Genomic DNA, 288358 nt, shown 5'->3' with positions numbered 1-288358 from the left:
CAGGTAATTAAGGAATTTTTAAACGAGCAAGCTCCGAGCCGTAGATTTCAGAAGTTTCTGATTGTACACGTGTACTCACAAATGCCGCTGATATTTCTAATGCTTTTAACTTACATTTTTGCAAAGCCAATGTACCTACTTCTTCTACTGTTTCCTCTCTCCCTCGGTGCCCGCACTCTTTTTATTTAAGGCCTGTTAACCGACACGAAATTTCTCAAGTAGTAAAGCAACTAAAATGCACAGGTGCCGGCCTAGATAACATTCATCCCTTCAGAATAAAACTCATTGCCTGCGAGATTTTCATTCCTATGGTGCATGTAATTAACCTAATGTTTAAGAATGGTCATTTCCGTGATGGAATAAAGAACGGCAAAGTAGTTCCAGTGTTCCAGAAAGGCGACCGCAAGAGAATTAATAACTATCGTCCAATAACTACTCTTCCTTTCTTTAGCAAAGCTATCGAGAAATTGCTGGTTACTCGGCTGACAAATTATTTTAACAAGTTCAGTCTTTTGACACTTTATCAGTGTGGTTTTAGGCCTAACTTTTCTACAGACCTCCCATTAATCGAATTCACAGAATATTTTAAACATTCCACTTTGCCGAGGCCGTATTTGTGGATCCGTCAAAGGCCTTTGGCACTATTAATCATGGCATTCTTTTTACAAACTTAGACTCCTATGGTACTTGTGTCCGGCACTAAAGCTTATACGTAACTACCTGTTAAAGAGGTCTCAGCTTGTTTTAGTTGGTGACTCTCGTTCTAATTCAACTACAATTAATCAAGGTGTTCCTCAAGGCTCAATACTAAGACCTATGCATTTTTTTATAGTACATTAATGACTTACCCAAATGTCTTGTACTCTAATGCCAACCCATTTTTTCTTCTGATAGCGATTTAGAAACTTTACTCAGGGAATAAATAAAGACGCCGCCAATATTGTACAGTGGTGTCGCAATAATGAGCTCGTAACTAAATCACTTAAAACTACTTTCATGCTATTTCACTCCCCACGTAAAACTATACCATTCATGTTATTCACCCCTTCGACGCAACTTGGTGATTCACACTTAAAGTTTGATAAGCACATTGCCGCCATCTCGTCCAAAATTTATTTTGGTATTTGTGTGCAGATTAAAACCCGCACATACTTTCATTGCACATTCTTCGTTCAAAATGCCTCGCCTTCATTCATAGTCACTTGACATACCCTTCTTCTTCGTGGGGAAACATTTATGGGATTCACCTGCCCAAGACTGCTCATGTGCAGAATGAAGCAATAAGAATTATCACCCTCAGTCACTGGAGAGATTCCGCTACGTCTATCTACAGTAATCTCGGCATTCTACCCATCCATAATTCCATATCACTGAAACTAGGTATGCTCATTATCGCGTGCGTCAGCATGACATCAAAATAAAAAAAACGCCAGGCCTGCGCAGAAAGCGCAGCACAGTCACAGCGAAAGCTGGAAGAGCGGCATTTGTAGAGCCCGTTATAAACTCTCTTGTGGCTACTTATACAAGTACATTAGCAACGTACCCACAACGCTACAAATGATAATTTTTGGGAAGTTGGGAAGCACCCACCACGACATTATTTGTTATTCTGCGGACAAGCGAAGTACCATCTGTAAGGCATTATGTTCATTTTGTTGATGCGACGGTTGATGACGATGAAGAAATTTGGCTGAGCCCTTTGAAATGGGTTGGAAGCGTTAAACGACCCACTAGTTACGTAATTCATATTTTGTGACGCCCGGTCGTTATTTAACTGCCCCGCCACGCTTTATAACATACGCTAACCGGAGAAACAGGGAGCGAGAGAGAGAGAAGAGACAGAGAGAGGGAATTAACTCTATTAAGAGACTGAGAAAATCGATCATGAGAGCCTTATGGGCTTCATTGGCAACCAATAGAAGTGCACTTGCGAGGAACCCACTGCGCTATAAATCATCATAATTTTTGTGAAGTAGGGAAGCAGCCACTATGCAATTTTTCGTCATTCTGCGGAGAACCGTGGTACTCGCTAAACACCTGTAAGGCATTATGTGCACGTTGTTGATGCTGTGGCTGATGACGATGAAGAATTATCGTAGGGCCTTTGTAATGGGTTGGAAGCACTCAACAACCCACTCGTTGTGCAATTCGCATTGTGTGATGCCTGGTTACAGAATTCGCGTTTGTGTGACGCCTGGTTGTCATTTTACTCTTCTACCACACCACATTACATATGTTAATGTGGTTCCTTCCCGACATGAAGCCTGTATATGGTCTTTTTGCAACGCAGTTTCAAGCACCGGCATGGCCCTGAGGTAGAACACTGGGGTCTCACGCAGAGGGCCCAGGTTCGAACCTCGTTCCATCCTGGAAATTTCTTATTTCCTTTTTTTTCTTCTTTCGTGCGATAGCGGTTACGGACACCGGCGGCGGACAACTACGGCGCCAAAAACGGCCGTTGAAATGATCTCATAACAGCATTCGCTGTAAAAGTGTCCTATCGCGTTATCTAATAAACGCTAGTTTTACTAGATTTTCCTTACAACATGGCTTACTGTTGCCGATGGTTGGCTCTAACTATGGTAAACAGACAGCGCTGTTATGTAGTATCTACCTTTGAAATTCACTACCTATGTTCATTAAATGTTGGCACAGCATTTAAAGTACTAAATAAATATTTATTTGAACTTTTATGCTAACATTTCTTGGTATCACCTTTCTCGTTTTTCCGATTTCTTTCTTGTTTTTTTATGTCATTATCATTTCTCATTGTCATTGCGTTAGTTATTGGCTTTTTGTTTTGTGTGGATTCTTTTATGGCTTGTAAACTTAAAATTCACGTCCATTTGTTTATTATGTATTATAGTTTTGTTTCCTGTACTATTGCTGCAACTCATACTTTTAAAATATGCTTCCTGCTTTATTGTTTTGCGATTTAGATTTTCTAATATGCTTTTCTTTTGCTCGCCACTTCCCTGCCCTGTATTCCATCAATTTATCAAGGCCTTTATTGACGGCACTAGTCGACGAAGCACAACGGCGACAGTCAAGACAGAGCGCGGACTCTGAGCGCGAGGAGCGTGCTGTCCGAGAAGAGCGGAAGAGGACGACCCACTAGTAAGCGCTCGAGAGGGCGACCCATTACAGGCTTCCAACGCTTCGCTACAATTACCCCGGGTACGAAAAGGGAGCCGCCTGGCGACCTAACTGCTTGTCACTACAGCCGACGTTAGAGGAAGTGGCCCATACAAATCGATGCCAACGCGCCCAAACGGCCGGTCAGGGCAAGGTAGAGGTTGCAGACCTGCCGGCGACAGGTGCGTTGAAGTTTTGCGGCGCTGACAATCGATGCAGGAGCGAACGAACTTCTGCACGTAGCGGTACATCCCTTGCCAAAAGTACCGTTGGCGGCGGTAGGTTTTCGATACCCCCGAGTCTGCACACTGCGGATCAGAGTGGAAAGACTCGCATATGTCAGAACGCAGACTGCGGGGTATTACGAGTAGCCACTGGCGGCCGTCGCCGTAATTGCGTCGGTGGAGGAGGTCGTCGCGAACGGCGAAATGGTGGGCTTGACGACGCAACGCGCGAGTGGATGGTGTCGCCGATGGATCAGTCAGCAAGGCTATCAGTGAGGCAATCCTGTGATCCTTGCGCTGTTCAGTAGCGATGGTGTGAATGTCGATAGAAGAAACGGCATTGTGAGACACTGAGCTGGTAGTATTGTCGTCAGGCAAGGGGGAGCGCGAGAGTGTGTCGGCGTCAGCATGCTGGCGTCTGTTGCGGTACAGCACGCGGATATCGTAGTCCTGTAGGCGAAGTGCCCAGCGGGCGAGGCGGCCTGAGTGATCCTTCAATGACGACAACCAGCATAGTGCATGATGGTCGGTGATGACATCAAATGGGCGACTATACAAATAAGGTCGGAATTTCGTAAGGGCCCAGATGATCGCCAGGCATTCCTTTTCGGTGACGGTGTAATTGGTCTCGGCTTTAGTAAGCGTACGACTTGCATATGCCACGGCATATTCGGGGAACCCTGGTTTGCGCTGCGCAAGGACAGCGCCAAGGCCAACACCGCTAGCGTCTGTGTGTACCTCTGTAGGGGCCGTAGGGTCGTAGTGGCATAGTATGGGAGGCGACGTCAACAAACAATGGAGCTTCGCGAAAGCGTCGTCGCACTCTGACGACCACGAATTGAGGGGCCCGTTACTTCCGAGGAGCTTCGTCAGTGGCGATATCATAGTCGCGAAATTTCGAATGAAGCGCCGAAAGTAGGAACACAGTCCTACGAAACTGCGCAGTTCTTTGACGGACGTAGGTTTGGGGATCTCGGTCACGGCCCGAAGCTTGGCTGGATCGGGGAGAATTCCGTCCTTGGACACGACGTAGCCCAGGATTGTCAGCTGCCGTGCTGCAAATCGGCACTTCTTTTGATTCAGTTGCAGACCGGCGTCTCTCAAACGCGTCAAAACGTGCCGTAGGCGTTGAAGATGCGTAGAGAAGTCCGGAGCAAACACGACGACGTCGTCGAGGTAGCACAAGCGCGTGTGCCATTTCAGGTTGCGCAGAACGGTATCCATCATGCGCTCAAAGGTGGCGGGCACATTACACAGCCCAAACGGCTTGACGTTGAATTCGTACAGGCCGTCGGGCGTGACAAAGGCGGTCTTCGGTCGAGCGTCATCGGCCATAGGTACTTGCAAGCACCCTGAGCGCAAATCGAGAGATGAAAAGAATTCGGCGCCTTGCAGGCTGTCAATCGCGTCGTCTATTCGCGGCAGTGGATACCCGTCCTTCCGAGTGATCTTGTTGAGTCGCCTGTAGTCCACACAGAACCGCACAGAACCGTCCTTCTTCGCAACAAGAACGACAGGAGACGGCCAGGGGCTGTTAGACGGTCGAATGACATCGCGTAGAAGCATGTCGTCGACTTGCTCGGTGATTACACGGCGTTCTGTAGCAGATACGCGATATGGACGTTGCCGCATTGGCAGGTGGTCGCCAGTGTTGATGCCATGCGTAACCGCCGACGTGCGGCCGAGAGAAGTTTGAGCGACATCGAAAGAAGGACGAAATTCTTCCAACAGGTCCAGAAGCTGGGAACGCTGAACCTGCGTAAGGTTGTCAGCTATGGAGGAACCAAATACGTCAGCGGGTGATGAACCAGACGTCGAAACAGCACTGAGCGTACTGGAACTGCGGCCGTGCGAGCCATCGGGTTCGTCCATAACTTGTGCGTCTTCGAGGGGTTCCACGCTGCCGAGACAGTCCCCTCGTACCAACGTAACACTGTGCGGGGAGGGGTTGATTACAAAAAGAGAGGTGCTGCCCTGAGTGACTTGAACGGTCGCGAAAGGCATGAGCAAGCCTTTCCTCGTGCAAACACGGTCATATGGCGAGAGGAGTGCAACGGTGTCGGATAGACTGGCGCAGTAGAATGACACCGCCGTTGACGAGTTTGCAGGCACTTTGATGTCGTCTTTGACGAGTACCTTGCTCGCAGCCGATGGACTGTCTGCCGGCGTCGAATGAGAGAATGGTGAGAGCTCTATTTCGGCGGGTGCGCAATGAATTACGGCGTCGTGGCGGGAGATAAAATCCCATCCGAGGATGACGTCGTGAGAGCATGCAGGAATTATGATCAATTCGACGGCGTACATAGCGTCCTTAATCATGACGCGGGCTGTGCACACCGCTGTAGGGTGAATACTTTGGGCGCTGGCTGTACGGAGGGAGAGCCCGGAAAGTGGCGTCATCACTTCGCACTATTCGGCTAAGCTTTGCGTCCATAACGGATACGGCGGCTCCAGTGTCGATAAGGGCCGATGCGCGAACACCGTCCACAAACACGTCTATCACGTTCGATGGGCTTCGCTGAGGGCTTTCGCAGTTCGATAGCGACGCAGCCCTTGCCTCGTGGACTGCAACGACTAGTTTTCCTGGTCACGTGGGACCAGACGTGGCCGCATCGGGGACAGTGAGCGGCGTCGTGGTGACGGTGAACGGCGAGTAGAGTGGGCTGGGCGAGACGGCGGTGACATAGGCGGTGGTGAATCGTAATACGGGCGGCTTGACTGGCTTGGGATGGTTGAGGCGACTGTAGGCGACTGCACGCGATTGCAATAGCGGGCGACGTGACCGGCGCAACCGCACGCAAAGCAGATGGGGCGGTTGTCGGAAGTGCGCCATCGGTTCGCCGGGGTAGGTCCCATCCACGGCCCAAGACGCGGTGGACGGGGCGGCGGCTAATAGGACTGCATGGTGGGCTGCAGTCGTGGCCTAGGAATGACGTCGGCGTACGCAGAGGGCACACTCGCCTCGAAGGCCTGTGGTCTGGCGACGACTTCGGCGTAAGTATGTTGGACAGGCACAGGAATCGCTTGGGGTGGCCTGGCTGCAACTTGCGCGTAACTGAGCGGCGCAGGCGCCTGAGGTGGCTGGTGGTATTCCGGCATGACCTCAGCGATTTCCTGTTGAATAGCGCGGCGTAAAGGAGGCAGCAGTGTGGTCGACGGCTGTTCAACATGCTGCGACTGAGGGAAGGCGAGGAGAGAAAACTGGCGGGCGATTTCCTTGCGCACAAATGAGTTGATCTCGGCGAGCAAGGCCGAGTGATCAGAAATGGCCGACAAGCCAGCGAGATCGGCGTCGCGTGATGGAGGTCGACGGGTCAGCAACCGCTGCCGGCGCAGCTCCTCGTAGCTTTGGCAGAGCGTGATCACCTCTGTCACAGTACAAGGGTTCTTGGCAAGCAGCATGGTGAAGGCATCGTCGTCGATGCCTTTCAGAACGTTGCGGATCTTGTCAGGCTCAGACATGGTTTCGTCCGCCTTCCTGCACAAGTCGAGGACGTCTTCGATGTAGCTCGTAAAAGACTCACCGGTCTGCTGAGCGCGTTCACGTAAACGCTGTTCGGCTTGCAGTTTACGAACGGCGAGGCCGCCAAACACGTTGATGATGGCGGTCTTGAAATCAGACCACGTGAGGAAATCGGTTACGTGGTTATTGTACCAGAGGCTTGCCACACCCGCGAGGTAGAAAACCAGGTTGCTCAGTTTTCCGGCCTCGTCCCATTTGTTGGGTACGCTCACGCGCTCGTATATCGCGAGCCAGTCCTCCACGTCAGTGCCATCCGCGCCGGTGAAGACAGGAGGGTCACGGATGCGGGGGACACCGGGGCATGGTGTCGGTACAGGGGGAAGCGTCTGACTTTCTGTGCACGGCTGAACATAACTGTCGGAACTTGTGGCCAACACTGAAAACAACGTCAACATCGTACCTATTTGCCACATTTTTTTTCCGTGTGATAACCTCTGCAAATAAGGAATCACTGCTAAATTATTTCTTGTGGTAGCACGATTACCATCACCTCTTCCCTTCGGCCTAGCTTTTACTGTATTTGCAACTTTTTCACAAGCTTTTGTGATAACCCAAGTGGTGTATCCTGCTTCTTGTAGTCTTGACACCTGCCTTATTAAACTTTGTTGCATATTGTGGTGGCATGATTTAAACAAAGAAACTGGATGCACGCAACGCTAATACCAACTGTTTTGCAACTGTATTTGCAACTGTTCTTCAACAGGCAATTCACACGTAGAAGATAGGCCCTTACCGCATTCTCTGAACAATTTTAAGACATGAATTATTCTTCCTTTTACAAGGTTGTGATGTACAAAGTTCTGATTACAAAGAAGAGTAATTGATGTTTTAAAATTGTTCAGGGAATGCGGTAAGCGCCTATCTTTTACGTGTGACTTGTCTCTTGAAGAACAATTGCGAAACTTCTTCGCAACTAATGGAAAGAATAAGAATTAGGATCCCCGCAGAAATCGAACCGAAGTATTCTGCGTGGCAGTCAGGTCTTCGACCACAGAGCCACGCTATGTCTTTAAACTGCTACTAAGAAACTTTTCTGAATTTCTAAGGAGCTTCGTTCATCGGTTGTATTCGTACGCGGCACAACTGCTAGTTTTTGTTTTTCTCAGCTCGTAATGAAGCGATTTGAAAAATTCTTGCGGCATAATGCTCTTCATTCAACAACTGCCAGAGTCTAACATTCGCTATATGGCCTGGTGAGGGGCCATTTAAGATGCTGTACGCACATACATTCCTTCCCTTGCAGCATGGTGTCCATCGAGAAACGAAGCTAGGCTAGCGATTGAGAAGGCGTTGCGAACGGGGCCCGATTGCGCTATAATGTTCTACTCTTGAAGGCGAAGCTCCAGCGTCCTCCAAGTTGTTTAATTTTACTGCCCGCATCGCCAACCTGCATAGTCGCCGTCATGGCCCGTGTATATATATATATATATATATATATATATATATATATATATATATATATATATATATATATATATATATATATAAGTCACAGACAAAAAGTTCACAGCATATGCACGGGGTGAATGATGATGAGTGGGGCGAAGCTCCGGGGGAAATCACTGGTACACCGTGAATACTCCAAGTAATTCGCCCAGTATATGATCAAGTAAACACGTGAGAAACACCGTGTATATATTCAACATCAAACTTTTATTGTACTGTTGGTTTACGTGGTCCCTTCATTACAACGGCCCCCTAGCATACGTCGCCGCACTAAATCGAACGGTTGCATTCCACCAATGACACGCTCCATAATTGAATCTTCCGTGAATTCTGCCCAGTACATCATCAACGACGTGAGATCGGGCGCGTTTATACTAAAGGGTCGATGAAAGTAATGGCGACTTGCAGCTCACTTTAAATTTAAATGTACGTCGTGAATTTTTATTGTTTAATCAAGCACAGGAGAAATCTCACACAGGCACTACCTTGGAGGTCAAAATCCTGTGCCTATATAAACGGGGTCAGTGGGGGTCAGTGAACGGTTGTGCAGCGCGAGCAGTCGGTTCTTTCAATCAACTCGCTAGCAGACGCTGCCTGCGTCGGTCTCGCGAGGCGAGAGAGGGGGGGGGGGACAAGAGCACGCACCTGCAACGCAACGAGCGCGGAGCGTCAGCGTCGCGAGGCAAGAGAGGGGGGGGGACTAGAGCACGGATCTGCAACGCAGCGAGCGCCTAGACGCCATATAAGGATCTTTCTAAGAACTAGAGGTGGCTACGACAGCGCCATCTAGTGAACACTCCAAGAAGTAGAGGTGGCTACCTACTACTACTACTACTACTACATACTACAGAGGAGGGACAGATCCATACCCAGAGGAGCTTCGCCCCTAAAAATTTTTTTTCGAAGCGCGCAATCGAACGGGCGACCTCTCGCTCCGCAGCGCGCGGCGTTAGACGGCTAGGTCACGCAAGCCACGAGTTAATGCAAGCCACGAGTTAATTTATATACACCATTTGCTTCAGCGTGCTTTCTTGGCCACAGCGAGAAGGCGCGAAGGGCGCGAGGGGCGCGCTTTAAAGCGGTATTCTCATGGGGGACAAATCCTCGGGGGATAAAGGCGGAGCCTAGTGACGTCAGCTCGCGAGGAGAATTCCCCACCAATGTCCCCCATTCACACGGATGAGGCGAACGGAGGGGAGACCAGTGCTACCAGACTACTCTGGTGACTTGTACCGTCCGTTTCGCCAGCTGCTGACGACGAGCTGCAGACACCTGCAGACTGGACACCCACTGCCGCTCTCTGCATGAGCAAGTGCAACACTACGGCCGGTACATAAAAAACAGGTGCAGTCAGCTGCGTGGGGCCAAAACGGCATCTCGGGCCTAGTTCTCCTTGCGGCCGCTCTGGCGCCACCGCCCCGGTACAGCTGCTCACGGAGCAGCGCTTCGGCAGTCGCATTTGTACGCACGACTTACTCCAATCAGGCCGTAGATAGCGCGTTTTGTCGTTGTACATTACAGGTTGAATACTGAAGTCGGTATCAGAAGTGCGGATTACCCCAATGTGTGAACAGTTTGCCTGAGGAGTACCAATGTGTTGTAGAGTGGGCCTCAGTACTCTCCATGAATGCTGCCCGTCTGACTCACCTGAAATAAAGTGTCACTGAATCACTGATCCCCTAATGGGCCGGCAGTCGCCAGGCAGATTCCAAGGGCTCACGTATCGGCCCACCGAAACGCACACCACGAAAGCACGCACAATTTAAATGTAGGTCCTTTTAGTGCGCCAACGAACGATGGTTATGGTCCAAACACCGAGTTAAAGCCAAAAGTTGGCAACACAAACAAAATGTATTCTCAGTTAAGGCAGTACAAGCATCATACAAACTTGCACATTCGGCAGGTATCAATTGCAACTCACAACATCACTTAGATCGGTGGTGTTTAAAACAATAGGAACAAACTTACCTCGCTACAAATGCAATCTTAGCCATTCGAAACTATCCAAGAACATTTAAAGGCTCTCAATATCCACCAAACGTGTGCAGCCCAAGGAGGTTTAAAAAAAAATTACAGCATATCCACGGGTGAATGATGAAGAGCTTGGGCGAAGCTCCTGAAGCAATCATGTGTACACCGTGAAATGTTCAGTGGTATCGCCCAGCAGTAATCAAAGCGATACGCCGCTTTGATTATTTTTCCTTTTTCCGTTTGTCCTCCTTTTTTATTTTTGAAATTTTTTGAATTTTTTATGTGTTACTTATTTTTATTTTTTTATTTCTTTATTTTTATTTTTATATTTTCATTTTTATTTGTTCTTATTTTTTATTTTTTTTCTATCTCTATGGGACAGTGCCATCTATTTACTGTTCGGGAGATACTGCCGCGGTTACGCCTGACATGGGACAAGGTTAGACTAAGAGGAGCTACGCCCCTAAAAAATTCTGGAGTGGAAGATCCCTAAACGCCTTGCCGGCGAATGTGAAGCCAGCTTTTGCCCCCCAAAGAGCTCGGAAACATGCTCTGCTCTGGTGGTGCCTACTTAGAGATCAAATGACTTTGAGCTGTTGGTGTAAATGCTGCGATAATTACAATATAAAAGATCGTTGTTGCCGACAAAAGTAACCCATCGAGAGGAGTATTGACGATTGATGTCCATTAAAATTTGCCATGACTTTGAAGCTTACTTATGAAAATTAGTAACATAAAGATACACTTGCAACAGTATCTGAACCCTAAAAGTTGTCATATTAAACTTCTCTGGCATGCGTGCAAAACGCTCGCTTTCCTTCGCCAAACGCCGATGGTTTATCGTGCGCCTAGTAAGATGGCGGGCGCAGCCACCATCTTTTAGCGGGCACGGCTTCACTATTGCGCAATAATCGCCACTCCAGCAATTTTTTTTAACCTCCTTGGTGCAGCCCACGATTCTCCAATGTTTCTCGAGTACTTCTCTTCCAGGAAACACTCAGACGAACTCCAGCTCTGATCACCGTCGTTCGGCGACACTTTTCAAAACAGTGCTCCCACGGCGTCATACTCGATTCTTCAAGATCGACTGACCACACTACACGAGGGATGGTAAAATCGATGAACGATTAATCGATTAAAGGTCCACAATTAATCGATTAATCGTCATCGATTTCCGGCTTTCGATTAATCGAATTAATCGATTAAAACTATTCGATTAATCGATTATGGCTTTCCCCACCCGCCCCAAACCTCCCCCCTTGGCGGGAGCGCATGACTGCGAGGCGCGTTATCCTGAGGAGGAGGAGGAGAGGTTGAGGAAAGGAAAAGGCGCAACTTCTGCAACCCTAATTGGGAGCACGGCTCAGCGCCGATCCTGAGGCGCAGATGCCGTGCACATCGCCTCTGTTTGACTGCTTTCACTACAGCGCATATTTCTGCGCTAGCAGAACGAGCCCGGAGCTGGCGGCGGCCATACCCCATAGAGAAAGATATGAACTCGCCCTGAACTCTAAGCACTCCCGAATGCTTCAAGCCCGGGCAGGAGGCGGCTCCACCCCATCGAGGCAGAAATGAACTTTCCCGCTTCTCCCCGGCTCACAGTCTACTGCTGCTACTGCCTCATACGTGCCAGCGCATCGCCTTGTTGCTTATTTTGTTCGTGTTCGTTTTTTGCCGCGCTGTTTCATCGTGTTGCCGCATAAACGCATCTCTCCTTACATTTGACAAACGAGTAGTTTTCGTCGCCTGTAGTGTCAATCGCAACTTTCTTCGTATTTTATTAAACCCTCAGATTTTACTCGTTTCTTGTGTAAGTGCGGCATTGTAATATGCGCTGCTTATTTCCTGACTGGTTCTTAGTGCCGTTCTGTTTTACTTTTTCACAAATAAAATAGTCTTTACCAATGAAAGAGAGAGAGAGAAAATATATTATAAGGCAGAGAGGGTGACCTGAGCTACGCTCCTGCCGGCTGCTCTGCACAGGGGAAAACGCAACGGGGGAAAAAAAGAGTGATGAAGTACGATGATGGGGAGAGGATTAGGTAATCCGTATATACATAATAAGACACGTTTGCTAGCGTAAAGAGGACAAGGACGCTAGCAACCATTTTTTATTATGCTGTATACCAACTAGCCCAACTGTCCGTCTTATTGGGTATATACCATTTTCATAATTATTCAGCTAGCTTTCCTGCGATGCAGTTAGGCCAATTAATGACAGCTAGTCACTTTTTCAAACAGAGTGTTCAAGCACGGTTTGCTTGCGCTGCAGGGGCGCGGAAAATATAGACTTGGCTCTCTTGACACGAACACGCATAATAGACAGCACGTGCAACCTCGTCTTCACTTGAAGCACGAAAGTTGCTGCCATTAGTTGGCAGAAAATGTAGCGCAGGAATACGCACTCGCGAACTGTGAAAAGGGTCTTATAGACCCTGTGTGTAATCCTCAACATTACGCGTCGGTTTACCGAAGTCTAGCATCCAGTGCATTACTATTGAAGAAGTGACCTTGTAGCATTTAGTAATACTGTATGGTCGCATATTTAGGGAGAGATACAGCTTTCATGTAGAGGCCCCCGTCTTCTGCTGTGACAGGAAACAAGGACAGTTGCGAAATTTATGTTGCAATGTCTGATACACTAGATAGCGCTCACAGTTCAGGCTTTACGCACGAGTGAAAAGGTGCGAGTGGCGCCGTGTTAAGGCAACGATCAGATGAAACCTGCGGAGTATACTGGCGCTTCTGCTGTTTGTTCTAGCCGGGAGGCAGAAACTCATGTCACTCTATTTCCCGCAGTTGCCTGTACCGATGGTCTGTTTGAGGCCAGTATGTTTCTGTGTAATCTCTGCATGGGCGACCTCAAGGGAAAAATCGCGTCAGTCCGCAATTATAGTATTATGTAGAGCTTCCACAATATCTAACTGACAAACCGAGAAAGAATAACAGAGAGCCTTGAGCTAGTTGGTAAGTATTCATTTTAAAAAGACAGGGCGTGCAAACACGGACACAAGAAAGAAGTCAGGATACCACAAACGCCGACTAAGAACTGAATAGATGCACAACGGTGGAAAAGAAAGAAGGCACGAAAACTTATCCGCGCATGCCCATGCAATAGGCGAACCTATCAATCCGGTACGCTTGGGAGCCTACGCGAAAGATAACTGTTAAAGCATTTGATTTCATCTTTATGCAAGTTAATCGACGGTTGGCTCACGCATGCGCTACCACTATTCTCGATATGCCATGCCTCAATTCTCAGACGCATTTCTTCGTTTCTATGCCGGTACAACGCTGCACATTAATCATTTTTTGGCGTGCATTTATAAACTCTCGGCAAATTAACGATATATTAGAAGGTGAGCCTCCGGTTAGTGATTTTTTATGTTATAATAATCTGGTTTATGCAGCGGCCCGTCTGTCCTACGTAGAAGCGGCCGCAGCTGAAAGGAATCTTATACACCACACTTGTACGACAGTCAGTGAATTTGTTGGTGTGTTTTACGAAACAAATATCGGTCCGCTTCTTGTCTTTTACTCCCTCATTCTTCCTTTGCACAGCGGCACAAATCTTACCTAGCTTATTGGCAGCCGTGAAAACAACATCAACGCCGTATCTACTTCCTACTTTCTTTAGCCTGTGAGATACGCAATGAATGTACGGTATAGCTACGACACGTTTCTTCCTATCGCTTTCTGTAACCATGCTAGGACTTAGCATAATGGATTTCTTCAAACGCTCAGCGTCAGTGGCCACTGCATCACGGGGTAACCTCCATCTAAAAGACGCGTAAGCTTTGCGTTAAAGCTACCACTCATTTTGTGCTCACACGGCTTGGTGAGGGCTGACTTAAGGCAAGACATGGCGATACCGTTTTTTACAACTCTCGAGTGCTTCGACGAAAAATTTAACAGCGGTTTTGAAGATCTAGGAGCATACTGCCAGCACACGTGGTTCTTCTGAAACATTAAGGAAATGTCTAGAAATTGTATTCCATTATTCTGAGGCAACTCTTTAGTAAAGTTCAGCCCTCCTCCATTTAATTCAAATTTTTCGCTCACTGACGTTACCCCGTTTTCAAAGCCTTCACCACTACAAAAAATCAAGTAACCGTCTACATAACGAAAAACCAGTGTTGTCCCCGAACGCTCCTCCGGTTTCGATGAGTTCGAGTAGGCAGGCTTCGAGAAAATACGACCTGCTGCTGAATAGTCCAGGGATGATGGCCACAGATGCTTGAAACCACGACATCAACCAACAACGACGAGCCCCTTGTGTCCAGTCTGCGAAAGTGGGAAATTTCGCACACTGGACACAAGGGGCCCGTCGTCGACACCTTCGAAAGTGGGAATTTTCGATCGTCAGCGCGTCTGATAAAAAGATTTAGGTCCATATCAAACACGAATGATGACTCTCAAACAAAGAGATATAGGTTTTAAAGCATCCAAAAGAAATGTCGATTAATCGATTAATCGAATAAAACATTCCACCGAAAGCAGTTAATTTATTTACTTATTTATTTATTTATTTATTTATTTATTTATTTTCGATACTGCCAGTCTCATACGAGACCAAAGCAGAAGGGCATCAATTCTTGGATACACAATACAGTTTTCAGTTTCACGTTTATACAGCGGCATATTTGTCAGAACGTGTAAGAATGGTTGGAGGCAGAAATGCCTGTAGGGGTCTCGAGGCAAAATTCAATAAGTACATTCTGAAAAAATGGCGTTAATTGTATACAAACACTGAGCAATCGGTACATACTTAAAGACGGCATAGAAGACAGCTCTTATCTATTGACTAAAGTCTAAATCGATTAACGATTAATCGATTAAAAATTTTAATTGACCATCCCTACACTACACGACTCACTCGAACAACATAACTTCTTCGCCGACTTCATCATACTAACCTACCCTCCGCCGTCTCTCGTTTGGATCCTTCCCGCTTTTGCGAACATTCCAAGTGAAGAGGACGACCAACTTCGGACTGTCCAGAGAGCCCACGACCTGGCCGTCGAGTTTCACCTCCCAGTCCCGTCGTGGACGCGGCCCGCGGACGAGCCCCCTGAGAGTGACTTCCTCTTCTCAGGACCAAAGTTCAGTTCAGTTCATTGTTCGGCGCGTAGCACGTAGCACAGTGACAGCTAGGGGAAAGGGATTCGTCTCGCCGGTTCGTCTGCGGAAACGGTCGCTTCCACTTTGATTTTTGGAATTTTCTCGATCTGCGAGGGCGTTAGGCTGTCACGATGGCGTCTTCAGGGGAGAAGGTAAGGGCCACAAATGTCGCCCACTCTCACAGGCGAGGCGAACGGAGAGGGAGACCAGTGTCACGAGACTACTCTGGTGGCTTGTACCGCCCGTTTAACGGCCCTTCGCTATAGGGAACCCGAGCTCAAGCTTGCGGCTAGGGAGCCTTCATACACACACGCCTCCCGCCCGGTTTTAGGCTGGTGTCAGCCTTTGAAAGGGTACATGCCAACGCCCGCAATTTTGACGGGAGCCCTTGTTGCCAACTTCGTCTGCCGCCATTTTGTTTCTCAGCTCAGCCGGCTCAACGTGGTCAACGTCAATGCCGTGAGTGTTCACGTGGTTGCAGGTTGTCTCCGCGCTCGCGGCGTTAGTTATATGTAGCACTGCAGCGACCATGGAAACAGTGGTTACACGTGCTCTACCTGTGCAGTTCGACGAGTGGAACTTGACGCCGTGAATCCTACATTTTCTGTGGTGCGCTCGCGCGTCAACGTTCGCTTTCACTGCGTCACCGGCTGCTCGCAGCGAACAAAGCATGACAGGTTGTTGCGTTCCAGAATGTTCAAACAACAATCGGGACGGAGTGAGAATGTTTCGCTTCCTGTTGAGCCCAACGCGAAACAAACGTTGCCTGGTCCAAAGCAAGCGAGACCGGTGGTTGGTGATGCCGTCATCATACGTATGCATGGTGAGTACTGTGTTTTGCAATGCTGTCTGTACCGCAGTTACATAGTGACGTAATTTGTACGCTATACGATTGCGTACTGCAAGCTGCCACGCATCGATTACATTAAATACGATTACACAGCATCAAAAAAAGGGAGGGGGGCTACCGCAGGCGTGGGTGAACGTGAATCTGGACTCGTACGAACCAGTGGTCTAGGCAGAAATTTTTTTCCGGGGGGGGGGGGGGAGAGCACGGGCCCTGTGTGCCACCCGATGGCTGCACCACTTGTACCATCGTATTGGTTTAGCGCAGCTCAGTTTGAGCATAAAGAAAAGAGGCTTCAGCGAAGAAGCAAACAGAGGCAACAGGATGAGCGCTAACAGCAGGATTAGCGCTCATCCTGTTGCCTGTGTTTCCTTCTTCGCTGAAGCCTCTTTTCTTTATGCTCAAACTGAGCTGCGCTATACCAATACGATGTCATAATGCACCAACTTGCCCATTCTGCAGTACTAGTCGATTTCACTTGTACCAACTCGCCTGACCTCCAATCATATTTCGCGAGAAAGTTTTACCTCCGTCCAACTCTAGTTTTCACGTTGGAATACACATAAAGCACGGAATATCGTGAGGCAACCGTTGGATCGAATGAAAAGATATATGTAGCGAAACAGTCATATGTAAGCAAAAAAAAAAGAAAAAAGGATATGTTATACCGAACAGGGAAGAACTTGTTAGGCCTCGTGTTTCTTTTCTTTTTTTTTGCTTATTCTGCGCAAAGTCGCAAGAGAAAGCTCAGCGCCAAGTTTAAAAACATTTACTTTTGCAGCAAACGCAGATATCGCAGCTGTGCAAACTACGTCTACCCGAGCATCTGCGAACTTCATTATTTAACTGGTGCCAAGGGTTGTACAAAGTCGTGCTCAGGAATTAGTGTTCAAAACGTTTCTCTACATCTGTTTCCTTTAAATGTTGTATGCGATTGCAGTTTACACAACTGTCATTTCCTGCCAAGCTGTCAGCTCGATTCTGTGGTCTTTAAAACTGATCTTCAGAAATCTTCCTCATGGCCTGAGTTGAAAGTTTTTGGTGAAAGCGGGTGAATATCTTTTTTTTTTTAACTGAAGCAAACCTAATGAAAATCGGTGCAACGGGTTTCAAGCTTGATACTTTTTTCTATGTCAGTGTACTTAACTCCTTGATTGGCAAGGATAGCTTAGCAGGTAGGTGTTGAACTGCTCAGTTCGAGGATGTGAGTCCGATTCTCTGCCGTATCGGCTGCATTTTGATGGGGTCCAAATGCGATAACACTTGTACACGTTCAGGATATCCAGGTTGCCGAAATTAATCCTGGACACCCCCTCTATTTCGTGCCCCATAATCGTATCGTGGGTTTGGCATGTTATACCCCACAGCTTTTTAGACACTTCTGAAGTACAGCTTTCTGCTAAACATGCGTACGCCTACCCTTCACGTCAGTTTCATTTTAGTGCGTGGTTACAGCAAAATTCTTCTTCTTTATATTCTTGCCAGGCAGAAGGACATGTTATCCACTCGCTTACAAAGGCTAGTGAAAGCTGATGACCACTATAATTTACGTTATCTTGGTCGACATAGAAAAGATAATGAAAATGTGTTGTATTGCCAGCCACTGACTTGCTTGTTAACCAAACTTCTGTGAGGCTTCTGTTCTGTACAGTGATATTAAGGTGCATATAGAGGCTCAGAAAGTTCTCTATAGCGCGTCTTTTAAAAATGGCTTGCACTGCATGCGATAAATAGGCATGCCGATTCTTAAGTGCATTGAAATTTGTTCGTCCCACATTCAATTCACAGTCGAGTAATAGAGGTTCAGTGACTGACGAAAAAAATAATCAGGATCTCAGCAGGAATCGAACCAAAGCATTCTGCGTGGCAGTCATGTATTCTGCCACAGAGCCACACCACTTCTTGAAACTGCTTTAGAAAACGACCCTATGCAGGCGTGATGTCAGTGCAGCGTGAATTGTGGTTGAAGTGCTGGCTATCCAATTTCATAACAAAGGAATAAACAATACATATGTACTCCTGCGATAAACGTGTCATGCCAGGTAAAATGAATTTTGGTTGCAGTGTAGGGCCCGATTTCATAGATGTTTAACAAACATTAGATTTGTATTCCTATGATTCAGTAAGCTAGATTCAAGTGTTGCTCGATCATGAAGGAATGCGCTAACGAAAGTTACGAATGATATTCACATCATCGCCGTAAAGTGCACTTCGTTTCGATAATACGCACATCTGTGCTCTAAACTGAGTGCTTACGTTACGTCAGACCATAAGGTACCCTTTAAACGTCAGTATAGTCGTCATGCCTGGTAAGACCACAATGTGCACAGAAATACTACGCTTACAAAAACACGTCGATCCTCCTCGTAACGTTTGGCTCAGAGCCAAAAAGTGCCGCATAGACAACTAATCGCTGATTGCTTGGCATAAAACCGATACCGACAAGGCGTGGGACCTGCCAAACGTTTTGTTTTACCATATGTTGACCTCCTAATTTGCAAATTTGTATAGCAACTGGGCTGAAAAGGCTACGTTGTCTGTTTTGATCCTAGACAAGGCTTAACTGTGAATTTTTTGAGCGTTGTTGAAATGTTTTCCATGACACTTAATGGCAGTTTTGTGAAAATGATGGGATATATGGCGTAATATTTTAATTAAATGAAATACGTTTTCTGCTCTCTGTGCTCATGAACAGCAGTGGGATGAAGAAGAAATGTGCTAATGCATAGCATCAGAATAAAGTAAATGCATGAGAAGTGTTTTTAGCGACTGCCAGCTCGAGTTCACTTGATTGCACTCAGGTAAACATTGGCTGATTTGTCTCAGGTCTTACCAGTTCTTGATTATAAAACAGATTTGTGTCTTACAGCTGCCACAAAGCATCGCAAGCCACCAAGTCGCTATCTCGTGCATCCAACATCTTCCTCTGCGGCAACCTCTTCGCCTGTGGGAACAGAACCAGCAGCCGCTTGCTGCCTTTTTCAATTGCAGGGACCAGTTCGTCCAGAGGGAACAGCACGAGCAGCCTCTTGTTACCGTCTTCCACTGTGGTGACCACTTCATCATGTGGGAACAGCACCAGCAGCCTCTTGCTACCGTCTTCCACTGTGGTGACCACTTCATCATGTGGGAACAGCACCAGCAGCCTCTTGTTACCGTCTTCCACTGTGGTGACCACTTCATCATGTGGGAACAGCACCAGCAGCCTCTTGCTACCGTCTTCCACTGTGGTGACCACTTCGTCATGTGGGAACAGCACCAGCAGCCTCTTGTTACCGTCTTCCACTGTGGTGACCACTTCATCATGTGGGAACAGCACCAGCAGCCTCTTGCTGCTGTCTTCCACTGTGGTGACCAGTTCGTCATGAGGGAACACCACCAAAAGCCTATTGAGAAGCTCTTCAAGAAAAGCAAGTTGCACCACGTGATGGTGGTCTGTACACAACAAAAAACACATTCGTACTATTTTGCATTGTTAATACCTCATAATCAGCATCTGTGTTAGAGAAGTCAACAGGTTCAGCACCAACACCATCTTGAATTAGTGTTGTAGGGGAAAAAGCGTAGACCAGGACAGAAAAGGCACACATACAACACACTTCAGCTTCTTTTTTGTGTTTTGCTGTGCCGACAAGTTCACCCTTCAATTGGTCGTTTAATGCTACCCTACCTCTTATCCCTATGATTAGAAAAAAAAAACTGATAGCCAGGCATCTGAAACACAAGCTATGCATGTGGTTATGGCACTTGAGTGCGAACCGAGAGGTCGCAGGATCAAATCCTGACCACATTTTGATGGAGGCAAAATGTTTAGAGGCCTGTGTACTTAGATTTAGGTGCCCGTTAAAGAACCCCTAGACGGTAAAAATTTTCAGAATCCTCCACTGTGGCTGCCTTTCTTTTCCACTCTTTCATTCTATTTTCTTCCTCAATGACGCTAAGCAATGCTCCCGACAAGGGCTGCAGAACATAGTCTTTTCCTTGACACAATCTCCATCAATCAATCGATAAATGTAAGTGCTAATCAAGTTTCGGTCACTGGTACTTCAAAGCTCTTGATTAACGTGATTGAGCCGTCCACTTCATTTGCAAGAGATAGAAAATTTGGTGGGAAACATCACTGGCTTAGTAAAACTTATTGTTGGGCTAGTTGGTACATGCTTACTGAAATACAAAAAATGCGTACCATGGAGGAAGAATTTAAGACAGAACAGAAAAGGGCGTCCTTTTCTGTTTTGTCTTAAGTTCTTCCTCGATGGTAGGAGTCCTTTTTGTATTTCAGTAGGAAACGTCACTGCTGGTTTTTTAGCTGGCATTAGACTCTACTTCCCAAGATACATAACCCATAAAGAAGTACTCACATTTTCAAATCATTACATCATTTTCTGTAAATAATTCAAGATGGCCATAGAACAATTGCCTTCAGATTTACGTGAGACGTTAGTGTCATGGTACCACGCAAATCTTAAGCCTAAGTTACTTCATTACACACTGAAATTAGCGAATCTCAAATATGTCTCCTTTATGGAACACGTAGGATCATTCTTATCAATGAAACACACTGCAAGTAGGCATTTTGAAGTGCACACAAAGAAGAAGCTGAGATGGTCAAGGCAACAGTAAACCATACCAAAGCGTTTGCCTTCTCGTAAGGCACACGTGGATATTTTAAAGCTGAAGTTAACTGAAACACCCTGCATACTTCACTCGAGACTTAGACCAACAGACGTTTTACTTGAGTGTCCTGGAATACTCCTTGCCTTCTGTTGTCGCAGGTGCATTCTTAAGCGTGAGCGCACATGCTTCTCCAAGAACGTCTTGCTCACTTTTTCTCGGTGTTGATCACACGAAACTGAAATGGCCTCTACGTTTCTTTCAAGAAACTTGCAAATAGACCTGGGCGGTGCCTTCAAATCTAGAACAGTATCAGCTGTGACAAAACCTTTGAATCCCTCTTCATATGGCAAAAAAACATTCATTACAACATTGCTTGGCCGGAGAAGGTTATGAGCACCCTGAACATACTCTTTTAGGTCAATTAGAGTGTTGTAGTGGCCGTCATCAGTTGCCACCAGCATCTTTCTACACGGCCGACAGTCGCCAGTTACTTTTAGAAGAGCTTTGACAAGAAAGCCTCCAAAGTAAGCAAGGATATCACACTCCACATCTATGACATCTTCAAACAATTCCTCCGGCTTTTCATCATCATCTTCTGACTCTCTTAGCTTGTCCTTGAGGGTAGCACCAAGAAGGCCGGCGAGATAGAGACTGTCATCCACTTCATAGCTTGTCGACTGAAGAGTGTGCAAAAACTGTCCAACACAGATCAGCTTCAGGGCACATTTGACATCGTATGCTGTTGGAACAGGTTTTCTTAGTCGCAAAACAGAGAAGATATTCTCTATGCAGTCTTCCACTAGGCGTCCAGTCACGACGTACCTGTACATGTGCTTAGCCAAAAGCTCTTCAGAGATGCTCAGCACTACTGATGTTGAAATCAGGAGGTCTGCTTGAAATGGCCTCCAGTGAGATGTGGTCCCCATTTTCATGTGCCGCACTGTGTCTTGTGAAGCACTTGTACCGCTTCTCTGTATTTGTCCTCGTCAATTTTTCTGAGACCAAGCACAGGGTGCCGAGGTGACATTAAGCTGTACCATTTCGTCAACAAGTCAAAAAACCATGCTGTTGCTTCTGCCCTTTCAGGCAGAACTCCTTTCTTGATTAGGTAGCGAATGGCAGGGGGGGGGGGGTTTCTCGAAAAAGCTTAACTGCTATGCTTACCTTCATGCCAGTGAAATGCCCAGTGTTTACATGAATTTCGGAGAGGCTACTTGCAATCTTCAAGTGATTCTCACTGTCATGTTTAAGAACTTTCTTCACATCATCAGTGTCAATCCTGTTTCCAGGAAGTTGGTGCATTCGCACTGTCTCACCGCTCAAATAAAAATAAGTTGACCGCTACAGTAGGGCACAAAAGTTCTTCAGCACATGAGCTGGGTCAGCCATAAAATAGAGTCTTCTTCCTTCCAGATGTGGGTGGTCAACACTGCAGACAGTCTCAGATTTCCTGTGACTTGAGAACCCCAGCAGTCGCCACACTGCTCTATTTGCTGCACCCATATCACTGGTGGCGACTAAAACTCTTAGAGATATGCTATAAAGCGCCTCAACTAGGCAAAACACAAGGTCTTTTAGCAGCCTTCCGTCAACTGACCTGCCTGTAAAATGGTAGGCAATCACTTGCTTGTATCTGTGGTTATTACCTTCCACCATGAAACCCAAAGCATTACTGGCCACAACGTCTGATGATTCTGGAAGCGTTGTACCACCAAAAAGCACATAAAGAGAATGAGCACGCTCAAAGCCTTGGGAGATTTTCATCTCGTCCATGAGAAGGACACAATCTTTTTCAATGTCCTCCATCAACTCAACCTTGCGTTTCAGCATATCAAATATCTCATGCAGTATTCCCGGCAGAAAACGAATATTCTGCAATCTGCGAATGAGAGTCCTATTGGAAGGAAGCAAGTATGACAGTTACCTCAGTAACTTGTACCCAGCTGTTCCAGATGCATGCTTGATTTGTAGCGACGTTTTGATAGTCTTTTCAGACCAGGTGCACCCTTTGGTTGTTTTCCTTGTAAGAGCTCTGTTTTGCATATTGCTTTTTTATCGCAAGAAACGACACCACAAGAAAGAAGACGGAACACAGCGCTACTCTCAACTGACATGGTTTATTGCATCACTCCACTCTTTATAGCAGCCAGATACCGGTAGGACATGCGCCGTGCACCCTATGCGCACAACCACCACACCTTGAACACCTGAGCGCAATTATGAAAGCGAACCCAAAAACCAAATTCAGAGGGAAATAAGGTAATGGAAGGCACACTAATGCACTGCGACCCCAATGATTGAATGACAAAAGCTTCTGATAATTCTCGGGCGGTGGTGTCACGACTCTTCTTTAAGATAGTGGTTAGTCTAGACAGGGCTTGACAGTTGCATTTTTGCGGTGTTGAGCTAAATGTGAGCCTGTACCAATCGGCAGGGATCGCTCATGTTCTTTAAGGCGCTCATTCATACAGCGGCCTCACTGATCTACATACACTTTGCCACAAGAGAGTGGAATCTTGTAGACCACCCCTACGCTGCACTCAGCAAACTTCTGGTGTCTCTTTTCACATTGCGGCTTTTGGTTGTCTTTACAAATACGCCTGCACAGCATAGACAGTTTCCGGGGGGCAGAAAATACAACGAGGACTTGGTACCTAGTGACCACATTCTTAATATTCTGAGCCACTCTGTGGCAATACGGCACTACTACAGGCTTCTTCTCTGTGTCGTTTCTACACCTCTGGCGCTTGCCTTTCAGCATCTCAAGCAAAACTTCAGAGACCGACGTCACTACCACACTTGGGTAACGAGCATCCTGCAACCTTTTTAACTGCGCGTTAAAGCTCTCGTTAGCTGTGTGATGGCACGATTTCATTAATGATGATTCAAGACACATCATCGTAATGGCACGTTTCACAACCTTAGAATGCGCAGACTCGTATGGCAGAAGACCCTTACGTGCACGCGGCGAGTACATCCAGCAGGCATGGCCGGCTTGTAAGGAAAGTTGTAGATCCAGATACTGCAGATGTTACTGCAGAGATACTGCGGTTGTTACTAAGTGACAAGGAGGGTAATTTTGTAGTAGCCCTGGCTGCACTCTTCAACGACAAAGCCATCCAGGCTGTCAACAAGAACTTATTTCCGTCCACAGCGAAACCTCACAAGGTAAAAAGCAAAGCAGTTTCCTTGTTGGATAACGTAGGCCTTAACAAACTTGCAAAAGGTGCTAAACAATGCAATGTGCTCGCTCTTGAAGTTTTTTCACTGCTAAGACGCACAAATTGGATGTGCCTTTCCGTACAATAGTGAGTGAAAACAATTGTTGGCAGATATTAGTTAGCCGCTTTTTGCAAAACCAGTTGAATCTGCTAACCATTGAAGATCCTTTCGGCATAAAAAACTCCTCCGATGTTGTTTCCTTTCTGAGAGACAACCACTCAGGTGTCAACTTTTTTTTTTGTGTGGACGTCGAAGATTTATATTATTCGATACCGCACGATGAGCTTTGTCGCTGTGTGATGGCCTGCATCGAAGAAAATGGCGAGTTAGATTTTCGCAATGCTACCGGAATGTCCTCAGAAAAATTCTTGCCTGTTCTTGAGTTTTATCTAAGTGCAATTTTTATCTCGTTCGAAAACCAGCTATTTATTCAAAAAAAGAGTGTGTGTATTGGTTCGTGTGTGGCGCCTGCTCTTCGTAAAATTCTTTTGTCCTTTGTCGACCGCGCTCTTAAGAGTGTTTTAGACAATGACCTGGTCCAGATTTTTAGATATATTGACGATGTCCTTGTTGTGATAAAACAAACTAACCACGAAGGCTCTGGTGCAGAAGCTGATATTTTATCTCTGTTCACGGACAACGACAAGGGTTTAACCTTCACACATGAGCTCAAAAAGGACGGTAATCTGCAGTTTCTGGATCTACAACTTTCCTTACAAGCAGGTCATGCATGCTGGATGTACTCACCGCGTGCACGTAAGGGTCTTCTGCCATACGAGTCTGCGCACTCTAACCCCTTCAGACACGCATTAGGATTCACTGCCTGCAAATGCGTCAAATTCGCATGGTATGACACGAAGGCACTCAGTAATACATTCCAGGAAAGAAAACGAACGAATGTGTTGCTTTGTGTGAGTTTGAGTAATTGATGTTAATTCGCGTGTAACTAATTATATAATTATTCTGCCATCAGTCAGCTTCAAAACTTGCATAAAAAGACTCAACTATTAGGCCCACAAAGCATGCACACCTTTTTTGTTGTATTCGTTTCGAGGGGAGAATAAAATACTCTTGACGTTGGTCCTGCAACGCGGCACGTCGAACGATCGCCTAACACGGTAGTGTCTCCAGCAAAGTGATCCTCTGCAGCAATACGCAGGACAATGAAGTTGAATGACCGCTAGTTATCCAATCAGGAAAAGTGCACGAATGTGCACACTCAGTTTCAGGACATTTTAAGAAACACGCGCCGTGGGACGCGCCTCTGAAGTTCGTGTCCCCAAACGAGGACGCCGTGTCGCAAAGGGCTAAGGCTGTGAAACGTGCCATTGCCATGATGTGTCTTAAATCATCATTAATGAAATCGTGCCATCACACAGCTAACGAGAGCTTTGACGCGCAGTTAAAGAGGTTGCACGATGCGCCTTACCCAAGTGTGGTAGTGACGTCGGTCTCTGAAGTTGCTTCAGAAGCTGAAAGGCAAGCGCCAGAGGTGTAGAAACGACAGAGAGAAGAAGCCTGTAGTAGTGCCGTATTGGCACAAATTGGCTCACAATCTTAAGAATGTGGCCACTAGGTACCAAATCCCGGTTGTATTTTTTGCCTCCCGGAAACTGTCTATGCTGTGCAGGCGTGTTTGTAAAGACAACAAAAAGCCGCAATGTGAAAAGAGACACCAGAAGTCTGTTGAGTGCAGCGTAGGGGTGGTCTACAAGATTCCACTCTCTTGTGGCAAAGTGTACGTAGGTCAGTCAGGCTGTTGTGTGAATGAGCGCCTTAAAGAACATGAGCGATCCCTGCCGACTGGTACAGGCTCACATTTAGCTCAACACTGCAAAAAATGCAATTTTCAAGCCTTGTTTAGACTAACTACTATCTTAAAGAAGAATCGTGACACCACCGCCCGAGAATTATGAGAAGCTCTTTTCATTCAATCATTGGGGTCGCAGTGCATTAGTGTGCCTTGCATTACCTTGTTTTCCTCTGAATTTTGTTTTTGGATTCGCTTTCATGATTGTGCTCAGGTGTTCAAGGTGTGATGGTTGCGCGCATAGGGTGCGCGGCGCATGTCCTACCGGTATCTGGCTGCTATAAAGGGTGGAGTGACGCAATAAACCATGTCAGTTGAGAGTAGCGCTGTGTTCCGTCTTTCTTGTGGTGTCATTTTTTGCGTTAAAAAAGCAATATGGATTCTCACCAACTAGCCCGCCAACGCATTTTGTTGGAGCTCTGTTTCGATCATCATTGAGGAACCCAAGATCCCGCTTTTTGATCTTTTCCTGCCCCGACTTTACCTGCTTTTTCATGCTTTGAATGGTGGTCTTTGCTTTCTGGTGTAACGTTTGAAGCCTCTTGTATTTGCGTGCAAGGTCACTATTTATTTTGAAGCTCAGCTACATGGTGGCGTGTAAATTGAGGCACCTCATTCTTTTCACCTAATGTTTTGAAGAAGGCTGGCTCTGGAGATGAGTGACCAGTCTGAGATGCAGCGTCTGGGGCAAACAGCTGGTCCACACCTGTCCATGCATACAGCACTCGTGATGTAATAATATCTCTGTGTTCTTGCTAAGCCAATGAATTTGCTTGCTCACTGCTAACACTGTGCGAGTTCGTGTAAGGCTCAAGTACAGTGCCTAGTGGGAAAATGCTTTTCGGTGCTGGCGTATCAGCTGCACATGGAGAACTAACACATTTATCTGGCTGATGCTGTAGCAAGTCCACATTATTAATACCAACAGTGTGAGGAGGACCGCACTCGGATACAACGGCTACCGGCGAGACAGTGTTCTCATTGCCTGGTGTACCCAACACATGTAACGAACAAGCAGATCCACTTGTCGCTTGTCCTGAACTTGCCATGTCACTGTTTTCAAAACTGTGGCAGCAGTATGACTCGGACACCACAGACCCATGAAAAGTATGGTTAGCTGGCTTCACTGCGTTCAACACTAATGCTGAATTAGCATTCTGATCGGGATTTCTGGCTGGTAAAGCCTCCTCATCACTATCGGCAATGGAACTTAGAACAACATCACTCAGTGACCGAAACTTGATTAGCACTTACATGGACTGATTGATTGAGATTGTGTCAAGGAAAAGACTATTTTCTGCAGCCCTTGTCGGGAGCATGGCTTAGCGTCCTTGAGGAGGACAATGGAATGAAAGAGTGGAAAAGAGAGGCAGCCACAGTGGAGGGCTCTGAAAATTTTTGCCACCTGGGGATTCTTTAACGGGCCCCTAAACATTTTGCCTCCATGAAAATGTGGCCAGGATTTGATCCTGCGAGCTCTGGGTTCGCAGTCAAGTGCCATAACCACCTACATAACTTGTTATTATGAAACCGTTAAGCGCACAAAGACGGGAACAAGAAGACGACACACAGAGCGCTACTTCTAACTGATGTTTATTGAGGAGAGTGCAGGAATAAGAGAGAAGCTGATAGCTCAGCTCTCAAACATGCGCAGTAGCCATTTCTGAGTGAAGAGACTACATATATGGCGTTTTTGTGTCACAATAAACATCAGTTGGAAGTAGCGCTATGTGTGTCGTCTTCTTGTTCCCGTCTTTGTGCGCTTAACGGTTTCATAATGTCAGTGTACCAACTAGCTCGGACCCAGCCTCTGATTCGATACATAGCTTGTGTTTCAGATGCCTGGCTATCAGTTTTTTTTTTTCTAATCAAAGAGATAAGAGGTAGGGTAGCATTAAACCACTAATTGAAGGGTGAACTTGTCGGCACAGCAAAACACAAAGAAGAAGCTGAAGTGTGTTGCATGTGTGCCTTTTCTGTCCTGGTCTTTACGCTGTTTCCCCTACGACACTAATTGAATATGGTGTTGGTGCTGAACCTGTTGACTTCACTAACAATGCTGATTATGAGGTATTAACAATGCAAAATAGTACGAATGTGTTTTTTGTTTTATACAGACCACCATCACGTGGTGCAACTTGCTTTCCTTGAAGAGCTTCTGAGTCATGCAATGAGGACAAATAAAACTTATTAGGAGGTGACATCTGTATAAGTGTGTATTTACTTTTGCATTTGCAATGGGATTTCCAGGCTTTGATGTTAGCTTGTGGTTTTTCAGAAACATCCGCATTGACACGAGGGTAGCTAAAGCGGCTTGTTGGCAGGGCTTAAAGTCATGGGGGGCGCTCCCTCTCCAATATTTAAGGAGGGGCTCGCCCCCCCCCCCCCCCCCCCGCTCGGCAGGTCAACTGTAGCACTGCGGCACCCATTTGACAAGCCCTGGAGTTGATTTTTTTAATGTAGTAGTGCTTTGTGGAGGTGAATTATAGCTCTCCAAGCTTTTGCATAATGATTTACTCGCAATTATGAGGATGATGGGACATCAAAAAAAGAAAAAAAGAAACAGGTTTCATCGTACTGCTAGATGCAATTGCCCGGGACGCAGTACACAATGGGTCACCAGTGCTCACCACCATGTTCGACTGAGCTTCTTGGCAGAACACACTTTTCAACGAGGCACCTGTGCGTGAGGCTACATGTGCGTCAGTCAGTGAAGGTTCACCTTCGTCTCTTTAGGTCAACAGTCAATCTGTAGCAGTGTGAAAGACGCATGTATTTTGCCTACTTTTTTAGGCAAGTACGTGTAACAATAAAATATAGCATTGTCGTGCCTGAGGTTCTTAGTGCAGTGAGCGAACTAATGTTCTGCTTTGCAGTTAGACTAATTTGGTTTGAGTTTGCGTATAGTTATCCTTTTACATCCCAAGTTATTCTTGAAAAATTATTTCTACAATTTCCTTTTTTAGTGGTTGATTGGATCGGCACATTCAGCAAACACGCAAAATAGACTCTGAATGATCTATTTCTTTGTGTAGCATTCGTAAGCATTCGTTCAGTTTGAGACCGTTGACTTCAGTACACTGTGATCATACCAAACAACCTAATTTTGTGGCCTGCGAGAGTTGTGACGAAAGTGACTTTCACCCAGAATAACACTTAACACCACACACACACACACACACACACACACACACACACGCGCGCGCGCGCACACACACACACACACACACACACACACACACACACACACAACACACACACACACACACACACACACACACACACACACACACACACGCACGCACGCACGCACGCACGCACACACACACACACACACACACACACACACACACACACACACACACACACACACACACACACACACACACACATATATATATATATATATATATGGAAGAAAACTTGTCACAGTGAAAAACATAACAACATTTATTCTGAGCTTTCGGCCGGGGACCGGCCTTCTTTGATAAGGGCCGGTCTCCGGCCGAGAGCTCAGAATAAATGTTGTTATGTTTTTCACTGTGACAAGTTTTCTTCCATATAATTAAACCAATAGCCAGGAATATTCTTTCGAAACCCTATATATATATATATATATATATATATATATATATATGTAATAGGTCGCCGCCCTCTGAGGGCCCCCCTCCTCTGACGAAGGGAGACCTTAAGCCCTGCTTGTTGGTGATTCATGACAACAAGGTATTTCTGATAGCGCAGCAAGACAATTTTACATAGCACAAAGACTGATTGGTTATTCCATCTGCAACACATTTTGTGAAGTTACATTTTATTGAGCCACAGGTGAACATTGAATATCTTCATGTATCACTTGCACACGGTGAGGTATATTGTGCCTGCGTTGCACTGACTGCGTCTATATTAAAGCTGCTGTAGTTCCACAGCACAAGGCATAAGGTCAAACTCTTGTAAGCTTATTCTTAAAAAAAGCATCACAAATGCATGCAAGGATTGTAAACATGCTATTTCAGAGCCGCCATCTATGTTCATGCATCCTTTCATTACTTCTGAATTAAATGCCTCGTCTTTCGTCTTCCCAGTTCTTTCATTCACTTAAGTTTACATATAGTGTTCAAAATAATTTATAGTAATCAAGGCTGTGCACAGCCATGGCAGATTTGGCCACTGGCTGGCACGCGCAAAAATGCCCCGTGCATGTGGGAGCGATGCCTTCTTTGCAGAAATAGTGAAATATTAAAATTATCTGCGAAGTTGGATTGCGTAGGAGGAAAATCACGGTTTTCATTGAGAAGCCCTTACACAAAACGTTTTGCTTCATACAGTCTTAAGCCGTTGACAGGAGTAATACTCCTTTGCACGACCGTGTAAAACAGTAGCACTTCTTAGAAACACCTAAGCGTTCTGCGACAACGTGCATGTTACCTGCATGCACGCGCACGCAATGCTACGAGAACGAACCTTTTCGACATTACGACCATGAAAGGAAAGGGGAACAGCTTACGGCGAAACATGACCACGTCATGTGCGATCACATAATGCGCAGATGTCTATAATGCGCAGATGTCACATAATGCGCATTATGTCACATAATGCGCAGAAGGCTGTTTTATCACGCCGGAACGGACGTCTGTGCAGTTTCAGCAAGCTTTGACATCGTTCTGCAGGTTTGCTTTGTTTTTGTCACTTCATTAGGGTCATATATATTTAAGCCGCTAAATATAACTGGCACTTAATACATGCTTTGCAATTGCAACCTTGAAGTAACCACCTTCTGGCTTTGTGCGATTCTCTAGCCGCATTCGCGCAGCAGGTTTTATACGCCTGTCAAGTCGATATCCTCATAAAAAGAGAGTGTAAGCATGACGCGAGAGCCGAAAAAACGAGGCGAGCAGTTCATATTGCTTCACACAGTGATTAAAGCTTAGCTAGCTGCCTCGCGTCTTAATCGGCGAGTGATTCTCCAGCGGCACGGAGGACTTGACGGAGGACCTTCTCAGGAAACAGTACCAACGGTCGGAAACACTGCCGCTCAAGCGTCCCAAAGAATTACGTCATCGTTACGTCATCGCCACCATCTTGAATCTGAGCCTAACTGAGCTTCCAACCAGAAGTGCGATAACTGAAGGCGAAATTGGCGCTCGAGTCGATGCCGAGTCAAAATGAAAGCAGCCAATGGCAGCCCGCCGCCGTGCCGGCAAAGCCGTGCGCCCCGCGCCGGTCGCCGAGGCCGCGCGCGCGCCGCAACGCTAGTTTTGAATTTCTCGAAAGTTCCGTTGTAGCATGAAGCGAGCGTTGAGCGCGGGCACCAGGCTGTCCGTGCAGGCAGGCTATGCTTGGGGGACACCTGCAAGTCTCTCGTTGAGGTTGGCGGATCACTGTTCGCTTTTGAGACTTATTGGAGCGGTCGTTATGGTCAGCCGTGCTCCGCCGCCGCCACATCGGAGCCCGTCGTAGTCGCCGGCCTTGATGTGAAGTTTCGTGATGTTCCGTTACATGAAGCGACCGTTGGCCGGCGTGTGCAGTTTTTGCGGTGTTTCCGTGGATTGCTGTCTTGCCGCCGTGATGGTTAACGGCACACGCCATTCGTACATCATGCAGCGGTGTACGGATACTTCAAGACCGAGTTCCGCAAGATTCTTCCCTGATCAAAAAAACTATAGGTGAGTATGCGGTTTGCGTTCGCAGCCACACATATATAGCTTCATTGCAGTTGGACAACAGTTGTTTTTAAACGTGACTGAATCGTGAAGAGCACGATTTTGCATCGTTGTACCAAGAAGTAACGAAAATAAAGCACTTTAGACTCATAGTTTAACTTCTGCGTCTCTGACATGACTGCTTCCTTGGAAGTGCTTTTTGCATTTTTTGGCCTGTTTATCACTCGCCTTCGTTTAAATACGCATTTCTGAGTCTGTGTATCTCAACTTGCACTATACCGAGACGACGAAACCACGTTTGCGTGATGTGACTGCGTAATTTTTGTCGTTTGAATTCGGTTTGCAACTGCTTTTCTGCAGGACGTAAACGTTTTCTGAATTATGGAGAAGGCCACAAGTGATGCGTTTGCCCAAGGAAGGGTTAATAACTATAGAATCTGCTCTCTGCGAAGTCTCGATCCGCAACCTCAAGTGCACCAGCTTTCTACTCTGCCCCCAGTGCTTTCTTTCGGTGCGTGAATGTTATGTTCATTACATGTACTTACAGCTGAAAAAGTACTCTTTGTGTTTATGTATTACCTCTGTAATTACCTATAGAAAAACCGTTCGAAGAACTTTCACGTGTAGACATGAGAGTTGTTTTTTTCTGGTGAGCCTTGAGTATTGCAAGTGTCCAATATGCAGAATTTTATTGTTTGCGTTTATCTCAATGAGGTGCTCAGTGTACAGGGCATGACATTCTCACTTCAGTGACGTTATCTTACAGCTATGCATTGTATACACGGTGAAAGAAAAGCTGTGTAGTAGACTTATTTCACCTGGCCTTTGGGTAATACGCGTTTCTTCGAATGTTATATCTGCTGCTGCATAAACGGACCATCGCCTTCATGCCGTTGCCGCCATCTAACTGTCAAGTAGTGGTCAAGTGCCAAATAATGTGTATTTCCCTTTTTAGTGCGATGTACTGCTTATATATATCTAGTTGTTTTGTGTTTCGTATTAGTACAGTGGTTAATAAGTAGTTCATTGCAATATTATTCCATATTTAGGTATTTTGCGCATCTTTATTGTTTTTGCCATGCACTGACATTTCGCCTACATTTCTTTAAATTTCATGACTCTGTCACATCAGCAGCTCTTGTGCACTTTGGTCAGTATTGTACTAAAGACATCGTGTTACTTATATGTGTATACGTTAAAGGGCCTGCATTTTCAGTGTGTTCGATTTTTGATTTCCAATTTCTGAACTTTACAATGAACTTTTGTGCTGTTTAATCATGGACACACTGTGCATTCTTTAATTCTCTTCTTCTCCGGAACTTGTATCGTGCCCCATTATGTGCAAATCTTGAGTTTTCGAAACGGAGCAATAAAACGAAGTCACAGATATGTTGTGGGTGGAAGTCATCCCTTATGCTCTGGATCATGCAGGCTGCGTGCATTCAAACGCACTGCGCACCACGAGCGGACAGAAAAACATAAATGCGCGACCAAGCACAGCACGCGCGCACGCGAAAAAAAAAAAAAAAAAAAAACGCGCCACGCGCACGAAAAAAAAAAAAAAAACGGCGCGCGGCATGAAAGAAGAAAAAGGAGCCGCCAAGAAAGAAGGCAAAAAAAAAAAAACGGCACCCGACATGGGAGAGGAGAAAAAGCAAGCGCGCCCGAAAAAAAAAAAAAGAAAACGCCGCGAGGAGTGCGAGGGAGGAAGAGGGGGAAGGGGGGGGGCGAGAAGAAGCGAGCGGCTGTTGTTACTGTTGCCCCGACGACGTAGACATGCAATCGTTACGTAACCGCTGCGTCATCGCCGCCATTACAGCGCTTCCACTCGCCAGGGCCGTAACTCAACGGCTTTATTGGCGCTCTCGGCGCAAGCGTCGCAGAACGTTTGAATTACGCGTCCCTATGGGAGGTATACGAAGAGACCTACCAGTGACAGTACCATGGCCGTATAATTCCTTTTTTTAGGGGCGAAGCTCCTTAAGGCGGCACCCGTTCGTCCTTCGTAGTCGTCGTGGTCGTAGTAGTGAGTAACAAGTCTTACGCTTTGACCTCCAAGGTGGTGCCGGTGGGAGATTTCTCCTGTGCGTTGTTGAACAAAAAAAAAATTCGCAGCGTGCGCGTTAACTAAAAGCCGAATTCTTCTGTCTCTCATTCCCCATTAGCAGCCATTGGCATGTTCCAGTAGGAAACGTTAGTAGAAGTAGAAGTGTAAGTGTTAGCTAAAAGCCGACTTCTTCTGTCTCTCATTGCCATTAGCAGCCATTGTTTACCTCCAAGGTAGTGCCTGGTGAGATTTCTCCTGTGCGTGATTAAACAATAAAAATTTTGTTCAAAACGCCGTTGATTGATGAAATAAACCAACGAAAGACGCCAGATGTTTTGTAAAAGCAGAACGAAAGAACGCCAGATGTTTTTCTTAAAGTGTAGTAGTAGTAGTAGTCCACCTCGCCCGATCGTCAACGGGCGAGGTGGACCGGCAACGGCGCGAGGACCCTGCCGTACGAGAGTTAAATCACACTAAAAGACATACTTTGCGGACGATACACTCTAGTGAGCTTTCAACTTTTCGTCTTAATGTACATGATAAAGAAATTATTTCTACGAAAAACGCAAGGCACACCTTGAGCAATATGTTTGGTTTTGGGACGCTAAATGGAACCATGAGGCGATGCGAAGCCGGAGCACTTGCACGATCGCGTTCCGTTGGCTTTCGTTGGGCATGCTACCGACCTCGCGTCGTGGAACGCGCGTCCTGTCTTCCCTCTAGCCTTGCCTTTAATTCGCACAGGGCGAGCGGGGAATGCGGTCGCTCTTTCGCTCGGGAGCGGACTTCTTCCTTGCATTTCACCGATCACAAGTGATAATGAAGGGACCACGTAAACCAACAGTACAATAAAAGTTTGATGTTTAATATATACACGATGTTTCACACTCTTTATATTATGTACTGGGCGCATTTCACGGAAGAGTTTCACGGTTTACAGATGATTCCCTCCGTAGCTTCGCCCCACTCATCATCATTCACCCCGTGGATATGCTGTGATTTTTTTTTTTCGCACGCCGCAAACGTTTATTTACGAAAGTGCACGAAAACAGCAATCATATATGCTTCGTAGTCCGCACCGCAGACCATCGACAGCGTGCACGGCTTCATTTCGGAGTGCACGTGGACCATTACGCATCTTTAACGTGACAGAATGAGACTTACCTCGAGGTATACGTCGTGACTGTGTAATCGCGACTTGGGAAATGCATTTCGCTTTGAGTCGGGCGTCGTTGTCGTCGATCGTTTGTTCTGAACCGTAAACGTGATTGACGAGCCTTTCTCCTTTTATCAAGTTCGCTTTTCGGAAGTGCTAGTCAAGCTTGAAGATCCTTTTGAAGGCGCACTACAAGCGGTACATTGTGAGACGCTGCAAGTGCACCGCGAGAGCTCTGCATGTGCACGGAAGCAAGCGGCAGCGCATTGGAGAGAAGGGAAAACGCGCGTTGCTGGCACCCAGTTTCTATTTTTATGCCAGAGATGGCGCTACCTGTCAAGAGCAGCAGCGCCGCTAAGCGATGCTTGAGGAGCCTATGTCAGCGCCAGTGTGTGTGCCCTTCTCCCTTCGTCCTTGTCTTTTCGCGCCCACATTAAAAAACCATGACAGACCAACAAGACCGCATCGCTACCCTCGGATATGTCAGCATAATCCATGGTATTTCCAACTGAATCACCATTTAACGACGAAGTAGTTGCGGCACGTGCACAAACATACAACCACACACAGCCATTGCAATCTAAAACACCACACACACCGATAAAAACCAACCATCGGTTACATATAGGCACAGTATCCTGACCTCCCATGTATTACCGGTGGCAGACTTCGGTTCAGCGTGAAAAAACAATAAACATTCGCAGCGTACGTGTAAACGTACTTTGGCTCATTGGTAGCGCCGCAACACACCGATCTTTTAATATGAAACCGCCGGATGTTTAACGGCCTTTCAGTCAGTGAATTCGAATTATCAGCTGGTATTGTATCGTGTCGGCCGAACCAGCGTTAGCAATGCTGGTGCACAAGTCCGTAAAATGCACTTATGCGCACACAAACATAAAGGCTGTACCTATGCAGGAACGCCAGCGAAGCAGTGAGGCGCCCCGTCGATGCCGGCTTCTTGCCGAAAACGTCGCTAGGCCTTTACGAGGTGCACGGCTATGACTTAAACGACCGCTGGCGATCAGAACATGCGTATCCTGTGCAATTTTCGTCCTAGTTGTTTAACAGGCAAATGAAAAATAGATGTCCGCTGTCCGCGGCGTCTCACGGAGTGATGTAGAGATGTGTATACCCAGAACGACGAGACGGCGCGCGGGCACGGTCAGGCTCCGGAGAGTCTCAAGTTCCAGCGATCGCTGCAGAGAGCGAAAAAATCAACCGCGGCGAGTTCCATCGAGATGCGCATGTAGTGAAACTACTGACGCCTCGTTTAGCGGTCGTATAAGTTAGTTCGAATTTTCCATGTTAGGGGCGCTCAATGCGGCCAGAAATTTTACTTCAGAATGTATCAAAAGATTGTTAAAATTTTAGTTACCGTGTCATTTTTCATAAAGCTAATAGGGACCAGTTTTTGTGTTACTTGTAGAGTTCATACAAGAGCTTGATTGTTTCAGGACAAGTATTGAGACTACACTGACGTTCGAAAAGCAGCAGGCCACTGGCACCGACTGCGCTCCGGTCGTTTATTCCATTCAAATTATTCCGCGGTCGTTTTCTTTGATCGGCGTTGCACAGCTCCGTTTTAAATCAGTTTTGAGATAGTAATTCCAGTTTTGTGCGCCAAACTTTACACGCCGCTGCCACAAACCGAACATGTCTAAAGCCTGTGAGTCATGTCAGCTGCGGCGCTTCACCGGCTGCACCAACGTTTGTAGATACTATATAAACGTTGGGCTGTACAGCTTCCAGCGTAAAAATTCAATGCTGGCATAGAGCTCGGAGACTACCTACGAAAACGGAATAACCATGCACCATGTGGGTTTGCGCACCAGTGAGTGAAAATGCACTGCTTAGCATTTGAACATAGTTTTTTTTTTTGCATGCGCTACGGTTCTTGTCATTTCAAAAGGTTTTACGACTCGTCCAGCTGATCAGATGCACCGCTTGTGGATTCAAATGACATTTCCTAAGATTATTTACCTCGTTGTCACATTTGCAGAAAATATCTTTACTGCTCAACTTTGTAACACAGACCACAGCAAAAGTTCTACCTATTTCTGCACAAATGAGTCTTCTGCAATAAAGGCTCATAAATCCAATGCATGGTAGAGTCAAGTGAACTTATAGTTTGCATACGCATTTATTCATATTCGTAAGTTTACAATCTATAGGGGTTACTTAGTAACGAACAGATCCGCGCGTGCGAAACTGCCCCGTCTTTGGATCACACAGTGCACTAGAGGAGTGTAGTTACTCGCTACTAGTGCTACGCAGCAGCCCTAACAGTCAGAGCTGTGACCCCCTATCCCGCGGTTCGCGTAAGTTGCGACCGCGGCGGGTTTCAGGCCAGTGGTAACAGAGACGAGTTCTTTGCCTGACACAGTTTATTGTGCCAAAAGCGCCACCAACGCAACAAAAATACAAGGTAGGAACGAAGCGGCGGAGTAAGTTCCGCACGACAACGTCAAAACAAGAACAAAATGGGAAGCACACGAGATTGAGAGCGATAAGGTTCAACTCACCTCTCGTGGCTTCGCAGTCCGGCCCTGAGGCAGTAAGTTACCTCACAATAGACCGGGCGTTGCGCAGGGGGTGATGGCGTCTGGGTGGCTCCCGACTCGATCAAGCTGTGTTCGTCACCGCTGCTCGAGTCGAAAGACAAGGCGGTCCCCAAGAAAGCCGCGCGCGTCTCTCGGGGTTGGAGAGGAGTCTCTCCAGAAAAGGGCAAGGAGGGAAAACGGGGCATCTCGACTTCGGCCAGGGAGCAGGGCGCGAAGGGCTGCGGGAGCGGCACGTGCCCTCTCCCACGCAACCCCCCTCGCCACTGCGCGTACAAACGTAGCGCGAAGCCGAGGTGCCGCCGCGTTGAAGACAATGGGTTGCGTGTGCAACCCCACATCCCCCCCTCCTTAATTGAACCCTTTAGCCAGAAAAAAAAAGAGGATCGCCATCACCTGGGGCTTAAGAGGGGGCTAGCGGCTCCACCAGGAACACGGCGAAGTTCGTGTCGATGAAGGAGCCGCACGGAGACGCAGATCACCGTTATCGCTGAAGGGGCAGTCACCCGGCGAGCCGGAAGAAGGTGTCGGTGAGTGATAATGCAGGGCAGCTTGACAGTTGAAGACAGTTGTCAGGACAGCCATCAGGGCGGTCGTCGGGACAGTCGGGAACAGTTGTCGGGAACTTGACATTTGTCAGGAACCCAGGCAGCTCGGTCGGAATCGGCCCGGCTAGCTCAGTCGGTAGAGCATGAGACTCTTAATCTCAGGGTCGTGGGTTCGAGCCCCACGTTGGGCGCCAAATATAGGGGTTACTTAGTAACGAACAGATCCGCGCGTGCGAAACTGCCCCGTCTTTGGATCACACAGTGCACTAGAGGAGTGTAGTTACTCGCTACTAGTGCTACGCAGCAGCCCTAACAGTCAAAGCTGTGACCCCCTATCCCGCGGTTCGCGTAAGTTGCGACCGCGGCGGGTTTCAGGCCAGTGGTTAAACAGTACGAGTAGTTTGTGTGAGTGACTGCCACTACACGAACAACCATGGCAGCAGACGAGGCTGACTTAAAGCCGCTGTTCACGCTGTCAAGGGTGGCTGCCAACAGGCAACAATTCGAAGCGGCGGTAACTGCTACCGCACAGTCGGACCCTGCGGCGAACATTAGCCAAGGGGATCTGATTTGCTTCGACGAGGGTGGCGCTACACATGAGGCCCTCCCTCCGTTAGATTGTCCGCTCGAAGGCGCGAGGCACATTACGCCGAGCCCTTTGTCCGAGCGCGTGGAGAGCAGGGAGCCACAGCGGCATACCGGCTCAACGCAATCAGCTCCTGTGCCAGACCTTACTGGCCAGAGCGAGTCTCCACAGGTTTTAAGGGATGCCTTGCGCCTGATCGAGACTTTGACGGGTGTCGTGCAGAACACTCTGCTGAGGCCCAGCACAGCTGCGCGACCAAGCGTAAAGGTGGACTTACCCACCTACAGCGGGTATCATGACACAGTCAGCGCCAATGATTACCTTGACCGCATGCTGACTTACCAGCAGGCAACGGGGTTGTTGGATGGCGAGATGCTAGAACGCGTCGTTCCAGTATCACTGACTGAGCAGGCTGCCCGGTGGTTCCGACTTACCGGCCACCGGTCAAGCACGCTGAACGAATTCCGAGCGAGGTTTCGCGACGAATTCCTACCCGCTGATTACCAGCGTCGCATGCTGCGCGAGTTAGAGCGGCGTACTCAGCATCCGGACGAATCCTTGCTCGAGTACGTGAGGGCGATGGACGAGCTCTATCGTATTGCTGACCCCTCGGCTCTAAATTGCGAGAAGGTGGAGCGAGTCACGCGACAAGCGCACCCCACTTTCGCAGCATATTTGAGAGGCGGCAAGTTCAGGGATTTGGACGAGCTGGCCTCGGAGGCAAAACGCATACAGGCGGACATACTCGCCTCACGTGCGTACCGACCACCACCCCCAGCGTCGCAGGCACTTGAGCCGCGATGCGCGTGGAACGGAGACAATGTTCGCATCCGTCCACAGGGAAATGGTGCAGTTGCCTTCAGTGACGGGCACTCGAGTAGCGGTTGGGACATATCTGACCGGGCTCTTGACCCGTACACGTACGCCATGCGAGCAGCACACGCTGCCGATGGCCGAGGTACGCAGAATCGGAGTCGACATACCGATCCGAGGACGCTACAGCAGAGCGCGCCCGGAAGGGAGCATCCGATAGAGAGGAACGGTGGCCAAACGGCGCGAGGCACAGCACGCCAAGCCCGAGCGCGGCCGACCACCCTCTGCTATCGCTGCAACCAGCCGGGGCATTTCGCCCGAGATTGTTGGCAACCCGCAAGCCGAGAGCACGCGCTTTCGGGAAACGAGCGGGGCCGCCGGTGAGCAACACTGCATGGCCGGCGGCAAACAAAGCGGTGCTGAGTGAGACACATGAACTCCTAGCCCCGCTGGCTTGTCGTACTGGACCACCCAACGACACGCCAGTGCCACTTATTGAGCTAACAGTCGCCCGGCGCAGGTTTTTTGCGCTGTTAGACACGGGAGCAAGCGCTTCACTCTTTGGCGACGAATTGTACGATCATCTCTGTCGGAACGCTATCCGGCTTAGATCGAGTAATGTGACTTTCCGGCTCGCCGGCGGCTCGGCGCAAGCAAGCGCTGCCGCTCGGCTAGTGGTGCGGTGGGAGAAACGGGTCAGGCGGCAACGCCTAGCTTACCTCCCCGGCCTGTCGGTTCCTATCATTCTTGGTAGAGACTTCCTCGCCAAGACGGGCATTGTTATTGACGTCTGCAACGGAGGATATAGGGAGCGAGCATGTGGCACCCTGAAACCTTTCGTTTCCTTTCAAAAAGCGTCAGAGACAATTACGTTCGATGATGCTTCGCGCGCAGACCGTCCCAACAATTGCCCGAAAAAGTCACTCGTACATGTTTCTGCCGGGTCGACAAACCGACCCGCGGAGAAAGAACGCGCCGGAGGGAACGGCTCCCCTCGCGCGCGTCCCCCATCCCCCACTGCGGAGGCACTGTGCACTGCAGAGCGGGGCGAAAGGGACCACCCGCTGCTCAATAGCTCAAGCAGTTTGACGGTGGAAGAGAAAGGTCGCCTCTCATCGCTTCTGAATGAATATGACGCCATATTCACAGAACAGCCTGGCTGCACTGCGCTAGTTAGGCACAAAATTGAGACAGGCGATGCTTCTCCTTGGAAATGCAATCCTCGGCCGGTCAGTTTGGCTAAGAGGAAAGCATTAGACAGCGCTCTGGACGAACTGCTCGATACAGCCGTTGTCGAAAAGTCGGAGAGCTCGTGGGGTTTTCCCGTGGTACTGGTACCTAAAAAGGATGGGACGACCCGCCTTTGTGTTGACTACCGTCGCCTGAACGAGGTAACACGCAAGGATGCATATCCGCTTCCTAGCATTCCCTCGATCGTGTCTAATGTTGGCGGAGCGAAGTACTTCACTACGCTCGATGCTAGCAGAGGATACTTTCAGGTGGAGGTAGATCCCCGTGACCGAGAGAAGACTGCCTTCACTTGTCACAGGGGCCTTTTCCAGTTTACCCGAATGCCATTCGGTCTTGTCGGTGCGCTGTTACCACTGGCCTGAAACCCGCCGCGGTCGCAACTTACGCGAACCGCGGTATAGGGGGTCACAGCTCTGACTGTTAGGGCTGCTGCGTAGCACTAGTAGCGAGTAACTACACTCCTCTAGTGCACTGTGTGATCCAAAGACGGGGCAGTTTCGCACGCGCGGATCTGTTCGTTACTAAGTAACCCCTATATTTGGGGACGCGCGCGAGGGGGTGATGGCGTCTGGGTGGCTCCCGACTCGATCAAGCTGTGTTCGTCACCGCTGCTCGAGTCGAAAGACAAGGCGGTCCCCAAGAAAGCCGCGCGCGTCTCTCGGGGTTGGAGAGGAGTCTCTCCAGAAAAGGGCAAGGAGGGAAAACGGGGCATCTCGACTTCGGCCAGGGAGCAGGGCGCGAAGGGCTGCGGGAGCGGCACGTGCCCTCTCCCACGCAACCCCCCTCGCCACTGCGCGTACAAACGTAGCGCGAAGCCGAGGTGCCGCCACGTTGAAGACAATGGGTTGCGTGTGCAACCCCACAAATCATACATATTCCATTTGCACATACCATATAGCTTATAGAGTTGGGCAATTAACTAACTTAGTATCCTCTAATTCAGGCTTGGTCAGACAGTGTGCACTGAAGGTCACCACTAAAACAAATTCACAAACGCAGCAATGTTATGTGCACACTATTTTTCAAATGCAGTGTTCTCATATAGATTCTTCTCAGACATGAATCACAAATCTGCTCACGCTTCTAGCATAGTAATCATGACTGTTTTTTTCCTCTTCCAACCCAACCACAGCCTCCAAAAAAACTGCTCATATCAGCACACGCTTGGATGCTTTATCTCTGAACCTACCTCAAGTTAGCAGAGGATGTGCCATTACTGAAAGTAAACTCATGGTCCAAAATCCTCACAAGGTATGGTTGTGGACATTTTATTTACTGAACCAATTTTTCTTTCATCATTTCTTTCTTGCTTTTTCTCATGACACAATTTCTTTTTCTTCTCAGAAAACTGGACAAAAGAGAGATCATTGGTTTCCAAGCTACGCACACCAAGTCGTAAGAAGCTCAAGAGTCGCCACAGTGATAACCATAAGCGCCACCAAAGTTTACCAGGCAGACAAATGTAGGCCTTATATTGAAAAGCACTAATAGTGTACGGTATGTTGATGCAGTACAAAATTGGGTGCATAAATTATTGTTTCTTGCTTCATGCATTACTCAGTTTAGAGGAAAGGTGCGGGCTTGAAATTTCTTGCATAGTGCATGTGATGGGGTACACATACTGTGCTTTAGCCTACGTGTCAAACTTTGCATAGAGTATCACATGTAACTTGGTAGCAAGTGGGTCAGTAGTAGTGCACATTTAGCAGCACTTCTTTTTTTACACTGATTATAGATTACTGTAATTGTGAAGAATGTTGCAAAGAAATGGCAGGGAACACTACAGTAGTGCGGAAAGAAAAGGTTATGTGAACCGCCTACTTGTAGGGAGCGACATTATGAAGGTTCTAAAATAGGAAACTGTGCAAACACTCGTGCCTTCATTAAACGAGACATTCCGTGTAGTGATCACCTGGAGAGTAGTTTTCAGGTCACTACTCTGGAATAAATAATGTTTGATGATGGGAGTAGCAGATTGAAAGCATGTGCATCAGGACATTTTGGGCAGTGTGCTACGAAACAGGCTGTTGTATTTGTAAAGCATCTGAAAAATTTGTTTTCAGTTTTATTCAATGAACTTTGCCAATACATTAATGGGATGCTATGTAAACAGAAACATCTAGAAAAGAGAGTACAGCACCGTTGCATTTGTGCAAGCAGTTTGTTTTGTATGTGAAGTTGAACCCCAGACAAGTAGCAAATAATATTTGTTCTAGATAACAGACCTGACACATGACAAAGAGTTTTTAAAAGTATGCTCATTTTTAACAGAACAATAAATAAGTGCACTCAATAGATATAATCAGAGTTCATTAAAGTTGGCCAGTGTTTGTGCATGTTAAAGATTTGAATGTATTGCCACGTGCGTTTCTTATTATCACTTTTGCTGTATTCGGTTTTCGCCCGCAAGGACTGTCAGCAACGCTCAGCGTGCACCACGCCTCATTGTTCAAGAAGCTTCGCGATTATTGTAGATCGTTTTGTTAAGATTGCGCGCAAGACGCGCACACTAGAGCTTATTGTAGAACTTGCGCGTCAACCAGCGATAACACTGGAATATTCGACGGCACATGTATACATGCCGACGCGCTTCACCGCTTGTCACTTTGATCGACTGTCGACGCTCTGTTCGCCGCTATCAGTCTATTGCTGTAGTTTGACTTTGTTTCCCGGCCACAAGTTCAGCCAAATAAACAGTTTCATCTCTGACGTGCTGGCTGCTGCCTTCTTCGACGTGAGGACCACGTGACATCTGGTGGAGGTGCTGCTTCTTCCATGATCCGGACGCCACCGCGAAGCGCTGACCCAAGCCCAAGCTGCGAGGAGGACGACGGCAAAGAAAACCCGGATCGTCGAACAAGCCGCAGGCAGAAGGGACTGCAGCCAGAGTACGGGCTCCTTCCCGAAAGCACCAGGCAGCCCCAGGTCCCAACATCAACCGCAGCGACGATGACCGACCCCGTGCAACCTGCGCCGATACTTCTCCGACAGCCCAAGGAGCCGCCGACATTCCACGGGTCATTATTCGAAGACCCGGAAACCTGGCTCGAGACTTTCGAAAGGGTCTCAGCATTCAACAACTGGGACTCCGAGGATAAGCTGCGCCACGTTTACTTTTACCTTGAAGATGCAGCAAGGACCTGTTTCAAAAATCGGGAGTCGACACTTCGAACTTGGGACGCATTTCGCAGCGCTTTCCTGGAGACGTTTGCAAGCGTCGTCCGAAAGGAAAGGGCCGCAGCCTTGCTAGAGACACGGGTCCAACTTCCAAATGAAAGCGTTGCCATCTTTGCAGAAGAAATGACCCCACTGTTCTGCCACGCTCACCCATCCATGCCCGAGGACAAGAAAGTCCGCTTGCTCATGCGAGGGGTAAAGCAAGAGCTCTTCGCTGGGCTGATGCCGAATCCACCCTCGACAGTCCAAGCATTCGTCTCAGAGGCGACGACGATTGAGAAGACGGTGGAAATGCGCAACCGCCAGTATAATCGCCGATCCATTCAAGACAGCCCAGCTAATCATGCCGTCGGCTCCGACGACCTGCGCAAAATGATCCGAGCGATCGTGCGGGAAGAACTGCGCAAGCTGTTGCCCTCACCACAGCCTGAAGTTGCCTCGATCGCTGACATCGTCCGAGAGGAAACCCAGCTGTCTCTGGGCACCCCCGAGTCAGCACAGCTGCAAGCAGTGAGCTATGCTGCTGCTGTCCGACACAACGCCCCCTGTCCTCGCCCACGTCAAGACGCCGCGCCGCCCCAGCAGTTCCGCCGCCAAGCACCACCGCCGCCGCCACCGACGTCATACCGCCCGCCAGACGGCCAGCGATACACGCCGAGGAAGACCGACGTTTGGCGCACCCCCGACCACTGCCCACTCTGCTACAACTGCGGGGAGGCCGGTCACACGTACCGCCGCTGCCAGTACCGACAGATGGGGCTACGCGGATTCGCCGTTAACGCGCCACGCCCTTAGCCAGGCGAACGGCCTCGCGACATCGACGACTACCTCAACGGAACACAGTGGCAAGAACGACGACCTTCCCGCTCGCCGTCGCCCCGCCGCTACATGTCACCGCACCGCCGGCAGTACACTGGCCCAAACCAGGGCCGGTCGCCTAGCCCGTATCCTGGAAACTCAGGGCAGCACCCGATGGAGGTGCGGTTGCTGTACGACGAAATGCCGAAGATCCTCCGCGGCCGCCGACGACGACAACGCGACAAGACCTGCAGAACACGACGCGAAGCAGACGAAGCCCTGCCGACGAAACGACGCGGACCGAAGAGGACCTGACGACGCAGCATAGAAGCAACGCAACAAATTGACGCAGCCGTGATCAGATGCCGCGACCCAACCGCAACGCAAGGCAACGGACTAGCGACTTCGCCGTTCTCATCGACGGCCACAACGTGACCGCTCTCGTCGACACTGGGGCTGACTATTCCGTCGTCAGTGGGCCATTCGCCACCAAGCTGAAGAAAGTAAAGACCGCTTGGTGTGGACCCGAAATCCGCACAGCTGGAGGCCACCTGATAACGCCGATGGGTGTCTGCACGGCGACGGCGAGAGTCACCGTCAATAACCGGACTTATCCTGCGAGCTTTGTAATCCTACAAAACTGCTCCAGGGATGTGATACTTGGAATGGACTTCCTAGTGACCACGTCGCCGTCATCGACCTGAGGTCTGAGTCGATAACACTAACCTCAAACAAAGCGCTCCCACCCCTCGCGACACCAGGGAACCATGCATTGAATGTGATAGAAGAGCAGGGGACCGTTCCGCCGCGCTCCAGCGTCATTATTTCCATCGGCACCGAAAAACCTCCGAACCTTGAAGGCGTCATCGAGGACGATCAGCACATACTCCTGAACCGTCAAATTTGCGTCGCACGAGATATAGCCGAGCTGCGTGACGGTAAAGCAAAGGTAGTGCTGACAAATTTCAGCCACGAATATAGGTACCTCAACATTGGTACGATGGTCGCCTACATCGACGAATGTGTGGCCGCCAGCAATGCTTTCGCCCTCTTCGATGCTGCCGAACCTGCTTCGACGAATCGAGGTCCCGAACCAGATTTCGACGTCAACCCGAGCCTTCCGAACGTCAAGCAAGACCAGCTCAAAACCCTGCTCCTGCAATACAAGGACTGTTTCTCGTGGTCGTCAAGAATTCGACAGGCCCCAGTCGCGAAACATCGCATCATAACAGAAGAAAGCGCCCGACCAATCCGTCAGAGCCCGTACCGAGTTTCGACACGAGTTCTTCGTGGAGCACATCGTCTTGCGTCATGGCGCCCGAGAAGTCCTCATCACAGACAGAGGTACCGCCTTTACTGCGCACCTAGCTCAGGCGATCTTCAAATACAGCAAGACGAGCCATCGCCGTACCACCGCCTACCACCCGCAGACCAATGGCCTCACCGAGCGTCTAATTAAGACCATCGCCGACATGCTGGCCATGTACGTCGACGTCGAACACAAGAGATGGGACGCCATCGTTCCGTACGTGACCTTCGTGTACAACGCGGCCGTACAAGAAACGGCACAGATGACGCCATACAAGTTGGTCTACGGACGGAGCCCTGCAACGACGCTCGACGCCACGTTACCGAACGTGACCGGCGAGGAAAATATCGACGTGACCACCTACCTACAGCGCGCCGAAGAAGCACGACAGCTCGCCCGCCTGCGGATTAAGAACCAGCAGACGACTGACAGCAGCCGCTACAACCTTCGACGACGCCACATGGAATACCTACCCGGTGACCGTTATGGGTATGTACGCCAATGAGCCGACGGGGACTCAGTGAGAAGCTTCTTCGAAGATACTTCGGACCGTAGAGGGTACTTCGACGCCTCGGCGCACTCGACTACGAGGTTATCCCTGACGGCATTACGAACTCTCAGCGGCGCCGTGCGCGATCTGAAGTCGTCCATGTCGTGCGCCTCAAGCCATATTACGCGCGTTAGTGAATCTGAGGACTGTACTTTTGTTATTGTACTTTTTTGCTTTATTCTTGTTATTTTTTGTTGCATGCCTTGGCCACCTCCCCCCCTCCCCGTGTTCTGTTTTAAGCATCGGGACGATCCTTTTTCAGCGGGGGGCACTGCCACGTGCGTTTCTTATTATGACTTTTGCTGTATTCGGTTTTCGCCCACATAGACTGTCAGCAACGCTGAGCGCGCACCGCGCCTCATTGTTCGAGAAGCTTCGCGATTATTGTAGATCGTTTTGTTAAGATTGCGCTCAAGACGCGCACACTCGAGCGCGTCTCGAGTGTGCGCGTCTAGATTCTAGAACTTGCGCGACAACCAGCGAAAACGCTGGAATATTCGACGGCACATGTATCAATGCCGACGCGCTTCACCGCTTGTCAGTTTGATCGACCGTCGACGCTCTGTTCGCCGCTATCAGTGTATTGCTGTAGTTTGACTTTCAGTTTCCCGGCGACCAGTTCAGCCAAATAAACAGTTTCATCTCTGACGTGCTGACTGCTGCCTTCGTCGACGTGACGACTACGTGACAGTATAATAACTGCTATTTTCTTGATATTGCTGTGAGCTATGTATCCAAAAAAGGCCAGTTTTGTGTTCAATCTTGTGAGGCGCTGCAGGTAGACACGAACCAGAAAAAAACAACCTTTGTTGTTCTCGTTTTTTCTGGTGCATGTCTACCTCCAGCGCCTCACAAGCATGAAGACGTACCACTACCCCTTATTGCCGCCTTATTAGTTTTGTGTTACATCCGTGTTAAGAGTGAGGCAGACAGGAGGTAGTGAATAATGAAAATGTAAATTCAGCTTCTGCCATCGTCCATCGTTTAAGCAGTGTCTTTCACGACTATGCAACATTGGCACCAGAAAGAAATGGACTCATTTGTTATTGCGATAGTAATGATATGGACACTCTCGGCTGGTTTTTGCCGTCGCCTTCATCATGCACCGTATATGTATAAGTATGTATATGTATATAAAAGTCCCAAAGAAAAATAATTCCGAAAAATGCTTCCGAAGCGCGGAATCGAACCAGCTACCTCTTACTCCGCAGCGCGTCACGCTAACCACTATGCCACAAAGCGCAGATCCTTCATGCAGCTAACGGCGAGCGTTATATACACGCCCTTTACTGCTGGCAGGACTCAGAGACGGCAGGCGCTTATAAGTGTTTCTTCATTACCAGCGAGATGGCGCGAGCAGCGCAACGGGCGCATTTTAATGTAGTCGACCAGCTCGCTCGCTTCTTCTAATATTTGCGCAGAAAGAACCTTGCCCTTCCGCTGCCTGTTTGAGCGGTAGTTGCTACCGGGGGGCAGATGTTTCTGCAGCGTAGCAGCGCGTCCATCACGGGCCGCTTTTCTTGCTATCGCATTCATTGCTTCGCCCTTGCGGGGAAACTGTGACTTTTTTTTATTTTTCAGTGCAAAGCATAAAAATAATCAAGAAGGTAATTATACACAATTGAGAGAAATTATTACTCACTACCTATTTTTCCAACATTGCTACTATGACTTCCAGGACTTCCTAGCTGTCTAGTATACTACTGTTCCAAATGTCTCTATTGTGCGCACACACATCATGTGCAGTTTATTGTCGGTGCTGTCCACTTATACATAATTCTCTTTTTTTACAAATGAGTGCTTTCAGGAGCATGCCCAGGCATCTACTATCACATGCGTCAGCTGATAAACAGTGGGCGAGCAAGGGTAGCTCAATTCTCGAAACTTGTCTTCAGTGACAACCTTCAGAGGAATGTTCACTTGCTGGAATGTTATATTCAGGCTAAGGCTTTCCTTATTCGCCAACAGTTAATCAATTGAAGTGTTTGTCAATATAACCTCATTTGAAACATAAACCAAGTGCCCTTTTCAACGTGATCCCGTAAATGGTGCTTTCCCAGAATACTCGAGCTCAGCTGAACAGAACGGTGTGCTAAACAGAAAGCTGGAGAGAAAGTTGAGCTAAATGGTCTAAATTCATCGTGAAGATATCGGCGCGCAGGCACCAACACAAGGATATTGAGCACAATAACGAGAACACGTTATCTACAGGAATACCTAGCACAACAGCGTGGTTTCACTTTTTCTTTCGACGCCGGGTGCCTCTCGCCAATGTATTGTCAGAATAGTACGTTGATGAGATGTCCCCCCTTGCTATCGACCGCCAAAGAGGGAAGGCCACTAAGTCCCTTTACTCGACCAACGCTGAAATCGCCACTATCTACTCTCGCTCACCCCCTCTCGGCTACGCATCTCAATTACTTTTACTCAAAAGGATTCGTGCTGGGGCCGGAAAGGAAGAGAGGCAACGAGCCTTCCTTGATTACTAACAAATTATTTAATTTTTACTCATAAATGGCATAATATTAATGAGAACTAACAGACAATAATGCGAAGGAAAGTATAGGGGACGTTATTAGTAAATGTAATGTATATGTGAAGAAAGAAAAGTGGACGAAGAGTTAGCTTGCCGCGGGCAGGGACCGAACCTGCGACCTTCGAATAACGCGTCCGATGCTCTACCAACTAAGCTACCGCGGCGGCCATCCCCCTGTCCACTTTATGGGGCATATATGTGTATTTAAACGTGGGAGCGACAGTCAGCGCCGCCAGTAGCCATGACGGCGAGTGTGGAACACTCTTTTTCTGCCTGTTGGCGTCACGTAGCACGTGAACTTATTACGAACTGGCGAGCTGACCAATAATCCCTCGCATACTACCTGAAAGCATCAAGTCTGCCAAAACGAGACCCTCGCTATGAATGAAGGAAAGACGTGGGAAATCTAAGGGCTCGGCTTTCTAACGAGCCCTTAAATAAGTTCACGTAATAAGATAAATAATAGTTCAAATAATAAGTTCACGTGCTACGTGACGCCAACAGGCAGAAAAAGAGTGTTCCACACTCACCGTCATGGCTACTGGCGGCGCTGACTGACGCCCCCACGTTTAAATACACATATATGCCCCATAAAGTGGACGGGGGGATGGCCGCCGCGATAGCTCAGTTGGTAGAGCATCGGACGCGTTATTCGAAGGTCGCAGGTTCGGTCCCTGCCCGCGGCAAGCTATCTTTTCGGCCACTTTTCTTTCTTCCCATTTACATTACATTTACTACTAATAACGTCCCCTATACTTTCCTTGGCATTATTGTCTGTTAGTTCTCATTAATATTGTGTATAACAAAGAAAAACGAGCCCTTAAAATTTCCACTTCCTTCCTTCATTCGTAGCGAGGGTCTCGTTCTGGCAGAAGTACACGTTGCTGGGCTAGTCGGTACATATCTAAGTACAAGCCACGAAGTATGGCTGTTTCTTGCGCGAGGAAATAACGAAGGAAGGGGTCCAGGGGAGCGCAAACTTTCGACTCTTTATTTCAGAGACAGTGCAACCAAATATATAGGCACAGACATGCGCAGCAAACTGGGCACACAGCGAGCGCATACCACCCTAATGACAACCTGTGATCTATGAACTTGCGCTCTGCCTGCGAAAGAGACAATGAAGTGTCAGTGATGCACATGGAACCTGGTGCTTTGATATGATATGCCTCCAACGACTCTCGAGCCGTGGTGTCCCCGCTTCTACCCAGAATCTGAATCTTATTCAAGGCAAATGTGCCCCATCTTTACCTTTTAGTGAAAGTTCGTGTTCCCGCGCACGCTCATTCACGCACCTTCCCGTCTGGCCGACATACGTCTTGCCACAGGATAGCGGAAATTCATACACAACACCGGTGGCACATTTTGTGTACGACTTGGCGTGCTTCTTGCCGCAACCACCTTTCTTGCTCCCATCAGATAGGATGCGTGGGCATAGCTGAGACAGCTTCCGCGGCGCAGAAAAAACAATTGGCCCGCCATGTCTGTTAGCAACCTTCTTTAGGTTGTGTGCCACCCGGTGCATATACGGTACGACCTCGGGTCTCACCGTTCTCCGCTCTTGCTCTACCCCAGAACCGTGGTGTTCATTCTGTTGTGTCATTCTTCAAGGGCAACAATTTATGCCTGCTTAAAGCAGATAAAAGTGATGGCTACGTGGCAATGGATGCGGATTCGTACAAATTCAAGGCGGGACAGGCAGTCAACAAGAACTTCAAGATAAAAGCCAGCGATACAAGAGTGAAAAGCAAGGCGGTGGCTCTGTGCAAGGACTTGGGACTTGGAAAAATTGCACGGTCTATTGGAACTAGCAAGAACAACGCCCTTTCTGTGTTCCTTTTAGGACGATTGTGAGTGAACGAGGTACCTGGCAGAATGTGATTAGCAAGTTTTTATTGAGGCAGCTAAACTCGGTGGCAGTGAATGACCCGTTTAGAACTGAAAATTCCTCGTGTGTTACCCACTTTCTTCAAGCGAACCCTTCGATTGGGTACTTGTTTTCAGTTGATGTTGAGGACCTGTCTTATTCTGTCCCGCACGGCGAATTGTTTTCATGTGCAAGACGTTGCATACACGAGAGTGGTGTTTTTGCCTTCCGGGAAATGCCGCGGGAATGACTGTAGAAGCTTTTATGTCCCTTCTCGAGTTTTATGTCAATGTCACCTTCATCAGTTTTAATGGAGATTTTTATGTCCAAAGACAAGGCATTTGCATAGGCTCTTGTGTCGTTCCTGTGTTGTGCAATTTGTTTTTATGTTCTATTGACCGTGCCTTGCACCAGCATTTTAATGGGGGGGGGGGGGTTAAAAGTTTTTAGGTACGTTGACGATTTTCTAATTATTTTAAAGCAACTAACAACCGCTGCATATCATCCCATTGTTAACAATGTGTTAGCGGCCTTTTGCCGACTCGGGAAGGGATTGGTGTTTACACACGCGTTGCCGGTTCGTGGCTCCTTGCAGTTTTTAGACTTGAACATTACCCTGCAGAGGTGTCACGCCTGTTGGCTTTATTCGCCTAGGTCTACAAAAGAATTTCTGCCATATGAGTCGGCGCATTCCAAAACTGTGAAAAGGGCTATAGCTAAACATTGCCTAGAGTCTGCACTTGCAAGGTCGTGCTCACACTTGATGCAGAAGGGTTTTCAAAACCAATTGGATCGTCTGTCTTTGGCTGATTTCCCTCGCACGCTCCTCATCGCCATCGCCGAGTCGCTCCTCCAGAAGTTCAAGAGTGAACACCACGGTTCTGGGATAGAGCAAGAGCGGAGAACGGTGAGACCCGAGGTCGTGCCGTATATGCACCGGGTGGCACACAACCTAAAGAAGGTTGCTAACAGACATGACGTGCCAATTGTTTTTTCTGCGCCGCGGAAGCTGTCTCAGCTGTGCCCACGCATCCTATCTGATGGGAGCAAGAAAGGTGGTTGCGGCAAGAAGCACGCCAAGTCGTACAGAAAATGTGCCACCGGTGTTGTGTATGAATTTCTGCTATCCTGTGGCAAGACGTATGTCGGCCAGACGGGAAGGTGCGTGAATGAGCGTGCGCGGGAACACGAACTTTCACTAAAAGGTAAAGATGGGGCACATTTGCCTTGAATAAGATTCAGATTCTGGGTAGAAGCGGGGACACCACGGCTCGAGAGTCGTTGGAGGCATATCATATCAAAGCACGAGGTTCCATGTGCATCACTGACACTTCATTGTCTCTTTCGCAGGCAGAGCGCAAGTTCATAGATCACAGGTTGTCATTAGGGTGGTATGCGCTCGCTGTGTGCCTAGTTTGCTGCGCATGTCTGTGCCTATATATTTGGTTGCACTGTCTCTTGAATAAACAGTCGAAAGTTTGCGCTCCCCTGGACCCCTTCCTTCGTTATTTCCTCGCGCAAGAAACAGCCATACTTCGTGGCTTGTACTTAGACTCGTTCTGACAGACTTGATGCTTTCAGGTAGTATGCGTGGGATTACTGGTCAGCTGCCAGTTCGTAATAAATTCACGTGCTAGGTGACGCCAACAGGCAGAAAAAGAGTGTTCCACACTCGCCGTCATGGCTACGGCGCTGACTGACGCTCCCACGTTTAAATACACATATATACCCCATAAAGTGGGCGGGGGGATGGCCGCCGCGGTAGCTCACTTGCTAGAGCACCGGACGCGTTATTCTAAGGTCGCAGGTTCGGTCCCTGCCCGCGGCAAGCTATCTTTTCGGCCACTTTTCTTTCTTCACATTTACATTACATTTACTACTAATAACGTCCCCTATACTTTCCTTGGCATTATTGTCTGTTAGTTCTCATTATTATTGTGTATAACAAAGAAAAACGAGCCCTTAAAATTTCCACTTTTTTCCTTCATTCATAAATGACATAGGCACATGCTCTCCGCACACGACACAAAATTATAAACAAAGCAACACAGACTCGCGACGTAAGGTGCAGAATATATGAGGAAGGTATCAATGACAATGCAACAACGCGATCAGCACGAGAAGGTTAAGATAATAATTAGTCAAACTGCGCAACGTCCCAACTCGCTGCTTCCCGCTTCGCAAAGTTCGTGTATATAGAAATGGGTGTAGCACATCTCACGAGTGAGTCCATGATGTCGCAGGCCTAGGGGTTCGTTGTTCGGGTGGGTTCGGGTCGAGGCTCGTGAGTTGTCTTCCGGGTCGCGGTCCAATCTGTCTGGCTACTCGCGCTCGATCTCCTCCGTCCTCATCGTCTCCATCATCCCCCTCATCACCTCCCTCAGTAATCATCTCGTCGTCTCTACTCTCTATCTCATTCCATCCTGTGCCTCGGTCTTCATCTCATCGTCTCTCATCTCGATCTCATCTCCTCGCATTCAATTCCGTCCTTGTCGGTCAGCTTGTATCAGCCCGACGACTGCCCCCATAACCCACAGCCACGCCAAACCCTCTCCTGAGGCAAAGCAGAGCAAAAAAAAATGCACAAGCGCAAAACTTGGAGAAGGCAAGTGGCAAACTTTCCATAGATGCGGGGGCGTCCAGGAATTTCAAAGCCTAAACAAAGCGCGCCGCCTCTTTATGTCCAACGCGCAGTGTTCTGAGTGCCGTGCACGAAAGCCTCTGGCCGTTCCCATCGCTTCCATTTCCCCCGCGATAGACGACCAGATGTCAAGGTCGTGTTTGAACGCTTGTAATTAACAGGCGTCTTCGGTACGGATCCCCGTAGTTGCCGCTTCCTCTCCCTGAGTGTCGCAGGCGGTCATTCAGGGAAGACGCGGCAATTAGCCCCGGGAGCAGCGGAGGGAGCAGCCTCGCTGACGGGATCTGCCGGAATGCTGTCTTCGTCGCCTCCGGTGGGAAGGGTAAGGGTCTTCTTTTCTTCGAGGCGTCGGTTAAGAGAATGGGTGTAAGCACTTTACAAGGCCGGGGGTCCGGTCAGCACAAGTCGGACGTCACATTGAGGCTCAGGCTAATCTTACTGGCACTGCATCTTTTGCAAGTTTTGATGTTGTTTGTTTATTAGCGCTCAAATCGTCAAACGCGCATGTGTAGTGAGAAAGACGATGGGCAGCACTGTACGCAAGTACTGTGCAAGGGTCACCCATCGTAAATAGCATCGTTGTCTGACGCTTCGTTCTGCGTACCATAAGAGGTATGCTGAACGAGCCAAGAGACATAGAGTTGCTCAGTTTGAGGTGGTGATTTTATTAAGCAAGTGGCTATTTCTGTTTCTTGTACGTTTGCTCAACTCTGTGACTGACAGGGCAGCTTGTTTACATGTCCACTGCTGCATTCACGGTTGCCAATAAACAGTGTAAGCTTACTTGCTTGGCGTGTTTTTGCCGGTTGATGCCCCTCGGCCACCTGGCGACATAACGGAAATATTTTGAGTAACTTTAGGCTGCCGTGCGCGCGAATTCAACCCTGGGACAGCAGTGAATAAACGCCCAGAACCAGAGGACGCGCACCGCGACCACCCGCACCAGCCAGCAATGCGGCAGCCATAATGACCCAGCGCAATGATGATGATAGTTTTCGCAGCGCCATCTCTTGGTCGGATACTTTAGTTCACAACGCCACAGCCACCCTTGTTTCCGTTGCACTGCTTCCAGTTCCGAAAATTGCAAACGTGCTTCCAATTCCGAAAATTGAATTTGGCACTTTAAGTACGCTGATAATGAACTCTAATCAAAAGGATGGCGCAGTGGCCTAAGCAGGCGTAAGGCTCAGTGCTGGCGCGCGCGCACGCACGCACACACAAATACTTTTTATACCAGGCTGGGACTAAGCGACAACTGTTGCATGGGGCCTCATTTTGCAGATCACCCATTGCTGAACGCGGCTTGAAACCAGAATTGCCAGTGAACAGGAAGCGAAAGCGCTTCGCATCCAGGACGATCTGCACTCATCAACATTCGAAATTGGACATCCCACATTTAAAGTGAGCACTTAAAAACCAGGATACAAGAGGCAATGGCGGCAACACAAGCGCTAACACCAGTTGTTAATGAGCGCTTGTGTCCCCGCCTTTGCCTCTTCTGTCCTTGTTCTTTAGCGCTCTCTTTAGAATGTCGTACCAACTCGCCCAACAATCAATTCTAGGATATCCGACGAAATACTTGTATCATTTATTAGGTTTAGCTTCGGACTGCGATTCCGGATTCTTTATCACGGAAGAAATTATTGCGAAATTAGCAACAATTCATTCTTCAATGCCAGCAACTGTGATGCTGAGCGCACTCATCATGTCGTAGAATTTTTTATTGTCGCAACTTCTAATCAAGTGAGAAAAGTCATGCAAGACGAGTGAAGAGTCATTCTTTCAACAGCGCAAACACTACGTCGTCATGCATGAAATCATTGCTAAAGTCAACATTTTATGCTGGAATCTCAGGAATTATGATTTTCAATTGTTCGTGCGGCAGATATTTACATTTTCGCCAAGTGTTTTACAGTTAGCCATTTAAATAAATATGTGGGAGTGGTTGTTATACATGCGTGGCTACTTTGGGCTACCTTTATTGCCCTTGGCTCAAGTTGGCTACTTTTTGGCTAGGTTTTTCGATTTTCTGACTATTTCTTGCCTTTTCGACCTGGCAACCCTGGTGTATTGGGCCCTGTCTGCCTTTGGAACCATAGAGTTTCCTAAAATTAACTAGAAGGAACTCTGGCGATGCGATCGTTCAGCCACCATGGGAATGATGGGTAGCACACGGATTTGCCTAGCCTTTGTACTTGCGGGCTTCGAACGCACTTGTGGCTTTGTTTATTGCTGTGTTTTCGTTTTCTTTCAGATAAAAGAATGGATCGTTGTGAACTTCGTGACCAGATTTGAATTGGTGAGCCTAAAAAAGTTAAGTGGTGAAGTGGAACTGTTGAACGTTTGCTGAACTTCATCTTGCGACAAAGCGGATGCAGCGACGCCCAGCCAAACGGAGCCGAAAGTACGAAGTTTAGACAAATCCGTGTACTACCCATCATTCCCATGCTGGCTGAAGCGCCATCCGTTGCAGCTCCCATAGACACTAGCGCCAGAGTTCCCTCTAGTAAGTATTGCAGGAAACTCTATGTTTGGAACGACCTTTGGAAACCGTAGTATAGTGTACTAGAATATATTGGGTAGTGGGGTCAGGGAGTCCCCGCGAGCGACGCTTGTCGCGTTGACCGCACGAGATGGCGCCACCAGAGCATGGGCTGTAAGAAACTGGTGGTACGCGCTGCATCGCAGCTTGGAATCGTCGCTCCGTATTTCGCTGCGTGCCCTGTAAATAGTTACCGCTGCTCACCAGAATTTTATGGCCTACGTAGATGTGGTAGCGGCTAGCAAAATTGTTCAGCATGCAACATAGCGCTCGTGGAAATGCGATTACTTCTGTGTACATATCAGCTGCTTCGATCGCGATGCTGATATGCCCAAATTTAGCAAAACTTTGGTCTGGGCGAGCTGGTTCATCGTCGGACTTGTTTGGGGCAGCGCTAAAGAACACACGGACAAAGACACATAGTAGACGCCACGGGCGCTGACTTACAACTGAACTTTATTGCCTTTGCCAGTGCATTTATATGTGCCATAATCGCTCGTTGTGACAGCCACGTTGCCCAGAACTAACAAGCAGCGATAAACAACAATCTTAACAATCTGTTTAACTATAGCAGAGGAATTTCACATGGAGCATGCGTGCAAGAGAGAGAAAAAAACCAAACAATAACAACGACATAGTAAAATAACAACTGGCGGACGCTTCGCGTGTAAAAGCATAAAACGGTGAAAGATCACATGACAACAAAAGGGAAGTGCAAGTGAGAACCACGCTAAATAAAACCTTTGAGATAATCAATCTCAGCGTCAGACAAAACGATTGAAGGCCTGCTAACGCAGTTGTCACCTGCCTTATGTATGAAAAAGGCTTCCATGATTTCGCGCTCAGTTTTATCTTTCGCTTTCTTGAGGAACGGTGGCGTTGCGTGTGTAAAGCGCGCACTAGATTAAACAATCATTACCTTACGCAGGAAACGTTACCGAGATTTCTGAGCGGTCAACAGGGAACGGTCGATTTTTTAATCTAGCCCAGTTTGGTCTTGCAGCATCAGAAATTACTATTTATTGAAGTAAAAATCACGGCGCTCCTATTTGTTTTATTTTTACATCGTTCCGTAAGTGATTGTCAAAAACGCGACAATTTATTTTAAAGCTTCAACTACGTAAATGATTGTTCCAAGATCTGCAATTTTGTCCATTCGTGAAGTCAAGAGTCACAAAATATTTAAAAAAAAGTATTAAGTTAAGATGCACCGTTTGTCTTTTCGAATAAACTACTAACATGTTTCGAGTTTCGCTAAGGACAAACACCGGTCGATGCGACCTTGTATTGCGGTTCGAATTTATTGGATGCATTGTGCTGTTGAGCAATTTTTCAACAGATCTTGCTGCCCACAGAAGAAATGAAAGCGCTGGGCTGGAAAAAGCTGTCTCTTAACATGACTAAACAAAAAAGAACAATTTTCGCGGAGATACCAATAGCTTATTCCAAATTATGCAGGTGTTTGGAGTTCTCAAAATCAACCCTCCTTTGTCACAAATAGCTATGAACTCATCATCTTCAGACATATCACTTGGTCTTCGCAAAAGCAAGTCTTTGCATTGAACACAATCATTACGAGAGATAAATTTGCGCGCTACATACCCATCCATGTAATTAATTAGACTGTCATCACTCTTTTCTACGACGTAACTACTCTGTTCTGGAGAAATGCGATGCAGTTTCTGTTCTACTAAAGAAAGGTTACCCGACTCGATCAGTTTGTGAATGTCAGTTTCAGTAGTGTAAGCATCACAAGCATCGAGCAAGGAACTGACGGCCTCTTTGGTGTCCACTGATATCCCATTTTACATCCAGGAGCGAAGCTATGGCGTTGACGCTTGCGGCCAGGCATTGCATCTCTCCTTTCTCAGTGAAGAAAGCGAGGGCACGGAGCACAACACAGCGACGCAAACAACACCGGTAACACTGCAAGAGCAGCCAAAAGCAAGCTGCTGCTACTGTACCGCGAGTGCCAGGCATACAGCCCACGCTACCGCAGCGCCACCACATACATCTGGGACCTGTCAACAGTCGTCGCTTCACGCGATCGCATGGAACACGCCCTCTCCTGACCCCACTACCCAGTATATTTTAGTACACTATAACCATGGCGCATTAAAGAACACGTGACAAGAAAGAGACCACGACGAGCGCTTGTCCTGTGTTCTTTATTGCGCTTTGGTTTCTGAAGAACGATGAACAACCAACACGCCCAAACGTTCTCCCTTCTAATTTGGAACGCCGCTCTTGTAAATGGCGGATTATAGTGGAGCGTACAAGACGTTCCACTTTCGTCGACAGCGTGAAGAACCATATTTTCGAAATGGTTTCGACCGTACCCAGGGGATGTAATGCGGTCCTGTACGAAGGGCTTCACTGCCTTGGACCATTCCAATTTAAACTTTCGGGCTGGCTGCCCGGATGTCCTGTTTGAAGTGCCCGAATAATGGCGCAGGCATTTGGCTGAAGGTGACTTGAAGACCGCCAACTATTAGAGCTAACATTATTCCATGCTCATTTACCGACGATTAGGGCACGTGATAATGCGTGAGTGCACTGGTATTTTCACTTGGAGATATATTGAAGCAAGGAATATGGGGCAGCCATTTACAGACATCTGGTCTCTCTGCTCACTTTTGTGTTCATTCTCAGCGAAGCTTCTATAACTCACAGATTTCGGCGTTTCACAAACGCGGCTCTCGAAGGTGCGCCGGTCACATGACCGATGCTGTCTCGACCGTGGGCTTGTCTCTGATACGGCCCTCGAATCTGTTATCGCGGTGAATTGCCATTTCACGCATTTCATTGTTGCCTGGATATGGCCGGCGTTGTTGCCCGCAGCAACTCAAGTGTAGCGCGGCTAAGCACGTGGATGATTCCCGGCATGAAGAAAGGAAAGGCGGCAGCATTGATCAATGCGATGGAAACAAGTGCAGTCACGCCAAGCCTCGCTAGTCCCCACTTTCCCGACAGGGCTCCCAAGTTTCTTGATTTGTACTTTTAATTTTTATTTTATTTGCATGTACATTTTTGTCTGTTTCGGCAGTGCCTACTCCCACTGCAGACATGTTTTAATATATTTTATTCTTTCTTTTCCTTTATTTTCTGGTTTGTTGACGCCAACAGCCGGGCAAAAGAAGAGCTAGGAGATCTTTCTCGTGCTCTCGGTTACGGCGATCGACAACGACGCGATCAGGCACCTCAGTGCTGCGCTCTACAATGCATTGAAATCAAAATAAAGTCAAATCAAAATTTCTTTACATCGTGTACATGTGGGCAAGCTCGGGCGAAAAGCGAAACAGTTCGCTTGAGGAAAGCCCAAGCTCCCATATACAAGTCAAACAGTAGACACACAAGTATGTGCAAATAGTATAATAAAATCAAACCAGCGCATTACATGCATGAAAAAAAAAAGAACCACAATGTCACAATTTAACCGTTGTTTACAGAACATTGCTGTTCCCAAAGGTATAGAGTGTGTGTGAAGTAAATAACTACAGATAGTGATTCGTTAAAGTAAATAATTTTTCAGCAATCCAAAGGAAGAGAAATACATCAAACAATGTAACAATGACAATGGAACTCTCTTCATGCCGTACATCAATGACTTGAAACATAAAATTAGTTAGAGGAAGTGTTCTTGTATCAGTTGCACTACGTTTCTCTAGTTCACCGCTCAGCCGTGTGTTGAGTGCGGCAGCCAATAGCGAGACGTTTGTCGTCAGTATCCAGTTCGGCAAAAGGTCGAGTAGTCTTGCTCGCGAAGAGAATAGGGAGCGCCATTTACTCTTAGATCAGCCAGGTTTATGTTCATTTTGATAAACAGACTTTTTATATTTTATAGCTAAATAGTTAAATCATAAAATTTATACGTGGGTATAACGTTAAAACGATGAAATGACTCCTTTGCATGCGCACGATAATCAACGTTATCTACGGACCGAAGAGGCCTTATTTTGTAACATAGATATTGCATGGTTATTTCTCTGTGTGGAATTTCAGCCCCAAAAAAAGGTGTTGCAAAGCATTACTTTTATCTATACGGACAGAAGGTGTCGAAATTTTGCAATAACGCCAACACTTTTAGCCGCGCCAAATTGAGCGTAGTCAAAACGATCATTCATCATTCCAGGTCATAATTCGTCTAAATAGCACACCTAAACTTTTAAATGCGAAGCATTTCTTAGCGAACTTCTGCGACTTTGAGCGTATCTATCTATCTATCTATCTATCTATCTATCTATCTATCTATCTATCTATCTATCTATCTATCTATCTATCTATCTATCTATCTATCTATCTATCTATCTATCTATCTATCTATCTATCTATCTAGCCACCTACGACTTTGTGCTCTCCTGGTCGCTTGGTTAATCGAATGTACACTAAAATTGGTATGGCGTAACATGACTGTATGACGAACATAAATGACAAGTCATAACATGAAAATCATGACACGCATGTCATGTACAGCATGATTTACATGCCAGGCTCATGGTGTGCTAGCGGCCGTTTCGCTAGCTTGATATACACCAACATTTGTATCTTGCGACGTGACTGTGTGACCAACATAAATGACACAAGTTAACATGAAAATCATGACACGCATGTCATGTACAGCATGACTTACGTGCCACGCTCATGGTGCGCTGGCGGCCGTTTCGCTAGCTTGATCTACCCCGGAATTGGTATTGCGCGACATGGCTGTGTGAGGAACATAAAAACACGAGTTAACATGAAAATCATGACACGCATGTCATGGACAGCATGACTTACGTGCCACGCTCATGGTGCGCTAGCGGACGTTTCGCAAGCTTGATATACACCAAAATTGGTATCTTCCGACGTGACTGTGTGACGAACATAAATAGCAGAAGTTAACATGAAAATCATGGCACGCATGCCATGTACAGCATGACTTACGTGCCACGCTCATGGTGCGCTGGCGGCAGTTTCGCTAGCTTGATATACACCGAAATTGGTATCTTGCGACGTGACTGTGGGACGAACATAAATAACACGAGTTAACATGAAAATCATGACACGCATGCCATGTACAGCATGACTTACGTGCCATGCTCATGGTGCGCTGGCGGCAGTTTCGCTAGTTTGATATACACCGAAATTGGTATCTTGCGACATGACTGTGTGACGAACATAAATAACACGAGTTAACATGAAAATCGTGACACGCATGTCATGTACAGCATGACTTACGTGCCACGCTCATGGTGCGCTGGTGGCCGTTTCGCTAGCTTCATATACACCAAGATTGGTATGTTGCGACGTGACTGTGTGACGAACATAAATAACATGAGTTAACATGAAAAGCATGACACGCATGTCATGTATAGCATGACTTACGTGCCACGCTCATGGTGCGCTGGCGGCCGTTTCGCTAGCTTGATATACACCAAAATTGGTATCTTGCGACGTGACTGTGTGACGCACATAAATAACACGAGTTAACATGAAAGTCGTGACACACATGTCATGTACAGCATGACTTACGTACCACACTCATGGTGCGCTGGCGGTCGTTTCGCTAGCTTGATCTACCCCGAAGTTGGTATTGCGCGACGTTACTGTGTGACGAACATAAATAATAGGAGTTAACATGAAAACCATGACAGGCATTTTCCTTAGAGACACACAAGACGATGTATGCAGCTCTTTGCTCGCTGCTTCGCATTACATCGATTCCCACAATGCGTGGGATCTGCCGGCTTTTTTAATGAGTGTACAAACTCTATAGGCACCGTACCTCAATAGAAGGGACTATCCATGGTAACTGACGCGGATGCAGAAAAAGTCACAGTTTCACCGCAAGGGCGAAGCAATGAATGCGATAGCAACAAATTGTAGTGTTACAAGAAGTGAGGCTGGCAGCTAACTGTTCTGTGTCCGATCTCGCGCAACTACAAAACGCTGGTGTAGGAGAATATGGCAGCTCCAGGGAGCGATGCTCTCCGCATAGTCACTTCGCGTTGAGAGCGCAGCACGTAGAAGGTTATACGAGCCGCCCGCTGTGACGGCTTTCGAGATAGCGCGCACGCCAGCGATCGCGACCGCGCCCTTAGATTCAAAGTTCAAAGTTGCTCCTCTTTCAAAGCTGCTCCTTTGGACTTCATACCGGAAGGACATGACGGCGACGGCAGCGGCGACGGCAAAAACCCGTCCAGACTGTCCATATAATTGCTATCGCAATAAAACGACTGGCCTTGTCATACGCTACTTTGCAGTCGCGCCTCGATGCGCCTGAAGCCCGTGGGGTGTGTTGGCATTGCGCGCACATGGCAGGACAGGAAAGCTTGCATACAATGGTTATTCTTTGGGTTTGTTTGCTATTTTACCTGCAAATAATGAGAAAAATGGCTCTTCGCTGGAATAGACGCTCAAAGCAGCCAGAATGTAGCCATGGAGGCAACCTGACATTTTTGTCGGTCAAGGAGCCCATTTGGCGCAAAGTAGTCGCTAACGGCAACCCTGGCAGCGATTTATGCCTTCTTTATATCATGTGATCAGGAGGTTAAGCTTAGGTTGTTGAAAAGAATGCTGGACGTTAGGTCTCGTGTTCGGGTCTGCCTTGATTTGCGTTAATTTTAGCCTGTTAAAATGCAAGACCAACAAGCCCTACATTCTGTCCTACTATAGGCTATGCGCAATTGTTATGAAGACTATGACAAGCTAAAGTTCTTTGCTGCCGGGATATTACTGCGTAGTGGACAGGCAACTGCTTCGGCGCTCTCCATCCCGTGGCGCATTGAACAGCGCAGTTCCTGCCGAACGAAGATAGACGTGCGCGTAGTCGTATCCGTGTACCTTCTGAACTCGGCGTTGCCAGATCTGAGCCAGTAAAACGTCGCATGACCGCGCTTACATGTTACACATACGCACTCTTACCGGGCGCAGAAAAGTAGGCCAAGGAATAGCAGCAAACTGCCGTGAAGTGTAACTTGAGCGGCCGATCTGTCCGATCCAAAAATTGCCAATATTGTGATGTCGCTCCTCAACATGCTGCTTTACAAATGATGGAAGAGAAAATGGTTCAGTACAGTCTAATACTGCGGCTGCTCCAAGGCTCACGGAAATCGTCACGTCAGCTGGATGAGAACAAAACCGCTGCCGCTAATATTTGTGCAGTGAAGCGAACTTCTAGCTGATATTTATCCTCGCCCATTACCGCACTAGATAAGCGGCGTAACTTGACGATCGAACAATTAAGCACTCGCAGCGCTCAACATAGCTGACGAGATGGCAGAAGGTGGCCACTATTTTCACTGGCATTCGCGGACACTTGATAATATTTGTTCATGAGCAGACAGGGTACGTCCCAGTGTCCCCAAATGCTCTTTGAGATCCCAACTGGCACGGGTCGTAACATAAGAGCACATTCGTGTAGCGGTGGGGCAAATGAGTTTCCTTGCCGCGATTCACGAGTCAGTAGCCACTGATTAAAGCAAGAAACAGAGGTTCAGTAATTCCCTGTCAGCACTTCTTCAACTGATAGGTTGCATGGGCACGGTAATAAGTGACCAAAACACCGCCAAACGAATTTTAAAGGCGTAATCATTTTTATATCGACTCATCAAAACTGTGGGTCCAAGCAAAAGAAAAAACTCCGGCAGATGAGACGCGCTGCGAAATAGTGTGAAAGACAGCAGCGCCGTTTCCTCTTCTTCGGTGGAGTCATCGATTACAGGCGAGGCAGACAGTGGCTGAGTTTTTAGCCAAGCCAGTACATTGTGTACTTGCGTGCATATCGTTGCCTCATGAGGCGCCTCACTGACCTAGACTGGACGAGCAAGGCGTGTCTATAGCTGGATGAGTCAAAGTTGTAATCAGAAAGGAGAGCAAAATTGAGGGCGGGTTGCCGTTGGCGGCTACTTTGCGACAAATTGGCCACTTTACGACCCCGTCTGGCGACTAAATCTTCAGGTTGGCTCCACGGCTACTATCCCGCTACTTTCCAACTTGAGTTTTGGCGCATTAAGTAACCATTTTTCTTAATATTTGCAGATAGAATACACTGTTTCCAAGCTTTTCGGTCGTGTCAGACGATGCGTGACATGCATGTCAGGATAGTTATGTGGCGATCTCTGAATCTTGATAGTGATGTCCTGCTGTGCCACTTTTGTACCGAGTTAAGGAGTCGACGTGAGAGCACATAGACGTAGGCGGCTAGACAGACAAAAATTCTCAGTGACTTTGGTTCTCTAATAAATGCTTCGCGTTTACAATACAGTTATTTGGCAGGGCTGGGTTTTCAATTGAGGGCCTCAGAAACGCTTGCACGGTGCGAATATCCTTCATCGTCCGAGTACTGGCGATAAAAAAAATGCCTGCGCACGCCTCGTGCGCAGGCATTGCTTTGCGTTCGCTGACGCAGGAGCCGATGGCGGCCAACACTAGCGGGAAACGCTTGGAGGACGGCATTGCTTTACACCTGCGCTTGTTTCGCGTTGCCTCTCGCGTTCATGCTACACAGTGCTTGCGCGTCATTTGAATAACTGCACGCTGTGCCTTCGTGGGTTTCAGTGATTCGTGAAGCCATGCCACACGGGCACAAAGAACGACATTCTGAGGCCTTAACCTGATCATGTCGATAACAGTGCAACCTAAAGTATTAAGTAATTTTAAGTATAAAGAAGGAGCACGCATTCTAACAAATCTAATCCACGTTCAAGGCTAGTCGAGTGTAGAAATAAGCGTATTACGATGCCATTATCTTAAGTTCGTTGATTACAACGTTCCAGCCACTTCATGTTGAATCCGAAACCCAGAAAGAACATGGCGCCTGTCATGTTGCGATTCTGAATAGAACTTAGTTACAATGCAACTCGAGAATAACCTGATCAATGTCGCGTATAAAACATTCGCACGACAGATGCCATTTCAAATATTTCAGGTAGTGAGGAAGCACGCGTTTCGTGTTAATGCGCTTAGCAGGGCTTGTTGGTACTGTCCTAGTAAACCCGTAGTACTAGAGAACAGGCAGCGCCGAGCGACACGGGTGCTGTCGTGTTTAGTCTGTAGTGGGTGTTGTCGGTTCGTTGCGCATTTCTCGGGAGTTCTGGCGAAGCCATTAGGCGACTTTCAAGAACGCCGACTTCCGGGCGAGTTGGTTTTGCATAACGTAACAAGGTCAGACTTGTCATCGCCACCCACTAGGCGACGAATGGAATTAAGGCGGATGCGATTTTCGATGCCCGTGTGGCACGGCGTCTGTTTGGGAGCGTCCCCGTTGGACGTGTTCCTTCAGGGTGGTAACAACGTCAGAAGAAGACCAGGCGCCTTGTAGCATATAAGAAAGGTGCGTTAGAAAAACAGAATCGAATAAGCGATGTATATAAGGGCGTTGTTTCCGAGCAAATTTTCAGCTCCTAGCCTTATAATGTGTTCTTCTAACGTCTCCGTTCTTAGCGGCGCGTTACCGCCACGGCCGAGAGGTGCTGCCTGACGTGAAATGGCGATGACCTTGAAGTGCTCTCGGGACAGGGAATGAGCTCAAGGAGAAACGGCTCGTTCCCCTCGGTGTTTCGCGGTCGCGTGACGTCACTTGACAAAAGTAGGTTGGGAGCGCCGGCCTTGGTCGCCGCGTTTCTCTTTCTTTGTAGTTCATGTGCCGCTAACCGCACAGACGCAATCCACTCAGCATCGTGAAATTGTCCTTGCAGACTCGCGCGTGGGTTACAACGCCTGCGTATACATCCGGTATTTTATTATTTTTTTATTACAAACGCCACTTTAACAAAGTCAAGTTTGCTTTGCGATCAATAAAGTGACAAGCGCACACATAATTGTCTGCTGCGTTTCCTATGAATAACGCATTTATTATTATTTCGCGCGTCAGCTTGTCGCTCTCTCGTTTAAGAAAGGTGTGCGGCCTAAATGAGGAACCGCATTTTTTGCGACAGCGTGACATCCGCGATGGAAGCGCACATTCAAGCTGCGACAAACCATCGAAGCAGCTACTGGTTTCATCTGCATGTACCGTGCTACACGTGCTATATTTTCTCTTTATGCAAACTTTTGTTTTGCCGTCCCGATTTACTGTTCAGCAGGAGTGTAAAAAAAGATGGTTGATCCCTCCTTCATAGGAATCGGAATAACACGAAAGTAAAGCGTACCCTTACAGAAGTAACTGAATTGATATAAGAGAGTTTGCACAATGTATACTGATGTCTGGCAGCTATAGCACCGTTTACCGTGTACCTAGCTTCAGGTGCACGTTAATGAACCCAAGGTGGTCGAAATTTCGGGAGCCCTCCACTACGGCGTCCCTCTTAAACACATCGCGGTTTTGGGACGTTAAACCCCAGATATTATTATTATTATTGTTATTATTATTATTATTATTATTATTATTATTATTATTATTATTATTATTATTATTATTATTATTATTATTGTCCACTTGTCCACCGTTGACTGGTCACAGGTTACTGACAAACCGAATGTTGATGACCAGGTTGATCAGTTTGCGGAGCTTGTACTGAGCAGCATGCGTAATTTTATTCCCCAATACACACATAAACAACGTAAATATCCCCACTGGTTCTCATCTGAACTTATCAGTGCACTGAAGCATAAAGATCGCGCACACAGGAAATCTAAATGTTCTCCATCGAGCGAGTGGAAGGAAGAGTTCAGCTTTTTTCGAACTCTCGCTAAACGCCTATATAAACGGGATCATAGTTCGTATATTGAATTCTTAGAAAAAAGCGCTTCTGACAGGCCAGCTGAGTTTTGGAAGTATGTACGTAAACGGTCCAGCAAAAGCGGAGAGTCTTTCAGACCACTAGACTCAAATGGGGTAGAAGTGCATGCCGTCGCTGACTGTTTTGCCGCACATTTCTCATCCGTTTATAAGGCCTCAGACTCTAGCACTGATATCAGACAGCCTAAGGCAGTTCGCTCACCCAGTGCTTTGTCGCTGGATGAAAATCTTATCTGCGAATGCATTAAGTGCTTAAAACCATCCTTATCATGTGGCCCAGATGGCATCCCCTCCGCCATACTAAAAGCTTATAGTAGTATATTTGTCCCAGTACTGACTACGATATTTAATAACTGCCTGGATCTGCTACCGAACTCTTAGTCTAACATATGGAACTGCTGTTTTTGGACTTACCTTTGTAAATAGATTTTTTTTTCTCCTTCCTTTCAAATTCTCATCATTGCCGTCTTTTGTATATTGCATTTTCCGTTTGTTGTTTTTTGTTAATTATTGTATCTTTTCCCTTTTTTTCTATCTTTTGTTCTTACTTTTGATGCCCACCCCTCATGTAATGTCCCCGGGACCCTTGAGGTATCAATAAATAAATAAATAAATAAATAAATAATAAATAAATAAATAAATAAATAAATAAATAAATAAATAAATAAATAAGATCGCCACCTCGCGGTGTGTTAAGGCACTCACAAAATTGAACGTCTATTGAAAACGTGCCGAATAGGACGGACGTGTAACGCGTCGCAGGCGCTAATCGCGGAGGCCACAGTAATGACGAATTACTTTACTTTACCGCTCCCAGAGGGCAACACCACCCCGCCGACCTGGAGAGTAGTAGATATAAAAGGCACGTTTGTAAAGCCTCCAGAGTCTGTGGCCGTGCCGGTGAATTCGTGGTTGGAGAGGAAAGGTATTTTTGTTTCTTCAGTTAACTGTCGTCTCTGCGATGTACCAGAGACAGTCGAACACTGTTTTATTAGTTGCAAAGATGCCATTCTGTTTTGGGACATCCTTCAACGAAACGTTGAAAAATATTTGAACATTAACTCACATACCATACGTTACCTTCTCCCAACGTCTCTTGATGAAGAGTCCTTTGACATGTTTTAAATGCGGAGCATTTCTCAGTCGCACCTGCAGCTTCGGCGGCGCCGTCCACACCCCACTGCGCATGCTCGGCTCGTCTCGTGCCGGCAGCAAGCCTCTCCTCTCTCTCCGTCCCTCCCTCCTCTCCCTCGGACGCGGGCGGTGTGTATATAAGCGGCGGAGCGCGCGTTCGGAATTCAGTCAAGGGCGTCCTTACTTGGCTTTCGCTTGACTTGACGCTTTGCTTGACTGGAGTAGATGCGATGGAAGCAACAGTACCTTCAATCAGCGTCCCATGACTCGTTGAAGGCAACGTTACCCCAACCTCACTGTCGTCGGCATCAACAACAGCAAGCAACGCAGAAGACAAGGCTGCGAAGAGACGAGCATACGACGCTGAACGCAAGCGTTTGAAGCGAGCTGCGGACCCGGAACTTCGTGCACGCTGGAGCCGTTCAAGTCGTACTTGGTGTGCGCATCGTGCAACAATTAAGCATTCCCAAACCATACCCAATTACGCAACATGTGTGACAATGGATGGATGGAATAACTTCATTGTTTGTCCGGCAGATTAACGGCCCGCGCTGAGGTCTGCCATGTCGGGACCTCAATGCCTTGCCTCTCCGCCGCTTGAGAAGCTTTGAAGAATTTTTCCCGTTTATGTGGACTTGCACAGTATATATGCATGTAAGCCTTTGAATACTTGTGCAGTGCTTGTGCGATTATTGTCGCTCAGTGAATGCATCACGTCATAGCGTTTGTGACAATTTCAAATACGCATTATAATATCATTATTATCCTGCAATAGTCCCCATTGGGACTGGCAGTATGTAAAAATAAAAATAAATAAATAAATAAATAATAAGTACCTCGAAAGAAAAAAAAGTGGCCGTGGCGCAGTGGATAGCGTGCCCGGCACCTTTTGTTGCGGACCGAGCGGACGTGGGTTCGATGCCCGTTCACGGACTTCTTTTTCTTTGACATCTGATCGTGTAAATGTTTTCTACGTCATTTCCGTGATGGAAATACGTCACTGAAGTTTCGGTGGACCCCGGCATAAAACACTTTCGCGTTAAAAAAGACGGCCACATTGTATCTCGATGCCATTTTCTCTGTGCGCGCATCGTATTGTCGCGAAAGGCAGAGTTAAGCAGAAGGCATTTTCTTTTTGAAACGGTGTTAGAGACATTTTTTTTCGACTGCTCTTGCTGTGCCCTACCGCCCTAAGGGCAAAAAGAAGAATTTTCTCGCGCTCTCCCGCGACGCTATTGCCGCACATGTATTTAAAGTGCCCGGGGAAAGCAGTGTTGACGTCAATTTTCGAGGAAATGTGATGTTACAAAGCAGAAGCAAGGGTCCTGCGCCAGCAGTAGCTGTAACAAAGCAGAAGCGAGGGTCCTGGGCCAGCTGTCCCTAAACGAGTCTTCCCGCTTCTTGGACCACCTCCCCCCCCCATTCCGGAGAACGAGTTTGTCACCTACACCTGCCGTCTTTCCCTCAACTGGGCGCTTCGGCTGAAAGGTGGCAGCTACGCGCGGGCTTGAAGGTAAAGCAAGGTGTGTGACCGGGCTAGTTGGTATTTCATATTGACGTGAACAGCGCGTGTAATAATTTCAGTTGGAAGTCAGCGCTAGCCCTCGTCGTTTCTTCGTCCTTGTGTATTACACGCGCTGTTCGCGTCAATATTGAAGGTAAAGCCCGCGCGGGTAAATGAAGGAAAAGAATCGGAGAAGAGTGAAAGGCGGAAGTTTGAAGTGATGCCGTACATACACAAGGTGTCGCCCGGCATTAAAAAGGTGGCGGGAAGATACAGGGTCGATGTGGTTTTTTCAGCGCCTTGCAAGTTATCGCGTTTGTGTGCCATGTCCAACGCGAGCAAAGTTAACAATGGAGGATGTGATGTTAAGCACAGACGGGCGTATGTACCCTGTACATCTGAAGTGGTCTACGAATTCCCCCTGACCTGTGGAATGGTTTATGTGGGGCAGACCGGAAGGTGTATTAACAAGCGTTTGATGGAGTATGCTAATACATTAGGAGACGGGAGTGGGAAGCACCTACCAGTTCATTGTGGCGCATGCGCGCAGCGATGCAAGCCCATCTTCAGTAGCACCAAGGTGATAGGGCGAGCCAGAAGCCAAAGAGCAAGAGAAATCTTGGAGGCATCTTGGATAGCTAGACACGGGCCTGATAAGTGCTTCAGCGACACATCCGTGTATCTTTCCAGAAAAGAGCGTGGTTTCCTTTTTAGTAGATAGGGGCCTTGGTGGTGGTGAAACTTGTCACGTAGTCATGACTATCATTGCGCACGCGCTTAGGTTGTTTCATAAGGGTGGTGTATGTTTCAATAAACCAGTTGTTTGTCTGCAATCGTCCTGTCCACTTCCTTTCTGGTGTATCGTCCTTAGCGCAGTTATATTTTTTTCAATTACCACAAGGGTTTGTTTCATCATTGAACGTGTACGTTAGTCGTCGGGATGGAGATGAACCACCAAACATCAAAGTGGGCGCATCAACGTTAAACGGTGCTATAGCTGCCAGACATCTATATACATTGTGCAAACTCTCTCATATAACTGCATAGCAAACGTTCAACTACTTCTGTAAGGACACGTTTCAGTTTCGTGTTATCCCGATTCCTATGACGGAGGGATCAACCATCTTTTTTCTCTCTCCCCCCCTCCCCCCTCTCCTACCGCTTTCTTTTGTCCACCTCCCCTTCCCCCCGTGCACTACTACTGAGGTGTCCTCCCCTGAGAGAGACAGTTGTGGGGTGCACTTTTCTCTTCATATTCCCTATAATAATAATAATAATAATAATCACTTCCCCCGGGCCCATTTTTGGGTGAGCGGACTCGGGGCCTACAGCGCATCGTACCACCAGAGACCAGTCATGCAAGCCGACGGGGTATGCCATCATTTTCTCTGTTTTGTATTCGTTGCCAAGTGTATTTTGTAAATTCCAGTTGTGTTAGATAAATAAACCCACAATGAGTGCTCTTCGGAATCATCGTGTTGACTCCTTATGGCTTGCCTGTGCGGAGTTGCTTCCATACTTCTTCCTTTCCCTGGTCTTCCGATGCGCTTAGCTTTTAACAACCCCGACGTTTCGCTGCAGCATAACTTGTACCGTTAATATTTTCTTCCACTATTGTTGCATTTAGTTGTGGCAATACCTGTGGGGCAACCATTCGCTCACAGATCCTGGGCTGCCCCGCCGATTTGGGTTGATTCCTTTGGTTGAAGAAATTTTTCTCAACGGCAATGGTGGCATAATTTGTTAAATAATCAAAAATAATAAAAATGATGCCACACGTTTGAAATAATGCCAAGAAAACTGAAAAACTTGTGATAAGCAAAATGAGAATGCAGTACTTGTGCACACAAAGGGTCGCCTAGCCTGAACAATGGAGGAACGCATAAGCTGTCACGTACAGGCGCCGACTCCCAAGTGACTAATTTTTCAGAGGCGCACAAATGTTGGGCGCGAGAAGCTACCGTGGAGCAGCCATCCGTGTGGGGTGTATGGTTGGATTGCTCCACCACCCCATTCCGCTCAGCCTTCAGCCGCTTTCGCGTCTTCTTAGTATTATTGCTGTACTTCACTTCGACGAAATCAGTAAAATATTGCTGTGGCTTTGTCACTGACTGTCGGAATTGCGAAATAACTGCTCCGAAAAAAATTGTATCAGCTTGCACTAAGTCGCGCAAGCGCGGGTCACAGCAGAGTTGGTGGGCACCTAGCTTGTCCTGGCTTGGCTTTTGTCCTCTCACCTGTCTCTTTCCCACCGTTTGCTATACTACATGACTATGCTTGCTCTCTTTTAAATGCGAAGCATTTCTTAGCGAACTTCTGTGACTTTGAGCGTGTCTATCTATCTATCTATCTATCTATCTATCTATCTATCTATCTATCTATCTATCTATCTATCTATCTATCTATCTATCTATCTATCTATCTATCTATCTATCTATCTATCTATCTATCTATCTATCTATCTATCTATCTATCTATCTATCTATCCGCCCACGACCTCGTGCTATCGTGGCGGTTTCGTTAATGGGATGTATACCAAAATTGGTGTGACATAACATGACGGTACGACAAACGGAAATGACAGGTCATAACATGAAAACCATGATATGCATGTCATGAACAGCATGATTTGCATGCCGCGTTCTTTGTTCTCTTGCGGCCGTTTCGTTAACTTGATATATACCAAAATCAGTTTGGCGTGACGAGAGCGTATGACAAACATAAGTGACAGGTCCTATCATGCAAATCGTGACACGCATGTCAGGTACAGCATGATTCACATAACCTGTTGTCGGGCCGCTCGCGACCGTTTAATGAGATGGATATACATCAAAATTGGTACGAGGCATTTTTGTGTGGCAAATATAAATGACAGGTGGTAACATGAAAATCATGATATGCATGCCATGTACAGCGTGATTTACATATGCCACGCTCATGGTGCGCTCGCGGTCGTTTCGCTAGCTTGGTGTACCCCAAAATTAGTATTTCGTGACGTGACTGTATGATGAACATAAATTGCAGGTGGTATCATAACAACCATGACGCGTTTCATGTACAGCATGATTTCATGCCATGCTCATGGTGCGCTCCCGACCGTTTCCCTAGCTTGATATATACCAAAACTGGTGTTGCGTGACGCGTGACGTGACTGTATGGCGAACATAAGTGACCGGTGATAACATAAAAATTATGATATTCATGTCGTGTAGGGCATGATTTACATGTCACGCTCATGGTGCGCTCCCGGCCGTTTCCCTAGCTTGATATACACCAAGACTGGTATTGCGTGACGTGACTGTACGACGAACATAAAGGAGAGGTCCTAACACGCGAATCAAAACACGCATGTCATGTACGGTATGATATACATGACACTGTCTTGGTGCGCTTCAGGCTGTGTTGTTAACTGGATATGCGCCAAGGTTGGTAGGACATGACATGAGTGCGTGACGAATAGAAATAACAGGCATGCATTGTATATACCAGAGTATACGTTTCTTTATATAAATGCTTGTACATGCATGCATGCATGACAAACATGTGGTATAAATTGGACTAGATGTCATGACATGAATGATTTCATTTTCCTCAAAGAGAAACAAGGCGATGTATGGAGCTCTTTGCTGGCTGCTTCGCATTACATCGATTCCCACAGTGCCTGTGATCTGCCGGGTTTTTCTTTCTATCTTTTTAATGTCGCTTCCTTTCTATCTCTTTGTCTTCTATCTTTTTCTCTATATTTCTCCTTTCTTCCTCTCTAGTATTCTCTTTCTTCCTATGCTTTTTTTAGCTTTCTCTCTATCTCTGTAGTCGTTCCCTCTCCTTCTATCTCTTCCCTTTGTTTGCATCTATTTCGTTCTCTCTCTGCGCTCGTTCTCGCCTCCTCCTTTATATCCTCCCCAACCTCACATCAGTCCCCTTCACCCTCACTTCCTTTTCCCACCCCTTTGCTATACTATACTATACTACACTGTAAAAAATATTTTGTGAAAAAAACAGAAATTGTCTGGCAGCTCTCTTGCCACAAAATTTCTGTAAAGCTATGTTTTCTGTTTTGAAGCTTTCTGTGTTTTAACAGATTTTTTTCGTTTTACTTTACAGAAGTTTTCTGTACAAACACAATGTTCAGTTTTCCGTTGCAGAAAAAACTTGGTTTTCTGTTTGTCTTCTTTCTGTTATTTCACTGTTATTTTCTCTTTTACAGTACAGACATTTTATGTTTAAAAACACGTTTCAGTTTTCAGACTGTGTAAAAACTCTCTTCTCTGTTCTCATTTATCTGTTATTTCGCTAATAGTGTTTGTTATCGTTTACAGAAACGTTATCTGTAAGTACAAGTTCGGATATCGAGTAACAAAGGCTGTGTTTTCTGTTACTGCCTTCCTGCTATTTCATTACTGCATTTTAATTCGGGAACATATTTTTTTATGCATAAAGATCAGCTTATATATATTGTCATAGAAAAGCATTTCTCAGTACTAAAAAGTAGTTATGTCACTTGCACAAGCGATACGCAAAAATATTTTGTTTAGCCAAATGCAATGGCAAAAATACCACTATATTGCGTTTGCATAATCCAAATATATTCCAATTTTTTAAATAATATCTGGGGTTTTACGAGCCAAAACCAGGATATGATTATGAGGCCCATCGTAGTAGAGAGCTTCCGAAATTTCGACCATAATGGTGTTTCTAACGTGGGCTGACGTCGCACAGTACACGGGCCTCTAGCATTTCGCCTCCGTCGAAATCCGACCGCCACGGCCGGGGTCGGAACCGCGACTTTCGGCTAAGCAGCCGAGCACCGGAGCCACTGTACTACGGCAGCGGACATCGTGAACTTCTTGGAGCTACACCCGCGAGGTGTTGCTCCCAGCACTCTAGTAAATAACGCAATAAAAACAGGCACGCTTCCGTAGATTCTCCTTTCATGATAAAAGAAACAAATCTTTATTTAAGCACAGGAAATGCTGCATGTAAACAGCTTCAAAATAATGAAAACTGCGTACATGTTGTCACCGTAGATTCAAACTGGTTTGGAAAATGTGTAGCTATACCGTATTTACTCGAATCTAGGCCGGCCCCGATTATAAGCCGACCCGTGAAATGCGCAAGGCCAGAAAAAACAAGCTTAATCATTGTACTCGAATTTAAGCCGACCTCCCCCCCCCCTTTCGCACATCATTTTTTCGAAAAAAAAATAGGCTTAGATTCAAGTAAATACTCTATATTCATAATGACACTGCAAATTTTTCGTTGAAACACTTAGCATTCATAGTCTCGCAGAGCTTTAAGTTGGTCATTTGTGGTATGAGGCAGCGGTGCTTCCTTGACTTCTCGACCTTGCTCCCTCTGTCAGGGTTGAGTGCTGCGGCTGCCCTAAAAACGAATAATGATATTTTTATGTGCACCAGGCTGTTGCATGATTATGCTAAACATAATTGGCCACACTGAGAACAACATTGATTGTGTTGGTAGAGCGTTCAAGAAACCCTCGCATTGCCTCTTTAAGGTGTGCTGTGTGGAATCAGTTAAAAGAAAAAAAAACCTCATGATCCAGATGGATATTCATTTCTATAAAAGTACATTATGGTTCATACAATGTCATTTATTGCAACGTAAGGACTTGAAAGGAAATAATGCTCCTCACAGAGCAAGGTTCATGTGCTTTTAAACACTGACTCAAATACAGAAAGGGCTCATTAATTCGGATTTCACGGGTCCGGAAAAAACGTCTGAAGTAACCGAGTGCAAAATTATCGAGAGTATCAAGAAAAAATAAACAAATGACTATTATATCAATGCGTTTTCTTTTTCTTGATGAATGTGCAAGTCCAGTACCTATTTTGCATAAGAGTAAAAGCCACGATTCCTGTCATTAAGTTTATCGTTCACAATGAGACCGCGGCCCAAGACCCCGTGTATTAAGCCGAAACGTTTTCTCAACCCATCCCTTATTACGTACCTCCGCGAGGAACACCACCACGCCCACGTGATGATCATTTTGTTACCGAAAAATTGGCCAGCAACTGATCGTTTGTCCATCGGAATGTAACAAGCGAGTTTTATGTCAACTTGCGGAGTGCCGCTGAAGGTCCCCATCTTCAACAGCTTCAACAGCCCAAAGTCAAAACAAACCTACCATGCTTATAAACAAAACAAAGGTGTTATTAAACAATGCATGTGCTTGCTGGGACCAGAAAACACCTCCGAGCTATCCTATTTTTCTAAGTGCACACGCATGATTGCATGGTAGGCACTATTGGTTTCACAATTTAGATCTGCTAAAAATTACACTGAAACCATTGTAGCGCGATAGACCCGGACAAAGTGGATGACGGTACACCACGGGCACAATTTTCACCACGGATTTTATGGCATTGCCCCAGACAATCAGGGAAAGAACGTACTCATCCTAAAGCGCATGCGTGCACATGTTCTCCATTGCAAACAATAAGAGATATGAAAAAGTCGTGTTAGCTATATATGCAAAATAAACTTATAGACGTGTCGCTGATGCAATCTGTGCCTATTTTGCTTACAGGGAATTCTCGCTTGACCGCGCCAATCCTCGTCGGTGCTTTGTTTATTCTGCCTCTTTCTCTTTCTGCGTTGTGCTCACAAATATGGTATACCAACTAGCCCGGACACACGTCTTGCTCCGGCAGCAGCACTGCATAAAAAAGTGCTAGCTCTTATTTAAATTAATGAAAATTTTCATGTTACTTGGTGCCCCTTCGAAATCCTCAATAAACAGTGATTAAAAATACTTCACACGTCAACCGTTCTATATACTATCATTATTTAAAATCTTTTATGACAGCTCAGAATTCCCGTAGACAGTTTTACGCTTAAGCTGAACATTTCTATTTGGTCATTCCTTCCATCAGAACCCTCACTGGCTTAGCCAAATGGGAGTGTAGTATCAGATATTGGAAATTCCCCAGTACTTGTCTACTTTTGTACTATCTAATGTGGCTTTATCTAAGTTAGTTGCATGAATCTTGTTGAAAAAGTCAGAAAAATCACATTAAGTTTTACCTTTGTGTGAACTCCAGGGTTAGGCTGACCTCCTTGCGGTATTCAATAGTAAAGGCGAAGTGTGTAAAGAACATCAATTTGAATGCCTGGCACCGTGTGGTTGATTCGATCACAGCATGGGTATCAATACAGATGGTAAATGCCCCGGCAGTCAGAAAGTTTTCTCCTGGAACAAAATATTTACTGTTTAGAAATATTCAGCAATATATTGCAAGTATCCATAGAAATACCTTTGCCAATGATGAAAGGGGAGCACGGCACGTCTTCGACGTTATCTTCACTTTTACTTGCCTGCAATGATAAAAGTTATCAAGTTAATTGTGCGATAAGTAGCCATTAAAACTCCTCTACCCTGGAGTTCAAACAAGCATACGAAGACAATTAAAAAGTTAGCCAATATTTTTATTGAACTACAGACATTGTAGATGTGATATAAAATAAAAATAAATAAATACTCTCTATAATAGAAGGTAAATAAAAGCAGCGAACAATTTGAGGAGCAGGCCACTGTCAAATAATCCTCTTACCTTCTGGTAGCTGAAGATGCAGCAGCACCGTAGGGCACTATAGCATCAGTGCCAACTTAGTGTGATCCATTATGTTGTGTCTTAGCGCCGGTAATTTGGGCTTCCATGACACACAACGATATAAATCCTTTTGGACTCTTCGTTTTTTTTACAGTCCTAGTTTCGTCCTCGGTATCTCGTAGCACTAGCTCGGAGAAGGAATTCTCGGAACACTTTTCTGTATTGTTCCAATGGGCACTTCATGCAGAATGCATTCATGTTTTTGTGCAGTGCGGCACACTTCATGAAACGTGGCGCAGTCGTCTTGGTGGTACCACAGAGACTGCAGACATGCATAGCTGAAATAAATAAAAAACTGTAATTACCGAAAGAAATAGAAAAGTCTGTTACTACGGTAAGCACTTCTGTAAAGCTATAAAAAGAAAGGAAAGGAGGCTAATGCCTGACTGTAACAAACATTTTTGTCAATTCAGAGAGAATGAACCTTTAACATTAAATGCTATAACTAATTGAAACATATTCCTAATGCTTGCAAAAAGCCTTTAAAGGCATTCGCATTTGCACGGACGTGAGGCTAAGCATGCAGACGAATAACACCTGACCACGTGGGCGCGCTCAGTGAACCTCCATTGGAGAAAGTGTTTACGCAAGGAATCAACAATGCATGCGCAATGACGTTCGCAATGACGGTTGCTTCGCGTCGACTATTTCATTATTTGGGCTAGCGAGCCATCAAGTTGAGATTTCCGTCACACTTTTTCGTTACCAGGAATCCATTTATAAAGGGCGCGTGGTGGGGAAATTTGTCCAATGATCTGTATCAATATGGGAAAACTTGCCACCTGAGGTGGAACAAAATGTCCTTCGTTTTATGAAAACCAGAGTGTCAATTGGTTTTTATTTTTACTGAAAAACTCGTTCGAGTTTGGCTAAGCCATTGGGTCAGAAGATGAGTTGCACCTGCCTGCAGGGCCGTGGCCAGAAATTCTTTTCGGGGGAGGGGTTCAACCGCTTTTTATGTATGTTCGTACGTGCATATTTACACATGCAAAACCTAACAATTAATCGGGGGGGGGGGGGGTTGAACCCTCACCCTGGTACGCCAATTCCTGACTATTACGTTCTGTAAACTACATAGCATGAAATTTGCTTCTCCGCAAAAGAGCAACACAATACATATGTTCAAGATCTATAGAATATTGTAAATGTTTACAAATCGCAGAACATTTCTAATGAGCAATTCGCTTCATTCAAGGAGTGATGCGCTTAAATGAGTAGATGTTATTTCTTCAGTGATAATATTACCGTAATTAGAGTTTGTTTCGCATGTCGTCATTTGGCGGGAAACAGCGCCGTCAAATAAACAAAGAACATTTGTCGCGGAGCATAGCTGGCTAAACACACTGACCAATCTGTCATATGCCAGTCGTCTGAGCAGTTCGGGAGTGGCTGTTATGTGCCAAGCTGCTCTTTTTGTAGCCTACATGTCGATAGGGCGGAGGTATACAACGGATGTCCTTCTAAACCTGTCGACCAAAACGTGCGCACGTCTTTTTTTTTTTTTTTCAGACGCCCTAAAACTCACGCGCGACAGAACGTGCGCCTCATAGAGCTGAAAAATAGTCACTCGAGGTATCAGTTTACCGAGTGGATGTGCCCCACACGTCCGTTCGGTAAACTAGGTTTACCTAGGTTATCTATCTTCCGCCAGGAACTTAATGCTTCGTAAGGAAGGTCATCCAATGATACTACGCCCAGAAGCTATGCGTTCGCACGTTCCCGCCAGCAATGTTCAAATTACATAGCATTATGCAACCAAGCAGACCTTATCATGCAATGACCACTACAAAACACGAAACGCCGTACACCAAGCCACAACGTCATTGCTCAGGGCCATGTTCACTATGCAGGAGAAAGCTACCTATTACACGTAGATAAACACAAAAAAAAGCAATGTTTGCCCTTTCATTTAAAAAAAAGAATTATATAACGTCGCTCGGTTAGCTGAGCTGAGTTATACGTACCTCATTAGTTTTTAGAGAAAGTCGGGCCAAGCTACAAGAAAAAGACACGTGCAGAAACACAGAATACACAGGTTTTATGTAATAAAGAAACAAAGCGGGTAAGGTGAACAAATACCTCTCATTATTCTGCACAGCGAAACCTCGTTAATGACTGCCCGCAGAGAACGCACATGAAGTGCGCGGCGAACGCTGTAGTAAGCGCTCTGCAACCGTCCAAGTACAGATTCGCATACTTTGACCTACGCTGCCGCTACCAGCAAAGAAATAAATGTGCTACAACAGCAGGCGTTCCCTCAAGCACCACTTACGAAGCCTCATCAGTATTTCTACCAAAGCATGGCAGGAATTCCGGCTCTCGCACAACGTTGTGGTCGCGCGCTCTGCCGACGCAAAGCTGAATTAGAAACTACACGAGAGCGAATTTCGAAAGCGGGCAGGCATAACATCGAGACCTTGCTGTAAGGAACTCTAGTTATAAGCAAACCACCCACCTTTGAATGACAGACGCACGAAAAGCAGGAGCAGGAGGGCGCCGTAGCCGCGCTTTACACTCCAGCCGTGCGTAGCCGCGCTTCGACGTGAGCGGTAGCCATCTTGTAAATGTAGGGGCCCGCGAGGAATGAACGTAGAACCGCAGAAAAGGCTCTGAATATTAATCAATCAAAATAGCATTGTACGAGAAACCAGAAAAACATGAAATGTTATTTCATGGACATTTGTAATCTTTCAGGTATTTAAAACTGTGGAGGTTCAATTTTGAGTCGATTGTTTTGCTGAAGGTCACGAATAACAGAAAATTTCGGTTTCTCGTTTTAACAGATTTCCTTCATGGCACATTTACAGAAAGTTTCTTTCGCGGTACAAAAATTTCATGTATTTTGTCTGTAAATTTACAACTATTTTTTACAGCGTATACTATACTATACTGTACTATACTATACTATACTATACTATACAAGGCTACCGATGCTCTGCTAGCGTGCCCGGAAAGCTGAGTGGTTACGACGCTCACATTCATTCATTTTTTTAACTATATAACATTGTACATGAGCACAAGTTTGTCTACGGAACGATATTAAAGGGACACTAAAGGGCAGCATGAAGTTGAGCCGGGAAGAAAGATCGGCATTCGAGAATGCATGCAGGTTTTTGTTCGGTGCAAAAAGTTCACTTATTAATGGCGAAACTCGTAATCAGAGACCAAATATTTCTTCCCCAATTTTCCTCGCTTTGAGTCGGGCGCTGTAGCAGTGTCGTCACTAATTTCATTGCCCCCAGCGAATCAGAGGCCGCTATGAGACGTCACCGCATGCGTAAGCGGCCGCTGCCGCTGGATCATGGCTGCTTCTGTGTTTTCCGCGATCTTGCCTGCTATGGATGGCGGTGCAGACGCCGAACCTACTGAACCTTGCAACCAATACCTCGCAAGGGAAATGGCTTTACATTTCAAGTTCAGCCAAGTGGAGCGCGATATGCTTCTTCGAGCTCGCGCGGCAGGTGTTTCGGTGCGCGCCGTCGTCGGGCGAAGCCTCGTTTTCGTCGACGGAAGGCGAGGCGACCAGTCAGCCAAGCGACATCGTCGGTGAAAAGCTTCATTCGCGACTCCTCCGTACTGACTGGTAAGTGCTAAAGCGTTTAAGTGCGCACGTATTTCTTCCATTCAGGAAAAAGAAATGGTTCTTCTGCTAGGTGCCTCGGTAGTAGGATGGTGCATCAACGCGACGAAGCGAGGGTTTACCTCTAGGGCCAGAATTCCGTCCGCGTGCGCTGTGCAATCTTTCCTGCGGCTTCTTGTTTATGTAGTATCAGGGCGATGTCATTGAGCCCAGTCCGCAACGGTGTCTACGCCGTCATGTCTACGAATGCGCCATTCGCGCTGAATGTTTCGTCACACGGTGCACTTTCGATCTCATGCGAGCCGCGATAGGGTCTGTAACCGGGAAATAAGCCGGTCGCGATTAAAAAAATCGATTCCGATTGGACTCGAGAACTGTCAAAAGCGCGCCTTGCGACACCTGTATTGTATGTCAAACGACACCAACTAAGCCGTACAAGGATAGAACTTATTTATTATGACTGACACCTCAAGGAAGCTATGCCTCAAGGAATGAAACTTTCATCAAGGAATTAGATCTTAATCGGACCCCACCTCGACCGAAAGATCCCTGTTACCATGTCATGCGCAGCTCCCGACCAACAATGTAGACCAGATTTTTCTTAGCGTCGTAGAGCGAGTGTCAGCCGCGCCGCTACTCTCGACACCAGGCGCCGCCTGGTCGTGCAGACGACGGCGGGGGCAACGTTTCTATAAACGTTGGGCGGGAGCTGCTGATGGCGGGAGGTGATAGCCGAGCTTGCGTCGCGTGTTCGCTTGTGTCAGTGCTTTCAGAGCTGCTAGAAAGTTGCGGTCTCAGATGCTTGCTTGCCGCATACTCGGAACGGCAGTGCAATGTACAAAAATTCGTCCGGGTGGCACTGCGCCGTCGTTGGGTGCACGCCCGAACAACGAGAGAAGAAGGAAGTGGCTGATACAACAGACCTGCGACCTTCACGGGAAGTCGAGCGGCTTGTGTTTGTGCAGCGTGTATTCTAGACGTTTACAAGGCCCTTGATTTCGATAAGTAATAAGTGAGCTGGTGGTTTTGCTCAGGAGGCCATATTTTCTACCTATTCCAACGGCTGCATTGCAAGTGCATGGGTTAAAACAGGACCACCTGCTGGATGAATAAAAAAAACAACTGAATTACTAGAACGACAACGACGAACCTTGAAATGAGAAAGACAGTATCCATGCGCCTCACCAGATATTTTCTCAAACTGCGAAGCCAATCAACATGTGTTTCTGAATTTCGCCTGAAGACTTACAGGCGCCACCGCAGCTGCCGAGTGGAAACAAGCTTCAGTTATTAACATGCACAGAAATTTCAACACGCAGGTGTTTAAGCTTCCTTCCGAAATCCAAAATGTGGCTACCTTCGCTATAAATTTGTTCAAAAAGGCACAGGTAAACCTCGATGTAACGAACTGTTTCAATTTTTACAACCGCATGTCCATAGAACATATGTATTTTGAACTTCACAGCCGCGAGGCATGTCGACCTGTGGTTTCATAACAACGAAGCTTTACTGTGACAACAAAGGAAGGCCGAGGCGATAAATCGTGATCAGGCTAGATCGTGATCGAAAGTGCCCGTGTGATAAGGATCTTGTCATTACAGGGGTGATCCTTCAATTGCAGTTAAGTATATTCTGAACGAGGCATGTCGCGATAGGAAGTGCACGCGTGTCCTCCGCTCGGTCAGGATCGAACTTAATCAATAGCGGACTCAAACGTAATCTTCGTCGGTTTTTATCGTGATTCAAAGCACCTGTGCGACGGGGTGTTCTTGCAGACTCTGCTCTTTAAGAACAAAGAGGTTGGGGGCCCGGCATGCGCGCTGCGTCTAGCTTTGCTACAAGACGCTTCGGACACTACGCTCAGCCATTCTTTCGCAATAATCTCGCTTAGAAACCGCACCTAATCTCAGCTACAGCGTTTTGCGTTAAAAACTGAAATAATCGGCTAATTAAATTCATCCCGTTTCATTTTCCGAGAGAGCACAAAACAGCCATCGCGTAGCACAAAGTCGGACGGTAGCGCGGCACGAAAATATCTGTCGCTGCTACCTTTCAGAAAGAAAAAGAAGATACAGCTTACTAGGTTTCATCTGGCCGTTAGCATACGCAAATGCGTAGGTTGAAAACGTTTCTTGATATGATACAGTTCTAAACAAAAAGAAAAAAAAATAACCCCACCTCCCTCAAGGGAATCGTGAGGAAATGCGAATGCATTTCTTGCGCCGAGAGTACACGGCGTAGTAATTTTAATGGCGTAAAGCTGGACACATCGATGCGCTCAAGTGTCTCCCTTTTGGGCGCATCTTTTAACCAACGCTTCCTACGTGCGTTCGTAATCACCTCAGAGATGTTGCCACAGCCTTCAATGCAGCACAAACGCATTGACAACGCGCTGTTTTCAGGCTGTGCAACCTCCTTGGGCTGTGCCAAGGCAGCACAAACGCTACAAATGCGTTTCAAACGCACTGCATTGAGGCGGTGGCGCAGGGAGGAGAGAGAGCGAACGGCGAGAGAAGGAGCGGCGAAGCACTGCACCTACCCTCTCCTACACTCTCTCCACAAACGCGGGAGCTCCGACGAACTCCCGCGATGCGAGCGCCCTCACACGCCAGAGCGCGCTCCTCCTGTCCACTCACTCTCCGCTACTCCGCCCGCACCACCTGCTCCGGTTGCTAGGGGCGAGGATAAGCGCGCGCGCCCGCAGCTGTTGCCATGGGAGAGGGAGTGAGACCGGAGAGGCGCGCGGACAACGCCGGACGCCAAACATAGCCCGACTAAGAAATGCATTCGCATTTAAAAAAAGAATTGGACAACTGCACGGCGTTGCAACTATTCACACCTTCGTGACGATGTTGCTGAACGTTCTCGCGATGTTTGGCAAGCTCCCAGGCACAATTCCACTGTTCTAAAGTGTAGTCGCATGAAATAATTAAGATGCATGTTCCGACATTCAGAGAAGACTGAGCGGCTGCAGCGCTTGCGAATCTGCCATCGCCCGCTACTGAGAGCCACAAACGTGGTGCACCGTGTGTACGCCAGCGCGTTTCAGCATCCCCCAAGCAAATGCTCGCACCGCGGCGCCTCGGTTGGCCAAACATGGCGGCCACCTACGAGCGCTGGAAATTCTGGTCTATAATTTATGCAAAAAAATTACACCATCTCCCGCTAAAGGGGACCATGAGGCGATGCGAAGCCGGAGCACTTGCACGATCGCGTTCCGTTGGCGTTCGTTGGGCATGCTACTGACCTCGTGTCGTGGAACGCGAAGAGGGACGCTACGCGCGTCGTGTCTTCCATTTAGCCTGGCCGTTAATTCTCACAAGGCGAGCGGGAAACGGGGTCGACAGGCGGGCGAGAGGGGGGCAGCGTAGGAGAGGAGAGAGAAGGGGAGGGGACGCGCATGCGCTCGAGCTCATCGCGGCGTTGTGCAGGAGAGAATTTCGGCATGTCTAGCCCGCGTTTCAGAGGAAGAGTGGAAAGGGGGATGGGAGAGGGGAATTGGAGAGAGGGAGGGGGGATGGAAAGTGGAGAGGAAAAGTGGAGCGGGGAAGGGGAGAGGGTAAGTGGAGAGGGGAAGGGGAATCGTGAGGGGGAGTGGAGAGGAGGTATGTGGAGAGGGTATGCGCATGCGCAGTGAGGGTGGTCACGCCGCACACCACCACCACCGGATTGAGCTCGACCTTAAGATACTTCGCATCTAAAAGGCGTCTCCATCAGCTATGTATTGCGTGCACTATCTTATGAACGCAGCCCAACGTGAAAATTTTGAGCGCTTGTTTGATGCTTTTTCAGGTGCGCCTGCGGAACTTGCGTGGTACGTGACAACTTCAGCGAGGAGGAGTACCTCTGCTGCCGAGAGATGGGAGACCTTGGCACTGCTGCGCAGCCGGAAGGATGCATCACAGAGCACCCGGGGTTCCACCTCGTGTCTAAACATCGCTGTGCTCCGTGTTGCGTACTTCGAACAGTTTGTTGACCAAGGACAACTGCATCCAGTTTCTAAATTTTAAACTGCATTTCACCGACACCCTCGTTTGCTGGTCGTACACCCCGAGAAGCACACGTTGTTGGGCTAGTCGGTTCATGTTCTTTCAGAAGCCACGGAAGTGGCTATTTCGCGCAAAGAAAACACAAGGGGAGGGTCGAGGGGAGGGCAAACTTTCGACTGTTTATTCCAAATTTACTGCAGTAGTATATATATATATATATATATATATATATATATATATATATATATATATATATATATATATATATATATATATATATATATATATATATATGCAAACGCATGCGCAGAATGCGAGGCAACCAACGAACAGATAACGTTTTGTGCTATGCAATACAGAGGTATAGACGTGCGCAAAAGGGCAGGCTCACAACAATCGGATACCATCTTAATCACAACCTGCGATGCAAGAACGTGCTCTCTGCCTGCGAAAGGAACAATGAAGTGTCACTAATGCATAATAAACCTCGTGCTTTTATGTGATAAGCTTCCAACAGCTCTCGAGCAGTGGTGTCCCTGCTTCTCTCAAGAATCTGAATTTTATGCAGATACGGCTCACACTTGTGGGAATTGCAGTGGGCCGGCAAATGTGCCCCATCGTTACCTTTTAGTGACAGCTCGTGTTCCCGCGCACGCTCATTCACGCACCTTCCCGTCTGGCCGACATACGTCTTGCCGCAGGAGAGCGGAGATTCGTAAACAACACCGGTGAACATTTTGTGTATGAGTTTGCGTGCTTCTTGCCACAGTCACTTTTTTTGTTCCCGCCATTTAGAATACGCGGGCAAAGCTGAGATAGCTTCCGTGGCGCGGAAAAAACAATTGGCACGCCGTGCCTGTTTGCAACCTTCTTGAGGTTGTGTGAAATCCGGTGCATATACGGGACGACCTCAGGTCTCACCGTTCCTCGCTCTTGCTCAACCCCAGCACTGTGGTGATCACATTTGAACTTCTGGAGGAGCGACTCGGCGACGGCGTTAATGAGCGGGCGAGGGAAACCAGCCAAGGTCAAGCGATTCAATTGGTTTTGAAAGCCCTTCTGCATGACGTGTGGGCACGACCTGGTTAGTGCAGACTCTAGACAGTGTTTGGCTATGGCCCTTTTCACGGTCTTGGAATGCGCCGACTCGAATGGCAGCAATTCTTTTACAGCGAAAGCTGTTATGAGATCATTTCACCGGCCGTTTTTGGCGCCGTAGTTGTCCGCCGCCGCCGGTGTGCGTAACCAGTATCGCTCGAAATAAGAAAAAAAACTACATAAGAAAAAAATTCCAGGATGGAGCGAGGTTCGAACCTGGGCCCTCTGCGTGGGAGCCCAGTATTCAACCTCTGAGCCATACCGGTGCTTGAAACTGCTTTGCAAAAAGGTCCTATACAGGCTTCATGTTGGGAAGGAACCACATTAGCATATGCAATATAGCCTGGTAGAAGAGTAAAATAAGCACCAAGCGTCGCACAACGCGAATTCTGTAACCAGGCGTCACACAATGCGACTTGCGCAACGAGTAGGTTGTTGAATGCTTCCAACCCATTACAAAGGACTCTGCCATAAATCTTCATCGTCATCAGGCACAGCATCAACAAAGTGCACATAATGCCTTACATGCGTATAGCAGGTACCAACGCTTTCCGTAGAATGACGAAAAATGGCACAGTGCCTGCTGCCCTTCTTCTCAAAAATTACGATATATAGCGTAGTGGGTTCCTCGCAAGTGCACTTGTATTGGGTGCCAAGGAAGCCCATAAGCGCATGATCCATTTCCTCGGGGTCTCAGTAAAGTTCTTCGCCCCCCCCCCTCCCCCGTCTCTCTCCCACGTCAACGTATGTTATACAGCATGACGAGAGAGGGAAATAGCGAGCGGGCGTCACCCAATGCAAACTACATAACTGGTGGGCCGTTTAGATTCCAACCCATTACAGAGGGCTGAGCCATAATTCTTCATCGTCATCAGTCGTCGCGTCAACAAAGTGCACAAAATGCCTTACAGACGTGTAGCTGGTGCCTCGCTTCTCCGCAGAATGACGAATAATGGCTTAGTAGGTGCTTCCCAACTTCACAAAAATTATGACTTATGGTGCAGTGGATACCTTGCTAGTGTACTTGTATTAGTAGCCCCAAGAGAGCTTACAACGGGCCCTAGAAACGCCGCTCTTCCAGCTTTCGCTGTGACTGTGCTGCGGTTTCAGCGCAGGCTTGGCGTTTTTTTAGACCTGGGCGAATAAAGCCAACAGACGTGGCGCTCCTGCAGGTTGATACTCAAATCCAGAAACTGCAAGGCACCATCGGTCGGCAACTCGTGCGTAAACACCAAACCCTTCCCGAGACGGCAAAAGGCCGCTAAAACATTGTTAACGATGGGCTGATATGAAGTGGTGGTTAGTTGCTCTAAAATGATCAAATAGTCCTCAACATATCTAAAAACTTTCAACCCCCCCCCCCTTTAAAATGTTGGTGCAAGGCACGGTCAATAGAACACAAAAACAATTTACACAACACAGGAGTGACACAGGAGCCAATGCAAATGCCTTGTCTTTGTATATAAAAATCTCCTTTAAAACTGATGAAGGCGACTTTAAGATAAAACTCGAGAAGGGACATAAAAGCTTCTATGGTCATGCCCGCGCCATTCTGAAAGGCAACAGCACCACTCTCTTCTATGCAATTCTTGACACATGCAAACAATTCATCGTGCGGCACAGAATAAAACAAGTCCTCAACATCAATCGAGAATAAGTAGCCTATCGTAGGATTCGAGGAAAGAAAGCGGGTAACACACGATGAATTCTCAGTCCGAAACGGGTCTTTCACAGCAACACGGTTTAACTGCTTCATTAAAAAACTACTAATCACATTTTGCCAGGGGCCTCGTTCGCTAACAATTGTCCAGAAAGGAACATCCGGTTTGTGCGTTTTGGCAGTGAAGAAAACTGACAGGGCGTTGTTCTTGCTAGTTCCAACGGACCGGGCAAGTTTAGCAAGATCCAAGTCCTTACACAGAGCCACCGCCTTGCTTTTCACTCTTGTTTCCCCTGCTTTTATCTTGATGAAGTTCTTGTCGACTCCCTTTCTTGCCTTGGAACTGTAAGTATCTGCATCCATTGCCACGAAGCCACCGGTTTTATCTGCTTGAAGCAAACAGAGATTGCTGCGCTTAAAAAATGAGGCTACTGCAGCCATAGGATTTTTTCTAGAACTTCCACGCCCTCTTGTAAGCACCGGTCCTTAGCTTCTGTGTCGGCTTTTCCAGCCACTCGTCTGTTCAATGCCAGCAATTCTGTCGTGCGAGGCTCATCTCCTTCTGTCTGCGGAAAGGCCATATTCCAGAAGATGTGAGTGCCCTGTTCGGGGATGTAACACCTTCATTTGGTCATGTTAAGCGGGTGTGTAAAATTTTAAAGTCTGAACTGTGGCGGCAGGTACGCTTATTTTTTGACTTGCTTCGAGCGCTTGTGTTTAGTTTGGACCCGGAGTGGTTGGCACTGAGGAAATTTCGCGAAGCCAAACGGTCAGCTGCCCACATCACTGAGGCAAAGTGGAGCCAAGTTCTAAGGGATGCCCGACGTTTCATTACCAAGAAGCCTGCGCGCACGGTCCGAGAAGGCCTGGTTGTACTGGGAAACGTTCGTATCCCAGACAGTATACGCAGTGTGCTCAACAAAGGCCCGAAATTTAGTCACGAACCTTCTCTGCCGGCTCACGAATTGCTGGCATTGAACAGACGAGTGGCTGGAAAAGCCGACACAGAAGCTAAGGACCGGTGCTTACAAGAGGGCGTGGAAGTTCTAGAAAAAATGGGAGAAGAACACTCCGTCTCACGTAACAAGGACCCTATAGCTGCAGTAGCCTCATTTTTTAAGCGCAGCAATCTCTGTTTGCTTCAAGCAGATAAAACCGGTGGCTTCGTGGGAATGGATGCAGATACAGTTCCAAGGCAAGAAAGGGAGTCGACAAGAACTTCATCAAGATAAAAGCAGGTGAAACAAGAGTGAAAAGCAAGGCGGTGGCTCTGTGTAAGGACTTGGATCTTGCTAAACTTGCCCGGCCAGTTGGAACTAGCAAGAACAACGCCCTGTCAGTTTTCTTCACTGCCAAAACGCACAAACCGGATGTTCCTTTCAGGACAATTGTTAGCGAACGAGGCCCCTGGCAAAATGTGATTAGTAGTTTTTTAATGAAGCAGTTAAACCGTGTTGCTGTGAAAGACCCGTTTCGGACTGAGAATTCATCGTGTGTTACCCGCTTTCTTTCCTCGAATCCTACGATAGGCTATTTATTCTCGATTGATGTTGAGGACTTGTTTTATTCTGTGCCGCACGATGAATTGTTTGCATGTAAGAATTGCATAGAAGAGAGTGGTGCTGTTGCCTTTCAGAATGGCGCGGGCATGACCATAGAAGCTTTTATGTCCCTTCTCGAGTTTTATCTTAAAGTCGCCTTCATCAGTTTTAAAGGAGATTTTTATATACAAAGACAAGGCATTTGCATTGGCTCCTGTGTCACTCCTGTGTTGTGTAATTTGTTTTTGTGTTCTATTGACCGTGCCTTGCACCAACATTTTAAAGGGGGGGGGGGGTTTGAAAGTTTTTAGATATGTTGACGACTTTTTGATCATTTTAGAGCAACTAACCACCACTTCATATCAGCCCATCGTTAACAATGTTTTAGCGGCCTTTTGCCGTCTCGGGAAGGGTTTGGTGTTTACGCACGAGTTGCCGACCGATGGTGCCTTGCAGTTTCTGGATTTGAGTATCAACCTGCAGGAGCGCCACGCCTGTTGGCTTTATTCGCCCAGGTCTAAAAAAGAATTGCTGCCATTCGAGTCGGCGCATTCCAAGACCGTGAAAAGGGCCATAGCCAAACACTGTCTAGAGTCTGCACTAACCAGGTCGTGCCCACACGTCATCCAGAAGGGCTTTCAAAACCAATTGGATCGCTTGACCTTGGCTGGTTTCCCTCGCACGCTCATTAACGCCGTCGCCGAGTCGCTCCTCCAGAAGTTCAAATGTGAACACCACAGTGCTGGGGTTGAGCAAGAGCGAGGAACGGTGAGACCTGAGGTCGTCCCGTATATGCACCGGATTTCACACAACCTCAAGAAGGTTGCAAACAGGCACGGCGTGCCAATTGTTTTTTCCGCGCCACGGAAGCTATCTCAGCTTTGCCCGCGTATTCTAAATGGCGGGAACAAAAAAAGTGACTGTGGCAAGAAGCACGCAAACTCATACACAAAATGTTCACCGGTGTTGTTTACGAATCTCCGCTCTCCTGCGGCAAGACGTATGTCGGCCAGACGGGAAGGTGCGTGAATGAGCGTGCGCGGGAACACGAGCTGTCACTAAAAGGTAACGATGGGGCACATTTGCCGGCCCACTGCAATTCCCACAAGTGTGAGCCGTATCTGCATAAAATTCAGATTCTTGGGAGAAGCAGGGACACCACTGCTCGAGAGCTGTTGGAAGCTTATCACATAAAAGCACGAGGTTTATTATGCATTAGTGACACTTCATTGTTCCTTTCGCAGGCAGAGAGCACGTTCTTGCATCGCAGGTTGTGATTAAGATGGTATCCGATTGTTGTGAGCCTGCCCTTTTGCGCACGTCTATACCTCTGCATTGCATTGCACAAAACGTTATCTGTTCGTTGGTTGCCTCGCATTCTGCGCATGCGTTTGCATATATATATACTACTGCAGTAAATTTGGAATAAACAGTCGAAAGTTTGCGCTCCCCTCAACCCTCCCCTTGTGTTTTCTTTGCGCGAAATAGCCACTTCCGTGGCTTCTGAAGGTACAACCCGAGGTCTAACAAAAGTCTACTGCCTTACAAGAGCGCACACTCCAAACTCATGAAACGAGGCATCATCTTGTCTAGCTTCCTCTCAGCCCTACTGAGAGAGAGAAAGGACTTATTTGAAGGCAGAGAGCTAGTGCGCTCCAGCCTGCTACTCTGCACAAGGGAAAAGGGAAAGGGAAAAAACGAGTGATGAGGGGTGACGATGGGCAGAAGAAAGAGTCATGCGTATAACCACGTAACATAGTGGTTTCGCTAGAGTCTGGTGTCCAGTCCTGTGCTCTTAAAGGGCCAGTAAAGAACCCCGATGTCCAAAAATTGTAATGAAAAGAAATATACGCACTTTTGCTATGTGAACATGCTGCCGCAAGAATTTTGCGAGTACGTGCTATAATAAGGAAGTTACAGGGGTTAGAACATCCGCTTCAGCTGGTTTCAAATTTTCGCGCGGCCTCGCCACCCTTCTCCGCCACATGGAGGAAAAGGCGTAGCCCGTCGTCGTGACTCCGCCCACTTCGCAACGTGACACGACGTCAAAAATTGACGTCATGGGCGAGCTCGATCAGTCGCAGTGCACTTCCGCTTGCTGCGGCTCCTGGTTGTTTATTGTTTATATTGTCGCACGTGCTCCGTAACTTGACGGGCAGTTTTCGGCTCTTCACTATTTTTAAACCTTTGTGACAGTTCACGATGCAGCAGGAATGCGTGCTTGCTTTCCGAGACGTCGAAGGGGCGCGAGAGAAAAGCCTGGAGAACCCCGCTTGCGGCGCGAGCAAGCGCGACCTCGTCCGAGCTACCGGAGATTCCCCTCTCCCCGCTCGATTTGCAGCCGGCAACTGAATGAACAACGCTCCGCCTCATGGCGAAGGCGAAGTGCGTACAGGTGCTATGCAGTGCGAGGAATATAGGCGCGACAACTGCGTGGCCGAAACCGCATCACCGCAGGGCCAAAAAACAAGGCGCAATTTCGTAGCGGTGGGTGGGAACAGGAACTGACGTTAACTTGACAATTGTTTGTTGAGACCTGGTTTAGACCAATCGACGAGCTCAGTGCTACGTGAACTCGGCGATCGCCGAGTTGACGTCACTGCGCGTACGAGGAGGATTGGTCAGGCGTAGGAAAGAAGCGCGGGAATTGTTTTTCGAAATGAAGGGTCTGCGCGGCGCGCAGCGCTGTAATATTCGGAAAACGTGATCGCCGCGGTCTACTGTGCGGATTAGCGAGCTTGTTTGGCGGCTGTAAAAAAAAGTCGCAGCCTGTTTACGGGCCCTTTAAGAAAATCTATAATATCCCTGATAGTATGTAGCCAGTTTCAAGAGTCGGGTTGAGTACCTGCTGTGCACGGGTTACCCAAATCACCTAATCCGCAGCACTTCTGAAAGCCTACTTCAGAAAATAAAACCTACAGAAAGGAAACAGCAACCATTGATTCAACAACCACCTTAAGTTATGCCATATTTCCGTTGCATATCACACATCAAAAAGGTTGCAGAAAGATGCGGAGTTTGCGTCGTGTTTTCAGTCCCGTGCAAGCTTAGAAAAGTGTGCCCTCTGCTGACTAAAGGAAGAAACAAGCAAGGTTGGTGCACAAAGGACCGCAAGAATGAGTACACAAAATGCATGTCAAGTGTTCTGTATTGAGTTGCCTTGTCCTGTGGCCGGTCGTATATTGGTCAAACCGGCGGCTGCTTCAATCAACGCGCGCAGGAACAGAAGCAATCCATGCACACTGACTCGGGCAGTATACTTGCCTTACAATGCAAGAACAGCGACAGCAAGAGCTTTGTTTTTAGGCTGGAAAAAAATTCCTTTCTAAGGCAAAAACGAAAACAGAAAGCGAGGTCATCGAAAAAAAGACAAAAAAAAAGGAAATAAACTTCTTAGATGGTCACATAACGATACTTTTAGGATTGTAACGCGCACGCGGTCTTGCCACATTTTCGCAGCCAATTGTTAGATTGTCGGTGCGATTGCTCCCTGTCGGCTTTCATAAATCGGCGACGCAACGAGCAATGAAAAGGAAAATGGTAGGTGTAATCTTAAGGGACATGGACAGAGCAGAGTGGGTCAGCGAACAAACGGGCGTTCAGGACATCTCAGTCGATATAAGCAAGAAGAAATGGACATGAACATGTAGGGCGTAGGCAAGATAGCCGCTGGTCATTAAGAGTAACTGACTGGATCCTAAGGGGAGGCAAACGCGCGAGGGGGAGACAGAAAGTTAGGTAGGCAGATGAGATTAGGAATTTGCGGGTATAACGTGGTAGCAGAAAGCACAGGACCTGGTTTATTGGCAGAACATGGGAGAGGCCTTTGCCCTGCAGTGGGCATAGTCAGGCTGATAGACATGGTAAGTACCAAAGCGAACGCCATGTCTAAACATTACATATTTTGATTTAACACGAAGGTGTTTTATGCCGGGGTCCATCAAAATTTCAGTGACTTATTTCCGTCACGGAAATGACGTGAAAAAATTGCACGCGATCAGATGGCAAAGAGAAAAAGTTCCGTCACCAGGAGTCAAACCCATGACCCGCGACCGCAGATTCGGGGCTCCCTATCCACGGCGCCACGGTCACACACTCTGGAGGCTTTACAAAGGCGCCTTTTATATCTCACGTCAGGGGAACAGCGCAAAAAATTGGCCGCGTATCTGCGTGCTTCGCTGCAAATGTCGTCTAAAGACGATAGAAGAGGCGCTGCGTGAGATATGGACGCCATCTGGCAATACATCGGGAAACATGAGTGCTGTGTTGTGGGCTAGTAGTCCCGGCGCAGCAGCAGGCGAAGACCGGCGGTGACCAACGCGACCGGCGGGGACGCCAGCCAGCCCGAACACGCCGTTTGGCGCGAAGCGTTGAAGCAGAAGAAACGTCCGCACTCAACGAGTACTCTCCACACACTCTTTTCTTTACACGTCGCCTGGATAAAGCACGAATGCCAGAGCGGCGCCCCATGGCATTCGTACAGTGCAATACAGAACCGAAACCGAAACACAACAATGAGCTCGTGGAGAGGGCACGGAGGAAGGCAAGTGTCAGCGCAGTCGCATTTTCAGCGCAGCTTAAGAAACTAGGGTCTTTAGAATTACGTATGCATGCATTTTCTATTAAAGGAACACACCACGTAATACTTACCTAGTGATGTTGCGCCTCAGATATGCGTGATATTTACTTTTTGATCGACAACGTTCACAAGTATGAGCAGCCGTACCAGTTCAAGGTGGCTGGACCTTGGGCAAGTGGTTCAACTTTGGCCGAGTGGCTGAATCGTGTGACGTGCCGACAAACAGAAAGACAGACAGACCAAAATTTCTCCGTTTAAGTATCCCAAGAAAGACTATCGTCTTTAAAAAGATGAAGGCAACATGGAGCACCCTCTGAAAAAAGAATGTTTGGAAGTGGCGGCGCGGATGGCTCTTTTTTGCTTACCGCAATATATTCCGATTTAACGGCCGAATATAAAGCGAAATATAAACGCCTTTTAAAAAAAAATTTCTGCTATTTTCAATACGCATAACATTATAATGAAACAGCAGGGCAACCAAACACGAAGAGAAGGCACACGCAACACTGTCCGTGTGTGGTTGCGCTGCCGTTCCTTTATGAATTACCAGGTTGACTCTTATTAAATTTAATACGCATTGTTTTGAATTACATCCGTGCTTTTGTTATGCGGTCCACAAAAGAGAAATGTGAAGAAATGAAAAACACGGTCCAATAAAAAAAATTGCTAACTTTGTTGCGCCTTTCCGATTTCACATAGAAACTTCAAAAAAGTGTCAAATAGAGAAAACAAATATTTCGGAACATTTCTGCGAAAGATTATTTATTTTCCTACCGGCAGTTTAAAGGAACAACAATGATCAAGAAGCGAGATTTAAAAAGAAAATCTCATTTTCAAAAGAACATATAACGAAAACACCGGTCGCCATTCTGGTCGAAACACCGATCGAAAAAACACCGGTAGCACCGTGCGCCGCAGATGTCCTCGCCCTAAGCGGACAAAACACGCATCAAGGCACTCTATAAAAAAGAAAGCGCAGCCACGCCACCAGTGGCGTCAATGGCGTTTGCTTCAAGCGGTCTATTGACCCTCCCTCCTAGACACGTCACTAGGAAATTGTTCTAGTACACTATATGTAGCATATACAGTAATTTTAGATGTGTTTATCCCGCACTCTCCGAAAGCTTTGTGCACCTAGCGTAGTTTCGCACTGCCCAGGAATCGGAGGCACCTCACCTGGTTTTGCACGGCCTCCGTGATCAGTCCACCTTTGACGAAGCTACAATGTCACGTGATTGATGCCGGTGTAGGCCTATGCCACAGGAGCGAAGCAACGAGCCGGCTGAACCAGAATCGACGCCAGCATAGAACACTTGACGTGCTACTGTGACGCGCCATTTTTATTTTCTTTCCTTGATTGAGGTCGCGCGCTCTCCGGATTCGTTCGTCGCCCAAAGGAGGGCGCGACAACGGCGTTATGTGGCGTTACGTCACATGATGCCACGCCAGAATACGTGACGTCAGGATGACGGCAAGCATTTTTGCGATATCTGACGTCATCGCGCGATGATTTTTTGTACCACTACTCCCGATGACGCCGGACGCGAGACGCCACTGAAGACGCGGGGCGCCGACGGTCAAATTTCGTGTATAGTGAGCTATATAAGGCTTTCGCCTTAAAACTGTTGGAAATCTCGTTTGAGGCCCCGCAGCGACTTTGGAAACTGCTCCAAAAATAGGGCAGGCTCACCGCAGGTAAGTTAAACAGAAATGTGCCTTTAACGAAACCTTCGTTCACCGTTTATGGCACAACGAGTCATCGCGCCTGCTTTTCTCTCCGCTTCCCCTTAGCAAACCGGATGATACAGTTCTGGTTAACCTCTCTCTCGCGATTGTCTCAGACTGTTTTGTTCGCGTAACCGAGTTTGTTCTAGAGCTTACGCGAGCACCAGCGATAACGCTGGAAGGTTCGAAATCTGATGCGTAAAAAGACGATCATCAGATCAGCGACGTGCGCACTCGCAGTTATCATTGTACGGCGAGTGTTACACGTTCTACCTTCAGTATTTGTTTTACTGGGGACAACCGAGCGCATCATCAGGTACAGGTTGTGCTTGCTTCTTGACCGTCACTAATGCGTGAAAATACTTTAAAAAATATAGCGATAGTAAATTGATAAAAGTTACGCAAGATCGGTGTCGTGTTGAATTATTCGTCTGCAGTTACCCTTCAGGATAATGTTGTAACATGTGTTGCCTGTCGATGAGCGGCATGCGTTCTTCCAAGGACTCGCCAAGCTGGCAATTGGCAAGGTAGTTTTTTTTAATGTACCGTAGTAATTACTGAACACATGGAAACGATCAGCCGCGGTAGCTTGGCGGTTAGGGTATCGGAGCTGGAGGACGCGGGTTCCAATCCCGGCCACACTCCGGTGGGGTAGAAATGGAAAGCAGCTCCGTGTACTTAGGTGCACGTTAAAGAACCTCACGGGGTCAAAATTAATTGGGAGCGCCCAGCTACTGCGTGCGTCGCAATCATACCGTGGTTTTGGCACGTAAAATCCCATCGATTATTATTATATATGGAAATGAAGTTTGACGAAAATCCATCCTGAAATCTGCGGCTTTCCGTGTGACGAAGGATAGCAGCAGTCATTAAAGGCCTTACTTTTTCTTAGACGGGCCGGGTCTTTGTCCGTCGGTGACTTTCTTGGCAGTCTTCCTTTTATTGTTTGCGCAGTGGACGTCACCATGGCGGTAAAGAAGAGAACCGTTTGTGCTGCCTGTTAGCAGAGTGTGTGTGGAACAATGCTTGCTTCTGGTGACGTCACATGATGGCACGACCATGAGGAACCGGTCCGTCGCGTGTGCACACTCGCTTCCTTTGCCGTCATGGCCACCTCTGGCGGTCTCACCCGCTTCATCCAATCAAGCTGCACTGAGCGGCCGTACTCTTCGTGGTGAGCTTCACATGACGTCGTCCGAGCTTCCCTCGAGTGCGACACCAGCCACATGCGGAGTGGTATAACGCCGTCTCGGGGTGAGTTGTTTCACCCATTCATTGACGCAAGTACTCGCTAACTTACGATTCGGAAATTTCCTATTTTCACCCTTGCCCCGTCATTGTTGGAGGTTTCTGGCAGCGGAGTACGGGCCACAGGTCGTTGAAAGTTTATATCTGCCCAGTGATTGCGAGAACAGACATTGGTAATTTAAATGCGAGAGCGTTAACGAAAACCGACATCAGCAGCGTTAACTAAAAATTAGGAACTGAGCAGGAATCGAACCCAAGAATTCTGCGTGCCAATCAGGTAGCCTACCACAGAGCCACGACAGGTCTGTAAACTGGTTTGGAAAAACAGCCTATGTAGGCGTTATGGCGGTGCAACGTCAACTGTGGTTGTGGTGCTGGCTATCTAATTTTACATGAAAGCAATAAACACTACATATGTACTCCTACGATACAGGCGTCATATCAGATTAACGTCTGTGGTTCCAGTGTTGGCTCCGCTTTTATAGCAGTCTAATAAACATTACATTTCTATTTCCATGATTCTGCAAGCAATATTGAAGTATTGCTCGAACCCGGAAGAATACATTAACGAAAATTACGCATCATATTCACGTGATTGCACCATAAAGCGGACTAATGACACAATAGTGACGATAGTAGTGACGCATGTACTCTAACGTGAGCGCTGAAGTTACGTCACACCATAACTTACCCTTTAAACGCTGTCGACGTGCCTGGTAAGCCCACGATGTGCACACAGCTACCACACTTACAAAAACACGTTGATCCATCTCGCAACGCTCGGCTCAAAGCCATAAAGCACAGCACAGAAGTATTCGCTGACTGCTTCGCGTGAAACCGATTCCCACAACGCGTGGGATCTGCCGATTTTTTTTTCATTTTTGTTTATAATTGTTCATATTCTGGCCATGACAAGATGTCGCAAAATACTGCACGTTTAACGCTTTTTTAGAAAAGTCAGATTTTTTTTCGCGGTAAATATATTCACCTTGTGGGCTTTATGAGTACAAATGAGAAAGGACAAAAATACTGCGGGAACGAGTGACGCAGTAACGTTGTGAGAAAAAAGTTGGGAAAAACAGCATTTCTCACACTTGCTGCGGCTTCGTTTTCCCAAGTGGTAACACAATATTTGATATGTGCATGGATGAAGGCGTGATAGAGTGAGAGATTAATGCCGAAGCTTGAACGCGTTTCAATTGTTGCCCTTATGCCGAAGACATTTTTTTTACCACCGAATAAACGAGGGTGTCAGATTGGAATCAGCAATGACCCTAGAAACTTCCCAGAACTTAATTGTTTAATTTCCACATTGCTTATCCGTATGTGTAAGTCAGATGTCATTAGTTTATGAGGGGAACGAAAAACTACCAACTGAGACTTTGCAGGGTTTATACTTACATAATTCTGAAGAGTCTTGAAGCTTGTGCACAGTGTAGCTGAATTTATCTAAAAACTCAGCGGGGTTAGAAGCATAAGCTGCGATCGTCGTATCATCGGCGTACACTTGCAATTACACAAGTAATTCGGCAGATCGTTAATAAATGTCCAAGAGCGGATCGAGAATTGATCCCTTTGGTGATGAGCCTATGTTGGGAAAAGGCGTCATTTATCTAGACACTTTGATATCTGCTTGAAAGGTAATCTTTAAGCTTAAAGTGCCAAAAACGGGCCAGTAATGCCATAACTTTATAACTTAGAAAACAAAGCTTGATGGTTAATATTGTCAAGGGCATTTTTAAAATCAATGAACACTGAACCGGCTGTTGATCCCCTGTCCAAGTTTGTTCGAATACAGTGAATACAGCTAATGACAGCGTGTTCTGCTGAAGGACCCGCGCGGAACCCAAGCTGTTTTATTGCGATAGCAATTATATGGACACTGTCGGCTGGTTTTTGCCGTCGTGACGCCGGCATGTCCCGGATGTGTATATGTATCTATATATAAATAAAAGCCACAAAGAAAAATAAATCAGAAGAAATTTCGAAGCACATCACCGGGATTCGAACCTTCGACCCCTCGCTCCGCAGCACGCTGCCTTAAACAACTCGGCCACGCGCCTCCGCTTGTTTAGCATAACAACGGTTAGCTATTATGTACACCATTTAACGCTAACGGCACGCAGAGCTCGGAGGGGCTTCAGTATGTGTAGTATCACCCGCGAGATTGCTCGAAGTAAACGATGCGTCTAACGCCACCGCGCGGCAGGAGATGCGGAACGGGTTACTCCACGCGCCGCAGCTTTAAAGAAAAAGAAGTCTATAGGCGTTGGGTTGTAGCGCGCTGCTCAAACACGAAGTAACAACCGCAGCAGTGAGTTCGCGCTCGTCCTGTGTGTGCCTGTGCGTTCTTTTCGAGTGCCCTGCGTTGTCTTTGAGCAGTGCGCTGCAAGTGTTGAGCTGTGACCATTGTTAGTTCGTGGTCGTCCTGTGTGTGTGCTTTTCGCCAGTCCTTTGCGCTCGAGCGGCGCGTTGCAAGTACTGGGCTGCTTGCCGTCGTTCGTGTGACATTGTAATTTGTTGCTATCGCAATCATTGCTTCGCCGTTGTGGAGAAACTCACATTTTTAAGGGCGGATCACTTTAGGGGCCCGGGCTCTCGTACGCTGCGCTGAACCGTCTATAGCACAGCCATGTATAGCATAGTCATGTGTATAGCCAGGGGGCGGGATTGAGGGTGAAGAGGATGGAAAAGAGGAGGGGCCTTGTATAGTATAGTATATCTAGGGGTGGAAAAGTGATGGTGAGGAGGAGGCTAAATCACAGCATAGCCGTGTATAGTCTAGGGCATTGGGTAGTGAGGGTTAGGGAGAGAAGCAGGGAGTGGGGGCCACTAAATCACAAATAAAGGTTTTCTTCCCGCCGTGGACACGGAGCAGGCTGCACGTTTGGAACGCCAGCGTCGCCGAAGCATCCGCGCTTCAAATAACTTTCGCGTTCAGCGCTATTGCGAACATTTTTTCTTCTACCTTCAGTGAATACTTCCAAGGATAAGACGCAGCAATCTAGTGCCTTTCCAACGCTGGCATCCAGATAAGTGCTAAACAGTGCACATTCGCCAGCACAAGCATGAAAGGCACGGAGTCGGATAAGATAGGAGCGCCGACTCCGCTCGTCTGGACGGGGCACATTGTGCAACGCTGGTCCTGGCATCTTCACCAGGTGTCGCTACGAATAGAGAAAAATTCGGAAGATTCCACGTGCCGTGAGAATCGATGTTATACGAAGCATGCGCAGGAAGGTGACTATGTCGCAATTTTTCACATAGAGCGAAACGTTACGGAATGACGTTATAGAAATGTGCAAACAGAGTACGCGCACACATATTTTGAAGAGCCGCACATGTGTTATATAACCAGTTGTTTGCAGTTCCTTAGCGATGCCAACAGTACCCGCCGCGGTGGTCTAGTGGCTATGGTGCTCGACTGCCGACCCGCTGGTTGCGGGATCGAATCCCGGCCACGGCGGCCGCATTTTCGATGGAGGCGAAAATGCTTGAGGCCCGTGTGCTTAGCTTTATTTGCACGTTAAAGAACCCCAGGTAGTCGAAAATTCCGGAGCTCTCCACTACGGCGTCTCTCATAACCATATCGTGGTTTTGGGACGTGAAACCCCAACAATTATTATTATTATTAACGATGCCGACGGCAACATAGCTGTTACTAACACCAGACGCAGTAAGCTGATATGTAGCACTTATATTCTTCAATACTGGATAGCCCGAATTCGAAAAGGACAATGAAGGAACACAGATGCACAGGACAGGCGCTACTGGCAACTAAGCTTTATTAAAAAAAGTTTACATATATATAGTATACACAGCCTAGGGGCACGCGCAGGTGCACTGCAGGTGCCTTACAGTCGCAGTTTTAGTTGTTAGAGTTGCGCTACAGTTGTTGTGCTTATACTTAACCGTTATGCCGGAGAACGCACGCACGTTTCACGAACCCGTGTGCATGTGTGGAAGGTGTTCTTGGCAGTTCTTGAATAAGGTCATCATCCCCGTGATCAGTGAGCACCAACAGCTGGCGAGGACTTGTTTTCGGATCCGTTCGTGATCGCGGCGACGAACGGTCTAAGTGCAGTGAAGTGCGAGGTAGGTAGAGCTGGTGGAAACCGCGGATGGCTTTTACGAAGAAGTGATCAATGATGCCTCCTGTCCTGGACGTGAGGCCCTGTCCACATCCAAGCCGTCTTTCATGCCGTCTAAGAAACAGACGTTGTTGGGTTTTGATAAATAAATGCTGAAGTCACCGGTAATCATGAGGGACATCGTCCTCTCGGCAGAGTTATTGTAGGAAGCATAGACCCCGGTTTTCACGTAATCCACGTGGTCGCCGTTGCGGACCACGTGGACGAGTGGATGATATGATAGCCCAGCGTCTTCAAAGGGTGCTCTGACTTCAGCTCCCTAACTTTCCTTGCGTCGGTCCTCTGTGGTATAGTGGTTACGGTGCTCGGATGCTGACCCGAAGGTCGCGGGTTCAAACCCGGCCGCGGCGGTCGCATTTTGATGGAGACGAAATGCTAGAGGCCCATGTACTGTGCGATGTCAGTGCACGTTAAAGAATACCACATGGTGAAAATTTCCGAATCCCTTCACTACGGCACCTCTCATAATCATATCGTAGTTTTCGGATGTAAAAACCTAACAAATAAAATGTCGGCAGATCCCACGTACCGTGTGAGTCGATGTTATGCGAAGCATGCGGCGGGTAGGTGACTGTGGCGTAACTTTTAATACTGAGCGGCACGTTACAAAATGACGCTAAAGATCTGTATAAATTTTTTACGCAAAATATATATGTTGAAGAGCCGCATATGTGTTATATATCCAGTTGTTTACGGTCGGGTAACGGTGCCAATGGCAACGTGGTTATTACCAACACCAGAAGCGGTGAGCTGATATGTAGTGCTTATACGTGTCCCGAGAACGCACGCACGTTTCACGAACCCGCGTGCATGTGTGCAAGAAGTTCTTGACAAGGGCGTCATCACCGTGATCAGTGAGCACCAGCAGCTGGTCATGACTTGTTATCGGATCCGGTCGTGATCACAGAGGGGTTCATATGTAGTGAAGTATGAGGCTTAGTACGGCTGTTGGAAATCGTGGATGCCTCGGTCACTTCGTCGACAAATTGTCTGTCGATAGAGCCGGCGACGTGTCAGAACCTGATGTCACCCTTCGCGTTGGTGAGGTATAGGCCGTCGAGGCTGGTAGGCGTGGATAGTGCTACGTAGACCAACATCAGTCGATGGTGTTTGTCGTATTCGTGACTACCTGGGCGTATGTGCCCTACGTGGCCTAGTCTACAAAGCGGCTGTCAATCAATCTGGCATCTTCCTCGGTCAGCGTGAGGCCATCGCCCAGCCTCGTAAGAAATGAAGAGGACACTGCGTCGTTCAAGTGGACGAAGTACACTGTACGGTGCGGTGATGTGGATATCATATGTAACATTCGTTAATGTATTCCTCCGTGGTCGAGCAATGCTTCAATATAGCTTGCTGAACCATAGGAATACAAGCGTAATGTTTATTAGGCTGCTACAAAAGCAGTGCCAACACTGGAACTACAGACGTTAATCTGATATGACGCCTGTATCGCAGGAGTACACATCGTAGGAGCATCATGTAGTGTTTATTGCTTTCTTGTAAAATTAGATAGCAAGCTCCACAACCACAATTGACGTTGCAGCGATATTACGCCTGCGTAGGCTGTTTTTCCAAACCAGTTTATAGACCTGCCGTGGCTCAGTGGCAGAATACCTGATTGCCACGCAGAATGCTTGGGTTCGATTCCTGCTGGGATCCTAATTTTCACTCTTTCCAATCGTTGAGTCAACGCTGCCGATGTTGGTTTTCCTTAACGCTCTAGCATTTAAGTAGTCACCAATGTTTGTTCTCGCCATTCCTGTGTAGATATAAACTGTCAATCACCCGTGGCGCATACCCGTACACCGCGGCCCATGGTAAACAGGTATGTGCCACAGGTGTCTAGTGGAAAGGGTTTGACGACGTACGTGACAGGATTTTAACGTTATTCATGTGATGACCCGGCAGTCATATTCGTCAAATCCTCTTACCCTCCCATGCAAATTTTTGTCTACCCCAAGTTAAGGAGGCGATCATGAGAGCGCCCAGACGTAGGCGGCTAGATAGATAGATAGATAGATACGTAGATAGAAACGCTCAAAGTGCCAGAGGTTCGCTAAGAAATGCTTCGCATTTAATAATATTATCACTTTCCTTCCGCATAATTGTGTATGTTCGCGGTTACTGCGTTGATTGAGACTTATCACCTGTGGCACATACCCGCATAACATGTACTCTGGTATGCGGATATGTGCCAGACGTGAATGAGGGAAAGAGTTTCATGACGTACGGGACAGATATTTTATGTTATTCATGTAGTCACCAGTGAATCGTGTTCGTCATATACTCATCCTATGCTACGCAAATTTCGGTATATTACCAACCTATGGAGACAACCGGGAGAGGGCCCAGACGTAGGGGGCTAGATAGATAGATAGATAGATAGATAGATAGATAGATAGATAGATAGATAGATAGATAGATAGATAGATAGATAGATAGATAGATAGATAGATAGATAGATAGATAGATAGATAGATAGATAGATAGATAGAAACGCCCAAAGAGTGCCTAAGGTTCGCTAAGATATGCTTCACATTTAAAAGCCGCGGAGGACAGGCGTCGGTCCTCGAGCGGAGCCACGGGGGGGGGGGGGGGGGGTGTTCTCTCTGCAGTTGCTGTAGCAACGGTGCACGGTCACGCTTCGACGCCTTCCTGCGTCTGCTTGCCTACCCGTTTTGTCGTCTGCTCTCCGCCGCCGGCCTTCGCCAGTCAGCGCATGTGCTCATGAGCGCAGGTGTTGAATGATTTTCAGGCGCCTCGACGCAGGCGTTGTGATCAGCGCAAGGAGAGGGGAAAGCATGTGCGAAAGAATGAGTTGGACAGCCGCGTCCGCGTTGGAGGTTTTGTCCCGAGCGAATGCATTGGGCGGCGGCGGAGTCGGCGTTCCTCGGTTATCTTAATCCGTTGTCCTGGGTCACATCGTTTCTGCGTAGGTATGATTGGCCTGCCAGCAGAATTATAAAAGGTAGAAGCGTTACAACGTAGCCTTTATGCCGAACATACCCCTACGAGTAACCGGGGGAAGCGATGGACGTATACAGGAAACTCTACAAAGCAGCAGTACACACGATCCCGAAATAGGTTATGGACTGAGGTGTTCCTCCAGAAATCAGGATTACTCCTCTGCCGACCGACTAGAAAGTTCTATAGAAAAAACAAACATCAAGTTTTTTGCACATGGTAGCCCATTGTAGTACACAGCATGAGAGTCTTCGGGTTTGGCGTGTCGGCGAATGGTCATAACGGAGAAACCATAAAAGTATTTAAAAATGGCGCACAACAAACAATGAGATTAATTAGGAGAATGGGTAATAGATAGTATGGGATACAAGAGAGCAACCTTGTACGACTGGTTCATACTTATGTCATCAGCCGTATCGTATATGTAGCTTGCCTATAAGCACATCGAATGACAAGGTTTTAGCCTTAAGTGTCCAAAACACGCTGAAGAAGTTATAGAAGCCCATATAAAAGCGCAATACGATAGCAAAACACCTACTGGCAGAAGCACACTTACAGAGCTCGGAATAACACACACACCAAAGAACGACACTCACGTGGACATTTCTTACGACATAAGGAAGCGGCTTATTATCCCACCGCTACCAAAAAACATGCATCCCGAACACCATTTACAGTTAACACTTGCGACGCGCTGTTTTTGAACACGAAGACAGACGGAAAAACAACAGGTAGTACACACGTGTGTGTACTACCTGTTGTTTTTTCGTCTGTCTTCGTGTTCGAAAACAGCGCGTCGCAAGTGTTAACGTATACAACCAACTAGCCCCCACCATGGCCCTTCTGACCATTTACAGGCTTACAGAGGGCATAAAAGCCTTCAAGGAAGGCCAGAAACTGCGGTTTTTACTGAAGGCAATCGAATACCTATGGTAGAAACATTAAGGGCCCTAGGGCTGGGTATCTCGAAGAATGGGCACAGCGGGGAAACTATTAGGCCATTAGAGAATAGACTAATCAAGAGAATCCAGTAGGCCTTATGGAATAACCTCGTTTGACTAGTACAGGTTTTTGTTATCAGCCGCATAGTCTTCACGGCCCTTTATCGCAAACTCCAAGTGGAGGAGGAAGTTAAAGTAAAGTGTATCATCACAAGACCGTATAAGGAGGACTCCCAATGAGCGCGCGTAATGAAAAATTGCCAAAGCTCACGATGCATAACACTCTCGACGGTAGCGCAATATGAAAGAATAAAACAGAGCTGACACAGTAAGTGTGACGTAGGCGGCACAGCATGGGGTTATACGAAAGGTTTTACACCAGATAAGCGAGAATGACTTTTTATTCCTTCAATAATAGGAAATATGCACCCCGAATATAACAAGGAGAGACGGGCAGAACGAGCAAAGGCACTTCATCACGTGTTCCCATATTCTCAGGACGTGCTCTACGTAGACGCAGCAGAATAAGCGAATGGAAAAAGTGTGATCGCCGTCATGACGCATCTTACGGACGGAAACCGGGAAGGCCGAAGTGGCAGAGGAGGTGTCCATTGCACTAGGAGGTGGGCACCACAAAAGCTAAAGTTATAGTTAGAGACTCTAAAGCCACCCTTCACAATTACCCTAAAGGTCGAATCTTGCCAGAGGCGCTAAGAATCTTAGCTAACTTTCATGATAGCACATGATAATGTGGGCGCCCTCACACTCCTCCCTTCCCGAAAACGAAACTGTGCACAACCTAGCTAGAGGGCTAACGGACGGAGTGGGTGAAACGCGGCCACCGGGAACGGAGAGAGATCGGACGGTTTTAAAGAGATAACCGACCATTACAGATTAGAGAGGGCTCGGTTCCCGCCGGCACACTTCCCTCAATAGACAGCAGGCGACGTGCTGGTGCCTTCTACAAAAGCTTACCCGAATCCCATGGCATGTCATAATTATTACCCGGTTGTATAAACAGATCAATGCAAGTTTTGCAAGGGAAAGGCGGACCTCAATCACGTAACTTAAAAGCGAGTGAATGCGAGCCAGTTGGCAAGAATCCATGGTTAAAAAAACAGCGCAAGAAGACGCGGACAAAAAAGAACACAGGACTAGCGCTGACTGCCAACTGATGGTTTATTGTTAAAACGCGCAACATATACACAGATACAGAAAAAATGGGGAAGGGAAACATAAGAGAGCTTCTAGCGGCGCATGCGTCCAGCGGCACATTGTCGTTTAGTCATAGGTGATTAGTTACGGAGATAGCAACACTCCTTGTCTGTTAGATTAATAGACGGCTCGCTTACACATGCTTCATCTTTACATTTCATTGCGAAAGCCTCGTAGACTTCACGTGCTGTCTGGTCCTTGTATGTGCGCAGCACACGGGTCTCCTTAAAACGAGGTTGACAGCCACACTTAGCACAGTGAATGGCCAAATTGCTACCGCTTCTTGCCTTGAGGTTGTTGGCGTGTTCGCGCAGACGGTCGTTCAGGCAACGGCCCGTCTGCCCGATATAGGCACCCCCACACGAGGTCGGGATCTCGTACACTACTTCACACCTGCAAGAGACATAATTAGTTGCGTGCTTTTTTACACAACCCTTGCTGCCTTGCTTGTTCTCATCACCTTCTTGCAAAGGGAGCTCAGTTTGTTGGGGACCGACAATACTACATGGACCCCCGCTCGCCCAGCGACCTTCTTGATGCTGTGGGACACACTGTGTACATACGGCATAACCACAGTCTTAGACTTCTGAAGGGTCGGCCGGATGCGTTCCCTCGTTGACCTCACTTCTCGCAAAAGAGCTGCAGTCAACGAAATCAGGAGGCTCTCCGGGTAGCCACTCTCCTTTAGCCTCTGAACTTGCGACCCATAGCTGCTTGCGATCGAGTGGTGGCAGGAGCGAACGAGGGCATTTCTCAGGGCTCCACAAGCGATGGCCCGTTTCACAATCTTTGAGTGATTCGATGTAAACGGCAGGAGGAGCTTCTTTGATCGTGGTGCGTAACACCAGCAGGTGTGGTTTAGGCCGAGGTAGATTTCCATGTCAAGGAAGCGAATCTTGCCTTCAACAGGCAGCTCTCGGGTGAAGGTAAGGCCTGGAAAACAGGACCGGAACATGCCAAGTATTCTTTCCACTTCACAGGAGGTCTCCTCTGGTTGGACCCGGAATAAAACCAGGTAATCATCGACATACCGGAAGATCCGGACCCAGCCGGCGGACTGAAGCTTGTCATCGAGGATCCCATCATAATGTGCTAAAAGCAGATCGCTCAACACAGGTGCGATGCGCGAGCCGATACAAACGCCATTCTTCTGTACGTACATTTGTCCATTGTGTTCAACCACTGTGGAGCGGAGGTACAGCACCAGCAACTCTTCGAACCTGGAGGTGCTGGTACCTATGGTGTTTTGAAACCGTACGACTCGGTACTCTTCTATACCTTTGTTCACGACTCTGACGAGGTCTTCTTGCGGCAGGGAGTAAAATAGGTCTTTGATGTCCACTGAGAACGCCTGCGTTCCCTCAGGGCAAGACCTGGCTAGAAAATCCGATACCTCAGACGCCCTGTGAATCATGTACGGGTCATTCACTTCAAGAAACTTCAAACAATTGAGTAAATAGCTTCCTAAGCACCTTTGCCAAGAACCAGCCTCGGAGACAATCACCCGGAAAGGGGTACGTTCTTTGTGTGTCTTGGCAGAGAAGAAGGCCTTAAGACACAGAACTTTTGAGTTCTTCAGTGATGCACCAAGCTTCCGTAAACCCGCTTCTTCACATACTTCCACAGCCACCTTCTTAGCTTTTGATGGGTGGAATTCTTCTGCCTCCTTGAAGTTCTCGCTGAGCGCTTTGTCGGATAAAAGTCGGTACTGGTCTGGATGGACCACAACAAAGGCTCCCTCCTTGTCGGACTGCAGAAGCTTGTAGTTCTTCTCCTGTAGCGAGGACACGATGCCACGCACGTTGATGCGTCCTGAGCTTGCAAGTTTCGACGGTAGTGCTTCGATACATTCGAGAACTACGCGGTCCGCTTCGGGCGCGGTAGCCTTCTTGGCAGCAGCCCTAACAAGGGACAATGCTTCAACTTTGTCCAACTTCGGAGCTAAGCAGAATTTGGGCCCCAGCCTGAGGACTTCTTCTACCTTGTCGGGGATGGCTATATTACCCAACTTCTTGACTTCCTGTCCTGGGACGTGCGATTTCGGCTTCTTAGGTAAGTTGGCGAGCATGCTCTTCCACACAAATTCCGTTAATTGGCCCACCTCTTGTAACTCCTGGCGGTAGCACTGCAAGAGGCGTCGTTGGGGTACTCGTTGAAAACAGCTTAGTAGCAAACAGTCCTTCAGCAGCTCGATTTGCCTCCACGTTTCCGACTTCAAGATGCGGCACATCTGTCGGGTATGGCCTTGTGTGGCCAGGAAGGGGCCCAACAATTGGCTGATAAGTGGTGGCATATAGGGGCGTTTCATAGCGAAGGTAAGCAGGCGTGCGTTGCACGAAGCGCGCACTAGAAGCACTGAACACACAGAAGGGTTTAGAAGGGCACTGAAGGGAACAGAGCTCGCTGAAGTGGTAATGTAACTTAAAAGCGAGTGAATGTCGGTGCCGGTGGGAGATTTTTCCTGTGCGTTGTTGAACAATGAAAAATTCGCAGCGTGCGCGTTAACTAAAAGCCGAATTCTTCTGTCTCTCATTCCCCATTAGCAGCCATTGGCATGTTCCAGTAGGAAACGTTAGTAGAAGTAGAAGTGTAAGTGTTAGCTAAAAGCCGACTTCTTCTGTCTCTCATTCCCATTAGCAGCCATTGTTTACCTCCAAGGTAGTGCCTGCCCAGGCAGCACGCCGGCATTGGACCAATGTCGGAACAACGTTGGTAAATATTGGCAGAAATATTGGTCCTGCGTTGACTTTTGGGGGTTTGCTACACCTAAATGTGCATTGGTCCAATATTGGATGTCAATGGTTTTCCAATAATGGCAAGGATGGCTGGAGCCAACATTGTCCGTCCAACATATCGCCAATAATGGCAGGGATGGCTGTAGCCAACATTGTCCGTCGTACGTATCGCCAACATTGTATAAACATTGGCAGCTCCAATGTTTTTTGCCAGCCTTTATCGTTGGCTGCACCATCGTTCTTTCTTTTTCAGCGTTTCACACTGGTTCTTGCCAGCCTTTTTGTTGGCTATGTCAACATCTTTACGACATTTTTCACTGAATGTGTAGTTTAACATGAGGTAGATTTTTGTGCACGTAAATAAATGCATGTTGCCCACGCTTTTGCTTTTTGGCAAGCAGCAGGGATAATAAGCGTGATCAAACAATAAAAATTTTGTTCAAAACGCCGTTGATTGATGAAAGAAACCAACGAAAGACGCCAGATGTTTTCTAAAAGCAAAACGAAAGAACGCCAGATGTTTCTAAAGCAAAACGAAAAGACGCCAGCTGCTTAACGAAAGACGCCAGATGTTTTCTAAAGCAATGGTTTTCTAAACAATGAAAATTCACAGCGCACATGTAAAATTAAAGTGAGCTGCAAATCGTCATAACTCATCGAACCTTTAGTATAAACGCGCCCGATCTCACGTCGGTGATGATGTACTGGGCAGAATCCACGGAAGATTCACGGTTTACCGATGAACCTCCGCAGCTTCGCCCACTCATCATCATTCACTCCGTGGATATGCTGTGATTTTTTGCATGCAGCGGCCGTGAAAGGGCGCACCTAGATCGCATTCTTAGGGCCTGCCCAAGGAAGCCCCGAGAGGGCCGAAAAATTCACAATGGGAGGCAGTGGGAGAACGTGCTGCTCTGCACGGCACCTGAGAACCAGCTCGTGGCCGTCCATCAGGCCGAGGATGCTGCCAGAGAGCAAGGGCCGACATGAAGGCAGGGTTGCCCCCTGCCGGCTACCAAAATGAGTTGCTGCTCTCTCCCTTAGTGGCTCAAGGCAGCAATACTGTATAAATTATTCTGCGCGACATAGTCTTACTTCCGAGTGCAAAGTTCGAAGCGCCATCTAAGAATCGAAAATTTTTCCCCGACATATACCACCTGAATAACTACTTTTAAATTTCACATGTACTAGCACGATGGTTTTCAGCGTGGTTGGAGATGCTCGAACAACCACCGCGCCAAAATGACATAGAATTACCCCCGTATATATATATATATATATATATATATATATATATATATATATATATATATATATATATATATATATATATATATATGTATATATATATATACCGGGTGTCCCAGCTATCTTTAGGCAAGGGTTACAAAGTACACTATTACAGGCAGGCGAGTGAAATCAGCTGAGATAATTTTGTGTTTTGTACCTAATTATTTGTTAATTATGCTTATTGAATTAAATTGCTCAATATGGACTTCAGCCAAAAAATGCGACTAGCAAAGTTTGAGAACGTCTTCAGAAACCCCCATAGCATTATTTGCGATAAAGAAAATCTCCCGCATACCATTGTTTCCAAGCTGCAAAAAGAGCCCGCGAAATGCAAAAAGAACCACGTGACTAGCGCATTCGCGCGCAGTGAACGTGCTGCTCTCAACCGTGGTTTGAGCGAACGTAATCAGCTGCGGCCGCGACTTGCCGGCTCCGTTAAAGAGGTAGGCCGATAAGTTAACGGTGGTTTCTTGGCCCGCGCTCGCTACAACCTGCACCGTCACGCGCGCCAACTCGCTGATGCCGGCCAAGAAACCACCGCCAACTTATCGTCCTACCACTGCAACGGAGCCGGGGAGTCGCAGCCGCAGCTAATTTCGTTCGCTCAAACACGGCTGAGAGTAGCACTTTCGCTGCGCATGAATGCGCTAGTCACGTGGGTTTTTTTTTCCGTATTTCACGGGCTCTGTTTGCAGCTTGGAAAAAATTGTATACGTAAGACTTTCTTTATCGCAAATAATGCAATGGGGGTTTCTGAAGACGCTCTCGAACTTTGCAAGTCACATTCTCTTGCCTAAAGTAAATATTTAGCAGTTTAGTAAAATAATCCGAAATAAATATATTAACTACAAAACAAAAAGTTATCTGTAGTGCGCAGAGTGGCTGTCTGCAATTTGCAACTGATTTCACTCGCCTGCCTCTAATAATGTACTTTTTAACCCTTGGCTCTATATGTATATATTGCCATGCCCGCTTCTTGCTTTATTTTGATGTATTCGGGTTTGACCATCAATGACGATTAGCAACGCTCGGCGCTGACCACGCGGCAGTGTTTGAGGAGGTTCGCGATTGTAGCAGGTCACTTTGTCACTTTGTTAAGATTGCGCGGCGCGAACAGCCTAGATTATTCCAGAGCTTGCGCGACCACCAGTGATAACACTGGAAAGCTCTAAGCGTGATGTATAAAAGACGGCAAGTCACAGCCAGGAGCAGTTTTATCGACGGCCGACGGTCTGTTCACCGCTATCAGTGTACAGTGTGTATTGCTGTAGTTTGACTTTCCTTTTCCCGGTACAAGTTCGGCCAAATAAACGAGTTTCATAATCTACACGCCGACTGCTCACTTCGTCGACGTCACGACTTAGTGACATCTGGTGAAGGTGTTTTCCGGTCCATGTACCAAACGCCCCCCTCCAGCCGTAAGCCAAGCCCACACTTCTAAGGCGACATCGACGCCAGCACTGACCAGCGAGCTACCCGCAGGCAGCAAGGTCTCTCACTAGAATGCGGACCCCTACCCGACAAGATCAGGACCACAACGACGAAGACGACAGCCACAATGACGGCCGCTGTGTCGCCTACAACGGTCGTGATGCAGCAGCCAAGGGAGCCACTGACTTTCCGTGGATTGTCATTTGAATACCCGGAGAGCTGGCTGGAGACTTACGACCGAGTCGCCACCTTCAACAACTGGGACACTGAAGAGAAACTGCGACACATTTACTTCTACTTAGATGACGCCGCAAAGACGTGGTTTGAGAACGGAGAATGAACACTTCAAAGGTGGGACCTCTTTCGGACGTCGCTCCTGAATACCTTCACGAGCATCGTCCGCAAGGAAAAGGCCTCTGCTTTGCTGGAGACTACCACCCAGCTAACGAATGAGACCGTCACCATCTACACAGAAGAGATGAACCGACTGTTCCGCCATGCTGACCCTGACATGACCGAGGAGAAGAAAGTTCGCTTCCTCATGCGAGGAGTCAAGCGGCGAGTTGCGGGGCAGGGATGCGCTTCGGCTTGTCCATGCCTTTGTAATCAGCCGGATCCACTACTCCGGACCCTACCTTCGCACTACGAAGCAACACGATCAACGCATTGACGCCATCATTAGGAAGGCTACAAAGCGAGCTTTGGACCTCCCGGTAACTACCTCCAATGCCAAGTTGTCGGCACTGGGGGTGCTCAACTCCTTCCAGGAGTTGAAGGAAGCCCACCTCGTAAACCAATATACGCGACTTTCGGAGACTGTATCTGGGCGCCGCCTGTTAGACCGCTTGCACATAAAACATGACTGCATTCCAGTGGAGACATGCCGAATTCCAAAACTGTGGCGCCACAAGCTCTGGGTTTCTCCACTACCTCGCAACATGCACTCGCAGACACACGAAGGCAGACGAGGGGCGCGCTCTCGGGCCCTCGAACACCAATATGGATCCAAGCAGGGTGTATACTACGTCGATAAGGCAGGGCCGTCGCCCACCGGATTCTACACGGCCGCCGTAGTTCACCAGGACCAACGCGTTAATAGGCTCTCCTATCGGGCTATCAACTCCGCGCGGGCAGAGGAGGTAGCAATAGCGCTTGCCGCCTCGGACACGAACTCGAGGGTGATCATAACAGATTCGCGCAGAGCCTGTGAAAACTACCTGGCGGGCGAGGTCTCACCTTTAGCCTACGAAATTCTAAAGCGAGCCGCGAGGGACTCGGACCCCTCACCTAAACGCATCATTTGGACTCCGGGTCACCAGGGCCTTCGAGGTAACGAGGCTGCGGACGCGGCCGCCCGCGCGCTTATCCCCCGGGCACCTCACCCAGGCTTTTCTGGCTCAGAGATGCAACCGCTTCTGCAATCCAAAGAAATTCTGGCTCACTATTGCGAACGCCATCGGCTTTTACCGGTCCCTGCTAAGGGCCTGAGTAAAGCCGATGAACGAACCTTAAGGCGCCTGCAGACCAACACCTTGTTGTGTCCTGCAATGTAAAAAATTTTGACCCGAAAGTTGATGGGCGGTGCCCTCACTGTGGGGAAGTCTCCGATAACTTTCACATGGTTTGGGCATGTCAGTTGAATCCTTCCATTCCCCCTAACCCTTCCCCTACTAGAGAGGCATGGGAGGCAGCCCTACTCAATTGCTCAGGCCTGGAGTCTTAACGGGCTCTAGTCCAACGGGCGCGGATAGCGGCGTTGTCCAGCGGAGTCTCGGAATAAGGACTCCCCCTATGTAAGGGGTCTTTTTGGGCGTGCAGACTCATTTTATTAAAAAATTGGCCGCGTATCTGCGTGCTTCGCTGCAAATGTCGTCTAAAGATGATAGAAGAGGCGCTGCGTGAGATATGGACGCCATCTGTCAATACGTCGGGAAGCATGAGTGCTGTGTTGCGGGCTGGTAGTCCCGGCGCAGCGGCAGGCGAAGACCGGCGGTGACCAACGTGACCGGTGGGTACGCCGGCCAGCCCGAACACGCTGTTTGGCGCGATGCGCCGAAGGAGAAGAAACGTCCGCACTCAACGAGTACTCTCCACCAACTCTTATTTACACGTCGCGTGGGTAAAACAGGAATGCCAGAGCGGCGCCCCCTGTCATTCGTACAATGCAATGCTGAACCGAAACCGAAACACAACATGAGCTTGTGCAGAGGGCACGGAGGAAAACAAGTTTCAGCGAAGTCGCATTTTTAGCGCAGCTTAAGAAACTAGGGTCTTTAAAATTGCGTATCTATGTATTTTCTATTAAAGGAACACACCACCTAATACTTACCTAATGATGTTGCGCCTCAGATATGCGTAATATTTACTTTTGATCGACAACGTTCACAAGTATGAACAGCCGTACCAGTTCAAGATGGGTGCGCGGTAAGCAAGTGGTCCAACTTTGGCCGGGTGGCTCAATCGGGTGACGTGCCGACAAACAGAAAGACAGACAGAAAGACAGACCAAAATTTCTGCGTATAAGTTCCCCAAGAAAGATCTTTAATAAAATTTTTCACACACACACGCACACGCACACACACACAGAAGCTGTTCGCGGGACTGATGAGAAACCCAACCAAGACCATCCAAGAATCCCTCTCGGAGGCAACAACCATCGAAAAGACGCTCGTGATGCGCACCCGGCAGTACAACCGCCGCGCATTTCAAGACAGCGCGGCTGCTCATGCCCTTGGCTCCGAGGACTGGCGCGAAACGATACGTGCCATCGTGCTAGAGGAGCTGCGAAAGCTCGCACCTTTGGACAGCCCGAAGTGACGTCGATTGCTCACGTTGTACGCGAGAAAATCCAGTAGTCACTGGGTGTTCCTCAGCCGGCACCGCCGCAGCTGCAAGCAATGAGCTATGCTGTTGCAGCCTGACGCAACGCCCCCCTCCTCGCCCACGTCAAGACGCCGCGCCGCCCCAGCAGTTGCACCGCCACCACCGACGTCATACCGCCTGCCGCCAGCCAGCGCTACACACCGAGGATGACCGACGTTTGGCGCGCCTCAGACCACCGCCCACTCTGCTACCATTGCGGAGAAGCTGGCCACACCTACCGCCGCTGCCAGTACCGACAGATGGGACTGCGTGGGTTCGCCATTGACGCGCCGCGTCCACAGCGCGGTGAAAGACCACGCGACATCGCCGACTACCTCGCATGAACGCAGTCGACGCCCCGACAACCTTCCCGTTCGCCGTCATCAGGCCACTATGCCTCACCGCAAAGAAAAAAAAAAGACCGTGGTGCAGTGGATAGCGTACCCGGCATCTGTTGTTGCGGACCGAGTGGTCGTGGGCTAGATGCCTGTTGTCGGAACTTTTTTTCTTTGCTATCTGATCGTGTATATTTTTTCCACATCATTTCCCTGACAGAAATACGTCACTGAAGTCTTGGTGGACCCCGGCATAAAACACTTTCGTGTTAAAAAACTTCGCTGCCAAACCTGATTTAACCAAGCATTCGGGGGGAAAAAGGTGCAGAAAAAAGACGTTTTACCAAACTTATGGCGTCCAGAATGTTTGGCAGTGTGCTGCCAGACATTCTAGACGCCATAAATTGTAGATGCAGCCTGGCAGTGTGCTGTCAGGCTGCACACCCTAGTTGTTGGAAAGAGCTTCGTAGGCGTGACGAGGTGGCCGCAGATCATAACTTGGACGACTTCGTTAACGCCGGTCCGCAGACGAGGAGACGGACACAACAGAAGTCCTCGACGACGAGAAGATAGTGCAGTTATTTGCCGGAGCACAAGACGCCGTCGACCTTCTTAGGTGGTTTGCTGGGGCACACGAGAGTGCCGAGGACGCTTTGATTTCACTGGCCAGCTACGCGAATTGTGTGCTCACGAAGCGCGTGCAGGTAGAAATCACCAGCTTTTTCTCTTGTCCTTCTCTCGAAAGAAATTTTTCCTCCTGTCGGCTGTACAAAGTTTCCCATTTAACGAACTAATACAAGGGTCCCGACCACTCCGTTAAATTGAGGTTCAATTGTATCGTTCTTGTGAAGGTCCTGGCGTAGTTCTAAATACCGTGCAAAATTCTGCGCTAATGTCGGACTTGTGCAGGGCATGGTGTAGTTCTAAACAGCGCGCAATATCTTGTGCTATTTAATGTGTACTGATGGTCTAGTTGGTGACATATGATATTTGATGAAGCAGCGCACAAAAGGACAAATTCAAACACACATCAAGTGACACAGCGCTTGTGTTTGTGTCATTTTATGTGTGCGTGAATTTGTCCTTTTGTGCTCTGTTTCATGAAGAAAAATGTGCTATTGCTGTTGTTGTGTAAGCCCTCGTATAGTTCTAAATCACGCGCGAAATCATTCGCTAATATCGTTGTCGTGTAGACCCAGGTGTAGCTCTAAATACATCTGAAATCCTGCACTAGTACTGTTCTTGTGGAGGCCTTGGTGTAGTTCTAAATCCCGCGCGAAACCCTGCGCTAATGTCGGTCTTGTGTACGCCCTGGTGTAGTTCTAAATACCGTGCAATATCCTGTGCTAATGTCGGCTTTATGCAGGGCCTGGTGCACTTCTCAACACCGCGAAAATCCTGTGCTAATGTGGTTTTTGTGTAGGCCCTGGCGTAGTTCTCAATACATCTGAAATCCTGCACTAATATTGTTCTTGTGTAGGCCTTGGTGTAGTTCTAAATCCCGCGCGAAATCCTGTGCTAATGTGGTTCTTGTGTAGGCCCTGGTGTAGTTCTAAATACATCTGAAGTCCTGCACTAATATTGTTCTTGTGTAGGCCGGGGTGTAGTTCTAAATCCCGCGCGAAATCCTGCGCTAATGTCGGTCTTGCGTACGCCCCGGTGTAGTTGAAAATACTGCGCGAGATCCTACGCTAATGTCGGTTTTATGCAGGGCTTGGTCTAGTTCTAAATACCGCACGAAACTATGCGCTAATACCGTTCTTGTGTAGGCCCTGGTGCAGTTCTAAATACAGCGCGAGTTGCTGCTCTAATGTCGGTCTTGTGGATGCCGGTGTATTTCTAAACACCGCGCGAGATCCTGCGCTAAGATCGGTCTTGTGCACGGCCTGGCGACGCTCTAAATCGGGCACTTAATGCATCTCCACTACCGTGAACCTGAGTATGTGCGCAGCACGGCCATCCGAGCAATTTCCCTGACAATTGCGCGCTTTACGGGGTGGCAGCGCCCTCTCTTGCGCGGTGCTGGTACCAGTGGGATGTTTCAGAAGCACTCTTTGCGATTTTAGGTGAATTATTCAGACTAAATCTTGGTTATTTCTGTAGTTTATATTATATTATACCTTGTTAGTTCGCACTACGTTTGAGTATTGTTAGCCTGGTTCTAGGCCTGCATTGACCACTGCGTGACCATGCGGCATGAGACAGTGGATGGACGAGAAGCAGGGCGCCTAAATGTACGGTTAGAGCAGAGGCCAACTAGCGCGACTGTCTTTCGCAGGGAATAGCAGGCGCGCTGTAGTCTGTGGGTGGAGCCTATAACCTGTGTGTAAGATGTCACTCACCGCAGAAGATGGCTGATCCCTGCGTCATAGGAATCGGTATAACACAAGTAGTTGATTGTTTATAGGTATATGACTGCTTGTCTAATGTCTATTGTTGTTTGGCAGGTATAGGACCGCTCGATGTGGACGCACTCACGTTGAAGCCTATCGGCACATATCCGTTCCAAGGACTAACGCCCATGACCATGATTTAACCCTCGCGGTAGCTGAAGTTAAGATATACCTGGACACCGCATATGGGGAATCCCGCGTAAAGATGGTATCAACTAGCACATAGCAAACATTGATACTCGATATGCACTCCTTGAAAGCGTCGTGAAACGCGATGAGAAGCGCGATGAGCGTCCTGTCTGTCCTCTAGCCCGGCCGTTAATTCTCACAGGGCGAACGGGGAACGCGGTGCGACAGCCAGGCGAGCGTTTGAGAGCTATTTTAAATGCGAATGCATTTCTTAGTCGGGCTATGTCAGGCGTCGGTCGGTGGCCGCGCGCCTCTCTGCTCACACTCCCTCTCCAATAGCAACAGCTGCGGGCGCGTGCGCTTATCCTCGCCCCTAGCAACCGGAGCAGGTGGTGCGGGCGGAGCAGCGGAGAGTGAGTGGAAAGGAGGAGCGCGCTCTGGCGTGTGAGGGCGCTCGCATCGCGGGAGCTCGGCGGACCTCCCGCGCGTGTGGAGAGAGTGTAGGAGATGGTAGGTGCAGTGCTTCGCCGCTCCTTGTCTCGCCGTTCGCTCTCTCTCCTCCCTGCGCCACCGCCTCAATGCAGTGCGTTTGAAACGCGTTTGTAGCGTTTGTGCTGCTTTGGCACAGCCTGAAAACAGCGCGTTCTAAACGCGTTTGTGCTGCATTGAAGGCGGTGGCAACATCCCTGAGGTGATTACGAACGCACGTAGGAAGCGTTCGTTGAAAGAGGCGCCCAAAAGGGAGACACTTGAGCGCGTCGATGCGTCCAGCTTTACGCCAATAAAATTACTACGCCGTGTACTCTCGGCGCAAGAAATGCCTTCGCACTTCCTCATGATTCCCTTCGGGGAGGTAGGGGCATTTTTTTCGATATGGATGGACGCCATGAGCCAGACTAGGGCTAAAGCTGCCACCTCGCGGCGTGTTAAAACGTCGACGAAATTAGACTTCTCCCATTGGGAACGCACCGAATGGGAGGGTCGTAGCAACGGCGCGTTGCAGGATCTAATTGCGGCGGCAACGAAGTTTTTAATTTCTTTTTCGAGTCTGGTGGCACACATGTCACCTCCCCGTTATAAAGGGGACTCTCATAGCATCCATCCATCCATCCATCCATCCATCCATCCATCCATCCAAGAGCACTGTGAGCGAAACGTGTGAAAGATAAAATGCACCTTCATGTAGCCTCCTTGGCTGAGTGGGCTAAACGCCCGCCAGCCTACGTCGCGGACCGAGAAGTATTGGGTTCGACTACTGTGAACGGATATTTTTCTTATAGTTTATTTGTCTTTGTGGCCTCATGGCGTTCATTTTGCTGACGTATTTCTGTGACTGAAAGTGTTAGTGCACTACCGCATCAAACACTCTCGTGTTAAAATGGGAATTCGTTACCGCCATCCGTTTTTCCCTTAGAAAATTTTATTGGCGCACATGCGCATGTACTTCCACACTTAAATTGTATTTACGTATCTTTTGCGTTCTGTTAAAAGTGTATGTTTTTATTCTGCGCTGACCTACCGGCATTTTGTTGGTGCACATGCATGCCTAATTACTTCTTCAACTGTGTTTTCCCACCTCTTGCTATGTTATACTATACATGGTTCTGCTATGGTATACCCTCTCACCGTCTGCTTGTCCTTTCCTTCCTGCGCCCCATGACATGAGTCTTCTTCGCCTCCACATCCCTTTCTCGTGCTAAACTCGTCACCCTCACTTGGCATTGACGCCCCCCCCCCCCCTTGCTAAGCTTTCTTTTTGTCTCTCTCTATTGCTTGCTCTTTCTTTACTTCTCTCTCTGTGTGTGTCTTTTCTCTCCTTGTTTCTCCTTCTTTCTATACTTGTGTCGTTCTCTCGCCCACAGCAGTGCAGTCGCATGATTCCCATAAATGCCTTTTCGGCTAGCGGGCCTGGATAGCCTGAGTGGTTAGGACACTCGCAGTCTGACCGTAGGAACCCGGTTTTAATCCCGCCTAGCCAGGAAATTTTATTTCATTCTATTGATTTATTCTCCTCTTTCTATCCACTCATTTCCTCCTCTCCTTCCTCCAACGCGCTGCTAGGCGACGCACGGTGACGTCATAGCTCGGCGGGTACCCGCCCGAGACTGCGCCACGTGCCGTGCTGAAACAGCTCCGCTCTTGAAAACGTCGTTAAAGAGACCACAAATGTGCGAATGACACGTGTTGCCTCTGCAGCCGAGCATGAAGAGAGACATGGGCGTCGAAGAGCTGCCGACGGCCAGCCACCAGAAGGTGTTCGCCACGATATGGCGCACAGTGCGCGAAGCACTGTTTTTGCTCCAAGTGGGCACCTTGTGCGTACTCGCTCTCATGGTGCGCAAAGGTGTGTGCCGTTCCAACGCCAGCATGGACGGCAAGACCGTGATCGTCACGGGCGCTAACGCAGGTGAGCGGCATGCCCTTGTATGCGAGTTTTATGTCCACATCACATCGCCACTCGGTCATAGCTTGGCTGATACAGGAGGTAGCGCGACACCACGCGAATTCTCCAGGGCGGAGGAACCTGAGAGCGCCACATGTCCTGCACGAAGCAGGCTTAAGTGCTAGGGAGGGTCACCGACTTTTCCTGGAATTCCTATGGCTGGGTTAACACGACTGCACACCATTTAAAAAATAAATAGCGAACGCGTGCTGCTCCTGCATCGAATGGAATTGTTCTAGTGGCCGAGCTAGAGCATCGTATTACTAGAGCTCAGGTTGCGCAACTGCGAGAGCGTCTTTCTCGCGTCTTGCCCTCACGAATTTAAGAGGACGCTGACACAGTTTTGACTATTTTGCACTAACAAGCAGTCAAACTTGAGGTCTCTGCGAAATGTGTGCAGTTTATCAGAACGTTTTGAAATCTGCTAATCGTTGTAGATCTCCATACTCAGCCGCTCTTGCTCATGGCCTGCTGCGTGGGTGAGCGACGTCGGACAAGTGACCGATCTTATTGGATGACGTTACGAATGTCTTGCCAGCGTATTAGTGACTTATAATTACTGACGTTAGTGAGTGCGAAGCATTCTTTGGAATACCGAAGACATTTTGCCCCTTTCTATCCGTCTATCCAGCACATATACCTGAGAGATCTCGTGTTCGTCTTAACTGGGTATATGCCTAGGCAAAACTATATTTTTCCTCTTGAAAGACAAGGGGGGCCGGGCAGGCTGCCACACACGGTAGTCATCCGCAACCCTCTCTGCCCAACTGAGCATGGCCTCCTGGATGTCGGCTTTGGAGCTGCACAATGCAGCCTCCCGGTGCTCCACCTTACCTAATACTTCGTGGAGAGACGGGGGAGGTCACCTCCACATGATATGACTAAGATTCACCTTCGTTGCAGAGCAATATTTGCAGGACTGGTTGATGATGTGGCCAGGAGAGGGCAAGGGGCTCGCCACAGCACTTAGTTATTAGCGGCGGAAAGGTTAAACGGTCGACGCGGTAGTGGCTGCAGATGTCACAAAAAGTTATAAGGTGATCCCGTGCAGCGAACGGGGCCTTTGTCAATACGCAGTTTCGCTGATCTAATGCGTGCGCCGAGACCATGAACTGTCGGGCGCTGGCGTGAGCCGCTTCGTTAGCGGCAAGGCCCGCGTGCGCGGAAGGCCACATTGAAGCGGCATCTTGTTTCGGGGTTGCCCAGGAGGAGAGAGATGGCTGTTTCGGTCACCCTTCCCGCTCTAAAATTGAAGATGGCAGTTTTAGAGTCACTGGCAATTGCTGAACCATTTGGCACGCCAAGAGCTAGAGCCATATGGCGGCTTGCTCCTCAGAAGAGGAAGCAGAAATCGAATAATCAGTCTGGTCGAGAGAGCTTACAACTGAGCGGGCCAAAAAACAGGACCGGCACTGCATCCGGCAGCATCGACGTAGAGCAGTTCCTTAGAATTAAAAAAAAAACATGATTTATCCCTCCGTCATAGAAATCGGAATAACACGAAAGTAAAGCATCTCCTTACAGAAGTAACTGAATATTTACTGTACATTGAATAAGAGAGTTTGCACAATGTATATTGATGCCTGGCAGCTAATGGCACCGTTTGACGTGTATGCACCCATTTTGATGATTAGTGGTACATCTCCATCCCGACGACTAACGTCCATGTTAAATGATTAAACAAAACCTTGTGGTAGTTGTAGTAGTTAACGGTGAAAGCGTAATGAGAGAACGAGGTGTGATAGCCAGAAGAGCGTCGCATATTAGACGCAGAACTTGGTCGCCATCCCGCGGCATGTTAAAATGTGATTGAACACCACGGCTGCACTAGATGGAAACGCAAAGCGCGTCGTGCCGCCCCGGTAGCCCGGCCGCGATTTTTCTCGGGGCGAGCGCGTGAGCGGGGAACGCGGTGTTACAGCCAGGTGAGGCAGGCGCGCGTCGCAGAGCTATTTTCGGTTTGGATTAGCGTGATGCTATGAGCGAAGCCGACGCTTTTACGACGCTTGGGCTAATGTCGCCACCTCGCGGTCTGTTAAGGCATTGACAAAATTGAACTTCTATTGAAAACGCGCCGAATGGGACGGACGTGTAACGCGTTGCAGGCGCTAATCGCGGAGGCCATAGTAATGACGAATTACTTTGCCTCACCGCTCCCAGAGGGCAACACCACCCCGCCGACCAGGAGAGTGGTAGATATAAAAGGCGTGTTGTAAAGCCTCTAGAGTCTGTGACCGTGGCGCAGCAGATAGCGTGCCCGGGATCGGTTGTTACGGGCAGAGCGGTCGTGGGTTCGATGCCCGGTGACGGAACCTTTTTTTCTTTGCCATCTGATCGTGTAAATTTTTTCGACGTCATTTCCGTGGCGGAAATACGTCATTGAAGTCTTGGTGAACCCCGGCATAAAACACTTTCGTGTTAAAAAAATTAGGCAGATCCCACGCACTGTGGGAATCGATGTAATGAGAAGCAGGCAGCAAAGAGCTGCAAATATCGCCTTTCTTGTCTTTGAGGCAAATGATGTTATTCATGTCATGCCATCTAGTCCAATATATATCGTATGTTTCTCATGCATGCATGCGGGTATTTACAATAAGGTATATACTATGCTAATAAAACGTATATTTTGGTACATATAATGCATAACCTGCCATTTATGTTCGTAATGCACTGATTTTATGCCATAAAAATTTTGGTATATATTGAGTTAACAAAACAGCCGGAAGCGCACCAAGAGAGTGGCATGTAAATCATGCCGTACATGACATGCATGTCATGATTTTTATGTATACCACCTGTCATTTATAGTCGTCATACAGTCACTTCAGTTTAAACCAGTTATGGTGTATGTCAAGCTAGCGAATCGGCCACGAGCGCACCATTAGTGTGGCATGTAAATTATGACATGCATGTCATGATTGTCAGGTTATCACCTGTCATTTATGTTCGTCAAACACTCACGTGACGCAATAGCAGTTTTGGTGTATGTCAAACTAGCGAACCTGCCGCGAGCGCACCATGAATGTGGGATGTAAATCATGCCCTACATGACATGCATATCATGACTGCCATCTTACCACCTGTCATTTACGTTCGTCTACAGTGACGTCACGCAATACCAGTTTTGATGTATGTCAAGCTAACGAACCGGCCGCGAGCGCACCATGAGCATGGCATGTAAATCATGCCCTACATGACATGCACGTTACCACCTGTCATTTATATTCTCCATGCAGTCACGTCACGCAGCACCAGTTTTGGTGTGTCAAGCTAGCGAACTGGCTGTGAGCGCACCATGAGATTCGCATGTAAATCATGCCGTACATCACATGAATGTCATGATTGTCATGTTACCACCTCATTTATGTTCGTCATACAGCCACGTCACGTAATACCAGTCTTGGTGTATCTCAAGGTAGCGAACCACTCACGAGCACACCATGAGATTCGCATGTAAATCATGCCGTACATGACATGCTTGTCATGATTGTCATGTTACCACATGTAATTTATGCTCGTCATACACCACGTCACGCAATACCAGTTTTGGTCTATGTCAAGCAAGCACACCACCCACGAGCGCACCATAAGCGTGGCATGTAAATCATGCCGAACATGACATGCATGTCATGATTGTCATGTTACCACCTGTCATTTATATTCTCCATGCAGTCACGTCACACAATACCAGTCTTAGTGTATGTCAAGCAAGCGAACCGGCTGTTAGCGCTCCATGAGATTCCCATGTAAATCATGCCATACATGACATGCATGTCATGAACTACCTGTCATTTATGCTCGTCATACAGTCACGTCACGCACTACTAGTTTTGGTGTATGTCAAGCTAGCGAACCGCCCACGAGCGCACCATGAGCGTGGCATGTAAATCATGCTCAACATGACATGCATCTCATGATTGTCATGTTACCAGCTCTCATTTATGTACGTCATGGAGTCACGTCTCGCAATACCAGTTTTGGTGAATGTATAGCTGGTGAACCGCCCGCGATCCCACCACGAGCGTGGCATGTATATCATGCCCTACATGACATGCATGTCATGATTGTCATGTTGTGACCTGTCATTTATATTCTCCATGCAGTCACGTCACACAATACCAGCTTTAGTGTATGTCAAGCAGGCGAACTGACTGCGAGCGCTCCATGAGATTCTCATGTAAATCATGCCCTACATGACATGCATGTCATGATTCTCATGTTACTACCTGTCATTTATGTTCGTCATACAGTCACGTCACGCACTACTAGTTTTGGTGTATGTCAAGCTAGCGAACCGGCTGCGAGCGCTCCATGAGATTCCCATGTAAATCATGCCCTACATGACATGCATATCATGATTCTCATTTTGCCACCTGTCATTTATATTCGCCATGCAGTCGTATCACACAATACCAAATCTGGTACATGTCAAGCTTGTGAAACGGCCGCGAGCTCCCCGAGACCATGTCATGTAAATTATGCTGCACATGACACACCTATCATGATTTTCATGTTATGACCTGTCATTTACGTCTGTCATACAGTCACGTTATACCGTACCAATGTTGGCATACATCCCACTACCGAAACGGCCAGGAGAGCAAAACGTCGTAAGCGGCTAGATAGATAGATAGATAGATAGATAGATAGATAGATAGATAGATAGATAGATAGATAGATAGATAGATAGATAGATAGATAGATAGATAGATAGATAGATAGATAGATAGATAGATAGATAGATAGATACGCTCAAAATCGGAGATGTTCGCTAAGAAATGCTTCGCATTTGAAATGTTTCGCAAGAACGTTTGCACGCGGCCGTCGCTCGTGTTGCACAGGGTGCATGTTTTCGGGGAGCGGCGGAATTCATGCGTATTTGGTCAGGTGTACAGAGTTTGGTTTTAGTGGTATGAGTTGGCATGATACTGGCAGTTTCGACTTTCCATCTTCCGGTTTGTGTGTTAGAGAATATTGGGCGGTTAAGTGATCTTCGATGAGTTCGTCTAAGGTGCTGAATGTGCCTGTCCTGTCCATGAACCATTCGGTGGACGTTCGAATGGGTACTCTGAGAGATAACCTGTAGATTTTATGTAAGAGGGTGTTGACTTCGTTCTTTCCCCTATAGGTATTGATAAGCGAGAGAAAAAATTGGCCGCGTATCTGCGTGCTTCGCTGCAAATGTCATCTAAAGACGATAGAAGAGGCGCTGCGTGAGATATGAACGCCATCTGGCAATACGTCGGGAAACGTGAATGCTGTGTTGCGGGCTGGTAGTCCCGGCGCAGCAGCAGGCAAGACCGGCGGTGACCAATGCGACCGGCGGGGACGCCAGCCAGCCCGAACACGCGGTTTGGCGCGAAGCAGAAGAAACGTCCGCACTCAACGAGTACTCTCCACACACTCTTTTATATTCACGTCGCCTGGGTAAAGCAGGAATGCCAGAGCGGCGCCCCATGGCACTCGTACAGTGCAATACTGAACTGAAACCGAAACACAACAATGAGCTCGCGCAGAGGGCACGGGGGAAACCAAGTTTCGGCGCAGTCGCATTTTCAGCGCAGCTTAAGAAACTAGGGTCTCTAGAATTACGTATCTATGTATTTTCTATTAAAGGAACACACCACCTAGTACTTACCTAGTGATGTTGCGCCTCAGATATGCGTAATGTTTGCTTTTTGATCAACCATGTACACAAGTATGAACCTAGTGAGCAGTTCACGATGGCTGGCCCTTGTGCAAGTGGTTCAACTTTGGCCGAGTGGGCGAATCGAGGGACGTGCCGACAAACAGAAAGACAGACAGACAGAAAGACAGACCAAAATTTCTGCGTTTAAGTTCCCCAAGAAAGACTATCGTCTTTAATAAATGTCCAGGACGAAGGCTTGGCAGAAGAGTTCTGCCTCTCGCAGCCCACCGTGCCTATTGGATATCCGGCATGGTTCAATGGTGTGCGTGTTTAGTCGATTTCGTTCTATGTATAGCCCAGGCACCCTTTGCCTCTTTACATTTCGTACGGGTGTACTGCTTAGTGTTATCTGTATATCTGAGATGTGCTTTTCAGAGCCGCGATATTGCCGGGGAGGAGGAGCAGTTTAGATCTATCAGGTGCATGATACCCGCGCACATCTTTTCAGCGACACTCCGAGGCGTCTTCTGAATGTGACCGTTGGAGCTTCCTTTCATCCAGAGAGTGATGTCGTCAGCATAAAGGGAAAATGTGAGTTCTGGGATTAATCTCAGAGTTCTAGCCAGAGACATCATGGTGAGATTGAAAAGTAGACGGGATCAGAGTGATTTTTGACGCGTACCGAAACTCCCCGAGGAGTAGTACGAAGAATTCTCGTACCCAATGTGAATAGTGGCCGTGCAGTAAGAAAGAAAGGTGTATATTTAATTAAGAATTTCTTGGCCAGCGCATATAGCACTTAGTTTGGTCAGGATAGTGACGTGGCTCACGTCGTTGAAAGCTCCATGGAAGTCAAGATTGCCTGAACGTCCAGGCTAGAGTTTGGGATAACGATGTCAAGCTTGAAATATTGGCTGGATTTACGAAATGCTATAATTTCTTATCAGTTGCGTTCCTCTTGGCCACACCGGTTTTGGGAGCAAAGATAACTTTAGTTTCCTTGCACGCAGCCGGCAGGGTACCGGTGTCAAGGCAGCGGTTTGTTAGGGCAGTGATTCAGGTGTCATCTAGGCTGCGAGGAAGTTTTTTGTTATTGAACAAGTCAGGGCCTGTCATTGATGTGATGCGAAGGTTGGCAGTATCCGCCATTGGAGTATTGAGACCATTGTTTGGTGTGCCGATATATTTGGGTCCCTTGCATCGATACGCGGAAGGCAGGTGTTTGTCGCGGAGATTGTTAAAAGGGCGCTTAGTTGAGCTTCGTGTGAGTGAAATAGTTTGTTAATATGATGGTTATTTGTGAGGCGGGACACGGTAGGGCTTAATAAATGCCGCAGAAGTTTCCAAGTTTCCAGGTGATCGTCCATGCTTTGGGATTTTTGTCCCCGTTGTTGGCAAGCGAGCTGTGTCGCATACTCCTCAATTTGTAATTCTGAATTAGTACCAGACGCACAGCGCTGTGTGTGCGCGTGTTCTTCTCTGTCGCGTTCAGTCGTGCTATTCAAACTTCTAGTAAGTCTAGTCTCGCAGTTTCAAATATCACTCTGCGACCGTTTGAGGAGACATTGCTGAGCATTGCACATGTGAAGAAGTCAATCGTTGTGAAAGTATTGGGTTGTGGTATGCATTCTGTGTCGATTTGTAGTTGTACCCATTACGACGTGCCATCGAGCTCAGTACACGCTGACTATAGGCACAGGAGCACAAGAGTGTATGACGGACACGATTAACAGGTCATGAGATGAGTAACTCTAAATGTCTGTCGCGTACGTCATGAAACCCTTTTCCTAAGTCAGACGTGGTCCATACCCGCATACCTCGGTCAGTGGAATGCGGGTATGCGCCACACGTAATTCAGAGTCTGTAATCCACCCAGGAATGGTGAGAACAGACTTGGGAAATCTGAGCGTGATGGCAAATCAGCTTGTGTCGAAGCTGCTTCTGGAGTCGGCATCGTTTTCGCTGAGCGAGAATTCAGATTTGTGCAAAAAAGAAAAGTCGCTGCTCAAGCCGGAATCAAACCAAGGCATTCTGCATGCCAGTTAGGCGTTCTACCACAAAGCCACGCCAGTGTTTGGAACTGCTTCGGAATAAGACCCTGTACAGGCGTCATTTCGAGGCACCATCACTCGCGGTATAAGTGTTCGATATCCGCTTTGATAACAATGTAATTAACATTACGTATGTGCTAAATGACTCAGCATGCTATGGTTAAGTGTTGGTTTGATGACCCCGGAGGAATACTTATCACCATCGCCTTGTTCCGCGGTTGCTAATACTGGCATAACCGATCACTTCCCAATCTGTCTTACATTTCCTACTGATATGCCCGTAAACGACAGCAACTACTACACTTCCGTGTTTAATGCGGATGCCTTTGTTGAATCCATACGTAAAATTGATTGGTCGCCAATAAATTCCATGCATGATCCTGAAGCAGCACTAAATAAATTTTGCTCTTTATTTTTGATGGCAGTTTCGAGTAATACGCGTACTGTGAAATGTAGGAAAAAATATAAATACCCGCACAACCCATGGATGAAGGTTGGTCTTCTAAAAATTCTAAGGACGAAGGAAAACATGCACAAGAAAACAAAACGTCAGCCCTTTAACACTGCACTTGCTAGATGATATAGATGTTACTGTAAATTATTGAACATTTTGCTTAAACGGGCAAAAAAAGCTTACTACGAAAGTAAATTTGTACAGAATAAAAACAACCCCAAAAACCAGTGGCAGCTGCTAAACTCTTTTCTTAATAGGTCGTCTGGTGATGTCCCCATTACCAAAATAAATTATAATGGTCTATGTCTCTCGGAGCCGAATGAAATTGCGAATGCTTTCTCGGACTACTTTTCTTCCGTTTATTCTAGTAACAATCGACATGCGCAGTTGCATAGCACTTTACGCCGCACACCACAGTCGTTCTTTTTGTTACCAGTTACACCAGATGAAGTGTTTTCCACTATTAACAGTCTTAAAAATACCGGACCTGGTTTAGATAGCATCTCTGTGAGACATTTAAAACTAGTTGCACATTTTATTTCAGCCACATTGTGTAATATTATTAACCTGATGTTTATACACGGATTATTTCCTTCATTCTTGAAAAATGCCAAGATTGTTCCTATTTTTAAAAAATGTGACAAACAATTAGTTACTATCATCCAATTGCTATTATTTTCTGCCTTAGTAAACTCATTGAGAAATTATTCGTGAAACGTCTTAATAACTACCTAGCCAAGTTCCATTTATTAAAGAATAACCAATTTGGCTTCCGCCCTGGAAGTTCCACCAATCTTGCTGTGCTGTCTCTAACTGACTACATTAAAAAATGCATCGACTCAGGAAATTTCGTAGGATCTGTGTTCTTAGACTTCACTAAAGCTTTTGACACAATTAACCATCAAGTACTGTTGAATAAACTTGAGTGTTACGGTATAACTGGTCCTGCGCTAATATTCTTAAAAAACTATTTACTTGACCGACAGTATACGGTACGCGTAGCCGAAACATTCTCGGCAACTAAATGCATTAACCAGGGTGTACCACAGGGCTCAGTCATAGGTCCTTTGCTATTCATTTTATATATTAACGATCTTCCGGATTTTCTCAATTCATCCGACAACGATCATTGCATTTTATACGCCGATGACACCACCATATCTTCATCTGATAAATCTATTACTGTTCTCACTTCACGGCTAAATACTGCATTGAGTAACATCATGAACTGGTGCAGCATTACTTAGTTCTTACTTACTTAGTTCTTAATCCTTCAAAAACAAAATATATGGTGTTTAAGACTGCTCAAAGGCCCTTAACAATTATTCCAGACTTAGCGCTTGGGACTCATTCTATACCCGCTTGCGAAGACGTCACATTTCTTGGCATACATCTTGACCCTAAACTTACATTCCGCTGTCATTTCCACTATCTCAAGCATAAAACTTCGTTTGGCATCCGCGCACTAATCAAAGCTCGCCCTTTCTTTTCTCGTGATGCTCTTCTAGCGTTGTACTTCGCTTTCATTCATAGTCACATTAACTATGGTATCGTTTCATGGGGGAACACGTACGCTTGTCACTTGTCATCAGTACAACATATCCAAAATCCGTCAATACGCATTATCACTTCTAGTTCCATGCAATCTAATGCTTCTGTGTTACTCCACTCCTTCAATATCTTGCCTGTCATTCGCTTGTTCCAGTACAACATAGTCCTCTTATTTCACAAAAAGCTTCATAACAACCTCATGCATCCACTCGTGTCACGTGATGTATTGCAAGAATAAAAACCTGACGAGATTTGCAGCTAATAAGAATTTCTTGTTACGAACAGTTCACACTAATTACGGCAAAAAAACCTCTGCATTCACTGCTATTTCATTCTGGAATGATTTACCTACATCTATCAAATCTTGTGTTTCCCTTCCAGTCTTTAAAAGTAACCTTAGACATCACTGTCTGTACTAAGTGTAACCACGTCATGGCTGTTGTCTAAAAGACCTTTTTTTGCTTGTACTTTGAATTTCTTTTGTTGTGCTTTTTTGATGTTTAACTGATCTGTATTGAAATGTTTTATCTATATGTTTTGATTTTTAGGGGCGTAGCTCCTCTTAGTCTAACCTTGTCACGTCTCCGTTGTCCGGCGTATCTCCCGGCAGCCGGCAGTAAACGGCAGTATCTGTCCGGTGGTGGTGGTGGTGTGCGGCGTGACCACCCTTACTGCGCATGCGCATACCCTCTCCACACACCTCCTCCCCACTCCCCCTCACCATTCCCCACGTCCTCTACACCTCTCCCCTTTCCCTCTCCCCTTTCCCTTACCCCTTCCCCTCTCCCATAACCAGTCTTAAAAACGGAGGGGGCGTGCACACATGAAGGCTCCCTAAAGACAATGCGCTGCGACAGCACGTGATATGTATCGCCCTCTCCTCTCCTACGCTCCCCCCTCTTTCTCCTTTCCTACGGTCCACCCCCCCCCCCCATCTTGCCTCGCGGTGCAGCGGCGCCGACGCAGGCAGCGTCGCGAGGCAGCGTCGCGGCAGCGTCTTGATTGAAAAAACGGACCGCTCGCGCTGCACAACCGTTCACTGACCACCCCGCATATATAGGCACTGGATTTTGACCTCCAAGGTAGTGCGTGTGTGCGATTTCTCCTGTGCGTGATTAAACAATGAAAATTCATAGCGTACATGTAAAATTAAAGTGAGCGGCAAGTCGTCATAACTCTCATCGAACCTTTAGTATAAACGCGCCCGATCTCACGTCGGTGATGATGTACTGGGCAGAATTCACGGAAGATTCACGGTTTACCGATGAACCTCCGTTGCTTCGCCCACTCATCATCATTCACTCCGTGGATATGCTGTGATTTTTCTAATAAGTCTGTTCATTTGCTGCTGTTATTACCTACAATGCTTGTATAATGAACCGAGGGTCCCACTACAGTTCTTTTACTTTGGGACCCTCGCCTGTATATTCGCTAATCTTGTATTACCTTTTGAAATCAATAAACTGAAACTGAAACTGAATGCGTTGACGACCGCTTCTTATGCTGTGCAGTACATCATCGCTCCGTAGCGTGCAGTTCGTTTCGATAAGATCAGTGTCTGTGCTCTAACGTGAGTATCGACGTCACGTCTGACTATAAGTTACCCTTTAGGAGCCAGTGCAGTCCAAATGCCTTCTAAGCCCTCGGAATGCGCACAGCTACTTAAATACGCAAAAACGTCGATTCACCGCAAAACGCTTGGCTGAAAACAAAGGAAAATACAGCATAGACTGATACTCGCTTACTCCTTCGCATGAAATTAACTCCCACATTGTGTGGCATCTGCCGAATTATGATAAACATTTCTTGTTCATGGTCCTTTCTTTAATTTACTATGAATAAATGTTGTTCGTGATAGATGGAACATTTTATCAGACTCTGCGGGGAAAAAAAGTCAAAAGAGGGTCACGGCACCCTCACTCTCTTCGGTTATCCGTTTGACCCTTTTTGGAAGGTTGAAGTAGAAAATGAGAGCTAGCATTTCTGCAAGAACGAAAGAAGGGGAATTTTAAGGGCTCGTTTTTCTTTGCTATACACAACAATAGGCATAACTAATAGACAAAAAAGCCAAGGAAAGTATACGTCATATTATTTGTAGTATTTATTATGTACATGTGAAGAAAGTATATTGGACGAAAAGATAACTTGCCGCCGGCAGGGACCGAAACTGCGACCTTCAAATGTGGCGCCGTAGCTCAGTGGCGTCCACTGAGCTACGGCGGTGGTCATCCTGCCGTCCACTTTATGGGGTATATATGCGCATTTTAAACCTAGGAGTGTTAGCGCTGCTAGTAGCCATGACTGCGAGTGTTCCACATACGTCGTGCATGGCTATACAACTTTTCATGGCGGGTGACTTTTTTCCCTCTAACGAGTGTGTGAAGTTCCGAACAAACCGCGGCAGAGCTAACCCTAATGCGGTAGGCCTAACCTTGGGGAGGCAGCACGGGTAGGCCTAGGCCTATCCCTGCGACCACGGGCGCTTTAGCCCAAGATTGAGATCGTAGTGGGAGAAGAAATCTCTCAAGACGAAACAGGGTGCCTCGGACGGATGACTTCGGTGTAGCGCCTCCTCCTTTCTGTGCGTGGGCTCGAAGAAAGACGACAAGGTCGAGTGCGCGCTAAGTGTGCCGTTCTCGCCGATCGCCATGTTGTCGCAAGTCTGAGTATAGAGAAATATATCACTCTGTAGTGTGACTGAGTGTGTTACTCAATGGCCTACAAGTGGTGACCCCAACGTTTTCCAACGGCAACTTGCTACGCGACCGCACCGCGCTCTTGGATTCCTATGCAACGTTCTTCAAGGCAAGCTATGTCGCATCCACAAGACGCCACCGCTTTGAATGTTGTAACTTTCAAGCTTCCAGACTTTTTGCCGGCAGACCCAGCTCTTTGGTTCGCCACCTTTGAGTGCCCTTTTCCGGCGAAATCTTATCGTCTCGAAACAGTCAAAGTGCGACTGCGTTATCGGCGCTCTCACAACATCGAACGCCTCCATCGTACGAGACATCCTTCTGCAGCCAGCGGCTGAGAATCCGTACCACGCCTGGAAGGCAGCGCATCTTCACCGCACGACAGAGTCTCACCAGCATCGCATGAAACTTGTGCTCACCTCCGAAGGTCAAAAACCACTCAGAGGCTTCGTCGTATGCGACGCCTCCTTGGCAACGACTCAGCGTCAGCTGACACTACCATTTTCAGGTAGCTGTTTCTTCAGCGACTGCCTCATCAGGTACGCATCATTATAAGTGTATCGTCCACGATCCGCTTGAAGCTTTAGCTAAGGAAGGCAGACAGAATTATGAAAGTTGGCGTCCCACGCAATGCTGCTATCTACCGCTATTGCCACTGACACACCATCTCTTCACGCTCACCTTGAGTCGAATGCAAGCCTCGTGCGACAGGTTGCCAATGAACTGGCTGGATTTCATCCGCAGGCTCGTCACTCCCTACCTGAACCGCGACTTTATGGGCGCGACTGCCGAGTTTCTCCTTCACTGCCTCGGTCGCTTTCGATATGTTGGTACCAGGCTCGTTACGGTACTATCACCGGACAATGGCGTCCGCCTCGCGAGGCGATGAGAGTGGCGACTACTGCCTGCGATCGCAGCCCAAAACGTGGTGGACGGAGGCCGCACCGCTGCCGCATGGAGCGCGCACCGGCACAATGTTGCCAACTCGAGGCTCTCTCAACTGCTCAAGCACACGAATCGCATCATCGCCAGGTGGCCTGTATGTGACCACGGTCAGTTAAATAGGTTTCGAGCAAGCGCTGGCATGGCGGCGACCATGGCTGGGGCCGAAATCGAAGAGGACACCATTTGTCCCAACGGCACTCAAAACATCTGTGTGGTGTCTACTCCTCAAGAGAAGAATGCGTGCGCCTACGTAAAGGCACAGCGAGACCGACTAAGTGAAAGTGCGTACCGGGTCTTAGTGTACCTACCCGATGACACGTGCAATGGTTTCATGAAGGGCGTCGGCGTGGAGGCTCAACTGCGAGCATTAATCGTGAACCACAGCAACACAGGAGCCACGGAGGCCAAAAGCATCAAGAACACCATGGCCGTGGTAGTATTGTTCGAGGGTATGAAGGTGCCCTATTGTATAAGTGGAGGCTAGAGCATGTTTTGCTGCACGCTATAAAGGAGATACACTGTGGTTTGCTACGGCTGCGGAGGTTTAGGGCATCGTGTCGACGTTGCCCTAATGCAAACAGCAAGTGGTAGCGCACTTGAGAACAGAAATCACCAGCGGAAGATCATCAGTGCTGTCGTTGTGTTCGTTATGAGGAGTTCCACATCCCACTGCAGACAGAGCACGCAAAGAGTTCCCTACGTCATCAGAAGGAGAAGACGCCAACGCCACCGGTGCGCCGAGAAGACGCAGGTGGCCCGAGGAAAGCAGCCACGTGACTCCAGCGCCTCAAGGAGAGACCGCTCCGTCATGCCAGCTACGCAACGCCATGAGGAGCCGCTCGCGTTCCAGAGGGTGCACCTGCCGTTCCAGCGAACCGTGCTTCACCGAGTTAGCTAGGCTACGTTGGGATGAAATCTCTTCAGCTGTCGATGGATGCATGCGCAGACGGGGAAAATGGCATCTCTTTAAACACATGCCAAATGACATGCAGACCAAATCTATTCAAAGACAGACATTGTACCGTCTCATTCCCGAACACAGACAAAAGGGAGGAACAGAACAAACGCTCTTAGACGAGGTAGCGAATAGATATCTCCCACTAGGCGCAGCAAGCTCAGAGGAGTATCCCAACATAGAGTGTGACACGGAAAAGGACCTCGATCATCCCTCCACTGAGTCCGAAATTAGGGCAGTACATCACAACTTGAAGTATAGCAGGTCGGCCTCAGGCCCGGACGGCATCTCAAACTGACTGCTAAGGAACCTGGATGATAGGTCAATTGTGCTGCTAACGAAAGAGGTCAAAAGGCTTGGGACTTCGATAGGTCAATTGAGCTGCTAGCGAAACAGGTCAACAAGACTTGGGACTTGAAAATGATGGCTTCTCATTAAAGCAGGTGACATCCAAAATTCGATTGCGCCATGATTTTATCGCGACGTAAAAGCTCAACAGAAAGGGAAACTGTCGAAGCTTTCACGACGCTTGAAAACGAGGAAGCCAGCCTTCAACAGACACGTGCACAAGAAGAGAAGAAAGACTGCCACACACGCTCATCTTCATTCTCTTCTTGTGTACCTGTGTGTTGAAGGCTGGATTCCTCGTTTTCAAGCTATGTACCAACAGGCCCAACACCAGACACTTTCACGATGCGCCGCGCTGACGTTGATACCTGTGTTAGCGCTTCTTCAGTAACCTTAACAGATAAGGAGGTGTCGTTCACCCGGAGGAGGGAGACCCGTGGGTGTCAGATTGCGGATCGGATATCTCTTCATGTGTTTCTTGCGCATCATGTGTGAATGTTTTACCCCTTTCTTTGTGTGTATATATTTCGCAAAATAAACATTTGTTAGTTCGCGCTTGTTTTGTCACCTGTGGTTCTTTCTTCATCGTCTTTCCTGTCCTATACTCGGCGACAACTTTTCTTGGCACCACTGTGGAAGCTACAGAGCCAAAGTGCCTGCATGCGCGCGCGCCAAGAAATAGTACCTATATTTATTTTCTAATGCGAAAAGTTACCTCGCTCGAATAAATAAAGATTTCTTCGTTATAAAAAGAGAACGAGTATGGGAAGCCATTCGTGAAAAAAATGTTATTGTAAACTTCAAGTTTGTTTCTGTCTTTATTTTTTGGACAGCACCACGTTTTTCTCACGCCTGCACCACATTTTCCTCACGCCTGCTCTCTCAGAGTCTCAGTAACCATGGCGTCTGCGATGCCGCTTGAACCGTTTGGCCTGAACCGTGTGCGGCCGCAAACTCGCCGTTTCGTTCTCCGAAGAAGCTGTACCCTAAATGTGACAGAAAGTGGCTATCAAACCAGACCACGCAAGTTATCTGCAATGTCATCGCTGGAGTGAGGCGCCGTCAGCGTGACTCGTCTGCAAATGCAGTGTGCCGGACTGTCGCCGAGCTCACCGGAGTGAGTGAGCGAACAGTTAGGCGTATCAAGGCTGAAGCTCTGCGGGCCCAACTTGCCTCCCCGAAGCGCAAAAAATTGCATTTCTCGGGCCAAACTGAGAAGCGCATCACCGGCAAGACGCGGCTGCTGCGCTATTACACGTTTGCGTTGGCAGCATTGCGGCGCAAAGTGCACAGCTACTTCATGCGCAATGAGATACCTACGGCCGAGAAACTACGCTCTATGAAGGTGTGTGACCAGCGAAGCTTGATAAAATATTCTGCGTCAGTCTCTTTTTAATTAAGCGTGAGCTCTCCTTAAATCTAAACTCAATTCAGCGGCATCATGGTACTTGCATTCCGTATTTATTCGAATACAATGCGAGCTTTTTCTCCAAATTTTTGCTACTAAAGTCGCCCCTCGCGTTACAATCGTGATCGCGTTACAATCGAGGGAACACCGTATTCAGGCTGCGGTGTGCGCTTGGCGGCGTTCATCATACTGCCATGTGTCTTATTTTGTTGTCTTCGGACTTCACCCAGGCCTCGGAAAGTCTCAAGTTACAACCATCGCCGAAGGGGGGCGAAAAAATCGACCCCGTTTGCAGCTAAAAAACAAACCATAGTGGCTCCGTTCAAATCTGCCCTCGGCGACGCCAAAAAATCCACCAGAGGCGCCGTAATAAAAGCATATTTAAGAGAAATACAGCTATCATTCCTGCATAAAAGTGCTTTTTCTTGTGTAACTGAAAGTAATGTTTGAATGATGAGTAAATTTGTTGTTTAGTGATTGAAAACATCTCTGCCTTGTCGCTCACCGCTGACGGCCGGCGCGCGGTAACGAGCAAGCGGACCGTCGCTGTGACCAGTGACGAAGCGCAAAAAGTGCGTCGCTGCGTCTCGGGTGTCGCAGATAACGCGCAGAATATGCGCAGTTAGCGTCCGATGGTTGGCAGCTGGTTTGTTGATCCCCGTTTTCTTGCGAATTCTATCGTTAATGTTGTCTAAAATACGCATGAAAGTTTTTTAATTCACCGATGTAATCATATTGCAATTATGGTGGGCAATCGGTGTGCTACTGTATTGTGCCGCAGGAGCTGCGATACCAGCGAAGGCGTCAGTTTCCACAGGTTCCTCGACGATGGCAGGTACACGTACTTTCAAGCTCAGCGTTTTTCTCTCTGCTTTGTGACCTCGTTAACATATCACACTTCACTGTTCTCGCTTTTGAGTTGTATGCTAACACGTGTGGACAAAGCTGCTATTTCACTTGTACTTGCAAGGTCTGGTGGGCTCAAATGAACGAGTGAATTATGCGATGGCATGAGCACGACTTGGCCAGACTGTTGATGAAGCCTACTTTCCAGTGGCGATGTCACAATAAGAGAATGACCGGGATAGAAAATCGTTTCTCCCTTCTCTGTATTTCCGCACCTCTTTGAGGCCTTGCATATATCCCATTTATGGGTTGTTTCAGCGGTATCACGTGTTAAAATGCTCATGTTTTCTGCCATTCTGTAAGCATCCACTATAATGTGATTTCTTTGCGTGAACCTGCTTGGTATTCTCAGCCTGACCGCAATATGTTGTAATAACAACAAACCCGGGGGTCTTCAGGCGTACTCGTTGAAAGCAAGTACTGAAACTGTAGCAAAAAAAATGCTGATGCTTTACGCCTTTCTTACAATACAAGTTGGTTATTCTGAGCGCTAGATGACGGTGGAAACGGGCAACAAACGTCATCTAATTTGTTTTGTCTCTTTGAAGTACCGCGAAGGCTAGTCGTTTACGAGCTCACGATGTCTCAACAAGGACCTTTTACCGCTTGCTGACTGTCAATAAAGATTATCGTTCCTTCTACTCACTCGTGAATTGTTCTTACTGGTGTCAGTTGCCAATGTATGCCTTTCGGTTCCATGTAACCTTCGTACGCAAAGGTACTGCGTTCCGAAGGGCGCTTTGGCGTGCTGCTGGGCGTATCGACGCGCTCAAAACAAGCGGGCGAAAGATAACGAGACCTCCGTAGCCCTACGCGAGTCCCGGCCTCTTACGTCCACTTCTGTTTAAAAAGGATAGAATAAAAAACCAGCCGAGGCACCCGCGTATGCGCATACGCACCCGGTACGGAAGAAAAAACGCAGCCATTTGCATTTTTCTACCTAAAAAAACAATAAATTTTGTTTTCCGCTTCCTGTTTACGCAGCGCCATCTCTTGGGTGCCTTCGGTAGTTCCATGCGCTACCGCTGCTTATCTTTCGTACCGTTGTCAAGGCTACAGTTTCCCTTCTCTAAACTGGTTCTTTATTCTATGCTTCACCCGCAAAGACTGTTTAAATGCTCCGCGCAAACCGCGATGCGGTGTTCCAGAAGCGTCACGATTGTTTTAGATCTTTCCGTTAAAGGGGTGGTGCCACCAAATTTGTGACTTGCGCATTCTTTGCTGTAAGCGTTTCCTATAGCTCCAGGAAGCATGATGCACGCACCAAGATTCATGTATTCTCGCTAAATAACTTAATATCGCCTTTTGATTTGGACAACTTTCGGTTTCGGTTTCTGGGCGCCGAGGTTGGGCAGTGACGTAGTAGTGTAGGAGGCGTGGTCACGTGACCACACAAGGCTGTGACGCACATAGCCAGGAAGCGATCGAAACTCGGGGAGTGATGTAGCAACCGAAGCTTTGCCGGTACTACAGTGAACTAGAGTGTATTCTAGTTCAATACAGCCGGTACGTACGTTGCGGAAGTGGCGGAGGTCCGGAGGTCACTCACGTTACTACAGCAGATTTGGTGTGACGTCACTACAACTTTCGTTGCCCATCCTACAGATCTACGTCACTGTTGGCGCGCTAGCGATGGGTTTCGATCGGGAGAATGAGCATTTAGGTACACTTTCGAAGTGAATTAAAATATATTCTAAACGTTTACTGGTGTCCGACCCTTCGTGTGGAATGTCCTTGCATACAGAGGAAACCCACAACAGGCTTGTTATAGCCTCGAAATTTGATGGCACCACCCCTTTAAGATTGCGCGCGGTACGCGAATAGTCTAGCGATTACGTGGCCACCAGCGATAACGCTGGAACATTCGATAGAACATGTATAAAAGCCGACACGCTTTACCACTTGTCAGAATTATTGACAGACGACGCTCTGACTGCCTCATTTCCCGCCCACAAGTTCGGCCAAATAAAGAATTTCATCTTCGACACGCCCACTGCTGCCTTCGTCAACGTAACAACCCTGTGACAATATACAGTACAGTAGGTAGATGCATCTACGCACACTGATATTCCCATTCTGCATGTAGACGTGGTGCTAAACGGTCTAGCGATGCGAGCAAGCGAAACCGAAACTGGAACTGAAATTGGCTGCAAGATGCCGAACTACTTGCGTAGTAACACAAATGTGCGGATGCCCCGCCTCCGTAGCCTTCGCTCCAATGCCAAGATAAGTTGTCGCCGAGTATAGTAGCACGCTTAAAATTTCACTATGTACAGTACGGTCCACTGTTAAAGGGAACACTCGAATGGACAACTTTCATTCTGCTGGACCCCTAACGGCTAGTGCACGTGGAAAGACTGTTCTTGCATGTTAATAGTCAGTCATAAGGGTTCAGAACTGTCAACCACCAGCAGTGTTAGGCAAATCTAAGCCACAATGATGTTGTAGGGGAGCGATATCCGGACATACCCGCAACGCGAGTGTTCCCTTTAAGAGTGGACCCGTCTGTACAACCAACTGACCCCTACCCGTCGTCGACTACACTGGGGTTTAGAGGGTAACTTATGGTCTGACGTAACGTCATCACTCACGATAGAGCACAGACGTCAGTATTATCGAAACGGAGTGCACTTTACGGCGCTATTGTGTGAATATCATACGTAAAAGTTCCTTACCTTAGCGTATGCCTCCGGGGTCTAACAACGCCCTAGTATGTGTTGCTTAATCACAGGAATACAAATGTGATGTTTATTACGGTGTGAAAGCGGAGCCAACACTAGAACCATAATTGACATTAACCCGACATGATCCCTGTACAAAAGGAGTACGTATGTAATGTTTATGGATTTGTTATAAAATTAGATATCCAGCACTGCAGCCGCAATTGGCGTTGCACCGACATTACGCCTCCATAGGGTCTTTTTCCAAAGAAGTTTCAAGACCTGGCGTGGCTGTGTGGTAGAATACCTGACTGCAGTGCAGAATGGTTGAGCTGAATTCCTGCTGGGATCGAGACTTTTATTCCTTCCATTAGTCGGGTCAACGCTGGCGATGTCAATTTTTCTGAACGCCCTCGTGTTTAAATAACCAAGATCACATGCCCTATACCACTGCCCCGTTGTATAAGGGTATGTGCCACACGTGCCTGGAGGAAACGGTTTCACGGCGTACGCGACAGGATATTCACGTTATGTCATGACCATATAGTGATATTCGTCCAACCCTCTTACCCTCCTAGGCCAATTTTAGTCTACACCAAGTCAACGAGGTAATCACGAGGGCACCCTGACGTAGGAGGATAGATAGATAGATAGATAGATAGATAGATAGATAGATAGATAGATAGATAGATAGATAGATAGATAGATAGATAGATAGATAGATAGATAGATAGATAGATAGATATTGAGGAGGAGGAGAAGAAAAACGGAAGGACAGGGGGATCAGCCAGTTCTCAGACCGGCTGGCTACCCTGTGCTGGGGAAAGGGGAAGGGGGAGTGAAAGATGATAGAAAAGGGATGTTGCAAAACAGAGGGAAGAAAGAACAATAATACGATAAACGACACTGCTTAAAATCTGTTTCTGAGACTAGTTGTGCGCAAAAAGCGCAACAACGCTTTCAAAACTTTCCGTGCCAAGGACGGTTTTGGCCAGTGTCCTAAGATCTTTTCCTCCGACAATGGACGATTTTCAAGTCTATCAAACACTTTGGACAGTTCTCTTGGTGCACTGAAGCGAGGACACTCACAGAGAAGATGGGCGATTGTCTCCTCGCAGCTTGTGGGAATTCATGCGTCCACACCAGTGGCTCGACGCCATCTTCCCTTGGAGAATTCTCGTGTCTCTTTCCTCTCGACCGGAGGGGTGGCAGGTAGTCATAAATCGCCGTCACTTCGCTGCCGCCCCGCCCCTTAAAAGTCTAACTCTGTGTCCCATTGGCCTTTTTTTGGCGGGATTCGGACCTTCCTCGCGCTCGCCCGAGATGCGGGGGTGCGCGACGGGGTTCGGGAGACCGCTTCATGACATCGGAGGGTGCGTATACGATTTGGCCTGTCCGGCCGGCGGTTACGTCGTCTTGTCGGGGCCCCGGCCTCGGCAGGCGCGCGCTCCCTTCCGCGGTCTCGAAGTCCCGAGGCAGCGCCTCGCGATCGTGCACCGTATGTTTCTCTCAACTGTTCCTATGTATATTCTGTTTCTTCTACTCTGGGGTGCGAGATCGCGGGAGGTCAAGATCGCGATGACGTCAAGGCTCGCCGAGTAGGTCGGCTCTCCAAACTTGCTTCTTTATTTGTTGGTTTGTTTTTGTAGCGTTAGCTACACTTGCCTAGCCGGAGCTGGTTTCGCGTGGGTCATCATGAGCCGTGCTGCGCATGCGCAAGAATGAGTGCGGAGCCGGCATCTCACGCGCTCTCCGCCACCGCCGCGCGCGGCTCGCCGCTGCTGGTGGTGGATCGCGGGAGGAGTGGCGTTGTAGCCGGGCAGACAGACTGGCGCCAGCGCGCGCGACTCACCGCTGCTGCCCTGCGCATTCGAGAGGGGTGACGTCATAGCCATGGCGAGCGCAGCTATTTGCCTTCGCTGTGCAGTCGCCGTCTGACAATGCGCTGGTGCCGCTTGAAAGCGCCTCTGACTGGCGTTTGCAGGTGGGTAACGCCATGGAGGAGAGCGCAAATGCTGCTCAACGGCGCAGAAGAGCCGAGAAGCTTATGTCATCGGATCCCGAAGTAGTTGCCTGGCAATTAGCGGTTCAGCATACGAAGAATGAACAGAGGAAGGCTAAACGTGCTGCGGGGACACTGGAGGAAAGGGAGGAACGCCTAGCAAAGCGGCGTCGCCAGGATGCTGAGCGACGTGCCCGACCACCTCTGCAGCAGCAACAACAAGGCGCCGTCGATGACGTCAAGGCTCGCCGATCGACTGGCTATACTGTGAAACTTAGCGAAAACGCCAGTGCGAATTGGACCTTCTAGACGGACTTCATAAACAATCCGTTTGGATACGTGTACGACGTGTGTGAAAGACTATGGCACATGAAAGACTTGACGCCGCTAAGTAGTGCCATGCGTGAAACGTTGAGTTTAGTGGCGGCGCCTGAGTGGGGTGAAACCATGGCGTGGGTTTGTACAACGTGCAAGAACTTTCTCGTTAAGCAGAACATCCCGCTCTTTAGCATTACTAATGGGTATCGTTACCCGGCCATGCCGCCAGGTCTACCGGTTTTGAACGATGTGGCCGAATGTGCGTCATTGGGGCAGCAGTAAGCATGACAAGCTAATCCTAGACAATCTGGAAAGCTCAGAAAAATCATCTGAACCTTTGCTAAAGCTACGTATATCCTGGCATAGCCGAGCTAAGCCCCTGCAATTTTTTGTTTGTTTGATAGGTGTGCCATTCGCGGCTACTAATCGATATAGTTTGTAACTTGTATTAGCTAATTGGAGTCATGTGTAATTATGTCACATACAATTTGGAGAGTGTCGCCTAGGGTCTCCCTCGCCGTCCCTTAGCGGTGCCGGACCGAGTTTTCGCGCGCAGCAGTGCGAAGAGTACACGGGGCGAGACGAACGAGGACGCGGCGCCCTGCATGCAGCTCGCAGCGCTCGAACCCGCGGTGGTGTTCGACGCGTACGGCTAAAGAGTATATAGCGAGGTAGTGCGCGCCGGGGGCCGGTAAAGGCACCTGCTCATGGTGTCGCTTACTGACGATCGCGCAACCTCAAGGACACACTCCCAAAACAGTACTTCACCTCCTAATAATTCATGCCGACCTTGTCTAAAGGCGCGATGTCTTGCATGCAAGGCGATACGAGAGACAAGCAAAGTAACCGCCACACAATCTAAGCAAATCTAACATGCGATTCCTCGAATGTGGTGTATGTACTCGAATGCAGTGTGTGCGATATGCAATACATCGGGCAAACAGAAACATTATTCAGGATTGCTTTTTTATAATCACAGAGCCCCTAAACTACTTCTATCAAAACATCTTGAACGGACACTGAAGAGAAACATTGAATAGGTTTAGATCGATAAATCGTGCTCTGAGAACTTTCATGTCGTTAATTTCGCCATCATATGCTTATTAAAAGAGGAGAAAATAAAGTTCACAGTTTCATTTTTAAATTTCGCGCCGAAATCTCCCCGCGTGACATCACAGATTTCAAAGTGTATTTTTCGTATTTTGGCGCCATCGGCTAAACAAAATTACCTCAAACTTGGTATGCTAAGTCTATGGCCCCCTCAGACAACAATGTACTTCATTTTTACCGATTAGGAACTACGTAGTCCCTAGTAGGCGCCGTGAAAACATGTGACGTCACGGCGAATGGTGCGGAAACTTCAAGGTGGCGTCGCCACCCACATTTTGTTTTTGCGCGTTTTCTGACGCAGCGAGCGTGGTGTTTTTGGTATCGCGAAAGAGTACGTTACTGATATGAGAAAATCATTTTGCTCTTTAGTGTCCCTTTGACGTTCCCGGCCACTCAGTCAGTAAATTATCAGTAACGCTGTTAGAAACAGGATTTAAATAAAACCGGCAGCGTGAACAACGCGAGTCATAACTTATATACCGGATTAAGAAATGAGAACCCAGCTACACTTGCAGAAATTACAGCAATATAAAATACTGCTACTACTACTGCTGCTCCTACTACTACTACTAATAATAATGTTAATAATAATAATAATAATAATTATAATAATAATAATAATTGAAGATTTCGCGGCACTGTAACTGAAACAGTGACTGGACAATTGAAAATATCTTTTAGTATGACTATTCTCTCTTAAAGGGGTGCAACCAAATTTATGGCTTGGGCATTCTTTGCTGCAAACGTTTCTTATAGCTCCAGGAAGCATGATACACGCACCAAGATTCATGCATTCTCGCTAAATATTTTAATATTGCCTTATTTATGTGAACAACTCTCGGTTTCGGTTTCTGGGCGCGAGTTGGGCAGTGACGTCGGAGTAGAGGAAGCTTGGTCACGTGACCACACAAGGCTGTGGCGCACGTAATGGTGCTGAGTAATGGTGCTAATGGTGCGCACCTAATTTTTACGCAGTCGCCATTGAAAACAACTATTCTACAAAAGGTTCATTGACGACATCTTCTTTACTTGGCCTCATGGTAAATCTCAACTTCTCGCATTGATATCAGATTTTAATAACGTTCACCCATCCATATCCTTCACGCACGCCTACTCGGCGGAAACTATTAACTTCCTTGACGTCGCTATATGCCTAATCAACGCGAACCTATTCGTCAAGCTTTATCAGAAGCCTCTCACCAACAGCAATATCTTCATTTCAACAGTAGCCACGTTAAACATTCTAAATCAAGCATCCCATACTGTCCGTTTCCAACACATTTTCTCAGAGCAAGCAGCCCACTCAGATGACGCCGTGGCACGCGCAGACAAGCTTGACGGTAAAACGCTAATCAACGCAGAGAAACGTCCCCGTAGCCTCAATAGCGCTAACCTTGTAGTCACGCATAGCGTGTCAGCTCCTGATGCAGCAGCAATTCTGAAGAAACATTACATGTTGAATCAAAGCGAGCACTTAGTTTTTCCAGAGACACCCCGCGCCGTGTATCAGCGTTGTAGTAATATGCAGGATATCTTTACGTCCTCCAAAGTTCGAAATACCTGTATTCCACACGTTTGTTGCCATCCATGTCGCAGACCTCGATGCAAAGTATGCATTCAGATTGCGACCAGCACTGTCGCACCGCCAATAGTTCCAACTTGAAAATTCGTGGCTATTACACGTGTGAGACAGATAACGCAGTTTATTTGCCTGAGTGCTCCGTCTGCAAGTTGCAGTATATCGGTCAAACCGAAAATGCATTTCGCTACCGTTTCAACAACCACAAGGCGCATGTGAACTCCGTGCTTCATTTGCCAATATATAGACACGTCGCCGGCACCGGGCATACGTTTGAATCATTTACGGCGACTATATTGGAATCGGGATTCGCACCACAATATAAGCGCGAAATGCGTGAGTCATTTTTAATTGGCAAGTTCAACACGTTTTCTAGTGGCTTAAACAAAAACGCGGGTAAGCTGGCTAGCGTACTTGCAGAGTATACAGTGCACACTTCTATGCTGGCACAAAGTTGCCCTTGTTGGACTGGACATGCATTCTTTAGAGAAAGTGTCCTTTTCAACTTGTTTTTTTGCCCGATGCTATTCGCAGAGTGCGCTCCTGTGCTATGCACGCCTTGCACGGCGCCAATGAATCTGATATGTTCGTGTCTCGTGGTATCTCACTGGCCAGTGACGCGGTTTCTTGTCTAACGCGATATCTTTGTTTTTCCTATTATTATTCGCAGTGTTGTGTCCACCATGCGCCAATATCTTGTTGTTCTCGATGCGCAGAACGTTTGATTTTTGGTGCACTGCGCCAGTGTGAAGCTACACACCTATAAATAGTGTCTGTCACCTGTACTGCATTCATTCTGACGAAGGCTGGCCCACACCAAACGTTAATAAAACTACATTTGGTACGTGAGTCCTCCTGTTCGCTCATAATATATATATATATACATATATATATATATATATAAAGGTAGCACGTAGGCGCTGCAGCATGTGCTTGGCACAATACGTACGTTTTCGCGTAGCTCCGCTGGCGTCATTGATGTGCCGTCCCTATAGACGTGCGGCCATTCTTGCAAGAAATGCTTCGCATGGAGTCGTGCTAATCACTCATAACAACAGGCATCGGCAAGGCCACAGCCATGGCGCTGGCAAGGAGAAAGGCACGCGTCATCCTGGCCTGCCGCAACATGGACAAGGCCAAGCGTGCCGCCCAGGAGATATTGGACAGCACGGGCCAGTCGGTGGTCGTCAAGCAGCTAGACCTCGCCTCGTTCAAATCGGTGAACCACTTCTGCGATGACATTCTGAAGACGGAGTCGCGACTCGACGTGCTCGTCAACAACGCTGGCATCGTCACAGGTACTGTGCCGCTAAATGTGAGCGAATTGCCGCTTATAGCGACCACCGCTGCTTGGTCACGCCTCGTCTCGGCCACGTTTATTCTCTTTGTAACCGAAAACGCGAGAGCCGCCGCTATGTCTGCTGCGAGAAATAGGCACACGGTTTGGGTCTGAAGACAGCGCCAGAAGCAAATCACAGCCACATTTTGTAACGTTAGCTACACTTGCCTAGCCGGAGCAGATTTCGCGTGGAGCGTCATGAGCCGTGCTGCGCATGCGCGAGTATCAGTGATGTCACACAGCTGGGTCACCGGAGCTGGCATCTCACGCGCTCTCTGGCACCGCCGCGCGCGGCTCGCCACTGCTTGTCTGCGCGTTCAGGAGTGGCGTCGTAGCTGCGGCAGACAAACTGGCGCCGGCGCGCGCGCAGACTCCGCCACCGCCGCGCGCGACTCGCCGCCGCTGGTCTGCGCTTTCCAGAGTGACGTCGTAGCCCTGGCAGACGTATTGACGCCAGCGCGCGCGCAGCTATTCGCCTTCGCTGTGTAGTCGCCGTTTGACACTGTGCTGGAGCCGCTTGATAGCGCCTCTGACTGGCGTTTGCAGGTGGGTAACGCCATGGAGAAGGAGAGCGCAAATGCTGCTCGACGGCGCAGTAGAGCCGAGAAGCTTATCTCATCGGATCCCGAAGTAGTTGCGTGGCAATTAGCGGTTCAGCGTACGAATAATGAACAGAAGAAGGCTAATAATCCTAGACAATCTGAAAAGCTAAGAATAATCAGCTGAACTTTTGCTAACGCTACGTATATCCTGGCATAGCCAAGCTAAGTCACTGCAAATTTTTTTTTTAATCGTTCGAAAAAGTTGAAGAAATTTTCGTCGTCCAGAGCAAGAAAAGAAAAAAAAAACTGGTTGCTCCACCGTATGAACCGAAAATGCCCCAAGGAGACTAGTAGGGATTGTCTTGTCTATATTGGCTTTGAAGCCTCGAATAAATCTGTGTACGATTTTCGCTCATGCCGTTGTCGATTTGTTAGAACGAATTTTTATATCTACTGTCACAACCACTATCGGATATAACGAACTAAGTTCTTTGTAGAGAGTCGTGCAGCTAATGATGGCCAACAGACGCCCATATTTCAATGACGCATTGTTTAATTGTCGCGTGTAGCGCTTTGCCTTCAGTGCTTCATGAAATGGTGGCCTTCAAAATGCGGTGTGCGTTACAAAAACTACAGCCGCGCAAGGAAGGACGGCTCTTGGTTGATTTTGTGACGTTACTATGACGCCACATATCGCTGAAGTTTGTGACATTATCGTGACATATGACGACGTTATCGCAGGTCATCGTCGCTTGGTCAAAGTTGGGCCCTTTCTGAAGGTGGTGCAACGAGCTTCGCACCGATACGATTGAGTGAAAAAAAGATAATGGTAGGCCAAGCGAAGGTTCCTCCTCTCGGGCTCAATCGGCGTCTCTCGCGTTCTTCCCAGCGCCCTTCAGCCTGTAGAACCGCCCAACACGCAAACGCAATTTAGCAATTCAATTTTCTCCAAGTTGAATTTTTTCTGAAATGTGCAATTCCTGAATCGACCGTACACATTGTCCAAGACAACGCTTTAATTCCGCCAACACGAAATATTTCAATGAGGCGCCCACAGCAAGTGTCCTAATTGTTTTTTGCATCGTCGGTAGAACGCATTCGTATGCTTCAGTTTAGTTGACAATGCGCAAGCATGGGCGTGTGACAGCGTTCAAGGCACTCGCTTTTGGACAGGGGCCAACCGGGACCGAATCCCAGCCCCCGAAAGAAAAGTTATTTTGTTTTAATAATTATTTCTTTGTTGCGCGCCACATATAACACCTTGACCAGCTACAAAAGTCAGTCAGTACAAGCTTCACTTGGACAACAATACGCGGATATTCAAATAAGCGTTCAGTGAAGGGCAAGGAATACATTCAGGGAGAGGTGGAAAGGCCTTGATGTCTCCTAGTAGGGGCCCCGGCCAAGTTTTTACCTATTATTTCTGACATTTTATTTTGTGTACATGGTAGAATAGTCCCGAACATTTCCGACGAAATTAGAAGTTATGAGGCAATCAGGAGCTGGTATGACTACACAGACACATTGCCGATAAACGGTAATCCACATGCTGCTAAGTGCTTTTATGATATTCCCGCCACACGACGCAACTTCCTTCAGGTCCATAAAACAAACTCCGTAGGGAAGTCTTACGGCGACGGCCCTCTTAGAAGGCAGCAGTTGTACGAGCCTCGGACCGAAGCCGCAAGGGGCCCATTAGGTACCCCTGCGCCGTCCGTCAGCAAAATCTCGCACCTAATCACGCTGTAATCATTATACGTCATAGGCAATTTTCTGTAAATCGCACAGTTTACTGAAATAAAAATAACGAATCAGTCTGGCTCACAGAAACATGTAGCACGTGTGAAAACGCGCTTGGCGAGCGCAGGTCGAGTGACGAAGGGCGCTTCGAGTTGGCCTCGATTTCAGTGAAATCGCTGTATTCATTCCGAATACAGCTGTTTGCATGCTGTTTGCATCTGCCCCCAGTGCGAGATGCTTCCACCGTGTTATTTCTGTTAACTAGATAGTGGGCAAGCAGCCGGTGGCTTCTGCATAGTCGCTGCCATGTTGCCTCGCCGCTACAATTATTAGCTGTTGCCGATGCATTAATTAAAAAATTACATGCGAACCGTAATTAGCATATTAAGTATCGCTGTCACGTAGCACATGCCAAAAAAAAATCGCCAGATCCCTCGTACCGTGGGAATCGATGTTATGCGAAGCATGCGCGGGATGATGACTGTGACGTAAGTTTTCACATTTAGCGAAACGTTACAGAATGATGCTAGAGAAATGTGGAAGTGGCATACACACACTCATATGTTGAAGAGTCGCACATGTATTATTTAACTAGTTGTTTGCATCCAGTTGCGTAACGATGCCAACAGCAGAATGGGTGTTACCAACACAAGACGCGGTAAGCTGATATGTAGTGCTTATATGCTTCGATACTGGATAGCGCGAATCCTAACAAGACAAAGAAGTAACACAGATGGATAGGACAGGCGTTACTCGCAACTAAGCTTCATGCAGGAAAGTTACCTTAGATATATACAAAGCCGAGTGGCGCGCGCAGGTGCACTGCACGTACGTTACAGTCACAGTTGCAGTTGTTACAGTTGTTATACTTGTGCGTTATGAAGGAGAACGCACGCACGTTTCACGAACACGTGGGCATGTGTCAAAGGGGTTCTTGACAGTTCTTGAACAAGGTGATCATCACCTTGATCAGTAAGCACCAACAGCTGGACCGGACTTGTTAATCGGATCCGTTCGTGATCGCGGTTACGAGGGGCCTAAGTGTAGTGAAGTTCGAGATATAGTACATCTGGGAGAAATTCTGGATGCCTCTTACAATGAAAGGATCAATGGTGTCTCCTGTCGTGGACGTGGCAGCAAGGTCTTTTGATGCCCTGTCCACATCCATGCCGTCTTTCACGCAGTAGAAAAACAAGGCGTTGTTGGGTCTTGAAAAATCAATGTTGAAGTCACCGGTAATCATGAGAGGCCTGGTTCTCTGGGCAAATTTATTATAGGAAGCATTGATCCCGGTTTTTGCGTAATCCACGTGGTCCATGTTGCGGACCACGAGGACGAGTGGATGGTAGTTGAGCGTCTTCCAGGGGTGTCCTGTATTCAGCTTCCTCGCTTTCCTTGCGTCAGCCGCGGTGGTGTAGCGGTTAAGGTGCTCGGCTGCTGACCCGAAGGTCGTGGGTTCGATCCCGGCCGAGGCCGGTAGAATTTCGATGGAGGCAAAATGCTAGATGTCCGTGTACTGTGCGATCTCGGTACACGTTAAAGAATACCAGATGCTCAAAATTTCCGGAGCCCATCACTACGGCGTCTCTCATAATCAGATCATGGTTTTGAGCATAACACCCCGACAATTATTGTTATTATCACATTCCTTGCGTGTCCATGTGTTTGTCTTCGCGGTTACTGTGTTGGTTGAGACTCTGTATCAACTGTGGCACATGCCCGCATAACGTGAACTTTGGTATGCGGGTATGTGCCACACATGACTGAGAGAAAGGGTTTCATGACGTACGCGACAGGTATTTTGCGTTATTCATGTCATGACCAGTGAATCGTGTTCGCCATACAGTGATCGCCTGCTGGGCAATTTTGGTATAATAGAAGTTATGGAGACGACCGGGGAGAGCGCCCAGCCGTAGGCGGCTAGATAGATAGATAGATAGATAGATAGATAGATATACGTAGATAGAAACGGCCAAAGTGCCTGAGGTTCGCTAAGAAATGCTTCGCATTTAAAACGTCTTAACCTCGTCAGTTATATTACAAACAGAATTATGTTTTGCTGCTCGAGCATGTGCCTTGCTTGCACCTTCCACGCCAGCTTATGAGACAGAGCACGTTGTCTGTCGTCTGGAACAGCCCCGGGGCCTCAGACCCCGCGACCACCGAAACGCGAGTTTGGTACTAAATTTTCGCAATTTTGCTGATGTGTTCATGTCCGCATGACATATTATCCTATCGAGGGTTTTTGTTCCTCTCCAAGCGAAGCCTTCATAGAAAGCGTTCTCCTTTTTGGTTTGTTTCACACCGTTAGTACAACGCAGTCATATTATTCAAATACATTCACATCTTGCCAGCGTGGACGGGTAACCCAGTGGTTAAGTTACCCGCCATCGCAGTTCAACTTGCCTTCGGGTTCAAACCAAGCTTGCTCTATCATTTAGTTTGTTATCAAAGTGTGGTGGCCCGGCGATAGTTACCATCGATGTTTGGAGGGTCAACGTCACAAGTCGTAACCACCAATCCGAAATGGTTCGATATGGTCTTTCGACCGCAGTATTCAGTAAATAAATAAACAAACAAATAAATAAATAAATAAATAAATAAATAAATAAATAAATAAATAAATAAATAAATAAATAAATAAATAAATAAATAAATAAATAAATAAATAAATGAGTGACTCAGACGGCGAAAAATGATGTCAACAGCTGTCGTCCATTCAGCATATGATTTCTTGCGTTTCTTGAAGGAAAGCGAAAGCGAATCGCTATTGGTAACTTCCATTTGTTGATCTGAAGCAACCTAGAAGTTGAATCTCGATTCCGAGCAACCGCCTCACAGCAGCAACACGGTGACGTCATTTCAGTCAAGCACCTCGGTTGCACTCAGCGCTCTCTGAAAGACACCGCAACTCCTGAAAGCAGCAGCGACGGCGACGCGCTCTACGCAATAGTGCTTAAAGAAACAATGTTCAAAGAAATGCGTGGGCACGAGTTTAGAAGAAAGGGACCCTGAAACGGTTCTTTTGTCAGTGTTCAGGGTACAGCATCATCCAACCATTCGCAGAGCAAGTTAAGTGACTCACCAAGGCACCCATGGGGAATTATACGTATACTCTCCTCATCAGCAAAGTCTTGCCTCCTTAACTCATTGAACGCCCAGCCATCACTGGCGACGGAAGCTCCGTGGCCTCCGCAATCAGCACCGGCAACAGGGATTGACATCTGCTATGCCATGTGCCTCCACACTTCCAGCCGTTATTTTATTCTCCTGTACCGCAAAAAAAAAATCTGCTGCAAAGGTCATGCGGACAAACTAACAATATTTCAGAACAGTCGCCGATAAGCTCGGGCAATGTGCCTTCAGGGGTGATGTGCGGATCACGGCGCTCATCGGATAACGCGAGTACGACACAGGGACGAGCTCCGCTCGCCAGGCGCCACCTCACAGCTTTACAAGTCACCAATGCCTAGATTTGCGGCACGCCACTTAGCTCGCGAAATTCATGGTGTCTGAGAAAAGAAACGTCGAGAAAAAAAATCACAGCATATCCACGGAGTGAATGATGATGAGTGGGCGAAGCTGCGGAGGTTCATCGGTAAACCGTGAATCTTCCGTGAATTCTGCCCAGTACATCATCACCGACGTGAGATCGGGCGCGTTTATACTAAAGGTTCGATGAGTTATGACGACTTGCAGCGCACTTTAATTTTACATGTACGCTGTGAATTTTCATTGTTTAGAAAACCATTGCATCTGGCGTCTTTCGTTAAGCAGCTGGCGTCTTTTCGTTTTGCTTTAGAAACATCTGGCGTTCTTTCGTTTTGCTTTTACAAAACATCTGGCGTCTTTTGTTGGTTTATTTCATCAATCAACGGCGTTTTGAACAAAATTTTTATTGTTTAATCACGCACAGGAGAAATCTCACCAGGCACTACCTTGGAGGTAAAGAATGGCTGCTAATGAGAATGAGAGACAGAAGAAGTCGGCTTTTAGCTAACGCTGCGAATTTTTTATTGTTCAACAACGCACAGGAAAAATCTCCCACCGGCACCACCTTGCAGGTCAAAGCGTAAGACTGGTTACATACTACGCTACGAGGGACGAACGGGTGCCGCTATAAGGAGCTTCGCCCCTAAAATTTGCAGTGGCCTAGCTCGGCTATGCCAGGATATACGTAGCGTTAGCAAAGGTTCAGCTGATTATTCTGAGCTTTCCAGATTTCCGCAGCACGTTTAGCTTTCCGCAGCATGTTTAGCGTTCCTCTGTCCATTCTTCTTACGCTGAAGCGCTAATTGCCAGGCGACTACTTCGGGATCCGATGACATAAGCTTCTTGGCTCTTCTGCGCCGTTGAGCAGCATTTGCGCTCTCCTTCTCCATGGCGGTACCCACCTGCAAACGCCAGTCAGAGGCGCTATCAAGCGGCACCAGCGCACTGTCAGACGGCGACTGCACAACGAAGGCGAATACACCATCTCCCGCTAAAGGGGACCATGAGTAGATGCGAAGCCGGAGCACATGCACGATCGCGTTCCGTTGGCGTTCGTTCGGCATGCTACCGAGCTCGCGTCGTGGAACGCGAAGAGCGAGGCTACGCGCGTCGTATCTTCCATCTAGCCTGGCCGTTAATTCTCACAGGGCGAGCGGGGAACGCGGTCGACAGGCGGGCGAGAGGGGGCAGCGTAGGAGAGGAGAGAGAAGGGGAGGGGACGCGCATGCGCTCGAGCTCATCGCGGCGTTGCGCAGGAGAGAATTTCGGCATGTCTAGCCCGCATTTCAGAGGAAGAGTGGAAAGGGGGAGGGGAGAGGGGAAGTGGAGAGGGTAATGGGAGAGGGGATGGGAGAGGGACAGTGGGGAGGGTGGGTGGAGAGGGGAATGGGAGAAGGTGAGTGGAGAGGAAAAATGGGAGACGGTAGATGACAGGGGGAATGGTGAGGGGGAGTGGAGAGGACGTATATGGAGAGGGTATGCGCATGCGCAGTAAGGGCGGTCACGCCGCACACCACCACCGGATTGAGCTCCGCCTTAAGATACTTCGTATCTAATAGCTGCTCGCGCCATGGCTACGACGTCGCCCCTCTCGAATGCGCAGAGCAGCAGCGGCGAGTCGCGCGCGCATACGCAGCACGGCTCATGATGACCCCCGCGAAACCTGCTGTGGCTAGGCAAGTGTAGCTAACGCTACAAAAACACTGCAGCGCAGCTCACGCCAACAAGGAGCACGTTGTAACACAAGCAGACGTTGTTCGCTGTCAGACTGGACATGTCCAATCAGATCGGTCGCCGGTGCTACGCATCATGGCACAATGCTACGTAGAATAAGAGAGCTGAGCATCGTTCCAGCGCTCGTCCCGTGTTGTTCTTTCCTTTTGTGTATGGTTTTTTCGCGCCGTTTATCATTATGAATACATACCAACTAGCCCAGCTTACCACTCTTGAGCTGAGCTAGTTGGCAAGTATTCATTCTAAAAGACAGGGCGTGCAAATACGAGCGCGGGAAGTTGAAAACTTGTTCGTCTGAGCCGCTGCGATCTGTAGCGATTTGTGCGTTTAAAGTCTTGCAATAAGTTACACGGTTGACGCAGAGAGCTCAAGTCGGTGTGCCAATGATTCTTGGGACTTTCATTGCCGGCTCATTGCGTTCCAGGGTTTCACCCCCAACTGCACGCCACTGAGTCTAGAAAAGTAAGCGGCAAATGTGGGCCCACGAACTCGAGGCCGTTCCGTGGCCGTGGAGTTCGTCTTTGAGCTTCCTGTCGTGTGGCCCAGCCCTGTCACCTCGCGAAAACATTTCAAGCTTGAATGCTTGCTTTTACCCATATAACCGGCAAATCCTAGCCTGTTTCGTGTCAGCAATAAACAGGAGCTATAAGTAACATGCTTGCTGGCCTTCATATGTCGCATAGGAGTTGATGTGCTTTGCCTTATTTTCTTTTTCCATGACCAGCGTTCCAAGCTACAAAGTGTAAAGTTATTTTTATTTCTCCTTTGTTTCAGACTCCAAAGCGGTTAGGCTGACTGAAGACGGCTACGAACTGTGTTACCAGTCAAATTACCTCAGTCACTACTTGTTAACAATAAGGCTCCTCGGTAAGTACGATAAAATTCCACCCCATATTTGTCACACTTGGGGGAGAATACCTTATGTCACGAGCTGCATCCCGGCCACGCGCTCCAGGTTTACTTTATTTATTTGTGCGCTCGTTCCGACGCGGAGATTAAGAAGAAGCAAGTAGTGCAAGAGCCGCTGCAGTGACAACATGAATCAGAAAACTCATTAGGCCGTCCCTGCAAAGGAATTACCCTTCTCACTATTAGCCGCTGCCTTCATGTGTTTTGCGCATATCGTTCCTCGTACATGGTAGATGTTTCATCATTCTTCAGCAATTTATCACTTTAGTGTATTTTTGCTTCCTTTTGTCCTCTCCAAGACGCTGTGTTGCAGTGTAATGGCCATATTCAGTTTTTTCCATGTGCTTCGAGTTGTCCGCCTTGGTCCCGGCCTGCCGCTGCTCCCGGCTTCAATGCCCGCACGAATTCTTTTTTTCAGCTCACCTTCTGAGATTCCTTGCTGTTTGTGCTACAACTGACAATTTTCTATTTCACGGTCTAACAATAATTTCTGGGCCGTTATGCGCCGAGACCGTGATACACGCTAAAGGACAACGGGATTCTTCAACGTGCACGCGACCTCTAACTATGGAAGTGTTCGCGCACTTCGCCCACAACGAAAGCCAGCCAGGAATGAACCAGGGTTCAAACCCCCCCCCGAAATTTTTCAATTTTGCTTGGGTATATATACACGCACACATACAAACGCACGCACGAACATACATATTGTATGGTTGAACCCCCCGAAAAAAATTTCTGGCTACGCCCCTGAATCGAGCCCACGTCCTGAAGCTTATCCTGCTGCGACACCACGGCTTGTATTACGTAGACCAGGGCGTTCTCACTGATGCTGACAAGGCGTGTGAAGACGCCTACACAATAAGCCTTAAAGGGACACTAAAGACCAAAACGATTTTTCTCGCATTAGTAAAGTAGTCTTCCACGATACCAAAAACACCACGTTTGCTGCGAGAAGACGCTTAAGAAGCGAGAAAACGCGCAAAAAGAAAATACAGGTGGCGACGCCACCTTGGAATTCCCGCACCATTTGCCGTGACGTCACATATTTTTGACGGCGCCTGGTTGGCCCTGCGTAGTTTCTAATTGGTTAAATCGAAGTACATTGTCCTCTCAGGGGACCAGAGACTTGACATAACGAGTTTGTGGAAATTTAGTACAGCCAGTGGCGCCAAAATACGTTAAATGCTCTTTGAAACCTTTTACGTCACGAATTAGTGTTCGGCGCGAAATTTAAAAATGAAACTTTGAACTTGGGTTTTCTGCTCTAATAATAAACCTATGGTGGTGAAATAAACTACACAAGAGTTATCCGAGCACACTTTATCAATCTAAATATCAACTCATTGTTTCTCTTAGTGTCCTTAAGGCTCGTTCCGTTTGCGACTAGCTCCGGTCGCGCGACCAAGTTGGCCGCAAAGCGAGGGATCGCAAAGCGGCTACTTTGGCTCCGTCCCTCGTTGCTCCATTTTTCAGTCTCACGACTGCATTCGCACACCTCTTGACCAATCAAAGGGGAGCAGATGTAAATTCTGCGTGAACAGGTCGTCGCATAAGTGGAGTCGCTTTTGAATCGCCAGTCGCAAATGGTCGTGTGGCCGGCGCTAGTCTCAGGTTTATTTGAAGCATTGACAAACTGTTTAAAAGTGCGGTTTATTTCAGCGAACGATCCGTGTCAACGGAACGGGCTTCAAAAACAGCGTACATGATAGAAAGGCAAGTCCAGATTCGAGGCGGAAGACCTTGTGAGAAAAAAACGGAGAAGCACCTAACTTTTGTTGAGAGGAAATTGCAGGAAAACCTTTTGAAATGCTGCTTCCTCGAGTAGTGCAATGGAAACTCGCTGTCGACGCGTCACAAGCAGCGCGCGTTTAGCGCTGGTCGACCTTGGTGAGCGTGTTTGGCGGACACCATTGTTTGCCGAACAAAGCCGAGTTTTCTTTCAGCGAAGCCTTGAGCCGTGTTTTCACGGTGTCACATTTGGCGCCGTATTTCCACAACGTGACAACTTCTAGGTCGCACGGCAATCATGGCTTGCTCATCAAGGCCACAGTACAGTCGTAAAATTGGCGCCGCAAACTGCTAACCATAAAGTGCCTAGATTTTTCCCTGTTTTTCTTAAGTATCCACAACTTCCTCCTCACTCAACCACCTTTCATACGCAGTCGGCGTCAGCCGCCATGATCTTCCTAACCTCCGAGGACACCGCGCGAATGAATGCAGACAATAAAATACGACCCCAAAGGCGCTTAATACCGCACTGTTGAGACCCAATGCACAATCTGCCGCCGTTAATCGTGTCCGTCTGCAACTTTTTTCGGCGACCCCTGCTGCGTCGTATCGCACCACGCTGTAAAGGTTAAAGGCCTCCACCTCCGCTCAGGGGGGTCCGTGAGCCACAATCCGTACGACAAAGAGCCAGCAACGCTAGGAACAAAGACCGCTTTAATTCACGACTCAAACCAATCTCACAAAGCCTTCAATGCCGGCATATCACGGCACAACCGCGTACAATAAATGGACCAAACGCCCGGAACGGACAATCCTCGCAGACTGGCAGTTAACCACGGACCGTACGACGCGAACATAAAGCCCGGTATGCAAACGAACTCACACTCAACTGGCAATCGAAGACGAGCCAACGGCTCGCCTTAGCGGACGCCCAAAACCGCCGTGGCCCCCGCTCTGCAGCGCTCGCGGAGGAAACGCCCGACGCGTCGCGCAACCATCATTGCATCCCTTGGCGCCCTCGCCAAAAAGCCCGCGGGCTAGTCTCTCCTCCTTTCTTATCGCCCAGCGTCCATCTGCCCCGCCCCCCTGTGGTCTTTTAGGGGCGAAGCTCCTTAAGGCGGCACCCGTTCGTCCCTCGTAGTCGTCGTGGTCGTAGTAGTGAGTAACAAGTCTTACGCTTTGACCTCCAAGGTGGTGCCGGTGGGAGATTTCTCCTGTGCGTTGTTGAACAATAAAAAATTCGCAGCGTGCGCGTTAACTAAAAGCCGAATTCTTCTGTCTCTCATTCCCCATTAGCAGCCATTGGCATGTTCCAGTAGGAAACGTTAGTAGAAGTAGAAGTGTAAGTGTTAGCTAAAAGCCGACTTCTTCTGTCTCTCATTGCCATTAGCAGCCATTGTTTTACCTCCAAGGTAGTGCCTGGTGAGATTTCTCCTGTGCGTGATTAAACAATAAAATTTTGTTCAAAACGCCGTTGATTGATGAAATAAACCACGAAAGACGCCAGATGTTTTGTAAAAGCAGAACGAAAGAACGCCAGATGTTTTTCTTAAAGTGTAGTAGTAGTAGTTATATGTAGCCACCTCGCCCGATCGTCAACGGGCGAGGTGGACCGGCAACGGCGCGAGGACCCTGCCGTACGAGAGTTAAATCACACTAAAAGACATACTTTGCGGGCGATACACTCTAGTGAACTTTTCGTCTTAATGTACATGATAAAGAAATTATTTCTACGAAAAACGCAAGGCACACCTTGAGCAATATATTTGGTTTTGGGACGCTAAATGGAACCATGAGGCGATGCGAAGCCGGAGCACTTGCACGATCGCGTTCCGTTGGCTTTCGTTGGGCATGCTACCGACCTCGCGTCGTGGAACGCGCGTCCTGTCTTCCCTCTAGCCTTGCCTTTAATTCGCACAGGGCGAGCGGGGAATGCGGTCGCTCTTGGCGCTCTTTCGCTCGGGAGCGGACTCTTCCTTGCATTTCACCGATCACAAGTGATAATGAAGGGACCACGTAACCAACAGTACAATAAAAGTTTGATGTTTAATATATACACGATGTTTCACACTCTTTATATTATGTACTGGGCGCATTTCACGGAAGAGTTTCACGGTTTACAGATGATTCTCTCCGTAGCTTCGCCCCACTCATCATCATTCACCCCGTGGATATGCTGTGATTTTTTTCAACGCTGCCGCGCTTCACGCGCAGTGGCCAATGCAGCGTGTGTTAACCTGGCGCCTGCTTCAACGGGTTTTCAGTGAGTGCTGCAAATAAGGGCCCAAAGGCCCGACATGGTGATCTCTGAGCGATGTTTTTACAATATTGGCCATGCGCCACTCTATGTTTCGCATACAGCAGAAACGTCTTTTCCGCACGCATCAGCCGCCTCGAATATTAGAGCCGCAGCAGATACTTTACACATGAAGCTCGTACGACTACTTTCACTGCGAGTAGCTCTCAGTGTTATTACAGAACAGCTTCACATCCATCTTGCATAGGGCATGAAGCCAGATCCGTCCAATTCTGTGATGGCAGGTACGCTTAGAATAACAGAGAGCTGAGCTAGTTGGTAAGTATCATTCCTAAAAAGACAGGGCGTGCAAAACAGGACGCAAGAAAGAAGTCAGGACACCACAAACGCCGACTAACAACCCAAGAGACGCACAACGGCTGAAGAGAAAGAAGGCACGAAAACTTATCTGCGCATGCCCATGCAACAGGCGAAACTATCAATCCTGCACGCGTGGCGGTCTACGTGGAAGATAACTGTTAAGGCAATTGATTTCATCTTTAGGCAAGTTGATCGACGGTTGGCTCACGCATGCGCTACCACTATTCTCGATATGCCAAGCTTCATCATCAGGCGCGTTTCTTCATTCCATGACGGTACAACACTGCGCATTCATCGAATTTGGCGGGCACTACAATCTCGACAATGTAAAGATAGATTAGAAGGTGAGCCTCCTGTTAGCGATCTCCTATGTTCCAACAATCTCTGGTTAATGCATCGGCCCGTTTGTCCTACGTATAAGCGGCCGCGCTGAAAGGGACCTTATACACCACACTCGTACGGCAATCAGTGAATTTGTTGGTGTACCGCCTACATCCAGCCAAGATGATCAAATGGTTGAACGCTTCTACAAAGACGTACAATCAGCAATGAATAGGTAAAGACACAGTATATTGTATTGATGGGCGACTTTAATTCAAAAGTAGGCAAGAAGCGTCTGGAGATCACGCAGTTGGGGTATATGGCATCGGCTCTAGAACGCGAGAGGGGAGTTATTAGTAGAGTTCGCCGAACGCAATATTTACGGATCTTGAATACCTTCTACAGAAAACGGGCTGCTCGTAAGTGGACGTCGAGAGTCCTAATGGCGAAACTAAAAATGAAATAGACTTCATAATGTGTGGCCACCCGGCATTGTACAGGATGTGGAAGTAGTTAACAAGATCCGATGCAGTGACCATAGAATGGTAAGATCTAGAATTCAACTAGACTTGAGGAAAGGAACGGCAGAAACTGATACGCAAGAAGCCGATTAATGAACTAGCTCTGAGAGGGAAAGTACAGGAATTCAGTTTCACTTCAGAATAGGTACGCGGCTTTAACCGAGGAAACCGACCTTAGCGTTGACGCAATGAATGATAATCTGACTGGTATCATTAAGGAGTGTGCAGTGGAAGTCGGGGGTACAGTCGTTAGACAGGACACTGGAAAGCTATCCCAATAGACGAAAAACCTCATTAAGAAACGTCAAGCCATGAAAGCCTCAAATGCAACAGACAAAATAGAGCTTGCGGAGCTTTCGAAGTAATCAATAGGCGTAAAGTAGCCGACATAAGAAAGTACAACATGGAGAGAATTGAGCATGCTCTAAAGAATGGAAGAAGCCTCAAAGCGATGAAGACAAAACTGTGCATACGCAAGAAATCAGATGTATGCATTAAGGGACAAGGAAGGCAAGGTCACAACCAATAGGGATAGAATAGTTGAGGTAGCGGAAGAGTTCTACAGAGATCTGTACAGCAGCTGAGACAGTAAGGATGATAACGTAAGAAGCACTAATAGCCCAGAGGAATCTGACATCCCACCAGTATTGACAGGAGAAGTAAAGAAAGCCCTAAAGGGAATGCAAAGAGGCAAAGCCGCTGGTCAGGATCAGGTAACATCAGACCTGTTGAAAGACGGTGGAGAGATTATGTTAGAAAAACTGGCCACCCTGTATACGAAGTGTCTCTGAACGGGGAGGATACCAGAATCTTGGAAGAATACCAACATCATCTTGATCCATAAGAAAGGAGACGTCAAGGACCTGAAAAATTACAGGCCCATCAGCTTACTGTCCGTTGTCTACAAGCTATTTACAAAAGTAATTGCTAACAGAATTAATACGACATTAGAGTTCAATCAACCAAAGGACCAGGCAGTATTTCGTACAGGCTTCTCAACAATAGACCATATTCATACTATCAATCAGGTGATAGAGAAATGCGCGGAATACAACCAACCCCTATATATAGCCGTCATAGATTACGAGAAGGCATTCGATTCGGTGGAGACATCAGCAGTCATGCAGGCACTGCGGAATCAAGGCATCGACGAAGCCTATATAAACATAATGGAAGAAATCTACAGCGGATCCACAGCCACTATAGTCCTCATAAAGAAAGCGACAGAATCCCAATAAAGAAGCGCGTACGACAGGGAGACACGATATCTCCAATGCTATTCACCGCGTGCTTACAGGAGGTTTTCAGGGCCCTAGATTGGGAATAATTAGGGATAAGAGTAAATTGAGAGTATCTCAGTAACGTGCGATTTGCTGATGACATTGCATTGATGAGTAACGCGGGAGACGACTTATAGCTCATGATTACTGAACTGGATACGGAAAGTAGAAGAGTAGGTCTGAAATTAATATGCATAAAACTAAAGTAATGTGGAACAATCTCGGCAGAGAACAGCGCTTTGCGATAGGGGGCGAGACACTAGAAGTTGTAAAGGAGTACATCTACTTAGGACAGGTAGTAACCGCGGAGCCGAACCATGAGAGTGAAATAACTCGAAGAAATAAGGATGGGATGGGTCTCATTCGGCAAGCACTATCAAATCATGAATGGTAGTCTACCACTATCCCTCAAGAGGAATGTATATAATAGCTGCATCTTACCGGTACTTACCTACGGAGCAGAAACCTCGAGACTTACAAAGAGGGTTTCAACTTAAATTGAGGACGACCGCAGCGAGCGATGGAAAGGAAAATGATAGGTGTAAACCTAAGAGACAGGAAGAGAGCAGAGCGGGTCAGGGAACAAACGGGGGTTAAGGATATCATAGTTGAAATCAAGAAGAAGAAATGGGTATGGGCCGGGCACGTAGCACGTCGGCAGGATAACCGGTGGTCATTAAGGGTAACTGAATGGATTCCAAGAGATGGCAAAACGCGTGAGGGGGAGACAGAAAATTAGGTGGGTAGATGAGATTAAGAAGTTTGTAGGTATAACGTGGCAGCAGAAAGCACAGAACCGGGTTGATTGGCGGAACATGGGAGGGGCCTTTGCCCTGCAGTGGACGTAGACAGGCTGATGATGATGAACAAATATCGGTCCGCTTCTTGTCTTTTATTCGCTCATTCTTCCTCTGCACAGCGGCACAAATCTTACCTAACTGATTGGCAGCCGTGAAAACAACATTAACGCCGTATCTACTTCCTACTTTCTTTAGCCTGTGAGATACGCACTGAATGTACGGTATACCTACGACACGTTTTTTCCTATCGCTTTCTGCAACCATGCTCGGACTTAACACAATAGACTTCTTTAAACGTTCAGCGACCGCGGCCACTGCATCACGAGGATACCCTACATCTAAAAGACGCGTAACCTGTGCGTTAAAGCTATCACTCATTTTGTGCTCACACGACTTGGTGAGGGCTGATTTAAGGCAAGACATGGCGATGCCGTTTTTTACAACCTTCGAGTGCTTCGACGAAAAATTTCACAGCGGTTCGAAGATCCAGGAGAATACTGCCAGCACACGTGGTTCTTCTGGAACGTTAAGGAAATGTCTAGAAATTTTATTCCATTATTCTGAGGCACCTCTTTAATAAAGCTCAGCCCACCTCCATTTAATTCAAATTTTTCGCTCACGGAAGTTACCACCTTTTCCAAGTCCTCACCACTATAAAAAATCAAGTAATCGTCCACATAACGAAAAACCTTAATAACCGAATTACCCAAGGCGCCTTCCAAAAGATTGTCAATCTCGCTAAGGTATGAATCACTAAGAACCGGAGCAACCTTAGAACCAATACATATCCCTGATTTCTGCACATAAACGCCTTCCTTCCAACCTACCAGCGTCGACTTTAAATACAAGGAAAGGATTTCTAGAAATGCCCCGGTAGAAACACCACATTTATCGGTGAAAACCGTCAGGTGCGCTTGTTCGTTAATACATTCATGAACACAATTTAACAAGTCCTCATGCGGCAAAGAATAATACAGCTCTTCAATATCCATACTAAAAGCTTTACAACAGCCGGGTTCTCCTCTGAGAGGAACTGGACTAGTGCCTGAGAATTACGCATACGAAAAGGGTCTGAAAAACTCAAAGAGGTAAGCAGTTCTGCAAATAACTAGATACAGCGACTTGCTAGGTTCCTTGCTCTGAAACGATTGCTCAAAATGGGATATCGTTCTTATGTGTTTTGGCTGAAAAAAACAATTCTAAATTAGGTGATTTAGCCTTCTTGACATTACAAGCTATTCTCTCAAGATTATGCCTTAACAAAAGGTCGACAGCACGTTGCCTAACTACCGATGGCTTAAGTTTTACCGTCCTAAAATTCTTTTCTATGGCTGTTTATGCTTTTTCTGAGAACAAACTGTCCGGCATAATTACAAAATAACCTTCCTTATCTGAAATTACTGGCCTGAGTTTCTTTTCGACACAGTAATTAACCAAAGGCCGGATAGGATGAGAACACTTGAGATGCATATTAGAACCTTTGATGTAGCAACGCAGTCTGAAATGCGGTGGGAACGCTCTTCTTCAGGAACAAGTCTAGTGATTGTACGCGGCAAACTTAAAACGTCTATTGGTTTCAGGTTCGGCTTAAAACAGTATTTAGCACCTAAGGCTAGGGTTTTGTAGTGACTATCATCTAAAGCAGCTCTTCCAAGGAGTAGCAAGTTATTTTGCGGTGAAACATTAGAAATAATCTTCCTCTTACATGGTTGAAGTTCTCGAAGTTTTACCCTCCATATGAATTCCACATGCTGGTTAGCTACCCTCATCCAGTCGGCGTACATCTGCTTCTGGCGGCGATCGTCACGCGAAGTTGAGCAACAGACCTTCAGGTATTCCTGGTAAAATCTCACTTGACGCCATGATTCCGCGGTCAATATGGCACATATCCTCCTGGCATGTCCGTAGATGGTTGCAGAAAGCCGCACAAAAGTTGAACTTCAACTGGGCAAACTCTATTCTTAGAAAACCATGAAAAAGTTCTAGCACGGACAGGACAAATAGTAATTAAAGAAGCCAAAGAGGCAGGATTGTTCAGATAAGTAGGAGTACATGGAAAAGGGCTCAGAGTACTAGAAATGAAGCTTAGAATAACAGAGAGCTGAGCTAGTTGGTAAGTATTCATTCTAAAAAGACAGGGCGTGCAAACAAGGACACAAGAAAGAAGTCAGGACACCACAAACGCCGACTAACAACTGAAGAGACGCACAATGGACTGAAAAGAAAGAAGGCACGAAAACTTATCTGCGCATGCCCATGCAACAGGCGAACCTATCAATCCGGCACGCGTGGCGGTCTACGTGGAAGGTAACTGTTAAGGCAATTGATTTCATCTTTATGCAAGTTAATCGACGGTTGGCTCACGCATGCGCTACCACTATTCTTGATATGCCATGCTTCAATCATCAGGTGCGTTTCTTCATTTCTATGACGGTACAACACTGCGCATTCATCGAATTTTGGCGTGCGCTTACAATCTCGACAATGCATAGATAGATCAGAAGGTGAGCCTCCTGTTAGCGATCTCTTATGTTCCAACAATCTCTGCTTAATGCATCGGCCCGTTTGTCCTTACGTGCCACGCTCATGGTGGGGCTTACGGCTGTTTCGCTAGCTTGATATACCCTAAAATTGGTATTGCGAGACGTGACTGTGTGACGAACATAAATAACAGCAGTTAACATGAAAATAAAGACACGCATGTCATGTACAGCATGACTTACGTGCTGAATATTGCGCTTGTCGTGTTCATTACGCTCGTCCGTCCTCTAGCTTTCTTAAGTCTCAGTTAGCTGTAGCGCAATTCCCCTCCAACACGACTTACGTGCCACGCTCATGCTGTCCTTACGGCCGTTTCGCTAGCTTGATATACACCAAAATTGGTATTTCGAGACGTGACTGTGTCAATACATAAATAACAGATGGCAACATGCAAATCATGACAGGCATGTCATGTACGGTATGATTTAGACGCCACGCCCAAGGTGCGCTCACGGCTATTATGTTAAGTTGATAATACAAAAATTGGCATGGCATGACAGGAGTGCGTGAGGAACATAAACAGCAGGTCACGCATCGTATATATATATATATATATATATATATATACACACCAGATTGTACATGCTTGCATGCATGACAAACTTGCGATATCTAGACCTCGAGAGCTGGTATGGTGGCGCTGCTGCTCTCGCCCTCTGTCGGGCCAGCGGCACACTGTTAGGATTGTCGCCTACGTCCCCGTGTGTATATTGCAAGGCGGCGGCCGCTGTTCTCCCAGAACGTCAACCGTAGTTATTTTTTTTGTCTGCGTGTATAAATACCTTGGGCTAGCTTGCGTTTATTTATGTTTTGCTTCCTGTCTTAAAAACCTCTCAAACTGCAACTGTTTAAATATGTAGCCGAAAAAACAGCACGCAGCGACTCTTGTTAACATAAGCATCCAACAAAACTTGGTCCCCTTTTCACCTCAAGCCATTCAGAAAGACAGACCCCCCCCCCCCCCCCCTCAGTCCTTCTTTTCGCTTAAAGCCGAATTGCGAGCCCTAATAAAAAAGAAGAAAAAAAGCAGAGAAAACAGCTGCTCGCGCAGGAAACAAGTTCCGTTCCGTCCCTTGGACACCATGCGGGGAATGGTAGCCCCCCTTACACACAAACACACACACACACACACACACACACACACACACGCTTTACAAACAGTGTGACTGCAAGCGCCCATCAGTTCGTCACTGCTTGTCGTCTGCTAGGAAAGCGCATCGCCATCCAAGACGCCAGCCCGTGCTGAACATGAGGACAAGAAGCGACTGTCGTGTGTTGTTCTGCGGTTTCTGTATGATTGAAATTGCAATATCATGTGTTTCACAAGGAGTTGCTCGTCACTTGGCACGAAGTTGCACGCGAGTGGTCAGTGTGTGTGGTCTGAAAGAAGAATTGATGTGCGCGACGGAATCTTCCGACATTACTGGGAAATGCGTAATGCGTAGGGCAATTGAAAACCGTGGACTACGAAGTACGAGTGGAGGTGAGCTTTTGATTCTTCAATGCTCTACGTGTGCTGAGCCATATCGAGCTCTTTTCGTTCGGAACGAAGAGGATGCTCTAAATGCGTCTCTGATTCCGCACCCTGCTCGCCGTTCTAGCTTCTATTCTATGTTTAAATTGTCGATGTTGTAAGTGCACGCCAGAATTCGATGAATGCGCAGGGTTGTACAGGCATAGAAAGTTTGAAACACGCCTGATGATTGAAGCATGGCATATCGACAATAGTGGTAGCGTATGCGTGAGCCAACCGTCGATTAACTTGCATAAAGATGAAATCAAATGCATAACAGTTATCTTCCACGTAGACCCCCACGCGTGCCGGAGTTATAGGTTCGCCTATTGCATGGGCATGCGCCGATAAGTTTTTGTGCCTTCTTTCTTTTCCGCCGTTGTGCGTTTCTTCAGTTGTTAGTCGGCGTTTATAGAGTACTGTCTTCTTTCTTGTGTCCGTGTTTGCATGCCCTGTCTTTTTAGAATGAATTCTTAGGTTTAGGTGCACGTTAAAGAACCCCAGGTGGTCGAAATTTCCGGAGCCCTCCACTACGGCGTCTCTCATAATCATATCGCGGTTTTGGGACGTTAAACCCCGTCAATTAATAATAAGAGGCGCAGAAAATACCTTTTCCCGACTGGGTGGAGCACCCCAAGGCGCCACAAGAAGGCAGTTATGAGAGTGCTATGAGAGTGCGCATTTATGACAGTGAGAAAAAGGCACTCGCGCTACAGCGCGCATGCGCCTTCGAGGTCCACGGCTCTGCCGACGATGTACGAGGAAAACGGGCCAACCAGTGTTAGGAAAAACATGGCTACCGGAAGCCACTTTCAGCAAGAAACGAGCAGCACCCAATCACATTCGCCTAGGGCGCCTCAATGGTTTTCGCTACTTAAGAAGAACAGGGAAAAATCTAGGGACTTTAACCATGCTCCAAGTGGGCGGCGTTAAAGAAATGTTATCTACAAAGCCGATAAGAGAAATTCCAACGGGGCAGTTACGGTACCGAATGACAACGCAAGCCGGAGCAGCGGATGCAGTGATGCTTGACTGCTGACTCGAAGTTCTCGGTTTCGAATGCCGGCGGCAGGCGAAATGCTAGAGGCCCGTGTACTTAGATTTACGTGCACGTTAAACAACGCCAGATGGTCGAAATTTCCGGAGCCCACAAGTACGGCGTCTCTCATAATCATGTCGCGGTTTTCGGACCTGCAACCCCGCCACTTATTACTAGTTTGTTCTGGGTCGTAAGACCTAAACAATCATCATTACAATGCATGGAGGTCGGAAAAGACATGTGTCGCACGCAGACATTTGGGCCAGTTGGTATAGCTGTACCTTGTGCTAGCGCGACACTAACACAGAATGGACAAGCGCATACTCGATAATGAAATTTTATAGAGAGGAAAAAACATAAATAAAAAAGTACAGCGCTAACTGCACCTCACCTAAATTGACAGACGATCACTACCTGCCATTTGAATGGTTTTGTGCCTCTTGAACCTGTGATTTTATCTTTTCTGCTTCGCACATAATTCATGGTTAATTGTAGTCAGCGTGCGTTCGATTGCGTCTTGTGAATTCAGGTGATGTGCAGCTGGCGCTGTGCTTTTCTATCTATGTGTTTTTCTTTTCAATAAAATCTCAGTTGCGAGTTCATCATGGCCGGCATCTGGGCCTCCGGCTTTCGGAGTACGACGGCGCAAATACATGCAGCTGGGTTGCCAAGCCAGAAAGGCAACAGGGGCGTGGTTCACCGATTGAGACTTCCAAAGCATCTCACTCATTCGTCCGTGAGCTCCGAAAACGCACTGCAGGAAAGCCAACTTACACAATGGAGCTATCTGCGCACGACATGCATATCGCAGAACACTACAGTTTACATTCGCAGTTGTGCGGATGTGAACAATGGCAACTGCAATGCCACGCTACCTAGATGAACATCTGCACTGCATTATGCGCGGCGTTTGCGATCGCTTCGACAATAAGGTGTCCTCGCTGTGGGGCATTCCCTCGGCGTGGCAAAGCGTGATTCGTGACTACCATGCGAGTCCAGCCGGGGTTTCAACGTTCTAGGACACCCTGGTGTGCGGCAAGCTTCAGCGCCGAGAACGGTGCCCTCCGAGGGTCTACGAGCCGTGTGTGTGAATGATCGATGCCGTACTGACCGCAACTGCGAGTCATGCGCAGGATGCACATGAACGGCCGTCAAGGCGCAACCCGTCGCTCCTCCATTGCTTGCGTCGGAGGGCGCACGCATGCGTATCTATAACGGGGGTCAACTTTCGACAGTGATCACTGTCGGTTGCGCACTGAGAAACCAACTGAGGCGAATTCTTCCTTCAACACATTGGTCACGTAATTATATATTAAAAATTTGTCCTACATTCTGTTGTGAATATTGTCCTCCGAATGTCACGACTGCCAACTGTAGGATGCGGGCATCCAAAGCGACGCTCTTGCGCTCCACCATTTCCGAGGGGCTGAGGAGGGGCTCTACAATGTTAGAGAACTCTGTCATGCTTTGATTCTACTCTGCCTGGCCTCAAATTTAATTCGTGGACGACGCGAATACGGGCGGGAACCAGTAAACGTTTTATGGACAGATCAAACGCGCCTGCAGTTTCAGGAAATTCATTTCGTTTAATCAAAAGGGTCGCTGCTGTATAACCAAGCTGCTGTGAATCGATGGGTGTGCACAAGTGTTGAGTGTTTCAGTGAGGTTGCACTGGGATAGCTATAAGAGTTTTCGCTTTAGTGTCCGACTAACCTGCTTCGCCTTGCTTATCGTATGGTAGCTTCCAGCAATCGCGGCAGCTTGCAAGAAATCGACGAATTAAGAAATGGACTCGAACACATTCGGAAGCCCAGCTTTCAAGCTTGCCCCGAAACTTGGCCTACCCGATCAGGGAAATGGTCAATGTCCAGGGTTTTCTGGATTAAGGAGACTGAATTGACAGCCGGACTAGTCGGTCTTGATTCAACTTGAATGGGCTTGTGTAGCGCAAAATACGACACGGATGGCAAAGAATCACACACGCGGAGCGCACTTTATTTTTCTCTCTACCTCTCTCTCGGCAAGGATGAATTCACCGAGTTGTATACGGGCAGAAACAGCTATTGTTATACTACAAGTGAAAATATGTATTATCTACGTATGAATCCATCTCGCAAGCTGCTATAAGTAGTAAATTCAGAATGAGACACTGTCCAGCTATTCCTACAAAAAGTTTAGGTATTATGCAGAAAAGTGATGCGCTGTTTAGCGCTTAGGCAGTCGTCGATGTCGCGTGGCCGTTCGCCTGGCTGCGGGCGCGGCGCGTTGACGGCAAATATGCGTAGCCCCATCTGTCGGTACTGGCAGCGGCGGTACGTGTGGCCGGCCTCCCCGCATTGGTAGCAGAGCGGGTGGTTGTCAGAGGCGCGCCAAACATCGGTCTTCCTCGGCATGTATCGCTGGCCGGCTGGCGGGCGGTATGACGTCGGTGGTGGCGGCGGTGGTGCCTGGCGGCGGAATTGCCGGGGCGGCGCAGCGGCTTGATGTGGACGAGGAGGGGGGCGTTTGCGTCGGGCTGCAGCAGCATAGCTCTTTGCTTGCAGCTGCGGCGGTGTCGGCTGAGGAACACCCAGTGACTGTTGGATTTCCTTGCGTACAACGTCAGCAATCAACGTCACTTCGGGCTGTGCAAAAAGTGCGAGCTTTTGCAGCTCCTCTCGCAGGATGGCTCCGAATGTTTCGCGCAAGTTGTCGTCTTCTCTGGACCCAAATAAAGCTTGCATCGTCATCATCTTCTTCATCGTCGGATCCGAGGGCATGAACAGCTGCTCTGTCTTGAAATGCGCGGCTACTGTACTGCCGGGTGCGCATCTCCAGCGTCTTCCTTATGGTCGTGGCTTCTGAGACTAATTTCTGGACGGTATTCGGTGGATTCCTCTTAAGACCAGCGAAGAGCTGTTCTTTTACTCCTCGCGTGAGGAAACGAACCTTCTTCTCTTCGGGGATGTCAGGGTCAGCATGGCGGAACAGTCGGTTCATCTCTTCTGCGAAGATTGTCACCTTTTCATTCGGGAGCTGCACCCGAGTTTCCAGTAATGCGGCGGCCCCTTCCTTTCGCACGACGCTTGTGAACGTTTCCAGGAAAGCGCTGCGAAAGATGCCGCAGGTTCGAAGATTGGATTCGCTACTCTCGAACCAAGCCCTTGCCGCGTCTTCCAGGTAAAAGTACACGTTGCGCAGCTTGTCCTCGGTGTTCCGGCTGTTAAATGCTGAGACCCTTTCGAACGTCTCCAGCGAGGTTTCGGGGTCATCGCTTGGCGATCCATGGAAGGTAGGCAGCTCTCTGGGCGGCTGTATCACGACAGCTGCAGGGGACCCTGCGGCTGTCATCGTGCCCGTTGTCTTCGTCGCCGTGGCTCTTGGCTTGTCTAGTAGGAGTCCAAACTGAAGGGGTAGTCCTTTAAGTCTTCGGCTTGCTCGACTGTCCCTGATGGTGTCGGTGTCTTCTTCACGAGCGGGGCTGTGTTCACGGCTTGACAGGGGCGTCCGGAACATGGACGTATCCAGCACCTCCACCAGACGTCACGTGGTCGTGACGTCGATGAAGACAGAAGCCGGCGTGTTCAAGATGAAACTGCTTATTTGGCCGAACTTGTGGCCAGGAAATGTAAACTCAAACTACAGCAATACACGTTGTACACTGATAGCGGCGAACAGGGCGTCGGCCGTCGATAAAACTCACAAGCGGTGAAGCGCGATGGCATTTTACATGTGCCGTCGAATATTGCAGCGTTATCGCTGGTTGTCGCGCAAGTTCTAGAATAAGCTCGAGTGTTCGCATCTTGCGCGCAATCTTAACAAAACGATCTACAATAATCGCGGAGCTTCTCGAACAATGAGGCGCGGATTGCGCTGAGCGTTGCTGACAGTCTTTGTGGGCGAATACAGCAAAAGTGATAATAAGAAACGCACGTGGCAATATGTTTCTAACGTGTGTTCTTCGTGCAGTTTAAAAAGTTCTTCGAAATTTATGAACCAACCATACCAACAGTATGCCTTACTTCACAAGAAGGATTGCTCAATGACTGCTTGGAGACCCATGAAACGCATCATTCATAGGCTGGAGGCAACACTCAATCCAGAAAACAGCAATGCTGTGGCTACGTCAATGTTCCCCTTTGGCTTGTCGCCTGCAAGAGGTTGACATCACCATGTATACGTGTGTGTGTTAGGGCACTCGACTCTTGCTGAGCACGAGTTTCAGAGTTCCGAAGATTCACAGTGCAGGCAGTGGAGAGGCATGTGTGGCAGAGGTTCAAGAGCACCATCAGACATGTATGAAAGACGATGTAATAACTCGAAGGCCGAGCGTCTTCCGTATCCACATCGTCTGAAAGTTAATGTGCAAACTGTGCATTCTCACTAATGCATAAAATTACATAATAAGGCTTTGCAGTCATTTATTTCTTTTAGTGTGATTGCCATGCTCCTGTAGACAATATTGCTTACCATCCAAGCATGCACTAATGCCATACAATCAGTGGCTTCTGTTTACATTTTTTTAGTGTCACCTGAGTCTTCCAATATGAATGCAAGGGCTGTTTTCAAACTTATCTATGCATGATGTCAACAGACTGTAAGCAAATTTATGTTGGAAAATTTTTAAGGGTGTGCAAATATTCAAGTTTTGAATTCGAATCGAATAATTGATTCGACTTTGGAATTGCTAGTATGGGAAGTTTCAAATAATTAGACAGGACGAATATCTAAAATACAACAAAGGCCAATGGTGCCACATGGTTAGGGCAGGGTGGATAAAGCTAACACTAACGTCATTCAGCAGGCCTTTCGTTAATTCTTTCACGAACATATCCTGGTTCAAAAGCGAGTGCATGTTTATTTTAAAGGCGATTATGTTATTTCCGCACTGTCAAGCTCTTACAACTTCGCTTCCGAAATGATGACACGGACTTGCGTAGTTTGGTTGCGCATGCCTCAAGCGCCGTAAAACATCCAGACTTTCGCTCGTGAATCCCTCAGCGATTGCCTTCACATGTGAAAATTTGTTCACGCTGTGCAGTCGTCACTGCCGCAGCGCACCACTCGTTCAGAAACTCCCATCGTTCCGTCACGCAGTTATAACACTGCTGTGAATAGGAGCCCGAAGATCTTTAGCTAGGAGCATTAATGACGATGAAGCACATTACCGTTGTCAGATGAGCCATGTTACGCGACATAGGGCAAAAAGGAAGACTAGGTACTGCACCCCTCTTTATTAGCCGTTGGGATTGCCGCTGCTGACTGGAAGGGCGGCTCTCCTATCAACATGCCTGAGCGCCCATAAAAGCTTAAAGAAAAAACCTCCCGAACAAGCGCGTAATAAAGCTGTCACCGCACCGTAGAGCCCTAATTTTTCCTTTGTCTTGCTGTAACTGGCGGTACACATTTTGTGTAAATAAGATATATTAATAAGGGCACCTCAGTGAGCGCATGTTTTCAACTGCAGGAAACACTGTAACGTCACGGCGAGAGAATCTGAAGCCTGGTCATGTGGAACAGGTTGTTTTTATGCATGACACCTTGTAGGCATTCGGTAGCAGTCACCGCGTTATATGTTCGAGGACATAAGCAGACTTCATTTCTTTGTTCTTTCTTTCCATTATCAATAAATCTTTTGTATTCGAGTTTTTTGGCCACTATTCGGCAGTATTCGATTCGAGATGAAATTTCACTATACGCACACCCCTAGAAATCCTATTTCATCCATTCCGTCTATGCGACACTACGGCTAACGTAAATTAATCAAAGCCTGCTTAGTCGTCATCCTCCTCCAGTCCAGGGTCCAAGCTGACTCGTATGGTTGGTATGTGGAGCCAGTGGTATCCATATTGGTCCGGACAGGTGATAAATTAGGTGAGAAGACAGTTGGTCTCAGGAAGGGTTTGTTGTTGTCGCTTTTATGGTGAGGATGTCAGTGCCACATCGTCAATGTTAATCTGGATGCCCTCATCTTTTTTCCTTTATAATGAGGTTCACTTGAACTCTACGTATAGCAAAAAGGTTGACATAAATGAAACATCACTCACAACAGCATGAAACGTAAATGGAAGAACTGATGAGCTCAACATTTTTCATTGTACGAATTCTATGAACTTCAGACTGCTGTTAGCAGAAATAATGCACACCTGTGTGCTGTGACAATCACTATGCAAAGAAGTTTTCAGGCAGTTAATTATTGGGTGCTGCGGGGTTCCTCAAAGCGTTGCAGCACGTGTATTCTTTGGAACAATATTTAGAGCTAGGAATAAAGGAAAAAAGTGGACACAAGACACACTGTTTTGTTTATCTTGCCCCCCTGGTCTAACTGCTTTTTTTTCAAAATGAACCAGTACCTTGCCCACTTTGCAACTATTATCTACTTTTCCATGCACAACACAACAGTTTTAAGGTTATCGTGATATTAATATAACATCCAATTTTTTTTCTTGCAAAAATGAGGAAGCTTGGTCACCTGAACTGGGCTGACAGGCAGTGCAGTCGAATACACTGCCTCAAAGTGCTGCCAGCCATGAGGAAACAGTGGGAGAACCTGGGCCTAGTGGATACATTAACCTGATTGATGGACAGAGGTTTATTGAAGAGACTTGAAATGAAGTTAGACAAGAGCCTGTTTATGTACCTTCATGTTGCTAAAATAAGCCAATGAGTACTTCGCAATATACTATAACCTGAACCTGGGTTTGAAAACATAATGCTTTCATTTGGTCATGCTGAAAGAGAATGAACGTTTCAAGTTTTGTGAACGAAAGTATTGGGAGACAGATTTTTTTCACGTCACTGAGTTTAAACGTACAGTTGTGACCAATGCACTATACTCACCAACACTTATGCGTAACACATGAACTTGCACACTTTTGGACACAAGACACAGTGTGTCTTGTGTCCACCTATAAAGGACCGGGAAGCTTCTGCAAATCTTACTTGGGCAGCAGCAGCGGCGCAGACCACACACGTGTCTTATTCTTGGTACTCTATTTTACAGGTGCGTTACGATCACTCTTTTGTATAGCGAAGTTCTTTTTTATCTTTCTGTGCTGCTGTGTGCTGCCCTTGCGAATTCTGAGAATGAGTAATGCAGAGCACGACGAGTGTTGCTTTGAATGTGGTTTGCAGATAGAGCCCAACGCAGGCCACACTGTGTGCAATGAATGCCTGAGCTCGTATCACCTAGGTAAATGTTCGGGTATTTCAGAAAGAACATTTAAATTGAGAAACGACGCGGCTCGAAAACAATGGCGATGCCCAATGTGCAGGGGTGTGAGGCAAAATAATGCAGTTGACACAATTAGTGCTGCTGCAATAGCTGAGCTTCAAGAGAAAGTCACCAGCCTCACGAACACCGTGAAAGGTATCGAGACAAGGGTACAATTGTTGTCTGATAAATATGATACAATACTGTCTCAAATAAGCAAACAAGGTAACGAGCTAAAGGATATCAGGCAGCGTGTGGATGGACACGAGGCTGGGCAGCAATCACAGCAAATATGTGAACTGAGAAAAGAAATGAATGAACTCGAGTGGCACAATCGAAAACTTAATTTGGAATTCCACGGGATTCCGAAAACGGAACATGAAAACCTTCTCGAGAAAGTAAATGAAGTTTCTGCCTCGCTTCAACTGCCGACACTCACTCCCACTGATATAACCGCTGTGCACCGCTTGCCATCAAAGCCTGATAAAACACCCGGTGTTATCATTCGTTTTGCCAGACAGTCCGTCAGGGACGACTGGCTTCGAAACCGAAGCAAGCTGCGAGCTCTTCAATCAGATGTAGTACGCATCCAGGAAAACCTAACTAAGCAAACGCGTCAGCTTCTGTGGAAGACGAAGCAGTGGGCACGAGAACATGACTTTCGTTTTGTCTGGCACAATGGTGGGAAAGTGCTAGCTAGGCGGAGAGAAGGCGAGTCAGTGATCGTCGTCAGGTCAAGAAACGACTTGACAGCTTAAGTCTTTCCACGATTTCAGCAAAGACCACACCTAATTTTTTTTAACAATCATGTATATCGAACCTAACGATGTAAAGAAGCATCTCGGCGAAATCGGTTTGCAAGGTCTAAAAGTTTTTCACTTAAATGCACAATCTGTTAGAAATAAATATGTCCACTTTGACGCGTTTTTTGATCAACTTGGTTTTGAGTTTGACGTGATTATGCTATCTGAAACCTGGTATGTACGTGACAGTGACGTATACCAGCCATCTGGCTACAATGCTTATAAGCTTAATCGCTCAGGTCGTCGCGGAGGTGGTGTGTCTGTTCTGGTCAAGGAAAGCTTGTCATGTGAATTTATCAGCGCTTTTATGTGTTCAAATGGTGACTACGAACTACTCTCCGTAAAAGTTAATCAGTGTATGTTTTCTAACGTTTATCGCCCTCCAAGTGGGAATTCTGGTCCATTTTTCGAATACCTGGAAGAGTACTTTCACTACTGTGTTAGAAATAAGCGGGCTATTGCGTGTGGTGGTGACTTTAACATAAATATGTGCATTAATACCAAAGAAAGTAGCCAATTGTTCTCTCTGTATAAAAGTTTTGATTTAGTCAATGTTATTAATTTGCCAACTAGTATCGGTCGAAACACTGCAACTTTAATTGATTTCTTTCTTGTGAGTACTCATATCCCAAATGTACAATCCGGTGTTATTGCAAGTGACCTTAGTGATCATTTACCAATATACATGGTATTGCCGCAAGCCCACGGAGTCCCAAAACCCCGTTCTTTTGTGCAAAGTATGTCTTCTCAGAACCTCGAGGGTTTTCGCCAAGAATTGTTGACTACTTGCTGGACTGATGTTCTTACTTCTAACGATGCTTCCGTGGCTTTTGATAACTTTCTTTGTAAATTCAAAAATTTATACGACACACACTTTCCGTATAGATACTACCCACGTCCTCGAGGGATACGAAAGCCTTGGATTACTCGCGAGTTACACGCCAAAATCAAAATAAAAAATTATATGTATAACACATTCATTCAACTTCGTGACCCTGCTTTACTTAAAGAATTAAAAAAATACCGTAATAATTTAAATAAAATTCAGCGTGCTAAAGATACCTACTTTAACAAAATGTTTTCAGAGGTGTCGAATGACGCTGGTGCAACATGGAGAAAGCTTAACTCAGTACTTGGGAGAAGCAATATTATTACCACACATGAAATTAATGTAAATGGCGAAGTAGTTCGAGGTACCGAACTAGCCAAAATGTTCAACGAATATCTTACAAATTTATCTTTTTCTACGGCGCCAGGTAATCCTTTAAGATACTTGAAAGGCGACCACGCTGATTCGGTGTATCTAAACCCCATATCAAAAGATGACGTTTGCCTTCTGATAAAGCAGTTAAGAAATAGTAGTTGTTGTGATATCTTTGGAATTCAAGTGCGTCCTGTTAAATTCATTGCAGGTTTAATTGCTAAACCTCTAGCGCATGTATTTAACCTTAGCATTTCGAACGGTATATTCCCTGCTAAACTTCAGAAGGCTAAAGTTTGCGTCTTGTACAAAAAAGGAGACAGGAATCACTTAGCGAATTATAGACCAATTTCAATATTGCCCGTATTCTCCAAAATTCTCGAAAAAGCTATGTATTCTCGGTTGGTGTCTTTTACCGATAAACACAACATAATCACAGCATCTCAATATGGCTTTCGTAAAAACTATTCCACGCAACTAGCACTCCTTAATCAAAAAGAACTTATACTGCAGAACATTGAAGACAAGATGTATGTACTTGGTATATTTATAGATTTTACGAAAGCATTCGATTCTCTTAATAGAGATATTCTTAACCAGAAATTAGAATTCTATGGCATTCGTGGTCAAGCTCGACAAATCGTCATATCTTATCTTAGTCACCGTAAGCAGTGTGTCTCTATCGACAACACAGTATCTTCATTTAAAAGCACTTCCTCTGGAGTGCCGCAAGGTAGCATTTTAGGACCATACCTTTTCAATATATACATTAATGTTATAGTTAATGTGGACTCCAATGTTAAATATATTATCTATGCCGACGACATGAAGCTTTTTTTGGCCGACGATGAGAGTGACCGCTTATTCCAACGCGCTAATCAGGTTTTGCTTAAGCTGGCGGAATGGGCGTCGTGTAATGGTCTAGTTATAAATGTTTCCAAAATGCGAGCTGTTGTATTTCGGGCAAAATCCAAGAATTTTGTACCATGCAATTCACTCCTGCTAAACGGAAGCCCCATTGAAGTTGTTAACGATTTCACAACCCTTGGTGTAGTATTTAATCAATATATGTCATGGGACTCGCATACTGAGCATGTAGCTAACAAAGCGGCTCGTGCGTTAGGACTTCTCTACCGCCATCGCGACTCATTGCCAATAAAGACCAGACTTTTAATCTACAACTCTTTATTTATTTCTTACATCGAATACTGTTTTCTTGTTTGCGGAACAACCATTTCTACAAACATTTTGAAACTTAAAAGAATCCAAAACAAAATAATAAGGGTAATTGCTAACACTGCTCCCGATCATTCAGCTGAACCGTTACTTAAGAAGTACGGCTTCATTAGTTTAGACAACCTCTATAATTTTAAACTAAGTTTGGCACTACGGAATGAAATTAAGAAAGACACTCATAGTCTACGCACCCTGCCTCAATTAAAAGTAAACGCGCGTAGCTATAACACTAGGCATCTTGAATATTGGGATGTGCCTCTAAGCAGAACGAACTATGGTGAAGATAGGCTGTGCTGTCTCATTCCTAGAATGCTAAATAATTTTTATGCACAGAACATACATATAGAGTACTTCACATTCGACCAGCTTAAGCAATATTACGTATAACATTAATTATATGCTTTATTCTATTTTTTTATCCCCATTTTTGTGACCGTTCTTTCTTTTATTCTGAAATAAACTGAAAATTTTCACAATTTGTTACTGTATAAGGATGTATGCAGCATCGCGTACTATTTATTCACTATATTGTTTTCTGTTTGTACTACTTTTCTCGATGATAATAGTGTGCAAACTTGTTATTTTAATGACTTGTATATATTCTATTGATGTATTAATAGTGTCTGTGGCCAAACGCTGACCGAAGTCCAAGATGCACGGGGTGAGAGCTTTGTCAAGCTGCCTAAAAGCAGTTTTTTCTCTCACTCGTCATGATCTGTATTGCTCACGAAATAAACATCTATCTATCTATCTATCTATCTATCTATCTATCTATCTATCTATCTATCTATCTATCTATCTATCTATCTATCTATCTATCTATCTATCTATCTATCTATCTATCTATCTATCTATCTATCTATCTATCTATCTATCTATCTATCTATCTATCTATCTATCTATCTATCTATCTATCTATCTATCTATCTATCTATCTATCTATCTATCTATCTATCTATCTATCTATCTATCTATCAAGTACAATGCTGCGGACAGTTTTGCCATTGGCAGGGCACAGGGAAGAATCCTTTTGCTTCAGCAAGCCACTGGTACCGACAGATAGGCAGCACCTATAACAGGCCCAAACCATGTAGGAAAGCATATGTAGCACTTACAGCTGCCAAAAGACAGCCTTTCAGTGTAACCTCTGTAATGAATATTATTAAATGCAAAGCACTTCTTAGCAAACTTCTGCGACTTTGAGCGTATCTATCTAGCCTACGACTTTGTGCTCTCCTGGCCGTTTCGTTAATGGGATGTATACCCGAATTGCTGTGGCATAACATGTCTGTATGACGAACGTAAATGACAGGTAATAACATGAAAATAATGACATTTATGCCATGATCGGCATGATATACATGCCACCGTCTTTGTGCTCTTGCGGCCATTTCGTTAACTTGATATATACCAAAATTCGGATGGCGTGACAAGAACGTATGACGAAGGTAAGTGACAGATCCTCACATGCAAATTATGATAACCATGTCATGTACAGCATGCTTTACATGACATGGTCTCGGGGCACTAGCGACTGTTTAATTAAATGAATATATACCAAAACTGGTATCACAAAAGAATTCAGTATGACGAACATAAAGGACAGGTGGTAACATGAAAGTCATGACACGCATGTCATGTTCGGCATGACACATTTGCCATGCTCATGATGTACTCGCAGCAGTTTCGCTAGCTTGACATGTACTAAATTTGGTATCGCATGACGTGACAGTGTAACGACCACAAATGACTGGCGGTAACACGAAAATCACGACAAGCATGTCATGTAGGGAATGGCTTATATGCCGGGCTCACGGTGCACTCGCGGCGTGTTCAATAGCTTGATATACACAAAAATTGGTATTGCGTGAAGCGACTGTACGACAAACATAAATGACAGGTGTTAATACGAGAATCGTGACATGCATGTCAAGTAGGGTATGACTTACACACCACGCTCATGGCGCCCTCGTGATCGGTTCGTTAGCTTGATATATACCAGAAATTATATTGCATGACGTGACCAGCGCCTCCTCTATTTTTCTGTGCTTGGGCGAAGGAGCGGAGCGCAATAGGAACCGACCGTAGCCGCTGGGCGCCGCCACCGTAGTAGACCAGCCGTCGCGTCGTTGCTCGCGGAAATGAATGCCGTGACTGCAGTCGAAGCTGCAGTATGATTCAGTTTTCGGCTGTATTCGCGTTATTTAAGGTATAATGAAATCTTGTACACTGGAATCATGAAGCACTTGTCGTTCTGGGCAACCAGCTCATTTCGAAGGCATGTGTTATCGCGGCTATTTGATCGAGACGCTCGCGCGTCGTCTGCTAGCCCGATTCCAGAGCGCATGCCAGTGATGCGCGGAAAATTGTTTTGTCGCCGTTACGTTCGCTTGACTGAGAGTCGGTTATTGACTGTCTGAAAGTTGATTTTCGAAAGCAGCATTTGCCAAGAGCTAATACTGAAAGCTTGGGCGCTTAAAGCTCCCCCATGCGTGCTACCGTCTACTGGTAGCACACTATACGCAAGCCATGAGTTCACGTGCTGAATAGCATGAAATGTCACTAAGCTGCTTCCAGTGACAATGTACATAATGATTGTCGGTTGTTTCGCCGGTAGCGCATGTAGTGTCTATGGGCTCCGATTCTGCAGCTTCGGGACCTAATGTCAGCGCTGCATGCACATGGCGGCGATCGCGAGGCAGCGTTGCTACTGGTACTACATGCGTTCGTTGCCTGTTCGGATGCAACACGGTCACGTATAGGGATACTTGCCATTCTTCATTCATTTGTTACCTTGGGCTGCAAACGTGAAGGGTAGTCTGCAAAGAGTGACGCTACTGCATCCTTCGTAATCCACCGCTTCTTATATTCTGTGAGATCTCCGCTTCGTAAATGACGGCTGCATATTCTGGCGTAGTTTGAAGATGTATTAGGAGAAGATGTATTAGGACCAATTATCCCGCCTAATTACTGCAAGCCACCTCTACCGAACACCAGCGGCAGCTGGAACTTCATGGAACGACAGCCGAACAGTGTATTAAGGAGAAAGCCTTAGATGCCTCATCAAACGCGAAAATTGACCGTCGACGACGTCAGCACGAGTGATGCGAAAAATAACTACGTGATGACGTCATCATATGGCCTCACAGATCATAAAATTTTGTGACATCGTCGACACGTCACATAACGTGACGTCGTCATATTACATCTTCGCTTGGTCAAAATGGGCCGATCATGGAGGCAGTGCATGCCTCCGCTGTTGTGCAGAAAGCTTGCACTGCCTCCGATCCTTGAGGCTGTAAGAAAACCACGTTAAGCACAGAAATATCTCGGAGGGAGGCAGGAAATGTTCAATACACTCACTGGAAGAAAAAGAAGAAGATGGCTTTCGCCTTTCAGTCGTCTTAGACGAATGCATAAAGGACCCTGTGAGATTTTGTTCTTTATCAATAAAGGGAAATAAAAAAAAGACAATCGTGATTTCTTTCACTTCCATTTGCAGAGTGGAACACAACAGTATGACATACTAAGGCATTGGGGCGGTTGCAATAGACTGAAATAGAAAATAAAGCGCGAATACTATCAAACTCGAGTGCTAGTATCGAACCGGCAGCACGGCCTGACAGTCTGCCTGCGGAATACTTACAGCGGGGATGGAAAGACACGCGAACATGCGGCATCTCCATTCTTTGCTGTTTGGCATCTATTTTCAAGTGGTTATAGCCTCGATGATTGATGAGAACACGACGTCATCCATGACGCAGTAAAAGACCATCAGGCATCTTTTTATTGCCCCCAAGGTTAGAGCGTGATGGAAACAGCGCGTCGCTATGTTCGCGTTTCTTTCCATCCCCCTGTACCTGTGAAAGCCTTCAATAAGCACAAATTCAATTACACTCGGATGCATACACGAATTCGTGAGCTTCGTGATACGCGCGGCCGTTCAGCGCCAGCTTCCCATAGTCTACTTGCACAGCGCTACCACGCGACAGCGGCGAGCAGACGCCGAGCGCGCGCTCGACGGCCCCAGGAGAGCGTTCGCCCAGGCACTGAAAGATAGAGAAGGCGCTGACGTGACTGTACGACGAACATAAATGACAGTTGGCAACACGACATGGCAACACGATCATGGCAACATGGCAACATAGAGTTGGCAACACGATCATGGCATGCCTGTCCTGTAGGGCATGATTTACATGCCACGCTCATCGTACTCTGACGGGCGGTTCGTTAGCCTCTGCAGATACACCAAAATTGGTATTGCATGAAGTGACTGTATGACACACATAAATGACAGAATTAACACGACTATCGTGACATGCATGTCAAGTAGGGCATGATTTACATGCCGCGCTCATTGTATGCTCGCGACTTCACTTACCTCTGAGTGTATTTCCATGGGGCAGCCGACTACATCATCCTCAGCAGCGTCCAATGTAGGAATCATCGACCTGGAAAACAGATAATCTTTGCTGCCATGACAGAAATTGAGGCAGTTTCGAGTGAACTGGCACATTTCTATATGCTCAAAGCAGTCAAGCTTAGTTCGCGGATTGCTTTGTGGCATGGAGTACCATGATATAATACTGTAGACATTGCTAGTACCTCTCTGTGGCTTCCAAAGGGCGCAGTGGTTACGTCATTCTGCACCGTCTCGGTCTCTGCAACGCAGCTGTCCCGGAAAGCAGAACCAATCCTGTGCCACACACACGAAAAGTATGATTTGTTTCGCATTGTTGGACGTCAAACACTCGTTCGGACCTTCGTACAGTTTTGTAATGCACACAATCTCTTAACGCACTTCAACCCTGCAATAGACTACTGCAGCTCATGAGAATGCCTCAACTTACCCCACTCTGGATTTCCACAGTTACACAAGCCGCGTTGCTCTCGATCGCAGACTCGGCAATAGCAACCTAGCTGAAAAACCAAACAAGAGGAAAAAGTGACGTGCCTACTCGGTATACGTTTACGGTGGCGATCATAAGTGGCATTCGACACTCACCAAGACGCTGGTTTGCTCCTGCAAGGGCACCTGTGGCGGGAATGACTGGACGGGACAGCTGATCTGGAGAGGACTCCGCTTTTGGGCACACCAAGAGCCTTCCCGAGCGCAGGATTGTGCATAATCCCATGGGGAGAAGTACAGAGAAGATAGCATCGGTTTCTCTGGCTCCTTCTTCTGCCGTCTAATCATGGGCGCAGCGTTGAGCCATTTCCAATGACGGGGTTCATCGCTCGGCACCACATGAAACGATACAGTTGTGTTGACACAGCCGCTGCCCTTGAGCCGACGCCTTGGGCCGTTTGTACAGCCGGCTCACGCCATCGTCCGCATCGCTTGCCTTCAAGCCGATATTTCCAGTGAGGAGAACGCGTTAGCGTATTATTCGCTGGTGAGCATGAACGAGGTGCTCAATGGGGTCTACAAATGCACCACGCAATGACGATGTCCAAGTCTCACGCTTTGGCGACTTGATTCCGAGAACCCCGGCGACGAGGTACGCGTTGAGTCCGGACAGTGGTCCGAAGGGTCGTTGACTTCGAAGATCTCCCATGACGGCCACTGTCTCGAGCACCTTGAAACGCTTGTGCTTGCATTCATGTGCAGACTGGTCCTGGCGCGATGAGAACCTTTAAAGCGGCTCCGCCTCACGTTCACAACGACGCGCAGAAAGAGGTGTTCGCGACTGCCCCATCGGGCTTCCGCGTACGACGACAGGCCGCCTCGCTCACTCGACCAGGTATGCCTGGAAGGTGAGCCTTCCAGGCATACCTGGAAGGCTCACCTTCCAGGTATGCCGGGCTCGATGCTTCCGTGTAGTGCTAATACCAGTGGGAAAGGTCTCCGGCCGACAGGTTAACCTCAACGCACACCGGCATCTGTCATTTTGGTATTTTTCAATCTATACTTGACAAGCCACGCAACGAAACCAACGAAACTGCAACGCTGGAGCGCGACGCTTCCGAAATGGGCGAAGCATGCACGATGTGCGCGGAGCAAAACCGAAACCACCACGGCCGCACGCGCGCCATGCCGCTTTTTCTTCTTTTTTATTTTAGCTTTGTGCTAAATTTGTACTTCTTTGAGTGGCACGGCTTAAATTAGGTGCCGAGTGCTGTTTATGGATGTTTAAGATAAAAATCATCGTGCGTTTCTATTAGCAGCATTAAATCACTGTCGACCAATCGCAGCCCATCTGCGTTTGTGATCTTATACGTCACGAGCGCATAGTGCGGGAAAGCCGAGGGGGCGTCAGCACCCATCTTTCGGTTTTTCGCTATTTTCTCGTTTGCGACAGCTCTACTCGCCGTAAGAATGGTACCGTTGTAATCGTAATAAGATAATCTACCATTGATGATCAACTTCCGGTTTCTCTTTAGTGTCCCGTTAAAAAAAAAGCCAGCCACATAGTTGGCCTATCCTCGTGAGCTGTGACTTTCACATCTATGTGGCGAAAGAACGCGAGAATCGATCGAGAGAGTCGTGCTAGATCGCTACTTGTTGAAACTGAAGGCACTCGAAACTTGAACGTTCAACTTCACCGTTCAAAAAATACAATCCTAAACGAGTAATCAGCATATGCATCGCATCGGGTCGCTCTGCATTTCTTGGGTTCGTTGCGTCGTAGTTGGCTTTGGACTTTGACAGGGTTTTGCGTAGGAGAAAGTTTCGCGTTCAACCATCTCCCTTTAAAAGGGTCACGAACCACTCCTCGGGCTTGGCGTGAAAAACACCCTGGAATGAGTCGGACCCTTCCCAGGAATATATAGCCGAAATAATTTTTCGAAAAGCTAAAGAAGAAGCGGAAATATAGCGATCGCGATATTTACCCTCTCAACTCCCTCTCAACTCGCTTCATTCCGGAGGAGAGAGGGAGATTTTTCGAAAAGCTTAAGTTGGACCGGAGAAATAGCTGTCGCAAAATTTACCTGACGCATTCCATCTCAGGTCGCTTCACTCTGGAGGAGAGGGCAGTGCCGTTCGAGGTGCCCCGCCCATTTCATTACGTCACCTCGCTTCACTGTTGTGTGGTTTTCTTTCCGCGTAACTTGGCGGTGTTGACGGCTGCTGCTGGAAACTAATAGTTCCGGTCGGCTGCTTCTCGCGCCTTGGCGCTGTCTATCGCGTCTGGGTTGTAAGCGATGACGCGATCCACTTGCATTGATACTGTCGTTACTTCCCTTATGTCGCATTGATATTGATACTTCGCATTGGTACTGTCGTTACCTCGCTTATGTCGTGTTTCCATCAAATCAAAATTAAACTAAAGGGAAAAGCCGGCAAGCCCCCGATGCAGCCGTTTGGCACGGCATGTAGTACACTCAGTATAGGCCTGCCTGGCTGCCCAGGCGGCGCTGCGAAAGCGGTGCTAAAGAGCGCCCCCTACGATAAGTTCGTTGGTTTCGAGTAGTCAGACTGGCGGCCGCATGCAGCAGTAAGCTCAGATGCACAATGAAGCCGCCGCTGTCGGTTGTGCTGCGCTTTGGATTTCGGCCAATTTCTGGCGTGGCTGAGTTCTTCAGGCCAAGCAATCTGCGTAACGGCAAGAAGCTCTTCAACGCGAAGTATCTTTACGACGTGCAGGAGATTGAAGGGACCGTACGGCGCGCTGCAACTCGCAAGTGCAGCGAATCTCATACGATGTTGAACTCGAGGTGAATTCTACGAGGCATGCTCGCGCGATTAGCGACAGTGCATAAACTAAGAGATTGCTGTTAAGAAAGCCGAAATTATTTGCATTACACGACGAAACGGAATCAGGAAAGGTCCAGTGACGCAGGCTAGCCGTCGGCGGCCCGAATGAGCGCATTCGCGCCGTGTGCCGTTTTCTGCCGCATTCATTCGCAAACACACATTTGCACCATGCCCGGTCGTAAATCTGAACATTTGCTTCTAGGGAATTCGTCAAATTCTGTCAGCGTGCGGTGGCGATCGAGGAGCGACCGCGCACAATGTTTGTTGTTTGGCAAAGCGGGGTTATTGTCCGGAAATTAAAAGTGGCGCTCTTTTCTGCGCCCCACAGTGAGCACGGTTCACAGTACAGGAATAAAACGAGGAGCTAGCGGGTCAGGAGGCGCACTACAAATAACGAGCTTCCTTCCACATTTTCGCCGCACCTAAACGAGCCCACACTGCTTTCTCCTGCGGTCAGTGCATCAAATCATGGTATGAGCTTTTTTTATTATTATTGCTGTACAAAGGAGATTTTTTTTAGCGGAAATGCCGCCTCCGCCTCATTTTACTCACCGTGGCGTGTTAACCTTGTCAAATTTAAAGATAACGCTCGTCGTTTTTTTTTTTACGTTTGAAAACGTTTGCCATGGTTCGACCACCCACACGGTAAACATTTCTGACCGAAATAAACAGCAAGAAAGGGCAACTGAAGTAAACAATGAAAACAAAAGGAAGCAAGAAGTGATGAAATTTAAAAAAAAGTGATGTAATACAATGAAAAATTAAGTGTAGGTAATACAATGCAGCAGCCAATATTTCCTAAAAATTAAATGAAACTTCGCTTTCATTGATGCTCAATAAATGATGAATAGTTTACAAAAGCCGTCAGGACTGCACAAAGGGAATATATCGAAAAGTAATCAGCACCTTACGTAGCAGACCGCGTTTTTCTCGCGTACTCACTTCACACGTCGCACGGCACGTATCCAGCGGTTCCGTCGCTCCACTTCGTACGGCTTTCCAGGGAACCGGTAGAACCGCACATTAGGATCCTTACCCTCATGTTCGTGGCAATTAACCACGCCACAATAACGGCGGTGACCGCGCTTCGGGACCGCGCGCTGCTCAGAGCCGTCGCCCGGTCCGCCTGCTTTCGGCACGGTTTCTTGAAGCAGGGATCGCTCGTCAAACATGTCAGGCTTTGCAGGCATAGCGGACAAGTTTCTGCGTACGTTTTAAGCACTTTTTGAGTCTGAAAACTACGCGCAAAATTAAGTAGAACGCTCAAAGCAAGTGAGAACTGTGTAACTCACCGGTCGGCGTCCATTTTTGACTACCCAAGCAACTTCGGCGCACGCCACCAGGCTCCGCCACAGTGCTCAAAACTCCAGCGCGTCAGCCCTATACGCTTTTCGATAACGAACTGGCCAAGGCGGCCTGCCTCAAGGCGGAATAAAATCCCGTGCGGAGAAAACGCGACTCAAAAGAAAACAAAAACGCGATTCTTTTTAAGCAGCCGCTGTGAACGGGAGGAAACGAGATAAAATGCCCTTCGACTTTCGGACGGCTGCAGCCCGCCTGCCCGTGGGCGAGAGCGAGCACATCAGACAATCAGACGCGTCGCGATACAAGCAAGGTTTGAGCGAAGGGGAAAAAAAGCAAAAAACATGGCTGATCCCTCCTTCATAGGAATCGGTATAGCACGAAAGTGAAACATGTCACAGAAGTAGTTATTTGTTTATAGTGCATTGGTATATGAGAGCTTGTACAATGTCTACGTTTGTTTGGCAGATATAGCATCGCTTGATGTGTACGCATCGCATTCACGTTGACGCCGAGAGGCACATCTCCGTACCGACGACAAACGCTCATGATCATGGCTTAACCCTTGCGGTGGCTGAAGTTCTTAACATATACGTGGACACCGCATATGGGTGAATTCCGCGCAAAGATGGCATCAACAAGCACACAATAAACACTAATGCTCGATATGCACTCCTTCAAAGCGTCGTGAAATGCGAAGAGAAACGCTACGCGCGTCGTGTCTTCCCTCTAGCCTGGCTGTTGCTTCTCAGAGGGCGAGCGGGGAACGCGGTGCGACAGCCAGACGAGCGTCGGAGAGCTATTTGTTGGTATGGATGGATGCTATGAGCGAGGCTTGCGCTAAAGCCGCCACCTCACGATGTGTTAAAGCATTGACGAAATTAAACTTGTATTGGAAACGCGCCGAATGGGACGGTCGTTGCTGCGGCGCGTTTTTTTTTTTTTTTCCAAGTCTGGTGCCACAGATGTAATACGTTCTGGCAGGCTAGTTGGTTCATTGCTATAAACTTTCTTAAACTGCGCGAGAAGACGAGGACACAAGTAAAGAAACATTCAGAACACCACGGGCGCCCGTGGTGTTCTGAATGTTTCTTTACTTGTGTGCGAAAACTAGAAGCAGCGCGAAAAAAACGACGACAAAAATAGGAACACACACAACAGGACTAGCGCTGTACTGCCAACTGAATGTTTATTGAAAAATCACCACTTATAGCTATGCCACCAAAAGCGCCTTGTCACACAAAAAACGCCACAAAAAATCAACGATTGCGGACATGCGTATTGCTAAACTAGCAGGTGTTTATCGAGAAAAGATCTGTCATGAGTAGTTAAACTAAGTGACGCCGCGCTGACACACTTATCTCCAGCTTTATCGATAAAATAAGCTTCCACGATTTCTCTTTCTTTTTTGGATTTTCCAAACGTCAAAAAACTAGTTTGCCCGAACTTGGGTGTGCATGCGCATTTTTTACAGTGCGAGGCTAGATGGCTGCCATAGCTATTTTTGACCTGTTGTGTGTGTTCCTATTTTTGTCGTCGTTTTTTTCGCGCTGCTTCTAGTTCTCGCATCATGAACCGACTCGCCCAAACCTACAAGTTGTTGCTAACACAGTTTACTTGTGTCCTCGTCTTCTCGCGCACTTTAAGAAAGGCACAGATGTCACCGCCCCGTTATAAAGGGGCGCTCATAGCATCCATCTATCCAAGAGCACTTTGAGAGGCAAGTGTGAAAGATAAAAGGCGCGTTCATGTCGCCTCCACAATGTGTTTGGCGGTAGCTCAGTGGGCTAAACGCCCGCCAGCCATCATCGCGGACCGAGAGGTGGTGGGTTCGATTCTCGTCAACGGAACTTTTTCTAATAGCTTTTTTTCTTTGCCATTTGATGGCGTTCATTTATCTGACGTACTTCCATGACGGAAATACGTCATGAAAGTCTTGGTGGACCCCGGCATAAAACACTTTCGCGTTAAAAAGAAAAACGCGAGAAGACAGTCGCTTTAGGCTGGTCCCAGCAGCGTGCGGGATGCCCAAGCAAAGCCGTCATGAGATTACCTTGGCCTTGTGAACGCCGCTTCTTAACTGCCGAGCTGTGTCGGCCGTGTGTGCGCGTTTTGTGTTGCTCTTTGCCGCTGGACGTGAAATGCGTGGTTTGACCACAGTGCAATATGCCTTACTGCGGGTCTTACGGCGGGTGGGATATGGTGTGACAATAATGTCCCGGCGACTCAAGCGAGCCTGCCGCTGTGTACATTGCCAAGCAGATGATGGGCACGCTGCTTTCGCGGTACCATAGGGATTACAATGGTAAGTAATACTTATGTTTCCTCTGTTCGTGCGTCCTTATCGTCGCTCGGGCAGCTGTGTAGGTGTCGTTCTGCACATTGCGTCGCGTGAAAAGTGCAACGCAAAATTGAAAAAGAAAGAAAGAAAAGTCATTAGGCTCACATAGCGACGATGTGTAATGCGTGTTTAGAAACTCATGTGAATATAGCTTCGCACGGCCGCCCAATCGATGCGCGAGCAATAATTTCATTCCTTGCAATAAAGCATAAATGAAGTAGAGTGCTTTTAAGGAGTATACACTAAAGCAAAAAAAAAAGAAAAGGCGCTATTATCACGCTGTTATGTAATGAAATGTGCATTTAGCTAGGCCAGATTTATTTTCTGTTTATGTTGTTTTCATGCTTGATTTGCTTGTCTTTATCCTCCGTTTCGATGTCAATTTGTGCGCGTTGACATGCGGCATAATCGTCACATAGTTATGACCATATGGCGAAACATAATTATGGCCATATGATGTGCAGGGTAGCCAACCGAGCCAAAGCTTCGTTAACCTCCCTGCCTTTCCTCTTCGTATCTCTCTCTCTCTCTCTCTGTGAAGAACATGCAATTTTTGGTATTGTCACTTCATTAGTCACATATCAGCACTGGAACTTGCCAGGGTTACATATGCATATTTATAGCCTTTAGGAGATGTATTAGTTATGCAAGGCTATTTCAATCGCATTGATATAAGTCAGTTGAAAGTCAGTTGAACCTGCTGAACCACCTTGTTGAATCCATGCTTATTGTAACTGCGCAAAAAACGGACGGAAACACGAAGTGCGAGAAAAGGACAAACAAGCGCAGATATGGCGCAGATATGACGTCCAAGTGGTTATATCTGCCAGGAACAAGTTGTCCACTTTATGCGCTAGACAGACGAATCGCAAATCAGCAAAATGTTCGGCAAGATACATGTAATGTTAGTCATGTCAATAATTATGTATCCTGTAACACTGGTGTTGTTTATTCCATACCCTTGTCATGCAAACGTGTTTACGTGGGACAAACAGGTCGCTGCCTTAATGTTAGACTTCGAGAACATTTTAATTCTCTGAAAGGCCACTCCGGTCTTCATCTAGCAGCCCACTGTAAGAAATGCGGCTGCACTCCGCTCTTTGGTGATACCTCTGTGTTGTTCCGGCATAAGAACCAAAGAGCGCGAGAACTAATTGAGGCTGCGCATATTCAAAAGAATTCTGAGTCCTGCGTCAGTGTTCCCTCTGTCGCCATACATGATAAAGAGTTAAGTTATCTTGGTTTTGTATGACGGGTGTGCCATGCCTGATGTGGCAAAAGTTTTTTTGATTTGGTCCCTCGTGCCTTTTGTCTCCTCCTTTTTTTGCCCTCTCTCGCTTTTTCCTGCCATTTATATTGCCTCGTTCTTGCAATAAAACTTCAGTTGATAACTGCGCTTGTTTGTCCTTTTCTCGCCCTTCGTGTTTCCGTCCGTTTTTTGCGCAGTTACAAAAGCATGGATCATGACCAACTAGCCCAACTTACCACTCTTCTGAACTTGTTGAATCTCCTTGTTTCTTCCCTCTCGTTTTTTGTTTTCAATTATGTTGCCATAGTTTTTATTATCTGTACACAGTATTCTCACTGTTTACAAAACTTCTGACAAGGTGAAAACGCTGGTATTGTGTCCAGGTCTTCTTTTGTCCTCATTACAAGTATGCTGATAATTTTTGCCATGAATCAATACTAAGTTGCCCAATATTCAGTCCTAAACAGAGCAGCTGCGGTTGATCAAGAATCTAGTGTCCAACGTGTTTAAATACAAAGTAAACCTCATAAAATTCACACCCCTTTACACTATAATGCTAACTTGAGTGACATCGTAATCTTCCCGAATGGTGGTACACAGGACAATAGTAACACTTCTGGTGTTGTTCCGCATTTCTTTACCTTCGTGTATTTTTCGCCCTGTGTACTTGAAAAGTTGACAAGGAACTACTTAGCAGCCTCAAAATTTTCCATTTGTTTCATGTTTTGTTAAAAGGTCTGCAATAAGTGTAGTGAAGTGTGAGTCCTTGGCGAGAAATTCGTTTTTATGGACACAGAAAGCTTAATGAACTTTTTTGTATCATTTTCAGGAAGCCATTTCTGGCAAAGCAGCAAGAGTTGCTCGCCCACTTCTTGTGTATGAGACGGTGTATAGTGGGAACATTCCACTGTGCCTCACTGTACACTATCTCGAACATTTCTTACATTCTACAGCATTTGGGCGAATACTGGAATTGATGCAGAGTGTTATGTATGATAATGCGTTCAACCTTTCCAGTAGCATGTGCATTTGAAAATTTCGCATTGTTCAAAATGGCACTTAGTGGAACCGGATTTATTCAGCAAACTTGATCCTAAACTGGACAGTCGGGCGAGTTGATGTGTATTCATAGTTAAAGAGTGTGCGGAAAAAAACCCCACAGCACAGAGAAATGAGAATGAAAGGCACAGGACGATGCGCTACTAGCAACTGAAGTTTAATGCAAACCACAGAAAGATATACACACACAGTATGAAAAACTTACAAAATTAAAGAATCACGCAGTCACAGAAAGAGTAAAAACATGTCTAAAAAACCCAAACACGTGTTAAACTTCAGTTGCTAGTACTGCATCCTCCTGTCCCCTTCATTTCTACGTGTGTTGTGGTTTTGTTTTCCCGCTTTCTTTTACTATGAGCTTAAGTCCTGACTGCTTTACAGCCATGAGGTTATTCAACCTCATGGCTTATCAAATCCTAGGATCCAGTGTGCCAAGTTTCTGTGGTATGTATGTAACATTCTGAATTGTGAACAAGTCAACCTGTCTACTGCTGTTAATATAGTAGCAATTCAAGCGAACCATTATTTTCGGGAGAACAGCTGTTTCATTGAGGAGGACTGTAATACATATTTTTTTTCATTCGTACTGCGTCATCTGTGCAAGGGGAGTGCCAAGTACACATGGACGTTCACAAGGGTGAAGTGCAAGTGCATTAACTTTTTTACTTGGCGGGAGACATGTCACTGGTAAATTTGTGGATGTGCTTGACCAACGTTACTAGATTAGCTTGACATCGGGGCACGCATTTGACATTCGCTTTAACGCGGTGGTGTGATGCTTAATAATAACGGTTAATTAGGAAGATACTAGGTGGTCTACGAGTATGAAAGCAACTAAATACAAAATATGAGTTATAGAGAACCATTGTATGCCACACTAAAGCGCTAATAGCAAATAAGTGCTAATTGCGGAAATAGATTATCGTTCAGCTGCTCAGAAAGCGCTGTTGCTCCTGCGTGCAGCTCGCGACAGTAGGCGCGCTTTAAATGCACTTAATGTAGGCGCGTTACAATCTCCTTGTAACTGTGGTGTCTGCGTGTGTAACATTTATATGCTATGGAAGCGGCAGCCGCGAGCGCGCCGACGGTAGAAGAGAACGATGTCCACGGGCACGCTTGCGGCTCGCGCTCTGCAGTGGCCGTTTACAGTGAGCCGCGGCCGAGTCTTGGAATGATAGAGACGCTTTGCTCGGTGCACGGGGAGATCGAGCGGCCGTGCTCAGCGTCTCGTCCTCGTCTCTGAGGGGTTCTGCGCGGCGGCTGGCCCAGACCCCTACAATGCGAACACAGGCGGTCTTAGAACAGCTCAGAACGTGCTGCTGCCACAGGACGCGTGCAGCTCGTGGCAGAAATTACTAAAATTGTCCCACAGCATACGCCCACAGAATGCAGATACGTTCGGCCAACTGAAGGTACCTTTTTTTACGCTGGTATCCACGAATTTCGGGCAAGCGAAGCATTGTCGCTATATGGAGAAGCACTCAAGAGGGCACACGTTTATCATTTTTATAACGGCATGACACGCCGAAACGAAGAATTCGGAGCCGAAGGTGTTCAAATCGGCCTGCATGACGCCCCAAAAATTATGTGGCTTAAACACACTCCGATGGCTGTTTTTTCAAGACGACTGGAAGCAAAAGTACTCTCAGTGAATTGACAGTGGAATTCAGGTTGTATTATTTCGACCTTACCGCTGAATCCATCTTCGGGATATCTTTGACGTCAAGTGTATTATCCAAGGGTTAAATGATCGTTCCCCTTCTCTGTCAAAAGAATAATAGTGTTAAAACCCTCAGCTATAATCCAACCCTCATGGTTCACGAGGGACCGCTGTCGGCCTGTTAATTAAGAACTTGCTTGCAACTCCATCAAGTGAGCACGAGATCCGTGGCGTTAGAACTCAACGCCATACACAAGTTTTGTAAGATTTGAGTCCAGTTATGCTATTCAAAACTAATCGAATCAAAGGAAGCACAAGAGGCTGCGATACCGAAAAGGCAGTGTGGCCAAATTTAGGTTACGCCCGACGGTGGGCGGGTGCGCTGAGTTCAGCAGGAGACAGTTGGCCTCTACTGGAAGTGGGTCATCTCTTTGAAGCAAGGTCCACAGCTGGGATAGTTGGTAAGGTTCCAAGACTAGTTGGTAAGGCGCGTGAGGTTATGCAAACATTGTTCATTAGGAATGCTGGGGACAGTTGCATCAGCTCTCCTTCAGTGGCGCTGTCGCGAACCCAAATTAGTTTTTTGGGGGCGGGGTAGATAGACGCTTTGGGATTTTGTGTTTTTTTTGTGTTTTCGGGTGTTTTTGTTGGCTTACCTTGTTGCTGACTATCTGGCGTTAAGACCAAAGTCTGTTTACCTATCGTTGTTCGTTGGTTCTTTTGGGATTTCCTTGTGTCATCGTGCTACAAACGGGTGGTTGTCTATTTTCCCTTTCTTAACCCTTCTGCCACCTTGCAGGATTCCGCAGAACTGATTTGCAATATGTGTCCAGTTGCTTCGAGTTGTCGATGAATTCGCCCTCGCGCTGCCAATTGCTAGCTTCCTGGTAAGCTCAATTGGTAGAGCGACCGCCCTGGAAAGGCGTTAGTCCCGGGTTCAATCCCCGGACCAGGACGAATTTTTCGGCAACTAAGAGGCTTTATTTCTGAGAAATCCGTATGGATTTCCTTGTGGCTTCGTGCTGCAAACGGGTGGTTGTCTATTTTCCCTTTCTTACACCTTCTGTATGTTTTCTTTTTCTTTTTCTTGGTTCTTCTAATAAACCTGGCACTTGCGAGTAAGCATTCGTGTGTCAACTTCTTGTCCTCCGTCCTGTCTTTTGCGCTGCTTTAAATATTATGCAATCTCTTTGAAAACTCGCAACGAAGTTTTTCCATATATAAGCCCGTGTATTTAACTACAAGAACTATTGTACACAGTGTCAACGGGAACAAGCGCATCTGATCCAAACACCGCTCTTGATTTATGTCGGCTATTTGCCAATAAGCATGCTATGTCTCTTGTGACGTGAACAAGCAGATCCGCGACGTCAACGGGCAGACGCCCCGCCCACCGACGAGAGTGAGAACCAGCCATTGTTTGAAAAGAGGGTGCCTGAGGAAACGGCAACTTCGCGCTCCGGTTGTGGCCTTTACGCAGCGCGCACGACTGTAATATTTGGCAAAGCACTTCATAGTCCGTGTCAGCCTTCCGCAGGATGTGTTTTTTCAACCAGCCCAAGGGGTGCTTCATGACCCCTTTAACAAAGGCGTGTGGGCTTTATTTTCATATTTCGCGCGCCTTCTTTGCAACGCGGAGAAAAGGACTACATGAGACGTATAATACAGGAAACAATTCCGTTGGTGGCTTGAGAAGGTACTTTACAATTCTTGGTTCATGATTTCGGTTTTCTGTCGCTAACTAGAAAGTTGGGTAATTAAACATACTTAATGAGTTGCTTAAGGAGAAAATAAAAATAGCCTGAGTAAGTATGGGTTAGTGTAAATAGTATTTTCAAGTCCTGGCCCAAGTTACGCTTCCGTTAGAATCTCACATGGATACACCAATGTTGGTGCGCAGGACTGCTGCGCAGGAGTGCCCCGAGCCGGGTGGTGAACGTCTCATCAGCCATGCACCACCTAGGCACACTCGATGACCCCGACAAGCTGGCGCGCGGCATGACGGCAGTGCGTCACCCCACCTACTCGTACGCCTGCAGCAAGCTCGCCCAGGTGGCATTCACGCGCTCCCTGGCGCACAAGCTACGCCACACCGGTACTGCCAATGTCAGATTGCCGAAATTCTTTGCTGGGCTAGTGCTGGTGGACATATCTTGCACTCATTTAATGGATCTTTCAGAGTTACACCTGGGTAGCAGTGGTTTCAAAAATAATGTCATTTTTCTTTGACACCTTCACAGGAATTGTGGGTGTACCTTTACGTGATCTCTGCGTTTACCTTAGGACAACAATTTTGAAGGTTTTTGTGCCGTTTTTCCCGGAAACATTGAAAGAAAAAGCAAAGTAAAGTCAGCACAGAAAACAATTTATATGCGCTAATTGGCGGCATTTACCTAATTAGAACTAGAATCAGTAGCCAAGGTGCACTTGTATTTCTTAGTATAAAAAAACGATTCATGGTTGGCAAACAAACGTAAAAACCATAACAAATGTAGTTTTTGTTGTACGCTCACAATTTTTTCACAACTTTAGTTCCACTTGTGTAAAGCATTGGTTGCTACCTTTGTACAAAATTGCAATGCTCTGCAGATCTTAACAAGAAAAGTACATATTAATGAAAAGTAAAAAACAAAAATAAAAAACACTAAATAAATTTAAAACTAATCTTGAGCTCCAACGCAACGTGCGGCTACCTTTAAAATTCCTTTTTACAGGCACAGCTTTTATTACCAAGGCTGTACAGCCATATTCCTGAAACTCATTTTCAAAGTCTCACCTCACTTTAACACAGGGGAGAAAACTCACAGTGCCTGTTCCGCGTGAAATGCCCGCCAATTTGATTTAGACGCGATCACATCGGCCGTCACATCAGAGAACATTCAAACAAATTTTATGCGCGTCATACTTACAGCGCTTCCTGGTACAGTAAGGGGCGATAGAAGCGAAATTGAAACCACTCAGAAGCAAACAAGAAGGCTGAATACACTGCAGAGTTCTACTAAAAGATATACAGCAAATAAAGATAGAAGAAACTCGCCGTTGTAACAAGGAAGTGCTATTTTGTACTCAAGCAACGGTAACCGCCTAGCAACAACAATACACAATCATAAATTGCAAGCACACAAGCAATGAAAAATTCGAAAACAGGCTGAGTGTGCTGTAGCCCACGTTTCGACAAGCGGACTTTTCTTCTTCAAGGCTGCAACTGAGTTCCTTGGTGCTTGCGTGTATATGCTTCGCACCCTCTCCTCCAATTCAAAGAAAGGAGGAGGAGAAGCCGCCGTGACGAATTTGGTGAGTCACAAGGAAAGAGGCATTTCAGGGAAATATTTTTTTAATTCCCCCACGATTACGATGCTGCCGAATGCGACTTAATAAAGTGGCTGACTGGGCGAATTGGTTTTTTGCGCTGTTAACCCTAAGTGTGCCTAATGCGGACTCTCAGCTTCTTGTTGGGACAAGGCCAACTGCGTTTGAAGTTTCGGCTTTCCGCAAGGTATCAACTACGCCATCAATCATAATTTTTGTCAAGTATGACAGCACCCTCTACGTCATTATTCGTCTTCCTACGGATAAGCGAGGTATCAGCGACACGTCTGCAAGATATTATGGGCACTTTGTCGATGCTGCATGTGACTGATGACGATGAAGAATTACGGCTGAGCACATTGCAGTGGGTGGGAAGCATTAAACCACACACTCGTTGCGCAATTAGCATGGTGTGATGATTGGTTATCTTACTCTTCTGCCACGCTATGTTACATATGCTAACGCGGTTCCTTGCCCGACATGACACGTGTATAGGGTCTTTTTGCAAATGTGTTCCAAGCACCAGCATGGCCATGTGGTAGAATACTCAACTGCCACGCAGGTGGCCTGGGTTCAAATGCAATTCGGTCTTGGGTATTTTTTAGTCATTTGATTTTTTCATGTCTATTGGTTATTTTTTCATGTCTATCAGTTACGCCACCAACGGCGACGCCGCTCAACGCAGGAACGGGCGCCTATGAGCTGCGCTCTAATAAAAACCAATCATGCAGCAGCACGCTCTGAAGCAAGATGAAGGAGAAGTTCTCAAGTTTTCTAAAAACCTATAACTTCATAGCTCAACATTTTTCACAGTACGTTTAAATACCTTAACATTTTACGCTAATTCATCTTTTCACTGTTGACTTATCTCTATATATAGCGTATGCGTTAGCATTTCGACTGCTGTTTTTCAGACCGATGGCTACGTCTATGCTAGTGCACCATCGGGAATTCGTATGGTTATGTCCAGAAACAAGCAAAATATGTCCCGCCGTTTCTCTAGCTCTGCGATGATAAACGTCTGCTTCTTCTTCGTCTTAACTGTACTCCCCTTAAAGTCACATGGTCTAAAGCATTCTGAACACGCTTCAGGCAACTGCACAAATACATTCGCCAGGTTTATCATTTACGCTCTGCGTCGTTACTCAATCTAGGTTTCGTGTTTTCATCTTTGCTGTCGTATATTTATTGTCCTCTTTTCTTAATTGCCACACTGAAAGGGCCGAGTTTTTTTATTTAAGGATGGTTTAGAGCTTGGATGTGGCTTTGTTTTCAGAAGACAAACCACAATGACAGGTGGCTAACTTCGCTGACCTCAGACACGACCTCCCTAGATTCCGAAACCAATTGATGTTCCTCCGCCGCCTGTGTCTGTACAGGAAGTGAATACAATCTAGCTTCACGCATACGCTTCTATTTCTTCGTTTCTTCAATTCCTGTTTTGTCGCGAACGCATTCCGAGTGGCGGTTATATGCCCGAGACATTTGTTATTATGCTTAATGTTGCAGGTATACAGTACGACTGACATACAATTCAGGTGTTGGGCTTCGCAGTGGAGCTCCCTTTACAAATGTGGCTGTTCAGGCGCTATGCAGTGGTTTGATATTCTGCTAACGCGATCGCCGTCCCCGTTTAAAGCACCGTGCATGATTGTTTTGCAAATTGCAAGGAACTCAATAGTAACTGGCTTATAGTCATAGGCGTATCTGCCGGGGGGCATGGTTGGCGCTAGCCCCCCACTGAGAAAAGTTAGGGAGGCGGAGCCCCCCCCCCCCCCCCCACCTTCGACAGCGGTCATTGTCGGCTGCAGACTGGGAAATGGCAAGTGAGGCAAAATTTTACTTCTGTCCTGCGATTCTGCTGTCCTGCGATCTGTCCTGCGATTCTGCTGTGAGGAGTGTCCTTGTCTCATGACCACGCACTGTAGGCTCTCTGCGGTGCGGGCTCCCTACATGCGACGCTTTCGCGCCTTGCGCTCGAGCATGGCAGAGAAGGCCACTGCCAAGCAGTGCCTGAATAACATTAGAGCAATCTGTCAAGATGTTATTTTGTTCTGTCTGGCCTGAAATTTACATAATCGGCGACACAACGACTGGCGGGATCCAGTACACGTTCTATAGCATGATCGAACGCTCTTCCTCTTTCAGGAAATTTAGTTTCTTTCTTTTGAAAACGAATAGCATCGCCGCTGCTCCCTATCCAAGCTGCTATGAGCTGACGAGTGCGCAGAAGTGTCGAGCACTTTAGTTGTGCCGAGCCAGGACAGCGAAAAAAGGCTCCCGATTTAGTCTCCGATTAACCTGCTTCCCCTTGCTTATCATATGGTAGCCTGCAGCAATCATGGCGGCTTATAAATAGGGCAGTGGACTCGAGCACATTGAGAAGCCCAGCTTTCAAGTTTGCCCCGTAACCTGATCCACCTGACCAGGGAGATTGTCAGGGTCTACGGTTTTCTGGACTAGAAGACTGCCCACCTGCAAAAGATTGTGTCTGTTCCCAACAATGTTTATTCCTCTTTCTACCTCTCTCTCAACAAGAATGAGTTCACAAAAAGTTGTATACGCGCAAAAATAGCTAAACATCGTTGTACTACAACTTAAAGTAGCTATTATACGCACATGAATCCATCTCGCCAGCTCCCATAAGTAGCCGCTGCCAATGTGATCGGCCAGCAGCCTTACGTTCAGATTGAGACCCTGTCTGGCTATTCCGAAAAAAAGTTTAGTAATTTTTCTGCATAGTAATGCGCTTTTTATTGTGCACACTTCATTTTAATGCCGCCAGTTTTCGCAGACTTCTCATGTCGCGTAATAAGGAGGCGATTTTATGGCACACCGAAAAGTTTTTACGGATAGCAAAAAACCAATGTCCAACAATATGCCCTATTGCATATATTTTATTGTTTTTTTTTTGTTTTTTTTACGTAGTCACGCAAAAGTGGTGATTACGCAGTGGATCACTTACGCGTCATTTGTTGCGTCGTGTTGCGAGCAGGTGCTGTGAGCATGTCCCAGAAAATTAAGACCAATCATTAACAGCTAACGACCTATACGGAGGGAAACAATGTGGGGTAGTTTAACGTTATATTTGCCCACACTGTTTTCAAAGAATATTTGAGCTTACACAGTTTACGTAGGCGTAGGAGGAGCCGTAGGCTGGAGCGAAGGGCCACTTCACCGCTTTTCCTTCCGCCTAATCTGGTAAAAGTAGGAGGGCAAGGAACAACACCTAGCATATAAATTCGTACTCATTCATAATACACAGCCACCTCAATGTGGTTTCCATAAAAATTAATCGACTGAGCATGGTCTTTTTCGGAAAGTTAGAGGGCTCTTGCAGTAAGAAGGCTGGCACTCGGCTTCTTCTGAAGACTATTGCGCTTTGTCAGCCAGATGTTTTGTTTAAAAAGTGAGAATTTAAGGTACTAGTGTCATAGGAGGTTCTCCATACTGATCGTATTTACAACGCCAAACTTTGACTGCGAAGTTTGCAGGTGGATTGTTCAGGTGAAGAACAGGTTAAATGTGGCTGTACTTTCTAAAATTGACGGTAATTGTGCCAAAATGTTATTAAACAATGCTATATTATCGCGGTATAGGGCGGCCTAGCCTGCACAGTCTGGTTGGGAAGCTTGTTCTTTGATTTCAAACAGCAATTTTGAAAAGCATATTATTTTTCTGTACACACACACACACACACACACACACACATATATATATATATATATGCAGGCATGGTGGCGAAAGTGGCCGTAGCGTTGCAAACAGTGAAGATCCTCTATGAGAACAGTAACAACAGAAGTTTTTATTTCGACAGGTTCGGCCAGAGGCTGGCCTTCATCGGGAATCATCAGGATGGTCAGCCTCTGGCCGGTAATGTCGAAATAAAAACTTCCGTTGTTACTTTTCTCACGGAGGATCTTCACTATATATATATATATATATATATATATATATATATATATATATATATATATATATATATATATATATATATATATATATATGTGACACATGAAGCCATGGCAGGAGAAGCCGACGAGGAAGAGGTGGCGCGTGAATGGAATAAAAGTATGGCGTCTGTGCCGCTGGACGTCTCTCATTCATAGCGTCACACAAGTCGACAGGATGAAGACCTGGCAGCCACTTCATCAGCCACCCATCTTCGACGTTCCCAACAAGACGCCCTGACTACATACAGACCACCTGTGCAGATCATCGCTGCATACAGTGACCAGCTTCATGGCAGCATCATCGGCAGACCTCGACATCCCGAAGTACGCTGGATCGGCGGACGATGGACCCGTAGAGGACTGGTTCCACCTTTTCGAGGTCCACGCTACCGCTGCATCATGTTCAGAACGGGAGAGGGTCAAGAACTTCAACGACTACGTCACCGGTGAGGCCTTCCGCTTTTACCTCACGCACATCTTCCAAAACAACGAATCTTGGAAAAAAATCAAAGAAGAAATGATCATTCGATTTAAAGAGTACGATGAAGACTTGTCCATAACCCACCAGCTGGAGCCTTTTCATCACAGTAACGAGAACTCTTCACGCAGCAAGCATATTTGCCAAACAAGACCTCATGTGAGAAAATTAGCGACGATTGTACCATCTTATGAATCTTCCGAATATCCCTCACACATTCGAGCACCGACTAGGAATTTACAATTCCAAGCAGAAAAGGTGAAGCATCTGCTGACCGAAACGCATCCAGACCCTTTTACCAAAAGACCGAGCCTACCGCCAGGTTTCCCATGGGCAAAGAAATCGGCATTTTCTACCTCTTCACTGCACCATAGTACTCCAGACGTTATTGAACGACCAAATGCAGCTGATTCGTCACATCGCATACGTGCCGCACCACCTGGTTTTGCATCAAGTGACGCTTCAGTTGCTCATAACGCTCATGGCACGCTGTCGTACCTACATTCGCAATCGGAACCTGGTGATGTCATGGCTGCTGCTGTAGCGTCCAGTGATCACTCACCTGAGAGCCAAAGCAATGCAGAAGTAATTCACTAAACCCTGCGCGCTGCCAACTGATTGAAACATCCACAATGAACGGCATCTCAGAACACCCTGGGAAGGTATCATTCTGGCACACTACTTTCAACGCCAGACACGCCTTACAGTAGACCACCGAGTACCGACTGTTTGCTGATCACATCAACTTGCAAAGAAAACCAGACTCATCTTACTCCAAGAAGCCCACCTCATCCAGTCCCGCAACAACAGCAATGCCAAAAGAAGAAGCTCGAAGAACCCCAGAGCCTACAACGGTTACTCGAACAAGGACAACGACGAACTGAAACTACATCTAAAGAACACTTGCGGCATAAAGGAGTTCGCCAGAAGAGACACCAACGAAACCGACGACAATTTCAACATCTGAGACACCTCCGCATTAAGGAGCGTCATCAAGGATGTTTTCCGCGCCACAGATCAAGACAACTGCGACAAAACCACAGGCAACGACGAAAGAAGCAAGAAACCACCCCATGTTCTCGTCAAGAACACAGACATCGCTCCATCAGCTTCAGTCAACGAACACGCAAACGAGAGTCAAACAGCGTGTACAAGCCACGACAAAGACCCCGACGCCTACGACATCTGACCTGCCGATGCTACAAGGTCTCCCAGCCATTTTCGTTTTTCACGGGAGCTCAAGCCGTGTTTTCCTCAGCATGCAGGCGCCGGGGAACCCCATGTCACCTGCTGTGGAACAGCCAGCCACGCCCACCAGAGCTGTGCTGGACATCACCGGACTGCTGAACCGTGTTCTAAAGTACTGGCGAGGTCATTGAACTCATTAGGGACATGGAACTATTGGCCTGATTTTCTCGTATAAGACTCCTCGTTCACTTTTGTTAGTACCTCGCGCACTCTTTCGGGGGGAGGGGGAATCGTGTGACACATGAAGCCATGGCAGGAGAAGCCGACGAGGAAGAGGTGGCGCGTGAATGGAATAAAAGTATGGCGTCTGTGCCTCTGGACGTCTCTCATTCATAGCGTCATACACACACACACACACACACACACACACACACACACACACACACACACACACACATATATATATATATATATATATATATATATATATATATATATATATATAAACACGGTGGAGAGAGTGAGCGACGCTGCCCCCCCCCCCCACTCGCGAACGAGTTGTACCAGTAGAGCTACAGTGGGGGCTAGTTGGTACGACTCCATCACTATTCCGCGGACAGGAACATGACTGAACGACGATTGAAAAAAGACGCACACAGGGTGCTGCGCTTACTAACAACTGATTTATTTCCGTGCCCGACACATCCTTATGCACGACACGAAAAGAAGAGAGAAAGAAAGGAACAAATTCACCGACGATTACGATACTGCCTAATGCGAATTCTGAGCGCAACTTCGTGTTGGGGCAAGGCCAACTGTGTTTGATGTTTTGGCTTTCCGCAAGGTATCGACTACGCCATAAATAAATTTTGTAAATTAGGACAGCCATTATTCGTCTTTCTGCGGATAAGCGAGGTATCCGCTACGCATCTGCAAGATAATATGAGCACTTTCTCGATGCTGCATGTGGCTGATGACGGTGAAGAATTACGGCTGAGCACATTGCAGTGGGTGGGAAGCATTAAACCACACACTCGTTACGCAATTAACATTATGTGAGGACTGGTTGTTATTTTCCTGTTCTGGCACGCTATATTACATATATTAACGCTATTCCTTGCCCGACATGACGCCTGTAGAGGGTCTTTTTGCAAATGAATTTCAAGCACCAGCGTGCCTCTGTGGTGGAATACTCGACTGCCACGCAGAGGGCCTGTGTTCAAATACCATTCGGTCTTGGGCATCTTCTTCTCGTTTTACATGTCTTTCGGGTACGCCGACGACGACGACGCCGCTCAACGCAGCAACGGGCGCCTAAGAGCTGCTTCTAAAAACGGAATACCTTTTTTCTTTTCGCTCACCCAATTCGTCGCGACGGCTCCTTCCCGCTTTCGCAGTCGCCCTCTCCTCCTCCTTTCTTTAGATTGGAGGAGAGGCTACGAAGCACACAAGCGCCAAGGAAATCAGTTCCAGCCTCGAAGAAGACAAGCCCGCTTGTCGAAACACACCCTCTTTACGAATTTTTCATCGCAAGCTTCTATCTCAGCCTTCCTGCACTTTTTTTAGATGCGAAGCACCTTATAGCGGAGTTCAAGCCGGTGGTGGTGGTGGTGTGCGGCGTGACCACCCTTACTGCGCATGCGCATACCTTCTCCACACACCTCCTCTCCACTCCCCCTCTCCGCTCCCCCTCTCTACTTCCCATCTCCCCTTTCCCCCTCTACACTCACCCTCTCCACTTCCCTCTTCTGCTTCCCCTCTCCACTTCCCCTGTCCCTCTCCACTCTTCCTCTGAAACGCGGGCTAGACATGCCGAAATTCTCTCCTGCGCAACGCCACGATGAGCACCAGCGCATGCGCGTCGCCTCCCCCTCTCTCTCCTCTCCTACGCTGCCCCCCTCTCGCGCGCCTGTCGACCGCGTCCCCCGCTCGCCCTGTGAGAATTAACGGCCAGGTTAGAGGGAAGACAACACGCGCGTGGCGTTCCTCTTCGCGTTCAACGAAGCGAGGTCGGTAGCGTGCCCAACGAACGCCAACGGAACGCGATCGTGCAAGTGCTCCGGCTTCGCATCGCCTCATGGTCCCCTTTGCGGGAAATGGTGTAATTTTTTTTGGACGCCCACAAACGAAATTTATAGCAGTAATCACAATACGAGTGCTAAATAGCTCCAACACAGAAAAAATTAGGAAAGACATATCAGTACATCATTTATTTACAAAATACGAATTGATCCTCGTGCGTAAAAGGAAAATTTGCAAGACAATGTTTGAAACAATGTGAACACTTATTGCGACTAATGGGGTCCGTGTACACAGAAACGGCCACAAGAGAAGAGGGACTCCAAGGACGTCTTGTTAACTAGCTAATTTTTTCTCTCGCTTGGAGTGAACATTTAGCAGTTTATGCCGATAATTAAGATAGACACCGACCACGAGTGTCCACATAAAAGCAATAATAATGAGATCTAACAGACAGTAAAGCCAGGGAAAGTATAGGGGATAATATTTGTAATAATTAGGACGTAAATGTGAGGAATGTAAAGATAACTTGCCGCCGTCAGGGACCGAACCTGCGACCTTCGAATAACTTGGCCAATGCTCTACCGCTGAGCTACGGCGGCGGTCATCCTCCCGTCCACTTTATGGTGCATATGTGTGCATTTAGACCTAGGAGTGCTAGTCAGCGCCGATCGCAGCAATGGCGGCGAGTGTGGAACACTCTTCTTGTGCCTGTTGGCATCACGCAGCACGTGACTTTTTTACGAGCTGGCGGCTGACCAATAAACGCTCGTATACTGCCTGAAGGCACCAAGTCTGCCATAACGAGACCCTCGCTATGAATGAAGGAAAGAAGATTACTTTTTAAGGGCTCGTTTTTCCTTGTTAGACACAATATTAATGACAGCTAACAGACAATAAAACCAAGGAAAGTATAGGGAATATTATTGCTCGTAAAGAGATCACGTACTGCGTGACGCCAACCGGCAGAAAAAGAGTTGCACACTCGCCGCCATGGCTGCGATCGGCGCTGGCTAACACTCCTAGGTTTAAATGCACATATACACCCCATAAGGTGTACGGGAGGATGACCGCCACCGTAGCTCAGTGGCAGAGCATCGGACGCGTTATTCGAAGGTCGCAGGCTCGGTCCCTGCCGGCGGCAAGTTATCTTTTGATCCACTTTACTTCCTTCGCACCTACATCCTGATTACTACAAATAATATCCCCTATATTTTCCTTGGCTTTATTGTCTGTCAGTTCTAATTAATTTTGTGTCTATAGTCGGATACAACTTTAGAAGTCAGTGGCATTTCCTCCTCAAAGGCGGATGAACACAAGCCTGCACCAATGGGCGCGCAGTCGGGACTGACGTCATGAGCGGGACGGCCGGTGGCTCCGCCTTCGGAGAACATCGGCGCGTGCATGAGCGGGACTATTTCTTTAGTCGCGGAGGCGATCGGCTGCCGCGCTTTGGTCGTCTGGGCGGGGCCTCTCCTGGCTTCTTTAGTTGTATCCGACTATAGCGAAAGAAAGAGCCCTTAGAAAGTCGTCTTCACATAAAAGCAAGACGTTACGGCTCTCGGTTCACAATGAACGAAAATGTGCGCAGCGCACACCAGTCGCGCAAGGATGGAACCAACAGCGGCGCTAGTGTTCGACCTAGCTTCTAAGTTTTGCTAGCAATGCCAAGTATGGCTAGGCTTGACTGTTCTTCTCCGGTTGCGCTACGCACGCACGTGTGACGTGGTTTTCGCGGAAACACGTGACATGACTAGTTGCTACGTGATCTCGCGTGATATTAGTCACGTGACTAGTTGTAACGTGGTTAAGTAATTTTTCGTCAGGTGACTAGTTGTTGCTTGATGTTACGTGATTTCAGTCTCGTTACTAGCTGTTACGTTGTTTTTGTTACGTTGTTTTTGTTTTTCGAAACTATTCAAGGCACTTCAGTGTAGCCGAGGCAAAAAAGTAAATTGGATGGGACAGTCTTCAAAAACGACGCTGTACTCATAAATTGAAATTTTTCCATGACATCTACCATTCACGTACTGGAATCGACCGCGCGAAATATTTCCATGACCCTGATTATGTGTCTACGAGAGTGGACCACGATTTGAAAATAAAAGAAATATTCTGCAGAAGTACCATGTATAAAAAGTCCTTTTTCCCCACTTCAATTACAGCCTGGAATCGGCTACCATCACACATTGCGCGGATAAGTTCAAATGCAGCGTTTGTCCAGGCGCTCCGTGATGTAATTGTATAGGCATAACCATGTTGTGATGTACTAGTATAGTTATGATCATGTTTCTCTTTCTACGCATGTAACCTGTATTTTTGTATTATGTACTTTATGTATCCCCCCCACTCTAATGCCTATGAAGGCGCTGTGGGTATTTGATAAATAAATAAATAAACAGGTCACGTGACTAGCTATCACGTGGTTTTGGCGGGTACCTGCTGCGTGATGTTTGGTTTTGTTTATTCAAGGCAAAATTGTTAAAACGGCTGCTTGGGCGACTCTCTTGCTTGGGTGTTCTGTCTTTTTTGCGCTGGTAAATCTATCTTAGCAAAATTGATACAAAATTGCGTTGGGTTGGACATGACGTGGTTTGGTCACCTGACTAGGTATGTGGTGTTACGTGATTTTAGTCACGTGACTGAGATGCAAGGTGATTTCAGTCACGTGACTAGATGTTACGGAATGTTACTTGGTTTATGTCACGTGTCTAGTTGTTACGTCATGTTACGCAGCTTTACTCACGTGATTAGATGTTTCGCGATATTACGTGCTCTTTAGCACCGTGACTAGTTGTTAGGTGATTTTGATCCCGTGACTTCTTGTTACGTGATTTTTTTGTTACATAAACGACTCGCCCATCATGTTTATTGCATTCCCCGCCGCCGGAGAAATCCGCGCTCGTTTTCTGGGAGCGAAGCAAAAGATCAAGAAGAGGACGAAGTTGCTGAATTTCTGTTCGCACTACCCGGTCCCTCGCTTGTGCGTCGTGCGAAGAGAGTTTGCCAAAAGCCGAAGACTTCACTGCCGACATCGGTGGCTCTTTCACCCTGACTCGTTCGTGCACTCTTCTGTGGAGCGCAGCTAGCACGTTCTGCACATAAGCTAGGCCAGAGGGCGCTGCGGCGCCTTTCTTTCAGAAACCGGTCTCCCTGCTCCCGCCTTTTGACTGCGCTTTCTTAGCACGTTCGCGCGCCCTGAAAGCGCTGTCGTCTGTTCGTTGTGCACGTTCAGCCTCACGTGTCGTTTGCTCTGAAGGTTTAAAAAAATATCAGAGTGGGAAAAAACGCCAGGCCTGCGCGGAAAGCGCAGCACAGTCACAGCGAAAGCTCGAAGAGTGGCATTTCTAGAGCCCGTTATAAACTCCCTTGTGGCTACTAATTATTACAAGTACACAAGCAACGTACCCACTACACCACAAATCATAATTTTTGTGAAGTTGGGAAGCACCCACCACGACATTACTCGTCATTCTGCGGAGAAGCGAGGTACCAAATGTGCAGTTTTTTTTTATGCGACGGCTAATGATGATGATGAATTATGACTACGCCTTTTGTAATGGGTTGTAAGCTTTAAAGGACCCACTAGTTATGTAATTCGCATTGTGTGACACACGGTCGTTATTTCACTCTCCCACCACGCTTTATAACATACGCTAACGTGAGAAAGAGGTAGAGAGAGGGAATTACCTTCATTGAGACCCTGAGGAAATGCATCATGGGAGCCTTATAGGCTTCCTTGGCAACCAATAGAAGTGCACTTGCGAGGAACCCACTACGCTATAAATCATCATAATTTATGTGAAGTGGGGAGGCAGCCACCATGCAATTCTTCGTCATTCTGCGGGGAACCGTGGTACCTGCTAAACACCTGTAAGGCATTATGTGCACTTTGTTGATGCTGTGGCTGATGACGCTGAAGAATTACGGAAGAGTCCTGTGTAATGGGTAGGAAGCGTTCAACAAACCACTCGTTGCGCAATTCGCATTGTGTGACGCCTGGTTACAGAATTCGCGTTGTGTGACGCTTGTTTGTTGTTTTACCTTCTACCACGCTACATTACATATGTTAATGTGGTTCCTTCTCGACATGAAGCCTGTATAGGGTCTTTTTGAAAAGCAGTTTGAAGCATCTGCATGGCTTTGAGGTAGAGCACTGGGCTCCCACGCAGAGAGCCCAGGTTCGAACCTCATTCCATCCACGAATTTTCTTCCTATTTCGTTTTTTTTTTCTTATTTCGAGCGATAGTGGTTACGGACACCGGCGGCAGTGGCAGAAAACTACGGTGCCAAAAACGGCGTTTGTTGTGGTCTCATAACAGCTTTCGCTGTAAAACATTTCTCACGGGTTGAATCTCACCAGAGGAGAGGTGGTTGATCGACCACCTTTGCGGAACCGAGCAGGTCGTCAAGGACGATCCTGTTTGTTCGAGCGCTACGGGGCCAGATTTCCATGACATGACTAGTGAGGTGACTGCGCGAGTTCCGCAGTTATGTTACCGGTGAAACGCACCTTCGTTGCGGCAGTCGTGTCTGCTCAGAGCTGTCAGCAAACAACCACCACGCTTTCGTGTGCGTTTGTATAGCGCTCGATTTTCGATTCTAGTATGCCAGGTTTGTCGTGCGGTTTGAAGTTTATTATGAGCTGAGTGTGAAGAGCATAAGTTTACGTCTGCCGTGTGGAGTCGCTGGCAGCATTGCTATGCGCTGTGTTCCCTTTCACTTTTGCCGAGGTTTGCATGGGTGATAACAACGACGGATCGTAAGTACAATGCCAACATGGAAAGCATAACGATGCGCGCAAAAAAAAATGTTTGCCCACTTCTACCATGCATGTTCCCTGAGCGGCGTGTTTCATTTCGGATAATATCGACGCCTGATCACGCGCCGCGTTCGCTGATTCGAATGTCGCTTTGCTTATTTTGACAGCTCGCTTGGTCAGCATCTTACTATACAATGCCCACTGGGATGTTTATAATTACGCCAAGATTTACGCCCTGATAATAACTGCGTCTGATTTCGCGAAGCCATCGACAATTTTATTGCCGCCTTGGTTCTTTTTTCAGCTCGTTAACAGAGCGGCAGCTGTATATGGCCCGCGGATCACGCGCATGCAAGGCTGTAATAATATTTTGCGTACCGAAACCACGATATCATTATGAGGCACGCCGCGGTGGTCCGGGGACTTGAGCTTAATTTCGTCCACCTGGGGTTCTTTAACGTGCACCTAAATTTAAGTACGCCGGTGTTACTGCATTTCGCTCCCATCCAAATGCAGCTGCCGTATGCGGGAATCGAACCCCAGACCTCAATCTTAGCAGCGCAGCACCTCAGCCTGCTAAGGAATCGCGGTGTCTTGCATGCAAGACCAATACAAACGCTACTTGGAACCTAATTCTGTTTACATTGAGCTGCGACGGGAAATCTACTGCCATCAGCTCAATAGTGTAGTAGCACTTGTACTACCGACGGTATGGGATTTAAATTGCGGTGTTTTAAAGGAGCACTGACACCAAAATATTGCATCTTGTTTTTTCTGTTGCAATAAGTAGTTAACGACCCAGTTATCACGCACTCTAAAAACTGAAACTCCTCCAGTGAGTTAAAGAGCTGTGTTGCGCCCGCAGATTTCATTATACTCTCTTACAGGGAGGCGCTTTACTCTCTTTTGCCAGTAGGAGTGAAAAGGCCTTTCACTCCTCCTAGCGAGTCAGAGTAAAGTGCCTGTTCCACTCCTGCATCCCAGGAGAGAGTGAAAGGTTGTTTTACTCTCTTGACATATAACAGCTTGTTTCAGAGCATGTTTTAGTCTTGCACCTCTCTAAATATAAGGAGCTGTAAAGAAAAGTTCGTGCAGTCTAATATCTTTGGCAGTAGCTCAATCGATGAAGTGGCGGCGATACATTCCTCGTCAAGTTATCGCGACGAAAATTGCTGACATGCACAAAGAATCCGCGATCATCAATGCACGCGATTATGTTCACACTACGCACACTCTGAGTCAGGCACTAGTTATACACTGACTAGAGGCGGCGCGCCGCAGCGTACGCAATAAAATGCTGTGGACAGAAAGCCAGAAAAAAAAAGAAAAAAAAGGGGGAGGGGGACTCTTACGTTTCGCCTTTAAACACGACAGCGATATTCGTACACACGCATGCACACAGACACACACACACTATCGCCTTCTCAATCGCTAGATTGCCTTCGCTTCTCGATGGTCTCGAGACGTGTACAGAGTTCCGCAAGGAAAGCCAAAGTGCAAACGCCCTCGAATTTTCGCTTACGACCAAAGCTGCTTTTTCGCTCAGAACCATTGACGCCGACGCCGCCGACACCGGAATTTCTGCGAAACGAGCTCTTTGACGCTGTCGCGTTAAAAAAAACTATAAATGCGACTTCCTTCAAGCGGTCGCTAAACGGGAGGGCTGTTACATGCGCCCCCGAGAGAGAAACACGATAACGCAACCTTACGACGCATGCGCAAGCGAAGAAAAGAAAAGCGCACACAACACACACACACACACACACACACACACACACACACCAGGAGAGGAGAATCGTGCGTGCTAAAGTCGAAGTCTCGCCATCGCCCCGGTCGCCCGTCACTGTCTTCGCCATTTTCTTCCGTTGCCCGGTCATCGAAGTTTCCTGATTGCTCAGTTGTGTAGGCAGTGCATGCCCGTATCCCGTGTGTGCGCGACTAAGATCTCGACGCTGGACGTGAACGGCATTCATCGACGGCAGTGCAACATCCCGTACTGTGAGCGTGTTGGTTTCATGATGGTCTGGACACTCGAGCGAGCTTGCACCTTTGAGTATGCGTGTTCGGTCAGCACCTGGTTCGGCACATTCGGAAATGCGAGCGGTAAGTGGTGCTTCTGTGTTCTCAAATTCGCGTCTCATTTTCGCGTCGCTCAGGTGTGTAGTGCTGCACAGTGTGTCGCGTGGAAAGTACAATAAAAAGCAAAATAGAAAACATTGCGCGCACATACGTGTGATGCCTGATGCGCGTTTAAAAAGCTTTTGTGAAGGCACAGGCTTCGCACGGCCAGTCTATCGAAGAGCGAGTACGCTTCAATAAAAACAATTTGTCCTGTATAATTTCTTTGCTTGCCATAAACCGTGAATGCGGCAGCGTGCTTTCAGAAAATATACACTAGCGAGAGGCCGTGGTTATCCCTCCGTCATGTGTGCATTAAGGCTAACTTTTGTTTTCATTTGATTCAGTTGTAGTTGTCAGCCTCGGTGGTACGACGGTTACGGTGCTCGGCTGCCGTCCCGAAAGTCGCGGCTTCGATCTCGGCCGCGGCGATAGCATTTCGATCGAGGCGAAATGCTAAACGCCTGTGTACTCTGCGATGTCAGCGCAGGTTAAAAAAAAAAAAAAAAAAACAGATGGGCGAATCTTCCGGAGCCCTCCTTTGCGGCTTTCACTTCTTTAGAAAAACGCCTATTTTCATGATACATTTTTGGTAAAACACCCCCCTCCATCAGAATTTCGCCCCCCCCCCCCCCGTGGCTATGGGCCTTGCGTACGCTATTCCAAAACTCCCTATTATTAGTAAGTGGGAATACTTTTCGATAACAAATTTGCATTGCGCACTTAGTTCGTGTCTAAGACAAAAAAACAGCATACCATAGGGCAATTATGTCATTAGGTTGGACTAGAGTGAATAATTTATGCTGCGAAAATATGATTATGACCGTATTATGTAACAGTTGTCTGCTAAGTGACAGTGTGTACGGTGAAGCACATGCATTTTACGATATTGTCACTTAATTACTAGCAATTTTGTGACATAATTAGTAAATATCTTGAACTTTTCTGGACTTCTTGTGAATATTCTCATCCTTGAATAAACGAACAGCGCAACTGACAAGGACAAAGGAAGGTAATCATTGTTGAAAGTCAGCGCTGTCTGTTGTTACCTTCTTTTGTCTTTGCCATTTGCGCTGTTCGTTTATTCAATTATGACCTACCAACTTGCCCAAGTTTCCACGCTTCATTCTCATCCAGTTGAAGATGTGTGAGCTGTGCCAGGCTTACTCAGTCACACCAGTGCAAGTCGGCTCATTGCAATCCTGATGGCAGAGGGACAGTCATTAAAAGGAGGCGCTGCGTCTACGCTGCGTTAGAGTTACAGTAAGTTAGAATTAGAACATATACAGTAACTCTAGCTGCATGAGATATGGACGCCATCTGGCAATACATCGGGAAACATGAGCTTCTGGCAGAGGGTTTCCTTCCTCCGTGGCAGAGGACGTTCGTCGGCGCGCATAGCATGGCATTTTCAGCGCAGCCGCAGCCGCAGCTTAAGAAACTAGGGTCTTAAGAATTATGTATCTATGTATTTTCTATTAAAAGAACACACCACCTAATACTTACCTAGTGATGTTGCGCCTCAGATATGTGTAATATTTTTTTTTTTGATCGACAACGTTCACAAGTATTAACAGCCGTACCAGTTCAAGATGGGTGGGCGGTAAGCAAGTGGTTCAGTTTTGGCCGGGGGGCTGAATCGGGTGACAGACAGACAGACAGACAGACAGACAGACAGACAGACCAAAATTCCTGCGTTTAAGTTCCCCAAGAAAGACTATCGTCTTTAAAAATGTGGCTCGCATAAGACTATTGTGAAGTTTTGAAGCAAGGCTAAGCAGCCATTAAACATTATCAATATTAAAAAAACTAATGTTCAGCGAGAACAGAACACCTTTCGCCATTTCTTAAGGTTTACTTCTGTAAGTCATATCCAAGCTTTCTACCTTCATGCTTCTTGATGAATGCAAATACTGAGTTTAGTGCATCACCAGCAGCAGTAGGCAATGGCACGCAGGTCACCAGATGGTTCTATCGCAAGTTCTCAAAGGATGTGCAGTTGTGCACCTACTCCATGCTGTATCATGCTTTGTTTTGAGCTCTTTCATTAACATGGTACACGGCAAACAACTTAATTTATCAGAAACTCAAGTGCTGTGCTTTTGACGAAATGATAGGTGTGGAGTAAGCTTGGAACTGCAAGTATTTGCGTTCTTGTCTCACACAGGCAGTGCAATTTTGGATGGCTGTAGTGTGAAGGTTATGAATGTTTGTGCAATGTTTGTGCAGTTGGCAACACTACACTAATGAACTTGATGTGTATATTTGTAAATGCTGCATGACTTAAAATGAAGGAAGGAAAGAAAGAAATAGATGGGAAGACAGACATGTTAGCTTGTTCTTAAACTGGCGGGCCATGCTGTGCAAAGAAAGAGGGTACGAGGAATAAAGGTTAATACAAAAGAAACGTTACAGAAAAAGAACAAAACAGGAAAGAGCATGACGCCGCTTAAAGTCTATCTCTAAGGTCACTTTTGCGTAAGAAGCACTGCAACGCTTTCAATACTAACATAAAATGGGAGCAGCAATGACAAAAGTCTTACAGCTGTAGAATCTCTTTCCAGAGTAAAAAAAAAAAAGCGCTTTATCTACACTGCCAGTTTTTTTATTATGTACTGAATTAGTTCTTGGTGTTTGAGTGCGTTAGGATAATAAATTTATAGTTAATAGATTGTTTCATGCATGGACGTCAAACTGAATTTATGCCAGTTATCTGAATTAGGTATTGGTGTGCTTTACCGCTGTTTAGTGCAGCATTAAATAGTGAGTCACTGCAAAAAATCTGTACAATTTTTTTTTACTTTGCAGATGGTGCTCAAGATGGCACATGCAACGCTATGCAGCTGTGGACACCAGCAGCTTGATAAGAACTCTAGAAGCTCATGTGGATGCTTCACAGAACCTGGGTTGGTAGCAGCAATCTCGTTAGGAGAGTGTGATCAAATAGAATTCATTTCTGAATTCTGCAATGCAAACGAACGTCTAATGAAGCAAGTCATTGATACATTGGAAAGCTTGAGAGTACCACTATTTTGAGTCCAATTTCATGGTAGCTCTTACCTCAGTGATCTGATGCAGTATGCAGAATTTTCACCTGCACTTTGTCACACCTATAACACTATATTCAATTTACAATAGAATGCATCGATAATAGACACCTGTAGCATGAAATTGACTGTATTGTGAGGGATTCATAGAGATCTGGCGAAATGGTCAGTACTTATATAATGGCAGTGCTAAAAAGAGAAGTACAAGAAAGCGCACAACACGAGCGCTCACTCACAACTGAAAGCTTTATTGCTTCAGCAGAAAATATATACCTAAACTTGAACCTCACCTATTACCCGCCAACTAGCTCGCCTTTCCGTTTTGCTTCAGATGATCAGTATTTTGATGCATTACCTTAACAATGAAGTTGCATGTAAATCGAAGTACATTGAAGCTCCCCAGCGCATTGTTATTATGGTATTTCACTTTACTTTTATTTTTGGTAGTTGCAAAACCGTTCACAAATTTGCGACACAAACGTTAGTCCTGTTGTGACCATAGGTCGGCAAAAAACGTGGAGCTCACTCAGACTCACTCACCAAACATATCTTGCCCTTAGGGCTCACTCGGACTCAGACTCACCAAACTTTTCCTCGTACGGACTCACTCGGACTCAGACTCACCAATATATATTTCACTTGGACTCACTCAGACTCACGGCTCAGTTTGAGTCTGAGTGAGTCAACTCATGAGTCCGTTAGCCTATAAATAGCTTTTTCTACCATAGTGTCAATGCTATTTAACACCAATATCTCGCACAATCGGTGCTCTAATTAGCACCTTTTGATCACGTACCTTCAAACACGAGTTATCAGAGTTTGCAATTCAAAACGAACTTTATATTCAAAGAGACGACTCACACGAGATATTTTTATCAATAACTTCCTGTGAAAAAGATTGCGGGGGGGGGTGGGGGGGTCAAGGCATCTCCTCCGCCTCTCCCTTCGTAAATCACGCCTCTGATCAATAAATATAGAACTGATGTATGAACGGTAGCGCGTTAAAGTAGGTGGGAGTATACATGAGTATAAACGTGAGCGGTAGTAATGCTGAAGTTGACTATATAGGACCATAGGTCGGCAAAAAATACGGACCTCACTCCAACTCACTCATGCAATATATTTTGCCCTAAGGGCTCACCCGGACTCAGACTGACCAAAAGTTTCCTCAGCCAGACTCACTCAGAGTCACCATAATTTTTGTCAACCGAACTCACTCGGACTCATACTCACAAAAACTTTACTCACCAGGACTCACTGAGACTCACGTCTCGACATGAGTCCGAGTGAGTTTACTGATCTATGGCTGTGACTGCTTGAAATGAGGCTTTAGCCCTGAACTATGAAATTTAGGTGTAAGTTTTAATTCACAGTGGCAGACATTTTTGGCTATCGTGCTTATTCAAAACCTTGTCTTAAGAAAGTCAATTTAAAAGGAAATGCACTGCCTCCATGCTCTGATTTCTATCTTGAACTCACAAGGTTGAACCAGCTTCCTGCGAGTTTCTTAGACTTTCCCAATAAGTAAATGTGCTGAACAGAGGTGAACAGTGCACAGGATGGGCTGCATGCGCCCCGTGTTTTAAGGTATCACTGTTTGGAAAATTTTTACATCCAATTACACTTGATAGTTATATTAATTGCTGGTCTAGTTTGTGTTGGGACACTTAAGGTAATAGCAAGCAGTAAGCAGCATAGAAAATTTTCAGTGCGCACGCATTTCATAGTTGGCAGAAGCAGGATGGTGCAGTGCTTATAGGCAGGTGCTACGTACACCGCTGGTTTAATCAGAAGTGCAGCGAGAAAGGCAACGTATAGATGCTGCTTTGGCATAAGCTGACTTTTATATTTAAATGTAAATTAAAATCGAGGCTGTCTACTGTGGCATGCTTAATACGTATATATCTCTATTTTGTCCCGTCTAGCCTAGGATTTTAAGTAATTTATTTGCTAGAACTTGCAGTAAGTTTTGAGGATAAATGAATTATTTTTCCGATAGGAGTTGCCTTAACGAAACAACAAGCAACACTGCACACCAGCTATTGTACCTTGTCCTTTTGGAACGTGTATAAAAGCATGGCAGCAAAACATGGACAAGCAAGTGAGCCCCGTCTTTCTGCATCATGAAGCTGCATCTTTCTAGATATTAAAAGGATAAACGTGTGCTGCACACTCATTGCATATCTCACAAGAAAATACTTGGCAGCTTCTTAATTTTGTATTTTTATGGTTTTTTAGAAAATTGCAGTAAGAGAAGTCAAGTTGGTATTTTGAATGTATGCAGAAAGCTTATTGGACTTCTTTACTTGAAATCTTCTTCACGAAGACTGAACACTTTTGGCAAAGCAGCAACAGTTCTGGCCTACCTGTTTGTCTACAAGACGGTCTCTTCTGCGAAAACTCCTGTGCCTTAGAGTACGCTATACTGATGACCTTGTACATCTCTCAGTATTTAGGATTGTCAGCACTTGGACTGCTGCACTGTGTTATGCACGGTGCTGAGTCCAAACTTTCCAATAACAGTGTGCATTTGAAAATTTTGCATGGCTTGAAAAGATGCTGAATGTAAACTCATTTAATTTACTAAGCATGATCCTTGACTGTTTTACAGCCGTTATTTATTGCCTGTTCATTTTTTATTCAACCTCATGGCATGTCCAGGCCTTGGCTCTAATGTTCCAAGCCACCACCAGTATTGATAGGCAATTTTTAATTCAAAGCATGTTATTGCCTAACTCAGAGGTAACTTTCTTGTCATGGTATTCGGATTCATTTTCAATGTGGTACTTTTGCATGAGCCATAAAAATTGAGCTAGTGAAGGTGACGATGAACTGCTTTTCCGGTCGCATTTGGTGGCACTAGCTGGCGTGTAAATATTGTAACCATTGGTCTACTACTTATGCATAATAATACGGGTTAATAGGGTTGCGAAAGAATGCCATGTTCTCAAGCTTAACTTTATAAATTTACATTATTTCTTAAAAATATGTTAATAAAGACGACTGTGTTTACAAACCTTGGCAGGTGGATCCATGGTCGTCACCACACGTCTTTATGCAAAAAAGTGAACTGCACAATGATGTGTAAGATGTTTTCATGCCTGAGGGCAAACTAATGAAATATAAAGAAAAATGGTACACCAACACGCCTATTGCAGTCACATTTCCAAAAAGTGTTGCAAGCCTTTACTGACTGATCGAGTTGCCTTCATGTGTAAGCAGACACCAAGTTCTCTGTGCATAAGGGGCACAGGCAGAAATTTTTTTCGGGGGCGGGGGCCCCTCCTTGATTTGAAGTGGGGGCCGGGCAGGCAGATGTGGTTAAGTGTCATTTTAGGCACTGTATGCCATATCAAAAAAAATTTCAGAGAGGAGGGGGGGGGGTGCCACCCTGGCTACGCCACTGCTGTGCATGCCATCTCTTTGGATTGTACTTGCATACTGGCATTGCGAAGTGTATGTGTTGTGCTTTGTGATAAATTTCAAACTATACTTTCATATTATTTTACTGCTCTGAATTAGTGCTCAGGTTGCATTGTGTATGTTGTTTCATCTGTTCAATAATGAGCATAGGTTCTGTGGTAGATGGAAATGTATATTTTTACATTGACATTGTGGATGTTACTGTTTTGATTCCAATAAAGTACTACAACCAGCAGTTGTTGTATCATTTGAAGTTTAAGAATTTACAATGCATTCAAACAAAAAGTCCTTGTGCATGTAAAAGAAATTGTTCACGCTCTGACATATAGGTCAGTGGTTCTCAGCCATGGATGTTTCGGGGACCCCTTGTGGACTGGTGGAAGTGATGAGGGACCCCTTGCAGTGAGAGATAAGGGGGTGGGGATTACAAATTAGCACAACATGCAGCTTGAAATAGGTGCCTTGTGTTTCTCCGTGGCAAAGAATGATCAAACTAAAGTGTCACGCCAATTGGATCTCAACAGCTGGTCAATAAGTTGTGCGGTCTGCCGCCACATTTCAGTTGTTTCTTGCTACGCTTTCTCTTCAAATATGCAAGCCTGGAAAAGCACATATCGTTGAAAATTGCAGCAAAAGCTTTACAGACCATCTCAAGGACAAGGGAAAGCATAAGTCAGCTCCGCCGCACCACCAAACCGTTATGCGGTGAAACATACAAAAAAAAAAAAACAATCGAAAGGGGCCTCTGTCATTGGACATATTGTTTCTTCAAAAAAGGCGTATTTTATTTTTTGTTCGAAGATGCGTTCGGCGGACCTCCAGAAATGGCTTCGCTGATCTCTCCTTGAGAACCACTGTATGCTACAGATAATGCTTGTGTTCTACCGGATGGGTTGAACCGATGAATCTTGCAAAATATCCTGCATATAAGCGAGAGCAGTGAACGAAAACGGATCAACAGTGATCGAACATGGATCCGTTGATCATTTATCAAAGGTCGCATAATTTGTATAATACATTTGGACATCAACTAAAGGTACACGAGGTAGTAGGAGCGCATATGGCACCCACTTTTTTCAGTTTTTATTTATCTGTTCATGTTTGTGCTATGTGTAATCCTGATTCAAGAAAAAGTCAAGTTGTGTCCTGCCGTGATAAAAATATCCTACCAATTAAAATGAAGCCTTCTTTTCTGAAGAACAGTTGTTTCACTGAGGTATACTATAATGCCATTTTTTTAATAGGTACTGCACAATCTCTTCAGGAGTAGTGCCAACTACACGCGGTCGCTCGCAATACAGAAGTGCAACAGTATTATCTTTTCTATTTTAACGGAGACATGTCACTCGCGAATTAGCGGACATCGTGCTTAAGCTTGGTGGACGCCTTCGACATCCATTTTAACGGCAGCGTGATACAAATAGTTTATCTAGTAAAAGGGTAGCTAGTCTCCGAGTATAACACCAAATATATACTGACTATGACTAATTCAGAAGCACTGTATGTCGTGCCTCAGCGCGCGTAAGTGCTCATTACGCAAATATTCGTCTAACTGTTCAGAGGTGCCGCATACCCTGCATGCAGCTCGCAACAGCACCTACATGCGAATAAATGCACATGCTTGCATAGGTGCACGCTAAAATGCCCTTGGAACTCTGACATAGACGTACGTAACAAAAATATGCGACAGATGATCATCTTCGAACAGCTGAGAACGCACTGTAGACACTTGCCGCTCACGGCGGAAATAACCGAAACTGCTCAACAGCACACGCTCGTAGAATACACATACGTGAATTTCGCTACCTAAAGGTACTTGTCACGCTGGTATCAGCAAATTTTTGGGCGAGCAAGACATCCACGATGTATGTTGAGCACACAAAAAACATACGTTTATCATTTCTCTTGCGGCGCGACAAACGACGAAGGGAAGTCGGAGCAGATGTGCTAACGGCGGCCTTCGTGAGTTCATGCCGCCGCGCTAACTATTTACTAACCTAATGCACGCGCAAACACACGCCGGTGTATGTATAAGGCTGTGAAAAGTCAACAAAGCATGCGGTGGCTTTGTGGCGTACTGGTTAGAGTGTCTGCTTTCGGTGCTTGTGGTCATGAGTTCGAATCTTGTTTCGTGTGCGATTTGTATGTGTTGTCATATGTGCGTGTTTACATTGATGTCCATTTTCTAATTATCTCTAGAAGTAAGTAATACAGAAATTATTCCGTGAAACGGTGTTCGAGTGCCAAAATTTTTTTTTCGCAGCCGCTTTAGGGTCGCCTACTGACATGACGCTACACGTAAGCGCTGCGGGCCGTACCTAGCAAGGAAAAATATAAACTAAAATTCTGCAAAAGCCACGTCAAGGCTATTGTTTTGCTTTCTCTGGGAGCCGGCTACGGAGTCGCATAATGAATTGTCTAGCAGCGGCCGTAACTTGAATGGATTTCCTGCCTGCAGGCGTGGATTCCAGCGAGTATTTGACTAACAGTGCAGCGAAACGCTCACTAACATCGCACCTGCGTTCACATCTCTCCCTAAGAGAGCGGGAAGGTTGTGTTTCAATGTATGCATTTTGGTTGCGAGCGCTCTACGTGTTTTTCTTGCGTGGATGTGTGCGCGTATGAATGTGCTATTTTCTGTGCTCAATTAATTTTATTTCAAAACTATTTCAACGTGATAGCTTTAATCCCTCGGCGGAGTGCTTTCACTCTATCGCAGACGAAGTACTGTACTCCATGAGGAGGCGTTGAATCACTCCCTTTCTAGAGCGAGCTGTTTCGCCCCGGAAAAGGGAGTGCCCAGCGGGACAAGCCAAAATTCTCGCAAAGGGCGTCGGGGGACGCCCTTTGTTCTAAGAGTGCGGCTGGAAAGCTCGCTTGTCCGAGCCCGTGACTGTTAATTATTTGGAGACGGTTTTATGGCGCCCAGTCGCAGTTTTGGTTTCAGAGAGCGCCGAGGGAGGTGGGAGTGGTTTTTATGTAAGCATGGCTGGCTACGTCAGCGCACAAAACCGCGTGCTCATGAGCACCGCGTACAACTCTTTTCAACGAAGGCTTCCTGGGTGCTGCTACAATACGCTCTGAGACGTTGAAAATATGCGTGACCCCCAAAAATGCACTGCCGAGGCGAGGCCTTTGTACTCCCGTGCAAGTCTAGCCTTCTTTCCGTTGAAAAGGTCTGCTAGGCGAGAGTGGGGGAGAGCGCCCGCAACAATCGGGGCAGGCAACACAAACTCGTGACGCAGCTAGGTGGCGGTTGGTTGTTTGGCAATTGAATTTGGCAATTGAATCTTAGCCGGTACCTTCAGAGGCACCTAGAGTCCTTAGAACTGGATGATCCGTTCCGCTTAAAGAACTCGACTGAAATAATTGAATTTCTGAAGGATAACCAGTCAATGGGCGATGTATTCTCCATAGATGTGGAAGATCTATTCTATTCCATTCCCCACCAAGAGCTTTTCAGGGCAGTACGGGTGTGCATTGAAAAGAATGGGGTTTTGGCTTTTCACAATCGGTGTGGCATTAGCGTTGATAACTTCTTAGGTTTACTCGAGTTTTATCTTGGTGCCACGGTTGTTTCTTTTGAGGATCGGTTTTTGTTGCAGAAGCGAGGAATCTGCATCGGGTCTTGTGTAGCACCGGTGCTAAGCGAAATATTTTTGGCAGAAGTTGATGAAGGTTTGGATAAGGCAATGCAGGGGGTCAATGTTTCACGTACCTCCGCCACGGTGGTCTAGTGGTTATGGCGCTCGACTGCTGACCCGAAGGTCGCGGGATCGAATCCCGGCCGCGGCGGCTGCATTTTCGATGGAGGCGAAAATGTTTGAGGCCCGTGTACTTAGATTTAGGTGCACGTTAAAGAACCCCAGGTGGTCGAAATTTCCGGAGCCCTCCACTACGGCGTCTCTCATAATCATATCGTGGTTTTGGGACGTTAAACCCCAGATATCATATTATTAATGTTTTACGTACTTTTAGATATGTTGACGATTTTTTTATTATCTTGGGTAAAGAGCAACGGGTATCGTTGAAACAGCGTGTGTCTAAGTTTTAGATGCGTTTATCAACAATGGGGATAGGCTTACTTTCACTTTTGAGACGCCGGTTGATAGCAGGCTTCAATTTTTAGAAATATTTTTAAATGTTTGTGACAAACGTGTCTGTTGGATGTACAGACCACGTGTGCGAAAAGAATTTTTACGTTTTGACTCTGCCCATTCCAAAACAGTGAAAAGAGCTATTGCTTCTGCGTGTTTAGATTGAGCGCTTAAGAAGTCGTGTATGCACACCATGAAGGAGAGCTTTGACCTACAAATTTCGCGCCTCTCAGCTGCGGGGTTTCCCCGGACTGTGGTTGCTTCTGTAGTAGAAGCAATGTTAAAGAAGATGAAAGGCAAGACTCAGAGCGCTACCTTAGAACGCCAAGAGAAAAAAACGAGACCTGTAGTCATCCCGTACACTCATAAAGTCGCTCATAATCTTAAGAAGGTTGATACAAGGTTCAATGTTCCTGTGGTCTTCTCGGCGCCATGCAAATTGCCCAGCGTTTGTAGGCGAGTAACTTAACCTGGTGATACGAAACGTTGCTGCGATATTAAGCATGAGCATCCTTTTGGGGAGTGTAGTGTCGGTTCGGTGTATTTGATTCCTTTGAGCTGTGGCAATGTAAACATCGGCCAAACAGGCCGATGCATTAATGTTCGGTTACAGGAACATGCGCTGTCCATTAAGAATGGTACGGGCCACTTCGTTTCTGCCATTTCATTGTAAATCTTGTGCATGTGTGCCCCTGTTTTCATTCAGGAAAATCTTAAAGCGAAGTTGTGACGCAGTCGCAAGAGAACTGGCTGAGGCCTATTTCATTAAATTGTACGGGAGTGGTGTGTCAGCGTTCCTTCTATCGTTGCACAGCAGTGAGTTTGTTTTTTTGCAAGATCGCTTTTGATTTCGGCCGTCTGAGCATGTGCGTAATGACATATATATTGAGTGTCTTTTCGAGAATAAACCAGTTGGTAGTGTGCGCTTCTATACGTCTCTTCTTCCTGTTTCGTCCTTGTCCCTTTTTGCGCCACCGTCTTATATTTTAACTATGCACCAACTAGCCCAGCAAAAAATTTTATTAAATATGTTCTAGGCTATATTATCCGTTGCTATTTCGTAGGTGATGCGTGTGTGTCCACACAGATCTATCATACAGGTTATCCCGCCTTCGAAATTTTGTCAGTGCTCCTTTAAGCTAACATGCTCCGCTGCAGTCACATTACAAATGGTTGACTCGGAAAGTCAGAACACAATCTCGAAATGCACAGCGGCTGTCTGTTAGCTGTGGCTTTCCTTCAAAAGCTCACTTCCCTTTCAGTTGAGCACGGCCATCGCGTTTCTAGTTGGTAATACTGTGTACGACAAAAATTACTTCAAGGTGACAAGACCGTGAAAGCATCGCTTAGTGCGGTGAACTGCCACATCTGCTCCTCGTAATGCTTGCATTGAAAACGATAGAACTTGACGGGAACTTTTCGGCTCTTGGTTATTTTTAAACTTTTCTGACAGTTCACAATGCAGCAGGATTTCTTGCCTGCTTTCCAGGATGACGAAGGAGCGAATAGCGAGGAAAATGCGAGCCCTGAGGAGCACGTTTTTCGCTCGCGCTATTCGGAAAACCAAGCAAACCGGATGTTCGGTCTGTCTCCGCTGGGGCGGCGGACGGCGCTGCGCAAACTGCATCGAGGCACCCTAATGCTTCTGTGCCGTTTGCTCCTGGGATCATCGAGCACGTTGCGCGTGGTCTACGCCCCTACGATGTTCAAGTAGCACACGTGCCAAGCCAACAAACAAGTTGAGGCATTCTCTTGTGAAGTTGAAAGACAAACTGCTAGAGTAAATATTTCCAGGCGTTGTATACAGCAATCCGGGTGCATGCTGTGGTGGAAATTACGTCGGCGAGACAGGCAACTTTCAGCGAAGACTTGTGGGATTGCACGCGCAACCCACTGTATTCAACGCAGCAGCGGCGCCTCGGCTTCACACAACGTTTGCGTGAGAGAGGGCACTGAGCCGCTCCCGCAGACCTTCGCGCCCTTCTCCCTGGCTGCAGCCTAAATGCCCTACTTGCCCTCCTCTGGAAAGACTCCTCCCCAAGAAGACGTGTCGCTTTCTTCGGGAGGAATGCGCGCCGCCGAATGCGTGCCGCGACAGCTCAATCGAGTCCCAAGCCACCGAGCCGTCATCACCCCGTGCGCACCGCCCGGCCTTTTGTTTACTGCCTCAGGGCCGGACTGCAAAACCACGAGAGGTGAGTAGCAGCATTGTCGCTTTCAGTCTCGTGTGCTTTCCATTTTGTTGTTGTGTTAACGTTCTCGTACGGAATTGCTCCGCCACTTCGTTCCTACCTGAATATATTTTTGCGTTGGTGGCGCTTTGGCACGAATAAACGGTGTCAAGCAAAGAATTCATCTCTGTTGCCACTGGCCTGAAAACCGCCGCCGTCACGACTCAACGAGAACCACGGCTTAGGGGTCTAGCTCTAACTGACAGGGCTGCTGCGTAGTGGTATAGTAGCGAGTGAAGGATACTCCGCTGGCGCGTGGTGCGACCCAAAGGCGGGAGAGTTTCGAACGCGCGGATCTGTTTCTTTAGTAGTAACCCCTATAGACTCAAGCAGCACATGTATGCACTCTAAGAAAAAAAAAAAACATGGCTGATCCCTCCGTCATAGGAATCTGTATAACACGAAAGAGAAACGTGTCTTCACAGAAGTAGTGCTTATTGTGTAGTGATATATGAAAGCTTGTACAATGTCTATTCGTGTTTGGCAGCTATAGCACCGTTTGACGTGAACGCACCCATGTTGACAGCATGTCTCTATCGCGACGACTAACGCCCATGATCATGATTAAACCGTTGTGGTAGCTGACGGTTTGAACATATATTTGGACACAGCGAATCGTGAATCCCGCGTAAGGATGATATCAACAAGTTCATAATCAACACTGGTACCCGGTATGCGCTTCTTCAAAGCGTCGTCAATTAAGGAGAGAAACGGCACGGTGTGCGCTTTCTAGTAATGGGAAGCCGACGCCTGTTCTCATGCATACATAACACACACTGCGCTTCAGCAACACGGGAGGTAGAGGTTCGTAGCCTGAGCCGCAAACGCGTGCGTCCCGCTGGCCTCTGTCTCGCAGGCGCTGCTCTCGCTCCACCAAGGCACGACATTCGCCCGTCGAAATCGTGTTCTTTCAGCAACGCATATTGCAGCAGTTTTGTTAGTCGATGCTCTCGAAATTGAAGCAGTCGGCGGCGGAGAAATCCCGTTGGTGCACGTGGAAGCTGCACTACTCCGATGAGCCGACGCACGCTCACACGAAGCCAAGGGCAGAACGTAACTGCGTCAAGTGTGCCTCGGCGACGCCAGCACGGCCAGTCCACCTCTCTGGTATCGAGACGCTTTAACCATGACCTCCGATATCACGTGCAATCTCGGAGTAAGCGCTAGTAAGTGTCGATCGTGAAGCATTACTTCTTTTCACCTCTCACAGACGGCGGCAACGCCCCGCTCCGCCCGCCGCCAAAGAGAATGTGTGAAAGATATAAGGCGCGTTCGCGCCGTGCCTAGCATCTCCCGAGTTGGCTTAGTCGGTAGGGCGTCGGGCGCTTGCCGTCGCGGCCGCAACATCGTGGGTTCGATTCCCAGCGGGGTATCTTTTTCTTGGCTTTTTCTTTCTCGCCCTTTGCCGTCCATTTTATCAACGTCATATCCGTGACGGATGTACTTGGTGGACCCCGGTATAAAACACTTTCGTGTTAAAAAGTCAAAAGAAGGTCACGCCGCCCTCTTCTGAAACGGTTATCCGTTTGACTCCTTTCGGAAGGTAGAAGCAGAAAATAGTGTTTCTGCAACAGTTACTTGACTATTGTGACACGGGTTTCGATTGGCTTCCGTGTTGAATACGCCGCTGTATACAGGTGAGACATATCACGTAGTTGGCTTTCGGCGCCTTTCGTATATGCTGCATGCCCTGGCTAGCCCTGGCGTCGCGGCTCGCCGTCGAAGCGACGGCGCCTCCTCTCTCAGCCTCCCCTGTCTCTTGGAGTGGGTTTCGTGTCTAGTAGTTCTATGTTCGAGAAAACGTGCGCATCTGCGCTGGCGGTCACGCCATAATGTACGCGGAGGCTCCGTGCTCCAAGTGACGGCTTGGAAATAGCCCATTCATGCAGCTGCGGACACGGACAAAGTGCGCCTGTTACCGGTGAGTCTACTGCTTTTGTAGGCACTAACTATACAGCTTTAAGTGGGCCGCAGCCTCTGCAGAAGTAGGCTGCCAGCCATTTCCCATGGCAGCCTGCGTCCGCGCGGGGCAGTTGCGGATGCCCAACAGTCTATGAACGAGTTGAGACCGTTATGCGCGTTGTTGTACAAGCTCCCGTATATGAGTGACTTATCAAGGGTCATTGTTTGCTGATCGCAGATTGTGTCTGCACTGCTGAAGGTACACGATCTCGCTTTGAGATGCGCTTTCGTATAAGTCCTAATAACATTTGCATCGATATTGAGTGTGCAGCGTGCTTCCCGCGCATGGAAACGTCAAAAAAAAAAAAAAAAGTCTGCGTGCTGGACACTTAGACGCGCTAAATATAATGGCTTTTGTTGATTTCAAGACGGTAGATTGAGGTGCAGATATAGCAGGATTCTCTCGGCATACGTCAGTTCAATAGGACTAGCCTCGTCAGGAAGGTGAAAGCTCTTAACTGCAATATCGACGGCGCGCGTTGTTGGGGCCACACTGCCCTCGTTTCTGTTCGCTGCTTTCCCTACATGTGCAGTGAGGCTCGGCGTAATAACAGAATAGAGTGAGTGTACGTGACTGTGGGAGCTATGTACGGTAATTCTAGCATATGACATGTACGATCTCAACGTAGACGGCGTCCGCGCGCGCTGGGTGTCGTTCGGGCGCTCACACTCGCATATGTTTATTTGATCTTGCATAAGGGAGCGCGGATTTGGTTACAAAGAAAGACAACACGACAGAAAGGACGCTTACTTGTAACTGAGTTCATTCTAAAGAAACTTCTCACCAAGAAAGCTTACGCGCAAGCGCATTCACTACAGCCACTGGCACACACAGAAAATTTGCCGAATCAGTGACACATGCGGCAATAATCTAAGATCACTGAAAGGGTGTTACATATGATCAGCTGCTGTGAAGGAAGTTTGTTTCCTTCATCATCAAATGTACCGAAGGTGCACTGATGCACGCGTCTGCTGCAATTTTAATCTGGTCCGCCTCTAGAATCTCTCATTCACGCCTTCCCTTTGCTCTACTCATTACGTCTGCCTCCTCAAAAAGTGCTGTGCACCCGCGCTTCCTGCAGTGCGCAGGAAGGTGCGCCTAGTCATTCTGCGCTCCCCTATTCAAGATGCTGAACCAACTAGTCCAACAACTGACCATATTGATGTTTATTTGAGCCTTTAAAGGAGTGGTGACACAAAAATTCGGACACAATTTGACTGTTGAATCACACTAGTGGGTGCCTATAGGTGCCATCTGTACAATATCAGCCACAAATAGAGCCTAAAAAGTATCTTAATTAGGTTTTGAAGTTCGTGAAAGTGCCGAATCGGAAATAGAAGCAAAAGACGATGAGGTCATCGAGCGGATACCACTTACGTCACGAGTTCTGGCCGGGTTACCGGAGCCGTGTACGAGACGTACAACGCTGGTAGCGACACCTGATGATGCATAGCCTAACCAGAGACCTACAATATAACATCGCAGCGACTTACCCGACTGGTTCTGTGTAAAGCATTAGTGGTGAGATAATTAGCACCTCACAGTATTCTCATTGCTTTGTTTCCCGACAAGAACAGCAACGCGACGGAAAAAATAGAAAAAAAAATTATTGTAGGTGGACAAAGCGCTACAAGATGTCGCTACGGGCTCCGCAGTTGCTGCTACTGCTGCAGCCGTCAACAGCACCAGGTAACCAGGTACGCGCAAACGTTAGGAAGTCTACAGACGAACTAAAGCTCTCTGCTGCCGGGATCATATTGCATAGTGGACAGATAACTGCTTCGGCCCTCCGACGTGCGTACGTGTGATTGGTATGCCTTGAGAACGCGGCGTTGCATGATATAAATACGAGTCAGTAAAGCGTACATCACGTCACTTGCATGTTACGCATAAACACTGTTACAGAGCGCCAATGTTGTGAGTTCACTGCGTCCTACGCCAGTTCTCATCCTGCTACTTTACGAATGATCGGAGAGAAAATGTTTCAGCAGGTCTAATGCTGCGGCTACTCCAAGCCTGGCGGAAAACGTCGCCTGAGTTGGGCGACGACGACAAGAACAAAATCACAGCTACCGGCGAGATTCGCAAAGTGAATCGAGCTTTTCTTACTGATTTTTTACACTCCTCCCAGCTCTTCCGTCCATCGCTGTACTAGATAAGCAACGTAGTTTGACGATCGACGAAACAAGCACTCGCAACGCTCAACACCTGCTCAACATAGCAGACGAAACAGCAGCGCTGACAACGTGACAGAAGCTGGCCAGTGACGTCACTGGCTCTCGCGGTCACCTGATCAAGTAGGCCGGCTATGTCACGCGGCCCCCGAGTGCTCTTCCAAATCGAAACTGCCTCCGGTCGTAACATACGAGCGTATAATCAAACATTCATCGCGTGCTGGGGCAAATGAGTTTCGTTGCCGCTATTATCGAGTCAGTAGACATTGATTATGATCAAAAAAACATAGGTTCACAAATTTTCTGTCACCCCTCCTTTAGGGATGGGTTACGTTTGTAAAACACGCGCTCAGTAACTGCTTACGGCGTGCTCTTACCGCCGGAGGATGCACTTAGGTGTCGGAATATGCCGGTGCAAAGCGGGTCTTCTTCCGGCAGCAAATTTCGAAGCGATTTGTCAGAAAAGAAATGCTTACATTCGTGCATAGCCTGTGCATATTGCAAAACGGGGTTCCCGCCTTCTTTTTTGTGAAAATTTGTTTTCTTTGAGAAGTTATTTAAAGCGAAACACTCGTGCCATATGTGTGTAGAGTTACGGTGTGTTGCACCAAGAGTTGCTTTAAATCCAAACAATCAGTCTGCATGTGTTGGTTATTCCCAGGATCCCGTATCGGTTTTCCCGCCTCCACAGTCCATTTGACACTCGGAGAACCGAAGGTATGCTCTGTCGCCTCGCCACTCGTGATGGGAAAGTCATCAGCGCCGTTCGCACTCTCAACGAGGCACTCGGTCGGACTCCCTTTGTTGGACAAGAGGACGGAGGAAAGAAGGTGAAGGAGCCGTTTGTTGTTTAAAAGAGGCTCACATCACCTTGTGGTGCAAGTTTGTTACCAAGTGGCATCTAACAAAGGCTACAGTATTCGCAAGTTGTGTTTTACACGATAACGGCAAGTACATTGTTCGTTTCCCTGTCTGTTTGAATTTGTTGTGTTGTTGTGAGCCTTTACTACGTCTCTGTAGTTCCCTTATTAACGCGACAGCGTTATAGAGCTCGAGGGTAGCGATGCGGGCTTGTTGGTCTCTCGTGATTCGTGGATGCGAAAAGACAAGGGTGTCCTTCTTCCCTTCGTCCGTGTCTTTTCGCGCCCACATCTAAGAATCGTTATAGAGCTCGTTTCGCAGAAATTCAGGAGTCGGCTAAGGCGTAGGCAGAAATTTTTCTTGGGGGGGGGGGGGGGGGGGGGGGCATTTAATGTGCGGGCCGGGCAGGCAGATGTGGTGGAGCGTCATTTTGTGCTCTCTATGCCATGGCAAACAAGAATGGGGGGGGGGAGGGGTAATGCCACCCACTGGCTACGCCAAGGGCCGTCGGTGTCGGTGTTGTTGGATGTGAGCGAAAAATTATCATCTTGTCCGGGACCGAAAAATCGAGGAAGTTGTAAATAAAATAAAGGTCTAAGGTTCGAGTGAGAATCGAACCCGCGCCGTTTGCGTGGCAAGCAGGTATTTTACCACAGAGCTGCGCTATTACTTGTAGCTGCGGCGGAAAAAAAAAACATGATGTGAGTGTCATGTTGTAGAAGGAGTCTCCTTTAACGCATGTGATATTGCGTGACAACAGCGTAGAAAGGCGCCAGCCGTCAAAACATGTGAATTGCGCAACGAGTGGGTCTTTTAAAGGGCCGCCCATTACAAAGCGCTTAGACATATTTAGTCGTCATCAGCTGCAAAACATCAACAAAGTGAGCAGCTGCGTACTTTCGCCTGTTGCCTTACGGACGCGTAGTGGGACGTAGTGGGTTGATTAGAAAAAGGAAGAATTATGGCGTAGCGGGCAATTAACAACGGTGATTACAGTAGACATCGTAGGATAGTTTGAAACGGCCAACGTTACGCGCACAGTCGTCTGTTTCCTTAAGGCACGGTTGAGGCATGCACCGAGAACCCAAGCTAGGCTAGCACTTGAGAATGCGATGCGCACGGGGCCCGATTACGCTGTCGCGTTCTATTCTTGAAGGCGAAGGTCAAGCGTCCTCCCAGTTTTGTGTAGCGTTTTGCAAACTCTTACTACAATTCCATTTTCTCATCACAATATCTCGTCCTGTTTTTCAGATACCATTTTTCATGGCTGCTCACGCTGAACAGGAGCGTCAACATAGCACGTCACAAGTCTGATGCGTCCAGCCATCACTACTTTTTTTATTTATTCATATAGTCATAAGGAATAAATATGGAATCATGACGCCGATTTATGACACTATGCACTTAACAGTCACACATTTTAGTTGGCTATACTCACACAAGTATGTAAAGGAGGCCTACCTCAACTGCTTATAAGTATTTGTTGCTGGGCTATTTGGTTCATCGTAATGAGAGAAAAAATTGGCGGCGTATCTGCGTGCTTCGCTGCAAATGTCGTCTAAAGACGATAGAAAAGGCGCTGCGTGAGATATGGACGCCATCTGGCAATACGTCGGGAACATGAGTGCTGTGTTGCGGACTGGTAGTCCCGGCGCAGCAGCAGACGAATACCGGTGGTGACCAACACGACCGGCGGGGACGCCAGCCAGCCCGAACACGTGGTTTGGCGCGAAGCGCTGAAGCAGAAGAAACGTCCGCACTCAACGAGTACTCTCCACACACTCTTTTATTTACACGTCGCCTGGCTAAAACAGGAATGCCAGAGCGGCGCCCCATGGCATTCGTACAGTGTGTAGCGAAGCTTATTGGAACTCTGAAATGGGTCGTCCTCTCCGGCCCCTTCTAGTGGGTTGCCCTCTTCGGACAGCGCGCAGCTCGCGCAGAGTCGGCCCCGCCTTGACTGTCGCTGTCGCTCATCTTCGCCGAGTGTCCGCCAATAAACATCTTTATAATTTGGTGGAGGGGCTGGGTGCTGGGGGACACCGACATCCTGTCCCTGTGTCCCCCACATCCGCGACCCTCCTGTTTTCACCGGCGCGGATGGCACCAACGTCGAGGACTGGCTCGCGATTTACGAGCGTGTCAGCGTACCCAATAAATGGGACGAGGCAGGAAAACTGAGCAACTTGGTTTTCTACCTCGCGGGTGTCGCAAGCCTATGGTACAACAACAACTCATCCGATTTCGCTACGTGGTCCGCTTTCAAGACCGCCATCGTCGACATGTTTCGCCGCCCTGCGGTTCGTAAGCTGCAAGCTGAACAGCGCTTACGGGAACGAGCCCAGCAGTCCGGCGAGTCTTTCACGAGTTACATTGAAGACGTCCTGGACTTGTGCAAGAAAGCCAACGCGACCATGTCTGAAGCAGAGAAGATCCGGAACGTCATGAAAGGCATCGACGACGATGCCTTCACCATGCTACTCGCCAAAAACCCTTGCACTGTGGCTGAGGTCATCACACTGTGCCAAAGCTACGAGGAGCTACGCCGGCAGCGGCTGATGACGCGTCGACCTCCATCACGCGACGCCGATCTCGCTGGCATGTCGGCTATTTCGGACCACTCCGTCTTGCTCGCCGAAATCAAGTCCTTCGTGCGCGAAGAGATTGCCCGCCAGTTCTCTCTAGTGGCCTTCGCTCACCCGCAGCCTGTTGAACAGCCATCGACCCCACTGCTGCCTCCCCTACGCCGGGCTATTGAGCATGAAATCGCGGAGGTCATGCCGGAATGCCACCAACCCCCTCGGTCGACTGCGCCGCTCAGTTACGCGCAAGTTGTAGCCAGGCCGCCTCCAGCGATCCCTGTGGCTCCCCCACTTACTTACGCCGGAGCCATCGCCAGGCCTCAGGCCTTCGAAGAGAGTGTGCCGGCTGCGTACGCCGACGTCATCCATACGCCACGACTGCAGCCCACCATGCAGCCATACCAGCAGCCACCCCGCCCCTCGCGTCCTGCGACATGGATGGGACCTAGCCCGGCAAGCCGATGGCGCACTTCCGACAACCGCCCCATCTGCTTTGCGTGCGGTTGCGCCGGTCACGTCACCCGCTATTGCAATCGCATGCAGCCGCCTCGAGCCGGATCGACCGTCACCAGCCAGTACAGCCGTCTATATTACGAGCCGCCGCCGCCTATGTCACCGACTTCACGCCCGTCTCCATCTACCCGCCGTTCGCCATCCCCAAGACGCCGCTCGCTGTCACCGATGCGGCCTCGTCCGGTCACCCGAGACCAGGAAAACTAGTCGTCGCAGTCCAAGAGGCAAGGGCTGCGACGCTATCGAACTGCCAAAGCCCTCAGCAAAGCCCATCGAACGTAGTAGACGTGTTTGTAGATGGCGTGCGCACATTGGCCCTTGTGGACACTGGAGCTGCCGTATCCGTTATGGACGCTAAATTTAGCAGAATACTACGAAAAGTGACGACGCCGCTTTCCGGGCTCTCTCTCCGTACAGCCAGCGCCCAAAGCATTCACCCGACAGCGGTGTGTACAGCCCGTGTCATCATTCAGGACGCTCTGTACGCCGTCGAATTCATCATAATTTCTTCATGCTCTCACGACGTCATCCTGGGTTGGGATTTTCTCGCTCGCCACGACGCCGTAATTCGTTGCGCACCAGCCGAAAGAGAGCTCTCACCATTCTCAGATTTGACGCCGGCGGACAGTCCATCGGCTGCGACCAAGGTACTCGTCAAAGACGACACCACAGTTACTGCCAACTCGTCAACGGCTGTGTCCGTCTATTGCACCGGTCTCTCCGACACCGTTGCACTCCTTTCCCCCTATGACCGCGTTTTCACCAGGAAAGGTTTGCTGGTGCCATTTGCGACCGTGCAAGTCACTCAGGGCAACACCGATATTTTCGTTAGGAACCCATCCCCGTACATTGTTACGTTGGTGCGAGGGGAATGTCTCGGCCGAGCGGAAGCCCTCGAAGACGCACAAGTTATGGACGCACCGGGTGACACGCACTGTGCCAGCTCCCGTACGCTCAGTGCTGTTTCCACATCTGACTCGTTACCCGCTGATGTATTTGCTTCCTCAATTGCTGACAACCTTACGTCGGTCCAGCGTTCCCAGCTTCTCTGCCTGTTGGAAGAATTTCGTTCTTCGTTCGATGTCGCGCAAACTTCTCTCGGCCGCACGTCTGCTGTCACGCATCACATCGACACTGGCGCCCAACCACCACTGCGGCAACGTCCATATCGTGTATCTCACGCAGAGCGTCGTGTAATTAACGAGCAAGTCGAAGACATGCTTCGCCGCGATGTTATTCGACCCTCAAACAGCCCGTGGGCGTCTCCTGTCGTTCTCGTTGCGAAGAAGGACGGCTCTGTGCGGTTCTGCGTGGACTACCGCCGACTCAATAAGATCACCCGTAAGGACGTTTATCCCCTCCCTCGAATAGACGACGCCATTGACAGCCTGCAAGGAGCAGAATTCTTTTCGTCGCTCGATTTGCGCTCAGGGTACTGACAAGTCCCCATGGCTGATGACGCTCGACCGAAGACAGCGTTTGTTACACCCGACGGCTTGTACGAATTCAACGTCATGCCGTTTGGGCTGTGTAATGCGCCCGCGACCTTTGAGCGCATGATGGATACCTTTCTGCGCAACTTGAAATGGCAGACGTGCCTGTGCTACCTCGACGACGTCGTCGTTTTCGCCCCGGACTTCTCCACGCATCTTCAACGCCTGCGGCTTGTTTTGACGCGTTTGAGCGACGCCGGGCTACAACTCAACATAAAGAAGTGCCGATTTGCAGCGCGGCAGCTGACAATACTAGGCTTCGTCGTGTCCAAGGACGGAATTCTCCCCGATCCAGCCAAGCTTCGGGCCGTGACAGAGTACCCCAAACCTACGTCCGTCAAAGAACTGCGTAGTTTTGTAGGACTATGCTCCTACTTTCGACGCTTCATACGAAACTTCGCGACTATCATATCGCCGCTGACAAAGCTCCTTGGCAGCAACGGGCCTCTCAATACGTGGTAGTCAGAGTGCGACGCCGCTTTCGCGAAGCTCTGTCGTTTGTTGACGTCTCCTCCGATACTACGCCACTACGACCCTACGGCCCCTACAGAGGTACACACGGACGCCAGCGGTGTTGGCCTCGGCGCTGTCCTTGCACAGCGCAAACCTGGGTTCCCAGAATATGTCGTGGCATATGCAAGTCGCACGCTTACTAAAGCCGAGACCAATTACACCGTCACGGAGAAAGAATACCTGGCAATCATCTGGGCCCTTACGAAGTTCCGACCTTATTTTTATGGTCGCCCGTTTGATGTCGTCACCGACCATCATGCGCTGTGCTGGTTGTCGTCATTGAAAGATCCCTCAGGCCGTCTCGCCCGTTGGGCACTTCGCCTGCAAGACTACGACATCCGCGTACTGTACCGCAACGGACGACAGCATGCTGACGCCGACGCCCTGTCGCGCTCTCCCTTGCCTGACGAAAATGCCCACAGCTCAGTGTCTCCCCTTGCCGTTTCTTCCATCGACATTCAGACAATCGCTACCGAACAGCGCTAGGATCGTTGGATTGCCTCACTGATGGACTTGCTGACTGATCCATCGGCAACACCATCCACTCGCGCGTTGCGTCGTCAAGCCCACCATTTCGCCGTTCGCGACGACCTCCTCCACCGACTCAATTACAGCGGGGACGGCCGCCAGTGGCTACTAGTAATACCCCGAAGTCTGCGTTCTGACATATGCGAATCGTTCCACGCTGATCCGCAGTGTGCGCATTCTGGGGTATCGAAAACTTACCACCGCATCCGCCAACGGTACTTTTGGCGAGGGATGTACCGCTACGTGCAGAAGTTCGTTCGCTCCTGCATCGATTGTCAGCGCCGCAAAACTTCAACGCACCTGTCGCCGGCAGGTCTGCAACCTCTACCTTGCCCTGACCGGCCGTTTGGGCGTGTTGGCATCGATTTGTATGGACCACTTCCTCTGACTTCCGCTGGTAACCGCTGGGCCATCGTCGCTGTAGACCACCTCACGCGATACGCCGAAACTGCCGCCCTCCCAGCGGCTACAGCGCGCGATGTGGCCTCCTTCCTGCTCCACCGATTCATGCTACGTCACGGTCCACCTCAGGAGCTACTCAGCGATCGAGGCCGTGACTTCTTGTCGGAAGTCGTCGAAGCCATTCTAAAAGATTGCAACGTTGTTCACCGCAAAACTACTGCTTACCACCCGCAGACGAATGGCCTCACCGAACGCTTTAACCGTACGCTCGGCGACATGCTCTCCATGTACGTAGCCGCCGATCACACCAACTGGGATGCCATTCTGCCCTTCGTCACCTACGCCTACAATACCGCCGCTCAGAGCACCACTGGTTTTTCTCCCTTTTTCTTATTGTATGGAAGGCACCCCTCGCACACAATCGACACAATCCTTCCATACAAGCCGGATCGGTCTGAGTGTGCGCCGATTTCTGCTACCGCCCGACTTGCTGAAGAATGTCGCGAACTTGCCATGACCTTCACTACGCATGACCAAGAGCGGCAGAGGAGCATTAGCGGTGACAGAATCACTTCTGAGCCGACGTTCCTCCCTGGAGCGCTCGTATGGCTCTCGATCCCTACCACTGCACCTGGACTCTCTTCAAAACTACTGCCCAAATACGAAGGCCCCTACCGTGTTGTTGAACGCACATCCCCTGTAAACTATCTGATCGAACCAATCGATCCATCCTCGGACATGCGCCGTCAAGGGCGCGACATTGTAAACGTGGAGCGCCTCAAGCCGTACCATGACCCGCTCATTGTGACAAGTTGCTAGGTCGCCAGGCGGCTCCCTTTTCGCACCCGGAGTAATTGTAGCGAAGCTTACTGGAACTCTGAAATGGGTCGTCCTCTCCGGCCCCTTCTAGTGGGTCGCCCTCTTCGGACAGCGCGCAGCTCGCGCAGAGTCGGCCCCGCCTTGACTGTCGCTGTCGTTCATCTTCGCCGAGTGTCCGCCAATAAACATCTTTATAAGTGCAATACAGAACCGAAACCGAAACACAACAATGAGCTCGTTCAGAGGGCACGGAGGAAGTCAAGTTTAACGCGCAGTCGCATTTTCAGCGCAGCTTAAGAAACTAGGGTCTTTAGAATTACGTATGTATGCATTTTCTATTCAAGGAACACACCACCTAATGCTTACCTAGTGATGTTGTGCCTCAGATATCCGTAATGTTTGCATTTTGATCGACAATGTACACAAGTATGAACCTAGTGAGCCGTTCAAGATGCCTGGCCCTTGGGCAAGTGGTTAAACTTTGGCTGAGTGGCTGAATCAAGTGACGTGCCGACAAACAGAAAGACAGACAGACAGAAAGACAGACCAAAATTTCTCCGTTTAAGTATCCCAAGAAAGACTATCGTCTTTAAAAAAAGCTAGACGCCTAAAACCCCGCAAGAAGGACGAAGAAGCAGAGGGAAAGAGCGTCTTTCCCTCTGCTTCTTCGTCCTTCTTACGGGGTTTTAGGCGTCTAGCTTTTTTTTCCTCATCCCCACTGCTTAATTAGATATCAGCGATCATCTTGTCGCACTTCCTATGTTACTCTGCTGGAAAATCGGTGTCATTTTGATGAGCGTAATGAAAATAATGCTAAATTTGAACTTTTCATTTTTTTTTTGCTGGTCCCTGGGCACAACCGCAAGTATTATAGGACTTGCTTAAAATGAATACTTCACTATTTCCAACAGCAGTCGCTCGACACTAGAGCACGAGTAAATTGAGTAACTTAAAATAGTTCCAAAGTAGCTTGACGCTACGGTATGCGTCATTTCACCCATTTAGTAGTGTTAATGGAAAGAGTCTTCTGACTCCCCCAGGAGTGTTAATGTGATCCTTCAGATAACAGTCCTTTCACTCTACATAAGAGAGTCAAGGTACTCTTCTAGAGCGCGCCGGCTCTCAGCCGCGAAGGGAGTTCACGTATCTCCTCAAAGAGAGTCGTATACGTGGCAAGTCAGAACTCTCCTAACAGAGTCACACATGCTCGACATATTTGCGCAGCGCTACGAGAACGAGGACGTATGAAAGGACACAACACAGGCGCTGACTTCAACTGAATTTTATTAGCGAAAACGCTAGAAATATATACAGCTGATAACACCAACACACATCAGCACAAACGCACAAACCTATTGCGTCAAAGCCAGATACGCGATTTCCTTTTTGGTTAGGTCAACTGATGGCATGCTTACACAGAGGTCACCCAGCTGTTGGATTTGATTAGCTTCTATGATTTCGCGTGTAAGCTGCTCGCGGTGTTTCGCGACAACGGCGCACTTTTCAAATTCTGGTTTACACCCACTATCTCTTCAAGTATGCCGAGATGACCTTGAACAGCTGTGGTGACATGATAGTGATGCTCTTTTAAAGGGCCCCTCAGCAGGTGACATAACGAATTTTAGTTAGACATTGGAAGCTGTTGCGAGCCCAATAAAGAGCATTATGGCACAAGAATTTTTCTAATCGGTCCGTTAGAAGCTGAGAAAAACAACAATTTGTAGTGGCGCGAAGCCATGATGCGAGGAGGCGAGCTGCAAACCCTTGCCGCTCGCCCCGTGTAGCCTTCGCAAGCCAAATCCCTTCCCTGCCCTCATCGGCACGCGAGCGGGAGGATCACATAACGCATACGCACGAACACGTCATGCGCACACAATGCCACGAGCGCATAACGTGCCCGAACCAGTCACAGCCCCCGAGACGCGAGCGGTGTCGTGGCGGCGTTCTTTGCGCTTCATCTCTGCAAGTTATGCCGAATGCGCCCTCGCCGATCACTTGGCTTTAAACCTATTAATGAGCACGAAAGCTGCGACATTTGTACGGACGCGAGACTAGTGGTGTGCCGCATGAACATCTAGTTAGACGCGGGAGGATAAATGAGCCTAATGAGCGCTGGAACGCGGTAGAAAATTAGTTTCGTTGTGAAGGGTGGCGTCTGCACGATGCGCAAAGCGTGAGAACACGAACACGTGCGAAACGGAGGTAGATTAGTCTCGAAACTCGCTGCGATTCGCAGAAAAAAAGAAAAAACAAGAACGCAGACATTCCGTTTGTGTGTTTTATTATTGCTCTCAAGTTTTATTCATCCTTTCAAACAACAAATCACACAAACTACACGTCGTGACAAATAATTATCGCAGTGTCACGTGCTACTGTTGGCGACGTCAGAGCACAGTCGTCTACGTAGAGGAGCTACGTCACAGCACTACCATCTACGTAGGGCCATTTTCTCATGTACGTCATCCCCTCGTTCTCTAAAGCGCGCGCCCGCGAGAGGAAGGGCAAGCAGCGTTCACCTTGAAATTTGACCCTTTTGCGCGGCGCGTAGCGTTGGAAATTTTGGCAGACGTGATCAGGGGAGTGAAACTTCCTATACCTTCCATGGAACGCGATATTCGCTCGCAGCGCCAGACGAACACCTGGTGTTTGGGGGCGGTGCTAAAACATGGCGGAGCATTGCAGACACGCACTGGGGGACGCCATCTTGATGAGGACTGAGGATCCGAGTGGCGAGGGGAGCGATTTAGCGCCAAATTCAATTGGGATGCACCAGCAAGCCAAACTGAGCGAGTGGAAGGTATTCAGATTGCGAGCGCGCGACCGTCTTCCTGTTGCGCAACCCGCCACATGATCAAAACGACAATCGTTGCGTTCTGATTGGTGAAGGTTGACCATCCACCTATTTTCGCACCACTTATTCTAAGTAAGACTGTGTTTTTGTCTACGTGTACACGTAAATTAGACAGAAATAAAGAGCATAGCTTGTTTGAATCTTTTATTGCCTAAGCGTACCATTCATACAGTAAAAAAACACAACACAAAAACAAAAGCAGACAATCAGAATGTTATAAATAAATTACGCACGTTTATGCTCAATTAAATAACACAGCTACTGCTGCAACCGTATCCTGATATGCCGTGCAAGCGTAGAAAAACAAAACGAGCAGCATGCAGATCGTACCTTTCGTCCGCCACGGATCCGAAAGAATTTTATGCCGGTACGGCGTGAAGAATTTTGACACCGCTCAGCACAGCACGATTTGTGATAACGGCGCGAATACATTCATGTGTCTGTTTCGCTGAAGCTTGCAAGGGTTTTGCCACTTTCGCTGAAACAAACTTTACAGTGGTAAAAGCGGCCTTTGGGACACCGTAAGCCGCAGCATACCCGGGCGCGTGAGAAGAAACGCCCCTTTGTCGCCGTGAGAGATAACACGGTGCAGTTCCCGTTTTTCACTCCGGGTGGCGCTCGTATTTTCGCAATTCCGAACTTCAACCTTTCCGTTCACTTGCGTATTAAAAACACCGGAGTTAATAAGTAAACTGGTAATAAATATAAAATGGAACAAGAACGTTCATTTATGCTCGTAGGTATAGTACAGCCCCCAAACATTAGGATCGCTGCGGTCACGGGACAGAAAAACCGCGAAGTTTCACCCCCCTGACGTGATCGTGAACGCCCAGTGCATGCATTGCGCTCGTCAGATAAAAATCACAGCATATCCACGGAGTGAATGATGATGAGTGGGCGAAGCTGCGGAGGTTCATCGGTAAACCGTGAATCTTCCGTGAATTCTGCCCAGTACATCATCACCGACGTGAGATCGGGCGCGTTTATACTAAAGGTTCGATGGGAGTTATGACGACTTGCAGCTCACTTTAATTTTACATGTACGCTGTGAATTTTCATTGTTTAGAAAACCATTGCTTTAGAAAACATCTGGCGTCTTTCGTTGGTTTATTTCATCAATCAACGGCGTTTTGAACAAAATTTTTATTGTTTAATCACGCACAGGAGAAATCTCACCAGGCACTACCTTGGAGGTAAACAATGGCTGCTAATGGGAATGAGAGACAGAAGAAGTCGGCTTTTAGCTAACACTTACACTTCTACTTCTACTAACGTTTCCTACTGGAACATGCCAATGGCTGCTAATGGGGAATGAGAGACAGAAGAATTCGGCTTTTAGTTAACGCGCACGCTGCGAATTTTTTATTGTTCAGAAACGCACAGGAAAAATCCCCCACCGGCATCACCTTGGAGGTCAAGATCTAGTACTAGCGTTACGACTGGTTACGCACTACGACTACGAGGGACGAACGGGTGCCGCTTTAAGGAGCTTCGCCCCTAAAATTGCCAAACCTGGTGAGGGGCCCTTTAAACGCTCGTTCAAGCATCTGCCCGTTTGCCCAACGTACTTCTTACCACAAGACAACGGGATCAAGTACACAACACCCGCATTGCAAATCTTTACTTCACCAACGCTCTTAGGAAATCTTGCGGCCACTCTTTGAAATGCAGCTTCCTTGAGCAGGCTTCCCGTCTGACAAGTGCCGGCTTTCCTGAGCCTGTGCTGGCTTCGGTAGCAGAAAAATGCTTAGGACCATTAAACAGGGAGGTGAAGCACCAGCGAGCTATGCCGCTAGAGATAATAAACGAGTCGCGGTGCTCCCCTACCTGCATAAAATTTCGCACAACCTGAAAAAGACAGGGGACAAGGTAGATGTTAAAGGGACACTAAAGAGAAACAATGAATTGGTTTAGATTGATAAAGTGTGCTCGGAGAACTCTTGTGTAGTTTATTCCACCACCATAGGTTTATTATTAGAGGAGAAAACCAAGTTCAAAGTTTCATTTTTAAATTTCGCGCCGAACTTCGTAATTCGTGACGTAAAAGATTTCAAAGAGCATTTAACGTATTTTGACGCCACTGGCTCGACGAAATTTCCACAAACTCGTTATGTCAAGTCTCTGGCCCCCTCAGAAGACAACGTACTTCGATTTAACCGATTAGGAACCACGTAGGCCCAAGCAGGCGCCTTCAAAAATATGTGACGTCACGGCAAATGGTGCGGGAATTCAAAGGTGGCGTCGCCACCTGTATTTTCCTTTTGCGTGTTTTCTCGCTTATTAAGCGTCTTCTCGCAGCAAGCGTGGTGTTTTTGGTATCGTGAAGGACTACTTTACTAATGCGAGAAAAATCGTTTTGCTCTTTAGTGTCCCTTTAAGGTTGTATTCTCAGCTCCGGGAAAACTATCAATGCTTTGTAAGCGCGTGAATACCCAAGCCACTCGAAGGAGCGTTTGCAAACCAAAACACAAGAGGCAGTTTGTAGCATGCGCTGTGGGTGTTGTGTACTTGATCCCGTTGTCTTGTGGTAAGAAGTACGTTGGGCAAACGGGCAGATGCTTGAACGAGCGTTTAAAAGAGCATCACTATCATGTCACCACAGCTGTTCAAGGTCATCTCGGCATACATTCTAGAGATTGTGGCTGTAAACCAGAACTTGAAAAGTGCGCCGTTGTCGCGAAACACCGCGAGCAGCTTACACGCGAAATCATAGAAGCTAATCAAATCCAACAGCTGGGTGACCTCTGTGTAAGCATGCCATCAGTTGCCCTAATCAAAAAGGAAATCGCGTATCTGGCTTTGACGCAATAGGTTTGTGCGTTTGTGCTGATGTGTGCTGGTGTTATCAGCTGTATATATTTCTAGCGTTTCGCTAATAAAATTCAGTTGAAGTCAGCACCTGTGTTGTGTCCTTTCATACGTCCTCGTTCTCGTAGCGCTGTGCAAATATGCCCATTGCGAATCGCCAACTAGCCCATGCTGCCGTTCACACATACTCTTTTCTTTTTCTTACAGTGTGATGTGCGAAAGAAGACGGTTTCATCGAACGCTCTGGCCGAACACGCAAGTGTCCATGCAATGGACGGGGATAAGGCAAAAATAACGGAAAGAGAAAAGAACTGCATGTCTCGGCTTCAACTCGAGTGTGACAATCCAAACGGCGCACACGCTTAATCGTAATGACGGTGACTTCCGACACATGTACATACGTTTCGTACGTCATATTTTAAAACATACATAGCCGGACTGTTTGTGCACTCATCTTTGATTGTGAACAAGGCTGCCGCGCGGGAGCCGAGACGTCTCGCTTTTATGTGAATATTCGTGGTCGGTGTCCAGTTTAATTGTCTTCATGTTTTTCCCGACGGGTTTCCGTCTGACTCTCTACTTCATTTAGCAGTTTATTTACACTTTGCATAGAATATACTTTCATATTACTAGAAAGGAAGGCTATTTTGCTGTATTGTTGTTTCATAACCACATATCATTATGAATATTGTCCAAGGTGTACGCATACATACGTGAATGTATGAATTCACCAAGACCCGAGCATGATGGCGCCAACAATGCCGTGAAGAGTTTTCGGGCAGTTGAGGAAAACAAAAAAGTACAAGTCATTAGTTGGAAGCAACTCGAAAGAAATAATATAGATCAAGTCGACAATGAAAAATTGGGGAGAGAGCGTGGGGCGGGGGGGTGCCTCCCCTCTTTTCCTTGTGGTCGGCGCGTATGCTTTGTTGAAATGTTGACACTCCGCGAACCCATCACGTGCGTGTTCGAGCGCCTGGATTGCGACTGTGCAACTTTTTCCTATCAATGTTGAGGCGTGGCAACCAATCTGCGCAGGCGTCACCGTGAATGCCCTGCACCCTGGCGACGTCAAGACAGACATCGCGACCAACTCACCCGGAGGTCTCTTCTTCAGCTTGCTTCTGGCTCTTGGAGGAAAGGTGAGGTTTTTGCTCCCTAAACATAATGCCATAGGGCGGACTTGCTTTCTGGCGCCGGCAACACTGTTTTTCATGGACACTTCGGAAAGGGAGAGTATTTCGGCTCCCCGAAAAGTGGGAGTGTCGAAAGCGCCACGTGGAAGGAGCGAGGGCCTTTTGCGGTAGGATGCCGTGATGCCCACGGCGCGCGCGCATCGAGGCACTCTATTTTGCGGTGAACTGCCGCGCCGCGCGCTGCCGTGCCGGACCCGTAGGCTTTCTCCGCGGTGGAAGCCGTTTCAAAGCGGCGAGCGACGCGCCTGATATTTTGGTCGATATTTGCCAACATTGCGGTAGTTCGGCCGATATTGAATAATATACGTCATTGCAACATAATGCTCCTCATCGCACAGAGAACGCGCTTGTGTGTTCCGAAACGGGGATATTCCTTTCAGCTGGTCGGCACTGTTTGACGAATGCATTCTGCGCGCACTTCAGCGTCAGAGAGGGTGCTTAATTCAGTATCGAATGACGAACGTAGACGCACAAGAGAACAAGCTGGAGATAACCAGGAGAACGAGATGCACGTAGTAAATGGCTAGCGCGTTTGCACCCTTCACACCCTCTCTCTTATTTCGTGCGATAGATTTGTTTTACAAAGCTGCCTCCCGCGCTCTGCTGTTTCAATCCTTTTCATGCGTAGAGGGAAGTGTCCGTCGACATGGCCGCAATACCAACAACTCTCGCGTCTCGATCACTTAGTATACATGAAAAAATGCATGGAGGGGCACGAAGCCATGCCTCACATGACCGAGAGGTCATGGAATCACTAACTTGACATGGTTGCCATTTGAGTAACGACTAACAATAATAATAGGACGAGTGGCGCGCTAATCCTCATTCTTCGGCCAGAAATAATTTTGTTGATGGGTGGTCTGACGATTTGTTTCCGTCAGGTGATGAAAACGTGGTGGTCATCAATGTCGATCTCAACATGCTGGACCTACCCATAGGTTTTGAAGAAATAACCGCACAGGTAAAAGGTACGCGAAAGAGAGACAGGGTCCGTTGTGCCTGAAGGCGAAAGCCGCCTTCCTTTTCTTCCCGGCCCTCTCCGAAAGCTTTCTGCACCTAAGCTGGTTTTGCACTGTTTTGAATTGGCTTTAAGCCCGGTACGCTTTTGCGGAACGAGTTTCTCCCACTTTCTTTTACCTTTCTTTTTGAACTCCGGGGGACGGAAAAAAGCGCCAGGATCCAAGGCATTTCTAGCTTTCTGCACCTCACATGGTTTTACATTGCCTCCGTGATCGGCCCATGGATCACGGAGGCAATGTAAAGCGACCATGTCACGTCATGACGTCATCATGTAACGTCATAATAAATGACGTTACGATGACGTCATAGTGACGTCACAAATTATGTAGATCTGTGACGTGAAGTGATGATTTCTTGCATCACTCGTGTTGACGACGGGGGACGCCGCCGACGGTCAATTTTCTTGTTTGATGAGGCATCTAAGGCTTTCGCCTTTAAAAAAACAAGGCTATCCAAAGTAAGTGAAACGATAACAGTGCAACACCGTGTATGCTTCACTTCATGTTACGAGCGAACGCCCGAAAACAAACGTGGTGCTCAGCTCACAGCAGCTGACTGCACGCGTCTGCGGGACAAGAGGGGCTTGCTTCACTTTCTGGTTATCTCTTTATATTCTTTGAAGAGATGACCAGACACACTGTTTGAGAACTCCGGAGGGTGCGAATGCTAACCGCCGAGAACCTTGAAAATATCTCAAGTTTAGAATGAGTTGTTTGAATCTGTTTTCACTTCATATGGTGAAGGCTTGAAGCAATGCAAGCATCTCTCGCAGACTTTCGCAGCGATTCCTGCAGATCGAAACAAGCCTGACGCATCAGTGACCCCAGCTAGCTCCGAAGCATCTAGTCTCTGTATGCCTGTCTATAATGTATATATATGTTATCGCATGTGTAAAGAGTGAGGTGCGCACCGTCTCTTTTATTCATGTGCGGTGCGGTGAAGGAAGGAGCCGTGCGCAGTTAGGCTGGCAAACAACATATATTCTCACGCCTAAACAACCTCTCAAGACAATACACGCATGACAGATATCCCCCAAGATACACTTCAAACGAAAAGGTCAATAAGCGTGGAATCTCCTAGAGTGATGCGCTCAAATTCGTTCACGTCCTGCTCACGTCCCGGGTAAACGTCTGTAGCACAGCAGGCCGACGGTCGACTGTCTCAGCAGATAGACGGGACGTAGCGGCGCGGCTAGGTGAGCAGCAGGGTGAGTGGTGGTGGACCACGCGTTCAGGCAGGCAGGCCAGAACCAGCAAGCGCAGGAAGGAAACAGGCAGGAACCGGCCAAGTACCGGCCAGGACTCGGACACCTTGGTCACCAGCGCCCGCAGGAGCGCGACCCATCAGGAGGCTGCCCAGCGGTTGTCCCGCGTAGCCCTCACGAATGTGGCTATTGGAACGCTGTGCCTCCGTGGCCACTACTGCCAGCTCCCGGCTTCTTCCTTTTCTTTCTTTGCCGCCACCACCACACGCTCTCCTTTTTTTGTCCGCAACGTGTCGCATTTCTCGCTGCTGTCTTCGTCTTCTTTATCGTTTCATCACACTACCCCTCACTCAAGAAAGTTGTTTCACTTTAAACAACTTGCTCTGTATAGTCCGCTTACAGATGAGGGCGTGTTTGACTATCGCATATCACACACAGGACATAGTTCACAGTTCTTACCAGTGTTCACGCATCACTAGAGGGCACACACGCGTTTACAAAGGAGGAAAAGAAATATTTACACATATGTACATCATAACATGGAGCTACGATACTCCGCTTAAAGAGTCGGACCACGAAAGCGGTTCACGGTCACTTGGCAAAAACGAGTGGATCTCCTTAACGGCAAGTCTCTGACAGTTTTTTTTCCCTGATCCGTCTGCTTTCAGCTTGCTTCAGCGCGATAAATACAGGGTCCCTCATATGTTCGCAAGGGCTGCAGCAGCAGCAGTGTCGCGTGGTGCTGGTGGCAAGGAGTCCCTTTCTTCGTACTTTTTCAAATTGATTTATGTGGAAGATACCGTCTCCTGTGCCCAAGTCAACGACGAAATCAGTGTGTCTTGTCTCATTAATCCTGAATGGCCCCTTCCATGTCAGTATAAGTTTGTTTTGCTCTGATGGAAGTAAGGGCAGTACTTTGTCTCCTACAGAGAAGTTCCGCGCCTTCGTCGTGCGATCACAGTACTGCTTCCGGGTTGTCTTCGAACTTAGGAGCAGCTCGTGGGCGAGTTGACACGTCTGGTGCAGCTGTTCTTGAAGTTCAAAAATGGAGCCATATGTTGTTTTTATATCTTTGTCCAACTGCCTTGTTGACCACAGCTCTTTGAGGATACCCATTGGTTCTCGTACATAGCGACCGTAAAGAAGATCAAAAGGGGAAAAACCAAAACTCGTCTGTGGGACTTCTCGGCACGCGAACAGAAGTGGGGCCAAGTACCGATCTCAATTTTTGGGGATTTCCTGGCACATTCTTCTGATAATTTGCTTCAACCTTCCGGTATACCATTCCACTAGGTCATTGGCCGTCGAGTGGTATGGCATCGTTGGTAGTTGCTGAAGAGAAAGCGGGCGACTTAACTCTTCATTAGCTGCGAGGTAAACTGAGTACCTCGGTCAGTGACTATTTCCCGTGGAATACCAACGCGGGAAAATATCTCAAACATCGCCTCGGCAATCCTCTCAATTTCAATACTTGGCAGAGCAACCGCGTCTGGGTAATGCGTTGCAAGGTCCACCCTAGTAAGAAGTTAAGAACGTAACGTAGAACGTAGTTAAGAACGTGTATTGATGATTGGCATCTTTGTAAGAGGGAGACGTCCTACTAGGTGTTTTGGAACGGTCCTCTGGCAAATGCCACATGACTTCCGTATCGCGTGACATCAGCTTGCATACCAGGCCAGTAAAACTCTTCTGAAACTCCGTCCGCCGTCCTCTTTGTCCCTTGGTGTCCGGAAAGGATACCTTCGTGCGCGACCTTCAAGACGGATGCTCGAAGGTCCTTCGGAACAACGAGCTGTTCCACTTCTCTGTTTGTGGCGGACTTATAGCGCCGGAAAAGAAGGTCGTTGAGGACGACGAAGGTGGCAGTGGTAGATCGCGTTGTTATGGTCTTGCCCACGTACGCGAAGCAACCTCTGAGACTTCGATCGTCCTTCTGCAACGTCGCCAATGCTTCGGGATCGACGTCTAACATGTTTGCGATGCCTACTGACGGCTTCGGTGATGTTGGAAGACACTGTGACGCAGCAGCCACGTAATTGCCATGAACGGAGCTTGCATACTTGTGATGCGGGATGTATTGTGTTATTCCTCGTGACTCCAGCGTGGTAGGCTTCCTCGCGTCATCTCTGCTTTCAGGCAGCACGAGGGAGGGGCAGGCCGTTAATGTTACCCAACACAACATCATAAAGTGGCTGCTACACGCATATAGCAAGTACCGTGCCCTTGAAAAACGGACAGTCGATATAGACCTTAGCTTCAGGAAGGTACCGAACGGAACTATCTAATACATTAACAGTCTGCGTTTTCCCAGTGAACTTGCTGGCTGGGACGAGTGCACGCTTTACTACGACTGTGTCGCAGCCGGAATCTCGCAACACCGTAACGCGTTGTCCTTCTAGGTACCCTTGCACTGTTGCCATTCTTTCTGATCGACATTTTGGTCCAGAAAAGCTTTGTGCACTCGATCCAATGTTGTCAAAATTGACGCCTTCTATGCATGCAGCACTTCGGCGTTGTATGGACAGGTTATTGTCTTCTTGTGGTGTTTGGGCAGATTCAGAGAAAGAACACAAAGCGTCGTTGCAGCCCTTCCTATTTTTGGGAAACCTGTCCGGCGTTTTTCCACTCCAACCTGTCACCGACTTGCTTCGCGTAGACTTAGACCAGCAATCTGATGGCTTGTGCCCTCGCTTGTTGCATATGAAGCAATTGATGGGGCTTGTCATGAGTGCCTGGTGGCTCTCTCTTCAAATATACAGTTTCTTCACCTCTAGCCAGATGAGTGGGGCCTTGAGCTTCCAGGTAGTGGTCTGCTGTTTCATCCAGACTGTCCAAGTCTTTGCAACCTCGCTCTTTTAGGAATATAGACAGCTTCTGGTCACATTGAAGCAAGAATTGCTCCGAGACAACCCGGTTTCGCAAGGCGTCATATGTTCTTTCGGTTTTCGCCATCTCTTGCCAGTGGTCGAAATACCCCAGCAATCTGCCGGCAAATTGACGTCCTGTTTCCGCCATTTTCTGTTTTGGCCTCCCGGAACTTGACTCGGTAGCCCTCCTCTGTGTACCGGAACCTCTGAAGAAATGTCGACTTAAGCTTCACAGAGTCAGTCGCATCTTCAGCGGACATGCGTCCGACTGCCGACAGAGCTTCCCCCGTTAGGCACAAGCTCAAGGAGAGGCCCCACTTATCTCTAGGCCATCCCTGGTTAGTGGCCACTCGTTCGAACATTTGAATGTAAGCATCGAGCTCGTCGCGGGCTTCGTTGAACGCAGGAATGAGCTTGCGCGGGCTTCGAAACCCTTGAGTGCTTGTGTCACGATCAGTTGGTTCGGCGAGGGCTGCTTGACCAGCTTGTTGCAATTCCTGCGCGCGCAGCCGAAGCTCAAGCAACTGCCGTTCTCCAGCTTGCCGCTGCAACTCCCGTTCATGATCTTCTTTGGCTGCCTCACGCTTTAGCGCGTACTCTTCGCTTTCTCTATCGCGTTCCTTCTCTATCCACTGCTGGAGTGCCTTGCCTGTGAGTGCCAACTCTTTACCTACACCTATCAATCTTTCGGCATTCATATTTCAACCACCGCACGTGAACAAAGTGAGTGAGGCTCTCAAAAGATGTTAAGAGAGCTTAGTCCTGTCTCGCGGACGCCAGAAATGTAAAGAGTGAGGTGGACCGTCACTTTTATTCATGTGCGGTGCGGTGAAGGAAGGAGCCGTGCGCGGTTAGGCTGGCAAACGACATATATTCTCACGCCTAAACAACCTCTCAAGACAATACACGCATGACAGATATCCCCCAAGATACACTTCAAACGAAAAGGTCAATAAGCGTGGAATATCCTAGAGTGATGCGCTCACATTCGTTCACGTCCTGCTCACGTCCCGGGTGAACGTCTGCAGCACAGCAGGCCGACGGTCGACTGTCTCAGCAGACAGACGGGACGTAGCGGCGCGGCTAGGTGAGCAGCAGGGTGAGTGGTGGTGGACCACGCGTTCAGTCAGGCAGGCCGGAACCAGCAAGCGCAGGAAGGAAACAGGCAGAAACCGGCCAGGTACCGGGCAGGACTCGGACACCTTGGTCACCAGCGCCCGCAGGAGCGCGACCCGTCAGGAGGCTGCCCAGCGGTTGTCCCGCGTAGCCCTCACGAACGTGGCTATTCTAACGCTGTGCCTCCGTGGCCTCTACTGCCAGCTCCCGGCTTCTTCCCTTTTCTTTCTTCGCCGCCACCACCACGCGCTCTCCTTTTTGTCCGCAACGTGTCGCATTTCTCGCTGCTGTCTTCGTCTTTTTTATCGTTTCATCACAGCATGTTACATTTTTTCAGTCTAGGTACATAAGGCGTCTCTGTATTTGAACAATTTTCTAAAGTGACTGAAATAACACCTTCAGTTTCGGAGCGTATTTCTGTTCAGCCTGAACAAGGCACACAGACTGCTGTGGTTTGTCTTGTTCCCTTGCGCCGTTCGCTCAGCCTCTTCGTGAGCTAGTTCAACATTGTCCTCATTGTAAAAAGACAGGGCGTGCAAACACGGACACAAGAAGGAAGTCAGGACACCACAAACGCCGACTAACAACTGAAGAGACGCACAACGGCTGAAAAAAAAGAAGGCACGAAAACTTATCTGCGCATGCCCATCCAACAGGCGAACCTATCAATCCGGCACGCGTGGCGGTCTACGTGGAAGATAACTGTTAAGGTATTTGATTTCATCTTTATGCAAGTTAATCGACGGTTGGCTCACGCATGCGCTACTACTATTCTCGATATGCCATGCTTCAATCATCAGGCGCGTTTCTTCATTTCTATGCCGGTACAACACTGCGCATTCATCAAATTTTGGCGTGCACTTACAATCTCGACAATGTAAGGATAGATTAGAAGGTGAGCCTCCTGTTGGCGATCTCTTATGTTCTAATAATCTCTGGTTGATGCATCGGCCCGTCTGTCCTACGTAGAAGCGGCCGCAGCTGAAAGGGATCTTATACACCACACTCGTACGGCAATCAATAAATTTGTTGGTGTGTTTCACGAAACAAATATCGGTCCGCTTCTTGTCTTTTACTCCCTCATTCTTCCTCTGCACAGCGGCACAAATCTTACCTAGCTTATTGGCAGCCGTGAAAACAACATTAACGCCGTATCTAGTTCCTACTTTCTTTAGCCTGTGAGATACGCGATGAATGTACGGTATACCTACGACACGTTTCTTCCTATCGCTTTCTGCAACCATGCTCGGACTTAACACAATAGACTTCTTTAAACGTTCAGCGACCGTGGCCACTGCATCACGAGGATACCCTACATCTAAAAGACGTGTAACCTGTGCGTTAAAGCTATCACTCATTTTGTGCTCACACGACTTGGTGAGGGCTGACTTAAGGCAAGACATGGCGATGCCGTTTTTTACAACCTTCGAGTGCTTCGACGAAAAATTTAACAGCGGTTTCGAAGATCTAGGAGAATACTGCCAGCACACGTGGTTCTTCTGGAACGTTAAGGAAATGTCTAGAAATTGTATTCCATTATTCTGAGGCACCTCTTTAGTAAAGCTCAGCCCTCCTCCATTTAATTCAAATTTTTCGCTCACGGAAGTTACCACCTTTTCAAAGTCCTCACCACTACAAAAAATCAAGTAATCGTCCACATAACGAAAAACCTTAATAACCGAATTACCTAAGACGCCTTCCAAAAGATTGTCAATCTTGCTAAGGTATAAATCACTAAGAACCGGAGCAACTTTAGACCCAATACATATCCCTGATTTCTGCACATAAACGCCTTCCTTCCAACCTACCAGCGTCGACTTTAAATACATGGAAAGGATTTCTAGAAATGCCCCGGTAGAAACACCACATTTTTCGGTGAAAACCGTCTGGTGCTCTTGTTCGTTAATACATTCATTAACACATTTTAACAAGTCCTCATGCGGCAAAGAATAATACAGGTCTTCAATATCCATGCTAAAGGCCTTACAACAGCCGGGGTTCTCCTCTGAGAGGAACTGAACTAGCGCCTGAGAATTACGCATACGAAAGGGGTCTGAAAAACTCAAAGAGGTTAAGCAGTTCTGCAAATAACTAGATACAGCGACTTGCCAGGTGCCTTGCTCTGAAACGATTGCTCGAAACGGAATCTCGTTCTTATGTGTTTTGGCTGAAAAAAAACAATTCTAAAGTGAGTGATTTAGCCTTCTTGACATTACAAGCTATTCTCTCAAGATTATGTCTTAACAAAAGGTCGACAGCACGTTGCCTAACTACCGATGGCTTAAGTTTTACCGTCCTAAAATTCTTTTCTATGGCTGTTAATGCTTTTTCTGAGAACACACTGTCCGGCATAATTACAAAATACCCTTCCTTATCTGAAATTACTGGCCTGAGTTTCTTCTCGACACAGTAATTAACCAAAGGCCGGATAGGATCAGAACATTTGAGATGCATATTAGAACCCTTGATGCTAGCAACGCAGTCTGAAATGCAGTGGGAACGCTCTTCCTCAGGAACAAGTCTAGTGATTGTACGCGGCAAACTTAAAACTTCTATTGGTTTCAGGTTCGGCTTAAAACAGTATTTAGGACCTAAGGCTAGGGTTTTGCAGTGACTATCATCTAAGGCAGCTCCTCCAAGGATTAGCAAGTTATTTTGCGGTGTCAACATTGTCGTTCTTTTACCGACTCCGTTCCATTCCGCATGCCCCAGCTGCACTGATACCAGTGCATGGACATGCTCAGAGGCCTCTCGACGACCTAGTTCATTGTATTCGATAAGGGATGATATATTTTGCTGCGGAAGATACGGAATCGAAAACGAACGAGGTCGTTTCTTGCGAGGAGTCAACGATAGAACTTATTCTCGGGCATACTGAGCGGTATTCCGGGTATTCGACACGCGAGTAGGTGCGAATTGAGTTGAGACATGACTAATCAGCGCAAAGAGGACAGTGTGCAAGGTGAAGTTCACCTTCTCGTTTGTACTTTTTGCGCTAATTACGGTATTCGGGGGCATCGGGGAGGTACGGAATATTGATATTGTAAGCACATTTAACGTACTTCATCGTTCTCATTTGTACATAGCCACATCATCGCTATTCTTCCTCTTGGTGTTGTGTGCCGAGGCAGACTCTGCGGAATAAACAGTTCTGCTGGCGTTATCCGGTCCGGTCATCCTGTGTCTTTCACAGAGGTGGAGGTGCGGGTAGATCGTTGTGTCGCAGTATTGTAGGCGAAGGTGACGAATGGCAGAATGTTGTCCCAGTTTTTGTGGCCAGGACGTAAGTACATAAAAATGATGCCAGAGAGCGTTCGGTGGAAGCGCTCAGTAAGGCCATTCGTCTGCGGGTGGTATGTAGAAGTGCCTTTATGCTCCGTTTTATTCGCCCGCAGGATTTCGTCGAGCACCTGGGATATGAAGGCTTTGCCACGGTCACTCAAAAGAACGCGAGGAGCTCCGTGGCGCAATACGATGGACTGCAAGAAAAAGTCTGCGATTTCTGTAGCGGTACCAGAACGAAGAGGCGCAGTCTCGGCGTATCTTGTTAAATGGTCGACTGCAGTGCCGATCCAACGGACTGCGTCAACGACAAGGGACCGTACAAGTCAATTCCGACAAATTCGAAAGGTGTGGTCGGACCGGGAAGAGGCTGAAGGAAACCGGCGGTAGGGGATGTGGACCGCTTACGGTCCTGAGACGACGCGCACGAGCGCGCGTATTTGGCTACCGTTGTGGATAAGCCAGGCCAGAAACAGCGGGTCTCGACGCGGTCGTAGGTCTTGTGGAAGCCTAGGTGGCCGGCAGCAATGCCATCGTGAAATGCTTCCAAAACATGAAGGCGAAGGCAGTGGGGAAGGGCTGGCACCCACTTGTTACCCGTGGAATGATAAATATAGCGATGAAGCACCCCATCTTGTACGCGAAATTGTCGAAGCTGGCGTAGCAAGCAGCTGTTGGGTGGTTTAGTGATGCCGCGAAGGTGATCAATGAACGTTCGACAGTAAGAGTCTGCCCGCTGAAGCAAACGGAAATCGGAGCGCGAAGAAAGTTGCATCTAATCCAATGAGGTGATCGAGAGCTGGTGTGAGGCAAGCGGGACGTCGGAGCCAGTCAAGGGAGATGCGGAAGACGTCTTGTCAAGAGAGAGCGAAAGTGGGCATCGGGACAGCGAGTCGGCATCATGATGACATTGGCCAGACTTGTACGTGATAGTAAAATTGTATTCTTGCCAGCGCAGTATTCAGCGCCTTAGACGTCCTGACATATTCTTCATTGATAACAGCCAACACAGTGCGTGATGGTCGGTGACGGTGATGAAGTGCCACCACAGGGGTGCGGGCGAAATTTCTGTATCAACCAGACAATCGCCAGACACTCGTGCTCTGTGATCGTGTAGTTCCTCTCACTTGTTGACAGGGTCCGGCTAGCGTATGCCACAACCTGCTCTTTAGAGGCGGTATCACGCTGCAGAAGCACTGCACCGATACCTTCTGCGCTTGCATCAGTGTGGAGAATGGTGGGCGCTCTCTCGTTAAAGTGGCGAAGCACTTGTCCGGACGTCAGGCGTCCTTTGAGTGTTTCAAATGCGTACTCGCAGTCGGTCGACCATGCGAATGAAGGACCAGCGACTAAGAGCTTATTCAGGGCAGCCGCTATGGTAGCAAAGTTGCGTATAAAGCGACGAAAGTAGGACGCCAGACCAAGAAAGCTGCGCAACGTCTTTTGGTTGGATGGTCGAGGGAACTGCAGTACAGCTGCGATCTTGTCAGGGTCTGGCTGATTGGCGTCTTTGGAAACGACGTGACCGAGGACTTTGATACTTTTGCTGGCGAATGTGCACTTTTTTGTATTTATCTGAAGGCCAGCATTGGAACGGCACTGAATACCTCCTCTAATCGTTGAAGATGTTGGGCAAAGGTAGATGAAAAAACAACGATATCATCTAAGTAACAGAGGCAGGTCTTTCATTTCGGGCCACGAAGACCAGTATCAATCGTGCGCTCAAATGTGGCTGGAGCGTTGCACAGGCCAAAGAGCATTACACTAAATTCATAAAGCCCGTCCGGCGTAGCAAAGGTTGTTTTTTATTTGTCTGCCTCGTCCTTAGGGATTTGCCAATAACCTGATCGCAGGTGAAGGCTGGAAAAATATTTCGCCCCTTGGAGTGTGTCTAAAGCGTCATCAATTCGAGGCATGGGATATACGTCCTTGCGTGTGATCTTATTTAGCGCTCGGTAATCAACACAGAAACGAACGGAGCCATCTTGTTTCTTCGCTAAAACGATCGGAGAAGCCCAGGAACTGGAAGATGGCCGTATTATATTTCGTGAGAGCATGTCGTCAACTTGTTCTTCAATGACTTTCCTTTCCGACTGCGAAACACGATATGGCCGATGGCGTATAACACCAGAACCGTCTGTTTCGATGCAGTTTACAGCAATGCAGGTGTGGCTCAGTGTTGTGGCACAGCTATCAAAGCAGGCTTTGTGCTTAGGTAAAAGCGCCAATGGCGCTTCGGGCTGCGCAGATGTTAGGTCAGAGCCAATGACTGCTCGGAAAGAGGAAGCACTCGAACCTGAAGCTGGTAGTGGTGATGAAGACGGGCAAAGTGCTGCGATGGAGGTCAGTGGAGAGGCATCTATCGTCGCCACAGTCATCCCCTTGAGCAACAATATATAGGATAATTTATGGGTTTTACGTGCATATATGAACGTTGCCTAAATGTTGGATCGCTTTGGCTGGCTCCTCGGTGTTGCCATCCCATAATGTTGGCATGCTAATGTCGGCTTCTAATGTTCAGTTGACCATTACTGACAAGAACTGAGCGCTGGGTGATCCAGTCCATCGACAAACTGCGCGACAAAACACTGGAGAAGAACACGAGACTGGCATAGAGCAAATGAGCATTTGATACACATATCGGTAGTACAAACACACTCGCGAAGGCTTACAGTCTCGAGTCCCGTCCATGGTGCAATTTGTCGACAGAGTATTGACTAACTGGCAGTGTGTCTTACTGAAAACCTGCTGATAATGAAGCCGAGGAAGGCACGTGAAGAAAGTGGACCAAAAGAGAACAGCCGCTGAAGCTGCAACTTCAGGTTGCGCGCCTCTAGCACAAATCGACCTACGGTGTGACTGCAAAGCATGCAGTGTTCATCAGCACCACTCGCATTCATGACGACCAGTGTGGACTAGTATTTTCATTGCCAGCTGTGTTCTTTAAATAATTTCTCGATTATTTTGCTGGAGTGCGGAAGCACACAGGTAGGTTGGTAGCCAATGAACGGTCTCCTATTTCAAATACTGGGGAAACTTTAGCACGCTTGAGTTAGCGGGAAACGTCCCCGCTTTATATATTACATGAATGACATCTGCAAAAATATTAGATGTAGCGCTAGCAATAAATTTTATATGGAAAGATCTCGTCGCTTGTGGTTCTAAGTGCGTAGCACTTTAGGGGCCCGGCTTGTCGTCCAACCATAAATCTCATGTGGCACGCCCAAGGTCTAGAACAAGGCTAGCAATGCTCAAAAGCGGGTTAAAAATAATATAATTAACACAAGTAACCGAGATGTAATCGCAGCAGTGAACTTAAAATCACTAATGACATTTCGGAAGCTTTCGGCTGACTCCTGCACCGTGCCAGAGAGGGCACCACCTCCTCGCTAAGCAAGCGATTTCTCCTCTCACCGACTTTTCCCTGGCGCTACATGTGAATGGGGAAGCACGCTGACGGAACTTGCCTCAGACGACACGTATATCAACTGCCGTAAGAAGCAGGAAGTCGATAAGGTGCAGCAAAAACTAGCGCGCATGTCGCACACCGAGTTTGCAAATCTCCCTAACAAGATTCTTCTCACGCCGGCGGAACTCCACATGCTTATCTCAAACATTAGCGCCATCGACGGTTTCGTGAATGGAACAGTGGGAACTCTACGGACGGGTATCACTGGGTGTCCGTGCTATGCCCTTTCTCAGGTGTGACAGTAGTGCAGCTGCATTTAGAACTGCAGTATTGAGAGCTACACAAGAACGATACTTGCGCTGGATTTCTCTCTCTAGTCTACTTCCATAGACTTCTCAAGGCCTTGATTGCAGTGTGTGTCTAAATACGCAAGCTACAACACTCAGGCACATTTTTCTGGATTCCCAATTATAGAGACGTCAGGAGAGATGGGGAACAAATAGAAGGAATGCGAGTTCTTTTGTCATCCAAAACTTGGTCCGAAGCTAGATTGTTCGAAAAAAAAAGAAATCCGTATATGCGTCACCAAGGGCTTGCGCGCACAATGTCATTATGAAATATTTAAGTAATTTCCTTGGTTGCCGTTTCTGCTTGGAAAAGAATTTACTACTTTCCATTTATTGCAAGAGTTACTCCGACATTCCAATATTTCCTTTTGGTAGTATATTCTTATTCTTGCCAACTGCACACAGAGATAGTTACAGTATTTATTGTAGCGCGCTCTTAATTTCTCACTGAAGGGCTGTTCATTGCTTTTTCTTCTTTTTGTAAAGAATATGGCGTCTGCGGATTGCTCTCAATAATACATCAGTTAGCCACGGCTTTTTGCATTTTTACCTGTGGGAATGAAAGCAGTAAAATTGAAGATAGAAAGCGCGAGAATGCTTCTTGAGGGTCATTAGTTTTTTTACAGGGAGCCAGTCTGATTTAGCAATGGTTTCGATGAGTGTTTCTCTTTTCAAAGCGAGTTTGCAAAAGAATGCAGAACGGGAAATGGGAGCAGAAGTAATCTTAAGAAATATGGGATAATCGTCGCTGGTATCGCTAGTAAGGATGTCTACTGCAGGATGAATCAAAAGGTTGCACAATGCGTGATCAATCAGTGGGCTTCCTCCGTCATGAGAGATGCGTGTAGCTTGGGTAATTAGGCATTCGTACCCGTAACGGTGATAGCAACTACTTGAAGTTAACGGACCCGGTGTCAACTAGGTTGACATTCATGTCACCCACAATAATTACGTTTTTATTCTCGATCCGATGACAATGATTCTAACACATCATCTAAGGCACTACAAAATTCACTAATGGAGGTGGGGGGTGAATGGAGGTGGGGGGGAGAGATGCGTGTAGCTTGGGTAATTAGGCATTCGTACCCGTAACGGTGATAGCAACTACTTGAAGTTAACGGACCTGGTGTCAACTAGGTTGACATTCATGTCACCCACAATAATTACGTTTTTATTCTCGATCCGATGACAATGATTCTAACACATCACCTAAGGCACTACAAAATTCACTAATAGAGGTGGGGGGTGAATGATAATTACAACCTAAGATATGATTTCTGCTGTCAATGTTAGGTACAAATGATCGAGCTCTAGCCATACAGCTTCACATCGTTCGGTAAGTTTCGAACGACGTGAAGGTTCTTTCGTTAGATAAGTTTAGTGCAAGATTGTGTCGTCTCTTGAACGTTAGCTTTGTTAAGACATAGATGGCTGCTGCACCATGACTGCTTGATTGTCTGTGTGCCTATTCAGATGAGTAGCTGGGGAAGCAGGAAAGAACTTTGTCATCGCCACATAGCCAGGTTCAAGTGACACAAATGATAGGCAAGACCTGGTGATTGCAGAAAGAAGAATGTCAATGTCATGATACTGGTTTCTCATACTACGCGCATTAAAATGCACGAACGAACGTGAACTGTTAAAAAGAAATTCATCCAAATGAAACTGTTGGAGTTTAACGTCCCAAAACTACGATATGATTATGAGGGATGCCGTAGTAGAGGGGCTGTGGAAATTTCGACCACCTGGGGTTCTTTAACGTGCACCTAAATCTAATCACACGGGCCTCAAGGATTTTTGCCTCCATCAAAAATGCGGCCGCCGGGGCCGGGATTCAATCCCGCGATCTTCAGGTCAGCAGTTCAAGAACTCCGAAGTGTTTAGGTAGACTGACATGATGAATCAAGTACACTGATAACGAAGAAGAAAAACGGCGATATCACGATTATAAAATATAGAGGTCGGATTCCCTGGCAATGTGGTAGACCTGGCTGTCGGTAGTTTTTCTGGCTTTAATTGCACACAACATTCACCCCACAAAAATTTCCAGTGATCGGCTCTCTCATGTACATAGGGCTGTTGATTGCGGCTGAGATACCAATACCGCCAAGGCAGCGCTTAGCTTTACCTGCTTTAGAAATGAATTATTTTTTCTTCGAACGTGTGAGCAGAATCGAGCAATAGAAGTTTGTTTAGCACTAAAGTGCTTTATGCCGGGGCGCACCAAGACTTCACTGACGTATTTCCGTCACGGATATGACGTTGTAAAATGTACGCTAACAGATGACAAAGAAAAAAGAATAGAAGAAAAAGTGTCGTCGCTGGGAATCGGACCGACGACCCCTCTCTCTATAGCGCTCGGCGCTAAACGACTCGGCCACAGAGCGCACGTTCTTCAGCATACTGACGGCCAGCTATTTATATTCACCAATTACCGCTGGCGGTGCTCAGACCTCGGCGACACTTCAGCGTGTTCTCGTTATCACCAGCAGAGATGGTGCGAAGGGCGCGAAGGGCGCACTTTAACAGTCGTCGTCCCGCTCGCTGCGATGCGCGCGTCTCCCACCCGTGATTTGCCCTACAGGGCATGCTCACCCGTGCGCTCGCGCTTACCTCGTGATGGGGGCAGTTTTACGTCTTGTGCGTTCACCTAAAAGTTTGCGTTGAAGTTACAGAGTGCACGAAGGAAAGAAGATGACTCTTAAGGGCGCGTTTTGTTTGTTACACACAAGATTAATGAGAACTAACAGACAATAACGCCAAGGAAAGTATAGGGGGTGTTATCTGTAGTATTTAGAATATAAATGTGAAGAAAGTAAAGTGGACGAAAAGATAACTTGCCGCCGGCAGGAACCGAACCTGCGACCTTCGAATAACGCGTCCGATGCTCTACCACTGAGCTACGGCGGCGATCAACCTCCCGTCCACTTTATGGGGTATATATGTGCATTTAAACCTTGGAGTGTTAGTCAGCGCCATTCGCAGCAATGGCGGCGAGTGTGGAACACTCTTTTTCTGCCTTTCTGGCGTCACGTAGCACGTGATCTTTTTACGAGCTGGCAGCTGACCAATAATACCTCACATACTACCTGAAAGCATCAAGTCTGCCAGAACGAGACCCTCGCTATGAATGAAGGCAAGAAGACTCTTAAGGGCGCGTTTTGTTTGTTAGACACAATATTAATGAGAACTAACAGACAATAACGCCAAGGAAAGTATAGGGGGTGTTATCTGTAGTATTTAGAATATACAAGTGAGGAAAGTAAAGTGGACGAAAAGATAACTTGCCGCCGGCAGGGACCGAACCTGCGACCTTCGAATAACGCGTCCGATGCTCTACCACTGAGCTACGGCGGCGGTCATCCTCCCGCCCACTTTATGGGCTATATATGTGCATTTAAACCTTGGAGTGTTAGTCAGCGCCATTCGCAGCCATGGCGGCGAGTGTGGAACACTTTTTTTCTGCCTTTCTGGCGTCACGTAGCACGTGATCTTTTTACGAGCTGGCAGCTGACCAATAATCCCTCGCATACTACCTGAAAGCATCAAGTCTGCGAGAACGAGACCCTCGCTATGAATGAAGGAAAGAAGATGACTCTTAAGGGCTCGTTTTGTTTGTTAGACACAATATTAATGAGAACTAACAGACAATAACGCCAAGGAAAGTATAGGGGGTGTTATCTGTAGTATTTAGAATATAAATGTGAAGAAAGTAAAGTGGACGGCGTGGGATGCAATAACACTGGTGGGCGAGAGAACGAGTACAGAGCCCTTCTAGTTCCAGTGTGTCGCCCTCTTCGGCTCCTTTCGGAGAGAAGACAGGCCGTGCTGAGAGTCGGCCCCGCCTTGACTGTCGCTATCGTGTATCGTCGCCGAGTGCCCGCTAATAAACGTCCTTACAAATTCTTTTCGTCCCACTTTATTGATCTATTTTAATCCACTTGTTCCGGATTCCGTTTTCCCTTCATTATTACTGCTTCGCGGTGTGTGAAATGGAGAGCCAAAGGTCAAGCTGTCAAGCACGACACCTTCCACATCCCACTGTGCACATCCTTCAGAATTGTCATAGCCAGATTTGTTGATTTCTGGAAAATAGTGCTTTTAAATAATATTCTATTATATTTTATTAAGATATTTCTGGAGTGTTTTGAATGCTGCATAAGACTTTTATCTGAGACTTCATCATCGTGATCGTAATCGCAATTTATATTTTGTTTATCGTCTTGAGTTGCGGATTCTGTTTTCTCTTGATCATTGCTGCTTTGTGGTCTGTGAAATGGAGAGCCAATGGTGAAAGTGTCAGGCACACCTCCCACAACCCACTGTGCACATCCTTCAGAACTGTGATAGCCAAATTTGTTGGTATCGAAAACATAGTGCCTTTAATTATTATTCGCTTTTATTTTTATTAAGATATTTCAGGAGTGTTTTGAGTGCTGCATATTCCCGCTAGTGTGTATTTTGGATGTGTTCAAGTTTGACCGGCAAAGACGGTTAGCGACGCTCGACGCAGACCGCGCCGCAGTATTCGAAAAGCTTCGACATTGAAGTAGATCTTTTAAGATCGCGCACATGACGCGAATAGTCAAGATTATTCCACAGCTTGCGCAACCACCAGTGACATGGCTGGAAAGTTCGATGCAAGTTGCGTAAAAGAAGGCGCGTCCCAGAGATGATCAGTTTTTATCGAAGGCCGACGCTCTGTTCGCCGCTATCAGTGTACAGTGTATATTGCTGTAGTTTGACTTTCTGTTTCCCGGCCACAAGTTCGGCCAAATAAAGAGTTCCATCTTCGACACGCCGACTGCTGCCTTCGTCGACGTCACGACCCGCGACATCTGGTGGAGATGCTCTTCGTTCATGTTCCGGACGCCCCCGTCAAGCAGCGAACCCAGTCCCAGTTGCAAAGACGTCGACGCCAACTCCGACCAGTGAGCCAGCAGCAGACAACGAGGTCTAGCACCAGAGTACGGGCTTCTACCCAATAAGACCCGGAAGACAAAGGCCATGACCACGACGGCGGCAACAATGACAGGCCCTGTGCCATCGCCTGCGACAGTCGTGCTACAACAACGCAGGGAGCAGCCAACGTTCCGCGGATCGTCATTTGAAGAACCGGAAAGCTGGCTCGAAGCGTACGACCGCGTCACCGTCTTCAATACCTGGACCAGTGAGGACAAGCTACAGCACATCTACTTCGCCTTGGAAGACGCCGCTCGGACCTGGTTCGAGAACCAAGAGCGAAACCTGACAACGTGGGATATTTCGCACCAGGTTCCTCGCCGCAAGGAGAGGGCCGAAGCACTGCTAGAAACCTGTGTGCAGATCCCACACGATGACCTGGTGCTCTACACGGAAGAGGTGAACTGACTGTTCCCCCATGCTGACCCTGACATGCCCGAGGAGAAGAAAGTTCGCTTCCTCATGCGGGGAGTGAAGCAGGAACCCACCCAAGACCATCCAAGAATTCCTCTTGGAGGCAACAAACATCGAGAAGACGCTCGAGATGCGCACCCGGCAGTACAATCGCCGCTCTTTTCAAGACAGCGCAGCTGTTCATGCCCTCGGCTCCGACGGCTTGCGCGAAACCATCCGCCGAGCCATCGTGCGAGAGTAGCTGCGAAAGCTCGCACCTTTTTCACAGCCTGAAGTGACGTCGATTGCTGACGTTGTACGCGAGGAAATCCTAAATTCACTTAGTGTTCCTCAGCCGGCACCACCGCAGCCGCAAGGTATGAGCTACACTACCGCTAACCCACTCTCTAATTCGTCCTTCGCGCCCACGACAAGGCCACTGTGCTACCATTGCGGAGAAGATCGCCACACCTACCGCCGCTGCTAGTACCGACAGATGGGACTGCGTGGGTTCGCCATCGACGCGCCACGTCCACAGCGGGGTGAACGACCATGCGACATCGCCGACTACCTCGCAGGAGCGCAGTGGACACCCCGAGGACCTTCCCGATTGCCGTCGCCAAGCCGCTACGCCTCTCCCCAACGCCCATTATGCACTGGTCCAAACCGGAGCCGATCACCTAGCCTGTATCCGAAAAACTAAAGGCAGCAACCGATGGAGGTGCGGTTGCAAAATGACTTCTTTTTGGGCGAGCTGGTACTTACCTAAGTCCCTAAGGTAATTGTACCGAAGCAGGGTGCTGTTGATGTACGACGAAGTACTGAAGATCCTCCGCCGCCGACGACGACGCCGCGACGAAATCTAAAGAACACGCCGCAAGCCGAACGGAGCCCTGTCGTCGAAACTTCGCCGCCCAAAGAAGACATGACGACGCAACGTCGAAGCAGCGGGACAAACCGACGTAGCCGTGATCCGACTCCGCGACCTAACCGCAATGCGAGGCGACGAACTAGTGATCTCGACGTTCTCGTCGACGGCCACGACGTCACCGCCGTCGGTACCGTCAAGGCTGAAGACATCGAAGGTGTCATCGAGAGCGATCAGCGTTTTCTGCTAGACCACGAAATTCGCGTCGCAAATTGCTCGGTTGCACGAAGGAAAAGGAAGTGTAATGCCAGCGAACTTCAGCCAAGCATACAGACACCTGAGCAGGGGCACGACGATAGCGTACATCAAATAAATCTTGGACGTCAGCGATGCGTTTGCCTTTTGAAATTCTGACGAACCTAAAATGACAACCCGAATGCCTGAGCCATCCTCTACGTAAACCCAAGTCTTCCCGCTCGCCAACACCAACAGCTCCGATGCCTTCTGAAGGAATACAAGGACTGTTTCTCGTCGATCGCGGGTCCGACAGACGCCGCTTGCTAAGCACCATATCATAACCAAAGAAAGTGCTCGACCACTCCGTTAGAGTCCCTACAGGGTTTCAACGTGAGAACGGGAGGCCGGTAAGAAACAAGTCGACGAAATACTACGAGACGACACCATCCAGCCGTCTAAGAGTCCGTGTGAGCCTCCCGTTGTGTTAGTGAGGAAGAAAGACGGAACCCTACGATTTGCGTCGATTATTGTCGCCTGAACAAAATCACGAAGAAGGACGTGTACCCTCTCCCACGGATAGACGACGCCCTGGATCGACAGCAATGCGCAAACTACTTTTCGTCGATGCACCTCAAGCCCGGCTATTGGCAAATCGAAGTCGACGAGAGAGACCGAGAAGAGACTACCTTCATAACACCAGACGGCCTTTCGAGTTCAAGGTTATGCCCTTTGGTCTTTGCTCGGCACCTGCGACTCTGCAGCGTGTCATGGATACAGTACTGGATTCCTCGAAGTGGCAGACTTGCCTAGTGTACTTAGACAACGTCCTTGTGTTGGCCTGAAACTTCCACGAACTCCTCCGGCGCATTGAAGCTGTACTTCAAGCAATCAAGGGCTCCAGACTGACCCTGAAGCCAGAAAAGTGCAGCTTTGCGTACCAGGAGCTCTTGTTCTTGGGCCAAGTGATAAGCAAGTCCGGAGTATGCCACGACCAGCAGAAAACAGCCGCCTTCAATATATTCCCACCACTCCCCGATAAGAATTCACACCGACGCAAGCAGCGTAGGGCTCGGAGCCGTCCTTGTGCAGAGGATTGATGGATTAGAAAGGGTTATCGGTTACTCTATCCCGTCGCTATCGATGGCGGAAAACTATTCCACAACAGAAAAAGGTGTCTTGCTATCATCTGAGCTACATCAAATTTTCACCCCAACTTTTAGGGTAGGCCTTTCCAAGTTTTGAGCTACCACCACGCCTTGTGTTGGCTAGCTACCTTGAACGGCCCTTCAGGTCGCCTGGTACGGTGGAGTCTCCGGCTTCAGGAATTCGACATTACCGTCGTTTACAAGTCCGGACAAAATCACTCTGACGTGGAATGGCTGTCTCGTGCCCCTGTTGACCAACTGCGGCAGGACGATCAAGACGGTGACTGCTTCGCCGAACGACAGCGAGCCGACCCAGATATCAAAGTCCTTGTGGAATACCTCGAGGGCAAGGCCACCCTTGTTCCAAAAGTATTCAAGCGAGGACTGGCGTCGTTCTTCTTGCGGAACGACCTTCCCTTAAAGAACTTCTCGCCACTCCGGGCCAGCTACGTCCTGGTAGTACCTTCAGCATTACGTCCAGAGGTTCCGGATGCTTTGCATGACGACCCGATGGCTCGACACCTTGGCCTTTCCCGCACGCTCGCGAGAATACAAGAAAAAATTGGCCGCGTATCTGCGTGCTTCGCTGCAAATGTCGTGTATAAAGACGATAGAAGAGGCGCTGTGTGAGATATGGACGCCATCTGGCAATACGTCGGGAAACATGAGTGCTGTGTTGCGTGCTGGTAGTCCCGGCGCAGCAGCAGGCGAAGACCGGCGGTGACAAACGCGACCGGCGGGGACGCCAGCCAGCCCGAACACGCGGTTTGGCGCGAAGCGCTGAAGCAGAAGAAACGTCCGCACTCAACGAGTACTCTCCACACACTCTTTTATTTACACGTCGCCTGGGTAAAACAGGAACGCCAGAGCGGCGCCCACAACCGGCAGCCTGAAGGCCGCCCACAACGCTGCTTTTTCATTTTTTAAATATTTTTTTCACCTTCTTGGCCTTCTCAAAACTAAAGTTTTTCAACACCAACCCATGGCATTCGTACAGTGCAATACAGAACCGAAACCGAAACACAACAATGAGCTCGTGCGAAGGGCACGGAGGAAGGCAAATTTCAGCGCAGTCGCATTTTCAGCGCAGCTTAAGAAACTAGGGTCCTTAAAATTACGTATGCATGCATTTTCTATTAAAGGAACACGCCACCTAATACTTACCTAGTGATGTTGCACCTCAGATATGCATGATATTTACTTTTTGATCGACAACGTTCACAAGTATCAACAGCCGTACCAGTTCAAGACGGCTGGCCCTTGGGCAAGTGGTTCAACTTTGGCCGAGTGGCTGAATCGAGGGACGTGCCGACAAACAGAAAGACAGAAAGACAGACCAAAATTTCTCCGTTTATGTATCCCAAGAAAGACTATCGTCTTTAAAATACTACTGACCCCGCCTCACTGCTGACGTCTACCACTACCCAAAGACTTGCCGAGACTGTCAGCGACGGAAGACACCGTCGACTAGGCCAGCCGGACTTCTGCGCCCCGTCGAGCCACCCCGCCTACCATTCCAGCAAATTGGGATTGACCTACTGGGGCCGTTCCCAACGTCAACTTCCAGAAATAAATGGATCGTCGTAGCTACTGACTACCTCACCCGCTAGGTCGAAACAAAGGGTCTGCCCAAAGGAAGTGCCGCCGAGGTAGCCAAGTTCTTCGTTAAAAACATCATCCTTCGTCATGGCGCCCCAGAGGTCCTTATCACCGACAGAGGTACGGCTTTTACTGCTGACCTAACTCAGGCAATCTTGAGATACAGCCAGACAAGTCATCGCCGGACCACCGCCGACCACCCCCAGACCAACGGCCTCACCGAGCGTTTAAGACCGTCGTCGATATGCTGGCCATGTATGTACAGGCTGTTTCATACTTAGGGGAAATCTCGGAGCGCCTGGCATCGCGATGCGACTAGCGCTGCAATCGCGCGCCGGCAGCAGCTCGCGCGTGCGCAGACACTTCAAGGGTGTAGAGTTGTACATCTGCGCACGCGCGAGCTGCTGACGGCGCGTGGTTGCAGCGCTGGCCGCATCGCGATGCCACGCGCTCAGAGATTTCCCCTAAGTGTGAAACAGCCTGTAAGTCGATATCAAGGACAAGACTTGGGATGCCATCCTTGCGTATGTGACCTTCGCACGCTACACGGCCGTACAAGAAACGACGGAGATGGCGCCATACAAGTTAGTCTACGGAAGGAGCCCGGCAACGACCCTCGACGCCATGCTACCTCACGTCACCGATGAGGAAACATCGACGTCACCGTCTGCCTTCAGCGCGCCGAAGAAGCGCGACAACTCGCTCGTTTGCGCATTCAGTGCCAGCAAAAGACCGACAGCCGTCGCTACAACCGTCTACGGCGCCAAGTACAATACCAGCTTGGCGGCCGTGTCTGGGCTTGGACACCGATACGCCGACGAGGACTCAGCGAAAAACTTCTTCGCCGATACTTCCGGTGCTTCCGGCCATACAAAGTACTATCGTGAGCAATATGAGCTCGAACACGCGAGCGCGTGGCGAGTAGCCTCGAACCCTACGTCAGCTGATTCGCAGCGGCCGCGGTCAGAAACAAAGTGGAAAGGGCGCCACGCTTCCGCTAGCTGTTGACACTCCCGCCTCGATATCGTTGCTGCAAAACGGCAGCTTATAGTGTGGCTGCTAGCGGCAATATGAATTCGCATCAACGCGCACAGCCACACCCAGTGACCCATCAGCCTATGTAGCTGCTGAGATACGGGCTGTGACGTAGCCTGCCGTGATGCACAGGCTATGCTTGTATTATATATAGATGGTGTTGGCTGATAATTTTGATAAGCCTCTTTTATTTATTTTGTTTTTCGTGCAATATTTTTTTTCGTTATCATTGCTAGCGGTCGATGGCACACAATCAGCTGCGGTTTTGCACCAACGCTACCGAAGCGGGAGTGCCAACAGTCAGCGGAAGAGCGCCCTCCTTTCCCCTCCGGTTCTGGCAGCGCCATCCACGTATCACGTAATCTCGGTTATGAGACTATTTTCCCCGCGCTCGCGTGTTCGAGCTCACATTGCTCACGATAGTACTTTGACGTCTCGCAGCTCTGGACTACGAGGTTGTCCCGGACGGCATTACGAACTCTCAGCGGCGCAACGGACGACCTGGAGTCGTTCATGTCGTGCGCCTTAAGCCATTCTATGCTCGTTAAGGATCCTGAGGACTCTAGTTGTGCTTATTATTGTTGTTTCATGTTGCATGCATGCATATTTTCAATGCCATGTTGTGTTTCCAGTGCTTTTTCCGACGGAGGCAGCGCGAACGCCACACAGCGGACAAGCCTATACCCTAAGGTGCTTCGCCCCTAAAAAAACACAGCAAGCATAGCCATGTCTAGTATAGTAGGACAGCCCAGCAAACGAGCAACCTCCTGAAAATGTCCGAAAAGAATTTTAGTGCGACATATTCTACTTCACGGAAAATATTCTAAAGCGCCAAACAACGTCCCGAAAATGCTTTCCCAACCTGCAATTCTGAATAAAGTTGTCCTCCCAGAGACCTCCAAATAACGGCTTCTCGTTAATTTATCGGCGCCTGTTCAGAAAGAGGAAGTGTTTTTAACACGAAAGTGTTTTATGCCGGGGTCCACCAAGACTTCAGTGACGTATTTCCATCACGGAAATGACGTCGAAAAAATATACACGATCAGATGGCAAAGAGAAAAAGTTCCGTCAACGAGCATCGAACCCACGACCGCTAGGTCTGCAAGACCAGATGCCGGGCACGCTATCCACTGCTCCACGGTCACAGACTCTAGATGCTTTACAAACGCGCCTTTTATATCCCACAATCTCCTCTCACAGTGCACTCGGTCGGCGGGGTGGTGTTGCCCTCTGGGAGCGGTAAAGTAATTTTTCATTACTGTGGCCTCCGCGATTAGCACCTGCAACACTTGTTGCTACACGTCCGTCCCATTCGGAGCGTTTTCAATAGAAGTGCAATTTTGTCAATGCCTTAACACACCGCGAGGTGGTGTTCTTAACCCCAGCGTCGTAAAAGCGTCGGCCTCCCTCATAGCATCACGCCAACCTAAACCAAAAATACCTCTGCAACGCGCGCCTGCCTCACCTGGCTGTAGCACCGCGTTCCCCGCTTACGCTCGGCCCGAGAAAAGTCGCAACCAGGCTACAGGGGCGGCGCGACGCGCTTTGCGTTTCCCTCTAGTCCGGCCGTGGCGTTCAATCACATTTTAACATGCCGCGGGGTGGTGACCAAGTTCTGCGTCCAATATGCGACGCTCTTCTGGCTGTCACACCTCGTTCTCTGATTAGGCTTTCACCGTTAACTACTACAGCTACCACAAGGGTTCGAGAAGCGTACATTGGGGGGCTAGTTGGTAAGACAGTTGAAAAGCTATAAATGCTCTAAGGACGATACACCAGAAAGGAAGTGGACAGGACGATCGCAGACTAACAACTGGTTCACTGAAACGTACGCCACCCTTATGAAACAACCTAAGCGCGTGCGCAATGACAGTCATGACTACGCGACAAGTTTCACCACCCCCAAGACTCGACCATCAGGAGGGAGGTGAAGAACAACAACGTTCATGCGCTCACCGTATTCTTCAGTGCAAAAAGCCATAAGGTGGATTGTCCCTTCCGAGCCATTGTTACGGAGCGTGGAACATGGCAGGCTACTGTCAGACGATACCTGCAGAGGCAGCTTACGGGGCTGACCCCTGAGGACCCGTACAAGATCGCGAGTTCATACCGACTAGTGGGGCTGCTCCAAGATAGTATACCAGGAGCGAACTCCGGCTTTTCGATTGACGAGCTTTTCTGCTCGATTCCCCACGAGGACCTTTTCAAGGTAGTTCGCAATTGTATTGAACGTTCTGGTGCGGTGGCGTTCCAGAACTCGAGTGGTGTCTCGGCAGGGGGATTCCTGGAACTGCTGGATACCTACCTTACCTCTACGATTGTGAGTTTCCAGGAGAGCTTTTACGTACAAAAACGAGGCATATGCATAGGGTCTTGCGTGGCGCCAGTGCTCGCTGAGTTATATTTAGCCGATATAGATTGTTCATTGTCCCGTGTGCTTACCGACGATTACATTGTTCGTGTCTGTAGATACGTAGATGACTTTTTAAAACTTGTAAAAACTGACTCTAACGATGACCTTGAAGAGATAGCGGAGCGCATTCTTCAGTCTTTTAAATCCACAGCAACTAAGTTCAATTTTACTTTTGATTTGCCTGACAATGCATCACTGCAGTTCTTAGATTTAAAGTTGTTTTTCAAAGAGAGCAAACACTTGTGCTGGTCGTACTCGCCACGCACGAACAAGGCCCTATTGCCTTTCGATTCATCTCACTCGAAGCTTGTGAAGGGGGGCATGGCGGCGTCATGCTTAAGGTCATCCTTAACCAAGTCATGTCACCACAATGTCAAAGATAGTTTTTCTTCACAAGTGAGTCGTCTCCGAATTGCAGGTTTCCCGCAGACGCTGCTTCAGGCTGTAGCAGAATCACTTTTAAGGGTCATTTGCCACCGTACCACGGCCGCTGACGGAAATGCAAAAGTAAATGAAAAAAAAAGAATCGGAGAAGAGTGAAAGGCGGAAGTTTGAAGTGATGCCGTACATACACAAGGTGTCGCCCGGCATTAAAAAGTTGGCGGGAAGATACAGGGTCGATGTGGTTTTTTCAGCGCCTTGCAAGTTATCGCGTTTGTGTGCCATGTCCAACGCGAGCAAAGTTAACAAATGGAGGATGTGATGTTAAGCACAGACGGGCGTATGTACCCTGTACATCTAAAGTGGTCTACGAATTCCCCCTGACCTGTGGAATAGTTTATGTGGGGCAAACCGGAAGGTGTATTAACAAGCGTTTGATGGAGTATGCTAATACATTAGGAGACGGGAGTGGGAAGCACCTACCAGTTCATTGTGGCGCATGCGCGCAGGGATGCAAGCCCATCTTCAGTAGCACCAAGGTGATAGGGCGAGCCAGAAGCCAAAGAGCAAGAGAAATCTTGGAGGCATCTTGGATATCTAGACACGGGCCTGATAAGTGCGTCAGCGACACATCCGTGTATCTTTCCAGAAAAGAGCGTGGTTTCCTTTTTAGTAGATAGGGGCCTTGGTGGTGGTGAAACTTGTCACGTAGTCATGACTATCATTGCGCACGCGCTTAGGTTCTTTCATAAGGGTGGTGTATGTTTCAATAAACCAGTTTGTCTGCAATCGTCCTGTCCACTTCCTTTCTGGTGTATCGTCCTTAGCGCAGTTATATTTTTTCAATTACCACAAGGGTTTGTTTCATCATTGAACGTGTACGTTAGTCGTCGGGATGGAGATGAACCACCAAACATCAAAGTGGGCGCATCAACGTTAAGCGGTGCTATAGCTGCCAGACATCTATATACATTGTGCAAACTCTCTTATATAACTGCATAGCAAACATTAAACTACTTCTGTAAGGACACGTTTTAGTTTCGTGTTATTCCGATCCCTATGACGGAGGGATCAACCATCTTTTTTGTGAGTAGCGTCTATAGAAATTCCATACATTTAAATATTCTGGTGTAGCCAGGGGCGTGAGTGGCACAATACACCGATGTGCCACTGCCGCCTTTGGCTACACCGCTGGATTTGAGTGCACGAAATTTGGTTTGCAGGTATATATATTTACACATCGAAACACTCCACACAAAATATTTATTGGTATTTCTTAGTGAACCTTTGGCACTTTGAGCGTTTCTATCTACATATCTATCTATCTATCTATCTAGCCGACTACGTCTGGGTGCTCTCGTGATCGCCGCATCAACTTGGCCAAGACCAAAATTAGCGTGGGAGGGTAAGATCACTTGACGAATATGAACGTCTGGTCATGACATGAATAACGTGAAAATCCTGTCCCGTACGTCGTTAAACACTTCGCTCCAGACACGTGGGCACATACCCATTTACCATGAGTATACGGGTATGCGCCACAGGTGATTGACAGTTTATATCTGCCAATGAACGGCGGAAACAGACATTGGTAAAAACGGACACCTGCAGCGATTACCGGACGAACGCAAAGAATCAAAATCAGGATCGCAAGAGGAATCGAGCCCAAGCATTCTGCGTGGCAGTCAGGCATTCTATCACAGAGCCATTCCAGGTCTGTAAACTTCTTTGGAAAAACACCCTATGCAAGCGTAATGGCGGTGCAACGTCAATTGTGGTTGTGGTGCTAGCTAATTTTATAAAAAAAAAAAAATAAGCGCTACAAATGTACTCCGCGTCATGTCAGGTTAATGTCTGCGGTTCCAGTGTTGGCTCCGCTTTTATATCAGTCTGATAAGCATTACATTTGTATTCCTATGATTCAGCAAGCAATATTGAAGCGTCGCTCGACCCCTGATGAATACGCTAACGAAAGCTACGCGCAATATTCACATCATCGCGCCATAAAGTGCACTTCGTTTCGATAATACTGATGTATGTGCTGTAACGTGAGGGCTGACGTTACGTCAGACCATAGGTTACCCTTAAATGCCAGTGTTCTCTACGTGCCTGGTAAGGCCACGGTGTGCACACAACTAGCACACTTACTAAAACACGTCGATCCACCTGTTAACGTTTGACTCTAAGCAAAAAAGATGCAGCATAGAATCATTCCTTGACTGTTTCACATGAAACCGATTCCCAGAAGGTGTGGGATGTGCCGATTTATTTATTTATTTATTTATTTATTTATTTATTTATTTATTTATTTGCATACATGGATACGCAAGGACAGAGAGAGAGAGAGAGAGAGCGCAAGCTGGCAACTGGTACCTAGAGGGACACAATTAACGCCTGCCTACTTTTTCGTGAGGAAGGAAGAGGAAAGGAGGAGAGAAAGAGCAAAGAAGATAGGAAAGTAAAGAAACAAATTCACAGCATATCCACGTGTGAATGATGAAGAGCTTGGGCGAAGCTCCTGAAGCAATCATGGTTACACCGTGAAATCTTCAGTGGTTTCGCCCAGCAGTAATCAAAGCGATAGCCCAGCACATCATCAAAGACGTGACAAACACTGTATATATTTATACAAGAAATTTTATTAATCGTAAGCGGTAGCTAGACGTGGCTTCCGTTCCCCTTTCATTATAACGGCTTTATGGTCGGTGAAGTGATGGATCGGTGATGGGTCGTAGTGGGATGTTTGCAAAGACGAAGGAGTGGGCAGTTTGCAAAGGTGGCTTCCGTTCCTCCTTCATTATAACGGCTTTACGGTCGGTGAAGTAATGGATCGGTGATGGATCGTAGTGGGATGTTTGCAAAGACGAAGTAGTAGGCAGTTTGCAAAGGATCGGTGATGGGCCGGTTACGCCTTACGCCGGACGCGTGACAAGGTTAGACTAAGAGGACCTTCGCCCCTAAAATTGACCATGACTTGGACAAAATAGGCGAAAACACAAAAAAGCGCTTTTAAACGGGTGGTCTGATCTATTTGGTCCATGAAGGTAAGCAGAGCTCGATGGGCCTGGTCGCGTCGAGAAACACAACCTCTCGGAAAGAGGTAAGCGTCAATGGTCGCGCATTTAAATCTAAGTAATTTATATTCATTAATCAGCAAAGTCTGCTGCGTTAGAAATGCGGGACAGTGTAATGTAAGATGCTCAAGTGTATAATAGGAGCCCCAAGCTGCACACAACGAACTCTTCACACGCCCTTGACTGTATAAGCGTTGGCGCGCCAATATAGAGCCGACTCCTAGTTTATATAACCGTGCTCCGGAACGACGAGGCAAGCCACGACCACGAACACGGGGAGGGAATGATCCGTTCGCGACACGCAGGTCTGGGTGCTGCTTTAGGAGGTGGCGCCGTATAAGCAGACCAGCGCTGTCCATCATAGAAGAAAGTTCCGGGCAGTCACAGTCATGATTACGAGATGCTAGCGAGGCGATCAGCCTCTTCATTTCCAGCAACGCCCACGTGCGAAGGTATCCACTGGGCACACCCAACGTGAGAGAATTTTGTCGGCGGATTCTATGATACTGCATAGAATAGGGCTGTCGGCCTCTTTTCCAGTGAGTCTGCTAAGGGCACCACGAGTGTCTGTAAGGATGACGACTTTCGATGCAGGTAATCCTTCTTGCACGTACTTGAGGGCGAGAGCAATCGCGGCTAGTTCTGCGGTCACCGATAATCATTGGTGGGGTATTTTAAACACCCCTCTGATGTCTGCCGAATGTCAAAAGAAAGTTGCAGAAGCACCTAGGCCGTCGCTGCGTACAGATGCGTCCGCAAATACTTTAAATTTATCTCCAAATTCTTCAAATAAGTGCGACTGGGCTTATTGGACTAGTGCCGAAACAGGTTTGTCACACATTTGCGTATTTCTGGAAATGACAGAAGGAGGAGGAAGATGCATTTGCTGTGCTTTTTTGATGTTGTCACAGAGGTGGTTTCGTCTGAATTGCCAGTAATGCCAATAAACAAAGGCACCATTTTTACCATACCAGAGCGGACGTTCGATGAGCCTATTATCGAGTCATTTGTTATCTGGGGCACCGTGCATACGCTCGATATGATGTAACGCTCTCTGGTCCGCTTGTAGCCTTAAGGGCAACTGGTGTGCTTCAGTGAGTAGTGGAATGGATTGGGCCTCTCGAGGTAAGCCAAGCATGACTCGGAGGGCAACGCGATGATCCCGTTCCAGTTGAGACATTAAACCCGGCGGCACATTCAAGACTCGCAAGGCATACATCTCGCAAGAGAGAACAGATTATTGGTACACCCTGTAGCACTGTCGTCTGGTCAATGCCCCTAGCAGTCAAGGCGGCCACATACTTGAGCCGGGACAGCGATTTGCGCCGCTCAGAGGTAACGACAGGGCGCCAAGAAAGACGATCGTCAATGAATACGCCGAGGTGGTGGTGTTGCTGTACCCACTGTATCAGTGCGTCTCTGAGGTGTCAGCCTGCTCATGCTTCGACAGCGGCTGAGTTCGCAGGTGAAATCTGCAGGCCAACTTCCACCAAGTATTCTGAAGTTGCATTCAGAGCTCTCTGCAATATTCCACGAAGACGGGGATCATGGTGTGACAGACCGCTGAGCCATAGTGCGATATCATCGGCATCAATCCCTCTGCTTAGTGGAAAGTCACATTCTTGCGGTAATCGGCTTGGAAATCCAGCTATCACGCTCTTAAAAAAGAAGCGGCGACAAGACGCTGCTTTGCGGGACGCCACCATTAACAGTCCGGGGTACACTCGTTGCTTCTCCAACGCGTACTTGCATTCTGCGCTCCGATAGAAAATCACGCTCAAAATGTAGCCGACAACCTGAAATTCCCGCAGTCATAAGGGCGCAAATAATCGCCCGATGTGGTACGGAGTCGAACGCTTGCTATATGTCAAGAAAAAAACATGACTGATCCCTCTGTCATAGGAAAGGTATAGCACGAAAGTGAAACGTGTCTTCACAGAAGTAGTGCTTATTGTATAGTGATATATGAGAGCTTGTACAATGTCTATTCGTGTTTGGCACCTACAGCACCGTTTTGACGTGGATACACCCATGTTGACGGCATGTCTCTATCGCGACGACTAACGCCCATGATCATGATTAAACCGTTGTGGTAGGTGACGTTGTGAACATATATTTGGACACAGCAAATCGTGAATCCCGCGTGAGGATGATATCAACAAGACATAATCAACATTGGTACTCGGTATGCACTTCTTCAAAGCATCGTCAAAATTAAGGAGAGAAACGGCACGGTGTGCGCTTTCTAGCAATGGGTGACCGACGCCTGCGCTCATGCATACACTACCACACACTACGCTTCAGCAACACGGGAGGTAGAGGTCCGTAGCCTGAGCCGCAAATGCGTGCGTCCCGCTGTGCTCTGTCTCGCAGGCGCTAGTCTCGCTCCACCAAGGGACGACATTCGCCCGTCGAAATCGCGTCCTGTCTGCAGCGCGTATAGCAGCAGTTTTGTTAGTCGGTGCTCTCGCAATCGATGAAGTCGGCGCCGGAGAAATCCCTTTGGTGCATGTGGAAGCTGCACTATTCCGATGAGTCAACGCACGCTAACACGAAGCGAAAGGCAAAAAAAGAACGTAACCAACGTAGCTGCGTCAATGGTGCCTCGGCGACGCGAGCGCAGCCAGTGTACCTTGCTGGTATCGAGACGTTGTAACCATGACCTCCGATATCGCGCGCAATCTCGGAGTAAGCGCTAGTAAGTGTCGATCGTGAAGCATTACTTCTTTTCACCTCTTACAGACGGCGGCACCGCCCCGCTCCGCGCCGCCTACCTACACCGCCAACAGAGAGCCCCGTGCGAAAGAGAACGTGTGAAAGATATAAGCGTTCGCGCCGTGTCCAGCACTGCCGAGTTAGCTTAGTCGGTAGGGCGTCGGGCGCTTGCCGTCGCGGCCGCAAGATTGTGGGTTCGATTCTCAGCGGGGGATCTTTTTCTTGGTTTTTTCTTTCTTTCTCGCCCGTTGTCGTCCATTTTATCTACGTCATATCCGTGACAGGTGTACTTGGTGGTCCCCGGCATAAAACACTTTCGTGTTAATAAAACGTGCGCAGAGTGCATATTTGCTCGAGCAGATTCAAGCAATGATGCAATATCTGCAATGCTGTCGAGGGCTGAACGGTGGCGACGAAATCCGCAAATTACGTGAGGGAGGAAAAATCCGGTTCGGTTTTAGTAAGGCATGTCTGTGAAATGTGTTGAAAATAAACGAGGTTTACTTTAAAAACTGATTACACTCACTGTGAAAATATATTTTAATAAAATGCCTTGAGGGTTGGCATAAATAACTATGTAAATACAGTATTAATAAGAACTAACAGACAATAATGCCAAGAAAAGTATATGAGATGTTATTTGTAATAATTGGGATATAAATGTAAATATAAATACACATGTAAATAAACATTCGAAGGTTGCAGGTTCGGTCCCTGCCGGCGGAAAGTTATCTTTCCTTCCACTTTACTTTCGTCACAATTATATACCAATTATTACAAATAACATCTCCTATAGATTCCTTGGCATTATTTTCTGTTAGCTCTTACTAATATTGTCTCTAGCAAAGAAAAAACGAGCCCTTAAAAGCCATCTTCTTTCTTTGATTCTTAGCAAGGGTCTCGTTCTGGCAGACTTGATGCCTTTAGGTAGTATGTGAGGAATTATTCGTCGGCTGCCAGCTCATAAAAAGATCACGTGCAACGTGACGCCAAAAAGGCAGAAAAAGAGTGTTCCACACTCGCCGCCATGGCTGCGATCGGCGCTGACTAACGCTCCTAGGCTTAAATGCACATACATGGCCTATAAAGTGCACGGGGGGATGACTGCCGCCGTAGCTCAGTGGTAGAGCATCGGACGCGTTATTCGAAGGTCGCAGATTCGTTCCCTGCCGGCGGCAAGTTATCTTTTCGTCCACTTTACTTTCTTCACATTTATACCCCAATTGCTACAAATAACATCTCCCATGCTTTCCTTGGCATTATTGTCTGTCTGTTCCTGTTAATATTGTCACGTGGTCGTGACGTCGACGAAGACAGCAGTCGGCGTTTGCAGAATGAAACTGTTTATTTGGGCCGAACTTGTGGCCGGGAAAATGAGAACTAGAACTACAGCAATACACGCTGTACAATGATAGCGGCGAACAGGGTGTCGTCCGTCGATCAACCGACAAGCGGTCACGCGCGTCGGCTTTTATACAGGCGCTATCGAACTTTCCAGCAATATCGCTGGTGGCGGCGTTATCTCTAGACAAAGCTGGAACATTCGCGTGCGGGGCGCAATCTTAACAAACCGATCTACTACAATCGCGACGCTTTTAGAACACAACTTCGCGGACAGCGTCGAGCGTTGATAACCGTCCCTGCCGGTCAAACCCGAATACATCAAAACAAGACAAGAAGTGGGCGTGGCATTGCCCCCCTCTGAAAAGCATCGTCCCGATGCTTGTGAACGAACACAGAAGAGAAAAGAGAAGAAAAAAAAAACAAGTGCATACACAAATAAATTACAATAACAAAGGAAAAAAAATAGGGTCCCCAGGCTCGCTAACGCGCAAAAAACGGCTTAAGGCGCACGACATGGACGACTTCAGGTCGCGCACGGCGCCGCTGAGAGTTCGTAATGCCGTCAGGGACAACCTCATAGTCGAGTGCGCCGAGGCGTCGAAGTACCCTGTACGGTCCGAAGTATCGTCGAAGAAGCTTCTCACTAAGTCCTCGTCGGCGTATTGGCGTCCATACCCATACACGGTCACCGGGTTGGTATTCCATGTGGCGTCGTCGAAGGTTGTAGCGGCGGCTGTCAGTCGTCTGCTCGTTCTTGATCCGTAGGCGGGCGAGCTGTCGTGCTTCTTCGGCGCGCTGTAGGTAGGTGGTCACGTCGATGTTTTCCTCGTCGGTCACGTTTGGTAGCATGGCGTCAAGCGTCGTTGCCGGGCTCCGTCCGTAGACCAACTTGTATGGCGTCATCTGCGTCGTTTCCTGTACGGCCGTGTTGTACGCGAAGGTCACGTACGGAAGGATGGCGTCCCACGTCTTGTGTTCGACGGCGACGTACATGGCCAGCATGTCGGCGATGGTCTTATTTAGACGCTCGGTGAGGCCGTTGGTCTGTGGGTGGTACGCGGTGGTGCGGCGGTGGCTTGTGTGGCTGTATTCCAAGATCGCCTGAGTCAGGTCAGCCGTGAACGCCGTACCTCTGTCGGTGATGAGAACCTCTGGGGCGCCGTGTCGAAGGACGATGTTCTCAACGAAGAACTTGGCTACCTCAGCGGCACTGCCTTTGGGCAGGGCTTTTGTTTCGGCGTAGCGGGTGAGGTAGTCGGTAATCCATTTATTTCCGCAAGTCGACGTTGGGAACGGCCCCAGGAGGTCCATCCCGATCTGCTGGAATGGTCGCCGAGGAGGCTCGATCGGCTAAAGGAAGCCTGCTGGTCTTGTGGGCGGTGTCTTCCGTCGCTGACAGTCTCGGCACGTCCTTACGTAGCGAGTGACGTCGGCGGCAAGGCGCGGCCAGTAGTACTTTTCTTGTACTCGTGCGAGCGTTCGGGAAAGTCCGAGGTGTCCAGCCGTTGGGTCGTCGTGCAGGGCATGCCAAATTTCTGGTTGCAGTCCCGAAGGTACAACGATAAGGTAGCTGGCTCGGGCCGGAGTGAAGTTCTTCTTTACGAGGACGTTGTTTTTCATGGAAAATGATGCCAATCCTCGCCTGAATACTTTTGGGACAACGATGGTCCTCCCCTCCAGGTATTCCACTAGACCCTTCATTTCCGGGTCGGCTCGCTGTCGTTCGGCGAAGTCTTCGGTACTTATGGCTCCCAAGAAGCTGTCATCATCCTGGTCGTCGGGCGTTGGTGGGTCGACGGGGGCACGAGACAAGCAGTCGGCGTCGGAGTGTTTCCTTCCGGACTTGTACACGACAGTAACGTCAAATTCTTGAAGTCTTAGGCTCCACCGTGCGAGGCGACCTGAAGGGTCCTTCAAGTTAGCTAGCCAACACAAGGCGTGATGGTCGCTCACAACTTTGAAGGGCCTGCCGTAGAGGTAGGGGCGAAACTTTGACGTAGCCCAGATGATGGCGAGGCACTCCTTTTCTGTTGTGGAATAGTTCACCTCTGCTTTAGACAGCGACCGGCTAGCATAACTGATAACCCTTTCCAGTCCGCCTGTCCGCTGCACAAGGACGGCGCCGAGTCCTATGCTGCTTGCATCGGTGTGAATCTCCGTATCGGCGTATTCGTCGAAATGCGCAAGTATCGGAGGTGTCTGCAGGCGTCGTTTCAGTTCATGAAATGCGTCGACTTGCGCTGTTTGCCACCTGAATTCGACGTCGGTCTTCGTGAGCTGCGTTAGTGGCTCGGCGATACGTGAAAAGTCTTTGACAAAGCGTCTGTATTAGGCGCACAAGCCGAGAAATCGGCGCACGGCCTTCTTGTCGGTGGGTGGCGGGAAAGCGGCGATGGCAGCTGTTTTCTGCGGGTCTGGGAGCACTCCAGTCTTGCTGATCACGTGACCCAAAAACAAGAGCTCCTCGTACGCGAAGCGGCACTTTTCTGGCTTCAGGGTGAGCCCGGAGTTCTTGATTGCTTGAAGTACGGATTGAAGTCGCTGGAGGTGTTCGTCGAAGTTCGAGGAATACACAACGACGTCGTCCAAGTAAACAAGGCAAGTCTGCCACTTCAAGCCAGCTAATACAGTATCCATGACTCGTTGGAAACTCACAGGTGCCGAGCAAAGACCGAAAGGCATGACCTTGAACTCGAACAGGCCGTCCGGTGTTATAAAGGCGGTCTTTTCTCGGTCTCTCTCGTCGACTTCAATTTGCCAGTAGCCGGTCTTGAGGTCCATCGACGAAAAGTAATTCGCGTTGTGGAGTCGATCCAGGGTGTCGTCTATCCGTGGGAGAGGGTACACGTCCTTCTTTGTGATTTTGTTCAGGCGACGATAATCGACGCAGAAACGTAGGGTCCCATCCTTCTTCTTCACTAACACCACGGGAGACGCCCACGGGCTTTTGGACGGCTGGATGATGTCGTCGTGTAGCATTTCATCGACTTGTTTCTTAACGGCCTCCCGTTCCCGCGTCGAAACCCGGTAGGGACTCTGACGGAGTGGTCGAGTATTTTCTTCTGTTATGATGCGGTGCTTAGCAAGGGGCGTTTGTCGGACCCGCGATGACGACGAGAAACAGTCCCTGTATTCCTGCAGAAGGCGTCGAAGCTGTTGCTGTTGGGGAGCGGGAAGACTTGGGTTTACGTCGAAGGGTGGCTCAGGGATCGTCGTCGTAGCTTCGTCAGAATGCGAAAATGCAAACGCATCGCTGACGGCCGAGATTTCTTCGATGTATGCAATCGTCGTGCCCCTGCTCAGGTGTCTGTATTCCTGGCTGAAGTTCGTTAGCATCACGCTTCCTTTTCCTTCATGCAACCGAGCAATGCCCCTTGCGACGCAAATGTCACGATCTAGCAGCAAACGCTGATCGCTCTCGATGACACTTTCGATGTCTTCAGCTTTTTCGGTGCCGACGGAAATAATGACGCTGGAACGCGGCGGAATGGTCAACTGCTCTTCTATCACATTCAATGCATGGTTCCCTGGCATAACGCGGGGCGGGAGCGCTTTATCTGAGGTTAGTGTTATCGACTCGGACCTCAGGTCGATGACGGCGCCGTGTTCACTTAGGAAGTCCATTCCAAGTATTGCATGCCTGGAGCAGTTTTGTAGGATTACAAAGCTCGCAGGATAAGTCCGGTTATTGATGGTGACTCTCGCCGTGCAGACACCAATCGGCGTTATCAGATGGCCTCCAGCGGTGCGGATTTCGGGGCCTTCCCAAGCGGTCCTAACCTTCTTCAGCTTCGCGGCGAACGGTCCACTGATGACAGAATAGTCGGCTCCGGTGTCGACGAGAGCTGTGACGTTGTGGCAGTCGATAAGGACGTCGAGGTCGCTAGTTCGTCGTCTTGCATTGCAGTTAGGTCGTTGCGTCGGGTCACGGCTACGTCGGTTTGCACCGCTGCTTCCCCGTTGCGTTGTCAGGTCCACTTCGGTCCGCGAGGCTTCGTCGTCAGGGCTCTGTCTGGTTCGCGTCGGGTCTTCAAGGTTTCGTCGTGGCGTCGTCGTCGGCGGCGGAGGATCTTCGATGTTTCGTCGTACAGCGACCGCACCTCCATCGGTTGCTGCCCTTAGTTTTCCGGATACGGGCTAGGCGACCGGCCCCGGAACGGGCCAGTGTACTGGCGGCGTTGGGGAGAGGCGTAGCGGCCTGGCGACGGCGATCGGGAAGGTCCTCGGGGGGTCCAATGCGCTCCTGCCAGATAGTCGGCGATGTCACGTGGTCGTTCACCCTGCTGTGGACGCGGCGCGTCGATGGCGAACCCACGCAGTCCCATCCGTCGATACTGGCAGCGGCGGTAGGTGTGGCCAGCTTCTCCGCAGTGGTAGCAGAGTGGACGATGGTCGGGGGCGCGCCAAACGTCGGTCTTCCTCGGCGTGTATCGCTGGCCGGTTGGCGGGCGGTATGGCGTCGGTGGTGGCGGCGGTGGTGCCTGGCGGTGGAACTGCTGGGGCGGCGCGGCGTCATGACGCGGGCGAGGAGGGGGGGCGTTGCGTCGGGCTGCAGCAGCATAACTCATTGCTTGAAGCTGCGGCGGTGCCGGCTGAGGAACACCCAGTGACTCTTTGATTTCCTCGCGGACAATGTCTGCGATGGAATCCACTTGAGGCTGCGGCGAAGGTAACAGCTTGCGCAACTCCTCCCGCACGATCGCTCGGATGGTTTCGCGCAAGTCGTCGGTGGCTAGTGAGTGCACTTCGGAATAGGTTGCAGACAGCGGCGAGCGGTTGTACTGTTTCGTCCGCATGTCCAATGTCTTTTCAATAGTCGTAGCCTCGGTGAGGAATTCGGCGACCGTCGTGGGCGGGTTGCGGACAAGTCCCGCGAAAAGTTCTTGTTTGACACCCCGCATGAGCAGGCGAACTTTTTTGTCTTCCGCCATCGCAGCGTCGGCCTGACGGAAAAGTCGAGTCATCTCTTCCGTGAAGATGGTGACGTTTTCGTTTGGCAGCTGCACCCGGGTCTCCAGCAAAGCAGCGGCCTTTTCCTTGCGGACGATGCTCGCGAAGGTATTGAGGAACGTCGTCCGAAAGAGGTCCCAGGATTGAAGGCTCGATTCATGGTTCTCGAACCGCGTCTTCGCGGCGTCTTCTAAGTAGAAGTAGACGTGGCGCAGCTTCTCTTCAGTGTCCCAGTGGTTGAAGGCGGCGACTCGCTCGTACGTCTCCAGCCTGCTCTCCGGGTCTTCAAAAGACGATCCACGGAAAGTTGGTGGCTCCCTTGGCTGTTGCATCACTACCGTTGTAGGTGGCAGTTGGTCTGTCATCGTCTCGGCGGTAGATGTGACGGTCTTCGGCTGCCTGGCGTTTTCGGGAAGAAGCCCGTACTCTGGTTGTAGTCCCTTCTGCCGGCGGCTGGTTCGAGGATCCGGGTTGACCTTAGAGTCGTCTTCTTCGCGGCTTGGGCTTGGGTCAGCGCTCCGCGGTGGCGTCCGGATCATGAAGCAGCACCTCCACCAGATGTCACGTGGTCGTGACGTCGACGAAGACAGCAGTCGGCGTTTGCAGAATGAAACTGTTTATTTGGGCCGAACTTGTGGCCGGGAAAATGAGAACTAGAACTACAGCAATACACGCTGTACAATGATAGCGGCGAACAGGGCGTCGTCCGTCGATCAACTGACAAGCGGTCACGCGCGTCGGCTTTTATACAGGCGCTATCGAACTTTCCAGCAATATCGCTGGTGGCGGCGTTATCTCTAGACAAAGCTGGAACATTCGCGTGCGGGGCGCAATCTTAACAAACCGATCTACTACAATCGCGACGCTTCTAGAACACAACTTCGCGGACAGCGTCGAGCGTTGATAACCGTCCCTGCCGGTCAAACCCGAATACATCAAAACAAGACAAGAAGTGGGCGTGGCAATATTGTGTCTAACAAAAAAAAACGAGCCCTTAAACGAACCCTTAACTGCCATCTTCCTTCCTATATGTAAATACCGAAACGATTAATTTTCAGCTCATCTTGTGCAGTCTCACTTTTTGAGCGCACAAACGAACAGGGACGAAAAACGACACGGACACAGCGCTGACTTCCAACATATGCTTTATTTTCTACAGTGGTACATACATATATATATATATATATATATATATATATATATATATATATATATATATATATATATATATATATATATATATATATATACAAGAGAAAGCAACGCACGCAGGCGCATTGTACAGGAAGGCTTCATGTAAAACCACAAATAAGTATGCGTGATAAGCAATCAAACAACATGATACCGGATTTTTTCTTCTTTACAATATCAAGCGGTCATTCCTGACTGTCAGTATCGTCGAGTCACCCTGTGGGCCTTGCTTAGAAAATCTAGTTCTTTTTTGGATAGGTCAATTGAAGGTGCACTAATGCACGTGTCTCCCAAACTTGCAATCTTCGCCGCTTCAATTATCTCACGTGTTGTTTGTGCCTGGCACCTTCCAAAATGTCCCCTTCGTGGGCATTTTGTGAAAATGCCCAAATAAAATGAAAATGAAATGAAATGAAAACCCGAGCGACACTACAACATTGTTAACACTCTGCGTACCCTTCTGCCCTCAAAACTCATGGGTCACATACAAAACGAATATGCACGGCTTACGTGCAGTTTCTTTTTTCTTTAACAGTGTTGTAAAGCTTGGCGCTAAATGCCTCACTTAATTGCGCCTCACTAATCTCAATGGAGAGACACAAGAAAAGCACGAAAGCCGTGGCGGGTTTTTCCTGCCTCTTTTGAGTGCGCTCCTTGACTAGCACGGTATGATGACAGTTCCTACTAATTATTAAGATGCACAACCATGCGAGAGAAGAACAGAACATCGACTCTTGCATTAATTTTTGCGTCAGGACAGTAAATGCGTGTTCTTGCACGGTGGGCGTGTCATACAAAATGTCACCCACATAGCGGAGCTTTCGCGGAAGCATGCATGCATATTCTAAATACGGGTTGATTTTCGAGCGCTATCTCTTCCTCGCGAGTTATTTCCTTGTAAATCACGTGGACAGCACTAAGCCTATCACTCATTCAGCGCTCTTCGACTACACGCTGTTATCTCCTCTTGCGCAGCCGCACAAAGCCAAGTGAAATCGCGCACGGTAGTCAAGAGGCAGAGCGGGCGTGCGACTGGAGGGCAAAGCAAGGTTGGATATCCCTCATATAAGGAGCAATCGAGAGGTTATTTCTTCATATGGCGTCACGCGAACAGCCTGCGGACGTCATGAGTTGTGCAGAAAAGACGGAAAACGCCAAATACTTCGCTCGTACTTTTTATCTTCAGAGCTTGTTCAGGGGCCCTTTGAATGAATTACTCTTCACTTACACTTGCAATCTGCCCTTCAATCAAAACAGCTTAGGCAGCTTCCAGTTGCATCAAGGTTTACTTCTAGCCACTTAAAGCAACATAACTATTCCTACCTGCTCTCTTAAGCTGTTGCTGCTACGGCAGCGTTGCATATTCAAAGGAGGCAGTGAATGTGTGCATGCTGCAACAAACATGTACGGGAAATGCAAGCGGTGAACTGCTGCGCCACTTGGAATAGTCAAAACGTTTTTTGTGGCCCATCGGTTGGTAATTAAAAGTAGTTGATGCGCGACGTCACACATTTACAAGGAAGGTAAGCAGAAGCACCATCTTTCACTGTCTCTTGTTTGCTGGCGCTTGCATGCTACAAATGAAGCAGAGTACAACGCTGACTGTACGTAAGCGCTACTAACCGTGGTTGCGGCTATACATATTGCACACGGTAACCCTCACTGAGCAAAAGTGTGGTAGATATGTACGCGCTGCTCGACAGAAAAAGCTTGAGAGCACCACCGAACATGGCCTGCACGACTAATTATCAGCCTGTTGCTAGCGCATCGTGCCAGCTGATCACAAGATGAGAAAAAAAAATGATCAAGAGAAACAGCTTTCATGCGCTGTGCGATTTTTGCAATATGCGGGGAGAGCGTATTTTTAGTCTGAACATGAAGTGGGCCTTATCAATCATATTGGCACAAAAGGGTAAGCAGAAACTAAGATATGAAGGCTACCGTTACATATATTTTTTCGTTTACCGACACAACACGCCTTAGTGTATACAATAATATTTCAAAGCTTTCTCGCATGCAAAAACAAAATTTTTAAGAAAGAAATTTCCAAGCTCCACATTCGGCTCATTTCGGTCCATATCCAATAGAGATGGCGTGGTTTGCTGGGAGGGGTGAAGGTAAAAGCCTAGCCAAGCCAGGACCAGCTAGGTGTCCACGAGCTCTGCTGTGACCCAACCTTGCACCACTTAGTGCAACTGCGCTAATTTTTAACACGAAAGTGTTTTATGCCGTACACCTAGACTTCACTGACATATTTCCGTCACAGATATGACGCTTTAAAATGTGCACTAACAGATGGCAAACAAAAAACTACAAGAAAAAGCTCCGTCCTTGGGAATGAAACTCCGACCCCACCCTCCACAACGCGCGGCGCTAAACGACTCGGCCATAGAGCGTACGTTCTTCAGCACATTAACGGCGAGCTCTCTATATACACCATTTACCGCTGGCCGTACTCAGAGCTCGGTGGCACTTCAGCGTGTTCTTGTTATCACCAGCGAGATGGCGCGAAGAGCGCGCATTAAAGGTCGTCGCCCCGCTCGTTGCGATGCGCGAGCGTCTCCCACTCTTACGTTGATCTACAGGGCGTGGTCACCAGTGCGCGTGCGCTTATTTCGTGTTGGGGGCAGTTTGTACGCGTTCACCGAAAAGTTTGCGCTGAAGTTACAGAGCGCACGAATGACAGTTTGCCGCAGCCGCCGCGTTTGCGAATGGAGCGCGCGGCCCTTCGTTGTGTTTGACGGTGCTGCAGCTGCCAAACCCCAACAGATATTGTACAAGCTCTCATATATGAATGCACAATAAACGTTCAGCTACATCTGTGAAGACACGTTTCACTTTCGCGTTATACCGATTTCTATGACGGAGGGATCAGCCATGTCTTTTTTTAGTTTCAGAGTTGTTTCTAGCGTTCATTGAAAGATGATTCATTATCTATGCGGTTTCTTGTTTATCGTTTATGTTTTATATAAACGTTTCGTAGACATCAAACCGCTGTACTGCCATTGGATTCTTTCTGCTTATCGTCTGTTCATCAACCTGAATGTCCTACGCCTGACTTGTGCGGCGTCCTGAAGGGTGCTTCACAAGGCCAGAGATTGGGCCTGGTTGCATGACAAAGAATAGTTAGCGCGTAAAGGGAAGGAGCGCACGTGTAAGTTGAGCACTCGACCGTTTTCATGACCACTTTGAATATATGGCTTTCCCTGCACAGACAGCCGAGGAAGGGGCGCAGACGTCGATCTACCTGGCCGTCGAGCCCAAGGTGGAGACGGGCCACTATTACTCGGACTGCCGACGGGCCTGGATAAGCAGGCAGGCGGCAAACCGGAGAAGATGCGAGCGCTTCTTCTGGCACTCCGCGCGCCTGGTGCACCTCGACGAAGCCCGGGTCAACGCTCTCATAGGAAAAGAATAGCATATGCATCGAAGATGTACAGCCTCGGTCCATGCTGTGCTTCATGATTCATGTGTAGTTGCTTTGGATTTGTGTTGACAAGTGCTTATTCAATGTAGCAATAGCCGTGTTGGGCTGCAGTATAGATAGATAGATAAATAAATAAATAAATAAATAAATAAATAAATAAAGTGCGCACATCACGCGTAAGATATTTTCTGCAGTGGCGTTCCTTGCTGCTCTGTTCCCAAACGACGTTACGCAATCCTTATGTAATAGCCATCGATACGCTATGGCTCACGAAGCGGGCAACTTACTTGACTTTCGTGACTGCGGAAAAATCGGTTGTTTTTGGCTAGTCCAGAAAATATTTTTTTCCTGCCACAGAATATAATTGGTGCTAAATTGTAGGGTATCAAATGATAGAGGAAGAATTGATCTTTCCAACACTATTAATTTTAAACAACGAATGTATTTCGAATATAATAAAAAAATGATCAAACAAAGAAAAATGCATCAAAAATAAAGACAGATTCATAAAAACATCAATGCTACTCTGCCAAAGTTAAACATTTAAAAAAATCGAAATATACGTTTTGAACGGAAAGCCCTCGTAGAATAATAGTGCAAATATAAGCTCTGTAAGTACAAAGATTATTTACATAAATACAAGAATATAGGCACTAGTTCCTATCATGCCACCGCGCGATGCAGGTTCTCGACGCGGTGAAACAAAGGCTGGCTGCGCATGTTTCGGGACAAAAAAAAATTTTTTTTTCTGTTCGACTTTCCTAGCATAGTTTGCAGTTCTGGTATTTTTCAATTTTCCTGTGTATTTGTTGAAATGAACAGTGCAGCCTCCTCCAAATCTGCAAAAATCCATAATTGTACCCTCATTTGACCTCTTTCTTGCTATATACTGCCGAATACCATACCGACCTTCACATTTCACCATTTTCTCATCCACTGAAAGGTTCCGACGGGGTTAAAAGATAGCGGAGAAAAATCGTTCATGCGTTGCAATAGAGAAGACACGTGGTGAAGATTCTCATGGGATGCGGCGGTCATCTTCTTCAGATCAGAGACACTCAAGAATCGTTCAACCTTTTCCGTGGCATCACTGACGGTGGACGAAGGCCCGGAAATATGTGTCGTCGACACCAACACCCATGCAAGCGCGGGACTTCAGCGATTACCATCTACACATGGAGTGAGACGAACTTCCTCATCTTCTCTTCAGTAACCTCCCTCCATGGATCCGTCCCTCTCACTGTATGTTGGCTTTTCGAAAGTATACATCCATGCATACTTATCTGTGTGGTTGCATATCTCTCTGACGACTTCTGCGGTAAAAAACAACACGAAGACGCCGCCGCGCAGCACACCGGAGCGTTGGGTCAAAGTCCGCTCCGCGCCGTCTTCGCGAAGAGGTGAGCGCTAGTCCTCGTCGTTTCTTCGGCCCTGTGTATTACACGCGCTGTTCACGTCAATATGGAATACCAACTAGCCCGGTCACACACCTTGCTTCGCGAAGAGAACTGCGCTGTTTCTGCAGCCGGCGCCAAATGCTCCCGCCCGAATGAAGTTAATACCTTGCAGATAATAGCTGCTTTAGATGCGAACTATCTTATCGCGGAGTTCAATCCGGTGGTGGTGGTGGTGTGCGGCGTGACCACCCTTACTGCGCATGCGCATATCCTCTCCTCTCCCCCTCTCCACTTCTCCTCTCGCCTACCCCTTTCCACTCTTCCTCTGAAACGCGGGCTAGACAGGCCGAAATTCTCTCCTGCGCAACGCCACGATGAGCACCAGCGCATGCGCGTCCCCTCCTCTCTCTCCTCTTCTACGCTGCCCCCCCCCTCGCACGCCTGCCGACTGCGTTCTCCGTTCGCCCTGCGAGAATTAACGGCCAGGCTAGAGGGAAGACAAGACGCGCGTAGCGTTCCTCTTCGCGCTGCACGACGCGAGGTCCGTAGCATGCCCAAAGAGCGCCAACGGAACGCGATCGTGCAAGTGCTCCGGCTTCGCCTCGCCTCATGGTCCCCTTTAGCGGGAATACCAAGACGAGAGAAGATGGGAGACGAACAAGCGCAAACTATCAACTGATTTTATTCGAAAAGCACAAACATATATAAACGAGCAAGGTCATAGTCACGAGTCACCTTAGCAAACAATGAACTCGATTAGTGGCAAGCGTTCAAGTAATCTACCTCTGTGGCATGCAACGTGATAGATGGCCTCGCTACGCATGCCTCACCCGATCTGTTAATGAAGAAAGCCTCCTCAATTTCTCGCGCAACCTTCTCTTTTAATCTTGAGAGCACCTTAGCTTCTGATAGCAAGGGTGCGCAGCCGCACTCCCTGCAATGTAAAGACAGATTAGAACAAGGTGTTCCCCTCAATGAAGTTTTATGATCTAACAGTCTGTTGTTCACACATCGTCCCGTCTGGCCGACATAGCATTTACCACACGATAACGGTATATGGTATACTACCCCTCTGCCACAGTCGACCAATTTATCACGGTGCTTGATGTTGCACCTGTGGTCCCGCTTGCTCTGCCCTAGCAACTTCTTACCAACGGCCGCGCATACACGCCCAAGCTTGTCTGCAGCAGAAAAAACCACACTGCATCCGAACCTATTACCCACTTTTTTCAACCTATGGGATACACCGTGAACATACGGAATGCTTACAAAAGGTTTCCCTTCCTTCTGCTTCACTTGACTTCCACCCCACGCCTCCATTTTCATCTTTTGCAAGATCCTTTCGCTCAGGACGGCGAAATGACGCTCTGGGAACCTAGACTGCCGGAGCCTCTCTATCTGCCGTGAAAAACTCTCATTCATGCGATGAGGGCACGACTTCTTGAGTGAAGCCCTTAGGCAGGCCATCGCAACACCATTTTTCACTATTTTAGAGATCCCCGAACGGAAGTCGATGATAGGTTTTACACTGCGGGGGGCGTACATCCAACATACGTGGCTTCCTCCAAAAAATATGCTCAGATCTAAGAACTGTATGCAACCGTTATTGGGAACCTCACACGTAAACCTCAGCCCGGACCCCAATTCCTTGAACACCTTCAATACATCTATCCTAGTGCTCACACACCGAACGTCCTCTACAAAAACCATGTAATCGTCCACGTATCTAAAGGTCTTAACCACAACGGATTCCAACGCGGTCTCTAGGCCACGGTCAACCACACTCAGAAAAATTTCACTCAAAACTGGCGCCACACTCGACCCAATGCAAATCCCCGACTTTCGAGTGTAGTAGCCCCCTTTCCAACCAATAGCAGTCGATCCTAAGTATACAGATAGGAGCTCTAGGAAGGAACTCGTCGATACGCCGCACCTATCTTGAAACTTTTGTTCGTCATTATCTTCTTGAATGCAGTTCCTGACGCACACCAGAAGTCTGTCATGTGGCAACGAATAGAAGAGATCCTCCACATCCACACTGAACCCTGACAGCACTTTCGCGGATCCTTCCATCAGAAACTGAGTCACTTCCTCTGAATTCTTCACCTGGCAGGGGTCCACCACACAGAGAGAGGATGGGTGCTTCTGCAGAAACCCTGAACACTCGCGCTGCCAAGTCCCGCGCTCGGACACAATAAGGCGAAAAGGGTTCTCCGCCTTATGTGTCTTCACGGTGAAAAACATTTCTAATACATTGCCTTTCACTTTCTTCACCGCAGAGCACAGGCTATCGAGATTCATCTCTTGCAACAGGCCTACCGCTTTCTTCTTAACGTCCGCAGGCCTACCTTCAAAGGCCTTTAGATGCTTTTATTGCGATAGCAATTATATGGACAGTCTCGGCTGGAAAATGTCCGCCCCCGTCGCCGTCATGCACCGTATATGTATAAGTATGTTTATATATATAAAAGCCCCAAAGAAAAATAATTCAGAAAAATGCTTCCGAAGCGCCGAATCGAACCAGGGACCTCTTGCTCCGCAGCGAGTGGCGCTAGCCACTACGCCACGGAACGCAGGTCCTCCGCATAGCTAACGGCGAGCGTTATATACACACCCTTTGCCGCTGGACGGACTCAGGGATGGCCGACGCTCATAAGCGTTTCTTCATTACCAGCGAGATGGCGCTAGGAGCGCGACGAGCGCATTTAAAAGTCGTCGGCGAGCTCGCTCGCTTCTTCTTATATTTGCGCAAGGAGAACATTGGCCTTCCGCTGTCTGCTCGCGCAGTTTCTCGTGGTAAGGGCAAGAGGGATTTTCAAGCTTTAACCGTGATGTCCGCGCTCATGTGACGGAGCGCCGCTAAACGACGCCGCTAAACGAACAAACAGAAGGTGAGCGCGAACTATCAAGTGTCACAGCTCGACACTTTAA

General features: G+C 47.7%; 1 protein-coding gene and 1 non-coding gene across 2 annotated transcripts; both read left to right on the top strand.

Annotated features, from left to right (window-relative positions):
- Positions 1–38006: 38006 nt before the first annotated feature.
- Trnak-cuu (transfer RNA lysine (anticodon CUU)) lies at positions 38007–38079 on the top strand. Its single transcript has one exon. It is a non-coding gene; the product is annotated as a tRNA-Lys (tRNA).
- A 58138-nt stretch (positions 38080–96217) lies between these two features.
- LOC119388314 (retinol dehydrogenase 12) lies at positions 96218–284024 on the top strand. The gene is made up of 7 exons (XM_037656014.2): positions 96218–96373; positions 119010–119220; positions 144924–145163; positions 153487–153579; positions 193624–193818; positions 240894–240997; positions 283818–284024. The coding sequence occupies exons 2-7, from the start codon at positions 119016–119018 to the stop codon at positions 284019–284021; spliced, it is 1041 nt and encodes a 346-aa protein (XP_037511942.1). The 5' UTR covers positions 96218–96373; positions 119010–119015; the 3' UTR covers positions 284022–284024.
- The last annotated feature ends 4334 nt before the right edge of the window (positions 284025–288358 follow it).

The sequence above is a fragment of the Rhipicephalus sanguineus genome, chromosome 3 (genome assembly GCF_013339695.2).
Source record: "Rhipicephalus sanguineus isolate Rsan-2018 chromosome 3, BIME_Rsan_1.4, whole genome shotgun sequence".
Lineage (NCBI taxonomy): Eukaryota > Metazoa > Arthropoda > Arachnida > Ixodida > Ixodidae > Rhipicephalus > Rhipicephalus sanguineus.
Note: the sequence above shows the minus strand (reverse complement) of the source record. Positions and strands in the feature narration are given on the sequence as shown.

Bases quoted from the DNA above. Each gene is read 5' to 3' on its own strand.
- LOC119388314 (XM_037656014.2), top strand. From the start codon at position 119,016: ATGAAGAGAGACATGGGCGTCGAAGAGCTGCCGACGGCCAGCCACCAG. The intron at 119,221-144,923 runs GTGAGCGGCATG...TCATAACAACAG, and splicing joins CGTCACGGGCGCTAACGCAG to GCATCGGCAAGGCCACAGCC. The intron at 145,164-153,486 runs GTACTGTGCCGC...CCTTTGTTTCAG, and splicing joins CAACGCTGGCATCGTCACAG to ACTCCAAAGCGGTTAGGCTG.